Genomic DNA, 285,980 nt, shown 5'->3' on the forward strand with positions numbered 1-285,980 from the left:
TGCTCCAAATCCCACAGACAGCAGATTAAATCACAGAACCTCTTCGTTTCCAAAAATTTTCCAGCTCTCTCTTCAGAGCAGTTATCCGTGGGAACACATCTCTGATTTTTATCATTTTAAAACTCCTAGGTTTCATAATAAAACCACAATGAAAGACTACTCTATATCCAAAAGAATGGCTAAAGTGGAAAAAACAGACAATGCCAAGCCCTGAGGAGGGTGTGGAGCGAACTGAACTGGAGGATACAGACGGTGGTCATGTAAACTGCTGAAAACCACGTTGGAATACTTGCTGGCAGTATCTACAAGAGTTGAACATATGCATTCCTTATGATCCAGAAATTCCACTCCTAGATATATACTCACTCAAGAGAAATGAATACATATGTTCACCAAAAGACATGTGCAGAAGTGTTCCCAGAGACAATATTTATAACAACCCAAACAGGAAACAACCCAAATTCCCTCACACACGCGTGGGTAAATAAATTGTGCCATATTCATAAAGCAGAATGCTATGTATCACAGAGAAGGCTGTTTCACTACAGAAATGAACCTCACTAATATAAAACTGAGAAAAGTAGCCAAATGTGAAAGAAGCCTACGGAATGATTCTATTTACATAAAATGCAAAAGCAGGCAAGAGTAAATCCCGGTGTTAGAAGAGTCATCATCTTTGGGTGGAGTGGCAATGGGGGAGAAAACAAGGGGGCTTCCAGAATCTTCTCACGCTCTGCTTGTGGAGTTGGAGACAGATTACATAAGTGTTCACTGAGTGAAAATTTGCCACATTCGTTTATGTGTATGCACATAATGTGTGTATGTTAAACTTCAAAAATACTTCAATTCCAGTATGAGTCTTGATCATTTTAACTGTTGTCATGGAATCAGGATCTTTGAAAGAGCTACCTCCCAGGCACTGCTGAGAATTCCCTTCTTTATGCTACCAGTTAGCCCTATACCGTGGTGCCTCACACGATGCATTGAAATCACTCGTGTGTATGTCTGTCTTCCTTTGCTGTCCTTCAGTCGCTAAGTCGTATCTGACTCTTTGCGACCCCGTGAACCAGAGCACGCCAGGTTTGCCTGTCCATCACCATCTCCTGGAGTTTGCTCAAACTCTTGTCCATTGAGTCAGTGATGCCATCAAAACATCTCATCCTCTGCCGCCCTCTGCTCCTTTTTTCTGTCTCCACTACTTAGCCATAGATCTGCTTAAGGCCAGAGACTGTGTCTTATTTATCAGTCTCTCTTCAGTGTTCAACACAGAGCCTGGCACATGCTTTAATAAACATTAATAAATGTTTATTGAATGAATACAATATAAAACTAATGGGTTAATAACTTATAATGGAAAAACTATGAAAAAGAATATATATGTATATATAGATATGTGTGTATTTATATATATATGTATGTATGAATGTATAACTGAATCACTTTGTTGTACACCTGAAACCCTGTAAATCAACTCTAATTTAAAAAATTTTTTAATAAAAAAAGAAGCTAATAAATGAACTAATGGGGAATGACATACATTTTACTTTATATTTATAGAAATATATTCTGTTGCCAAATTTGCTGAAATACCTATTTTGTCAAGTGGTCTACCCAGATTTTTGTCAAGTATCTTCTGAGTTCTTCCCTCCAAAGTTCTCCCAAACCATTCATCACCTTTCCTGGCTTTAGAATACTATTAACTTAGCTCTGCTGATGAAAGAACCTAGAAGACATCATAAGCTGTGTATTCCTTATGAAAGTTTCCTAACAGATTCTTGATTGAATGAAGAAAAAAAAAGTTATTGTGCATAGTTTAGCTAATTCTAAATTTATCAGAGAAATTTTACTTTACGAACACATTGGTTGCATACTTACCCAACCTGCTAAAGTTTGCAGAGACAGAGTAAAGATGGAGGAAGTGTTCTAGCTTTGCTATGCCTTTAACAATTTCCTGAGATTCATAGTTTACTGCTTGAATAGGATATTGAGAAAAATGAAGTAGTTATCAGAGACACAGGATGCTATTAATCTGAGAATGGGCATTCGTGCTTCTCACCCTGAGGGGCAAGTCCTTATTTTTCTCATGAGTTGAATCTGTTTCATTCCCTTGGTGTCTCTCAGTTGGTAAAAAATGTCCTTACAGACAACAGCAGAGCATCAGAGCACCTTGGCTTGTATCACATCCTGGTCATTGATCTTTGCCTTTGAGACTTACGGTACAAAGCAGAATGAGAAAAGTCAGTTTCTTGAGATTTGGAAATTAGTTTCATATTTGCTGTTTTGATAGCAGCCCCAAAGGACAAATTAATAAAACATTACCATGTAATACTCAAAGAGGAGGTGGGGGTGGGGAAGGAGATTTACATCACCCATTCATCAGTGACCTAACAGGAAAAACATTAGTGAATGATTAAAGAAAGATGACCTTAAGGGGAATGCAGGGGGGATTCAGACAGGCTTTGGTCAAAGCCCCCAAATCTAATGTAATTTCAAGCTGGCCTCAAATTCAATTTGTTTGGAACCTCTAAGTCATCTATTCTGCCACGACATACAGTATAATTGCATTTGAACAGCTTCCAACAGAGCACTGAGCAAACGTCCCGTTCCGGGCCCTCGGTGCCCGCGAGGCCGGCGGCCCGATGACCACACAGGAGGACCGGCTCGGATCGCAGTCTGCCTGCCGCTCCCACCTGCTGACCGTTGCCCTGCACAGGAAGCACGTGTTTCTGCTTAATTCCTGCCAGCGTTTGGCTGTCAGGTACGGCATCTGCAGCGGGCGGCTCCCGAGGGCTGCCACCTGGTGCTGTCAGTCGGCCTCAGACCAACGAGCAAAAAGGGGAGGCATTCATGTAGTGCTTATTTTTCTGTGTTTAGGGTATTTCTTGGGACTTAAGAGTTTTCAGTTGGCAAGTTAACTTGTCTCTTTAGTTAGGAGGGAGAAAAAGGAATTTTGCTTGCTTGCTTTTAAAGTAGAGTTCCTTTCTTTAGAAAAGTTGTTTAGTAATACCTGGTTCGCCCTCATTAAATCTGTGCAGCTTCTTCATGGCACTACAAACTTACTTGCAAATAGACTTAAAAAGTGTAACCATCTAGAATTTGAGATGTGGGATAAACCATAATGGGAAAGAATGTGGAAAAGAATTATATAGATGTATAGCTGAATCCCTTTGCAGTACAGTAGAAATTAACACAATGTTGTAAATCAAGTATACTTCAATAAAATTAAGAACAGAATTTGAGAGATAGTTATTAAATGCCAGTATTTTTAATGTGCTGTTCTAAACAATTATAAATAAGCATATACAAAGTTAGCCTTTGAATCTCATTAAAAATAAAAGATGAAAATAAAACAGAAATAAATGTCCCAGGAGAAAAGATGGAGTGTTCTTTAGAAAAGACCATTTTTGGCTCTTGTCTCAATGGTTTATAGCATGCAAAGGAATAAAAGATCCTCAGTGAGTATCAACAGTTAGATAATATTGCAACGTCAAAAAGCCTGCTTGTTGTAATCCAAAATCAACTTATATTTAATTTTAACTCATGACTTTCATTTTGCATCCGCAAATGGAGTCCACCTTTCCATAAAATCAAGGAAATATAATGAAATTGACTCGAATGACTAATGATTTGCTTGTACTAGACCGCTTTAAGTAATAGGACAATTGTGAACATGAATTAGCACCTGGGTAAGAAGAAAGCCATTGCCCTAAGGACACAGATACTTTGGCTCATGGCTTTTCACTTGATTTATCCTACTGATGAATGGCAAAAGTAATAATGATTAAATGCATGAAGATGCTGGGTTAAGGACAGTATTGGTGGAAAAATTAGATGTAATCGAATGCTGACTTGCCAAATAAATTTTAGATTGCATATCTAAGCATCATATAGGTATTTTTAAAGTATGCACCCATTTATTTATTCAATACATCACCACTAAAAAAATGAACTACAGAAACTGAACCATATCTTTTCCACTGAAGCAATTCCTTCATGTGATTTTTTTCTTTTTTGATAGCAGGGAATTTTTGAGGAATGCGACCATCAGTTTATGGAGGAATAGACTGTTCTGAACTTCACAGAATATGTTACTATGGAAGTCGGTGTTCAGAAAGTCAAGCAGAAATGGCTGTGAGTTTATTTCTGTCCAATGGCATTTTTAACACAGGAAAGAGCCACAGTGGAGACAGAATCAGAGAACCCAACACCAGCATATTTCTGCACGTTTTCTAGTAAACATAAACACTCCACTGTCTTTATTTACATGGTCCTATTTTCATTCTACCTGTGTATTTTTAGGAAGTTCAATAAAATATTTGCTCAGGAAGTACTCCGGACATGTGAAGGCCCAAGGTGCCAAGTCACACAAAGAAGTGGATGCAAGAGAGGAACAGGAAGTTGAATGGGTGAAAAGTGGTTGGGCAGAGAAGCACAAAAGGGAAGGGGAAAAAAGTGCAGAATGACCCTTAACTTAAGAATGAGAAGAATCAGACAGGCCAGAACGTGAAAAGCAGAAACTGTTTTCATAACTTCTTGTTTCTACCAATGGTGTCTTGATTATCTGAAAAGCTCTGGGAAGCTGCCTGTGCTTACTTACACTTAGAAGGGAGCCTGGGCAGGGAATGAAAGGGCTTGGAGCCAGTCTGGAGGTTTTGGAAACATCTTTGTGCAATTTCCGATTTCCCATCTGCACACTTCCCATCAGCCCCCACGCAACCAACAACTACAACAGCTGTACTGGGGGTTCTTTCCCGTGTGTTTGAAATGATGGACTTAGTCTCCCGCAGGGATCCTGGTGGTCAGACTGGCCACCACAAGAAGATGCAGGCTCCTGTGACCTAAGGAAGGGGCCCTATCTCAACAAGTCCATGGATACCCGGGGAATGCTCAGGGAACTCCTTCAAGCAAATTCTCCAGCCAAACATGTTTATTAAACGAAAGTGATTTTCTTTCTGAGCAGTGAGATCACCAGCCAGATGCTCTGCTTACAGATAAGGCAAAATTTTAATCTGCTCCTTGATAGCCTCTCTTCCATTTCCGGGTTGAGTTTCTGAGAATTGTCCTCGCCTCAGGAGAGCTTGCTACACGTTACAAAGAGGTCTTGACGGCAAAGCATTCCTGACCATCTAGGCATACATATCCTCTATTCCTCTTCACAGCAACAGTATTCCACATCACTTGTCTCTCATTAAGCTGGCTCTGAAGTGGAAACACCCATCCCCCTGCGTGCACTGTGAGAAATTCCTAGGTTTTGTCTCATGAATTTTTCATGGAAAGCAAAACAGGATTTCCCGCCCGCCCCCCCACCCCACCCCCCGCCACCTCCACCAACCGGGAGATTTTTGAAACGTCCTGAATTTGCTTTGGGTATTTAATTGGCTCCGTTTTCTGTAATGTTACTTCCCGCCCTCCTGTTCCTTCTCTAATCCAAACCCCAAAGCCTTCAGCCACTGGCCTGTTCAGGGAGCTGGTTTGATTACCCTGCAATTGGAGGGTGGAGTGGGAGAAGAGGCCTCATACCTTTGTTTTTCTGGTTCTCCCCAACACCCTGGTGGCCTACTTGGGTGTCCCACAAGCTCTCTGTGGAAAATAGTGTTTCCCATTTAGCAGCAACTCCGCCTAGCTCCTGAGCTATACTTTAGCAAGGGTGAGCTGCAGTGACTGAGGTCTGCATCGTGCCATGCTAGAGGAGCCGTGTTCTCCCCACGGTGGTGGGCCACAGACTAATCCTGCTTCTGCACTGGCAGCCCATGGGGCAGAGGGAGTGAAGTCATGTTATTTTCCAGTGTGACCAGAATGTAATCGGTATTCAAGGGTGTATTTTCAGGGGAAATTTTCAACAAAGTTGAAAGGATGGGTGTTGTTTTTTTAACCTAATAAAAAAGTATCCAAAAGAGAAATTTTTTACTTTTCAGGGCTTCTCAATATGTTAGATTTCCTTTTTCGGTGAGGAAAGGGAAATACATTCTATGCAGCTCAGAGCTATCTAAATCCTCTTGCAGGTGAGCACGCATAGTCACTCAGTCGTGTCTTGACTCTGCAGCACTTTGGACTGTAGCCTGCCGGGCTCCTCTGTCCATGGGATTTTTCAGGCAAGAATACTGGAGTGGGTTGCCATTTTCCTCCTCCAGAAGATCTTCCCGATCCAGGGATCGAACCTGTGTCTCCTGTGTCTCTGCATTGCAAGCAGGTTCTTTACCCGCTAAGCCATGAGGGAAGCTCCCATTTGTATCCCTGGAGCTGCACAAGATGATCACGTGCTTTCCTGGGTCTTTAAAATAGACACCATCTTTTGTGTTTTGTAATATTTATAGAAAAATATGGATCAACTTGATAGCTCAGCTTTTTGAGAATCTCAATTATTTAGTGTGTTCCCCTGAAGCACTAAAAACATGCTGAGGGGGCAGGCGTGAATCTCAGCATTTGCATCGGGAGTATTATAAGCTGAGTATACCTTCTTCTTCAGTAATCAGTATGAGAAGCGTTCAGGCTATTTTTCCTAAGTATGGAATCGCTAAAATTTAACACTCACACCCATTCATAAAAGCACTGTGATGTAAAAAACTCTCCTTCTGGGGTCTGGGTTCTCTTAAACATTTCAAAAATGCCTTCTGCCCTCATTCTAATATGGCTGACCATCTTGCCTTGTGTTCCACAGTACCCAGTATCTATGTCTACAGTTCAGTTATGTTTCTTATAACATTTTGTTGCATAGATCATTATACTGATTCAGTATGTGTTTGTCTTCCATTTGAAAATGTAAAGCCCTCTTAAGCTCCATATTGACACCTCAGTTGCTGCAGAACTTTCAGGGTCAAAGTCACATCTAGAACTTACAGATAATTGACACGTGTTTATTGCAAGAAAGAATAAATGAATGATAGGAAGCCGAAACTGACATACCAATGCCAAAATATTGACATTTTAAAAATTACATACATTATACTTTAAAAATAAATTACACATATATGCTTTGCTGCTGCTGCTGAGTCACTTCAGTCGTGTCCGACTCTGTGCGACCCCATAGACAGCAGCCCACCAGGATGCCCCGTCCCTGGGATTCTCCAGGCAAGAACACCAGAGTGGGCTGCCATTTCCTTCTCCAATGCATGAAAGTGAAAAGTGAAAGTGAAGTCGCACAGTCGTGTCCAACCCTCAGCGACCCCATGGACTGCAGCTTTCCAGGCTCCTCCATCCATGGGATTTTCCAGGCAAGAGTTCTGGAGTGGGGGTGCCATTGCCTTAAAAGGCATCAGAAAAATAAATAAAGGTACTTTGGGGACAGAATTTTGAAAAGAGAAGAAAAATAATTTCTTGACCTTATATATATGCTTTCTAAATAAGCTCCCTTTTTGAGAAGCAAGCAATGCATATTTTTTTCATTACAATATTCATTCATTTAATAAATATGTGTTCCATACATACTAAGTGGCAGGGAAATTCATAAGTGGGAATTGAAGATGCTGGAAATACACACACGTACACTCAATTGTTCACAACATGAAGTGATAAATGCTACGTGAAGCCTGATAGGAGCCCAGAAGAGGAAATGTGGAGGTCATCTACCGAGCTCCAGTCCCCCTTGTTCTGACAGCAGCGCCCAATCAGTATTAGGTAACGAGGCTTCTCTGGTTGGACCCAGCCTGAATGGAAGTGCCCTGTCCATCAAACAGTACGGCTGCACATGTTTTTAATCAGATGGAGACCTGAAGTGTGGTGGTAACAGGGAAAAGACAGCTGAGTCTGCGCTACCCTAGAGTCTGTGCTCAGAGTAACAGAAATTCCTCACTAGGGTGCTCTTTCTTCACTTTAGACCTTCTGCTCTGGGCTTTTTCTTATTTTATCAGCCTTTTGCTAATGGAAAACCTTAGTTTTTTGTAAAGGATTAAAAACTTGAGTGCACCACATTTGCCTACTTTGAATTCTATGGGTCTAAAGAAAACATTTCCCTTCTCTCTTTTTAACACAGCCAGAGAACTGGACACAGAGATGAAATGAACAGTCAGAAGGATTCACAGATCTGGCATTAAATTTACAGACTTATGAGAGCAAATTTATTTTAAACAAGACAAATAAAAATAAAAATTACTATCTAATGTGCTGTGCTAAGTAGCTTCAGTCATGTCCCACTCTTTGCAACCTCAACTGGAGCCAGCCAGGCTCCTCAGTCCATGGAATTTTCCAGGCAAGAATACTAGAGTGGGTTGCCATTTCCTTTTCCAGTTCATCTTCCCGACCCAGGGATTGAACCTGCATCTCTTATGTCTCCTGCATTGGCAGGTGGGTTCTTGGCCACTAGCACCACTTGAGAAGCACTTTCTGTAATATATCTATTAATATATTAATAATTAATATATATTATTAATATATACATTAATAATATGTATATATAATACGTATATACATTGTGTCCCATACATAGGTTGTATATTCGGTATTCCTTTAGGGGAATATTCACCTAATTTGTAATTTAAAATATTCAAAGTTAGGCAGTCAAAGCTAGAAGAGATATATGAATTGCAAAAAGCATACTATTATCCCAAATAGAGATTTTATAAATAGAAGATTTTTGTGTATAAGCCTATTTATCTCCAGCCTAGTAAAGACTTGAGCACTGTCTAGAGAATGTGATCTAAGTAGGCAAACAATTCAGATAATGTAAATTGCAGTTTGAGGCCTAAAAAAATACAGGAAACATGTTTAGTCTAAAAAAATATAGAGACCTAAAATGGCATGCAAATTCTGAGAAGTGTTTTTCTGAGACTGGACAATATGGAAACACTGACCTATAAATTCAAATCAAAAAGACTTTGTAGTTTAAAGTGGTGTGTCAAGTAAACCACTCCTAATGGCTTGTCCCAAGCTCCCACTCAATTCCCATCAGTTCAGTTCAGCTCACTCATTCGTGTCCAACTCTTTGCAACCCCATGGACTACAGCATGCCAGGCTTGTCTATCACCAACTCCAAGAGCTAGATAAAACTCATACCCATCCAGTCAGTGATGCCATCCAACCATCTCATCCTCTATCAGCCCCTTTTCCTTTTGCCTTAAATCTTTCCCAGCATCATAGTCTTTTCTAATGAGTCAGCTTGTTGCATCAGGTGGCCAAAGTACCAGAGGTTCACCTTCAGGATCAGTCCTTCCAATGAATATTCAGGACTGATTTCTTTAGGATGGTTGGATCTCCTTGCAGTCCAAGGGACTCTCAAGAGTCTTCTCCAACACCACAGTTCAAAAGCATCAATTCTTCAGTACTCAAATTTCTTTATGATACAACTCTGACATCCATACATGACTACTGGAAAAACCACAGCTTTGACTATATGCTTTTTAATATGCTGTCTAGGTGGGTCATAGCTTTTCTTCCAAGGAGGAAGCTTCTTTTAATTTCATGGCTGCAGTCACCATCTGCAGTGATTTTGGATCCCCAAAAAATAAAGGTTGTCACTGCTTCCATTGTTTCCCCATCTATTTGCCATGAAGTGATGAGACCATCATGAGACCATGCCATGATCTTAGTTTTCCAAAAGCTGAGTTTTAAGCCAGCTTTTTCACTCTCCTCTTTCACTTTCATCAAGAGGCTCTTTAGTTCCTCTTTACTTTCTACCATAAGAGTGGTGTCATCTGCATATCTGAGGTTATTGATATTTCTCCCGGCAATCTTGATTCCAGCCTGTGCTTTATCCAGCCCAGAATTTCACATGATGTACTCCGCATATAAGTTAAATAAGCAGGGTGACAATATACAGCCTTGACGTACTCCTTTCCTGATTTGGAACCAGTCTGTTGTTCCATGTGCAGTTTTAACTGTTGCTTCTTGACCTGCATGCAGATTTCTCAGGAGGAAGGAAAGGTGGTCTGGCATTCCCATCTCTTTAAGAATTTTTCACAGTTTGTTGTGATCCACTCAGTCAAAGGCTTTAGCATAGTCAATAAAGCAGAAATAGATGTTTTTCTGGAATTCTCTTACTTTTTCGATGATCCAAGGGATGTTGGCAATTTGATCTCTGGTTCCTCTGCCTTTTCTAAATCCGGCTTGAACGTCTGGAAGTTCATGGTTCATGTACTATTGAAGCCTGGCTTGGAGAATTCTGAGCATTACTGTACTAGCGGGTGAGACGAGCGCAATTGTGCAGTAGTTTGGGCTTCGCTTGTGGCTCAGCTGGTAAAGAGTCCACCTACAATGAGGGAGACCTGGGTTCAATCCCTGGGTTGGGAAGATCCCTTGGAGAAGGGAAAGGCTACCCACTACAGTATTCTGGCCTAGAGAGTTCTATGGACTATACAGTCCATGGGGTCCCAAAGAGACACACACACAATTAAGAGACTTTCACTTTCACTTTGAACATTCTTTGGGGTTGGAATGAAAACTGACCTTTTCCAGTCCTGTGGCCACTGCTGAGTTTTCCAAATTTGCTGGCATATTGAGTGCAGCACTTTGTAACAGCATCATCTTTTAGGATTTGAAATAGCTCAGCTGGAATTCCATCACCTCCACTAGTTTTTTTCATTGTGATGTTTCCTAAGGCCCACTTGACTTCACATTCCAGGATATCTGTCTCTAGGTGAGTGATCACACCATCGTGGTTATCTGGATAATTAAGATCTTTTTTGTATAGTCCTGGGTATTCTTGCCACCTCTTCTTAATATCTTCTACTTCTGTTAGGTCCATACCATTTCTGTCCTTTATTGTACCCATCTTTGCATGAAATGTTCCCTTGGTACCTCTCATTTTCTTGAGGAGGTCTTTAGTCTTTCCCAGTCTATTGTTTTCCTCTATTTCTTTGCATTGATCACTTAGGAAAGTCTTCTATTTCTCCTTGCTATTCTTTGGAACTCTGCTTTCAGATGGATATATTTTTCCTTTTCTCCTTTGCCTTTTGCTTCTCTTCTTTCCTCAGCTATTTGTAAGGCCTCCTCAGACAACGATTTTGCCTTTTTGCATTTCTTTCCTTGGGGACAGTTTTGATCCCTGCTTCCCGTACAACCTTACAAACCTCCATCCATAGTTCTTCAGGTAGTCTATCAGATCTAATCCCTTGAATCTATTTGTCACTTCCACTGTATAATCATAAGGGATTTTATTTAGGTCATACTTGAATGATTTAGTGGTATTCTCTGCTTTCTTCAATTTAAGTCTGAATTTTGCAATAAGAAATTCATGATCTGAGCCACAGTCAACTCCCAGTCTTGTTTTTGCTGACTATATAGAGCTTCTCCATCTTTGACTGCCAGAATATAGTCAGTTTGACTTCGGTATTGACAACCTGGTGATGTCCACATATAGAGTTGTCTCTTGTGTTGTTGGAAGAGGGTGTTTGCTATGATCAGTGTGTTCTCTTGGCAAAACTCTGTTAGCCTTTGCCCTGCTTCATTTTGTACTCCACAGTCAAACTTGTTGGACTTTGGCCATACCTGTTACTCCAGGTATCTCTTGACTTCCTACTTTTGCATTCCAGTCCCCTCTGATAAAAAGGACACCTTTTTTGGGTGTTAGTTCTAGAAGGTCTTGTAGGTCTTCATAGAACTGTTCAGCTTCTTCAGCATTAGTGGTTGGGGCATAGACTTGAATTACTGTGATATTGAATGGTTTGCCTTCAAAACAAACAGAGATCATTCCTTTGTTTCTGAGACTGCATTCAAGTACTGCATTTCGGGCTCTTGTTGAATATGAGGGCTACTCCATTTCTTCTAAGGGATTCTTGCCCACAGTAGTAAATATAATGATCATTTGATTAAATTTGCCCATTCCAGTCCATTTTAGTTCACTGATTCTTAAAATGTCTATGTTCACTCTTGCCATCTCCTGTTTGACCACTTCCAATTTATCTTGATTCATGCACCTAACATTCCAGGTTCCTATCCAATCTGTTCTTTACAGCATTAGATTACTTCCATCACAGTCACATCCACAGCTGGGTGGTGTTTTTGCTTTGGCTCGGCCTCTTCATTGTTTCTGGAGCTATTTCTCTGCTCTTCTCCAGTAGCATATTGGGCACCTACCAACCTGGTGAGTTCATCTTTCAGTGTCATATTGTTTGCCTTTTCATACTATTCATGGGGTTCTCAAGCCAAGACAGGAAGAAGACCCTTCTATGGACATGTAGGTCAGTGACTCAAACTAATTAGAAAAGAAGCCATTTCCTTTCTCCTGGACAAATGGTGTCTTCTGAGACCAGCGCACAAGTACATTTTCATATTCGTTTTGAAGCTGTATATTCCAGAAAATAAAGGAGCAATAAGGATGTGCTGGTGATTGTACATTGCTTCCTAAGTAAACAGAGATAGGGAAAAGTCAATGGCAGAAGGTATGGTTTCCTGAATGCCATCAGTTTATTGTATGAAGAAACTGTATCAGGGTGTAGGAATCTAAAGTTTTCACTAGCTTAGCTGCCCTTCAAGGACTCTTGCTGCTGAAAGAAAATTAATGACAGAAGATCTACACGGAGACATGTGCTAACAAAGTGTTGAAATAGAAGGACAAAGAGAAAACACCCTTTAATATCCAGATAGAAAATATTGGTTAGCTACAAGAAAGCTGAAATCCAGTGGGCTTTCTTTTCAAAACAAGAAATTTGAGAAGATAATAGAACCATAGCTACACGCAGTTTTTCAGGAAAGAGTTTGTGAACTAAAAGTTATATATCCCAGCTAAGATGCGTCCAGTGAGAGAAGGCAACAGAATATTTCTTCGAAAGTCAGGTCAAAAAAACAAACAAAAGTCACATGTCCTTCTAGAAAACATTAGAAGGCATCAGATCAGATCAGTCGCTCAGTCGTGTCCGACTCTTTGCGACCCCATGAATCGCAGCACACCAGGCCTCCCTGTCCATCACCAACTCCCGGAGTTCACTGAGACTCACGTCCATCGAGTCAGCGATGCCATCTAGCCATCTCATCCTCTGGCGTCCCCTTCTCCTCCTGCCCCCAATCCCTCCCAGCATCAAAGTCTTTTCCAATGAGTCAACTCTTCGCATGAGGTGGCCAAAGGACTGGAGTTTCAGCTTTAGCATCATTCCTTCCAAAGAAATCCCAGGGCTGATCTCCTTCAGAATGGACTAGTTGGATCTCCTTGCAGTCCAAGGGACTCTCAAGAGTCTTCTCCAACACCACAGTTCAAAAGCATCAATTCTTCAGTGCTCAGCCTTCTTCACAGTCCAACTCTCACATCCATATATGACTACTGGAAAAACCATAGCCTTGACTAGACAAGCCTTTGTTGGCAAAGTAATGTCTCTGCTTTTGAATATGCTATCTAGGTTGGTCATCACTTTCCTTCCAAGGAGTAAGCGTCTTTTAATTTCATGGCTGCAGTCACCATCTGCAGTGATTTTAGAGCCCAGAAAAATAAAGTCTGACACTGTTTCCACTGTTTCCCCATCTATTTCCCATAAAGTGGTGGGACGGGATGCCATGATCTTCGTTTTCTGAATGTTGAGCTTTAAGCCAACTTTTTCAATCTCCACTTTCACTTTCATCAAGAGGCTTTTCAGTTCCTCTTCACTTTCTGCCATAAGGATGGTGTCATCTGCATATCTGAGGTTCTTGATATTTCTCCCAGCAATCTTGATTCCAGCTTGTTTCTTCCAGTCCAGCATTTCTCATTATGTACTCTGCATATAAGTTAAATAAGCAGGGTGACAATATACAGCCTTGACGTACTCCTTTTCCTATTTGGAACCAGTCTGTTGTTCCATGTCCAGTTCCATCTGTTGCTTCCTGAACTGCATACAGATTTCTCAAGAGGCAGATCAGGTGGTCTGGTATTCCCATCTCTTGAAGAATTTTCCACAGTTTCTTGTGATCCACACAGTCAAAGGCTTTGGCATAGTTAATAAAGCAGAAATAGATGTTTTTCTGGAACTCTCTTGCTTTTTCCGTGATCCAGCAGATGTTGGCAATTTGATCTCTGGTTCCTCTGCCTTTTCTAAAACCGGCTTGAACATCTGGAAGTTCATGGTTCACATATTGCTGAAGCCTGGCTTGGAGAATTTTGAGCATTACTTTACTAGCGTGTGAGATGAGTGCAATTGTGCAGTAGTTTGAGCATTCTTTGGCATTGCCTTTCTTTAGGATTGGAATGAAAACTGACCTTTTCCAGTCCCGTGGCCACTGCTGAGTTTTCCAAATTTGCTGGCATATTGAGTGCAGCACTTTCACAGCACCATCTTTCAGGATTTGAAATAGCTCAACTGGAATTCCATCACTTCCACTAACTTTGTTCGTAGTGATGCTTTCTAAGGCCCACTTGACTTCACATTCCAGGATGTCTGGTTCTAGGTCAGTGATCACACCATCATGATTATCTGGGTCGTGAAGCTCTTTTTTGTACAGTTCTTCTGTGTATTCTTGCCATCTCTTCTTAATATCTTCTGCTTCTGTTAGGTCCATACCATTTCTGTCCTTTATCGAGCTCATCTTTGCATGAAATGTTCCTTTGGTATCTCTGATTTTCTTGAAGAGATCCCTAGTCTTTCCCATTCTGTTGTTTTCCTCTATTTCTTTGCATTGATTGCTGAAGAAGGCTTTCTGATCTCTTCTTGCTATTCTTTGGAACTCTGCATTCAAATGCTTATATCTTTCCTTTTCTCCTTTGCTTTTTGCTTCTCTTCTTTTCACAGCTATTTGTAAGGCCTCCCCAGACAGCCATTTTGCTTTTTGCATTTCTTTTCTATGGGGATGGTCTTGATCCCTGTCTCCTGTACAGTATCATGAACCTCATTCCATAGTTCATCAGGCACTCTATCTATCAGATCTAGGCCCTTAGAAGGCATAGTGGCCAAGATTTATTTCAGAAGTAAAACCCTGTTTGAAAGTAGTCTCTAAAAGAATACTAAGCAGAACCACAATGAGATATCACATCAATCTGTCAGAATGGCTATTACAAAAGGAGAAGAAAAAGCAAGCGTTGGTGAGGATGTGGAGAAAAGGGAACCCTTGTGTACTGTTAGTGGGGATGTAAACTGGTGCAGTCACCATGGAAACCAGTATGGAGGGGCCTCAAAAACTACAACTACAATCACCATGTGATCCAACAATTCCGCTTCTGGGTATTTATATAAAGAAGATAAAATACTAATTTGGAAGGATATATGCACCCCTATAATCATATAAGAAGGCTGAAATCCAGCTGGGTTTTTTTTTTATTTTTTTCAAAATAAGAAAGGTCAGAAGATAATAGAACCATAGCCACACACAGTTTTTCAGGAAAGAGTCTGTGAACTAAAAGTTTGATATCCCAGCTAAGATGCTTCTGGTGTGAGAAGGCAACAGAATATTTCTTCATACGTCAGGTCTATTCCAATCCCAAAGAAAGCCAATGCCAAAGAATGCTCAAACTACTGCACAATTACACTCATTTCACATGTGAGCAAAGTAATGCTCAAAATTCTCCAAGCTAGGCTTCAACAGTATGAGAACTGAGAACTTCCAGATGTTCAAACTTGATTTAGACGAGGGAGAGGAACCAGAGATCAAATAGCCAGCATCTGCTGGATAATACAAAAAGCAAGAGAGTTCCAGAAAAACATCTACTTCTGCTTCATTGACAATGCTAAAGCCTCTGACTGTGTGGATCACAACAAACTGTGGAAAATTCTTAAAGAGATGGGAATACCAGACCTTCTTTCCTGCTTCCTAAGAAACCTGTATGCAGCTCAAGAAGTAACAGTTAGAACTGGACATGGAACAACAGACTGGTTCCAAATTGGGAAAGGTGTCTTTCAAGGCTGTATATTTTCACTGTTTGTGGAAGTCTGTCCTGTCCACAGACTTTATTTTCTTGGTCTCCAAAATCACTGCAGATGGTAACTGCAACCATGAAATGAAGAGATACTTGTTCCCTGGAAGAAAAGTTATGACAAACCTAGAACGTGTATTAAAAAGCAGAGACTTATTTGCTGACAAAGGTCTGTATAGTCAAAGCTACGGTTTTTCCAGTAGTCATGTATGGATGTGAATTGAACTATTAAGAAAGCTGAGCACCGAAGAATTGATGCTTTTGAACTGTGGTGTTGGAGAAGACTCTTGAGAATTCCTTGGCAAGCAAGGAGATCAAACCAGTCAGTCCTAAAGGAGATCAGTCCTGAATATTCATTGAAAGGACTGATGCTGAAGCTGAAACTCCAATACTTTGGACACCTGATGTGAAGAAACGACTCATTGGAAAAGACTCTGATGCTGGGAAAGATTGAAGGCAGGAGGAGAAGGGGATGACAGAGGATAAGATGGTTGGATGGTATCACCAACTCTATGGACATGAGTTGAGTAAGCTCCCGGAGTTGGTGATGGACAGGGAAGCCTGCATGCTGCAGCCCATGGGGTCACAAAGAGTCAGACATGACTGAGTGACTGAATTGAACTGAGGTGACTGAGCATGCACACATGCAAATATATATACAGTGAAATATTAGTATATGTGTATAATTTGAGTTGAGTTGTGTGAATTGAGAATGTTATGCTAAGTGAAGTAAGTCAGATAAAGAAAGACAAATACCATATGATCTCACTTACACATGGAAATATAAAAGCAATTACAAAACAAAACTCATAGAGAACAGATTGGTGATTACCAGTGAGGAGGATGGTTGAAGGGTAGATGAAATGGATGAAGGGGATCAAGAAGTACAGACTTTCATTTGTAAAAGAATAAGTCATGGAGCTGTAATGTACGTTAAGGTACTATAGTCAGTAATGTCATATTGCAAGTTAGAAAGCTGGTCTCATCACAAGGAAAAAAATATTTGTAACTTAAAAAAGCTTTGTATGGTGACAGATGGTCCCCATATAAGCTAGACTTACTCTGGTGATCATTTCACAAGGCAGACAAATGTTAAATCATTATGTTGTACACCTGAAACCACTGGAATGCTACATATAAATCATTCTTCAAGAAAAAATGCTTTCAAAGACTTATGGTAGAACATCCTGAAACCTATCAAACACAGTTGTCTAAGTAATAGTACAAATAAGTAGAAAAATGAAATTAAATTTCCCAAGCAAATTTCAAAGATCAAACATATATGCTAACTGTAATAATAATAGCTTCTGTTGAATGTTAGTATGTGCTAGACACTCTAACTGTGAAAACGCATTCAATCTCAACAATAAAACTTACAAACAAAGCGAAATTTAGTCACACAGTTGTGTCTGACCCTTTGCGATCTCATGGATTGTAGCCCATTAGGCTCCTCTGTCTATGGCATTTTCCAGGCAAGAATACTGCAGTGGCTTGCCATTTCCTTCTCCAAAACTTACAAGAAGGGCACATTATCCTTATTTTCGAGATGAGAAAATTGAGGCACTGAGAAGTTCAGTAAATAGCCCCAGGTTACATAACTAGAAACTGGGTACAAAAGCCTGAATTTACAATTATAAGATCTTTTAAACTTAAAAACTAGGAGGCTGCTGCTGCTGCTAAGTCACTTCAGTCATGTCCAACTCTGTGTGACCCCATAGACGGCAGCCACCAGGCTCCCCCGTCCCTGGGATTCTCCAGGCAAGAACACTGGAGTGGGTTGCCATTTCCTTCTCCAATGCAGGAAAGTGAAAAGTGAAAGTGAAGTCGCTCAGTCGTGTCCGACTCTTAGCGACCCCATGGACTGCAGCCTACCAGGCTCCTCCATCCCTGGGATTTTCCAGGCAAAGTACTGGAGTGGGGTGCCATTGCCTTCTCCGAAAACTAGGAGGAGTGGGTAGTAAAATCCCTTATGTGTGCGATACACAGTTCAAATGAATGTGGCTAAAATATCACTCTTTCTTTCTCCCCAAAACATTATCTTCCCAGCTCTCACCCTTTCCCTAAGTGGCCTCATGGTTCATCCAATACTCAAGCCTAAAAACTAGAAATTATTTTAATTATTTCCTTTCCTTCACAATCCATATTTAGTCTAACAGGAGTTCCATCTACTTTACTTTCAACATGTTCCTTCTTCATCCAATTTGTTTATTTCCACTGTTACATCCTCAGTCCAAGTATCTATCATTCTTTCCACCTCTGATGGCTTCTATAACTTCCTGATTGGCTTCCCTAACTTTTGTCTTAGCCCCCTTTGATAGATTCTTCATCCAACAACCATAAAACATGGTACCATTTAAAAAATTCTCCAGTCACCACCCACTGCTCTTGGAAGAGAGCTCTGACTGCTTTGTGTGTCTTAAGAAGACCTGCATGTATGTTCTGGTCCCTGCCTACTTCTCCCTCCTTATCCTGAATTTAGTATGCCCCTCCTTGGTGGCTCAGATAGTAAAGAATCTGCCTGCAGTTCAGGAGACTTGGGTTTGATCCCTGGGTCTAGAAGATCCCCTGGAGAAGGGAATGGCAACCCATTTCAGTATTCTTGCCTGGAGAATTCCATGGACAGAGGAGCCTGCTGGGCCAAAGTCCATGGGGTCACAAAGAGTTGGACAAGACTGAGTGACTTTCACTTTCTCAGCCTTTGTCATCTTAGGTTTTCAAGAAATAGATTTCATGGAATATTGAAATAATATAATGAATACATTTGAATCAACATGTGTACCATACTCCTGTTACTGCTAGGACAGTCTGAATAAATGTCAGATCTAACTGGGTAGGAAGTTACAGAATAATTACAATATTATTAAAAGAAGAAGCGAGAAAGAGCTGAGGGAAATTAAGAGGTACAACAGTTACAAAATAAGACACAGGGATGAAATGTACAATATGGAGAAAATAGTCAATAATAATGGAATGCTTTGTATGGTGACAGATCATAACTAGACTTATCGTGGAGATCGTTTTAACATGTATAGAAATACTGTATCACTATATTGTACACCAGGAACTAATATTGTGTTGTAGGTCCAACAAACACACAACACTGTAAATCAATTATTCTTCAATTAAAAAATAAAGCAATTAATTAAAAAATCACACAAAATATTAGAAAAATGTAATACTATTTTAAAGGAGCAAATTTTTAGAACTATGTATCATTTCTGATTACTTAAAAATAGAAAGAAAACTAAGAAGAAGTAAAAAAGAAAAAATAAGCAAATAAAAACAAAAAACTATAAAAATTTAATCAAGGAAAAATTAAATGGAATAATAAATTTAATGTGAAAAAGAAGATATAGGAACATACAGGGATGAATTATTTTAATTTTTAAAATATTTTTAGATGGTAGAAAACACTATAGCAATAAAAATTTAAATCTTAGTATTCAGTGCTAGTTCCACAGTAAATGGTGTAGAAAAATATCATTTATCTTAAAAAATAGAAGGCCTGAAAAGAGCAGCAATTCTTGAGGAGTGGTGGGAAGAGAATATTTTATTTTATCAAAGAATTAACTCAAATTCCTAGATCCTTTCATTAAGAGAAATTGAGCACTTATATGCCAGCAACTACTCTAGACACTGGGAACATACCCCTCTCCCTACCACCGCCCCCCCGCAACAAAACACTGTCTTTAAAAAGTTTCATTCTTTCCCTATTACCAGAATGTACTTTTTAAATTGAATAGATGATAAGCTTGCCTTTACAAATCAAATCTGTAGAGAAGATTTATTCAATAAATGGAGCTAAGAAAATTTGTTACCTCTTTTTAAGTCAAGTTCCTGACTAACACATATGCCAAAGAAATGGTAGATGGAATGATAAATTTGATGTGACAAAATTTTTAAAAGCAATCATTAATATCAAGAAGAAACTTTGGTGAATTTTTATTTGAATTCAGTACTCAGAACTTCTAAGTTTAACAGCCGCAGAAGAAATCACAGAGGAAAAAAATACTAGAGTTAATTAAATAAAAACACAGAACTTCAAAAACATATGCGTGCCTGCTAAGTCGCTTCAGTCATGTCTGATTCTTTGTGACTCTATGGACTGCAGCCCGGCAGCCTCCTCCATCCAGGGGATTTTCCAGGCAAGAACACTGGAGTGGGTTCCCATGCCCTCCTCCAGGGGACCGTCCCAGCCCAGGGATCAAATCCTCATCTCTTCTGTCTCCTGTAAGTGGTTTCTTTACCATTAGTGCCACCCGAGAAGCCCTCAAAAATGTATAAACAAACTCAAACAAACTTTTAAAATCTTGCCATAAATATGATAACAGAGACCATGCTTTTTATCATATACAAATTTATTCAAAAAACCAATAAAGTGAACCCTAGCCACTGTGATAGGGAGCTAATTTAAAGACCACAAACAGAAAAGGGAGCTCGCTGGGGCCATGCTACTAATGTTTCTTCCTGTAGCCAGTACAGTACAGCCAGCTACTGTAGCCAGTAGCTACAGGCTACTTCCTGTAGCCAGTCAGAGTTAATATTTTCTTATAATCTTCAGCATTGAAAATGCCCCTCAACCTTGCCAGATAGAAGGCAGTTTTGAAATGTAAAACTGAAATGGTTAACTAAATATTGAGCTCACAGAACATTCTGTTGTTGGGTAAGCTGTAGCTTAGACATATGGGAAGAACTGCATTGGGGAATAAATATCTGAGTAATATTTATAAGCGAAGGACTCTGAGCCATCAATTAAAATTAAGAAAGGGTTCTGAGAATCACTATATGCTGCTTCCTGAATATAAGATCCCAATATATTGCTGTGGACAAAAGGAGCAATAAAACACCAAAGATATCAAAGGTGAAAATGTCATTCAAACAAGATAGGACAATTCCTGGAATACGATATGCAGTACTAATGATCACTGACCCTCTAGGAAGAAATGGAAAAAGGAAGATCTTGGGTATTGAGACGCTTGTGAAAACAAACTTTAGAAAGCAAGATTCTTTCTCACAGATGCAAAACTAAAACAGTAAGAATAAATGTCCTATGTGTTTACTTGAGCCAGGCAGTATCTTAAATTCTTTCAATATGTTATTCCATTCGGTCCTCTGAACCAGCCTTTGAGGGAAGTACTATCCCAACTATGTTCCAAGGATCAAATGGGTCTCTGAACTTGAGATGACACAGCTGGGACCCTAAGGTGGGCCTGTCTGACTCCAGAACATATACGCTCAGTTGTCAGCATCTTTTGGCAACACGGACTTGTCTACACGTACTAGACCGAGGAGACACTCCTTGAAATTTTAAAAAGGAAAACCCAAGGTCCAGTAGTCTGATCCATAGTAGCACCAGTGAAATTTCCTTCCTCCAGAGGCAGAGCAGGATGAAATACGGCATATTCAAAGAGGGAGCGGTTCATCCGTTTCTTCATCTTTGCGACATATAGTTACTGAGGTCCCACTAAGCCCCAGGCACTGTGCTAGGCACTGAAAAGCAAATTCAGAATTGATATCTAAGAGCAGAAAGAAATGCTTGGGTTTGGTACTTTCAGCTTTTTTTTCAATTGAATTTATGGGAGACAAGCATACTTTAAAAAGAGAAGCCTTTACCTGCAGTGGCACAGTAAACATGATAAACCACAAATCTGACCTGTGTCCTTCTAAATTTAACCCATGTACATTTTGAGAGGTGGAACATTTGGACTATGGAGATGGTTTTTGGAACACTTGAAGAAATAACACCAGATTATAATTTTTTTTGGAGTGGTAAGATGCAACCTAACCCACTCCAGTACAATCCTCATGGACAAAGGAGCCTGGCAGGCTACAGTCCATGGGGTTGCAAAGAGTCAGAAATGACTGAGTGACTAAGCACAAAACAGCAAGATACAGCTTACTTTTCACATGTGAAGTCTGCTGAGATTCATTATATATTTCTTACTATATTCTCAGTAAGTTAAAATAGTTTTAGAGCTGGTTCATTTTCTACTATGATTTATTTTATATCTGTCAGCAATGCTTCCTAATCTTTATCTTCAAGTTTCTCCATCTTCTCTCTCATGATATCGACTTTGGGATTATCGTAATATGCTCTTAGAAGAGCCTGGGAAGAGAGCATGGGTTTTCCTTAAGAACACATGGAAGAGAAGGATTGTACATGGAGGAGGTGTTCTTAAAAGGACTGTATTCTATATGAGCAAAAAAAAAAAACCCATCAAGATATTTTCCATCATTAAATATTCTCTTATAAAGATTAGAGAAGTTAATTTCGATTGAATTTGATCCTAGCTGAGAATATTTTCCAACTTGGAAATGTCATGTTTACATAACCTGCTCACTTGGAAAATAATGGCTTTATGTTTACCAGCCTCCAAAAGCCCAAGTGTGGAACAACAGACTCCCCGAGGGACACTCGGCTCCAATCGTAAGGGAGGTGAGGCTGGAGCCCAGGAGGAGGAAACAGATTGCACTGCACATGAGCATGACCTAGTGGCGGGTTCACTGAGTGGCATTTATGACCTAAGAAAAGGCTGCTGCTGCTGCTAAGTCACTTCAGTCGTGTCCGACTCTGTGTGACTCCATAGATGGCAGCCCTACTTGTCTGATTTCCAAGTGTCAGGGTAAGGGATGTGTGTGTAGCTGCTGTTGAGGGAGAGGTGAAGAACAGGAAGGAATAGATTCTTAGAAAGAAAGCATAAGGAAGAGAAGGACATTCTTAAATTAAGCAGTTGGGTCTCCCCACTGCCTTCAGGAACCCAAACCCATGAAAAGCACTTCTTTGCACAAGTAAACAGAATGTTCTCACTGATTCTTCACAAGGAACTCAGAATGATAAACTTTGCCTCATACTGGCTCCCAAACCATTGTGGGGAGTTTATTTAGACTCTGAGACACTTAACAGAGCTAACTAAGGGAAGCATGGCTTACCATGCAGACTTCATCAGGGGATCATTGGCCAGTGTGCAGTAACATTGCTAAATAATGTAATATAAATGAAATGCATCAACCTTAGAGAAAATGTAAAATTGCTATGTTATGTTTTATAGTCAAACATGTATCATATATAATTATATATTATAAATATATGCATTTCTTATTATAAATATATATATATTTATATGTCTAAGCCCCTCTGTTGTCCTTTGAAAACATGACTTTGCATGCCTGTCAACATTTTGATTAAAGTTGACTACATGGTAAATTATCTGAAGCACTTTTTATAAATTCTTAATGATGTGTTTCATCTTAAACACATTATTATTGATATAATGGATAATACTTTGTCCCCATCAGATATTATAGAACTAAACACTTTCTACCCAGAATTGTAATCTTACTACAATATTCCTATAATTGGTCTCAGTAATTTTGGTGGGAGGGGCGGAATAAGCCCAGAGAGGCTAATATTATAGTCCTGCTTTAAAGGGAAAAAAGGGATGAATCTCAAATGCCTCCTTTGAAAATCATATTGCATACATTTACGTATTATCATCATAAGGCTCATCTATATAAATCAGAGAATCCCTTCTGCTTTAAGCTAAGTTGAGTTGGGTTTTTTGGTCCTTGCCACACAAATGATTCTAACGAAAACAGGATATTATGAATCTTTCTCTCCTATAATCATCTGAGAATAGGAAACTAAGGCCTGATCACGTGGAACACTTGTGACTAATTAAAGACTAGAATCCAGCTCTCTGTACACCTAGTCTACACCTCTTTTTGGTAAGTCATATTCTATCCTATACTTTCAATGCTCCCACTTTCACTTCTAATCAGAGATGTGATCATTCGAAGTCTCTCAGTTCATGGGTTTGCTGCTTAATAAGAAGTTTGAGTATGCAGATGAGACGGCCAAACAATTATTTAAATTTATATAGATGTATTGTTTGTAAATATTTTCTCTAAAGTTATGTACAGATTCAATGCAACTCCAATCAAAATCTCAATGGCATTTTTTGCAGAAATAGAACAACAGTCCTAAAATTCATATGGAACTATAAAAGATCCCAGGAAGCCAAAGCAGTTTTGAGCAAGAAGAACAAAGCTGGAAGCATCATACTTCCTAATTTCAAGTTATATTATGATTGTTGTTTAGTCACTAAGTCTTGTCCAACTTTGCGACCCCATGGACTGCATCCTGCTAGGCTCCTCTGTCTATGGGATTCTCCAGGCAAGAAGACTGGAGTGAGTTGCCATTTCCTTCTCCAGGGGATCTTCCTGACCCAGGGATCAAACCCATGTCTCCTGCATTTGCTGGCAGTTTCTTTACCATTGAGCCACCAGGGAAGCCCTTCACAGGTGTATACTTTTCTCCAAACTCATCTAATTTTATACATTAAATAAGTACTGATTTTGCATGTCTATCAGACCCCATAAGGTGGTATAAATATATAAGTATTTTAATAGTATTTATATTTATTTAAATATATTTACTAAATATTTAAATAGATATACATACTCATGTGTAAATACATATACATGTACATATAGCCAAATTACTATGACCCCAAAGCCCCTACTTCACTATTTCGATGCTTCTGTTCTTCACATGTGTACACACCTCAAAGCCTCTCCAGCTGTTTCTAGAGTCCCAACACTGAAAACCATATTGTCAACTATAGTCGCTATCAGGTGGCATCAGCCATGTTCCCCTCTGCTCTGCCTTCTCCGTGTCCATGTCCGTTGTCCAAGGAGCTACCTATAGAAAGCTCATTAACAATAATGCTGACCCACCTATGCAGAAAAGGAGCCACTGGTCGGCAAAACTCTAAAGAGCTCCAAGATACTTTGTAGAGGGACTTAGAAGGACTCTTACAACTAACTCTTGTTTCCTGGGCTCTAAAACAATTGCTTGTGCCCAACGGTGCCAAAGTCAGATTTTATAAAAACAATTCTTTTAATTGCTTCCCATTTAATGATGGGTGCTCAAATTTATTTCTGGGGATATGGCGGAATCCAAACACTATGACATCTCCCTGACTGTCCTCAAAATTCTTCTATATAAAATCCCTGCCCTGTGCCTCCAGCAACAAAGCCTTCATCCACATCAAGTAGCAGATGGAGACTTCGGGAGAGGGAGGTTAGCCTGACACACCCCAGCTTATTGGCTCCAGCCTCTGGCACTACCAAAGATAAATACACTACTTAGCTTCAGTCCAGTGTTTGGCACATCAAAGGCCTTTGTGTTACTCACTGGATACATATAAACAGTGTAGGGGGTAGACTGGAGATGGGAGAGGACAGTGACTCAGAGACTAATAGACAGTTGGAACAGTCCTTGAGCACTAGACTAAGAACCAGCCCAGGAGGCCAGTTTGAGAAATAGTTCTGAGACAGAATCACCAAATATTTGCAAATGATTCTCCTCATGCACCTTTCAGGAAGAGAGATGGTTGGGAAAATGGATGTCAAATAGACAACCAACCAAAGGTATGACCTAAATCAAATCCCTTACGATTATACAGTAAAAGTGAGAAATAGATATAAGGGACTAGAACTGATAGACAGAGTGCCTGATGAATTATGGACAGAGGTTCGTGACACTGTACAGGAGACAGGTATCAAGACCATTGCCAAGAAAAAGAAAGGCAAAAAAGGAAAATGGCTGCCTGAGGAGTCCTTACAAATAGCTGTGAAAAGAAGAGAAGCCAAAAGCAAAGGAGAAACGATTTGAAAGTAGAGTTCCAAAGAATAGCAAGGAGAGATAAGAAAGCCTTCCTCAGCGATCAGTGCAAAGAAAGAGAGGAAAACAATGGAATGGGAAAGACTAGAGATCTCTTCAAGAAAATTAGAGATATCAAGGGAACATTTCATGCAAAGATGGGCTCGATGAAGGACAGAAATGGTATGGACCTAACAGAAACAGAAGATTAATATGGCAAGAATATACAGACTGCTACTGCTAAGTCATTTCAGTCGTGTCTGACTCTGTGCGACCCCATAGATGGCAGCCCACCAGGCTCCCCTGTCCCTGGGATTCTCCAGGCAAGAACACTGGAGTGGGTTGCCATTTCTTTCTCCAATGCATGAAAGTGAAAAGTGAAAGTGAAATCGCCCAGTCATGTCCGACCCTCAGCGACCCCATGGACTGCAGCCTTCCAGGCTCCTCTGTCCATGGGGTTTTCCAGGCAAGAGTACTGGAGTGGGGTGCCATTGCCTTCTCCGAGAATATACAGAAGAACTATACAAAAAAAGACCTTCATGACCCAGATAATCACAATGATGTGATCACTCATCTAGAGCCAGACATCCTGGAATGTGAAGTCAAGTGGGCCTTAGGAAGCATCTCTACAAACAAAGCTAGTGGAGGTGATAGAATTCCAGTTGAGCTATTTCAAATCCCAGAAGCTGATGCTGTGAAAGTGCTGTACTCAATATGCCAGCAAATTTGGAAAACTCAGCAGTGGCCACAGGACTGGAAAAGGTCAGTTTTCATTCCAATCCCAAAGAAAGGCAATGCCAAAGAATGCTCAAACTACTGCGCAATTGCACTCATCTCACATGCCAATAAAGTAATGCTTAAAATTCTCCAAGTCAGGCTTCAACAATACATGAACCGTGAACTTCCTGATGTTCAAGCTGGTTTTAGAAAAGGCAGAGGAACCAGAGATCAAATGGCCAACATCTGTTGGATCATCGAAAAAGCAAGAGAGTTCCAGAAAAACACTATTTCTGCTTTATTGACTATGCCAAAGCCTTTGACTGTGTGGATCACAATACACTGTGGAAAATTCTGAAAGAGATGGGAATACCAGACCACCTGATCTGCCTCTTGAGAAATCTGTATGCAGGTCAGGAAGCAACAGTTAGAACTGGACATGGAACAACAGACTAGTTCCAAATAGGAAAAGGAGTACGTCAAGGCTGCATAGTGTCACTCTGCTTATTTAATTTATATGCAGGCTACATCATGAGAAACACTGGGCTGGAAGAAGCACAAGCTAGAATCAAGATTGCAACAAGAAATATAAATAACCTCAGATATGCAGATAACACTGCCCTTATGGCAGAAAGTGAAGAAGAACTAAAGAGCCTCTTGATGAAAGTAAAAGAAGAGAGTGAAAAAGTTGGCTTAAAACTCAACATTCAGAAAAGTAAGATCATGGCCTCCAGTCCCATCACTTAATGGCAAATAGATGTGGAAACAGTGGCAGACTTTATTTTGGGGGGCTCCAAAATCACTGCAGATGGTGACTGCAGCCATGAAATTAAAAGACGCTTACTTTTTGGGAGAAAAGTTATGACCAACCTAGACAGCATATTAAAGAGCAGAGATATTACTTTGCAACAAAGGTCCATCTAGTCAAGGCTATGGTTTTTCCTGTGGTCATGTATGTATGTGAGAGTTGGACTGGAGAAAGCTGAGCACCGAAGAATTGATGCTTTTGAACTGTGGTGTTGGAGAAGACTCTTGAGAGTCCCTTGGACTGCAAGGAGATCCAACCAGTCAATCCTAAAGGAGATCAGTCCTGATTATTCATTGGAAGGACTGATGCTGAAGCTGAAACTCCAATACTTTGGCCACCTGATGTGAAGAACTGACTCATTTGAAAAGACCCTGATGCTGGGAAAGATTGAAGGCAGGAGGAGAAGGGGACGACAGAGGAGGAGATGGTTGGATGGCATTACCAACTCAATGGACATGAGTTTTGAGTAAACTCCGGGAGTTGTTGATGGGCAGGGAGGCCTGGGATGCTGCAGCTCAGGGGGTTGCAAAGAGTCGGACACAACCGAGCAACTTAACTGATTAGAAATAAGAATTGAGACTCAGAAAGATGAGGACTTTTGTTCAAAGACAATTTTAAATACAGGACTTTTTTACTTCAAAATGTGATCCTTCTGTGGGACTTTTACCTTCAGTCTTTAGATGCTGAAAGAACTTAAATTACTATCAATTCAGAAAGAAAATTAATTATGCCACAATTTCTGTAACCAATCAACTTGAAATCATTTACTAGGTATAGTCCATATCTGATCCTAATAAAAATGAAAATACTTTGTATGTAGTAGAGGGATAAATTAGGAATTTGAGGTTAACAGGTACTACTATATATAAAATAGATAAGCAAGGACCTACTGTATAGCACAGGGAACTATATTCAACATCTTGTAAAAGCTTCTAATGGAAAGGAATATGAATAAAGATATAAATACATACATGTAACATATAACTGATTTGCTTTGCTGTATACCTGAAATACTGTACAGCAACTATACTTCAATTTTAAAAGAAGTAAAAAAATTAATATAAATTTAAAGAAAATACACTTTGATGCATGCTTTTTACTTTCTCATGTATCCTTCCTTCACGCATGTGTGCTAAGTTGCTTTAGTCATGTCTGACTCTTTGGGACCCTATGGACCACAGACCACCAGGCTCTTCTGTCCATGGGATTTTCTAGGCAAGTATACTAGAGTGGGTTGCCATGCCTTCCTGCAGGGGTTCTTCCTGTCCCAGGGATCGAACCCATGTTTTCTGTGGCTCATGAATTGCAGGCAGAGTCTTTACCACTGAGCCACCAGGGAGAACTTGGTTCCATTACACTTGTTCAGAAATATGTGACTTGCCCTCCTGTTGACCTTGAATTTTCAAACTCACCAGCAAAAATGCATCCATGAATCTGATCATGAATTATTTCTGTTTCCACAACCAAACCTTACATAGTTTTTCAAATCTCCTACAGTATTCAAATATTCTATGGGAATATAGCAGAGAAGGCAATGGCACCCCACTCCAGTACTCTTGCCTAGAAAATCCCATGGGTGGAGGAGCCTGGTAGGCTGCAGTCCATGGGGTCGCTAGGAGTTGGGCATGACTGAGCGACTTCACTTTCCCTTTTCACTTTTATGCATTGGAGAAGGAAATGGCAACCCACTCCAGTGTTCTTGCCTGGAGAATCCCAGGGACAGAGGAGCCTAGTGGGCTGCTGTCTATGGGGTCTCAAAGAGTCGGACACGACTGAAGTGACTTAGCAGCAGCAGCAGCATGGCAATATAGAAGTCTATTAGATAGGTTCTGGTATCAATTCCAATGTGAGGGTAAGAGATGTTCCTCATACCAGTGACCATTTCTTTAGAGACCAGTTGAATGTCTTATAATTCAAATCTATTCTGACACTATCTACCCAGAGAAAGTATTAGATTCCACAGGTTAAGGGCTCCGTCCTACAAGGGTACTCCTTCATCCCCACTTCAGATGCCAGTCACAAGTCCAGGTTGTTACTTTTGACTCTGATCCACTACAGATTGGAAGTCCCCAAGACCCCCCCATGAGTTCAATTAATTTGCTAGGGTAGCTTACAGAACTCAGAGAAACACTTTACTTACTAGACCACCAGTTTCTTATGAAAGGCAGTATAACTCAGGAACAGCCAATGGAAGAGATGCAGAGGGCAAAGTATGGGGAAAGTGTGGAGCTTCTGTGTTCTCTGGCGGGGTATCACTCTCCCCTAATCTCCATGTGCTCACCAACCCAGAAGCTCTCAGAAACCTGTCCTTCGGCATTTTTATTGAGGCATCACTACATAGGCTCAGTAGTGTCCGACTCTTTGTGATCCCATGAACTGTATACCTCCAGGCTCCTCTGTCCATGGGGATTCTCCAGGCAAGAATACTAGAGTGGGTTGTCATGCCCTCCTCCAGTGGGTCTTCCTGACCCAGAGAGGGAACCCAGGTCTCCCGCATTGCAGGCAAATTCTTTACTGTCTGAGCCACCAGGGAAGCCCACTACATAGGCATGTTTAATCAAATCATTAGCAATTGATTGATTAAATCAATTGGTGATGGATTCAAACTTCAGCCCCTCTGCTTTCCCTGGAGGTTGGATGAGGTGGGCGGGGGGTAGGGGGCGGTGGTCCAAAAGCCCCAAATCTCTAATCACTGAGGTTGATTCTCCAGGCAACTAGCCAACATTCTTAGGAGCTTTCTGAAATTCACCTCATTGTGGACAAACAGCAAATATATATGAGAAATATATTTTGCTCATCTGAATGACCAAATATATATTTTTTATAAATCATAATACCATAGCTATTTAATATAGAAATTCAAAACCACATATTAGAGAAGCATGATAGCAGTAATGCTTCCCTGTAGCTCAGCTGGTAGAATCTGCCTGCAATGCAGAAGACCTGGGTTTGATCCCTGGGTTGGGAAGATCCCCTGGAGGAAGACATGGAACCCACTCCAGTATTCTGGCCTGGAGAATTCCATGAGCTGTATAGTCCATGGGGTCACAAAAAGTTAGACATGACTGAGAGACTTTCATTTCATTTCACTTCAATAGCAGTAATAGTCTTGATATTTCATGTGAATCAAAGAAACAGGAATTTCTCACTTAAGATGTCAGATCTGTATCAAGACTCTTAATTGAGTGAATTTCCAGGTTATTATCAGGGGAAATATATGCAGTGTAGACCCATAAACACAGGATTTGGTTTGACTACAAAAGTGAGGTCACTGAGTTATGCTACCTTCTAGGGGAATAAAAAGTAAATGGTTTATTATTTACGGAAAAGCTACTTTGGTAACACAGCCTTTTCTTCCCAGATATAAATCACCTTTAGCTCTTGGAATCACTACTGCCTCTAAGTAAAGATTTTAGAGCAGGTGGAATGATGGGAATATATGGAGGAATCCTGAATATGAGCCAAAAGCCAGACCCAGATGGGTGTGAACCAAATAGATACTCAGCTTTTTTAGCACATGGGTGAACTGAGGCTCTGAGAAACTGGAGTATTTCCGGACAATGTAACTTTGGATGAGAAAAGTTTCCAGAAATTCATTCTGCTTTGCAACCACCACAGAGAGTAGAATTCCTAAAGACATAGGAACTCATGTGAGCAGGGCGAGCACTTTCCAGAATTGCATATAACTAAATTACAACTTCCCTGGTGGCTCTGATGGTAAAGAACCTCTGATGACTCTCTAAATGACTACAACCAACTGTATTTTCTCCTGTGCATTTCAAAACACCTGGAGTAGATGTTCTTTTGGAAGAGGAGAAGGCCAAGGTCAAAACAAAGCCCCAAAGTAGCTGTGCTTCCTAGAATCTCCAGAGAGATTCCATAAATACATGGAGCTGAGCAATTTAGACCCACTACACAGAGAATCCAGTGGTCCAGGCTCTGACTTTCAGACCCTGGGGCAGGCCCACTGATTAATCAGGAGCAAAATGTCTTTTTCTGTATTGCTAGATGTCATTTTCATGCCTCGGTGTGATTACAACAAGACTTCAGATGGTGACTCCATTCCAAGAAAGAGACCTTATTAACTCACTGCCTAATTTCTGAGTTAGAGATGCACAAATCTCTTTCCAAATGGGAGGTGGGAGGTAATTTTGAAATAATTTCAATGATCCCATAGCTGAAGGCCAGTGGAGATTTCAGCCTCACCTTCTGGAAGACTACTCAGTCATGTACATTAGCTGGAGTTTGAAAGGAAAACAAGTAGTAAAGAGAAAGGGAAGAATTTTAAAGGAGAATGAAACAACCACAACAGGATAAATAATCCTGAATCACAAATTAAAATGCTACCATTGGCAGAGACACAAAGGTAATATTTTTACTAGAATGAATAGTCCTAGAAAAATTTGGTTCTCCAGTATCAGACACAACCAGGCCTTTCCTTCCATATGAGACGTGAATGTCTCCTTTTTCCACTTCATCTTTTGCAGTTATCCAAACAAAATTTTAGCAGCAGAAAAAATAATGAATTTAGCCCATTTAGGTCCAGAATTTCCTCGTTAATGTATTAACTCCCTGGCAGTAGTCAAACAGGGCACTCTAACTTCAGAATATTTCCTTTTCTTTTATCACCTTTAACATTCCAATGTCACTGAATAACTAATTATATTCTACTTACTTCTCTACCAGTGGAAGAAGCAGACATCTTAAGAGCACATTAATTTCATCCTACTGAACTGCTGAGAGGCTTTGTATAGCACAGAGGTGGACTGCTGTTTAAAATGTTCTTCTTCTTTTTTTAATGTGTGTCTGAACACTTTAACTTCAACCACTCTGCTAAGAGGCTGTTGTTTTAGTTCAAAGTGTACACAAAGGAGAGGATCACCACGTATGAACTAATATTTGCTTAACTGTCTTCCTTTCCCCAGCGTCCTGCAATTCAAGCACCCTGTATTCCTTTCTTTAGCTGTCATGACGGTAAGTGAAGAAAAATGGTGTTGTTCCTGAGTACAGCGTTTGCCAAAGAGTTTAGTATTTGGCCTCGTGTTTCTCACAACTGTGTGTTAAATGATGCCTTTACTTTCATCGAGGCTATGGAACAAGCAGGCCAGGGGTTAGATCAGGTAAGTTCTCTGCCCCTGAGTTGCTGCTCCATTCCCCCAGAAGCCAGAGTGCCCACTTCACCCCTCCCCTTCTTATGTAACAATTTTGAAAATAAATAACTGCCACCCTGGGTGGTGGGTAAAAGTAAACTTAAATGGAAAACCAACAAAAGAAAGACAGAGGCAAAGACAGGGCGAGAAGAGGAAAGAAGAGGAAGATGAAGGGAAGAGGAAAAAGAAAGAAAATGGTGCTTGAAGACTAACTGGAAACCCACTAGGGTGGCCACTGCTGTGGGCGGTAGTTGGGTACGAACCGATGTGGTCAATCATTCACTCTCAAAGCTGTCACCCAACCTGAAGTTGCAACAGAGGACGGCAGTACCAGAGCTTGAAGTGGGTGAGGAGAGGAAGAACAACCCAGCGGACCCTTGAATGTTGCTACACCTCTGCATTTGGAAAGATTTCCACGACTTTTCTTATCTCTCCTCCATCTGACCTTCATTTTTCTCCTGCTCTTGGCTCCTCGCCACTCTGTCTCTAGGAAACACTAGGAAGCATATCTAAAGGTAAAGTTGTTGTTGTTTAGTCACTAAATCGTGTCCAGGTCTTTTGCAACCGCACGGACTACAGCCTACCAGACTCCTTTGTCCATGGGATTTCCCAGACAAGAATACTGGAGTGGGTTGCCATTTCCTCTTCCAGGGCATCTTCCTGCCCCAGGGATTGAACCCATGTCTCCCGAGTCTCCTGCGTTGGTAGGTGGGTCCTTTAGCACTGAGCCACCAGGAAAGCCTAAAAGTGGAGACATGAGCTAAACTGCGGGTGATGTTGGACAGGAAGAGAGTCGGCTCCTTCATATCTCCTGCACCTGCCCACCATCTCCTTTTTCCACCCATGCCCCCAACTTCCCAGACACCCCACTTGCAGCTGGTGGCTTTCTCAACACTAGCTGCAATGGTCGTTGCCCCCATAATTTCAAAACCCAGACTCCCAACATCACTCCGCCTTTTTCACCCATTTCAAAATTGCTTTTCAACCAGCCTAGAGTTCCTAAAGATCCAAATGCCGTATCACTTTATCCACCTCTGCATCGCCACTGCTGCTTTGAGCCCTTCGATTAACCACGCTGAAAGAAAAGTTGTTTATTCTCTAGATGCTTTATAACAGCATGGCTCACAGGTCCATCCAAATAATGTCTGTGTATACTTGATCCCCAGAGGCGCTCGACTTTTTTTTCCATGTTGGGATACAATAAAGCTCTTTTTATAAGATTGTTTTTCAATTGAGTATTGGAAATAGAAAAGGGTAAGGCCAGTCCTATTTACCTTCACAGTTTCACACCCATTCATCTCTAGAGGGAGCATGTGTCTCTTCTGGACCACAGGGGCATTGTGGAGCCGAGCCAGAAAGCACAAAACGGGTGTTCTCCTTCTGCCCATCCATAAACCTTGCTCATGTCCAGAGCCAAGTGAGGGAGTGGGGGGTGGGGAGAGAAGGTGGCCTCCCCACAGCAGCTAAGCCTGTGGTCTCTCCTCCGGGCCTCCCTAGGGAACAGAGCCTAGACCTAGAGTCGATCCATCTCTGAACATAAGTGTTTTACTGTCCTTCTAAGGCCAACATCCCCCATCCCGGAATCCTTCTGGATTTCTTCCCTTTTACAGGCCCCACTGAGGCGTCTCTCTGCTCAGTCAACACTGCAGTTGCCTCTGGCTGGGCCCTCGAGGTCTTAAGTAGGTTGATTGTGACCGGAAAGTTCCGGTGGTTGCTTTGGCTCCTCGCTGCAGGTGGCGAGCAGCTTCCTATGCATGGCTGGCGTCAGGCTCTGCTTATTATCACGCCGTATCTCACCTGGTTTGTTTCTTCTTCTTTCCCTCTGGCCCCTGGCCCGTTTCTCCCAAAGTAAGAGCATCGTTTCTTCAACAAATAAAGGATTTCCTCTACGCTCTCACAGGTTTGGTAAAGCCCCATTGCTTTCATATTTCTTTCCCCCGCCTAGGAGCTCTCTCCAAAAAGCACTCGACCACAAGTACTACTGGATGGCAGACAACATCAGGGTATTTTGTTAAATTTCATTTTGAGTACAAGCACTTGCAAAACCTCAGGCACATAAGCCCCGTCACCTGCCTGAGTTCTCACCAGGCTGTGGACCCAGTTAACTCAGAGATTGCATATCCAAGTCCTTTCTTTTTATTGCCTCTTTCATTAGGGAAGAAATGAACATAGAATCAAAATGACAGCATTAGATTTTGCTCCTGGTTGGTTCATTCTATTTTAGGGGGAACGGATGTTGCAGAAATAGATTGAAAGATCATTTTTTTAAGTTTCTGAAATAATCTATAAATATAGTAATCTTTTAATGGGTGCTTACTTTGGGCACTGGGCTGCTGGCTTACATCCACTGCCTTTTTAAACTCTCTTTATGATTATTTATTTGCCTGAACCAGGTCTTAGTTTCAGGCTGTGGGATCTAATCCCCTGACCAGGGATCAAACCTGGGCCCCCTGCACTGGGAGCACAGGGTCCCAGCCACTGGACCATCAGGGAAGTCCCATACCCACTGCCTTGGTTAATGAATTCAATAACGTTATGAGGGTATTACTATTTATCTCTGGGAGTCCCCGGTGGCACAAGTGGTAAAGAACTCCCCTGCCAATTCAGGATACATAAGAGATGCAGGTTTGATCCCTGGGTCAGAAAAGTCCCCTGGAGAAGGAAATGGCAACCCACTCCAGTATTCTTGCCTAGAGAATCCCTTGGACAGAGGAGCCTGGTGGGCTACAGTCCATGGGGTCGCAAAGGGTCGGACACGACTGAAGTGACTTAGCACACACACACTATTTATCTCCATTTGATGAAGGTGTCAAATGAGAACACAACATAGCAGAAGTATGAGTACAGATTTTACTGAATCCAAAACCTGTGTTAGTAGCTGCTCTGCCAAGGAGCCTCCCTTATGGACAAACCTGTTTATTTACATTATTATCGAAGTTCTCGTGATGATCCTTTACGGTTTAAGGCACCATAGCTGCCAGCATTGTTTTTGTTTTGTTTTGGTTTGTTTTTTGCTAGCCTTCTACCTACATTAAAAAGAAAAAAAATGGCGACTATTGATCCCCAGGATAAGTGAACTTGCTTCTGCCCCTCCTTAACTATGTAAGATCTTTGTCCTCTGCTGATTCCTGTGGCCTGGCATGTAGCAGTGTCATAACCTCTTGCATTACAGCAGGCCTGACAGTTACAAAACTCACTCAAATACATCACTAAACTATTTCAAACATGTTACTTAACATGCTGAATGTTAACCATAGCGTTGCTCTAGGGGTTTTCTTCTAAGACACTTCAGCTTTTTTTCAAATTCCTGATGAATTAAGCCATATTTCTTACAACTTTCATAAAAGCGGTACAAATGAAATTTCTCTCTCATTCCAGAGAAACCACTTAATCATTTTCCACAAAAAAAACCATCCAAGCAAATCTGAATTTACCCTGATATTTAAAGGGCTTTCAGTTTTTCTATTCCCATCAGTATTAATAATATGAATAGTAGACATTTGCACATCTATAATGCACATTTTACATGTTTAATCTCATTTAATTTTCACAACATCCCTACTGGGTGGATGTTATTGTCTCATTTCACAGATGGGAAAACTGAGGCTCAGAGCAATTAGATAACCTGTTAAGATTGGTAATCAGGCAAAGATCTTCTGACTCCAAAACCAATAGCGTTTCTACTACACCACATTCTTGGTGCCTAATTGGCAGATATTTCTTTTCTAGATCTTTACAAGGACCTTTAACCCATGTCAAAATATGTCCTTTCTTTTTGGCTCTGAAGGAAAGGCTCCCTGGGAGAGCAAAAAGAAACAGAATATTTAAATGCATATCAGATGTCTTAGAAAACATTACAGAGATGAGCCATTACCAGTTTGCGGGGTAGGTTTCCTTCTTTTTGGAGGTTGCTAAATCTGCTGAACCAATCAACTATGAAGTCCAAGTTTGGGCCTTTGTCAGAGCTAATGTGGTCCATGGAATATGCTACTCATAGAAGCTGATCTGAATATTTTAAGTTCCTAGCAACGATAGACATAATAAACTGTGATAAATATACATGCCTTAGCCATGTGGCATTTTGAAATAACACATTTCCGTGCTTCCACAGTGTGGATCTTAAACATGTTGTTCTTCAGGATGGAGTCTGAAAAGTTTGAAAGTCAAGGCCAATATATTCTGATAAAGAAGAAGGAATACAAGAGTCTGAATATTATTTTTAAGTCCTTGTAACAGTTTCCCAGTTCACACCACCTCCAGGGAGTGGCCAAGTTCATAAACCTTCCACTGTTCCAGAGCATGGTAGCTAACATGCACTGTCCTCTATGAACTTGAATGGCGCTGCTGCACAGTAGGTCAGACTTCTGTGCTGCTTTTTCTAAGACAGTGATCTTCTCTGTTTTTTGAAGTATAGTTGCTGTACAATATTCAGTTCAGTTCAGTCACTCGGTCGTGTCCGACTCTTTGCAACCCCATGAATCGCAGCACGCCAGGCCTCCCTGTCCATCACCAACTCCCGGAGTTCACTCAGACTCACGTCCATCGAGTCAGTGATGCCATCCAGCCATCTCATCCTCTGTCGTCCCCTTCTCCACCTGCCCCCAATCCCCCCCAGCATCAGAGTCTTTTCCAATGAGTCAACTCTTCGCATGAGGTGGCCAAAGGACTGTTGTTTCAGCTTTAGCATCATCCCTTCCAAAGAAATCCCAGGGCTGATCTCTTTCAGAATGGACTGGTTGGATCTCCTTGCAGTCCAAGGGACTCTCAAGAGTCTTCTCCAGCCCCACAGTTCAAAAGCATCAATTCTTCGGCGCTCAGCCTTCTTCACAGTCCAACTCTCACATCCATACATGACCATGGGAAAAACCATAGCCTTGACTAGACGGGCCTTTGTTGTACAATATTACAGGTGTACAATGAAGTAACTAGAACTTTTAAAGGCTATAGTCCATTCATACTTATCATAAAATATTGGCTATATTCCCTGTGTTGTACAATATATCCTTGTAGCTTATCCTGTACATAAAGAGTCTGTACCGCATAATCCCCTGCCCTATCTTTCCCCACTCTGCCGTCTCCCTACTCGTAACCATTAGTGTGTTCTCTATGTCTATGAGTTTGCTTCTTTTTTGTTATATTCACTAGTTTGTTGCATTTTTTAGATTCCACATATAAGTGATACCATACAGTATTCGTCTTTCTCTATCCAACCTATTTCACTTAGCATAATATCCTCCAGGTCCATGCATGTGTTCCAGATGGCAAGTTTTCATTCTTTTTTATGGTTGAGTCATATTCCATTATATATATATATATATATACACACACACACACATATATATATACATACATATACATAGACATAGACATATACATAGACATATATGTATACATAGACATATACATATATATATATATACACATACATACATACATACCACATCTTCTTTATCCACTCACCTGCTGATAGACACTTAGGTTGCTTTTGTGTCTTGGCTATTGTGAACAGTGCTGCTATGAACACTGGGATGCATGTATCTTTTGGAATTAGTGTTTTTGCTTTTTTGTGACATATACCCAGAGGTAGAACTGCTGGGTCATATGGCAGTTCTATTTGTAGGTTTTTGAGAAACCTCTATACTGTTTTCCACAGTGGCTACACCAATTTACATTACCACCAACAGTGCACGAGAATTCTCTTTTCCCTACATCCTCACCAACATTTGTTATTTGTGTTCTTTTTGATGATTGTCATTCTGACAGGTGTGAGGCGACATCTCATTGTGGTTCTGATTTGCAGCTAACGCAGTGGTGCCTGACCTACGCTTACCTGCTCTGCCTCACCCAGCCGCCCCTTCTGCCACCAGTGCATCCGTGCCCATTGCCCGCTGCTAATGAAAGTGGAAGCACACTGTGGCACCCATCAGGCCTAACTAGCACACTCGGAGACCAAGCCTATGGTGCTGGAATTGTCAGCTTAGTGTTCCAGCCGCCAGGACACTCGGGAGTTGTTACTCTGTGCTGGTGGTGGTGACTCGCATCATCAAGATCTTCCACTTCTCACAGAGTTTTCACCATGTTTCTAAAAGGAAGCACGGAGGCCAGAACCAGACAACCCGAATTAGTCACAGCTCTGCCACAAATTATGCAAATCCCATAAACTTCCCTGACCCTCAACCTTCTCATGTGTGAAATGGAAGAATAGTACCTGCTTTCCAGGCTGTTGGCAGGATTAAATGAGTGGACACCTTCATGCTATTATCACCCTGCTTGTCCAAAGAATAAAAGTCTAAACCTTTAATAAGGTTTAAAACCCCCTTGGTCGCCCTCCAGTCTCATCCTTTGCCACTCCCCGCTTAAAGTCTGTGCATCACTCACATTGAACTTCTTTCCCATGCTTTGAACTTACCACTCTCCTTTGCACACAGTCATTCTCTCCCCACTCCCCATCCTGAACTTTGCTTAGGTAATTATTTGTCTTAGATTTGACATCAGTTCTTCCAACAAGCTTTCTCTGACATTGGCTTTCCCCTCCCCAGCCAAATCTACACAAAAACATTAGGTACTTTACCTGTAAAAGCCATCACTCACTCACTTAACAAATAGTTATTAAATACCCAGTTACCCCTCTATATTTTGAATAGGGTAAACCAGAGAGACAAGGTCTCTGCAATCATTCTAGTTGGGGAAACAAGAAAATAAGAAACTCAGCTAATTAGTACACAGGAGAAATTTAGGTAGGACATGTTCATAATCCTTTATCCAAAACTACTGGAAGGAAATCCAAAAAGGATTATACATACAGCTAATTTACTTTGCTGTACAGCAGAAACCAATATAACATTGTAAAGCAACTATACTCCAATAAAAATCAATAACAAATAACAATACTACTGGGACTACAAGTACTTCAAAATTCAGGATTTTTTAATTTAGAAAGGTAATACAGTGCTCATACTGTTTGTTAAACCAACATGGTCTGAGTCAGTTTCCCATAAATCAAACACATGAATGTCACCACAATAAAATATATAACAGAATAAACGGAGTAAAGTTTATAGTATTAATAAACTTTCACTCGAGTTAGGAGGGAAATTCTTTTAGCTTTCAGAGGTGTTTGGATCTGAAACTGTGGATGAGGAGGATGGGATGGATAGAGGCTTGGGAGGAGAAAAGGACTTAAGATTGGGTGATGCAAAAAGGCATCTCTTGGGAGATGATGTTGGAGCTGAGATGGGAAAAGTATATAGCAGCCTGATAGGTGAAAGTCTGAGGTGAGAGCATCCCAACCTGGAGGAGCCCCTCAAGCAATGACCCAAAGGCTGGAGCTATGGTTTAATGCTTTCTTCAATTTTCTGCCTCCTACTTTGGGCATAAACTCACTAACTGTGGAGATCATGGTTTTCTAGTTCACCATGGCACTGTGTTCCCAGTGTGTGGACAAAAGTGCCTGGCATAGAAAAGATGCTCAAAAGACATTTGCTGAAACAATAAAAATGATTCATTAACAAAGTAAAAGGAAGTAGCTAATTATCAAAGGGTGAGATCAGGGGAGACCAATACGGCACACAAGAAGATCAAGAGCTTAAAAACTACAGAGAAACCCAGTGAAATTGACATTCAGAGGTCTCCAGCTTCTACCATTTTGCTCTTTCCACTAAATTTAGAAGCCATTAGGAGGTCATGTGGATCACCAACAGCATCTCTCTACCAGAAGACACAGAGGGAAGAAAACCCACATTCTGGGATGCTTGCCAGTGGGGAAATAAGAAGTAGTCGCTAAAGAGCAAAGCAACTGCTGAGAGGCAGTCATAAGAACAGTCATGTGCTGATGCAAATGTGCCTTCCCCCCGGCTCCAGTTCACACCCTTCTCTCTCTCTCTCTCCCAGCCTGTTGGGCTCTCCCTTTGGGTCAAGGTACGTGAATCCACCCAACCTGACGAGAGCAATGGGAGACTCTACATGGCTCCTTCAGACCATAATCCTATATGCTCAACCTTACATCAGAGAGCACCAAAGAATTGGTGCTTTCGAACTGTGGTGTTGGAGAAGACTCTCAAGAGTCCCTTGGACTGCAAGGAGATCAAACCAGTCCATTCTAAAGGAGATCAGTCATGAATATTCATTGGAAGGACTGATGCTGAAGCTGAAGCTCCAATACTTTGGCCACCTGATGTGAAAAGCTGAATCATTGGAAAAGACTCTGATCTGGGAAAGATTGAGAGCAAGAGAAGAGGGCAACAGAGGATGAGATGGTTGGATGGCATCACCAACTCAATGGACATGAGTTTAAACAAACTTTGGGAGATGGTGAAGGACAGGGAAGCCTGGTTGCAAAGAGCTGGACACAACTGAGCAACTGAACATCAGAGAAGAGTCTATGTAAGCAAACCCCCTCTCAGAGGCACTCCAGAGCTGCTCTGTGCTCCATTGAAAGGTTTTCTCAAACTCCAATCACATCTAGCCTCCTCTGGAACCCTTGGTATGACACACACCTCAATCATAAAATCAGAGGCTAACGATACAGTAAGAGGTAATTTGAGTCACATCTTTCCCACTTTCAGACTCAGACACATTTAAACAAACTTTGGAAGAGAAGAATCTACCACTTATATTATTTTAAGCCCAGGAGGCAGAAATTCCATGGTCTTTCATAACAACTTAAGTTATTGACTGTGGGGAAGGGACAGGATTTATTTCATCTCAAGGAAGTCCAAGACACGGTCTTTGATTAGATCTATTCAATAACATTAAAAGTTTAAAACTTACCAGAGGCTTATATTAAGAAATTAATGCTAAATGGCAGTAAAGTCAAAATCTAAATATTTTGTGTCCTTGCATGTTAAGATCAACATATCAGTACTTGGAGACTGGGAACAAAATAAAGTGATGGTGTGTAGATACCTTTCAGAGATTTGCCCAGAGATGTCCACTGACCTTGCCAACAGGTGCCATTAAGCAGAGTACCTAGATTTCATCTCTTTTCTTTTCCTAAACTCTTAATCTCTCGGGTTCTCTTCTATCAAAGAGCTACTGGTTACAGTAAATATTTTGAGTTTCTCCTCTAATGAACTGATTAAAAAATATACCTCATACGGACTTCTCTGGCAGTCCAGTGGTTAAAACTGCGCTTTCCAATGCAGGAAGTGCAGGTTCGATCCCTGGTCAGGGGCCAAGATCCCACATGCCTCACAGCCAAAAAACCAAAAGCATGAAACAGAAGCAATATTGTGACAAATTCAATAAAGATTTTAAAAAATGACCCACATCCAAAACTCTTTTAAAAAATACTCTTGTACAAGACAATTTGGAAGGGATCTACACACCCACATACGAACACCACTGTCTTTTAATCACTGGATGATATTGAGACTACAAAAATCAATATACAGAGGTCCAACAAGGAACAAACAGCCTATTTGAACAAGTGTGATGGAGCAAATCACCATGGTCTATACAAGCATCACGGACACCTCGTGGAAGAAGAAAACAGGATAAAGATACAGTGCCTACCGTCAACAAAACACCTCTCCAGTGTGACAAAGATACTTGCAGACATGGCAGCATGTGGCAGGAGCAGGGAGAGACACTGTAGTGTACAAAATAGGAGTACAGAGGAGAGAGAACGTATTTACATCTGCCAGAGGAAACATGGACAGTTTAACCAAGAAAGTGGCATTGGAACTTAACCTGAAGGATCATGAATATTTTGGTGTCGTTTTTTAAAAAATAAATCTTCATTCCTTTAAGCCACAACAGTCAGATTTTCTGCTGTTGATGAGAGAATGCATTCCTAAATGATGTAGTGGAGCATGCCAACAACCAAAGACATTTTTTTTTTCAATTGAGGTATAATTGACTTATGACACTATATTAGTTTCAGTTGTACAATATAATGACTAGATATTTGAATAAATTGTGAAATGATAACCACAATAAATCTAGTTAACATCTGTCCCCACGTATAGTTACAATTTTTTTTTAATCTTTTTGATTGCAGAAAGAAAGCTAGAACTCAAACTGACTTCAATAAAGAAAGATTTTTGTTTCACTTAACAAGAAGACCAGAAGTAGAGAGGGCTCTGGGCTCAGCGTGAGTAACTTCATGATATCAGCAAGGGTTTCTCTGTCTCCTCCTCTATCTTTCATCCTTCATCTTCACTTTCATCTTAGTGGGATGATACTAATTCAAACATCACATTGAGATACATCTATACTCAAATGAAGAGGAGAAATGGTCTCCTTCATTGGAAAGATAAAGATTTTACCAGCAGATTCCCTTTACCTTACATTGGCTGTTTAAGGTGTCCTCAACCAATCCCTGTGAAGGTCAGGAAATTTTCAGGGTTGGATTAGACTACCCCTACTCTGCAGTGGAAAAGACTTGGGGGAGTCATTACAAAGGATAGTATGCAATGAAACAGGTAGAAATGGAGGACTTGGCATTCCTTGCAGAGAAAACATCACAAACAACAGCAAAGAGTCAGAAAATATTCGGTGTGATAATAAGAATATGAATGTGAATAAGATACAGAAGATACAGTAAAAGGATGAAGGGAAGAAGAGTAAGAAAAATAACAATGAAAAGCATCATTTCTTAGGAACTTTGTGCCAGATACTAAGCCTGGAAATTTACATACATCATCATATTTAATTCTCACAATGACTGTTTTGTCAGGGATATTATTACCCCACTTTTCAGATGCCAAATTGAGGCTGATAGAGATTTAAGAGACTGTCCAAATTCACATAGCTAGCTGGTAGGTGGTGGAATCAAGATTTAACTGCAGGGCCGTGTGATTGCAGAATTCAGATTTCGAGGGACACAGGAATCGAATGTAATCTAAGAATGGGGCACATGTATAGAGGGCACTGACAAACACAGAAAGTAACTGGATCTGAATTGTGGAAGAATTTAGTACCCAAATAAGGAGTTTGGATTTTATTCTGCGGGTGAAAGGAGATACTGAAAATCTTTGAGTTAAAAAAAAGAAGCCAGGATTAGAAGTGTATTTTAGACACAATATCCTGTCCGTGATTTGTAGAATGAATTATCTAATATGATAACAGAGTCTGACAACTGAAAGACCTAACAGGTGATGGCAATAATTTGGGAAATCATAGACAGGATTTGAATTTCAAGTTAATGGCACTGGGGCTAAAGATAAAAGAAGGTGAAGAAAAAGGAGGAGGAGAATAATGAAGAAGAAGGAGGAAGACAAAATGAAGGAGGAAAAGAAGAGGGACAGAGGGAGGGAGAAAGAAGGAGAAGAATTTTATAGGTGTTTGACAATAAATTGTAGGATATGAGGAATCAGGGAGAGGGTGGGGTGAAAGATGACTCAGAGCTTTGAAGTCTTAGAAACTGGATACATGGTGGCATTATTCACATTAGAATGGACAACAGGAAAAGTTGGTTAGCTGGTAGGAGAAAAGGCAAGGGTTTGCTACTTACTTCTTACAACTGTTCAATCAGAATCTTGATATTTAGCACAAGATGAGACAACAAAACAGGAAAAATCAGTGCAAGAGAAGAAACATGCTAATTAACTTTTCTACCTCTCCAATCTGTCTCTGACTTTCTCTCTTCAATCCCTTCATCATTTGGCAATTGTTCCATTAGAGGACAGAATAAAACACACAGGGACAGTATAATTCAAATAAGCCCAGTTTGCTACTTGTCAACAAAAGTTTTGACTACATGAGGGATTTTCCATAAAGAAACTTAATTTTAATAAGTGAAATTCACAAAAATAACTTTGCACATGTCATAGGATTAAGCAAAAAGACTTCTTCCTTTCAAAACAGTTGGCCCAAAAGCCCTTCTGAATAATCCCTCAATGTGGTTTAATTTACAAATACATGTCAGATAATCATGATGGTGTGATCACTGACCTAGAGCCAGACATCTTGGAATGTGAAGTCAAGTGGGCCTTAGAAAGCATCACTACGAACAAAGCTAGTGCAGGTGATGGAATTCCAGTTGAGCTATTCCAAATCCTGAAAGATGATGCTGTGAAAGTGCTACACTCAATATGCCAGCAAATTGGAAAATTCAGCAGTGGCCACAGGACTGGAAAAGGTCAGTTTTCACTCCAATCCCAAAGAAAGGCAATGCCAGATAATGCTCAAACTACCGCACAATTGCACATCTCACACGCTAGTAAAGTAATGCTCAAAATTCTCCAAGCCAGGCTTCAGCAATATGTGAACCATGAACTTCCTGATGTTCAAGCTGGTTTTAGAAAAGGCAGAGGAACCAGAGTTCAAATTGCCAACATCCACTGGATCATCGAAAAAGCAAGAGAGTTCCAGAAAAACATCTATTTCTGCTTTATTGACTATGCCAAAGCCTTTGACTGTGTGGATCACAATAAACTGTGGAAAATTCCGAAAGAGATGGGAATACCAGACCACCTGATCTGCCTCTTGAGAAATCTGTCTGCAGGTCAGGAAGCAACAGTTAGAATTGGACATGGAACAACAGACTGGTTCCAAATAGGAAAAGGAGTTTGTCAAGGCTGCATATTGTCACCCTGTTTATTTAACTTATATGCAGAGTACATCATGAGAAACACTAGACTGGAAGAAACACAAGCTGGAATCAAGATTGCCGGGAGAAATATCAATAACCTCAGATATGCAGATGACACCACCCTTATGGCAGAAAGTGAAGAGGAACTCAAAAGCCTCTTGATGAAAGTGAAAGTGGAGAGTGAAAAAGTTGGCTTAAAGCTCAACATTCAGAAAACGAAGATCATGGCATCTGGTCCCATCACTTCATGGGAAATAGATGGGAAAACAGTGGAAACAGTGTCAGACTTATTTTTCTGGGCTCCAAAATCACTACAGATGTTGACTGCAGCCATGAAATTAAAAGACGCTTACTCCTTGGAAGGAAAGTTATGACCAACCTAGATAGCATATTCAAAAGCAGAGACATACTTTGCCAACAAAGGCCCATCTAGTCAAGGCTATGGTTTTTCCTGTGGTCATGTATGGATGTGAGAGTTGGACTGTGAAGAAGGCTGAGTGCCGAAGAATTGATGCTTTTGAACTGTGGTGTTGGAGAAGACTCTTGAGAGTCCCTTGGACTGCAAGGAGATCCAACCAGTCCATTCTGAAGGAGATCAGCCCTGGGATTTCTTTGGAAGGAATGATGCTAAAGCTGAAACTCGAGTAGTTTGGCCACCTCATGTGAAGAGTTGACTCATTGGAAAAGACTGATGCTGGGAGGGATTGGGGGCAAGAGGAGAAGGGGACCAGAGAGGATGAGATGGCTGGATGGCATTGCTGACTCGATGGATGTGAGTCTGAGTGAACTCCGGGAGTTGGTGATGGACAGGGAGGCCTGGCGTGCTGCGATTCATGGGGTTGCAAAGAGTTGGACATGACTGAGCGACTGAAATGAACTGAACTGAACTGAGGCCCAGGAAGCCAATCCTAAGACTCTGAGCTGATTGAGCCATGTTATAACATAGTTTTTTCAATTTTATATTACCATGGATGCTATTCTGGTATTCTATTAGTAGCTTAAAACAATGCCCACTTATTGGTTCACATATCTCTAAGTCAGAAATCCAGCATGGTTTGATTGGGTTCTCTGCTCAGGGTATCACAAGGCTGCAGTCAAGTTATCAGCCACTCGAATTTGGAAATTCCAAGGAAAATCCACTTCCGAGCTCATATTTTAAGTTGGTAGAATTCAGTCCTTGCAGTTGTAGGACTGACATCCCCATTTACTCACTTGCTACCGGCCACAGTCTGTTTTTGGAGGCTTTCCATGTAGGCCCCATGGGCAATCACATGACTTTTGTTTTCTTCCTGGCCGGCCAGTGAACATCTCTAGGACTCTCTCTTTTCTTTCCAGTCAGAGAAAATCCTTTTCTCTTAAAGAGCTCCAGTGATTAGTTAGGCCCCACTCAGAAATTCTCACTATCATAATGTCAACTGATCAGTAACCTTAATTACATCTCCAAAATCCCTTTGCCACATAAGATAATATAATCACAGGAATAACGCTAGGAGGCAGAGATCATGGCAGCGACAGACAGGGACATCACAGAATTCTACCTGATGCACATGCTGTTATAATTTGCTATTTTTATTTTTGTTTGTAACAACCATCATAGCTATTATAAATCCTATTAAATTCTGAACAAATTGCCCCTTTAGTTATTCCCCAAAGATACTCTGCTCATCTTTTTTCTTCTACTTGACTTTTTTTTTTTTTTTGTCTGCATTGAATCTTAGTTGCAGCAAGCAGGGTCTTTTGTTGTGGTGGGTGGGCTCTTCATTGCGATGCGTAGGCTCCTCTCCAATTGTAATGTGCGGGCTCCAGAGTGCACTGGCTTGGTAGTTGTGGCACCAGGGCTTAGTTGCCCTGCAGCATGTGAGATGTTGGTTCGCCAGCCAGGGATCAAACCCACGTCCCCTGCATTGGAAGGCTGATTCCTAACCACAGGACCACAGGGAGGTACTCTACTTGACTTTTTAAAATTGTTTTCCTTTGCGTTACTCCACTCTGTGACACTTATTCACTGTTTCTTTTTCTCTGTATTTCTTCCTCCTTATTCATTTTCTATCAGTCTCCACACTCCTCTTTCTCTGTCTCCAGGTAAGGATATTGTCATTGAGAGTATATTTTACATCCAGATGCTCTGTAATTATTTGTAATGATATGTTACACTTTTATGGTTCGCTCATCAAAACCTTAGTGCCCATTAAGTCTTAATTATGCAATGTAAAAACATACTGAGAGTGACTATTCCATTTTATGGATGGGAAAATTAAGACTGAGATGGGTCAAGACTTTTCCTAAATCTTCAAGTTCAAAGAGAAAAGAGAGAGGATAGGGACTTCCCTGGTGGTCCAGTGGCTAAGAATCTGTGCTCTCAATGCAGGGGAAGTGGGTTTGATCCCTGGGCAGGGAGTTAGATTCCACATGCCACAACTAAGAGTTCTCATGCAGCCAAATAAATAAATAAATAAATGAAAATAAATATTTTTTAAAAAAAGAGAGAAGAGGAAATGAAATCTGGTAGTTTGTCTTCCCTTTCCTCTGCTAATACTTAGGGGAACCTTTTGAGGTCCCTCCCAATGATGGTTGGTCCAGAATATAACTACCGTCATTGATGGTGTCTCTGCCATACAGTGGCATCTACACAGGAAGAAGCCACAGTTGATGCCAAGGCCGGACAGAACATGTGGAGGGAAATAATCTAGGGGAAAGAACAGAGCTAAGCCCTAATAGTTGCCAGAGTTGACTGCGTAGTGAGGGAGTAAGACACAGAGTCACCAAACTCCTAAACTAAAAGAAACCATGGAAGCCATCTGATCTCATCTGACAAGTGGTGAAAACAAGGCTCAGAGAAGTGAAATGGCTTCAGCTTTATTTCAGAATGAGCCCAGAGTTAGTTGGTATCAGAATCCCCATGTTGGGACATTCAAAACAAGGACCTTCACACTGTGTCTTACTACTTGTACATCCCCCCTCAACACTCCACTACCTTCTAGGGGTAAGGGGGGAGGGTGGAAAATTAAGGGCAGGGTCCTGGCAAAGGCTGGAACTTTGGGTAGGAAAGTATGTGTTAGTCATTTAGTGTGTCTCACTCTTTGCAACCCCAGGGACTAGCCCACCAGACTCCTCTGTCCATGGAAAGCTCCAGGCAAGGATACTAGAGTGGATTGCTATTCCCTTCTCCAAGGGGTATTTCTGACCCAGGGATTGAACCTGGGTTTCCTGCACTGCAGCAGATTCTTTACCATCCGAAAGGAATGGCCCTAAAACATGTTCCAAGTTGATACATACCTAGGGCCTTTTGAGGAAACTTTATCTCCTGGTCGTCTATACTTTGTTCTTCATTTCTTGCTAAATTCTGGTCCCCACTCCTAAGAGCAAGATGGCCTCACTTACCTATTTTCCACTTTATGTTTATCTTAATGATCTTTTTCTTTAATTTCAAAACTCTCACCACTCCCCACCACAACGTCCTTGCCCGAAAAGCAAATGTTGGGAGATGAGAACAGACAGCCACACTGGAAGAGAGGCGTTGGAATCACTCTACATTTGTTTAAGAGTCTCCCAAGCTCTTCGCTTTCACTTTTCACTTTCTTGCATTGGAGAAGGAAATGGCAACCCACTCCAGTGTTCTTGCCTGGAGAGTCCCAGGGACGGGAGAGCCTGGTGGTCTGCCATCTATGGGGTCGCACAGAGTCGGACACGACTTAAATGACTAAGCAGCAGCAGCAGCAGCAAGCTCTTCAGTCCACTATTTTCTAAAAGGAAATGTGCATGCACCATAAGAAGATACATCTGACAGTTGTAAAGTTGACATTCTTAAATAAGGAAGTATTTCTTGAGGTACTTTTGGAAACAATTTCTCGCAGGAAAAAAAAAAAGCCAAAATCTTCCTGTGGAGAAGTGGCAGTTGAGTAAACACTTCATGCAAGCAGGTGGAAGCGAAAAAGTTATCCTATCAGAGGTTCACAGGCACCCAATACTCAAACCAGAAAACTGCAAAGCAGCATGAGGACAGCAGAACTGCAGTTTTATTGTGCCTAAAATCTTAGTTAACCTGCCAGTGGCCTTTTTTGATTATGTTCATATAGCCTTCCTTTTCTACCCACAGAGTTGAAAAATGAAGCTTGTGAAAACCCAGACAATTCTTTGACCTGTCTGCTTTAAATTTTTTCAAAAATAAACTTATTTTTCAAAACATTCATTGTTTTGACCATAAAATCTTTTTTTTTAAATATTCTCTCTCCCTACTAGGCTGATAGGGCTACCAAGGTCTCCTGAAATATTTTTTTTAATTGATTAAAAAACTTAGTGCAGACAAATGATCTTTACAGATGAATTTTTTTCACCGAGTTGAACTGTCAACCTTTGACAGAAACTGCTTTTCAGGTTAAAGCCTTATGGAAGCTCAGCTTTCACTCTCCCACTAAATAACACTTTTTACAGTTGTTTATAAGAAAGCCTTCTTCAGCGATCAACGCAAAGAAATAGAGGAAAACAACAAAATGGGAAAGACTAGAGATGTCTTCAAAAAAATCAGATATACCAAAGGAATATTTCATGCAAAGATGGGCTCGATAAAGGACAGAAATGGTATGGACCTAACAGAAGCAGAAGATATTAAGAAGAGATGGCAAGAATACACAGAAGAACTGTACAAAACTTATCTTCACGACCCAGATAATCACTGGTGTGATCACTCACCTAGAGCCAGACATCCTGGAATGTGAAGTCAAGTGGGCCTTAGAAAGCATCACTACGAACAAAGCTAGTGCAGGTGATAGAACTCCAGTTGAGCTATTCCAAATCCTGAAAGATGATGCTGTGAAAGTGCTGCACTCAATATGCCAGCAAATTTGGAAAACTCAGCAGTGGCCACAGGACTGGAAAAGGTCAGTTTTCATTCCAATCCCAAAGAAAGGTAATGCCAAAAAACGCTCAAACTACCACACAATTGCACTCATCTCACACACTAGTAAAGTAATGCTCAAAATTCTCCAAGCCAGGCTTCAGCAATATGTGAACTGTGAACTTTCTGATGTTCAAGCTGGTTTTAGAAAAGGCAGAGGAACCAGAGATCAAATTGCCAACATCCGGTGGATCATGGAAAAAGCAAGAGAGTTCCAGAAAAACACTATTTCTGCTTTATTGACTATGCCAAAGCCTTTGACTGTGTGGATCACAAGAAACTGTGGAAAATTCTCAAAGAGATGGGAATGCCAGACCACCTGATCTGCCTCTTGAGAAATCTGTCTGCAGGTCAGGAAGCAACAGTTAGAACTGGACATGGAACAACAGACTGGTTCCAAAAAAGACAAGGAGTACGTCAAGGCTGTATATTGTCACCCTGTTTATTTAACTTATATGCAGAGTACATCATGAGAAACGCTGGACTGGAAGAAACACAAGCTGGAATCAAGATTGCTGGGAGAAATATCAATAACCGCAGATATGCAGATGACACCACCCTTATGGCAGAAAGTGAAGAGGAACTAAAAAGCCTCTTGATGAAGGTGAAAGAGGAGAGTGAAAAAGTTGGCTTAAAGCTCAACATTCAGAAAACGAAGATCATGGCATCTGGTCCCATCACTTCATGGGAAATAGATGGGGAAACAGTGGAAACAGTGTCAGACTTTATTTTTCTGGGCTCCAAAATCACTGCAGATGGTGACTGCAGCCATGAAATTAAAAGACGCTTACTCCTTGGAAGGAAAGTTATGACCAACCTAGATAGCATATTCAAAAGCAGAGACATTACTTTGCCAACAAAGGTTCGTCTAGTCAAGGCTATGGTTTTTCCTGTGGTCGTGTATGGATGTGAGAGTTGGACTGTGAAGAAGGCTGAGCACTGAAGAATTGATGTTTTTGAACTGTGGTGTTGGAGAAGACTCGAGAGTCCCTTGGACTGCAAGGAGACGCAACCAGTCCATTCTGAAGGAGATCAGCCCTGGGATTTCTTTGGAAGGAATGATGCTAAAGCTGAAACTCCAGTAGTTTGGCCACCTCATGCGAAGAGTGGACTCATTGGAAAATACTCTGATGCTGGGAGGGATTGGGGGCAGGAGGAGAAGGGGACAACAGAGGATGAGATGGCTGGATGGCATCACTGACTCGATGGACATGAGTCTGAGTGAACTCCGGGAGTTGGTGATGGACAGGGAGGCCTGGCGTGCTGCGATTCATGGGGTTTCAAAGAGTCGGACACGACTGAGAAACTGATCTGATAGTCCTAAAAGCTTCCTGTGTTCAGTGGTAAAGAATCTGCTCGCAATGCAGGAGATGCAGGAGATACAGGTTTAATCCCTGGGTCAAGAAGATCCCCTGGAGGAGGGCATGGCAACCCACTCCAGTGTTCTTGCCTGGAGAATCCCATGGACAGAGGAGCCAGGTAGGCTACAGTCAATAGGGTTGCAAAGAGTCGGACATGACTTAAGTGACTCAGCATACACATACAGTTCTAAAATACATATAATCCTTAATTTTGAGATAGTGTTTTTCATAATAATAATTATGGCACCATTATTTGAATTTTTCCAATATGGCAAAGATAAGATTTGGGGGCACATTTACTAAAATACTCTAAATTATAAGGTCCCTAATACATTTTTTAATATAGAGAATCATTTAGAATGATCAAATACAGGAGAAGGATACATATTATAGCTTTTGTTTGATACTTTGCAAAATTGTGTTATGATGGAAACTTGTATCTGCATAGAGGCATGAAGAATACCAAATGTATAAAAATATAGGGAAATGCAAAACAATTTCCCTCATTTTAAAATTACTTAAAAATTGACTGTTTAAAACAAAAATAATGTATCCTTTATAACACATGTGGAAGTAAAATATTGAAAAGTTTTTATATTATACATGAAGTGGTATGATATCATTTTAATGGAAACTGTGATAAGATAAAAATCCATATGGTAAACACTAGCAACTATAATAAAATTAGAAGGTAGTGAAGATAAGTTATTAGCAAATATAAAATTAGTATACTTTAAAATACTCAAATACCAAAAGATTTCAGCAAATGAAAGAGAAAAAAAGAAAGATGGGAGGAGCAAATAAAAAGATGATATTTAGATTTAAATTCAACCATACTGATAATTATATTAACTATAAATAATCTTAACTTTTAATTATATTAAATATAAATAATATATAAACTATATTATATGTAAATAATCTTAAAACTCCATTTAAAATGTAATGCAGAGATTGCCAGATTGATAACAAAAATGAGACCCAACTGTAAGCTATCTATTAAAACAAACAAACAAAAATGCCCTTTAAATATAGTGATGTTTGTGTGTGTGCTCATTCACTCAGTCATGTCCAATTCTTTGCAACCCCATGGACAGAGGAACCTGCCAGGTTCCTGGTTCCTCTGTCCATGGAATTTTCCAGGAAAGAATACTGAAGTGGGTTGCCATTTCCTTCTCCAGGGGATCATCCCAACCCAGTGATCAAACCGGTGTCTCTTGTATCTCCTACACTGGCAGGTGGATTCTTTACCATTACACCACCTAGGAAGGCCCCAAAGTAATGATACATTGGCAAGCTCTATATATTCAAAACATAAGAAAGTTTTAATGGACTAGGAACACTCCCACCTTAGCACCTGGGCACTGAATGGCCCCTCCCCCTGGAGCGCTTTCTCACACCTGTCCACAGGATTGACTGCTTCACCTTCATGTTATCACTCAGATGTTGTCATCTCAATGAAACCTACCTGGACCTCACTATTTCAGATTGCCACTAAAGCACCCTCCCTCTTAGGACTCTAAATCACCCTTTAGCCTCTTTTAATTTTCTTTCTGTTCCAGGGCTCTATTACCTTCAAAGCATATAATTTATTAGGCTTTCTCCTTACTGTCAGTCTCTGTCCAATCAGAATAAACTATTTAAGAGCTGGGATTAGTACTTGCCCTATAGTTGATACTCAGTGCATACTGGTTATCAAATTATCTTAGGTGACTAGATAAAATTGTGACTGACTCCTTTGATTCCCCATGATGCCTTATCTTGTACTTTTTCTAACTGCCTTGTTAAAAGTTGATAGTGTAATGGAACATTCCAATAAAAACTCTTTGAAACTGGATCTTCTTTAACTGTAGTATATTGTACTGAACAACATCATTCTACTATATTCTGCACCTGTGGACTGGATTTATCAATAGATTGGATATATATAGTTTCAGAGAACAAGACTAGGGAATATTGCTGAAGTTAAAGTGAATCAGATTATAGTTTAGTATTTGCTTGGGCTCCAAAATCACTTCAGATGGTAACTGCAGCCATGAAATTAAAAGACGCTTGCTCCTTGGAAGGAAAGCTATGACAAACCTAGACAGTGCATTAAAAAGCAGAGACATCACTTTGCCAACAAAGACCCATATAGTCAAAGCTATGGTTTTTCCATTAGTCTTGTACGGATGTGAGAGTTGGACTGAAAGAAGGCTGAGCACCAAAGAATTGATGCTTTTGAATTGTGGTGCTGAAAAAGACTCTTGAGAGTCCCTTGGACAGCAAGGAGATCAATCCAGTCAATCTTAAAGACAATCAACCCTAAATAGTCTTTGGAAAGACTGATGCTAAAGCTGAAGCTCTAATATTTTGGCCACCTGATGTGAAGAGCCGATGCTGGGAAAGATTGAGGGCAGGAAGAGATGGGGGTGACCGAGGATGACATGGTTGGATGGCATTACTGACTCAGTGGACATAAATTTGAGTAAACTCCAGGAGATGGTGAGGGACAGGAAGTCTGGAGTGCTGCTCATAGGGTTGCAAAGAGTCGGACACAACTTAGCAACTGAACAACAAATAAACAAAACTGTCTACTAATGACAGCTGTTCAAAGATGAAGAAGATGACTGTAAAACAACTTTGATTTCTATACACTCAAAGTTTTCAAGTAAAGGATAGGAAGCCGTGTGGTAAGAAATCCAAACATCCAGTATGTGAAATGACCAGAGCATCTTCCTGGGAAATCTGCCTACTGGTAAGTCCCACATTATCTTGACCTTTCCAATACTATTTTTCCTCCAAGTTCTGTACAAGTATTAATAAATTCATGAAAATGAGTGCAGATCTTTCAAGCTATGTTAACAGGAGTAAAATGAAGTGGAATTTTTAGTTAGTGTCCCTTTTCTGACCCATCACCACTCCTGTACCCACCTCCCTTCCCCTGGCCTACAAGGCGCCAGCATCACCACTGTTGTGGATTGCTGTATTAATGAACAGTGATTTCCTCTTCAACTTGCAGGTTGATTTCCTAAAGTGATTGAGTTAGACTTTTGTTTTAGTCAATCTGCTTGGCTTGAGTAACCTTAATGAAGAGGGATTCTTTCCAATGGTGTGCTGTAAAATGTTGAACTAGCTCTTAGAAAAAAATTAATTCCTATTTTATAGTAATTCAGCAACGTAAATAATCCCACCATGACTGATTTCAAGACACCAGCATGATGTCTGTGAATATAGAGATGGGAACTGCTGCCATTCGTTCTCCATTGCTGCCATTAAAACATTAGCACAAGCTTAGTGGCTCAAAACAACACAAGTTTATTGCCTTAGAGTTCTGTAGGTTGAGAGTCTGACCTATGGCTCACTAGGTTAAAATGAGAGTGTTGGCAGGGTTTCATTCTTCTCTGGAATTTCTAGGGGGGAAACCATTCCTTTGCCCTTTCCAGCTTCTAGAGGCTTCTGACTTTCTTTGGCCCATGGCACCCTTCCTCTATCTTCAAAGCCAGCAGTGAAGAGTCAAGTCTTTTTCACATTACATCTCTCTGACCTTCATTCCATCATCACTCTGACGCTCAACAAGGGAAGAGTCTCTACTTTTAAGAATTCATGTGATTAGATTGAACCCACTGGATAATCCAAGGTAATTTTTCCATCTCAACATCTTTTATTTTAACTGCATCTGCAAAATTTCTTTTGCTTATTACTTCATAAGGTAACATATTGACAGGTTCCAGGGACTAGGGCATGAACATTCTTGGTAATCCATTATTCGGCCAGTAATGGAGGAGATGCTAAGGTTGGTTTCATGAGTCAATAAGCACTGGCTCCAAAACACCAGAGTTCTTCTCTGTGTTCCCATATTTTTAAGATACATTGCGTAGTAACTTAATCAGTTTTTTCTTTTTGTCTCAACTATGAAGTATGAAATCTTAAGTATCATTGAGATTTCAATATTTGCACAAATCCAAATCGCAAAAAAAGCCAAGTCAAATGCACAGATGAAAATTAAAAATATGCCATAGCAATCTGAATTGTCTTAAGTGTCAATTCTCATACTGACATTTCAAGTCACATGGAAAGATTAATTTACAGTATTTCAGCCACCACTAGCATGTATAAATGCAAATGCATCACAGAATAATAAAAACACAATTCTATAAATATAGGCACCAAATTCAAAAGCTCTTTCATCATCACTTTCATATGGTTAAAAGAATTTTGTAGTCATCTCTTTTGCATGCAAAATGATATATGAAATAATTGGATTCTTGCTTTTATTATGTTCATCATTTACTACTACTATCATTAATAATAACATTAATAAATTACCATTCCAGGAAACAAGAAATGGTATACACTTGTCTGACACTCCATTCTTTTTTTTAATTACTTTATTTTTTTATTATTTTTTTTAATTTTATTTTATTTTTAAACTTTACATAATTGTATTAGTTTTGCCAAATATCAAAATGAATCCACCACAGGTATACATGTGTTCCCCATCCTGAACCCTCCTCCCTCCTCCCTCCCCATACCATCCCTCTGGGCCGTCCCAGTGCACTAGCCCCAAGCATCCAGTATCGTGCATCGAACCTGGACTGGCATCTCGTTTCATACACGATATTTTACATGTTTCAATGCCATTCTCCCAAATCTTCCCACCCTCTCCCTCTCCCACAGAGTCCATAAGACTGATCTATACATCAGTGTCTCTTTTGCTGTCTCGTACACAGGGTTATTGTTACCATCTTTCTAAATTCCATATATATGCGTTAGTATACTGTATTGGTGTTTTTCCTTCTGGCTTACTTCACTCTGTATAATAGGCTCCAGTTTCATCCACCTCATTAGGACTGATTCAAATGTATTCTTTTTAATGGCTGAGTAATACTCCATTGTGTATATGTACCATAGCTTTCTTATCCATTCATCTGCTGATGGACATCTAGGTTGCTTCCATGTCCTGGCTATTATAAACAGTGACACTCTATCCTTAAGCTTCAGCATTCTAAAGCCAAAGCTATCTGGCCTAACTTCACAAGTTACAGCATTAGAAACAGGAAATTATGGATACTCATCCTTTGCTTTTCTTTGATTTGCTGATCTGTGTTATTTTTCCAGGTTACTAAATTCTTCATAATGCAGATAATTGATCCCAAAATAAACATAGTAATATTCTTCTGCTGCCCTTGTGAAGCTGCTAAATAGCTAGACACTATATACTTTGAAAGCTAAAATAAGACTTTTTGTACAGTAAATAACTATATTAATGCTATATGCAACATTCCAGTTCCCTGAGATCTTTTATCATCCTTAAGTGACTTGCAATTGCTACTATATAGGGCTGTTAGGTTCTATATAGACAAACTTTCCAGGCAAAGTTCAATTGTCACTAACTCATCTGGTGTAAACTCACTCTTATACTGGACATAAATTATTTCATCTGCTCAGCCTCACCTCCTTCAGTGAACCTCTACTCCATGTTGAATGGCTATTTTTGGTTGTTGTTGAGTAGCTCAGTCATGTCTGACTCTTTGCAACCCCATGGACTGCAGCACGCCAGGCTTCCCTGTCCTGCACTATCTCCTGGAGTTTGCTCAAACTCAAGTCCATTGAGTCGGTAATGCCATCCAACCATCTCATCCTCTGTTGCCGCCTCTCCTCCTGCCCTCAATCTTTCCCAGCATCAGGGTCTTTTCCAATGAGTCAGCTCTCGGCATCAGATGGCCAAAGTGGTGGAGCTTCATAGGAATGTACATTACAATGTGTCCAAGAAATCAATATGGGCAAACACATTCTCTTTTTTTTCAAGTTGCTAAGCTAGGGTTGCCATTTAAAATGTCTCTTCTGCCATGGAAATGAAGAGAGAATGCACAGAACCAGAACCAGAGTAAAACAAAGGAGAGACACATGCTAAACATTCAGTTCCTATCCTTCAACTGCTGGTTCCTACAGGAGTTATCTCAATACTTTTCCTAGATATATACATAAATACATATTTTTAAGTTAGATTTTAATCAACTATACTTCAATATAAAATAATACTTTTTTTAAAAAAGGAAAAAAAAAGTTAGCTTCTGCCATTTAAAACCAAAAGTTGCAACTAATTCATCTGATTCAAGGGAGCAATTGATCTAAAAAAGAAACTGCCTACCCTCACAGGGAGATGTTTTGGCCTTCTTTTGTGGATATAATAAAGGAAGCATGTAATATAACATAATGCATCAGAAATGAAGTAAAGTTTATGCTGTTATAATCTGCATGGAAAATCAATACCAAGAAAAGTGAAGGATTTGAGATTCTACTCAAGTTGCTGCTGCTGCCAAGTCACTTCAGTCGTGTCCGACTCTGTGTGACCCCATAGACGGCAGCCCACCAGGCTCCCTCATCCCTGGGATTCTCCAGGCAAGAACACTGGAGTGGGTTGCCATTTCCTTCTCCAATGCATGAAAGTGAAAAATGAAAGTGAAGTCGCTCGGTCATGTCAGACTCTTAGTGATCACATGGACTGCAGCCAACCAGGCTCCTCCGTCCATGGGGCTTTCCAGGCAAGAGTACTGGAGTGGGGTGCCATTGCCTTCTCCTCTACTCAAGTTGCAAGCTAACAAATTATCCTGCCATGGCTGCTAGCACAGACATGACATTCCTGGATCAGAAACAAGGACACGTTGTTACAACCATAACAGTAGCAGGAATATCAGCAGTTTTTTTAAGTTCCCGATCACAGCAACCCACTCCATTATACTAGCCTAGAGAGTCCCATGGACAGAGGAACCTGGTGGGCTACAGTACATGGGATCGCAGAGTCCGACACGAATGAAGCGACTTAGCGTGCATGCAAGCCCCGGTTTCCACAGAGTACACTGACACTAACAGATACGCTAGGTGTGTTACCTGAGAGAAGAGAATCCCCATCTTTTATAAAGGGTCGTGAGCCTGTAGGAAAGGCAGAGGAACCAGAGATCAAATTGCCAACATCCGCTGGATCATCGAAAAAGCAAGAGAGTTCCAGAAAAACAGCTATTTCTGCTTTATTGACTATGCCAAACCCTTTGACTGTGTGGATCACAATACACTGTGGAAAATTCTGAAAGAGATGGGAATACCAGACCACCTGATCTGCCTCTTGAGAAATCTGTATGCAGGTCACGGAGTAACAGTTAGAACTGGACATGGAACAACAGACTGGTTCCAAATAGGAAAAGGAATCTGTCAAGGCTGTATACTGTCACCCTGCTTATTTAACTTATATGCAGAGTACATCATGAGAAACGCTGGGCTGGAAGAAGCACAAGCTGGAATCAAGATTGCCGGGAGAAATATCAATAACAGATATGCAGATGATACCACCTTTATGGCAGAAAGTGAAGAGGAACTAAAAAGCTCCTTGATGAAAGTGAAAAATCTCAACATTCAGAAAACGAAGATCATGGCATCTGGTCCCATCACTTCATGGGAAATAGATGGGGAAACAGTGGAAACAGTGTCAGACTTTATTTTTCTGGGCTCCAAAATCACTGCAGATGGTGAGTGACTGCAGCCATGAAATTAAAAGATGCTTACTCCTTGGAAGGAAAGTTATGACCAACCTAGATAGCATATTCAAAAGCAGAGACATTACTTTGCCAACAAAGGTCCGTATAGTCAAGGCTATGGTTTTTCCAGTGGTCATGTATGGATGTGAGAGTTGGACTGTGAAGAAAGCTGAGCACAGAAGAATTGATGCTTTTGAACTGTGGTGTTGGAGAAGACTCTTGAGAGTCCCTTGGACTGCAAGGAGACCCAACTAGTCCATTCTGAAGGAGATCAGCCCTGAGTGTTCTTTGGAAGGAATGATGCTAAAGCTGAAACTCGAGTACTTTGGCCACCTCATTCCAAGAGTTGACTCATTGGAAAAGACTGATGCTGGGAGGGATTGGGGGCAGGAGGAGAAGGGGACGACAGAGGATGAGATGGCTGGATGGCATCACTAACTCTATGGACGTGAGTCTGAGTGAACTCCAGGAGTTGGTGATGGACAGGGAGGCCTGCTGCTGCTGCTAAGTCACTTCAGTCGAGTGCTGCAATTCATGAGGTCGCAAAAGAGTCGGACATGACTGAGTGACTGAATTGAACTGAACTGAACTGAACCTGTAGGTGGCGCTAGTGGTAAAGAGCCGGCCTGCCAATACAGGAGAGTTCCATCCTTGGAATGACACGGGTTCCATCCTTGGGTAGGGAAGATCCCCTGAAGGAGGGCATGGCAACCCACTCCAGTATTCTTGCCTGGAGAACCCCATGGGCAGAGGAGCCTGGCGGGGCTACAGCCTTTCAAGTCACCACAGTTGGACACAACTTAGCGACTAAACCAACCAACCAACCAATCAGTAGAGAAAGAAGTGGTCAAATATTTATTGAGTAGCTGCATTTTCCCTACTATGAAGACTCTTATAGTGCCCTTTGAAACATTACAGCCTCAATAGTTACAGCTATCATAAAACAGAGGATTGTGGATATAATATTTTTAAGATTAATTATATAAGATTAGAGTTTTTGTAATCATGAGCATTTGTATTTCCAGAAAACAAATAAAATATTGTTCTTCAGGGACATATCATCCCTATAATAGATTCACTGATGGTGAAGGATGAAATTTTTTTTAACAGTATATCTCAACTAGATATTGAAAAGGTATCAAATTTATTATGTAAGTACACCAAGCAATAAGTACACCAAAAGACACCAGCAGCAATCATGACAAGAGAGTATTTGCATATCAAGACAATTTATAAACCCAAATAACTTCTAATTGTTGAAAACTGTGAGGGAAAAAAAATGTTTCCAAGGTAGAAGTATAGGGGTGGGTGAAGGTGGGAAGGCAAATTCTAAAGCTGTGTCATAGTCTTCCTTTTAACCTGAAGCGTCCCTGGTGGCTCAGATGGTAAAGAATCTGCCTGCAATGCAGGATTCCAGTGTTTGATCTCTGGGTCAGGAAGATCCCCTGGAGAAGGACATGTAAATCCACTCTTATTCTTGCCTGGAGAATCCCATGGACAGAGGAACGTGGCGGACTACAGTCCATGGGGTCACAAAGAGTCAGACACAACTAAGCAACGAATACTTTTTTCCTCCCTGCTTACATCACCAGAATATCAGAAGAAGAAAAGAATGGCTGAAGCAGAAAAGCATAGTTGTCAGGCTTTGTATAACTAAAAAATCTTGAACAGCCTTCAGGAAGCACCATGATCTGCGTCTATGCAAACTCTACCTCTCTGGCTTCATTCCAGCCCCATCCCACTGACATTTTGCTCTTCCTTGAGCGCACAAGGCACATTCTTGCCTTAGAGGCTTGGCGCTATTTTCACTCATGCCTGAAATGCTGTTCCCCAGACATCTCTGTAGGCAACCCCCACTTCTGTAAATCTTTGAGCAAGTGTTCTTTTTTGTTGGGACATACTCTATGACTACCCAATTTAATCACTACTCACTTTCCCACCAGCCTCACAGTGTTGTTCCTCTTTACCTGCTATATGTTTTGTTTTTTTTTTCCTTTTTCCATTGAAATTTGTCACTTCCTAAAGTGCCAGATAATTTATTATTTTACTGTATGTATTGTTAGCGTTCTGTCTCCTCTCATTACAATATAAGCTAACAAGGGCATGGACCTTTTCTGTTTTGTTTTGTTCATCAGTGTACTTCAAGCCTCTAGGCTATTTCTGCTACCTAGGGAGCACACGAATGTACTAAAAGATGAAGAAATGAATGTAGTTTCATCCATTAGCTTAACTCTTCATGTCTCTCAACACATATGAGGAACTCACACAAGTGAATTGCCTTTAACAATAAAATGGGGATCGTTGCACTTGATTCACTATACAGTTTCATTAATTAAATGGGATTATGTATTGAAGGCATATAGCATACTGTCTGACAGACTAAACATGCATATTAGCTACAAACATTAAAAAATGAGAAAATCTGAACCCTAATTTGGAAGAGTGCTGAGTTCCATTTGGGACAAGACATTTCTAGATCTCTCTTCTGAGCTGTAACTGAGAGCTCATAGCCTTCAAATTGTGAAAGATATTTTTCCAAAATATATTACCATGCTACAACTATAGACCTGAATTTTTTGATGTTCTAACACACCACTTGTCTGGAAGAATTTTGTGTGATCTGCAAACTTGGAGATCTCATCAGTCATTTATTTTTCTTCCGGATCAGCTACAGCTAAGTCACTTCAGCAGTGTCCGACTCTGTGCGACCCCATAGATGGCAGCCCACCAGGCTCCTCCGTCCCTGGGATTCTCCAGGCAGGAACACTGGAGTGGGTTGCCATTTCCTTCTCCAATGCATATATGCATGCTAAGTCGCTTCAGTTGTGTCTCACTCTATGCAACCCTATGGACAGCAGCCCTCCAGGCTTCTCTGTCCACAGGATTCTCTAGGCAAGAATACTGGAGTGGGTTGCCATTTTCTTCTCCAGATCATTAAGAGGAAAAAAATTTCAATAAGTCATCCCAATAGTAATCTCTAGGATCTGATTATTTTCACTATTGTTATAGAAAAGTAATCACCAATTACTCTTTACCGTTCAATTTACAGACAAATTTGGAATTTAGTCCTGCCAAGGACTGTCCCTAACTTCTGGCCTTTCTAGAGAAAGAGACAGGTTTGGGACAAGATTCCAAACTCATCTTGCTTCACCATTCACAAGCCTGAGCTTTCTGTAGACAATAGGGGACCTCTGAGTAACACACAAGTAGACTTCGGCCCCTGCAGGTAGTTAATGAGCTTGTAAAGCACTCCAAGAACTTGAGTAATGCACTAGACATGCAGTGCTCTAGAAAATGCTACTGAAACAGAACATAATTTGAAAACAGTTGTCAGCCAGAGTCCTCTGTCCATAGCATTCTCCAGGCGAAAATACTGGAGTGGGCAGCCATTCCCTTCTCCAGGGATCTTCCTGACCCAGGGACTGAACCCAGGTCTCCTGCTTTGCAGGCAGATTCTTCACCACCTGAGCCATCAGGGAAGCCTTAGAAAGGATAAATGTAAAAGTGGCATGCTCTGAATTGACTATAAAAATGCTAAAGAAATAAAGAACCAAAAGAAAACATGAAATATAAGGAAGGATTTGGCCCCTGTCCTTTAGATCTGCCGAGTTAGTTTCAGGGCCTTGAATTCTCCCCCTTTTTCAGTCAAGACATTAACACAAAATAGCTTCATCTGAAAGAGAAATTGTATTGAAATGAGTCAGACGTATCTTATGGAAATAGGGCCTCTTAAACGGGCTAAAACCAGTAACTAGAAAGCTTTCAAAAGCCAAGAAGTGTTCTCTTACTCTCACAACTCTCTTCAGACCCATATTATTTTTCCTCCAAGCCCCCCACTTGACCCTGCTTCTCAGTCTGCAAAGACGGTTGCCCTGAACTTCCTGGTTTACATCATCTCACTTTCAGCCACTGCAGAGACTAACACAATGTGTCTGAAACCAAGAGTCAGACTTCTGTGATAGAGAATTGAAGTGGTCCAGCTTGGGCTAGGTGTATTCCTCTTCCTTCCTTTCTCTGCACTTTCCTTTCCAATCCACTGTGGCCCAATGCAGCCTGGCTGACTTGAGGATGGCGGCACACTTCTTGGGGTGGGGGTGGGGGGGCGGGCAGGGGGTGCTGGTGTTGACTCTCAAGGGATTAGCACTATCATGCCTATGTGCTTAATCGCTCAGTTTTGTCCAACTCTTTGTGACACCATGGACTGTAGCCCGCCAGGCTCCTCTATCCATAGGATTTCCCAGTCAAGAATACTGGAGTGGGTTGCCATTTTCCTCCTCCAGGGGATCTTCCTGACTCGGGGATTGAACCCAAGTTTCCCGAGTCTCCTGCATTGCAGGCGCATTCTTTACTTGCTGAGCCATGAAGCTGTACAATTCTTCAGAAGTTTTCCTCCATCCTCACCCCACACCTGTGGGAGTCTGTGGTCCTTCGAACTCTTTCCCCATGAGCTCTCTGAAGGCCTTATCATAGGATGGAAGGATGACTGATTTCAAGTCCTGAGTTAGGATTTCCACAGCTCCTTATTCCAAAACCTTAGTTCTACTGTTGTAGGGAGGGGCAGGCCCTCCTACAGGACCCCAAGAGCGGGGTCTTGTCTAACACTCAGAAAAGAATTGTCCGAGGAGACATGTGCTGACAAAGCAAGAGATTTTACTGGAAACGGCACCCGGGTGGAGAGCAGTAGGGTAAGGGAAACCAGGAGAACTGCTCTGCCATGTGGCTCTCAGTGTCAGGTTTTATGGTGATGGGATTAGTTTCCGGGTGGTCTTTGGCCAATCATTCTAAATCAGTCTTTCCTGGTGGCGCACACATCGCTCAGCCAAGATGGATGCTAGCAAGAGGGATCCTGGGAAGTGGACGGACACGCGGTGTCTCCTTTTGACCTTTCCCAAACTCTTCCGGTTGGTGGTGGCTTATTAGTTCCGTATTCCTTATCAGGATCTCCTGTCATAAAATAACTCATGCAAATGGTTACTATGGTGCCTGGCCAGGGTGGGCGGTTGCAATCAGTGTGCTTCCCCTAACACTACCTTGCCCATTTTATAGCTATGTTTTCATTGTATGGATCCTGAACCTCTTGCCTTAAGTTCTGGCACTGAAGGATGCTGGAGCTACTTCCCTTTCCTCTAGCTTATAGAGAAAATTTCAGGTAAAAAGAGACAGGAACTAAACCAGCCAGTGAGTATACAAAAGGAATGAAACATGGGCACGCCCCTTCATTAGTAGAAGGGACAAGAACAAAAACAGTTGCAAAAACAATTGCAAAACAGTGTAAGAAGCACGGTCATGGTGGGAAGCATGACAGCACAAAAGAGGAAAGTACCAAATCATGCTAACACTTTTAGTTTAAAAAGCCATTATCCTTAGAAAGCAGCAAAAGCAGCAGTTGCTGGTAATTTTTGGCTAAAATATAAAAATGTTCAAACAAGCAAAATTAAACGTAATTAAAACGACTTCTTTAGAATGTGACTTCTGACTACAAGATTGAATTTTCTCTTTGCATACTAAAGAGCCCTGTGGAAGAGAAAACAATTAAGACTCAGCACTGTAAAGCACATGAGTCTTAGTACGCATTCCCATTTTAAATTGGTAGATGATTTTTGATTCATTTAACCAAGAAGTTTAAGGATACGTCTTTTGAATGAGTTAAGTGCAAATTAACCAGAAATACTCGTGCTTGGCAATCATTTCATTCATAAAGTAATTTAGTTTTGTCAGGGTGTTGCTAATTTAAACAAGATGACCTACTTTGCACATGACATTCTTGCATGGCGAGGAGATTCTTAGCTAACAGCATCATAATTTCCAAAGGAGAGTCCAGAAGACACACACAGAGTACTGACATTATCATAACAGGCTCCACAGCCATCATTCACCAAGGCCATCCTGTACCTCCACCCTTTCATTCAGAAAATAGCCCCTGGAAGGAAAAAAGAATGAGTGATGGGGCCGAGGGGGTAGTTGAAACAAATTGCAAAAAACTGAACATTTATGTTTCTCAGAATCACCATTTTTCCTTTGTAGTTTTAGCTGAAGTCTTAATTTATTGTATTATCTTTGCTTTTATGTCGTCTTGGGTGAGACTCATTTCCATCCTTCCCCTTGAGTCATGTGGAATGGCTACTAATGGGAATGATGACAACACAGTATTGAGTCATATAGTCAAGAGGGGAAAAAAGCTGCAGCTGATTATCATTTCTCCAGATGCCACAGCAGAGTTAAAGTAGCAAGGGTAATAAATTAGAAGTGTAGGCCCTTTCTTAATAGTGATAGCAAGGTTGCTGCTGTTGCTGCTAAGTCACTTCAGTCGTGTCCAACTCTTCGTGACCCCATAGACGGCAGCCCACCAGGCTCCCCCGTCCCTGGGATTCTCCAGGCAAGAACACTTGTGTGGGTTACCATTTCCTTCTCCAATGCATGAAAGTGAAAAGTGAAAGTGAAGTCGCTCAGTCCTGTCTGACTCTTCTCGACCCCATGGACTGCAGCCTACAAGGCTCCTCCATCCATGGGATTTTCCAGGCAAGATTACTGGAGTGGGGTGCCATTGCCTTCTCCAGATAGCAAGGTTACACAGAGAAAATCAATGGACAGCTGTGTACCAAGTGTTCACGGTATGTGATACACAGTATGGGGTTATAAAATATGTTCCTATCTTCAAGATACTGGCAAGCCAGTTTCAAAGACAAGCCATGCTGCTGCTGCTGCTGCTAAGTCGTTTCAGTCGTGTCCGACTCTGTGCGACCCCATAGATGGCAGCCCACTAGGCTCCTCCGTCCCCGGGATTCTCCAGGCAAGAATACTGGAGTGGGTTGCCATTTCCTTCTCCAATGCATGAAAGTGAAAAGTGAAAGTGAAGTCGCTCAGTCATGTCCGACTCCTAGAGACCCCATGGATTGCAGCCCACCAGGCTCCTCCATCCATGGGATTTTCCAGGCAAGAGTACTGGAGTGGGGTGCCAAAGACAAGCCATAGACATATAAAAATTAGAAAGAAAGAAAGAAAAAAAAAGAAGCCTTGGTTAGGTTCACCAGTAGAAGGTAAGGAAAGAATTTATTGGAGGGACAATAGAGATTTCAATTCATGTATGTCTTGCAGTAGCTCACTGTTTGCACTGTTTGCTGGTAGACAAGATGCACGTGGGGAAGCTGGATGAAAATTCAAGGAGGAGCTGTAGGAACTGCAGACACGTTTCTTCTCTCTTGGCTGACGCAGTGGCCGGAGCAGCAACCATAGCATAACCTAACACAACACAACCTCTCTCCTGGCTGACACAGCGGCCATAACAGCATTCTCTCCCGGCTGATGCAGCAGCAGTAGCAGTAGACACGCTATAGTCACACCTCTCATGGCTGACCCAATGGACAGAGCCATGACGCAGCAGTAATGTAACATAATTTAACTCTTTAACATAATGTAACTCTTCTTTAGGTGGAGCTCGTACAGGTGATCGGCACAAAGTAGCCTGTGACCAAGCGAGCACCTCGTGAGGCGCCTGCGCAGTGCTATAAATGATCTCAGCTGTTACTTAGTCATTATTTACAAACGTGAGGTGAGAGAGCCTGACCGTGCCATCTTGGCTAATTTCCTCTCTCCCCACAATATGATACATCAATATACAGAATTTTTGCTTATGTAGCTCATTTAGTCCTGACAATTAATTTGAGACACTGGTCTTATTAGCTCTGTTCTACAGAACAGTGTCCAACAGCTCAGCAAGTTCCAATGTCACTTTCTCAGTAATGAGGCAACCTCCCCAATATTTGTGCTCTTATGAGGTTATCATATTACGTTTAGATACAGGTAAGGCACTGGAAACCAGATGCTAATACTGAAGACCAGATAAGGTCATGAGTCCTCCCTGGATAGGTAAGGGCATTGCCCAAGTTAAGCAACTGAAAAAGAAAAAGGTCCCCAGACAAGAACCCAGAACTATCTACTGGCCCTCGGGAATAGGAAATTTTACTCCTCTGGTACTCACTGTCTTGATCTTATTCTTCAAGGAAGATGGAGACACCTGATAGCTGGTGTAGAATATGCCCACCACAAAGTGGCTGGTCCAGAGTTGAATGGGACACAGCCAATCAGACCAACAAATCAACATTTTATAAGCCTTACCATCTCAGCTCATGCTATTCTTGGTTTTGCTTGTTCTGCTCCCCTCTTTTTTTTAACCCTTCCCCACTCTCAGCCTTCAACAACCCATCTAAATATGTTCCTTCTCTGTCAGTGGAATCTTGGAGAACAAAGGAATCGTGGATTCACACCTGTGCCCCTCCATCATTCATGGTGGTAAAGGTGGGAGAATTAAGTAATGGTGCACATGCTAAGTTGCGTCTGACTCTTTGTGACCCCATGGACTGTAGCCCACCACGCTCCTCTGTCCATGGGATTCTCCAGGCAAAAGAACACTGGAGTGGGTTGCCATGCCCTTCTCCAGGGGACCTTCCCTACCCAGGGATTGAACCAGTGTTTCTTATGTCTCCTGCAGTGGTAGGCAGGTTCTTTACCAGTTGTGCCACCTGGGAAGCCCAAGTGAAGCTGGATCTTAGCCAAATCTACCTACTATTCTCAAAGTGAAATCTCTCTCTCTGTTATAAACTGTGGTTGAAGTAGTTTTCTCAGGGAAGGCAGTCATTTCCTCACTGCCAGATAGGCTAACCATAGCAAAGTAGGAATATCAATTCTCTGTCTTCTGCTGTTTACCATCACTACTCTTGGTACTGCCACACCCAAGTGAACACAGAAGAGGAACAAGAGGTAGCAGTGCTTTTCACGAGGTAGGGACATAACCAGTTATTAGCACTCCTCAGGTAAATCAGTAGAGAATTCTTGATCTGCAAAACAAAATCTATGTGGATGTCATAAGAGAAGAAAATAATTTGAACATCATAAACCCACATAAATATTCAAGAAGGCAGGCATATTTCAAGATGGCACTAGTCAGAAGTGTTGAGTGCTGAATTTTCTCATCACTCCTATATTCAACGTGCTCTGAGTCTCTTTTGTGTCTCTAGTACTATTTCCTCCATTAGAAGACTTCAGAGTTGAAAACCCCACCACCCAGCCACCACATCTAGTATATAGTGTGATTATAAATCAGTTCAGTTCTGTTCGGTTGCTCAGTCGTGTCTGACTCTTTGCGACCCCATGGACTGCAGCACTCCAGGCCTCCCTGTCCATCACCAACTACTGGAGTTTACCCAAACTCATGTCCATCAAGTCAGTGATGCCATCCAATCATCTCATCTTCTATTGTCCCCTTCTCCTTCTGCCCCCAATCTTTTCCAGCATCAGGGTCTTTTCAAATGAGTCAGCTCTTCGCATTAAGTGGCCAAAGTATTGGAGTTTCAGCTTCAACATCAGTCCTTCTGATGAACACTTAGGACTGATCTCCTTTAGGTTGGACTGGTTGGATCTCCTTGCAGTCCAAGGGACTCTCAAGAGTCTTCTCCAACACCACAGTTCAAAAGCATCAATTCTTCAGTGCTCAGCTTTCTTTTAGTCCAACTCTCACATCCATACATGACTACTGGAAAAACCATAGCCTTGACTAGACGGATCTTTGTTGGCAAAGTAATGTCTCTGCTTGTTAATATGCTGTCTAGGTTGGTCATATTTTTTCTTCTAAGGAGTAAGCGTCTTTTTATTTCATGGCTGCAGTCATCATCTGCAGTGATTTTGGAGCCAAAAAAAAAATAAATAAATAAAGTCAGCCAGTGTTTCCTCATCTATTTGCCATGAAGTGATGGAACCAGATGCCATGATCTTTTCTGAATGTTGAGAAAAGATTAGTTTTCTTTCACTTTCATCAAGAGGTTCTTTAGTTCTCACTTGCTGCCATAAGGGTAGTGTTGTCTGCATATCTGAGGTTATTGATATTTCTCCTGACAATCTTGATTCCAGCTTGTGCTTCATCCAGCCCAGCGTTTCTCATGATGTACTCTGCATATAAGTTAAATAAGCAGGGTGACAATATACAGCCTTGACAGACTCCTTTTCCTATTTGGAACCAGTCTGTTGTTCCATGTCCAGTTCTAACTGTTGCTCTGTGACCTGCATACAGATTTCTCAAGAGTCAGGTCAAGTGGTCTGGTATTCCCATCTCTTGAAGAATTTTCCACAGTTTATTGTGATCCACACAGTCAAAGGGTTTGGCATAGTCAATAAAGCAGAAATAGATGTTTTTCTGGAACTCTTTTGCTTTTTCAGTGATCCAGCAGATGTTGGCAATTTGATCTCTGGTTCCTCTGCCTTTCTAAAACCAGCTGGAACATCTGGAAGTTCACGGTTCACGTATTGCTGAAGCCTGGCTTGGAGAATTTTGAGCATTACTTTACTAGCGTGTGAGATGAGTGCAGTTGTGCGGTAGTTTGAGCATTCTTTGGCATTTGATTATAAATGGAGACATTCTATAACTCACTTGCACACATCAAGTCTTTACTTCACAGCCACAGTTTTATGCCATTCATACTTTTCAGCTAATACATGCTAATGCAGTCCCCTGTGTCGTCAGTATTTTCAAGAAGTCTTGCAGCTTCTGTGCTTGAAAAGACTAATCTTTAAAGGAGAAAAGAACATAAAGGTTTGCTTCCATCAATACATCACTGAAAACTCAATGTTAAATTTGTCAATGTTGTAACTGCTGGGTTGCTCTTTAACAAATGTGACAGGAGCAAATATTCTACACAGTTTGAAACCAATGACTAATATGAAATTTTGTGGTATATATAGAAGATGTTACTTCACGGTAGCAGAAATATTTGAGGTTGAATCTACCTTACATACGCTAATAAATACCACAATAGTTTACTCAAAGACATTTGTTTCCCACAACTGATCCATGAGTAGTTCTGCTTTGTTTCTTCAGATAAATATGACCAACAATTTTTTAAAGCCTAGTGGCTCAGCAGTAAAGAACCCACCAGCCAATGCAGGAGAGTTGGGTTCAATCCCTGCGTCAGGAAGATCCCCTGGAGAAGGAAATGGCAACCCACTCCATTATTCTTGCCTGAGAAATCCCATGGACAGAGGAGTCTGGCAGGCTACAGTCCAAAATGGGGTCACAAAGAATCAAACACGAATTAGCGACTAAACAACAACATTTAGGCTATAAAATTACAAGATGATTTTTGCTTGGGCCTTATAAACTGGATCTAAGGTAAATTACAGGAAAGTGACTTTAAATTCTGTAAGCAAAGGACACATCAATAGAGAAGCTGTCTAGTTTTCCAAGATGACTATTAACCAGCTTATTTTCATAAGTTTTGATGTGTCTGTTTAAGATAATGATTTTGCTATTTAAAAGTTATACATACCCGCTCTTCATATAGAATATATTCCAGTTTTTCAGTACTAATAGGTACCGAGTTTAATAGCTTTAAAGCAATATAATTTTAAAACACATATCAAAAGGTTATCAATGTTTATCTTGGGGTATAAGATACAGTGAAATTATTGTGATTTCTGTTTCCTTTGTTGCTTAATGTATTGTACACATTTTCAAAATTGAGTATGTCTTTCATAATCAGAGAAAAATTAAGAATGGTTTCTGAAATAAGCTTATTCACATTGTATTCTGGACTATAAAGCAATACCATCATTATTTCTGAGAAAAACCAAAATCTCCTTTCAGAAGGAAAAAATTAGTTTTCTATAAAAATTATAAAACCAGACTCTGGTTGGCACCCTATTGAAAGAATTTTCTTTGAGTGACTTTCATGATTCAAAACATTAATTCAGCGTATTTCAATTTTCTCTGCTCTGGGTAGCACGCTAATTTCCTCTCATTGACTTCCAAAGTGTTCTGTGTGTGAACAAGCTATCCAGGGAATGGAATTAAAACTGGCCCAGCAGGACTCAGCATCTTGTGTCACAATTCTCTTCATCGTTTGCATAGCACAGAATTCTTTTTGGCCAGGAAAGTGCTTGTTTATTAAATTTCCCTTAAGATGCCCATGGGTTTAAATTGAAGAGAACTTCATTTAGAAAAAAACCACACAGGGGTTTTTCATAACACAAAGCATTCGAGAAAATAGAGAGTTTTAATCTACGCATTTACTTCTCTCATTCAGAGTAATATTATTTGTCCAACTTGGGACATGAGCAAGCTTTTGCTTTGTTGTTGCTTTTTAAAGTTCTTTTCAAATAAGTACCCGTTTTGAAAAAAAAAAAAATTCTATATGTTTGTAATGTGATTACAAACTCAACTTTTTCACTGCCTTGAGTACTTTCCTCTTTATTCCTCTTGACATTTGCTCTGCTGGTTCAGGTAATAATATGAAACTTGATTTAACTGTCCTATTTTGATGAATGAAATTTAAAAGTTAGATCCTTCTGATTTTCAGAGTTTTCCTCCAGCACCATGCTGCTGCTACTGCTGCTAAGTCGCCTGAGTCGTGTCCAACTCTGTGCGACCCTATAGACTGCAGCCCACCTGGCTCCCTCGTCCCTGGGATTCTCCAGGCAAGAATACTGGAGTGGGTTGCCATTTCCTTCTCCAATGCGTGAAAGTAAAAAGTGAAAGTGAAGTCGCTCAGTCGTGTCCGACCCTTAGCAACCCCATGGATTGCAGCCCACCAGGCTCCTCCATCCATGGGATTTTCCAGGCAAGAGTACTGGAGTGGGTTGCCATTGCCTTTAGGGAGTCAACGAGCACTATTTCTTTAAATATGTGATTCATTATTTTGCCCTATAACATATATTGTATTATCAGTAGAAAACTAGGCTAGACGTGAAAATCTGATTCTGCCAATAAATATTAATTTAGTGAAGAAGCAAAACACATATTTCCCCATATGATTCTTGAGTAGACAATAGCTACTGAGATTTGGTGGCACTACTGGTAAAGAGCCTGCCTAACACTGTAGGAAATGTAAGAAACACTGATACAATCCCTGGGTTGGGAAGATCCCCTGGAGGAGGAAATGGCAGCACACTTCCGTATTCTTGCCTGGGAAATCCCAAGGATAGAAGAGTCTGGCGGGCTACAGTCCCTGGCATCGAAAGAGTCAGACACAACTTAGTGACTAAACCACCACTACCACCACTGAACTTTACTTGATCATATTTTTGAAGAATAACTCACTTCTATTTTTAAAGGTTTTTTCTTTGATGTGACCATTTTCTAGGAGTTTGTTACAGTATTGTTTCTGTATTACGTTTTGTTTTTTTGACCATGAGGCATTTGGGCTCTTAGTTCCCCAACCAGGGTTTGAACCCCACCTCTTGTGCTGGAAGGCAAAATTTTAACCTCTGGACCACCAGGAAAGTCCCTTCCATTTTATTTTTGTTCTGTAAAGGACATCAACCTCCATCAAAACAGCAAGTGGGAGGTGGTATCAGTTAAGAAACTACCAGCAGCCAGGAGCATCTTTCATTATGTGAAAATGTCAAGCTCACAAGCTCATCTCACTTTCAGTTCAGTTCAGTTCAGTTCAGTCGCTCAGTTGTGTCCGACTCTTTGCGACCCCATGAATCGCAGCACACCAGGCCTCCCTGTCCATCACCAACTCCCAGAGTTCACTCAGACTCACGTCCATCGAGTCAGTGATGCCATCCAGCCATCTCATCCTCTGTCGTCCCCTTCTCCTCCTGCCCCCAATCCCTCCCAGCATCAGAGTCTTTTCCAATGAGTCAACTCTTCGCATGAGGTGGCCAAAGGACTGGAGTTTCAGCTTTAGCATCATTCCTTCCAAAGAAATCCCAGGGCTGATCTCCTTCAGAATGGACTGGTTGGATCTCCTTGCAGTCCAAGGGACTCTCAAGAGTCTTCTCCAACACCACAGTTCAGAAGCATCAATTCTTTGGCGCTCAGCTTTCTTCACAGTCCAACTCTCACATCCATACATGACCACTGGAAAAACCATAGCCTTGACTAGATGGACCTTTGTTGGCAAAGTAATGTCTCTGCTTTTGAATATGCTATCTAGGTTGGTCATAACTTTCCTTCCAAGGAGTAAGCATCTTTTAATTTCATGGCTGCAGTCACCATCTGCAGTGATTTTGGAGCCCCCCAAAATAAAGTCTGACACTGTTTCTACTGTTTCACCATCTATTTCCCATGAAATGATGGGACTGGATGCCATGATCTTAATTTTCTGAATGTTGAGCTTGAAGCCAACTTTTTCACTCTCATCAAGAGGCTTCTCATTTTACTAGATTTCTATTCACAGATATTGTTATCTAGACGTAAATATCTGTATGCAAATATATGAGGAAAATATAAGAAATATATACCCACTGCGGTACCATTTTCTTACAAAAGCATTCATAATAGTGAAGAAGACAGAATTCCTAGAAATCATTCCTTTGCCTTAGTTGGAGTGCTCAAGGTTCTAATGTTTTTGTTTTGTTTTGTTTTTTTAATTCATAGCATCATTGGTTTTAGAATCAATTTCCTAGTCACTAGGAGCAGAAGGGCCAAAAGATCTACCCAAGCCTCCTTCTAGAAGCCCTGTGCTTCTCTGGGTGAGTTACATGCACACTGAGGGCAGAACCACCTGTGGTCAGAGCCTATCAGAACAGCCCTGTCTCACCCTCCAGGCCAAAACAGAGAAAGAAAATGCCCCACTTGGTCCTGAGAGGTTGTACAGTTACTAAGTTCAGACCAATCTGTTTGTGAAGGGATTACCAGAAGGCATGTTAACATTCTAAGGGCTTATAACTCTCTTCCACATCCTCAACCTGCCTCTCTGCCGTATGGGGTGTCCTGTCTTTGGACTTAAAAGGACTCTGCCAGGTAGACCATGTTACATATGACCACACTGGAGCCAGCTGAACAGCAAGGCAACAGGTAATAGGAAACTGCTGCAACATATATTAAAAACTGTATTTTTTTGCTGGAGAGAGTGTGGAGAAAAAGGAACCCTCCTACACTGTTGGTGGCGGTTACTCGCTAAGTCATGTCTGACTCATGCAACCCCATGGACTGTATCCTGCCAGGCTTCTCTGTCCATGGGATTTCCCAGACAATAATACTGGAGTGGGTTTCCATTTCCTTCTCCAGGGGATCTTCCTGAACCAGGGTCAGAACCCGCCCTTGTCTCCTGCACCACCCTTCTCTCCTGCATTGGTGGTGATACCTTGCCGACTGAGCTACTAGGGAAGCCAAACTGCTTCCTAAATTGGGGTAAATTGGTGTAACCATATGGAAAACAGTATGGTGTTTCCTCAAAAAACTAAAACTAGAGTTGCCATATAATCCATCAATCCCACTCCTGGGCATATACCCACACAAAACTATAATTCAAAAAAATATTGAATATATGCACCTTTATGTTCATAGCAACACTATTTACAATAGCCAAGACATGGAAGCAGCCTAAATGTCCAGACAAAAGAATGGATAAAGAAGATGTGGTACATATATACAATAGAATACTACCCAGTCATAAATAAAAATGAAATAATGCTATTTGCAGCTGTATCAATAGACCTAGAGATTATTGTACTAAGTGAAGGAAGTCAGAAAGAGAAAGACACATACCATATGATATCACTTACACATGGAATCTAAAACATGACACAAATGACCTTACCTACGAAACAGGAAGACTCACAAATGGAGAAAACAGACTTGTAGTTGGCAAGTGTGGAAGAGGAGGGATGGCTGGGAGTTTGGGATTAGCAGATCAAAACAACTATGTACAGAATGGAGAAACAGAAAAGTCTTGCTGTATACCACAGGGAACTATTTTCAATATTGTGTAATAAGCCATAATGAAAAAGAACATGAACAAGAAAAAATATACATAGAACTGAATATGTATATATTATACATATTATATATAAAGTATATAATATATATTATACTATATACAAAGTCATATATGTATAACTTTGCTGTACAGCATAAATTAACAAAACATTGTAAATTAACAAAAATATGTCAATAAGATAATTTTCTTTAAAAAATTGTATTTTTATGTTCTTCCCTCTCTAGCTCTTTATCAGGGGATCTAAAATACTGCTCTTTTTCAGTTCATATATTTTAAAAGTAGTTTATCATTATTATATAACTATTGTGTAGGTATAACAAAAAGGAAGAACTATACGTGGATTCATGTCTCTCTGTTCCTCAAATAACAATACATTAAAAAAAAAGAAAACGTAAAAGAGAATTTTTAAGTATTGAAGAAATTTATAACTGAATGAGTGGTACACTAATCACTTTTATTGAGAATGTCGATTTTATTGAGAATGTCTATAATATTAAGAATTTGCTTTTAATTTCTAAGATCTGTTACTGTTATGAAATTGCTTCCAAAAGATGTAGAAACTAGATTTGTACAGATATACTTTACAGTTTAAAGGTTATCTCTGCTTCATACATTCTCACAAAAATTATTTGATAATGCTTTTGTTTTATTTTACTGAATATGCATTTAAAACCTCTCTATTCTCTCGAATATGCCAGCAAATTTGGAACACTCAACAGTGGCCACAGGACTGGAAAGGTCAATTTTCATTCCAATCCTAAAGAAAGACAATGCCAAAGAGTGCTCAAACTACTGCACAATTGCACTCATCTCACACGCTGGCAAAGTAATGCTCAAAATTCTCCAAGCCAGGCCTCATCAGTACGTGAATCATGAACTTCCAGAATTTCAAGCTGGATTTAGAAAAGGCAGAGGAACCAGAGGTCAAATTGCCAACATCCGTTGGACCATTGAAAAAGCAAGAGCATACAAGAAAAACATCTACTTCTGCTTTATTGATTACATCAAAGTTTTGACTGTGTGAATTACACACAATTCACTGTGTGTAAAAACAAACTGGAAAATTCTTCAAAAGATGGGAATACTAGACCACCTTATCTACCTCTTGAGAAATTTGTATGCAGGTCAAGAAGCAAAAATTAGAACCAGACATGGAAAAACAGACTGGTTCTAAACTGGGAAAGGAGTATGTCAAGGCTGTATATTGTCACCCTGCTTATTTAACTTCTACGCAGAGCACATCATGCGAAATACTGGGCTGGATGAAGCGCAAGGTGGAATCAAGATTGCTGGGAGAAATATCAATAACCTCAGATACACAAATGACACCACTCTTACAGCAGAAAGCAAAGAAGAACTAAAGAGCACTTAATGAAAGTGAAAGAGGAGAGTGAAAAAGTTAGCTTAAAGCTCAACATTCAAAAGATGAAAATCATGGCATCCAGTGCCATCACTTCATGGCAAATAGATGGGGAAACAATGGAAACAGTGACAGACTTTATTTTGGGGGTCTCCAAAATTACTGTAGATGGTGCCTGCAGCCATGAAATTAAAAGACACTTACTCCATGGAAGAAAAGTTATGACCAACCTAGGTAGCATATTAACAAGCAGAGAGATTACTTTGCCAACAAAGGTCCATCTAGTCAAAGCTATGGCTTTCCAGTAGTCACAGATGGATGTGAGAGTTGGACTACAAAGAAAGCTGAGTGCAGAATTGATGCTTTTGAACTGTGGTGTTGGAGAAGACTCTTGAGTCCCTTGGACTACAAGGAGATCCAACCAGTCAATCCTAAAGGAAATCAGTCCTGAATATTCATTGGAAAGACTGATGCTGAAACTCCAGTACTTTGGCCATCTGATGAGAAGAACTGACTCCTTGGAAAGGACACTGATGCTGGGAATGACTGAAGACAGGAGGAGAAGGGGACGACAGAGGATGATGTGGTTGAATGGCATCACCGACTCGATGGACATGAGTTTCATCAAGCTCTGGGAGTTGGTGATGGAAAGGCAAGCCTGGGGAGCTGCAGTCCATGGGGTTGCAAAGAGTTGGACACAACTGAGGGACAGAACTGACTGACTGATTCTGTCCCCCCAAGTCATGACTCTAAAAACTTTTAATTACAGTTAATGAGAATGCTGTACCAATTATTTGCAGCAGCTTCTTATTTGCTTTCAACAAACCTTGATTTTTTTTTTGTTTCCCTTTTAATGTTATTTTCAGTTCTTTTTAATTTCAGAAAATTAATGTGGATAATAAAATTATAAAAGTAGCCAGCTTTCCTTTCTCCTGGATCCATTGGTAAAAGGTTTGGCCAAAGCCACAGTTATTCTACAAGCAATAAATATCAATTGCCTTCAATGTGCCAAGCACTATACAAGGTACTGAGGAACTAATGACATGACTAAGAAGAATATTGTCTCTAGCCTACATACAATCTAATACGAATAATTGCTATTCAACCAAAATAACCAAAAACATTGCATTTTCAAAGAAATGCATTATTCCATGAAGGAGAATTAATGTGGACTGCAGTTTTCTCTGAAGAAAATTATATTTAAGCTAAGACCTAATGGCAATTGTATGGAATTGTATGGAAAAGAAATGCAAAAAAGCAAAATGGCTGTCTGAGGAGGCCTTACCAATAGCTGTGAAAAGAAGAGAAGCAAAAAGCAAAGGAGAAAAGGAAAGATATACCCATTTGAACACAGAGTTCCAAAGAATAGCAAGGAGTGATAAGAAAGCCTTCCTCAGTGATCAATGCAAAGAAATAGAGGAAAACAACAGAATTGGAAAGACTAGAGATCTCTTCAAGAAAATTAGAGATACCAAGGGAACATTTCATGCAAAGATGGGCTCCATAAAGGACAGAAATGGTATGGACCTAACAGAAGCAGAAGATATTAAGAAAAGGTGGCAAGAATACACAGAAGAACTGTACAAAAAAGACCTTCACGACCCACATAATCATGATGGTGTGATCACTCACCTAGAGCCAGACATCCTGGAATGTGAAGTCAAGTGGGCCTTGGAAAGCATCACACAAACAAAGCTAGAGGAGGTGATGGAATTCCACTTGAGCTATTTCAAATCCTGAAAGATGATGTTATGAAAGTGCTGTACTCAATATGCCAGCAAATTTGGAAAACTCAGCAATGGCCACAGGACTGGAAAAGGTCAGTTTTCATTCCAATCCCAAAGAAAGGCAATGCCAAAGAATGCTCAAACTACCGCACAATTGCACTCATCTCACACGCTAGTAAAGTAATGCTCAAAATTCTCCAAGCCAGGCTTCAGCAATATGTGAACTGTGAACTTCCAGATGTCCAAGCTGGTTTTAGAAAAGGCAGAGGAACCAGAGATCAAATTGCCAACATCTGCTGGATCATCGAAAAAGCAACAGAGTTCCAGAAAAACAGCTATTTCTGCTTTATTGACTATGCCAAACCCTTTGACTGTGTGGATCACAGTAAACTGTGGAAAATTCTGAAAGAGGTGGAAATGCCAGACCACCTGACCTGCCTCTTGAGAAACCTATATGCAGGTCAGGAAGCAATAGTTAGAATTGGACATGGAACAACAGACTGGTTCCAAACAGGAAAAGGAGTCTGTCAAGGCTGTATATTGTCACCCTGCTTATTTAACCTATATACAGAGTTCATCATGAGAGACCCTGGGCTGGAAGAAGCACAAGCTGGAATCAAGATTGCTGGGAGAAATATCAAGAACCTCAGATATGCAGATGACATCACCCTTATGGAAGAAAGTGAAGAGGAACTAAAAAACCCCTTGATGAAAGTGAAAGAGGAGAGTGAAAAAGTTGGCTTAAAGCTCACATTCAGAAAACGAAGATCATGGAATCTTGTCCCATCACTTCATGGGAAATAGATGGGGAAACAGTGGAAACAGTGTCAGACTTTATTTTTCTGGGCTCCAAAATCACTGCAGATGGTGACTGCAGCCATGAAATTAAAAGACACTTACTCCTTAGAAGGAAAGTTATGACTAACCTAGATAGCATATTGAAAAGCAGAGATATTACTTTGCCAACAAAGGTCCGTCGAGTCAAGGCTATGGTTTTTCCTGTGGTCATGTATGGATGTGAGAGTTGGACTGTGAAGAAAGCTGAGTGCCAAAGAATTGATGCTTTTGAACATGGTGGTGTTGGAGAAGACTCTTGAGAGTCCCTTGGACTGCAAGGAGATCCAACCAGTCCAGCTTAAAGGAGATCAGTCCTGGATGTTCATTGGAAGGACTGATGCTAAAGCTGAAACGCCAATACTTTGGCCACCTGATGCGAAGAGCTGACTCATTGGAAAAGACTATGCTGGGAGGGATTGGGGGCAGGAGGAGAAGGGGACAACAGAGGATGAGATGGCTGGATGTCATCACCAACTTGATGGACATGAGTTTGAGTAAACTCCGGGAGTTGGTGATGGACAGAGAGACCTGGCGTGCTGTGATTCATGGGGTCGAAAAGAGTCAGACACGACTGAGCGACTGAACTGAACTGAACTTAATTGAATGGCAATTGTATTCCAATATTAATTTTTTTTAATTCCATGTAACATAATTTACTTGGATACACAGAGACTCGGAATAAAGACTCCTTGCTTTCTTCACAGCTAAATGAAGTCAAATGTCTAATTTGTGGCAAATGAAATATGAATGGAATAATGTATCAGGGTTTGGCCGTTAGAGGAAAAGTACATGATCTCAGTTTTCTTTCCATCACTTTCTGCTGTGTGGAGGATGGTCATGTTGCTAAGATACTTGCGGAATGTGAGTAAAGGAAACTCTATGGGGATAGGAGAGTAAGAATAGACTATGGGTCTCTGATGACATTCAGAACACAGCATCCAAGAAAGGGTGCCATTCCCTCTTGGGGAACAAATTCATGAATTTGTGCCCAGGGATCAGGTGTAGTCAAGGACTGGAAACACGACTCCTTGGCCCCACATTGAAAGGGTCAATATACTGTTGTTTTAACCAGCCCTACTGCAGTTAAAGTTGTAGGTGTCACTCCCTGGATCCTCCACATGAGGATGAAGAGATCATACCAGGCAGGCCCGGAGGACGCCGAGGTCCTCACTGATCCCTGTGAAACCAAGATCATCTTAAAGAAGAAAAAGAGATGAAGCTCTACAATCAACCACTGCTTCAAGGACATGCTGGTATCATCTTGAGACTAACCATAGTTTCAGTACAAAGAGGGACCTGTGCTATAATTAAAGTTGAATGTTGGGTATATATTCCTGATTTATCTGACTATATATCAGCCACCCTAGATGACATGAAAAGTCAGGTAAATGTTATGTTTGATGATAATCTTCCTTTTTGGACTTCAGTCCTATCTTGGGTGAAGGGTGATGGGTGGAAAACTATATTTACCATTGTTATAGTTGCCTTGATAGTTCTGCTTTGTGGCCCCTTTATTTCACAACATATTATGAACTTTGTAACCCAAAGGTTGATGACATTCTCCAAAACCGGAGGTCAGAGAGTCAGGGTGCAATATGTCCCTATGAAGGATGCTCATCCTATGAGTTAAGAGCATCAAGAGGGGGGAATGAAGGAGGAAACAGACAGAACAGGCTCCATCCCGAAAGCAGGAGTGCATCTTGGGCCGGACTGTGGACTTTGAGCTATATGCCCAGTATCTATGGAAACGACACACCAGCTGGAAAACCAGGGCACCCCCGCCCCGATGGAAGAGCCCCAGGGCTCGTACCTAGACTCTCTGTTGCCTCAAAGAATACCCTAATTATCTGTGTAACCAAATAGAATCATAAATTCTATTATGCTTATTGGGGTATGACCACAGGCCTATTGATAATTGTCCACTGTTAACTACCTAGGCTTGAGGCATATGAATCATGGGTTAACTTTGATTGTATCTTTTCCTTTGTTCAGACTAGTTTCAGGGAATTTGGGGAGGTGGGTTTGGCACGTATACTTAGAGTATATAAGGTTTTCAGAAAAACTGATCAGGGTCCTTGGCTAAGAGGAAACTCTGCCTTGGGCCAGCCAGTGTAATAAACGGCACTCCACTATCTGCATTGTCCTTCTGAGTGAGTTTTTTTCCCAGAACGCGTGGCTACATTTGATGCATTGGCCAGGAAACTCCTCACTTTGAGGAGACAAATCCCATTTGGGACTACTCCGAGGCCTTGCGGCTCGAATCTTCTAGAAGGGGAGGGAAGGCGCCTCTCCCTTCTGGAAGGATTCTGCTTCTGAATGCCCGGACCTTTCACGTTAGCAGGAAGTGGATGGCAGCAGGAAAACTGAGCGCTCAGGTGAGGAGGAACCCACCCGGTAGGGTGGAAGAGGGGGCCCGATCACCCCCCTGGGAGGGACTAGAAGGGGCACAGACCCACAGAAGCCTGGAATAAACAGGTGGCAACGATTGCTTGGTACACAGGTTGACGAGCATGTTAGGGCTTAGGAAGGAAATTTGTGAAGGTCATTTAGAGGGCGATGTCCACACCATCTTGGGGCCCTTTGAACACCTGGAAGTGGACTTCACTGAAATGAAACCTAAGCGACACTACCATTATCTGCTGGTTATCGTATGTACGTTCTTGGGATGTGTAGAAGCTTTTCCTACCCGGACTGAAAAAGCATCCAAAGGACCCTGGTGCCTGCTTAGGGAGATAGTTCCCAGATTTGGATTTCCTACCAGCACTGGATCGGATAATGGCCCGGCTTTCGTAGCTGATTTAGTATAACAAGTAAGCAAAACTTTAAACATCAAGTGGAAATTACATACAGCATATAGACCCCAGAGTTCTGGGATGGTGGAAGGAACCAACCAGATACTTAAAGAGACAGTGTCTAAGTGGATCTTAGAGACTGACTGTTCCTGGGCGGACTTGTTTCCAACGGCTCTGCTCAGACTCAGGATGACCCCACAGTCCCATGGCTCTTCTCTATACAAAATTGTGTATGGGAGGCCCCCTCCCATAATAAAACAGGTGTCAACAAATTTGCCTCAGGTGAGGGGAGATGAGATTTCACAGCAGATGGAACAATCGGGTAAGGTAATAAATCAGGTAACTAAGTTTGTACAAGAAAGGGTGGCATTCCCCCTTGGGGAACAGATTCACGAATTTGTGCCCAAGGATCAGGTGTGGTCAAAGACTGGAAACATGACTCCTTGGCCCCACATTGGAAGGGTCCATATACTGTTGTTCTAACCAGCCCTACTGCAGTTAAAGTTGCAGGTGTCACCCCCTGGATCCTCCACATGAGGATGAAGATCAGATCAGATAAGATCAGACCAGTCCCTCAGTCGTGTCCGACTCTTTGGGACCCCATGAATCGAAGCATACCAGGCCTCCCTGTCCATCACCAACTCCCGGAGTTCACTCAGACTCACGTCCATCAAGTCACTGATGCCATCCAGCTATCTCATCCTCTGTCGTCCCTTTCTCCTCTTGCCCCCAATCCCTCCCAGCATCAGAGTCTTTTCCAATGAGTCAACTCTTCGCATGAGGTGGCCAAAGGACTGGAGTTTCAGCTTTAGCATCATTCCTACCAAAGAAATCCCAGGGCTGATCTCCTTCAGAATGGACTGGTTGGATCCCCTTGCAGTCCAAGGGACTCTCAAGAGTCTTCTCCAACACCACAGTTCAAAAGCATCAATTCTTCAGCGCTCAGCCTTCTTCACAGTCCAACTCTCACATCCATACATGACCACAGGAAAAACCAGCATACCAAACCATGCAGACCCGGAGGACACCAAGCAGACTACACAACAGGACCCCACTAATCTCTGTGAAACAAAGGTCATCTTAAAGATGAAACAGAGATGAAGCTCTGCAATCAACTGCTGCTACAAGGACATGCTGGTATCATCTTGAGACTAACCATAGTTTCAGTACAAAGAGGGACCTGTGCTATAATTAAAGTTGAATGTTGGGTATATATTCCTGATTTATCTGGCTGTATATCAGCCACCCTAGATGATATGAAAGTCAGGTGAAAGTTATGTCTGATGATAATCTTCCCTTTTGGACTTCATTCCTATCTTGGGTGAAGGGTGATGGGTGGAAAACTATATTTACCATTGTTATAGTTGCCTTGATAGTTCTGCTTTGTGGCCCCTTTATTTCACAATGTATTATGAATTTTGTAACCCAAAGGTTGATGACTTTCTCCCAAATTGGAGGTCAGAGAGTCAGGGTGCAATATGTCCCTATGAAGGATGCTCATCCTATGAGTTAAGAGCATCAAGAGGGGGGAATGAAGGAGGAAACAGACAGAACAGGCTCCATCCTGAAAGCAGGACTCCCTCTTGGGCCGGACTGTGGACTTTGAGCTATATGCCCAGTATCTATGGAAACGACACACCAGCTGGAAAACCAGGCCCCCCCCCACCCCCAGATGGAAGAGCCCCAGGGCTCGTACCTAGACTCTCTGTTGCCTCAAAGAATACCCTAATTATCTGTGTAACAGAATAGAATCATAAATTCTATTATGCTTATTGGGGTATGACCACAGGCCTATTGATAATTGTCCACTGTTAACTACCTAGGCTTAAGGCATATGAATCACAGGTTAACTTTGATTGTAACTTTCTTTTCCTTTGTTCAGACTAGTTTCAGGGAATTTGGGGAGGTGGGTTTGGCACGTACACTTAGGGTATATAAGATTTTCAGAAAAACTGGTCAGGGTCCTTAGCTAAGAGGAGACTCTGCCTTGGGCCCGCTGGTGTAAAACTGCACTCCACTATCTGCATTGTCCTTCTGAGTGAGTTTGTTTCCCAGAACGCGTGGCTAAAGAGCCTCTTGATGAAAGTGAAAGAGGAGAGTGAAAAAGTTGGCTTAAAGCTCAACATTCAGAAAACTAAGATCATGGCATCTGGTCCCATCACTTCATGTCAAATAGATGGGGAAACAGTGGCTGACTTTATTTTTCTGGGCTCCAAAATCACTGCAGATGGTGATTCTAGCCATGAAATTAAAAGACGCTTACTCCTTGGAAGGAAAGTTATGACCAACCTAGATGCTGATCCTGCTGCTAAGTCGCTTCAGTTGTGTCCGACTCTGTGCGACCCCATAGACGGCAGCCCACCAGGCTCCCCCGTTCCTGGGATTCTCCAGGCAAGAATATTGGAGTGGGTTGCCATTTCCTTCTTCAATGCATGAAAGTGAAAAGTAAAAGTGAAGTCGCTCAGTCGTGTCCGACTCTAGCAACCCCATGGACTGCAGCCTACCAGGCTCCTCCATCCATGGGATTTTCTAGGCAAAAGTACTGGAGTGGGGTGCCATTGCCTTCTCCGACCAACCTAGATGGCATAGTAAAAAGCAGAGACATTATTTTGCCAACAAAGTTCCGTCTAGTCAAGGCTATGGTTTTTCCAGTGGTCATGTATGGATGTGGGGAGAAGGCAATGGCAACCCACTCCAGTACTCTTGCCTGGGAAATCCCAAGGATGGAGGCCCCTGATAGGCTGCTGTCCATGGGGTTGCTAAGAGTGGGACACGCCTTAGCGACTTCACTTTCACTTCTCACTTTCATGCATTGGAGAAGGAAATGGCAACCCATTCCAGTGTTCTTACCTGGAGAATCCCAGGGATGGGGGAGCCTGGTGGGCTGCCCTCTGTGGGGTTGCACAGAGTCGGACACAAATGAAGCAACTTAGCAGCAGCAGCAGCATGTATGGATGTGAGTTGGACTATAAAGAAAGCTGAGTGCAGAATTGATGCTTTTGAACTGCAGTGTTGGAGAAGACTCTTGAGAGCCCCTTGGACCTCAAGGATATCCAACCAGTCCATCCTAAAGGAGATCAGTCCTGGGTGTTCATTGGAAGGACTGATATTGAAGCTGAAACTCCAGTACTTTGGCCACCTGATGCAAAGAGCTGACTCATTTGAAAAGATCATGATGCTGGGAAAGATTGAGGGCTGGAGGAGAAGGGGACGACAAATGATGAGATGGTTGGGTGGCATCATCGACTCAATGGACATGGGTTTGGGTGGATTCTGGGAGTTGGTGATGGACAGGGAGGCCTGGCGTGCTGCGGTTCATGGGGTCGCAAAGAGTCGGACACGACTGAGCGACTGAACTGAACTGAATGAACATTGGGTTGCATGTATTTTGTTAGATTAGTATTTTCTCCAGATATATGTCCAGGACTGGGGTTGTTGGATCATATGGTAACTGTGCTGTGCTGTGCTTAGTCGCTCAGTCATGTCCAACTCTTTGTGAGCCCAGGGACTGTAGCTCACCAGGCTCCTCTGTCCATGGGGATTCTCCAGGCAAGAATACTGGAGTGGGTTGCCATGCCCTCAGGGGGATCTTCCCAACCCAAGGATTAAGCCCAGGTCTGCCACACTGCAGGTAGATTCTTTACCATCTGAGCCACCAGGGAAGGCAACGGTAACTCTACTTTTAGTTTTATAATGAGCCTCCATTGGAGAAGGAAATGGCAACCCACCCCAGTATTCTTGTCCCAGAAATCCAATGGACAGAGGAGCTTGGCGGGCTACAGTCCATGGGGTTGCAAAACAGTGGGACACAACTTAGCAAGTAAGCAACAACAATGAACCTCCATACCGTTCTCCATAGGGGCTGTACCAATTTACATTCCCACTAGCACTATAGGAGAGTTCCCTGGAAAAATAATATTTTAAGAAAAGATGGGTCAACTCTATTGAATGTTGCTAAGGAAAGACCATTGGTAAGATGAGCAGAACTACCAAAGAGCAATGAAGTTGGCAAGCAGAATGAGGGTTGAAAAGCCAGTATAGGTGAGGTCAAAGTGACATCTAGTGTGTTCAGTTCTTCCAAGAAGTCAGGCTGTAAAAAGGAAGAGAAAGATAGGCCTGTGACTACACAGGGGAACATGGGGCTAAAGAATAGCTTAAACATTTGCATACTTAAATATTGATAAGAAGGAGCTGGTAAAGATGAAGATGTTGAAACTACAAGTTAAATAAAGGAGGGATGAAATTCAGGTGGAGGATATGACATTTCATAGGAGTCAAATGTTTCATCTGGTGACAGGGGAGGAAAGAAAGGAAAGGATGGACATAGATACAGGAAGATTTGTAAACTCGGTTGAAGTTGATAGAAATCCCGTATGATGGTTTCTCTTTTTATGTGTTTCATACAGGGGTTAAGTTCACACGCTGATAACAAAAAGGCGGAGGAGGAAGGGCTTGAAGATTTAAGGGCAGTGAAGAAAGTTTAGAATAGCTCTTGTGGGAAATAGGGAAGCAAATTGAGTGGGAAAACGTGGCAAGATTGCTGAGCACTGTGGAGAGCCAAGTGGAATGTGTGAGCATGAATTTACAGTTGTACCATTTGAGTTTAGATTCAGGGGAGAAGCATCATGGGGCTTATCTAGAGTTGGAGGCTTTACAGGTAAATGCAGCCATAGGCAAAGGGTCAAGGGATCAGAATATTAGCATGATAGTAATCGAAATATGGAAGCAAGGAATCTAAGCAGGACAGTGGAGGGTGTGAAAATAGCTGAAGACTGATGTATGAGGACAAAGAAAAGAGGTCAATGGCCTGGAGATCCAATGAGGTGGAAGAATAGTCACAGCCCAGAGAGGAGGTGACAGACATTGGGGGGGTCCCCAAGACGCCCACCTCTTGGCATGCACATCTTCTAAGTGATTCTCTTCCCTGAGTGTAGGCAGGACCTATGGTTGGCTCCCAAACAGTAGAGTACAGCAAAGGTGGTGGGATGTACCTGATTGCACGCACATGATTACAATACACAAGACTGTAACGGTCATCTGGGGAGGACATTCTCTTTCCCTTGCTGGCTTTGAAGAAATGGCTGCCATGTTGTGAGCTGACCTATGTCAAGGGCCATGTGATAAACAACCAAAGAGCACCTCTGGCCAGCAGTCAACAAGAAACTGAGGCTTTCACTCCAATTGCCTGTAAGAAACTTAAAGTTGCCAGCAACTATATGTGCCACAAAGTGGCTCCTTCCCCAGTTTTGTCTTAGCTGGGACTGGAGCCCTGGCCAACACACCTTGATAGTGTGTCTCACACCTACCAGGCTCCCCTGTCCCTGGGATTCTCCAGGCAAGAACACTGGAGTGGGTTGCCTTCTCCAATGCATGAAAGTGAAAAGTGAAAGTGAAGTCACTCAGTCGTGTCTGACTCTTACTGACCCCATGGACCCCAGCCTACCAGGCTCCTCCATCCATGGGATTTTCCAGGCAAGAGTACCGGAGTGGGGTGCCATTGCCTTCTCCAGGTCCATTCAAATACACAGAACCCTGCCATGGCAAGTCAAGTAATCTCACTACCTGAAGCAGCTGGAAGCTGAAGGAATGTTCGGGCTTGCAGGGACAGATACTCTGGAGGCTTACCGTGCGTGGGTAAGCTTCAGAGTCTCTCACACCACTGTGCTGAGAGACTCTGAAGCTGAGCCTGTATTCCTAACTCATAGAAACCATAAAACACGTAAGTGTGTTTTAAGCTGTCCAGTTTGTGATGATACTGTTACAAAGCATGTATAATTAATAGAGAAGATGTGGTGAGAGAACATCAAACCAGAAGTGATGACAAGCACAGGGAGTTATTTTAGGAGGAGGTGACAAGGGTGACCTGAGGAAGGGGTCAGTGGAAATAAGAACAATTTAGAGAAATGGGTTGTGTTTTCTCTTCCACAAGGACACACGTGTTGAACTTCAGACTTTAAAGAAACACGGTAATAGTAGATACTGGGAACTCTCTGTTGCTTTTGTTTAGTCGCTAAGTCATGTCCAACTCTTTTGCAACCCCATGCACTGTAGCCCACCAGACTCCTCTGTCCATGGGATTTTCCAGGCAAGAATACTGGCGTGGGTTGCCATTTCCTTCTCCAGGGGATCTTCCCGATCCTTCCCGACTTGTGATCAAACCTGAGTCTCCTGCATTGGCAGGAGGGTTCTTTACCACTGAGCCAGCAGGAAAGCCCATTGAGAACTCTTAGCAGTGTATATACAGAAAGATTCAGTCTCAGAAGATGAGAATAGCACTCAGACACCCGCGTTTAAGATACGACAATCATCACAGCCCAGGTCTTCTGGAATCATCACGGTGAACTGAGCAAGCATCATCTTTGGATACATCTGTGTTTGGACCACAGCTCTGTAGTTGATCTTCTCCAAGGCCATGAGAAATTTTCTTTGCCTCACTAAGTTTTTGGTTTTTCACATGTAAAATGTATTCATTGTAGAGTTGCTAGGATGATGAAATAAGATGACAGACGCAAAACACGGATCGTTGCCCCTAGCATATAGGGTGGGCTCAAATATAGCTCTTTCCTGTGTTTCACAGAAGAAACTTCCATTTCCCAAAAATAATTGATCAAATGGATTCAAAGACTGGAGAGACATTTCACATAGGCAATCAAAGAGAGGAAGTTCTTAGAAGAATTTATACAAAAAAATAAAAATAGCCATTCATCTATATAATAAAAGAGCACCAAAGGGACTGAGAAATCCACTATGTTCCAGCAGAGATGAATAAAGAGGAAAATCCTAGTTTTAAAAGAAACGAGAGAAGGCTGAATTACAAACTTTTAGGACGTAACACGGAATTTCAGAAACATGATCTCATCCCTCCCAACTCCCTCCCCGAGGAGACACTGAATCAATGTCCATGCCTCACAAGATCAGTACGTTTTTGAAAGTTTCTTTTCCTAACTGTGAGTGAAGACTTTATTTTAGGACTATCATCCGGTGTCGTGCTGGCCTTTGGGTTGGTCTCACCCGCCGAGCCTCTCACTTTTTCTGGAGGAAAATAAGACATTCTTTCTCAGGTGCTTGCTTATTAATCATGTTAAGTCATTCTTTAAAAGCAATAAACAATGCACATGTGGTAATTAGGACAGAATTACTTTTCAAGGGAAAATAAAGTCTGGCTTAATATGTTTGGGATTCATGGTTCCAAGAATAAACCCACAATTCTCCGCCCCTTTACCAAAAAGGAAAAAAAAAAAAAAATCATCTGTTTTAAAGGATATGGAATCCTGACATTGGAGTTCATTTACACTGGTAACTACCCAGATATATTTCAAGAACTAGTTGATATTTGAGAATATACTTTTCAGATATTTTCAATAGAAAAATCATATTTTATTTAAGGTAAACAAACCAAAACAGCAAAGCTCTTTTGGAAACTAGAATCTTATGAAATACAAATAGATTTTAAAATTAGGAATCTTTGTCTTATATCCAACATTCTAAATTTATACATGTAAAAATATCTGTAATGTCTATAAATGCCCAGGTGTTTACAACTATTAATAAAGGAAAATGTTTGCAGAATTCCATGCCCTTGAGCAGGGCATAAAATTTAGATGTATTTCTAATAAAGAACTGAAGAATTTCCTTACAAGTAAGCCACCCATTTTGAAAATAAAAGGATACATGCAATTCATGGAATTTTGAATGCTGCAGAATTTGTGGTCTCAAACCACACCACACAAATAATTTTTTAACTATTTCACATTCTATCAAATCAGATATATTGTTGCCTTAGATGTAATGATTTCTTTGGCTGGCCCTAAAATTTAAATGCTAAGTTTTTGTTTTAGTCGGTCAGAACATTCTTTCACAAATATCAGTCCCCTTCCAGACCATAGGACTACTGCAAATTCACATTTTAAACTACACGATAAAGGTTTTATAATGTAGTATTTTCTCCAGGACAATTTATTTATAAGATAAAGTTTCAAATGTTTATTTGAAAATGTTTAAATAATCATACATTTAGGCTTGATCTAACTAAACTCATATTGTTCTCATCTCTCACATTTTCAAAGAAATGTTTGCCAGATTGTAAAACTGCCAAAATTGTAAACAGCTTCGTATCTTTGAAGATTAATTCTGCATCTTGATTAAGGTAGCCTGTTTTGAATAAATAAGTCCTTGTATTTTTACATTACTCAAATTAAGCACATTCAGAAATAGAGCATGGTTTCATTCAATCATTAGTAAACATCCATTTGCATATGTTGTTTTGGTGGCTTAGTTGCCAAACATTCCGCTAAATGATAAATAGGTACTCACTGAGGAATTAAACTTCCCTACAGGGTGGTCCTGATTTGAGGCAAAGCCAGAAAATTAATTCTTAGTTTCCAAAACACCTAACGCACACAAAAGTAATTAATTCTATAGCTGTGTGGGCTTTTCAATTCTGTGAATTTATAATGTCTTCCATATTTTATTAATTGTTTACATAGTTAAGGTATTATACTTTCTCACATCATTTCTGTAGGGTTGATATACAAACAAGTTAATTTACTTGCTGTAATCATTAATTACTGAATCATCTCAGCTGTGATCATTCTGTTTATGAGGTAATTTCATGATGCAGACTGTTTTCCATTATTTTATAATTAAGCACCATTTCTGCACACCCTTTGGTCCCATTAGCTCATCCTTCCAATTCCATCGAAAGAAAATATATCAGCAGATTACACCATGGCAGCTGATTCAGGTATTAGAAGAAACTGACATTTACTAATGAAAAAAAACCTAGCATGAACTATAAAAATAACAGTTTAAGTCACCACCACTAAACAAGGCTATTTTTAAGAATAATCTGAATTGATGAGATTCAATTTCATGGACAGAACCCCCAGCATCATGAGAAATGAACAGGAGTGATTCCTGCTGCAGGCATCCTGGGGATGTCCACCTCAGTTCAGCCCTCTCACTGACAGAGACTCCAGGCATTATGCAGATTGCAAATCAGTGTTGGGGATGCTCAATGTGCTCCGTGTAAGAGACGGGGCTGGCTAGGTGATGGTAGCTAGTCACAGTGCCTGCAACTGTGGCTGGCACAGTGAATGTTGGAGATAGAATCCATCTGATCCAGATATGATTCCATCACTCCATTTACGATTCAGATATGATTAAGGACCAGTTGCAGATATTTAGTAAAGACCAACTATCTGTATGGAAACTCATGTAAATGCCACCAGCTAAATTGATGCTGCTGCATTTAGGAAATTTCTATCTAGCAATAAAATTTGATTCAGTTGAATTGAATAAGTAAATATAAAAATGTACTGTATAATGAATATGGTATAATTAAGATTTAGTCTTTAAAAGTTATTTTATAATGAATTACATTTAGCTAAATAATCATAATGAATTATGAATAAATCAAATATAAATAGAATAGAATCCAAGTAATTATATTCATAAGAGGAATTGAAACCCCAAAAGGTTGACTGAAAAGAGGAAATCAGAACAGGAAGTACAGGTGGAAGGGCTTTGTGTTCTTATTAGCCTTTCCATATTGCTTTATTTAAAAAGTTATATGGATATTTCTTCTCTTTAAAAAGTAAAATGTTTCAGTTAAGATGGGAGTAATTTATTGGTGACTGCAGCCATGAAATTAAAAGACGCTTACTCCTTGGAAGGAAAGTTATGACCAACCTAGATGGCATATTGAAAAGCAGAGACATTACTTTGCCAACAAAGGTCCGTCTAGTCAAAGCTATGGTTTTTCCAGTGGTCATGTATGATGTGAGAGTTGGACTGTGAAGAAAGCTGAGCGACGAAGAGTTGATGCTTTTGAACTGTGGTGTTGGAGAAGACTCTTGAGAGTCCCTTGGACTGCAAGGAGATCCAACCAGTCCATTCTGAAGGAGATCAGCCCTGGGATTTCTTTGGAAGGAATGATGCTAAAGCTGAAACTCCAGTCCTTTGGCCACCTCATGCGAAGAGTTGACTCATTGGAAAAGACTCTGATGCTGGGAGGAATTGGGGGCAAGAGGAGAAGAGGATGACAGAGGATAAGATGGATGGATGGCATCAGTGACTTGATGGACGTGAGTCTGAGTGAACTCTGGGAGTTGGTGATGGACAGGGAGGCCTGGTGTGCTATGATTCATGGGGTCACAGAGTCGGACACGACTGAGCGACTCATCTGATCTGATCTGAAGCTTATTAAGATGTTATAATATATATTTCTTGGTAGATTTTTATTAAACATGAACCTAAATAAAACATATAGATGAGAATAAAAAATTAATTATAAAATTATAATTCAATTTCATACGAGTTAATGAATTAAATCATAGCTATTTACATATATATAATAATTTGAAGAAAAATATTATGGGAAGGAAGTTTTAAATGGCAACACAGCCAAGGCAAACAATATACTTGTTTGGCAAATTTATAAACAATACATTTTAAAATGTAACTTTTTTCACCATACCAAAACAAAAAGGCCACAAAAAGGTAACTGATGAATGTGTTAACTTTATTGTAGCAATCACTTCACAGTGCACATATATTAATATATACATGAAACTATCACGTCACACCTTGTACCTACAGAATTTTTGTTAATTTCTACTTCAATAAAGCTGGGGAAAAAAAATGTAACTTTTCTGTCTTCCAAAAGTCACTGCCCCCTTATCCTATATTCCTTCCCTGGGTTTCTTGCCCTAAAGTCAATACTCTTGGGCATGGCCTTGAGACGCCACATTGCCATTGCTGATGTGGTCAAAGACACGGGGATTATTCTTTATTTATAAATAGTCTGCCAGTCTTACTGAGATATAATTGACAGAGAACACTGTATAAGTTTAAGGTATACCGTGTAATGATTTGATTTACATATATTGTGAAATGTTATGATGTTCTGTTTCTTAAAAGCTTAGGTGCAAAATAGAAAGCCCAGAGATAAATCCACGCACCTATGGACACCTTATCTTTGACAAAGGAGGCAAGAATATACAATGAAGAAAAGACAATCTCTTTAACAAGTGGTGCTGGGAAAACTGGTCAACCACTTGTAAAAGAATGAAACAAGAACACTTTCTAACACCATACACAAAAATAAACTCAAAATGGATTAAAGATCTAAACGTAAGACCAGAAACTATAAAACTCCTAGAGGAGAACATAGGCAAAACACTCTCCGACATACATCACAGCAGGATCCTCTATGACCCACCTCCCAGAATATTGGAAATAAAAGCAAAAATAAACACATGGGACCTAATTAAACTTAAAAGCTTCTGCATAACAAAGGAAACTATTAGCAAGGTGAAAAGGCAGCCTTCAGAATGGGAGAAAATAACAGCAAATGAAGCAACTGACAAACAACTAATCTCAAAAATATACAAGCAATTCCTACAGCTCAACTCCAGAAAAATAAATGACCCAATCAAAAAATGGGCCAAAGAACTAAATAGACATTTCTCCAAAGAAGACATACAGATGGCTAACAAACACATGAAAAGATGCTCAACATCACTCATTATCAGAGAAATGCAAATCAAAACCACTATGAGGTACCATTTCACACCAGTAAGAATGGCTGCGATCCAAAAGTCTACAAGCAATAAATGCTGGAGAGGGTGTGGAGAAAAGGGAACCCTCTTACACTGTTGGTGGGAATGCAAACTAGTACAGCCACTATGGAGAACAGTGTGGAGATTCCTTAAAAAACTGGAAATAGAACTGCCTTATGATCCAGCAATCCCACTGCTGGGCATACACACTGAGGAAACCAGAAGGGAAAGAGATACGTGTACCCCAATGTTCATCACAGCACTGTTTATAATAGCCAGGACATGGAAGCAACCTAGATGTCCATCAGCAGACAAATGGATAAGAAAGCAGTGGTACATATACACAATGGAGTATTACTCAGCCATTAAAAAGAATTCATTTGAATCAGTTCTAATGAGGTGGATGAAACTGGAGCCAATTATAAAGAGTGAAGTAAGCCAGAAAGAAAAACACCAATACAGTATACTAACGCATATATATGGAATTTAGGAAGATGGTAACAATAACCCTGTGTACGAGACAGCAAAAGAGACAATGATGTATAGATCAGTCTTATGGACTCTGTGGGAGAGGGAGAAAGTGGGAAGATTTGGGAGAATGGCATTGAAACATGTATAATATCATGTATGAAACGAGTCGCTAGTCCAGGTTCGATGCACGATACTGGATGCTTGGGGCTGGTGCACTGGGACGACCCAGAGGGATGGTATGGGGAGGGAGGAGGGAGGAGGGTTCAGGATGGGGAATACATGTATACCTGTGGCGGATTCATTTCAATATTTGGCAAAACTAATATTGTGAAGTTTAAAAATAAAATAAAATTAAAAAAAAGCTTAGGTGCTATTATTATGAAAATAATCCTGCCATCTGCCTCTTATCAGCAGCTTGTCCCTCATTTCCCATAAGTGTTAAACCAACGTCTTATAACTTTGTCTACCTCAAGATGAATTCTATTTTAGAAAGTTTCAAGCATTTATAAAGTGAAAGTGAAAGTCACTCAGTCGTGTCTGACTCTTTGCAACCCTAAGGACTATACAGTCCATGGAATTCTCTAGGCCAGAATACTAGAGTGGGTAGCCTTTCTCTTCTCCAGGGGATCTTTCCAGCTCAGGGACTGAACCCAGGTCTCCTGCATTGCAAGTGGATTCTTCACCAGCTGAGCCAAAAAGGAAGCCCAAGAATACCGGAGTGGGTAGCGTATCACTTCTCCAGCAGATCTTCCCAACCCAGGAATTGAACCAGGGTCTCCTCCATTGCAGGTGGATTCTTCACCAACTGAGCTAAAATAGTAAATAACAGTCAGGTAAAGCAGGGACCAGATGATAAAGGTTCTTGTATATCTATGCTCTAAAATTTGGACTGTATTCTGAATTCACTAAGAATCCACTAAAGAATTTTAAGCAGAGAAATCACATAAAATGATTTGTGGTACACAAAAAGCTATTTAGTGGTAGTGCACACAGAAGGGTCAAGTTAAGGGAAAAAAATTAAAGGTGTGGAAACCTTAAGAAGTCGCTGCAGTAAAGCTGGTAAGAAATATAAGTCCCTAATATTGGACCTAGGCAATGACTGTCAATAGCTCACTGACCATCAAAACCACTAGGTGAGAGGTTATAGGGATTTGTTAATGGATAATTTGTATTAACACACTAAGCCACTGAAAAATCTTATCATTACAAAAAGAGAAACAACCATATATTGTATGTCCCCCAATATGGTAACATAGGAGCCATCTGTGGATCATTCTTACAAAGATTCTAATGAAGCTTCTAGATCTAAATGTGAGTTTAGGGAAGTTCTGTTTATCAAGGCAGGAGCTACAGGTGGGTGGAAGCGATACAAGGGTGAAGAAGGCAAGTTTGGTTTGGAGTATACTGAGATAAAGGTGAAGATCCACATGCAAATGTTCAATAGGTATAGTAAGCAGAGAAGAAGCTCAAGGATATAATACGGAGTATAAAACCATGTACAGAGACATAGAAAGTGAAGACCTGGGAGTAATATCCAGATAAATAAGGGAAAAAACAGTTGAGGCTGGAATAACTGAAACAAGAAAAGACACGGTGTCGGAAAAGGTCAATAGTGTGAATTAAAGAATTAAATGTGGACTTCTCTGGTGGTCCCGTGGTTAAGAATCCACCTGCCAATGCAGAAGACACAGGCTTGATCCCTGGTCCGGGAAGATTCGACATGCTGCGGGGCAACTAAGCCCGTGTCTGCAACTACTGAGGCCTGCATGCCCTTGAGCCCACGCTCTGGAACAAGAGAAGCCATGGCAATGAGAAGCCCACACACTGCCACTCGAGAGTTTCCCCCACTGTCTGCAACTAGAGAAAATCCATATACAGCAACAAAGACCCAGCACAGCCAACAATAAGTAAATAAATAACGTTAAAAAAAAATCCTGCAACCAATCCTTTGGTACCCCCGCCAAAAAAAAAAGAGAAATATAAGATTTAGACAAAAAAAAAATAATAATAATCTTTTTTTTGGATCCTGTTAGAAGAAGAATATACCAATTTAAAGGGGAAGGGTAAACAGAGAGCAGTGAAAAGAACAGGAGGAAGTTTATCAATGAATGAACTCTTTCAACGCAGTTCTAGGGGGTGGAAAGTGAGGAGGAGTGGAGCTCAACAAATGAGCTAGGAAAAGACACAGCCCAGAATAAATATGGAGGGGCTGCAGCCAAAGAGGGAACCATTCTGCCTCTCAATGGAAGGAGGGTTATAGACTCAGGATGACACGTGTGATAGGCAGTAGGGTACAACACAGGGCTGGAAACAGGAGCACTTATTAAAAGCCTGCTGCTGATTTCCCCATCCTTCTACTCAGAATACACAGCAGCCAGGTGTTACCCTCTAGGCTAAAAAAAGTAGGAGAAAGGGTTTGCTGTGTGTTTTCTAAATAAATTTAGCACACTGTCTAGTGTAAACAAAAGAAGTAACTGTTGCTGTTGGAGTACAAGGAGAAAAACATTCTGAGAGTCAGGGTTCCCCAGAGTAATAGCAGAGGAGGGAAGAAGGCCTGGGTATAGCTCTCGAAACAGAAGGTGGTGGACAGAGCTGAAAGAGCTTGATATAAGAGGAAACACGAATGTAATTCATTAACATCACTACTCACAACGAAGGGCAAAGATGGAAAAAAACCCTGAAATAAACACCTGCCAGTTACTTTGTAAGGGTATAGATTACACGAAGCAGTGGGTCTAGGGAGGCAGAGCAACATGGTCACTGGTTGACCACAAGAAACTATATTTTAAAGAAATTGAATTGGTTATCAAAAATCTCACCAAAAAAAAAAAAAGATAAGACTTCTTCTATATTTTCTAACTAAGACGGAGTAGGAGAGACCATTTAGAACACCCTTCCTGAAACAACTAAACAGTTAATATTATATTACTATAACAATGAAGACCAAAAAAAATAGACAAAAGTTTTCAGGCACTGCATATCAACTTACTAAGCAGAGGACACTGGTCCCTGAGAGAGGGAAAACAAATAATATAAGCCCCATGACAGTTCCAGCTTACTGCCCAGACAGATTTTCCAGGCTGCGGTGCAAAGCAGAATCCAAACAGAGCCAGGAGTAACCTTGAACTGAGGAAAGACACAGGGAGTCTGGAGAGGCCAGGAGCTGGAGTTCAAAAAGCAGAGTCCTGGGGAGAAGACAGCTGCACAGAGAAACAGCTATGAAGATCCACAGGGGATACCCCCGTGAGTTTTCATATTTAGTAGCATATGCCCATGGCGCAATTACCTGAGGAAAAGGAAAGAACCACTTAAAAGGAACTGATAATCAGAACTCAGACAGGTCCAAGAATAGTGCATGTTCCAAGCAGCCAGAGGGAAAACATCATAACTCAAGGAAAATCAGGCAGGGTATTTACAATCGTATTACCTCAGTAGTGGAAGAAATTAGCCTTAGATTAAAGGTGGTTCTACTTTCACCTAACAAGATTTAACAGGAGGCTTGAAAAGACCAAACTGTTACCAAGTGACTTAACCAAACTTCAGAGCAAAGTTCAAGAATTTTTATAAGGATGTAGTACTAAGCATCTCAGTTCAGTTCAGTTCAGTCGCTCAGCTGTGTCCGACTCTTTGCAACCCCATGAATCACAGTACGCCAGCCCTCCCTGTCCATCACCAACTCCCAGAGTTCACTCAGACTCACGTCCATTGAGTCAGTGATGCCATCCAGCCATCTCATCCTCTGTCCTCCTCTTCTCCTCCTGCCCCCAATCCCTCCCAGCATCACAGTCTTTTCCAATGAGTCAACTCTTCACATGAGGTGGCCAAAGTACTGGAGTTTCAGCTTTAGCATCATTCCTTCCAAAGAAATCCCAGGGCTGATCTCCTTCAGAATGGACTGGTTGGATCTCCTTGCAGTCCAAGGGACTCTCAAGAGTCTTCTCCAATACCACAGTTCAAAAGCATCAATTCTTCAGTGCTCAGCCTTCTTCACAGTCCAACTCTCACATCCATATATGACCACTGGAAAAACCATAGCCTTGACTAGACGGACTTTTGTTGGCAAAGTAATATCTCTGCTTTTGAATATGCTATCTAGGTTGGTCATAATTTTCCTTCCAAGGAGTAAGCGTCTTTTAATTTCATGGCTGCAGTCACCATCTGCAATGATTTTGGAGCCCAAAAAAATAAAGTCTGACACTGTTTCCACTGTTTTGCCATCTATTTCCCATGAAGTGATGGTAAAAATCACAAGGTTTGGTATTTTACAACAACAACAAAAATTATCAGGCTTACAAAGAACTAGGATAAGATAAGCCATAAGAAGGAGAAAAAACAATGAATAAACACAGTTCCAGAATTTGCATGGATGACAGAATTGTCAGATTAGGACATTAAAACAGTTACTATAATTATATTCCTTATGTTCAAGAATATAGGAGAAAGATTAAGAAAGTAAAGTGCAGATTTGAAAGATTTTTTTAAAGACCCAAATCAAACTTTTCAAGATGAAAAATGGGTAGAAAATACCCAAGATAAGACAGCAGCAGGTTAGATACTGCAGAATTAAAGATTAGTGAACTTGAGGATGTAGAAACCAAAATGAAATATAGAGAAAGTAGTGACTAAAAAAAAAAAAGAAGAAGAAGAAGAAAAGTTAAAAGAGTGTCAGTGGGCCAAGGGACATTTTCAAGATCTCTGATAAGATATATTTTTAGAGTCCCCAGAGGAGAGGAGATACTAAAGACATAATGGCCGGAAATGTTTCACATTTGATGAAATCTGTAAACTCACAAATCCAAGAAGCTCAACAAGTCCCAAGCACAAGAAACATGAAGAAAATTATACAAAGGTGTAACAGTATTAAGAGGATTATACTCACTGATAAGGGGAAAACCAGAGAATTAAAATAGATTATAAACAAAAAACAAAATAAGAATAACAAGTTAAGGCAATAGAACAATATCTTTAAAGGACTTAGGGAAAAAACAACAACCCTGTCAACTTAAAAGTTCTATGCCCAGCACAAATGTCTCTGAAAAAAACAAAGGCAAAATAAAGACTTTGTCAGACCAAAGCTGAGTCACCACGTTCAGACTCTATGAGAACTGTCAACACATGTTCTTCGGTCAAAAGGAAAATCATAGCACAAAGAAATATGGATCTGTTCTAAGGGATGAAGAGCATCAGAAATTATAATTATGTGAGTAAACATGAAAGACTTTATCCCTATTTTTAAATCTGAAAAAAAAAAATCTGTCTAAACAGCAATACACACCAAGGTTTATAACATACATGGAGAATATGTACAAAGTCTAGGAGAGGAAAGTACAAGTATACTGCTAAGGTTTTTATACTATCCATGACATGGTATCATATTAACTAAAGATATGCTATGAGAAATGAAAAATACTCCAAATGCTAAAGTGACCATCGAAAAAAGTAAAAGGTGTAGCTAATAAGCCAATGACAGAGAAAAATGGAATAAATCAAAATATCCAATCCAAAAGAATTTTAAAAGAACCAAAAAATAGAGGGGACAAATAAAGAAACAGATGGGTGACGAATCTTAAACCCAACATCAAATAGAAAGGGGCCAGACACCTCAATGAAAAGTCAAAGGCTATCACAGAGACAGACATAAACAAAACTCAGCTATACACTTCCTACAATAGATGCATTTCAAATATTAAGACAGAAATAAACCAAAAGTAAAAGGGTGGGAGGAAAGTCTGCTACCACTAATCAAAATAGAGTGGCTATATTAATAACAAAGTAAATTTTGTAGCAAAGATTATCACCAAGGATAAAAGAAGATATTTCATGATGACAAGAGGAAAAATTCATGAGCAAAACATAACTGTCCTAAATGCATATATGCTCAGTTAACAGAGTTTCAAAATGTGTGAAACAAAGACTGATGGAACTCCAGGAAGAAACAGAAAAATACCTGACACATTCAGAGCTATCTCAGTAGCTGGTAGCACAAGCGACGGAAAAATCAACTAAAAACAGAAAACTGAACAACACTAACAAAACAACTTAACACTTATGGAACACTCTGCCCCCAAACAGCAAAATATATATTTTCTTCCATTGTACACAGAATGTGTATCAAGTTAGACCATTTTTCCATCCATAAAAAAGTCTCAAAAAGTTGTTAAAAGAATCCATTCATACAGATGATGCTCTCTGACTGCAATGGAACTGAATTTGAATCAATAACATAAAGGCTTAAAAAAAACACCCCACTCCAGTACTCTTGCCTGGAAAATCCCATGGATGGAGGAGCCTGGTAGGCTGCAGTCCATGGGGTCGCGAAGAGTCAGACAGGACTGAGCGACTTCACTTTCACTTTTCACTTTCATGCACTGGAGAAGGAAATGGCAACCCACTCCAGTGTTCTTGCCTGGAGAATCCCAGGGATGGGGGAGCCTGATGGGCTGCTGTCTATGGGGTCGCCCAGAGTTGGACACGACTGAAGCGACTTAGCAGCAGCAACAGAAATAAACTACTGGTCAAGAAGAACTCAACAGGAAAATCAGAAAGTACTTTGAACTGGATGAAATTGAAAGCATATTTCAAATCTGTGGGATGTGGCTAAAATCAGTACTATGGGGAAATGTATATAACTAATTGCATCCATTAGAAAAAGATGAAGGTCCCAAATTAATGACTTCTGGCTCCATAATAAGTAACTAGTTAAATCAGAGTAAAGTAAACCCAAAGTAAGCAGAAAAGAGTAAACAATAAAGATCAGAAGGGAAACCAACTAAATAATAATAATAAAAGAAAACAGAAAAACAATTGAGAAATTTAATGAAGGCAAGAACTAGTTCTTGGATAAAATTGATAAACCTCCAGCCACACTGATCAGGAAAAAAGACAGATGACACAAATTGTCAACATTAGGAACGAGAGAAGTGCCACTTCTACAGGTTCTATAGAATAAAAAAATAACAAGGCAATATTATGGACAACTGTATGCCAACAGATCAAATGGACAAATTCCTTGAAAAATGTGGGCTACTAGAGTTCACAGCTGCCCCCTCTCCAGAGCATTGTTATGGCAGAATGGCACCTATGTACCTGGGGGCTTATGTCCCAAGAGAAGGCAACCAGCAAATAATAACCAACATAAGGATTAAAAAAAATCATCCCACCTCACCCTTGCCTCAAGTTGAAACCAATTCTGTGGTGCAATTCACGCTTTAGTAGGATCAGAATGAAGCTAGGTTCCAGTTTACATCTTTACCTAGCTTTGTTCTCCTGCCTTATCCAGCTTCCCTCACTATCTTTTTCTAACAGTTCTCCTTCAGTAAATCACTGGCCATGGATCCGCATCTTGAGCTCTGTTTATTGGCAACCTGACCTAAGACAGGGCGTGGGAGGGAGGCTGGAAGGCAAAATGACAGGAGAAGAGACTTGCTCCTTCCTCCTTCCTTGCTGTTTCTCTCTGGATCACCCCAGTGATGCCCCTCATCTTGGGTTAAGAATTAAATTGTGCCCCCCCCCAAAGATGTTAAAGACCTAACCTCCAGTACCTCTGAAGTTGGCCTTAATTGAAAAGAAGGTGTTGGCAGGTGCATGAGTTAAGATGAAGTAGACTTTAATCCAACATGACTGGTGTCCTTATAAAAGGGGGAACTATGGACTCAGAGACAGACATGCTTGGAGGGAATACGATGTGAAGAAACAAGAAGAACGCCACCTACAAACCAAGCAAAGGTGCGCCTGAGCCTGCCAGACCTAGGACACAGTCCCAGAACAGAAGAAACAAACTCTGCCCTCCCTCTGCTTTCAGATTGTGAGCAAATACATTTCTGCATTGCTCTAAGCCACATAGATTGTGGTACTTTGCTATGGCAGCCTAGAAAACGAATGTACCCTGTCAGTGGCAGTTAGTTCCAGTCTTGCTTTTTCCAAGAATGCCCACAATCAATTTCATGTCCCCATCCTGGAGGTACCCACCCCGGGGTTCCTTTGTCTGCTTCCAGGTTTTGGTAATTTCAACTTCTCTTGTTCCCCAATCCCTAGGGATGGGAGGGGCTTCCTGCAGTCACTATTTACTTAAATAATCTTTTTTCAGTTTCCCAACATTCACTTAACTACTTCCTTGTATTTAATTTGCTCTGTAATAGGAAATAGCTGTTATTTATTTAATAATAAATTAACGTACAGAGTTTATTTCCAAGACCACAGAGTGATAACTGCTTCATTCGGAGGAAAAGCCAAAGTCTATAACACAGTTTGTAAAATTCTATGCAATGCAGGGCTCTGGGCTGCCCCATATTGCCTGCCCTCATTTCTTCTCATTTCCTCTGTCACCCACTCTGCTCCAGCTGCACTGGTCTCTCTGCTAATCCTTAAACATACCAAGCATGCTTGCTTTATGGCCTTTGACTTGCTTTTCCCTATACTTACAGACATCCGCATGCATGTAGCCCACTCTGCTCTAATATCTATTCCCCAGTCTCTGCCTGTACCTCAGGAGACACCTTTCCTGACAACATACAGTCACCCATGGTATCCCTAGGGGATTGGTTCTAGAACCTTCGCTATCAGAATCCACATGCTCACGTCCCTTATACAAAATGGCATAGTATTTGCATATAATGCATACACATCCTCCCATATATATGTTAAATCATCTCTAGATTACTTATTATACAATGTAAATACTATGTAATAGCCATGTAAATAGTCATCAGTGCACGGCTAATTCAAGTTTTGCTTTTTGGAACTTCATGGCATCTTTTTTAAAAGTATTTTCAATGGCAGTTAACTGAACCCCCAGATGCACAACTTGTGGATATAGAGGACTCACTGTAAACAGTAAGTCCCCTACATACGAACCTTCAAGTTGTGAAGTTTCAAAGATGTGAATGTGCATTCCATCAGCATCAGGTGTGAGTGAAACAGCGGCTGCCCCTTGGTCACCTACTGCTGACGACCCTTCAGCTCTACCATCTCCCACCTTCTCTCCCTCCTCCAGGAACTCGTCTTGCCTGTTCACTCGATGCCAGCCCCTGTATGACAGCCATTGTATTGTACTACTGTACTTTCCAACATATTGTAAGATCAAAATGTTTTCTTAAGATCAAAGACCAAAAATGTTCCCTTATCTTTTGTGTTTGTTTTTATGTATTATTTGTGTGAAAAGTATTACACATCTATTACTGTACAGTACTACATAGCCAATTGTGTTAGTTGGGTACCTAGGCTCACTTTGTTGGACTTAGATTGGAATTACGAACGCACTCTTGGAAGGGAAATCGTTCGTATGTAGAGTCTTACTAAATAAAATTATTATTTTTCTCAGCCCCTGTACTCTCTTCCCATGACCCCCTTCCTCTACAGCACTCAGCATTTTCTGGCACGTTCTGTAACTGCTTGTTATCTGCCTCCCACAATGGAACAGAGCACCATGAGAGGAGTTTTGCTCACTGCTTTGTCCCCAGTGTCCAGAGCAGGATCTGGCATGTGGCAGGTGCCAACTTTTGAAAACATCTGAAAGACTATATAAAACCCCCTACCAACAGCCCTGTCGGTGACTGTCATCAGTGTACTTGAACTATAATTGGTCTGTAATGTTTAAAGGATTTGTATTTATTCGCCATCCTTCCTCAGGGGACTCACGTTTTAGTGGCAATGTCTCCTGAAATTTCTTGGCAAGGGTGCACTTTAAGTTGTGTCTTCCCTCCTGTTATAACAATTCAAAATTTTTATAATGCAAATATTTTCTCTAGTTAAAACCTTTAAAAAGCATTGAGTCACACAAGATTGGACAATCAGCAGCATTTATCTAGAGGTCAGCACCCATCGTACTGTGAGCCTGTACAAGACTGTGCTGGAGTGATCAAGAAGGAAATGCAATTTCTGCCTTCATGGAGTTTACAGTCACACGGACATTCAATTCCCATGTATGAAAAAAACCTCGGAGAAGTAACAGTGCACGAAAGAAAACAAAGAAAATAAGTGCTGATTAGAGGAGAAGCAATGGCTGAAATGCCGTTAGAAATAAAATTCCTAGAAAGAAAGTGGAAAGTGAAGTCACTCAGTCGTGTCCCACTCTTTGAGACACCATGTACTGTAACCTACCAGGTTCCTCTATCCATGGGACTTTCCAGGCAAGAATACTGGAGTGGGTTGCCATTTCCTTCTCCAGGAGATCTTCCCAACCCAGGGATTGAGCCTGGGTCTCCTGCATTGTAGGCAGATGCTTTACTTTCTGAGCCATCAGGGAAGTTGAGTGAAAAGCCAGAATTTAAAGAAAGAGAAAAAGTTCAACAAGGATAAGGTACTTGTAAAAGGAAATGACAAATACATGAATAAAACTTCACTAGTTTTCTGGAGTCTATATGCTTTGAGTTTGGCCTGTAGCCTCTCCTATCTTAGCTGTCTACTTTATTTTGCTATTTATTCTGCTTTCCCTTAAATGTACCATATTCTATGCTGAATTCAAAGGTTTTCTTTTTTTTCATTGAAATATAGTTGATTACAATGTTTGTTGTGCTAGTTTCAGGAAAGTGACACAGCAAAGTGATTTAGTTATACATAAATATATACATGTTTATATATTTTCATATTCTTTTCCAAGAGAGGTTATTACAAGATACTGAATATAGCTCAGGGGTGGGGTGCTTCCCAGGTGGCACTAGTGGTAAAGAGTCTGCCTGCAATGAGGAGACGTAAGTGACACAGGTTCGATCCCTGGGTTGGGAATTTCCCTTGGAGGAGGGCATGGCAACCCATTCCAGTATTCATGCCTGGAGAATCCAATGGACAGAGGAACCTGGCGGGCTACAGTCCATAGGGTCACAAAGAGTCGGACACGACTGCAGCAACTTAGCATGCACGCACCTTGTGCTACACAGTAGGTCTTGGTTGTTTATTTCATATATAGAAGTGTGTATGTGTTAATCCCAAATTCCTAATTTCTCCCTGCCCCCTTGTCCTCTTTGGTAACCATAAATTGGTCTTCTATGTTTGTGACTCTATTTCTGTTTTGTAAACAAGTTCATTTGTATCATTTTTTAGATTCTACATATAAGTGATATGACATTTGTCTTTCTCTCTCTGACTTACTTCACTTAGTATGATAATCTCTAGATCCATTCAAGCTGCTGCAGATGGCAATGTTTCATTCTTTTTCCTGTACTTTAAATGGCATGGAGGACTCACTTCACACATTCTTTCCAATTCATCCTCGGGTCCCAGCTAAAATGTCGTTTTCACAGAAAGGCTCCTTCCAGCCACTTAATCTGAAATAAATGTGCCTCGTTATTCTCCATTTTAGCATTTCTTTCATAGTCTTTACTGTAATTATTTAATCACAAGTTTATTTGTGACCTTATAATTTCTCTTCCTTACTAGATTATTGGGGCTTCCGAGGTGGTGCCAGTAGAAAGGAACCCGTCTGCCAATGCAGGAGACACAAGACATGGGTTCAATCTCTGGATCTAGATTATTAACTACTAGAAGCAGAATGTTTGTATTATTTTTCATTACTGGATACATATTGTTTAGTATAGTGCCTGGCACTTTATATTTGTTAAAATAGAATTAAATAGCACATATTTCTGTGAAGTCCAGAAATCCGTATATGAAACCGATTCAAATACCCCAAATAGTTTTATTTTAAACATTTACCCATTTAAACTGTGCTAACTTCTGATACATAGACAATGGTATCTACTTAACTGTATATACATACATGTATAAATATATACATAATTCCTATATATGGTAATATTTTGAGCTTCACCTATGAAATTAATTTCAATTGGGGTCAAACATTTCATCTTTTGCAAGACACCTAATTTGTTCATGAAAACCTTGAATCCATCTGAGGTAAGGAATAGAATCTCAGATAGGACTGGGGTATGGGATTGGGATGGTCAGACATGTCACTAGACCGTACAGGGTGCACTGGTGCAAATTAGAAAAAGAAGCCACATCATTTGGCCAGGCACCAATAAACTTGGCTTGGTGAATGGAGCAGGATTTCAGCTCCCAAGCCCTGCCTCAGCGGGATGCCCTGCACTGGGTACAACCTACATGTAGGTGGCAGTCGTAGAGAGACAGCTCAGTGGTGGTGCAAGCAGATGGTGATCTGGCCACACTATACAACTCCATTCCTTGACAAACTGATTGAATTTGTCTGAAGCAGTTTGGTTGGGTAGGAGTCTTTTCGTCTCACCACTTCTGATGATTCAGCTGAAGAAGGAGATCACCCTGATGAAAAACAAGTCCATTTCTCAGGTTCAAGTTCGCAGACCGTTGGGCAGACTCCAGGAGGGCTTTAATGGTTTACTTTCAGAAAATAGCTCAATGTTGATTCTTGATTCTTAAAAAAAAAATATGCTGAAGATCTGGTTATAGATGAGTTTGCTATTTCCCTCTGCAAAAAATGAGTCAGAAGTTAGTTCACTTGTATAACACTGTTTGGTGACTATTTGGAAATTCTATCAGTGGCACTGAAAATAAATGCAACTAACTCATCAGTGACCCAAATTATGGATTGTCGTGACTAACAGCAGATGGGATCAATTCTAGCTCCCGGGATCAAGAAGGAACAACTGTGTCTCGTTTCAGTAATCATTTATAAACTATCTTTAACTTAGGGTCTCAGTTTATAATATCTGCACAATTTTCTTAAAACCAAAATTAATTTACCTTTAAATGTCCTTAGTCTTTAAACACAAACCGTAAGTAAGGCCTGTTCCAAAAATTCATCACTTGGAGTGGGAGCTCAAACCACTGAAATATAATTTTTAAAGTATTTTTTATTTTGGAAACCCAACATAACACTGGTATTTGGGAATAAAACCTTAGATAGTGGAAAGCAACCTAGACTGGGTTTTTAAACACCTAATTAGACGAGATTGTGCAAATGACTTAATCTCGACAGGATTCCTTTCCAGATTTGTTTATTAAACAAGAGTTTAAAGCCTTAAAGTCTTTATAGCTCTATGATTTATTTTATATTAAAAAGTCTTCAACGGGGCAGGGAGAGTGTCAGATAAAGTAGTCTGTGGGATCACAAGGAGCATTTGGGATCACAAGTATACAGAAGTCTTGTGTATACAACAGCCCCTGGGAGAAATGTTAAGTACGTCATAGGGGCACTTACAGTGAGCTCAGGACTGGATTCCACAGCCCAGCAGATTGTTCTCAGTTATTCTGTCACCTCTTTCGGGAAAAACTTAGTTCCACTAGCAAATCCAGGCCCTGGAAGAGAAAGGGGCAGAAGCCTTATCTAGCCACTGCGACCACTTTAACAATATTTAGTCAGTTATCCACACCCATTGTCAAGAAACTTTCACATTAGCTCGACCAAGTCTGTGTTGGAAAAGTGAAGCAAACCCAAATATGGCGAACGTTCCTCCATTGCCAAAATGAGAAAACTGCCTCATCTCCTCCTCAGAACCCCTGTACCAGAAAATGAGCTCCCCTAGTTAAACACTCAAGTGGACAGAAAGCACACTTTGTGATGCAACTTCGTAGAGATTCCTTCCGATGCCGACTTGTGGGGGAATCCAGTTAATGTCACATCACCGCGCTCGGATAAGGCACAGATCACTTTAGACTTTGTCTAGCTGGGGGGAGGGAAGGGGCTCCTCTATTTAGGTACACTGGAAAAGTAGCGCATCCAGCCCCTTGACGCGCGCAAACCTACTACTAATTCCATCTCCAGGGCCTCCGTGTTTACACCCTTGCGGGAATCTCCCCAGGATTTTTGCATTTTCTTTTCCATTTAAAACGAACGCTGATTCCAATGCCCGCTTCTCCTCCGCTCCTCCACCTGGGGTATTCCTCTGTTCTCCAGAAAGCACCAGCGGGGCCCAGCTACGCTCCAGGGCACAGGTGGGGCCAGGGAAAGGGGCGTCCGGACCCAGCCCGCCCAGGACCCAGGTGGGAGCAGTTCTCCCAAGAGGCGTCGACACCCCACCCCACGCACAGGCGCTTGTGCCACTTAAGGCGCGCGCAGGACTTAGGCACGGAGAGGTAAATCTCGGCACAGTCTTCATCTGCACATTCTCAGCGACTTGCAGCATCTGGGCTATATCCCCGCCTCTCAATGTGACCCCAGGAAGATTTGTACCGGCGTGAGCTTCACACTGGAAATCGCCAGGGGATGGAGGAGTCGCGCGGGCCAGGGTGGTGGGGAAAGGGGCCGAAACGCTCCCCCACCACAACTCCAGCCCACTCGGCTCACCCTCCCTCCGGGGCAAGGGGCGGGTCGGAGCCGGGGTAGGGGAGGCCCTGGAAGGGTCCCCTCCCTTCTCACTTCCCGCAGCCTGCTCTTCCTCACTTTCTCTCGGCGCCTCCGCGCGGGGTCGTGCGGAGGGGCTGCGTGAGGAGCGAGGAACGGACAGAGAGCCACCGGACCGCGCGCCCCGGTCCGGAGGGGGACGGGCTGGGGGGACCAGAGCCGTGCACGGCCCCCACCCAACCCGAGCCGGGCGGCGCGGCCAGGCGGCGGCCGGACACCCGCGCCCTCGAGGCTGGCTCCGAGGGCTCCGCCGGGCCCTCCCCCTCCGCCCGCCGCCGCGGCCCCTCCCTGCCGCACCCTAGAGGCCGCCGGGGCCGGGGGACGCGCTCGCGCCGGGGCCGCCCCCTCCCCTCCCCCAGCCCGGGCGGGGGCGCGCGAGCAGCGGTGACGTCAAGGGGCGCGCGGTGGCAGCACCTCCCCGCGCGCTAGTTAAAAAGAAGAAGAAAAGAGGGAACGAAACATGAGAGGCTGTGTGAGAAGCTGCAGCCGCCGGCAGAGGAGACCTCAGCATCCTCTAGAGCCCAGCGCTGGCCCTGCCTCCGCCTGCCCCGCCGCCGCCGCCGCCGTGTCTGTTCCTGGTACTGTCTCACCTACACAACTCCCGTTACACGGACCAGTGAACATCTGTGGCCGTCTTCTCCTCCTCTTCTTCCTCCTCTCCCACCTCCTTCTCCTCCTCCCACTTCTCAGCCGCATCAGGAAGCCCCCCACCCGACTGACATTGGCACCACTGCAAACGGTGTCAACCTCACAACTTTATCTCGCTCCTCCGGCTCCCCTGAGGCATCGGGCCCATCGCCTTGTCTTTTATTTTTTGCAAAGTTGCATCGCTCTGCACCCTCTCTCCCCCGCCACCTCTCTCTGCCTCCCGAGTGTGCTGCTGCCCCGCAGCCCCTTCCCGGAGCTGCGCCCGAGTGCCCCTGCTGGGCAGTGACCTTCCCCCCACTCCACCTCCCGCGCCCAGCCCCTGCCGCGCGGGGCAGATGATGCTGAAGATGCTGTCCTTTAAGCTGCTGCTGTTGGCCGTGGCTCTGGGCTTCTTTGAAGGAGATGCTAAGTTTGGGGAAAGAAGCGAAGGGAGCGGAGTGAGGAGGAGAAGGTGCCTGAATGGGAACCCCCCGAAGCGCCTGAAAAAGAAAGATAGGCGGATGATGTCCCAGCCGGAACTGCTGAGTGGGGGAGAGATGCTGTGTGGTGGCTTCTACCCTCGACTGTCCTGCTGCTTGCGGAGTGACAGCCCCGGGCTGGGGCGCCTGGACAGCAAGGTAGGCATGCACCCGCCTCGCAGCTGCGAGATTGGCATAGTGACTGGGTGGGGTTTCCTGAGGCTCCGGCGATGCTGGTGGCTGAAGAGGGGCCAAACTTGTCTGGGGGAGTCTTTCTTGATAACTTTCTAAAGCGCTAGCGTGATTCGTTTGTGTGTTCCTCTGGGGTGCGCAGACACCTCTCCCGCCCCCAAGAGTCCGCGGGCGGGATGCTGTGCAAAACTGCTTGTCTCTGAAAAGAGAAGCCTCTGTGGTACCCGCATTCTGGGCCGGGTAAATATTTTAAAAGAATCGCGATGAACAGTGTGTTTTGGATCGAATCGGGCACTGGCTGCGGTGAAACTGTAAATGAAGGTGGCTGTGGTTTCCGGTTTTTCTAGGGTAAAAAGATTTGTGCAGTTTTCTCCACGTGCTCGGTTAGAGAGAGGATTGAATCGTAAAGGATGTTGAAGCATGGTTGGTGTAAGATCCCCAGCCCGGTCAGAAGGCGGGGGAGGTGTCCTGCGTTACAATAGTTAAACAGCTAAAAGGAACTCCTGGTAGTCCAGTTTAGAACCCCAGAATTGGAGAAAGATTTGGCTGGAGCGTGTTTATCGTAGAAAACCGTGGCGATTCTCCTCCTGACATGTTTTGTAACGTTATAAAATCGGGCTTTCAGTGGTACTTGTGTAGAAACGTCTTCTCTAGGAACTTGTTTTGGGGACAGTGGCATTTACAGTTTCCCAATGTTTATAAGTTTAAACAAATATGAATATAGTGTTGGCTGGGTGTTAAGACATGCTTATCTGAGTTTTGCCACTTCTTTCTTGCCCTGGGTTGCAGTAATGTGTGTTCTGTACTGTACTCCAAGGAAAGACCGAGGGGTTGGGTCATTAACAGTCTCTGCCCGTGAAATAAACAATCAGGTGTCTTTGCTCCCCCTCCCTTTCCCCATTTTAGGTTTAATTAAGAATTCCTCAGTTAGAACACTGCAGTTGTCAAGGTCTGAGAGACTCTTGGAAAACTTGTGCTTCAGTCTTGCTGGCCCAGGCATTAAAAAAAAAAAAAAAAAAAAGTACCCAGGCTGAATCTAATTTTTATGCTCAGTTCACGGTAGATTTCACTCTATTCTCATGTAAACAGCTCCTACGAATCAACATATGTGTCTGGGTGGTATCTCTCACTTTGTTTTGTAACAAAAAGCCATATTGCATCATTTAATTTGCTCAAGTCATGCAAATGGGAAAAAATCAATAGGACAAAAAGGGGTCGACTTATCCTCCTCCCCACTAAAGTGCTGCCCACACACAGAGTCCTGTCGCTTATGGCGAAAGAATAACAACAACACCATTGTGTTTGTTAGTTGGTTCACTAATGGGTGAAACCAGAGAACATCATTCGCTTTCAGTCCCCAGCTCTGTCCAAATGTTCATGCCTTTTGAGGGAGCATTTGTCCAACTCCCTCTATTCCCAGCTGAGTGAGAACTGTCTTGCTGCAGGTTTTCAGCTCCAACTCTCTCTTTATTCTTACCATATGCAGCAGTAGTCTGAGATGTAGGGAACAGATATTGCAGCATTTTATTCAAAACAATGTCATTAAGCTCCTGGGTTTTAATTGAATTAAAGTACAAAAATCACTCCATTCACAGCCGCTCCAGGGTTTTTACCAGGAGCTGGACAGAACCAGGAGATTCAGATAAAGATTTAGAAATATTTGCCATGAAGCCTCCCCATGTGCGATATATGTATGAGTATACCAATGATCCGCAGACCCCTGCAATACTGAACTCAGCCAGGTACAGGAGGAATGACAACTTTTTCTTGGCTAAATGTAATGGGGAGCCGGGGGAGGGATGGGGGGCTGGGCGTAGAGTTATAACCCTTAAGAGAAGTTATATAATTTTTTTTTAAAGAAATCATTCTTTAGGAAGCAATCTGCCACGTTAGCGATCCACATTCCTTCTGTTTTACGTGCTTCCAATCTCCAACAAACCCCTACTCATGTGGAAAACGTGTCTGAATTAAAGTTGGTACACGAGACTTTGGCAGGTTCCATTACAAGTGGCTTATAAATCAACAATACTTAAATTGTTCAAATCAGAGATGTAACATGGTTCTGCATATGCATTCTCAAACCATGTTCGTTCTCAAGTTTTAATAGTTTTTAAAACATGTTATTTTATAATAAACTTCTGTGTTTCCCTTTTTTCCCCTAAGCCTTCCTGGCTTATAATGTATGTTAGGGTCTTATTTCATAATGTGTGTACAGGAGAGATGATGGCTATTTTAAAGGGCCCTTTTTTGTTTATGGGAAAAAAAAAAATTTCCCCAGAAAGATTTCTGCAAATTTTCATGAAACTACAGGAGTAGCATTTTCCTAAAGGAAGAAACTTCATAGACAAATAGTAGCAAATTAGGTAGAGAATATTGATCATGCTTAGCTGGGCAATTAAGTCCAGTTTCCAGGCTAACCCATTTTCTTTAATATGTAAGGAACTATTGAATGTAATTGAGTTCAATTCTTAGCCACAGTATTATTCTCATCAATTATTTTGTATTTTCCTTTCTTTGTATATTTTAGTAGTTTTGTGAACTGTAACGAGGTGGTTAACTACTGTTACAAATAAGTACTGCCAAAATCTAGAAAGTTATGTTGTCTTAGCAATATTTTTACAGCTTCTAAATACAAGATGCTAAAAAGATCTAATTCCCATTAGCCAAATTGAATCTGCAACCAACTGAAATACCCCCATTTCTAAAACTTAACTTGTAGCCACAGAGGCATAGAAGCTCTCTCTACCTTGGGTGGTTTCACAGCCAAAGCTGTCAAGGAATGGGTGAAAAGTAATTGTTTTCAAGTGTGCCCTTTTACAATCATTTGTTTGCTCTGGCTCTTTCAGGGACAAAGGCTATTGTTGAACACATCCAACTAAACAAATAACTCATCCTGGGGTCCCTTTAACAGCTGCCTTAGTACAATGATCTATTTACATATTAGCCTAAAATTGAAACTGAACTCTTTAATGACATAATCCAGCACTACAGTCCAGAGACGCATGTGTTCTATCCAACAGCTGAACAACCTTGTAGGCATATGATTTTTAGAAATAACTTCTTGTGTACCAAGTGATCTTCAGGCATCATCTTAATATACTGTCCTGTATTTTCCCCTTTTGTCCCCTCATCGAACCCATGTGCGTGCCTTTTTATCCTCTTTGTTCAGTTACTTGATAAATAAAGAGAAATACAGAAGGTCTCTGTCACCCGCTTTACTATTTGTTGATAAGCTGTAGTTGTAGGCCACGCTTCACTGTGTATTCCAGGATTTATCTTACCTTCCTTCTATGGATTTTTACTTTCATGTGGCTAAAGATTAAAGGATGACCTGCCAGATGTTATAAATTAGTCAGCAACAGCCACAGTCATTACTAGGCACACTGTAATAATGTTTCGAAGTTTTACATGATTTCCAAAGTATATTTAGTTTAAACCGCTATAATTTGATGGTTTCATATATGGCTTTTAAAAATTGAAACAGGAAATTAGCTTAAATTTCTTCTTAAGATTGATGACATTGTCAGACATAAAAGTTAAGGCCCTGTAGAGACACAGACACATAGGCAAAAAAAAGAAGAAGAAAAAGAAAAAAATACCCTACACACACCAGCACTCATCTGTCTAAAACAGCATTGCAGCTTGGGCTGAGTCAGTTTAATTGACTTCAGTAGGACTATTGGTTCATTGAAACCAAAGCCAGAATGATGGCTCTATCTATCTTCAAATAGGTATTTACACTGCAGACCCCACACAGAGCAAAATGTTCCCATCCTGCTGGGCCGGGACGGCGTGAAACTTTACAAAGAATAATTTGTAAACTTGATTTCAGATAATTTATTGAATCCTATTTCTGAAACTTTTGATGAGAGACCTTGTGGCCAGGACACATTCCAAAAATTGTAAAAGACAAAATTCTTTAGGCACTAAAATCAAGCTCTTCCTGGATGGCAGCTGGGAGTGTGTATGGGGATCATTTTGTTTCAACTATGAAAAATCTAAGCTTGCATATTCTCCATAAAACCAAAGGTAATTACATTCCAGTTTGTCAGCCAGCAAAAGAGGTGGCCTCAGCATCCTGCAGTTGTTTTGTTCTTACTGGACGGCCATGTGGTAAACAAACAGAACAAAGTGGAACAGTATTAATATTGAATAGATCTGGTGAGGTCTGACAGAGTATGGACAATAAAAGACATTTAAAACATTCTTGGAATGCAAATTCTAAGTGTCTGGTCTATGTTTCCTTTTAGAAACCTTTAACCGTTTAAGCAATTGTCATGTAAATAAAATTATAAAAATGTAAGCATAATTGTAATTATTAATAAAGTTTCTGAATATTGTAGATAGTTACAACTCATCATATACATATATGTACACACATATTTTTTTTTTTCTGAAACAGGGTAGCCTCTGTTGGACTTTTAATTACTACATGCTAAAATTTCAGCATGCCTCATGTGCAGCTTTTTTTGTCCTTCTAGTTGCTTTGCTCTTTCAGATCCAAAGTTTGTGATCACCTAGAATATCTTTATCCTAAAAAAACAGAAGCCATATGAGTCACTCAGTTTAGTCAAATTAGAACCTCAACTCGAGATGAAATACTTGCTTTAAACAGTGATCTAGAGTTTAAAATGTTAATTTCAGTTCATAGTTCTAAAGAAATAAGTGTAAACGTAGTTATATAAACTGGGAAAACTTGGGAAGTTTTTGTATGAAATTCTACCTCATTATGGTGTTTTTAATATGAAAAATCAATGCTTGATTTGACAGTACTATATTTCATGTATCAAATATTGTGCTGATATTCTGTTTTTTAGAGGAGGTCCTGAAATCAGTTTTTTAAAGTTAGTTCTAAACACTGAGATCTATTTTACCTACAAATTTCTAACCTCAATGAATCAGTAGCTGTCAAATTAGTCTTATTGATATAAAAGACATAATAATACTGTATGCCCCTTTTTCATTAAAACTCATTAAATACTATACAAAAACACTTAAAAGTCTTGTGTTTATTCGTACATATACCTGAGGATCTAGTTAGAAAAATTTTCCTGGCTAAGATATAAAGAATAATAAAAGTTGGTCTTAAACCTGTTTTACTCAGCTTCAGGTATTATTTTTGTAGAACACGAAAAGAAGATATTTCCCACACTTTAGAAAACTTTCCCTAGGCAATCTGTAGATTGTAAATTAATTCAAATGAGAACAATATTATTTAAATAACATCTTTATGAATCTCATTAGGCATTCCAGGAATGAAAGAGATTTTTACCCAAGATACAAAAAAGCCACGTGTTAAAAAGTTGCTTTACATAGAGTTGGATAAAGATATTTGGAGTCTTCAAATTAAATGTCAGTCAGTATATACTTTAAGGCAGGGTGAGAAAAAGAGTTAAGGAGTCTTAAATATAATTGTCATTTAACTTTTCACACCTGAAGGACAAACAGACTGATGATGTACAAGAGTAAGAAGCCTGTCTGTGCATCCTTACCCTTTGCCCTCCCATCCCAACCCAAGAGACTGCCTAAGTCACTTCAGTCGTGTCCAACTCTTTGCAATCCTGTGGACTGTAGCCCGCCGGGCTCGTCTTCCAGGGGATTTTCCAAACAAGAATACTGGAGTGGGTTGCCATGCCCTCTTTCAGGGAATCTTCCTGACCCAGGGATCAAACCTGTTTCTCTTAGCCTCATCTCTTACCTGCATTGGCAAGCAGGTTCTTTGCCACTAGAGCCACCTGGGAAGCCAAGAAACTGTGCTTGCATCCTTATAAAGGTGTTCTGAATTGTGACTTGGTGATTCTTTGCAGACCACAGCATTGGCTAAATGAACTTTTCTCTTTCTATGAGACGCTCCCCGCCCCCCCAAAAAAACATAACTAAACCTAACTTCGTAGAACTAAACAGAAGTCTTTTTCTAATTTCTGGCTTTCAGATATTTTCTGTTACCAACAACACAGAATGCGGGAAGTTACTGGAGGAAATCAAGTGTGCCGTTTGCTCTCCACATTCTCAGAGCCTGTTCTACTCACCTGAGAGAGAAGCCTTGGAAAGAGATCTGGTACTTCCCTTGCTCTGCAAAGACTATTGCACAGAATTCTTTTATACTTGCCGAGGCCATATTCCAGGTAAAAAAAAAAAAAATGATTAAGTGAAATCAACTACTGCAGAATAGCTTTCCAAGATACTTGTTCCTAAACACTTGCTTCGTTGGCGTAGTTTAGTTACTTAGTCGCGTCCAACTCTTTGCGACCCCTGTACTATAGCCCGCCTGGTTTCTCTGTCCATGAGGTTTCCTAGGCAAGAATATTGAAGTGGGTTGCCATTTCCTTCTCCAGGGGATCTTCCTGACCCTGGAATCGAACCCAGCTCTCAAGGTATTGGCAGGCAGGTTCTTTACCACTGAGCCACCAGGGAAGCCCAAACGCTTGCTTTACAAGGGTGTAAAATTTATCTTGCCTTTCCTTTCAAAATATCTATTTTTACCTCGTAATTAACAGTTAAAAACTTGTAACCTTGTATTGCTGCTAAAAGGATAACTGTCATTTCACCCTACAAACAGTACATTGTTTTGTTGAAGTGTTTTACATTTCTTGTTAAACTGATAATACAGTTGGTAATCTTTACACATGCTGGATTATTGATACAGATTTCTCATTGGTGTCTTTACTCATCAGTGTCACTATCAAGACAACCTCTCCTTCCACACAGTTGATATGTAAGCACAGTTTGTCCTCTGACTTTTAAGGTATTTCCTTAAATAAAATATAATTTGAAAGCCCCCCTTAACGTAACACCTTAGAAAGTACTTTTACATATAATGACTGATTGCCTCTCATAAACCCTGTGAGGGAGATAGGAAAGTTCTAGTTGTGTCCCTTTGACAGATGAGGAAAATTGAGCCGTGTGTGTGTGTGTGTGTGTGTGCTCAGTCATGTCCGATTCTTTGCAACCCCGTGGACTGTGGCCCGCCAGGCTCTTCTGTCCATGGGATTTCTCAGGCAAGAATACTGGAGTGGATTGCCATTTCCTTCTCCAGGGGATCCTCCCGACCCAAAGGTCAAACCCAAGTCTCCTACATTAGTAGGTGGCTTCTTTACCACTGAGCTACCTGGTAGCCTCAGAACACCTTAACGCCTTAATCCGGTTGTATACAATGAGAAACTTATAGGCGAGATAAAGTTCAAGTTCTTAAGCTTTTAATGTCCCAGATATACATGGCCATATTTTGGACCCTAATGAACATAAGTTCTTGGGCCCTGATTAATTTTACCATGTGAGGCTTGTAAACCCTGGTGGTTGTTGCTTTAGTTGGAAGAATCAACACAGAGGTAGAAAAGAATTTCATAAGACAGATTCTGTTTAGTTAGTGTAACAAACAAACAAATCTACTGATGCTAACAGTTTCTAAAACTCAGTGGCATTGAAGTAAAAGACAAGCTTTTAAGAACTGTAGGATGCACTGGAACAGTTTTTTTTAAACTGCTATGCACATTTTACTTTTTTCTCTGACCCAGAAACGTGTATTTTTTGTATTTTTTTTTTTTATAGAGTGCTCTTAATAGCCTAAGAAAACATTTTGACTAGGGTTGCTTGCTTCCTTTGGTGTACCATAACATGTATCTAAACCCATTCAATGTGAAAATATTATTATTGACTTTATAAACTACAGCCATGTTTCTAAGTTTTGCCTTAAACCAGCTGTTTCTTCCTCTTTATCACATTCCCCAAAGCAAAGTAGAATAGGTCACGGTTGCCTAGATGGCCTGCCGAGAAGTGATAACAGATTAGGTCCCATCAAGGTTTGCTGCAAACTTCCAGTCTGGAAGGCTTGCCTTTACCACTCTAAACTGAAAATGATACTGACACTCAGCGTTTTTATCTCCTAGAGATAAATACCACTAGGCTGAATTGAGAGACTCATCTGTGGGCTGCTTCCTTTATTTGAAGTTATTTTAGCTTCCAAAACAAACAACAAAAAGCAATATCCCCTGAAAGAGAGAGCCCAGCAAACAGCTCAGGAACCAAACTGTAAGCACCTTGCTCCCCAGATCAACATATGTGGTGACGAATGACAAATTTATTTTTCTCCAAAGTTTGTATATATGTAAAACTGCTGAAGTGCATCAAGATGTCAAGTGCTTTTGGTGGCCACCCAGGCTGCCTTGAAAGATAACCAGATGAAAGCTGCGCTCCAGTGGTGGGTGGAGCGGCCAGGGTGACTTTCAGGGCTGGGCCGGCAGGCGTTAGCAGTGAAACAGAGGGGATTCCTCTGCATCCATCAAATGCTAATAATCGCTCTAAATACATGTCCCCAAAGTGAGCTGTAATAACACACTGTTTGTGTCAATCGATTTGTTAGCCAGGCTGATCCATGGCACACAGGTTACCATTTCCTAAAGTATGATAAATCAGATGACAACCTTCCCCTTGGCCCTGGCCCCCAACACAGAAGGCTCTTTAGAATTCTAGAGCACTCCTTTTTCAGAAATTGCTCAAAAAGCGACTTTGTAATATTTTCACCTTCTTAAGTCTATTTAATGTCCTGGTTTGCTCGTCTTTGAAATTCAACATTGTGAAAAACAGCTGCTTTGTGATTCTGTTTGTTTTTTTTTAACCTGTCCTCATCAGCCTCATCTTTTTGCAAATCAAAAACATGTAGAGGAAGGGACCTTAAGGACTGCTGAGAAGGGTTGAAAGAGAGAAAATAATTTCAGAGACATCTTCATTTCTTCCCCCATGGCCCAATACATGAAGAATTAAACACATAAATGATCTATCCCTTTGCTTTACCCCCACAGCTTTAAGAAAGTGCCATTCACTCTGCGATACACGTCTGCCCAAAAGACAGCAACTTTTTAGAAACTTTAATTCAGAAAAATTCATGGTCTGCTTATTTCCACAACAAATAAAGAAGTTAAAAATCACTGCAGTAAAGATATGGAGAAGGCAATGGCACCCCACTCCAGTACTCTTGCCTGGAAAATCCCATGGATGGAGGAGCCTGGTAGGCTGCAGTCCATGGGGTCGCTAAGAGTCAGACATGACTGAGCAACTTCACTTTCACTTCTTACTTTCATGCATTGGAGAAGGAAATGGCAACCCACTCCAGTGTTCTTGCCTGGAGAATCCCAGGGACGGGGGAGCCTGGTGGGCTACCATCTATGGGGTCGCACAGAGTTGGACACGACTGAAGCGACTTAGCAGCAGCAGCAGCAGCAGTAAAGATATACTGGAGCTTTATTGATCATAATCTCCAGCTGTGAATTTAGTGAGGGAGATAAACTCTTAAAGCTTCTAAAAAATCCCCAAATTTCATTAAAAAAAAAAAAAAAAAAAAACCATAGGAACTCCTTTCTCAATACCATGGGTCTCTTCTGCCTGAATTACAATGAACAGTAGAGATGCTTTGCTGTTCACTAAATGATGACCTAATAAGTACACTCTGTGGAGAGGACATGAAAGGGTACCTCTGGGGTTTTGCTTCTTCCTTTACATTTATACTCATTACCATAATGATTTTTATCACTCTCGGACTATCATCTCTCAGCTGTAGATGAGGGTTGTGTGAACTGTTTGTACACAATTAGTTCAACTGGTTTAATCCCATTGCTAAAGAGGCCAAGGTCATGGATTTGATTCCACTGAGTTTCTCAAGTCCACAGCCACTCCTGACCCCTAGTCAGATATCTTACACTTGTGTCTCATTAGTGCTCCAGAGAGCAAGCCAGAATGGATGGATTAATACACTCAGATCTACCTCCTCTGCTTGAAAATGCTTTCCAGTCCAAGCCTTACAGATGGTGGGGTTTTCCCATTTTTTCCTCATCTATATAAACAGCAGAGAGAATGAGGAAAAGTAGCTTTTCTCTGGCGTACTTGCTTAGGGAAAAGCTAGAGCTTAGAAAACTGCATAGAGAATATTTATTTACATGTCCAGTATTTTACAGGGTGCTTTGTGGTATAGTAAGACGGGAGAAGAGTTATAGTTCCAAACATCTGATAAATTATCAGGAGTTATAAAACCATTACAGCTGCTGGGATCATCAGTGTACTCCCATCACTGGTGGACCTGATCATAGGATGATAATCAGGGTGAGCGGCAGCCTTCAGTAAAATGCTCTTCAGGGTCTCCTTTTAAACAGAAGGGTACCATTTGCTACGTTGTATCCTCCCAGGAAATAAATGTTAGCCCAGTGTCCCAAAACCAGATCCCCTTTTAGCTCTTCACAGAAAATGTATCTTATTCATCACTGTCTATAAAATCAGATCATTTAAGATAAAGTACTAATAAAAGTATTAGATGTTTCCATTCATATTATCATAATGGTCAGAAAATGCCCATATGTTTATGTAAAAGTCCTCTAAGTTGGCTCCCTTCTTCCCACTTAGATTGTTCAGTTTGCCTTTAATACTGTAAAAACCTCAGAATAATTCATTGGTAGCATTCTGGTTTTGTTTGATTTGCTAAGACAGCATAATATCTCTGGAGTGTCAGAGTTTATGAATCTGTACTCATTGATCTTCAGATGTTTCATTTGAAAACCATTTCTCATTTCCTCCTATTTGTCCCTAGCTAATAATTCCTTACAAAATGCAATCAGCCACGGGGATTATTCATTTATTTCCCCTTAAAATGGTATGGGTTTGCAGACTATAATGTTGAAAAACATTATTTTTTAAAAATGAACTCAAAATGTTCTCTGAGTCGTACTTTGAAATTTATGTGTGACCCCTGCAGGTAAAACAAAGTTAAAACAAAATTTCTCCTTCACATATTCAGTTATAAATATATCCATAGTATAGCAGTCTTCCTGCATGCATCATATTGGCATAGAGAACTTCCTGCCTGAAGGTAAATATATATTTCTATCTACAGATCTATATCTGTATTTATATATAAAACATCTAGCTCCCCAAAACATCTGGGCCAAAACTGGAAAAAGTTTGATTTAGCAACTCAGTTTTCCTTCTCTTCTTTTTACCTCAGACAGAATTATTGAACACCACTGTGCAGTTTTCCTCTGATGCTTAGCCATTAAAGAATGGAAGAGAAAACTTAATTTCTTATGAACAGTAAATTGCTGAAGATGAGTAAATGCCGTTGCAGCCTTTATTGCTGTCCTCAATTTCTAATCCCTGGATTTTTCAAAGAAAGATAACCTCCTTCCATCTGCCTTACCCCTCCCAGGGAGCGCCCTTCCCAGCTGCCATGGCTCCTTATTCTGCCCATCCCCCACCACACACACACACACACACACACACACACACACACACACACACACTTCCAGGGAGCACCCTTCCCAGCTACCATGGCTCCTTATTCTGCCCATCCCCACAACACACACACACACACCCAATGACACCTCTTACTCACCTGCTTCCCAAAGATAAGATGTCTCCCAATTCTGTGCTTCGTTGCTCAGTCATGTCCGACTCTTTGCGACCCCATGGACTACAACCTGCCAGGCTCCTCTGTCCATGGGATTCTCCAGGCAAGAATACTGAAGTGGGTGGCCATGCCCTCCTCCAGGGAATCTTCCCAACCTAGTGATTGAACCCAGGTCTCCCGCATTGCAGGCAGATTCTTTACCAGCTGAACTACCAGGGAAGCCCTGTCTCAATGGGTTAGTCAGGTATCAGCATTGAAGAATCTGTCTCAGAAATTCAGGGATAATACACTTCACCCACAAGTTAGATCAAAATATATATTATGTTTTAGTCCTGTGGGACCCTCAGATTCCAAGGTTAGTTAGTCTTAGGTTGGAGGGGACTTGGGTTGCTGTTGCTGCTGCTGTGTCGCTTCAGTTGTGTCCGACTCTGTGCCCGTCCCTGGGATTCTCCAGGCAAGAACACTGAGGTGGGTTGCCATTTCCTTCTCCAATGCATGAAAGTGAAAAGTGAAAGTGAAGTCGCTCAGGTTGGAGGGGACTTGGGTTAAGCTCACAGAAAATCAACTTTTTAGTGTCTTTCATATTCCATTGATGGGCCTCACTTGGTTGTTCCCAAATTCCAAGTTCTTTTTCTTACAAATACTTGCAAACTTGCATCCATTATACAACTTCTAAACCTCAGCTACATAACCTGATTATGTGGGAGTGAAATAGTTTGATTTGTTAGATAAAAATCAAGGGACTGAGCATAATTGAAGGTATGAAATCAGAAGCAGGAATTTGGGACAGCAGTAGAGTTGACTCATTGGAAAAGACTCTGATGCTGGGAGGGATTGGGGGCAGGAGGAGAAGGGGACGACAGAGGATGAGATGGCTGGATGGCATCACCAACTCGATGGATGTGAGTTTGCGTGAACTCCAGGAGTTGGTGATGGACAGGGAGGCCTGGCGTGCTGCAGTTCATGGGGTCGCAAAGAGTCGGACACGACTGAGCGACTGAACTGAACCAAGAGTCAATTCTGATAGTAATGTCATATTTTAATAACAAAATTGTCAGATATGGAAGTGAATCTTAGCCATTACACCCTTCCTGCAAAAAAAAAACAAAAACCTACCTTATTAACTCAAATTGTAAAAGTCATGTCAAAATTCTTTTCTGTGGTAAGATCTTCTTTCTTATTCAACTTTTTATTTGGTAAAAATGCTTACTATGTAAGAAATGAAAAAATAAGTCCTTTCATTCAGATCCCTTTAAGTCTGCATTTTTGTTTTGGCTCATATTAATTAATTTTTTTTCAGTGAGGAGTAGTATGTCAGCTCTTCTGTTTGAGAAGATTGAAAGAATATTTTAAAGATTATTTTTGTGTTAAAAAATAGTCTTCTGTAAGTGAGCAAGAAAAAGGCACCGACACATTTGAATACAGAGGCTCTGTTACTGGCATCAATTCATGCCTTGATCATTGCAGGGAGTTAGTCATTTACTGTGGCATATAATGTATGACCTTGGGATAGTAACTAGATTTATCATTTAATCATGTATGAGTGACAATAGAGTAAGAATTTTAAAATGACCCAAACTGGCTCTTGATGGTCTGTCTCTTTCTTGACTGCAATTTGTTCTTCTTAGGAAGTTATTAATATGGTAGGGGAAAAAGTGCTGAATAGTCATCAGATGAATGTGAAAGTGTGACACTTGGAAACTGGGAAGGTTTGAAAATAGAGTCAATGCAATTAATGCTGGGTTCATACTAGCTCTATTTCATATGAGCCTTTTAAGACATCTAATACAATATTGTTTCACTTGCACTGCAACTTTAAATGTTTGATTTAAAAAGAAATGGAAATCCCAAACCAAAATGCAATGTTCTTTCATTTTTTTTGTCTATATATTTTCCTAGAATATTCCTAAAATTCTTGACCTATATTTTGTCTTTCAAATGTGGTGTTTTTACCATAACACTAAATATTTCTAAGGCATCTTTTTACATTTTTTAAAGGTTTACTTCAAACTACTGCTGATGAGTTTTGCTTTTACTATGCAAGAAAAGATGGTGGCCTGTGCTTTCCTGATTTTCCAAGAAAACAAATCAGAGGACCAGCCTCTAACTACTTGGACCAGATGGAAGAATATGACAAAGTGGAAGAGATCAGCAGGTTCATAAAGATAAATGTTATTTAATCTTAAAAAACAAAAACCTGGCAAGCCTTGTGGTTTTAACAATGAGTCATCTGTCTATGCTCATGTCCAGCAGTTATATCCTCCAGATGTTTTTTTTTTTTTTTTTTGGTAGTTTGCTTCTCTAAAATCATATTCACTTAAATATCTTTAATGCTGAGACTACTAATCTTCTATTATGAGCTTGAGTATAGTTTTAAACTGGAATTGTATGATTGTTGTTAGCTTATGGCACTGTAGAAACATTCAGCACAATTATTATTAGCTAAACAGACTTTTATAAATAGATCTTAGACCTTTCAGTACCTTTCTGTAAGGTTTAATTACTGTGAGTAATGCTGATTTTAATTGGAGTCACTGAAAGATGAGATAGTGAGCTTGTGAAAAATTTAAAATACGTATGTGTTTGGATTCTCTCCTTTGCTTTCTGATAGAAAGCTTTTTGAGGTGTTTTTTTTTTCCCCATTGAAAAGAATTTAAGAGAATCAGATTGGGACCTTGGGTCAGCAGCCCTTCTTTGATTCCTAGAGGAAATATATTTTGAAAAGGATGCTACATACATTTCTTACCTCCTTCATCTCAGGAAAAGCTTACTGGTTTTCTTTAATTTGTTTAGAAAGCACAAACACAACTGCTTCTGTATCCAGGAGGTTGTGAGTGGGCTGCGCCAGCCTGTCAGCGCCCTTCAGAGTGGGGATGGCTCCCACCGCCTCTTCATTCTGGAAAAAGAAGGTTACGTGAAGATACTTACCCCCGAAGGAGAAATTTTCAAGGAGCCTTATTTGGACATTCACAAACTTGTTCAGAGTGGAATAAAGGTTGGCTTTTTCAATTTTATTTATCTTTGCTCTGGCTATGTTAATTTTATTTTAGTGTTATCCTCACTAAAGGTGTTTCTTCGCAATAAAGGAAAGAATATAGGAGAAAATAAGGAGGCAACACAGGGAAACAATAATTATGACCACTACATCAGGACAATGACATTACATTTTTCATGTTATTTGGTGATGATTAAGCAGTGCAATCAGATTGGTGTTTTGACTTGGTTTCCCTATGTAATTGACATACTTAAAATGATTCTTGGTTTTATAAAATATTTGCTTAAATACTGTTTAACAGGCATTAGAATTGTATATCAGCATCTGCCAGCAGAAACAAAGAGGCCTTTGGGTTATTTTGGCAATCGCAAATCATTCTTTCACTACATCTTTGTTTGACTCTGTGTCATAAGATATGCTATTTATACTGTGATTTCCTTGTACAATATTTTTACAGGTAAGTCAAATATTTTTTATATAACTAGCCACCTTTATAACATATAAGTGCATCTATTGCCTCCTTCCTTGCTTCTTCAATTTGAATTCTCATGTTCAATAATCTAATAGGTGTGTAAACAAATACTGTCACGTTTTCTTCACAAGAGAGTTCAGTTCAGTTCAGTCGCTTAATCGTGTCTGACTCTTTGTGACCCCATGGACTGCAGCACGCCAGGCTTCCCTGTCCATCACCAACTCCTGGAACTTATTCAAACTCACGTCCATTGAGTCAGTGATACCATCCAACCATCTCATCCTCTCTTCCCCTTCTCCTCTTGCCCTCAATCTTTCTCAGCATCAGGGTCTTTTCCAGTGAGTCAGTTCTATGCATCAGGTGGCCAAAGTATTGGAATCTCAGCTTCAATATCAGTCCTTCCAATGAATATTCAGGACTGATTTCCTTCAGGATGGACTGGTTGGAACTCCTTGCAGTCCAAAGGACTCTCAAGAGTCTTCTCCAACACCACAGTTCAAAAGCATCAATTCTTTGGCGCTCAGCTTTCTTTATAGTCCAACTCTCTCATCCATACATGAGTACAGGAAAAACCATAGCTTTGACTACATGGACCTTTGTTGGCAAGACCTTTGTTCACAAGAAAGTAAAATGATGCAATATTAGTAGTAGTAAGCTATAAGCAAATTATGGCATTCTAAAATTAAGACATCTAACAGTTCATGAATGTCTTAGAATGAAACAAATTAAGTATGATTTGAGGAGACCTGATTATCTTTCTCATTTTAAACTGGAAAAAAATCGAAGGAGGGTATATACTCTTCTACTCATATGATATAAATAAGCTCCTTCTTGTTTTCTTGAGTTCTATTCAAAGGTAAGAACATCAAAACCAGAAGAAGCCAGTAAGAAAAAATATAAATATATTCCTGATACCTATCTATTCAGTATCTACCATGTGAAATAATTAGGATGACTCAGAGTACAGAGAATGCCTATTGTTGGGACCACTCAGCCTCAAGGTCACACTGTGGCAGCATCAATTCAGTTCAGTTCAGTCGCTCAGTCGTGTCCAACTCTTTCTCTTTGCGACCCCATGGACTGCAGCACGCCAGGCCTCCCTGTCCATCACCAACTCCCGAGTTTACCCAAACTCGTGTCCGTTGAGTCAGTGATGCCATCCAACCATTTCATCCTCTGTCGTCCCCTTCTCCTCCCATCTTCAATCTTTCCCAGCATCAGGGTCTTTTCCAATAAGTCAGTTCTTCTCATCAGGTGGCCGAAGTATTGGAGTTTCAGCTTCAACATCAGTCCTTCCAATGAACACTCAGGACTGACCAGGACATAACTGTGCAAAAGAAGTACTTAATGGTACTTCTGGTCCTTTAAGGAAAACAGCTTTGGCACCAAGACACAGATGATTTGGAAAAGTTGTTTAAATCAGTAGTTTCAACTTTCTCCCAGTAAAATTTTTCATTACATTTTGTAGCACATAATCCAAAGTCTCTTAAAATGAACCATTACTGTTTTGCACATCAGAGTTCAATAAATACATTCTGAAATGTATTCTAATAACTCACTGCCAGTGATACCTCATGAGGAAGGAATAAAGGTACTTCAGCAAATGCATTACTCACTACAAGTGAGTTTTTTTTTTTCCTGACCTTGAAAGCTTTTTTCTGACTTTGAAAAGTTAAACATTCACTCTATGAAATAAAACATTGGGGAAAGTGTTCTAAAAACCATCACCTATAATCCTATCAATTAAAGAATATCGCCATTAATATTTTGATATACTTTCTTCCAGTTTTTATATTAAATTAATTTTTCCTGATTGCAAAAGTAACACAAGTCTGTTTTAATAACTGGAAACACAGAAGAATATGTTCTCTAATAGTTTTTTCCTAGGAAACTTTAAAATAAAAATAAGCTTTTATAAAAGCTTTTTAGCCTTCATTTTTTACCTAATACTATGTCATGAGAATGTTACCAGATTTGGAAACTTTTCTCAAAAACTTAGTTTTTTTTATGTCTTTTGAGCATGGAATTTCCTTATTAAGAGATATTTAAGATTACCCCAGTATTTTCTTTTTATCATTGTAAATAATGTTTATCATTTCTGTATATATTATTTAACCTGATTATGGATAATTTCTTTAAAATTCACTGGTAGAACATTACTGAGTTGAGGGACATACACCATGATACACATTGCCAATTAACTCTTAAATATATCTTCAGCTATTTGAGAGAATAGTTTTCAAATACCGTTTTACTTAAAATGTTGGTATTAAAAGTTTATGTATGATAAAATGTAGGTGAAAGAAATGGGCTCAGAATACTGGAAAATTTTGTTGCAGAAAGGAAAACACTACACTGATGTTCTTGTTTCTACTTCAATTTAACTTGAATGCCCTTCTTCTGATTAGAGTCACTTAAGACTCTCTTTTCATTCACACCTATTCATTGGGATATGAATGAAAGTTTATCTTCTGTGATACTGAGACATCTTATCATGCAATAAAATAATACAAGCCAGATTGTGACAGCACCGTGTCACAATCTGTAGTACGTATGTTCTGTAGGCCTCTAGGAGTTCTGCAGAACCCTGTTGGGCATTCTTTCCTAGGAGACCTGCAGGGTTTCTCAGGCTTAAAATAAACTTCAAAATCCATTCTTCTACCCATTATGTAGAAATATGTAGAATACATGTGTAGAGTTACAGAAAATGACATATTTCAAAGTGCATATTTTGGATTCCTTTAGTATTTGGCACTAGTGATATCAGTACGATAGGAACCTATCACAGGGAAATTTGAATGTATGCTGTATAGTCAGTACTAAGACCACATCCTTGTCCTCAAGTAGCCCCTCAAGTAGATCAGGCAACAGCATGCCTTTATCTCAGTCTCCAAGGAACCGCTGTCACAAGTCACAGATTGGAAGGCTTAGACGTGACTACTGTTGGTTTAATGGAATAGATGCCAACACATTCATGATTTGACTAGACTACTGGTTTTTGTGGTGTGCCCCTCAGAGACTTTTGAAATGAAAACGGTATCACAATCATTTCACACTAATTTTCAGGCTTCTTGATATGTGAAAAATTAGTGTGTTCATGGCAGTCTTCTGAGTTTTTCAGTGATTATTTTGTGTTAATAATGCAAATAGGAATCTTCATAAATTATTATGCATATCATTTCCCTATTCTTTCAGTTTTAAACATCCTAAGAGAGGGAATAGAGCTGTTTTAACAGACCAAAGTATTGACTGAAATATTCTAATCACAGCATTAATAATAATTCTATATACTAAACCCAATCTTGGTAGGTTTGAAATAAATGCAGGACAAGCCACAGTGGTGATTCCCCCCATGGTATTAATTAATGACCAATATGAGTATATTAAATCAGACATAAAGAGGAATTCTTGATTATAAGAGTTTCTAAAAGCTAGTGCTGGGTATAAGGGAATTTGGAATTCCTTTTCTGCTAACGGTCAATTCAGAATTGACAGGGATTTTTGTCACCTGGTTAAGGACTGGCCTTTTTGTGGCAAAGAGCTGGACTTGGTTGATGTCCTTAAATATCTACCAGCCCTGATTCTTATACCACCAACAAAGAACCTGTCATTTGGGGAACTTAGAGAACACCTCCCTAAATGGGTCTTGACTAAAGCTAAAAATATGGCGTCTGGTTTTTACTGCTTTGGCCAAAACATTCGTATAAATTTTTTAATAAGCCATTGTGGAAAAACACAAACGAACTTTTTGCCAACCCAGTATCTAACACCCAGATTGTGCTGCCTGTATTATAGGAGATTGCAATATCCTGAGAGCATAACCAAGTTTCACTGAGCAAAATTTATGTGCAAAACTGCAAAGCACCAACTAAAGCATTGACTTCTTTTTGCTCTAAGAAATTGTGGAGTTGGATTAATAGAGTAAATTCTATGCCATATGAATTTAAACTGTGGTTTCATTTAGGAAGAGGTGATTCCATTCACAATAGCTCAAATCCTAGAAGACTGAGCTTTGTAAAATTACCAAGAATAGGTAAAAAATAGTTTTAAAACTAAATAGCTGTTTGCTAGATTTTTAGCATTAGTGCATTGTGCAAGCTGACCATTCATGTGGATGCCATGAGAAATGGCTCAAATGACCAACTGATGAGCAGACTTTAAAATCTTCATTTTGTGTGTTGAGTGTGGGAGTGGGAAGGAGCATATACCTTGTTGTTGATGTTGTTGTATCCCAAAGAGGGAAATTCCAAGATCACAGTGATTTGAAATCTTTAAATTAATCTTATGTCTGAATCCGTAGTCAGAACTTCTGGATGTACTAGACCCAGCCTCATCTCTTTGAAGTTCTTGGGGGTGATAGACCACTGGTTCTTAAGAATGGCTGCACAGTAGAGATGACTGGGAACTTTAGAACATTCTACTGCCCAAATTAAATCAGAATATCTGGAGTGGGGACTCCATTGGTACCCTTTTAAAGATTTTCCAGGTGATTTCAACATGGGGCCAATTTGAAAAGCACTGGTCTAGACTGAGCCAAATCCCTGGATCAGTTGAGTAAGGAATGAGACACTTTTTCTCTGCCCACCTATGGCCAAGTCATATTTCTGAAGTAACCACTGGGAGCAAATGGTTGTACACTAGTTGTCACTGATGTGTGTGTGCGTGTACACGCCCAGTCACTTCATTCATGTCTGACTCTTTGTGACCCTATGGACTGTAGCCCGCCAGGCTGCTCTGTCCATGGGATTCTTCATGCAGAAGTACCAGAGTGGGTTGCCAGGCGCTCCTCCAGGGGATCTTCCCTAGCTAGGGATCGAATCCGTGTCTCCTGCTTCTCAGGCGACTCTTTACTGCTGAGCCCCTAGGGAACCCCCATTGTCCTGTACCTTCTGTCACTTATTTGAGCTTCACATAGTATTTGTCCACTTTGAGTGAGATTAGTTAACTCTGGCAGCATGTGAGATTCTTGATTGAAAGTCTTAGAAAATGACATTAATGTTTTTCAGCAATTAATTTGAGTTGGACAGTCGCTTCACCTATTACATTTTCCTGTTTTTGTTCCACTGGGAATTTGGTATTCAGCTAGTTGGCAAAAATGTTCTCATTCCTTTTCATAAAATGTAATTTGCTATTTGTATCTGCAAACCCTTGTTAAAATAATGACAAGGACACCAGAAGTTACTCTGCTGCTGCTAAGTCGCTTCAGACGTGTCTGACTCTGTGCGACCCCATAGAAGGCAGCCCACCAGGCTCCACCGCCCCTGGGATTCTCCAGGCAAGAACACTGGAGTGGGTTGCCATTTCCTTCTCCACGGCATGAAAGTGAAAAGTGAAAGTGAAGTCGCTCAGTCGTGTCCAACTCCTAGCGACCTCATGGACTGCAGCCTACCGGGCTCCTCTGTCAATGGGATTTTCCAGGCAAGAGTACTGGAGGGAAGTTACTCTAGTCTAATCTAAACAAACTTGCCCTGACCACCAAGGATCAGCCTTAGCTCTGTGTGTATACGACAGTGAAGGCAAGCCTGCACCTGCAACCCCACGCAGTTCTCAGGGGTGGTCAGAGGACCAAGAGGCCTCACCCAAACATCATGCAGCAGACAGAGCTAAAGACTTGTTGATCATTGGAACAAGTATGCCTGGGCTCCTGTCCCTCCCTATCTACTGGGATCCTCATTTCAAAAGATGCTTTTTGAAGCAGTCCTTTTACCAGGAGAGGAGAGGACATGCAGTTGAAAGCTGCTGATTGTCTGGGTGACCGAACCCATTGACACTGGGTCTCTTGAGAGACAGTGGCCCAGGTGCCTGGGAGCCACAGGAGCATTGTGGAAGAAGAGGTAGGGTGCGCCGGGGCAAGGCCCGGCCAGGCAGCCTCTGATCTCACATGCTTGTAAGTCACACGCATGATCGTGAGCAGCGAAGGTCTAGTGAAATCCATTGCACATCAGCCCATTGGGATGGATGTCCTACTTCTCCGAAGTTGGCCAGAGACCCTTCCTTTCACATTTTCCTCTGTCTTTAACTGGTGGTCTTATAGGAGTGCATGCAATGCTAGTGTTTTTTTTCCTGAGTGAAATGAGTCAGAGCATCAGTGAGAAGCAGTTTCCTGTTCAAAACTGGTATCAGAAGCATAGCATGAACACACGTGCACACTCATGTGCATGCACACGTATGCAGCGCCGACTGTGTCCCCATCAAACGTTTCCTCGGTAAAATTGTTAGAGCTCTGCTTTTAAGCATGTTTTAGGTTGAAAGAAAGTGTGCATTTAGTTGAAATAAAGCAGGAAAATATATTTAATATATTTGATAAATATTGCAATAGAAGAGTTGCCATTCTAGAATTTTTTGTATATGTGATATGTTTTAAGTTTTTGACCTATCAAACTACTGGATTAGGCACTACTGAATTCCATCTAAAAGAGAATTAATGTAGTGGTAGAAATAAATTTATTCTAAAAGTGGTAGAAAGTTCATTGACAAGTCTTCCCTCAGATATAAATTTATAAATACCTTCTTTTGGGGGATAATTTAAAATTCTGGTTCCAAACCATTAAAATGTAGATCTGCAAGTAAAAATTTTTACTACTATAATTTTTTTATATCAAGATAGTAATGATATGGTATTAAACCCAACTATCTTTATTTTACTGAGTGTTACTGATCCTGCATCAAAATGCCCTGCACTCTGTGATAAATGTTTCCAATTTTTAAATGTCTAATCTCATTTTAAGTCTATTATAAATGTCCAACAGAGAAATCATCTTTTTTTAATTCACTGGTCATGTGAAATAATCTCAATGTAATTTTCTGTTTGGTTAAGTACATTTCATTTCTGGTGTTCTTACTTTTTTATCTTGGCATTCGCAATTCTATTTAAAACATTTGAATATATATAAATGGATACAGATATGGTGTGTGCCAGTGTTAACTGGTTTAATCTATAAAGTTCTCTCCAGCATGCATCATATTTTTTTACTGAAGTCGAAACTTCAGAGTACAGGGTCCCTCCAGCTAAAGAGACAGACCTGCCTTCTCCTACATTTTAGGTCCCATGATTCACAGCTGAGGTGAGGAAAGCTTTTACATGAATGTCTTTATATTTATCTAAGACTTGAAGGGCAAAGGAAATAGAGCCCATAAATCTCAAAGGCCCTGTGGTAATCATTTAAAACAAGTGAGAAGCCAAGAAATCTGAACCCTTCAGAAGGTCACTGCTGTCTTTCAAAAGTATCTATCTGTATGTGGCAGCCACCAGCTCTCTGTGTCTGACTAGAAGAAAAAAGAGGACTGTCGGTAGTTATCAGTTGGCATGACTTTACAGTGGCTCTGTCATCTAATGAAAGCGAAATCACAAGCATCCCAAAACTTTCCCAGTATTATAGTCTTCAAGCTGGCCATGTTTTTAGCAAGGATGTAGGATGTGTGTGCGCGTGCAAAGTCGCTTCAGTTGTGTCTGACTTTTTGCAACCCTATGAACTGCAGTCTGGCAGGCTCCTCTGTCCATGGGATTCTCCAGGGAAGGATACTAGAGTGGGTTGCCATGCATTCCTCCAGGGGATATTCCTGACCCAGGGATCAAACCTGCATCTCTTACATCTCCTGCATTGGCAAGCGGGTTCTTTACCACTATCGCCACCTGGGAAGCCCGCTCTAGTCTTACGTTTTACTAATCATAACCACTATTCTTTTAAGCACTTACTCTGCTAAGCCATTACATAGAGTACCTCTGTAATCCTGGTAACCCCTTGAGGCAGGGATGATTATGCCATTTCAGAGACGAGGTGATTGAGGCCCAGAAGTTAAACAAACTGCCTGTGAGAATACTGCTAGCCAGTAGCAGAACCGAATTTTCCAGGCAGTTGCTGGCCACCATGCTCTCAACCATGGTGCTCTGCTGCCCTGTGCTTTTGATCAGCAGCCAACTGCATAGAGGGAAAGATTGGGGAGCACATTTACGCAGAGATGGATGACAGTTGGTGTAGACATGCATGGTGCTGCTTGTCCTGGCTGCATAACAGCAGGGAGGCTGAGGACCTAGATCTGATGGCAGGCGTACAGACTTGGGTGCCAGTCACTGCATTCATACCATATGCTGGTGGTTTGACTCTGGGCAGGTTGTTTAACCTCTAGGCTTGGTTTCTTTATCTGTAGAATAGGGATGCTAAAAGGTTGCACCTACCTCTTTACGTGCTCAATCTCACAGGACTCTGAAGTATCAATACCTTGTAAGCATTCACTGTTCTCAGCATCCTCTAATATGAAACTATTATACTATTATATTAACTATTATACTCACATGAAAAGAAGAGTAAGGAAAAGGTGCCTAGCCCTCAGAATGACTCCAAAGCTCCAGTGGCCACAGTTAACTATATTCTGTGGTATTTCACAGTCCCCCTTAGTGTGGGATTGGATGGTACTTCATGGAAATTCTGTGATAGTGTTTGCAGTAAAATTATACAGCACTCCTATGGAAAGAGTTATATTGTTATGTGTTTTCTTCCGTTCAAAAAGATAAACCCAGAATGTTATTGAAATGTATAACTAGAGGAAGAAAACGTCTTCATTTTTACATCATCACCTTCTGGCATTAGGTATAAGGCCTTGCTACCTACCTCATTATGCAAAAACTCCCAGGTCTGGGGTTCCTCAGAGCACATGCCTAATGATGATTAAGCACAAAGCAGCTGAGCCCTGAGTATGGCAGCAAGCTTTCATCAGCATTTCCCTGCTTTCAGAGTAGTTTTTCTCAACCTGGATATTACAGTAATATAGGTCTTTTTGTGTGTTTATTTTGGAACGTGGTTTGTGTCACTCTGCCATAGAGTTAATAAATTGTAGGATTTGCAAAGGAAATATACTGAGACTGAAAACTAAGAAGGCACATATTTTTGCCCACCAGATTTAGAATCTCAGGATTTGGTAGGGGAGTAGTTGGGCAAAGTTGCTCTGAAATTAACATGTAATGTCATGATACAAAGAGTGTATTACTCAACAAAATATTTTTCTAAGAGAGACAGGTGGGCAAAATATGAGATCAGTGAAGAGGGAAGTTTAAAGGAAGTTTTCAAAATTGAACAATGCAACAAACATCTGTTAATTTATCACAAAATGTGCTGAAGGTCACGTGCAAGAATATATAAATGGAATGACCACAGCTTCCTCCTTGTCACATCCCAGGCTGAGGGAAGCCCTTGTCCTATCTCATCAACTCAATATTTTATAGAAAGCTTCCTAAATCTGTAAGCATGTTTGCTCTTTGATTTGGGTCTTCCTACCTAAGACCAACTTGGGGAGTTCGTTTATGTAGCACTTGGCTTTTAACAGACTTCTTTCATCTTTACATTTATATACTAAATATAGAGAGAGATCTATTTATATAATATGTAATATTTATGTACAGTAAATATTTTAATCAACTACTATAATTCATTTTAATGTATTTGTTTATATTAATCACCAATTGAGATTTAGTTTAATGGTTTTTTTAAAAAAATCTGAAAATCTGCAATTATGTTGAATTATCATAATATCAAAGTGGCCAAAACTGAGGACATTTTGAAAACTGGGTCACTGTCTAGAAATTAAAATCATCTTTGGAGATGCTATTTATTGAGCCCATTGTATAATGTGTTACAATGAGAAAAACTTGAGAGAATCTTTTTCTAAGTCATGTCATTTTCTACCCCAGCTTGACTTTGTGATACTAGATGACAATACATATGGTCACAGTGGCTTGTGAGAATTATCATCCAAAAGGAGGTAAAATTTGACTCCTTTTTCTCGTGAATTTTCATTTTACTCTTTCTAGGCATGCTGTATACAACTAAGTTTAAACTCTTCCATTCACTCATTTAAAAATGTTGTGTAATTCCACAGGCCTAAACTGCAAATCACAGAATATCTGTAAAAGATTATTATTTGTTTAAGACAAAAAAATACGTGCTAGCTACCCTATCATACATATATATGGTAGCACAAGAAGGGAAAAGGAGAACATCAATGAATTTGATCTAATTCCATGATTGCTTGTAGTTGAAATTATATTTAGTCTGCTTATAAAACAATCCAATAAATTTGAGGCTAATATAAAAATAAAACATGATGACAAAGGATCTTGAAGGTTTGCATATGGCCACAGAATTCGTGAGGAAAAATGTTCCTTACAAATAATTCAAATATTGAATATTCTATCTCTTTAAGAGTAACTAAATTCTCTTCTTTTTAAAAAATTCTAATAAGCTGCTCCTAAACCAGTCTCTTATCCTAAAGTACCTTTGATCCAAATGGATCACATACTTGAATAAAATGACATCTGTCCTCAGGCTATTTCCCTTAGCCAACACTTTGAAACTGTTCTGAAGAATTCCTTAAAGATAAGACTGTGTACGTGGAATGAAGGGAAGTTGCTTAAGGTTTTAAAAAATGAGAAAAGTGCTAACCCTTAAGAGGATAAAAAGATAGCTGGATTTAATTCCCATTAAATTCTTAGCCTTTCTGTGAAAGATTTGGGAATGAGATTTTCACAGTGCAAACATCTTTGTGGGTAGATGTGAACACACCTGTTCAGGAAAAGGGAAACAAAACTTGAACCGACTCCTTCCACACACAGGTCACCAAACATCTGTCATAAGTTATCAATTACTAGCCAAGACTGGGCTCAAGCCTGTGACCTGAGGTTGCAAAAGCTCATTCTGTCTCTTACCCAGTCTGTGGTTTTACCCTGTACCACTCTTAAAGCTTCTGTTTAAATCTCCAGGGGTTTGGAAGATCAGGTTGACCCCATGACATTAATAATGTATTTACGCCCAGAGTTTCCACACACACCACCCTGGGGCTGATCTTTGTTAGGATTTTGTGACTTGCAGCAACGTATTAATAGCTAGCTCCAGAAAAGATTTACCCAATAGTTGGCATAGTTCCTTAATTGCTTAAGTTCCTTAATTGCAACCTAAAGACAATGTCTCCTTGTCAAAGGAAGGTTGTGTGTGTGTGTGTATGTATTTTACGATTTTGACTTTGATTAAATGTCAGTACATATAAAACTTCTGCATAAAAGGAAAGAAACAGAAGAAAGAAAGAAAAACAACCAAAAAATGTATTATGGGCATGACTAACTAGGTACACTTCTTCTCTTATAAGTAATTATTAAAACTTTGGGTGACAGCATCAAATTGTCAATGCTTTGTTTCCTGCTTTGTCCCTTTCCTGTAGTATCCCGCCTCAGCTGGGTGTGCGTGAGGACTGCTCTCTGAGTGGCTACGGCGCTCTTGTCCACAGAGTTTGCCAGTGGTTGTGTGTGTCTGTGCGCTTAGTCACTGAGTTGTGCCTGACTCTTTTTGACCCCATGGACTGTAGCCTGCCAGGCTCCTCTGTCCATGGAGATTCTCCAGGCAAGAATACTGGAGTGGATTGCCCGTTCCTTCTCCATGGGATCTTCCCAACCCAGGGATCGAACCTGCATCTCTTCCATCTTCTTCATTGGCAGGCGGATTCTTTACCACTGAGTCACCTAGGAAGCCCCAGTGGGATTATGACTGGGAGCAATCTGCTTAACCTTCTGGCATCTCTGCATCCTCATCTTTGAGATCAGAGGACTAGGCTAAATAATACCATAGGTCTTTTCTAGCTCTAAAAGTCAGTGAAATAGAAAGCAGTGCAAGTCTCTAACACTTTCTAAGAAAATGACTGTAAAGAAAAGTGGTCAGCATGACTCAGGCATTGGGAACTCCATCCTTGCCCAGGCTCAGAGAGCATGGGGTTTACTCTACTTTATTCTGATTTTTTCCTTTGTACTGATACAGAAGCACAAGTAGTGTCTCCCAAATTGCAGAGCCCGTTGGACACCCTACCATGCTGACAAATAGGTGCACTCACCTTCATAAGGTCACCATCACTCCAGTTAAATTTTAAAAAGCTGCATAACTCAGCATGAAGTGAGACTTTGGGTTTCAATTAATGAAAGTATAATGTCTTTAATGTGTAGGGATAACAGGGGCTAAGTTTGCAAACCTGGGTTCGATGGTAAAGATAAACCATGACCTTGAAGCGGGCAGTTGGTGTGCTGGGGAGGACAGAGTGTGGAACTGAGTGATGAGGAGAGTAATCGGATAAGATCACAGAGCATCTTATCTGATTACTGTGGTGTTGGTGGGGTAGAAGGTGTGCCTCAGATAACAGAGAGTCTTACATGTTCTCCTAAGGTCTTTGACTTTTACTGTGAATGAAAGAGGGGAATCACTGGAGGATTTTGAACAGGAGAGTGACAAAGTCTGACCCAAGCTTTTGTAAACAAGACTGATAGCAGCCATGTAGAGATAGCCGGCGAGGTGGGGCAGGAGTAGGAGGTCACAGGGAAGAAGATTGACTCCTGGTACCAGGGCTGCTCTGAGCACTTTGTGCCCACGGCCAGGTCATTGACCACCTGAGCCTCAGATTTTCCTTTGTAACATGAAAGGATCAATAATCACTGAGGTTCCTTTCATTTCCAACTTTCACTGCATCAATACTGGGAAGAATATTTAGAAATTTACCCTATTAAATGTAAGTATTTTTACACATGGTGTTTACTGAGTGTATACATTCTTTCTCATAGTTTTGAAGTGTAGATTTTTAAAACCTCAGTACATTAACAACATGGGGCATTTAATTGGTTCCAGTGAAAAGTTGCAAATTACAGGAAACTATCAATTGTAGCAATATGAAGAGGGCTCATTCTATACCAGTTGTAAATGATAATTCACAAAATGGTAACCACAGCTTGTTGCTGCTGCTGCTAAGTCACTTCAGTCGTGTCCGATTCTGCGACTCCAGAGACGGCAGCTCACCAGGCTCCCCCGTCCCTGGGATTCTCCAGGCAAGAACACTGGAGTGGGTTGCCATTTCCTTCTCCAATGCATGTAAGTGAAAAGTGAAAGCAAAGTCGCTCAGTCATGTCTGACTCTTAGCGACCCCATGGACTGCAGCCTACCAGGCTCCTCCGTCCATGGGAGTTTCCAGGCAGTGGTACTGGAGTGGGTTGCCATTGCCTTCTCCAAACCACAGCTTAGAGACTGTGTATTCACACACATGTTCCTCCTTGGGAAAGATGCATATTTAAATAGAGTAAGGGAGTCAGGTGATTATTTTTTAAAAGGATAATTATAATTGGATTTTAGAATGTAACAGGCCAAATCAAGGTGTTCTTAAGTTAGAAAGTAAAAGTCGCTCAATCGTGTCTTGACTCTCTGAGACCCTATGGACTATACAGTCCATGGAATTCTCTAGGCCAGAATACTGGAGTAGGAAGCCTTTCCCTTCTCCAGGGGATCTTCCCAACCCAGGCATCGAACCCAGGTCTTCTGCATTGCAGATTCTTTACAAGCTGAGCCACAAGGGAAGCCCAAGAATACTGGAGTGGATAGCCTGTCCCTTCTCCAGCAGATCTTCCCGACCCAGGAATCAAACTGGGGTCTCCTGCATTGCAGGTGGATTCTTTACCAACTGAGCTATCAGGGAAACCCATTCTTAAGTCAGGAAGATTAAAATAATGATGGAATAACTATGTCCTTCTAATAGGGAAGATATGCCAATGTTGTAGGGAATTTCTAACTATTTAAATTGTAAAATAATGACCAAAAGCATAAAATAATAATCACCTTACTTCTAAATTACCTGCAATTCACCCTCCAAAGTAGAATATTCACAGATATCTTCGGTGAGTTTCTTCTTTCTTTTTGCCAGTGGAACCTCATTTAACTAATCAGTCTTTGCTGCTGTAAATTAAAGTTGCAAAAACAAACGAACGAAACAAAACACTGTCTCCTTTTCTATCTGCATGTGAATCTACAAAAGTGAATTTGACAGTGCATATAGGGCTTTCTCTGGTGGCTCAGAGTCTAAAGAATCTGCCTGCAAGGCAGGAAACCTGAGTTTGATCCCTGGGTTGGGAAGATCCCCTTGAAAAGGGAATGGCTACCCACTCCAGTATTCTTGCCTGGAGAATCCGGACAGAGGAGCCTGGCAGGCTACAGTCCACAGGGTCACAAAGAGTCTGAGCAGCTAGCACTTACTTAGTTCCTTAGAGTAGACTAGATGTGAAAAACTGAAAAGGGGAAGAGAGTAGGCTTGATCATTTTACTTGCACATGTCAGGATTTCAGTGCTCTGTGTTTCTTTGAGAGAAATCCCACTGCGCCAATTAACCTAACATATTCCAAAACAATTCTCTGTTTGGAAAGAATAATTTTCATTGTGGGTGTTCCTTGAAATTGTATGCCTCATCCCCTGTTATTACTGAGATGTGTGCTGGGCGATTCAAAGTACCAGCTTCAATTCCACGCACTGTATAGATTAGAACTGTATCCCACACACAGAGTCAGATAATCTGTTTTAATTTTGTGCAAAGCACACATATTTTACCCTTTCGTAATTTTTTTTAAATGTAGAAAAGCCTTCTCTACCTAATATTAAACCAAATATTTCATGTCAAAATTATCAAAAGCACTCAAAGCAGGAGATTTGTTTTAATCAGGAAATAGCTCTTTCTTGCAAAAATTTTGAAATAAGTCAACTTTCCTGGCTTGGTTTCCACAGCATCTTCATTTTTCTTTGAAACGATGTGAATTCATTTTTCCTCCAGTGTGAGACAGAACTGGACTAGAGGACATTGAAAAAGAGTTTAACTAACCTGGTAAATGCATTCTCCATTTTATTAGGCTGTGTTGTCTATTTGGATTTCTGGAGTATTTGTTTTAAACCTCATAAATCAATTAACCATATTCATTCTAAGATTTAATTTGGTGAATAGAATATATGTGCTTTTCGTCAGGGCACACATCTTTTTTAAGTCTGAAACCACCACACACAAAGGATTTAATTCTGACAGACATTTGTTCTCAGCATAAATACTTTAGGGCCAATAGTTGTCCCCACTTAATCATGCTTCTTAAAAGTGAATTCCAGAAGACTCGAGGCCCCAGATGACCCCTGGTAAGGTGAGTTGTCAGTAAATTACTTTTATGATGTGCCCTAGGGAAGCAAGTCTGCTAGGAACTTGGTAGGGAGCTGGCCCCCTCTTGACTGTAGGGGGGTGACCTTTAACTTATCTAACCTTTGCATTTCTAATTCGAAATTTCTGGGAGGCATTTAGTCACGTTATTGAGTATCATAGTAAAAGAGAGACCTCTCCTGTACCCATAAGATAGTGTTAACCACACATTTGTTGCTTAACTCCCCAATGAAGCATGCCAGTAAGCTTTTTTATGTCTGTAATTTACTTTTAAATACCAAACATTTAATGAGTTGAGATATATATGCATTCAAAATGGATTCATAGTTAAATTATAACTCCTGGGTGACATTGGGGGAACTCTGTAGAAAAGTTAATCCCTATAATTTTGCTAATTTGAATGTATTATGGCACTTGAAAATTTATACAAGCCATTAAAGATGAATGAACATATTGCATCAGAATACATTTTTTTTCACAAAATATTTAGTTATTGCAAACAAGTCTTGTCAGTTTCTGTGTTGTTTTCATTATGAAAACGCTTTTATTGAGCTTTGAGGGGATAATTACATCAAAAATTATTGAATGTAGGAATTTAGACTCAGTTTTGGATTTTATATATATATATATCCTTATTTGGCTTTGTTAAACTGAAAACGTTGGAAAATAATGCTCTTTTATAGGATATAAAATATAAAGTGATCATTAATTTCTTTTAATGATCAGGGCATAAGTTAGGTAGACCCAGATGTCTAGGTTTTAGTTCTATGAATGTCTAACTTTTCTTTTTCCACTAGTTTTAGATGACCATGAAGGGGCCAGTATTTTTAACTCTTTCCTAAAGAAAAGTAATTTTACTGCTCAATTTTATTGTTTATAAGTGTATTATATATACATATGAGTGTGTATGTCTATATTAATATATACACCCATATATAATAGAATCCTGTGTGGCTGAATGAAATATTGCTAAAGATAAGCTTTCCCTCCAAAATTACACACCTAATTTTTAATCAGACAATGTTTAGGTATGTAAATTCATAGACTAAATGTAGAATATTTCTATAATCTCTCTGATTTATATGTCAGATTGTAACATAAGCAAAGCCAAGTGGTCTAAGCTTTGCCTGTGGTATCAGCCCTTTGAGGAGTCCAGCAGTATGCAGTTGTAGAAGCAATTAGAGTAACTTCAGTAGTTTTTTTAGTGGGGAAGGAAAGAGATCAGCAAATTCTTTCCTGTAAACCAAAGGTTCTGGCTCAAGAGCATATATAAACAAGATGTAAGTTTTAAATATAGTTTAATGCCACCCAGGAGAAAAACTCAGTGGTAAAGAAGTTGTCAACAGACAGAGAGCAGTCTTTAAATGCTGAAGGAAATACTAAATTGCTGACAATACGTTAGAAACACGGAGGCAATAGCTTCCAAAAACTTGAGTAGCGAAAGTCATCTTCCTCCCACCCCACCTGAGTGGTTTCTCTTTACAGGTGGGAGGCGTAGCCACAGCAAAGTAGCAATCAAGCAGGATGTGGATGTAACTTGCTGATAACCCTAAGAAGAGTTTATCAGAGAAAATGGCCATCAAACTTAACGAATTTGGAAGCAATAGTTAGAATACAGTAAATGGCACATTACCACACTGACTCACACGATCTGAGACTGTTTTAATCCTACCAAAAGCATTTGTTTGTCATGATGTATGCTCCTACTGAGCTATGTCTAGGTGTTTTTTTCTTTGTGTGTGTGTGTGTCTGTTTTTTCCTTCTGTCAAAAATTCTGCATGCAAGTATCTGGATGGTTTCAACCATAACAGCCTGCTCTGCTTTATTATTGCTATTCAGTTACCATTGAACATAGACCAGGAGACACATTCATATGTGTTAGGTACTCAGCAGAGATGCCCATCTTGGGAGTCATTTCTGGATCCCAACCCAAAACACAGGACCGAGAGCATGGCAGGTAGTTCCCCAAAGGAAAATCAGAGTGTTCTGATCCACCCATCAGAGTGTTCTGATGGTGGGCAGGAAAAACAACAGAGATCTGAGAAACTCAAGGAGGGAGAGGAAACAGAATAAATAAGATAGTACATGCTACAACCTGAAATAGGAAGTGGCAACCCACTCCAGTATTGTTGCCTGGAAAATTCCATGGACCGAGGAGGCACACACGTGTATAACCAAAGTCTGGGCCAAGTCTGGGAGATCCCAGGGGAAGGAACAGGGAACTCCATCCCTCTGAGGATGATGGCGCCTCACGTGGGGAATGACTGTTAGAGGGAATGGGAAGAAAAGAGAGATGCGCCTTTGTTCATACAGGAAACACGATGAAAGGATTGAGATGGGGCTGGACATGTAAACTGAGGCCAGAGACAATCCCCAGACGCAGTTAGCGATTCTGAGTTTCTTCCTAGAGTAGACAGCAAAGATAGTTGCAGCCACTCCCCGGTGATATAGCAGGCTCCCGTGTAGCCAGCTGCCCTCTCCCTGCTGTGACTGCCATCTTTTCCCCTTGTAGGGCATCTCAGAGCTTCTCCTTATCTAGGGGGCAAGGCAGCTTAAGATCTGAATCTAGGAAGAATTGAAAAATGAATCCAAAGGGAGAAAGAAGACCCTAGGGGAAACAAACTCAGTTCAAAGGGGCTGCATCAAATGGGCTTAATCAAGGCATAGCCACAACCTGACCCCTCACCTCACCCCACCCCATCCTCCCCTGGCTTTACTTTCCTCCATGCTGGGTTCATTCTTCGCCAGGTTTCTGCAGCGGTTCCAGGCTCCCATCCTACCAGTTTAGCAAATCCAGGGGAACAAGAGCTGCTTGCCCATGAGTTCCAACAGAAGTGCCCTGAATGATGCTCCTGTCTCAGGCCCCCATCCACCGGGGCCAGTCATGTGCTACCGTGATTGGCCTGCCTTGGGTCATATCCCCTTCCCTAGACCAGGGGCAGAGGTCAGCAAAGGCCAAAGCACTACCCTCTAAGCGTGGAAGAGTGATACTCCAAAGGGAAATCAGAGTGTTGTTAGTAGAGGAAGCAGGAGTGGATTCCGGGCAGCCAAAACAACAGACTTACACTTCTCTTTGGGTGAAGAAGGCTACTCTTAAATCAGAGAGTCCAGGCTCTGAATATTCAATCCTGACTGCCTTCCTTCCCATGCTTCTGATTACTGGGTTTTCCTCTGGGTCATGTGGCAGGGACGTTCAAAGGTTGTAAAGCAGCCCAACTGGAGCTTTCCATGGGTACAATATGCCTAATTGGGGGGTATTTTCTTATCGTACACATAGTTCTAGTTTCTTACATATGCTTACGTTTATTTTTAAGACATGGAAATCAAGATACCTTGATTTGATGTTTGATGTACCAATAAATGATGCATCAGGAATCATTACTAAATCACTAGAAATAAAGGGTGACTTAATAGCTTAAATTGCAGATAATGTCCTGTCTCCAAAACAAGGTAGCTGAGGCCCCATAAGAAATACATCTACACAAGCCACAGTCCTGTCCTTATTTTGAAAGGCTTTCAAGAAATTTCTATTTCAGTCTCATCTGTTAATCATATTTATTAGTGAGTCACTATAGAGTTTGCCTCCAAGAATTCCAGAAGTGTGTAGAGAACTGTCTTCAAAACGCTTGAATACTGAGTCTGAAACATTAGATGATAACATTTTGTATTTTTGCACTGTGTAATTTGGAATATTTTTGCACCACGTGTCTCTAAAGTTCACATTTTCTTTCTAATGATATTGAGCTCATTTTGTGCAATTGAATTAATTTTGGTAAACAAAGATGACATGTTTTAATTTGTTTTTTTAGTCATAATGATAAGACTCATGTGCCAAAATCACTGCAGATGGTGATTGCAGCCATGAAATTAAAAGACGCTTACTCCTTGAAAGGAAAGTTATGACCAACCTAGATAGCATATTGAAAAGCAGAGACATTACTTTGCCAACAAAGATCCATCTAGTCAAGGCTATGGTTTTTCCAGTAGTCATGTATGGATGTGAGAGTTGGACTCTGAAGAAAGCTGAGCACCAAAGAATGGATGCTTTTGAACTGTGGTATTGGAGAAGACTCTTGAGAGTCCCTTGGACTGCAAGGAGATCCAACCAGTCCATTCTGAAGGAGATCAGCCCTGGGATTTCTTTGGAAGGAATGATGCTAAAGCTGAAACGCCAGTACTTTGGCCACCTCATGCAAAGAGTTGACTCATTGGAAAAGACTCTGATGCTGGGAAGGATTGGGGGCAGGAAGAGAAGGGGACGACAGAGGATGAGATGGTTTGATGGCATCACTGACTCGATGGACGTGAGTCTGGGTGAACTCCGGGAGTTGGTGATGGACAGGGAGGCCTGGCGTGCTGAGATTCATGGGGTTGCAAAGAGTTGGACATGACTGAGCGACTGAACTGAACTGAATGTGCTGTAGACTACTAAATGAATAATATTGCCATTTTTTCATACTTTTTTGAATATTCTCATGACTCTGTTAGTATGCCTTTGCTAGGTATTTAATAAGCATATTAAAATCTGTTCTTGTTTACTCACTTAAATGAAAGCAAGAGAAAGTTTGAAAAGCACAAATTCTGACTACCTAAGAATGTGTGTTCTTTTATCTCTAACATTAGGAAAACCTTTAGTTATTTGTGTTTTTATTGAAAGCCTTTATCACGTTTACACACATTCTTCAAATTAATGCAAACTACATGCAATAAGCATTCCACAATTAAAAGGTCATTTCTTTTTAATGAAAAAAAAAAAACTAGTTCATGTCATGTATCTGAGTTTTAAATAGGAATAGTACAATATTATAAGTATATGACAGACTTTCTTTTTCATTCTTTCTGTCTAAAAACATGCCTGTGTGCTCACTATCTCTCACCAAAATAGTTAACTTGTTTTCCTTAGTGTCTATTATACCATTGCCCGTAGTATCCATTTTTTCCAAAAGCAGCGTTTCACTTGCTCGTGGAGAAAGTTGCAATGACTCGACCCTCTGCTTTATTTCATCACCCTGACCCCCTGTCAGACTTTTTGTTCCGCCACTTGATAATGTCAAATGATGAGAAGGTGTTTTTCTTTGAAACTGACTTTTTATCCATGGAAGCTTCAAGTAGGATCCAGCTAGAGGACTCTTAACCAAAGATGATAATAAAGCTACTTACTGTTTGATCCAGAAGGTGACCAGGTTGTGGAACTCCTCTGACCAGCTCAGAGGAATAATCTGTTTTCTGAATTTCTCTGTGTAGGGACTTCCTGAATGTCTTCCCTGTGTTTTATGGAACTGCAAAAATAATATGTCTCTGCTCCACACAGGGGAGATGGCTGTCTGTGTGCCATCCACCCATTCATTGACTGACTCATTCATCAAGCTAATGGGTTTGGACTTTTTCTATTTGAGCCAGAGGACCTGGGGAAAGTTCAGAAGTTTTGTCTCTGTATGTTGATAGAATGTAATGAATTGACTGTAAACATGCAGATAGAGATTTATAATGTTAGAAGGAAGATGGAGTAAATGATGGCTTTTGGGTTTGCATTTCAGGATAACTTTGAAGCAGGTTCAAATATCTCCCCATTCATTTGTTCACTTATTTCATATGAGAATGTCTCATTATTCCCAATATTGACCTGAAAAACACTAAAATGTGTAAAATTTTTATGTAACAGGAAATGAGGACTTATTAATTGAATATTTTATTGATGTATAGTTAATTTACAGTATTATGTTAGTTTCTTAACTGGCTATTTTGATTAATAATTTAAAGATATATGTTGAAAATTACCATATTCAAAGAATGTACATAAACATAGCACAAAAAACATGTAAATACTGCCAAGCACCATTTATTCTTAGATGCAAAATTTGAAATATTATAGATTTCAGGTCATCATTAGAAATACATCAGGCTCATCATCCCTCATCACCCTCTACATGAAACCCTTGAAACTAGATAAGTTTCGTAATTCAGAGATTTCCAGATTTATACTGTCAGTATTAGTCATATATTCAGTTCAGTTCAGTCATTCAGTCGTGTCCGACTCTTTGTCACCCCATGAACCGCAGCATGCCAGGCCTCCCTGTCCATCACCAACTCCCAGAGTTCACCCAAACCCATGTCCGTTGTGTCGGTGATGCCATCCAACCATCTCATCCTCTCTCGTCCCCTTCTCCTCCTGCCCTCAATCTTTTCCGGCATCTTGGTCTTTTCAAGTGAGTCAGTTCTTCACATTAGGTGGCCAAAGTATTGGAGTTTCAGCTTCAACATCAGTCCTTCCAATGAACACCCAGGACTGATCTCCTTTAGGATGGACTGGTTGAATCTCCTTGCAGTCCAAGGGACTCTCAAGAGTCTTCTCCAACACCACAGTTCAAAAGCATCAATTCTTCGGTGCTCAGCTTTCTTCACAGTCCAACTCTCACATCCATACATGACCACAGGAAAAACCATAGCCTTGACTAGATGGACCTTTGTTGACAAAGTGATGTCTCTGCTTTTCAATATGCCATCTAGGTTGGTCATAACTTTTCTTCCAAGGAGTAAGCGTCTTTTAATTTCCTGGCTGCAATCACCATCTGCAGTGATTTTGGAGCCCCCCAAAATAAAGTCTGACACTGTTTCCACTGTTTCCCCATCTATTTCCCATGAAGTGATGGGACCAGATGCCATGATCTTCGTTTTCTGAATGTTGAGCTTTAAGCCAACTTTTTCACTCTCCTCTGTCACTTTCATCAAGAGGCTCTTTAGTTCCTCTTCACTTTCTGCCATAAGGGTGGTGTCATCTGCGTATCTGAGGTTATTGATGTTTCTCCTGGCAATCTTGATTCCAGCTTGTGCTTCCTCCAGCCCAGCATTTCTCTTGATATACTCTGCATGTAAGTTAAATAAGCAGGGTGACAATATACAGTGTTGACATACTCCTTTTCCTATTTGGAACCAGTCTGTTGTTCCATGTCTAGTTCTAACTGTTGCTTCCTGACCTGCACACAGGTTTCTCAAGACGCAGGTTTTTTCCACAGTTTATTTCCACAGTTTATTGTGATCCACGCAGTAAAAGGCATTACATAGTCAGTAAAGTAGATATAGATGTTTTTCTGGAACTCTCTTGCTTTTTAGATGATCCAATGGGTATTGGCAATTTGATCTCTGGTTCCTCTGCCTTTTGTAAAACCTATCTAACATCCCTGGTGGGATCTGAGATAGCGCTGGTAAAAAATGTGTTAACGTATATGCAGAAAAAATCTGAATATTCAAATGAGTGGAATAAAGAGAGAGTATAAATTTCTTCCCAGTAGTTCAGATCTAGTTTTGCTGGCAAATAAATTTTACACTAAACTTATAAAAAAGCTCTTGCTTATCAAAGTTTTTTGGATTTCAGAATTGCCTAGGAGAGAAGAAATCCCGGACCCCTTAGATCACACCACTGTGTTTAGCATCTCGTTTGTCTGGTAGTGAGTTCAACAGAGCTGGGAAAGCAAAAATAAGCAGAAATGTCTTCTAAGGTTCCGAGAAAATAGCTGTCACTGAGTGCCATGTGCTGCAGTCATAAAATCCTAAAACTTTTAGCAGTCGAAGAAGCTTTGGATTCATTCAATCCAGTTCTTCCATTCCATGGTTGAAGAAACAAGAGACTGGAGAAACCAAATCATTTGTTTGAAGTTGGTTAGCTACCCTGACATTGAATTATATATAAAGTTAATTTTCATTAGTTAATAGGGCTGTTAGTTCCCAGAATGTTCAACTTTCTGAGTGACAGTGAACAGTGGATTAGAAATACGGAGGGCACACAGGGCACCCTAGAGGCTGCTTTACCAAGAAGTGGAGACGAGAGCAGGCTAGGAGAGCAGCACATTTGCAGGGCAGAAAAGACTTTTGTTGCTGTTTAGCTCTTAAGTCACGTCAGACTCTTGCAACCCCATGGACTAGCCCACCAGGCTTCTCTGTGCGTGGGATTTTCCAGGCAAGAATGCTGGAGTGGGTTGCCGTTTCCTTCCCCAGAAATGACTTCATACACTCCCTGAAGGCTGGACTTCTTGTCAGGGTGACGATACCTGTGTCTTGTTCCAGGGTTCTCTTAGAGGAAGCACAGTGCTCCTCTGTGAACACAAGTGACGTTCTACGTGGCTCTCCTTGTTGCCAACCTATTCACCTGGGATTAGGTTTATCACTTTTGAGACATCCCTCAATATCAAAGTAGAAGAAGAGAATTGTATTCTCTTCTCAGTGATTTTGGCTTCATTGGTAGTCCTGTGGTTAAGACTCCATGCTTCCACTGCAGGAGGTGCAGGTTCGATCCCTGGTCAGGGAAGTTCTGCATGCAGTGGAATTGTGGGGCAAAAAAAGAAAAAAGCCAATGATATTTGAGTTAAATGGAATTTCGTAAGGGAAGAGAGACATGGAAAGGCAACATTAGTGTTGCTGATAATTAGAGTTATCTTGAGGAAAACAATCTCAATATGCAAAACAAAATATAGAGATCCTTTTTTTAAAAGATAACACTAAGATAATATTACAATTTTATTTCCAAAAGTAAGCATGTGTGAAATATTTTTTAAAGGTTATCAATCAAATTTTTACCAGCTTGATTTTTGTTAAAATTCTGATATCTCTGAGAAAGCTGACTCTTATCCTTACCGTTCTTTTAGATTTAGTGGGAACAAATTTAAGCTCTTTAAATGCACATTTTGGTAGTGAGAAAACTTGAGAATATTTGGGTTCAGAGAAGAAGGGATAGATAGTTGTAGAGAGAAAACGAAAGGCAGAACCTGAGCGAGTTTAGACACTGAAAACAAATCTCTGGTCTTATAATATGGCCCACATTAGAGTAGTAACTTCCGCAATCCAGTGCCATTGTCAGATTGTAGGATTTTATGTTCCTGTCCAAGAATTTTGAAATTACTTGGACTATTAATATGCAATCCAATATTTCTCACTAACTTTTTAAAATAAAGAACCTCGGATCAGATGGGACAGAAATAAAGTATTTTCTCAATCTTGATCCTCACTGTAAGTGATGAAAGCAAGTGCTATTTACCTTATTCTTCACTTTTGTAGAAGAAATAAATAAGGAATAATAAGAAGAAGAAAGAAATAAGGATAATAAGAAGAAGAAAGAAATAAGAGAATAAATAAGGATAATATATTTACAAGACATTGGAGTATAAAAGTTGATCCATGGTTCAAAAACAGGAGCTAATTACATCATTTTTTGGGCTCCAAAATCACTGCAGATGGTGACTGTAGCCATGAAATTAAAAGGCACTTACTCCTTGGAAGGAAAGTTATGACCAACCTAGATCGCATATTCAAAAGCAGAGACATTACTTTGCCAACAAAGGTCCGTCTACTCAAGGCTATGGTTTTTCCTGTGGTCATGTATGGATGTGAGAGTTGGACTGTGAAGAAGGCTGAGCGCCCAAGAATTGATGCTTTTGAAGTGTGGTGTTGGAGAAGACTCTTGAGAGTCCCTTGGACTGCAAGGAGATCCAACCAGTGCATTCTGAAGGAGATCAGTCCTGGGTATTCATTGGAAGGACTGATGCTGAAGCTGAAACTCCAATACTATGGCCACCTCATGCGAAGAGTTGACTCATTGGAAAAGACCCTGATGCTGGGAGGGATTGGGGGTAAGAGGAGAAGGGGACGACAGAGGACGAGATGGCTGGATGGCATCACCGACTCGATAGATATGAGTTTGAGTGAACTCCGGGAGTTGGTGATGGACAGGGAGGCCTGGCGTGCTGCGATTCATGGGGTCGCAAGGAGTCGGGCACAACTGAGTGAATGAACTGAACTGAATTACATCATTTTCTTTTTGTTTTATTAATGTAAAAGAACTAACAAAAGACCACTGTTTTTAAGCTTTAAGGGGATTTCTCTGGCAACCCAGAGGCTAAGACTCCACCTTCCAGTGCAGGGGGCATAGGTTCAGTCCCTGATGGGGAAGGTCGAACATGCCTCTGGGTGCAGCCAAAAATTAAAAAAAAGGGGGGGTTATACTTAAATAATTGAATTTAAAGCATGTAAAAAAATTATACCAACTACTTCTGCATATTTGGATGTTATATAGGTGGTGAGCCAGAGTAAAGTATTCTTAAGACACACTGTGTGGTAATAACTTAAATTAGAGGTTGGCAAACTACAGACCAAATCTGGCCCTCTGCCTGTTTTTATAAATAAAGTTTTATGGGACCATAGCCAAACCATTTCTTTACATATTATCCATGGCTACCTTTGTGCTACAACAACAGATGAATAATTGCCATAAAGAGACTATATAGCCCTCAAAGGTTTAAATATTTACTATCTGACCATTAAGAAAAAGTTGGCTGACCCCAGATTTAGGTGGTCCATTAATTATTCTCAGTATACTCCTCTGTTAGAAGTCTAGTTGCTTTTAATCTTTGAAGGCACTAAACTCATTTACACAATGATGTTTTAACAAAACGAGGGATATCTTGACAAAGTTAGCATGTTTCTCTAAATGCATTGTTTGTTTTTTTTTTTTTTAATTTGACCATGCCTGTGGGAGTTCCCCAACCAGGGATCAAACCTGTGGCCCCTGTATTGGAAGCACAGAGTCTTGACCACTGGGCCACCAAGGAAGTCCCTCTAAATGCACATTTTAGTCTTATCTCAAATTTTAATTTTTGAGATTTTTCTCTGATTTAAATTTAAAATTAATTTATAGTCAAATTTTATATACTATAACATATGTACAAATTTACATAACTGGCACCAGATTCATGATACAGAACAGTTCCATCAGCCCCCAAAAAACCCTCCTCATTCTATCTCCCTGAATGTACAGCCTGCCCCGCTGCCCACCACCGCCCCTAGATCCTGTCACTCCCTGATCTGTTCCCAACAGTGTGACTTTGCTTTTTTGAAATGTTATAACATCCAATACATAACTTTTTGAGATTTCTTTTTTGATTCATCCAAGTTGTTGCAAAATTCAATACTCATAGAATCCTAATTTTTTTTTGTAGTTTATATTTCCAGGGTTTTGAATTTTTTTTTTAAGACATCATTACAACAAGCTACTTTTGACAGTTCTGTATTTTAGAACTGCTGCTGCTGCTGCTGCTAAGTCGCTTCAGTCGTGTCCGACTCTGTGCGACCCCATAGACGGTGGCCCACCAGGCTCCTCCATCCCTGGGATTCTCCAGGCAAGAACACTGGAGTGGGTTGCCATTGCCTTCTCCAATGCGTTAAAGTGAAAATGAAAGTGAAGTCGCTCAGTCGTGTCCGACTGTTAGCGACCCCATGGACTGCAGCCCACCAGGCTCCTCCGTCCATGGGATTTTCCAGGCAAGAGTACTGGAGTGGGGTGCCATGGGGGATAAAAGTAGTAGAGGTGCTTTTGATTGCATTCCGTAACTTTTCTACTCTAAATGACTTAGGTAGGATTTCCATTAGTCTTTGGCACACCTCGGTCTGGTGTATATACCTCAAATCCGAACCCATGGTCTTGACTCCCTGGATATACTGCTTTCTACCGTTAACACTGTACCCTTGCCTATCCAGGCACACCTCATTTTATGCACTTCACTTTATTATTTCACAGACACTGTGTGTTTTACATACTGAAGGTTTGTGGCACCCCTGCTTGGAACAGGTCTCTCAGCCCTATTTTCCCAACAGATTTGCTCACTTCCCCTTCTGTCACATTTGGGAATTCTCAAAATGTTTCCCACTTTTTCATTGTGATTATATCTGTTATAGTGATCTGTGATCAGTGATCTTTGATGTAACTACTACTGCTCGCTGAAGGTTTAGATGACGGTTAGAATTCTTTAGCAATAAAATATTTTAACATTAAGGTATGTACCTTTTTTTTTTAGACAGAATGCTATTTCATATTTATTAGACTCCAGTGGTTTAGATGGTAAAGAATCTGCCTGCAGTGTGGGAGACCCGGGTTCAATCCCTGGGTCAGGAAGATCTCCTGGAGAAGGGAATGGCTACCCATTCCAGTATCCATGCCTGGAGAATTTCATGGACAGAGGAGCCTGGTGGGTTACAGTCCATGGGGTCACAAAGAGTCAGACACAACTGAGTGACTAACACTTTCACTTTTTTCATAGTGTAAACATACGTTTTATATGCACTGGGAAACCAAAAAATTTGTGTAACTGGCTTTCTTGCGATTTTTGCTTTATTGTGGTAGTCTGGAATCGAACCCGCAATTGCTCCAAGGTGTGCCTGGATATAACTGCAGCCTTCTGCGCTGTGCAGAATAGACCCAGAACACTTTTCATGAGTTACACCCTTTACTGCAGCGGTAACCACGTTACACTGACATAGTCTCTCCTGAGGGACAGGGACTATACTAACGTCATTTTCCTACATGCCAGACGTTAGCACCATTTGTGGTAGAAAGCTGGTATTTCCTCTAAAAGTATACTTTCAAAATTTTCCTCCTCTGCACATGCTCCATATTTGAAGTATGTATTAAATTAAGCATGACTATTTAATGTATCATTCAAGCTGGGATACCTTTGTGAGTGAAAGGAGAGTTTTATTAGAACATAGACCAGAACTATGTCCAGGCTATATGGTTGCCCTACATTTTATACATTTTAAAATTACCAAATCTCCTTAATTATACTATGTCTGATCATTAGCCGACTCATTATCATAAAATAGACATTAAAATGACCTTGATGATGACAACAAAATAACTAAAAAAAATTTTTTTTAATTGAGGGAATTTCAGTTAACTTGAACTTGATACTTTGTACCTGATATAAGCAACATGACAACCAAGCCTTCTTCCTTTTCACTCCTGCTTTCATAGTAGCTTCTCTTCCTTTCAGTCATCAAGAAAAGCAGATAACTGTCTCTCATGGCACCCCACTCCAGTACTGTTGCCTGGAAAATCCCATGGACGGAGAAGCCTGGTAGGCTGCAGTCCATGGGGTCGCTAAGAGTCGGACACGACTGAGCGACTTCACTTTCACTTTTCACTTTCATGCACTGGAGAAGGAAATGGCAACCCACTCCAGTGTTCTTGCCTGGAGAATCTCAGGGACGGCGGGGCCCGGTGGGCTGCTGTCTCTGGGGTCGCACAGAGTCGGACACGACTGAAGTGACTTAGCAGCAGCAGCAGCAGTCACTCTAGACAATGGCCAACAAAAGAAGAGAAAAAAAGAAGTAATCCATGGAGAAACAGACATAGAGAATAAACTTATGGACATGGGGAGAGGGAAGGAGAGGGTGAGATGTATGGAGAGAGTAATATGGAAACTTACATTACCATATGTAAAATAGATAGCCAATGGGAATTTGCTGTATGTCTCAGGAAACTCAAACAGGGGCTCTGTATCAACCTAGAGGGGTGGGATGGGAGGGAGGTTCAAAAGGGAGGGGATGTATGTATACCTATGAATGATTCATGTTGAGGTTTGACAGAAAACAACAAAATTCTGTAAAGCAATTATCCTTTAATTAAAACATAAAAATATTAAAAACAAAGCCAGGAGTAAGAAGGGGGCTGATGAAGGATTGTGTCCAGGATTTGGAAGCAATATCTTGCACAAGCCATTCTGATTCATTTTTATTCCTTTTTAATCACTTTTTTTTTAAAGTGTAACGGAGCATGCATTGATCTTACAATAAGCTTTACTTATACAGTAACATTTGAGCGCATGGTAAATTATGCAGTTCACTATATTAAGCCAGGACTTTCCAGTCCACCCAAGTTTCCAGTAAAGTTCTGTCTGACCTCTGTATAAAAGACCACCTTTACTAGGTAACTTATTTTTGCTGCCCTCTTGGGTGGTCGAATGAGGCAGATTTCCCTGTCAAACAACATACAACCTTCTTTTTTGCCAACTGAACATTACACTGGGATGTGGCTTGGAGGAGCAGTTTCTCAATACCATAAACAACGGTTTTCTTGGAACAGCTTGTTGCTGAAGCATAAAGAGAGGTTGCTCTTGGTTTCGCCTTCAGTAGCATATGAATTGGTTAAGGAATAAGTGTGGCTAAGCCACCAAATTACAGCGGCCATAATATAATTAAGTTCGGTATCCTCCCTGGAGGCTCTGAGAAGTACTATTATGACACTGAGCTTAAAGAAAAGGAATGTTTCCAGAGCCAGGAAATGAGTCTTTGGGGAAATGCTGTGAAGTCAAAAAGAAAAGAATCAGTAGAAATGCCATAAAACTTATTCCAGGAAAAGGGCTGATTAAGATACAATATTTTGTTATCTTGTGAATCTGAGTATATTAGGTCATTATCTTTCAAAAGAGAGGTGTTTGGGGGGATTAAAGAGGCTATCGGAATTAGGAGGGGGGAAGAAATGGAGGGTTAAAGATGTGTTGGGAATGTTGAAAACAGAACATAGAAAATGTTCCTAAAAGTAATTATTGGGAAGACTTTTGCTCTCTGCTTATCCATCTTAAATTGTATTTGGAAATAAATTTTTTAATAATAACTTGAACTGTTAAGGTAATGACTTTGTATAGACTTAAAAGGTTATTAAAGACATGAATGACATTCTGAGTGGAAAGAAGGGGACAAAGAAATGGGAGTTGAAGCTATTTGGCTATTTACTGGCTCACCCTAAGGCCATGGCATTCAGCAAAGCGGCATGCATTAGTTGTCAGAACTTCCCAGGAAGACCTTAGTCTGGCCTCAACGCAAGGCACAAGGACAAAAAGTTTCTCAGAAAATGTATGAAAGCATAAACACTGAAGAGAAAGATACTTAGCCTGGATTTCTTTCCAAATCATTCCTGTTCATAGCATCATTCTGTATCTCTTAGACTGCATGACTGATTGGCTTAAGAGAAGCGACCACATCTTCAGGACAAGGGTGACTTATTCTTTGGTGATATACCACAGCTTTGTCACTCTAGGGATTGTTATATCCAGCCAGTCCTCTTCATTCATTGGTTTTGACTGAATAATGTAGCAGGCGGTCCTGCTTGGGCCTGTCTTGTCTAGCATCAGCCATTCATGCAGTAAGTCCTTGGATATCCTAATAATACTCTCTTCATGTGTCCTGCCCAGGAAAGCTTTGTTGCAATAAAGATAGCTTTTATCCAAGTAGAGAGCTTTGGGATGGAGGAGAAGGGCTGCCACTCACCTTAAAGTATGATCCCCCAAGTCCCCACTTCAGTCATGTCTGACTCTGTGAAACCCTATGGATGGACTATAGTGTGCCAGACTCCTGTCCATGGAATTCTCCAAGGGATCTTTCCAACCCAGGGATTGAACCCGCGTCTCTTACATCTCCTGTATTGGCAGGCGGGTTCTTTACCACTAGCGCCACCTGGAAAGCACTGGTCAAACAAACCAAGGGACTGAATACGTTATCTGGCAAATCTATTTCTTATGCAACCCGTTTTCTACCTTGCTTTGGTTTAGAGTGAATTTCCTTTGTGGCTCAGCTGGTAAAGAATCCGCCTGCAATGCAGGAGACCTGGGTTGGAAAGATCCCCTGAAGAAGGGCAAGGCTACCCACTCCAGTATTCTGGCCATGAGATTGCGAAGAGTCAGACACAACTGAAAACTTTCACTTTCACTTGGTTTAGACAATAATGCATTGACTATAAACTTAATGCTTAATTTCTACCAACCTCAAGGAGGATATTTCAGTCTCCTACAAGTAGGAAATGAATCAGTGAGCTGTAGTGAGCTTAAGAATCAGTGAGCTATACATGGATAAGGGGGAGCCACCATCCTCCAATTCTTTGGTTCCAGATGTGCAATAGCCCTAGATTAAACTGATGCTTTGAAGCCTTCCCTCTTCACACAATACATTACTGCCCCTCCATAGTACTATAAAAATCATTTGATCTAGTGAGTGCTTTTGGTGTTCCGAAAGTGCCTAATAACTTTTTGGAGTCTTTTTGCTAATGGCCTTTAGTCCGCTTCACCATTATAAGTTAAATTTGATACCTTACACTCTATTGACGTACACCTTTTAATTTAACAGAGAAAGGGATGTACCATTTTGAAGTTTCATTCTATTTCAGAGAGTTTTTAAGATATACCCACTTTAATTCTGGCATTATTAATAGTCCTACAATTTGGATATTTTTATTCCTATTTTATTGATAAGAAATTATTTTATGGATAAAAAACTCATGTTCAGAAAAGTTAAGTAATATTAAGTAATGATATACAGTTATTTCTATTTACTGGAAGAACTGAGATTTAAATTCCTGTCTGACTCTAGTATTTGTACATTGAAAGTGAAAGTGAAGTCGTTTAGTCGTGTCCAACTCTTTGCGACCCCATGGACAGTAGCCTGCCAGGCTCCTCCATCCATGGGATTTTCCAGGCAAGCGTACTGGAGTGGACTGCCATTTCCTTCTCCAGGGGGTCTTCCCAACCCAGGGAACTGAACAATAACCATCCAAAAACCAACCAGTAAATATATGAAGACGTTTTGCTCCAGAATCAGCACTGATTTCCAACTCTGCTCTCTCTAATGAGCATTCCATAATAAACTAACCCAAAGCTAAACTCAGATCATATTCCTGCTTCCCCCAGCCTCTGTTCCCAAGTATGGGTCGACCCTGGAACAGCTTGTTGAAGCAGAAAAAGAAGCTAAGCTTGATTTGGCCTGGAACAGTATGATTATGAAGGAAGTTAAATGTGGCTTGCTAAAAGAGCCCCAGTTTGATATTGGTTGACAGAATGTCCTTCTGTAGAATTCATTGGAGGTTTGTTTTTTTTTTTTGAAGTCCCATGCAGCCAGCAGATGAAAATGCATTATTCATGCAAATCTTGGGGAAAAGGCACACCTGTGGTGAGATAAGGCTTTCCTTATCTTAGATGAATAGGAAGTTTGATTTTTCTGCCAAAACAAATTGGGGAGTCTAAATACTCGAACTTGTGGAGCAGGCTTATGCCCCTCTGACATATTTCAGGAAACCTGAGGATCCGTTGTTCTTTTGTGTCTCCCAAGTCCGTTTCACACTCTGAAGGATGCGTGTCATGGAGAGGATGTTCAATGTCAAAGAGACTGTGTCAGGCCCGGAGATATGAACTGACTCTGCCAAATGAAACAGTTTGCAGAGTGGGAGAAATGAGGAAATGCATCATCTAAGAAGTTATATGCACAAGTGGAAGAATTGAGAATTCTTTCTTGTATACCCAAAACTTCTCAATTCTCCTGTGTCTCCTATTCTGTGTAAGTCGTTCTGACTTGCAAATTGGATGTGGTTAAAGGCCATAGACATTTATGGGTTTAACGTAAAGGCACCAGAAACTACAAATGTTACTGGTGCACTTATTTCTCCAAGTTTGGTGGGTTACACATGTCATCTAGGGCCCATGCCATGCCAGTAGGCAGATATCATTTGGGAGCTGCTTTTAGATATTTAAACCATATCCATATCTTCCAAAGAGTTAGGGTCACAAAAATTTCTTTTTAAAAATGTTTATATAACTTGGGCTAGATCATACAGTTGGCTCAGTCCCTAACATTTAAGCTATTCCTGCACATGTGCAATTCACAAAGATAGTTTGACTTCAAAAGGCTTTTATTAATGTATTTTATTTCATCTAGAAGGTGTTCTTTATAACAAACAGGAAACCTCACTAAATATAACTCAAAGTTTAAGCAATGGAAAGGCACATAGATGATGTCGTACATTATAAATATTTTTTGTACTTGCTGGTTTATTTCTAAGGAAATTATGAGAATGACATCATAATGATGACTGACTTTTATTAGTGTTTTTGCTCTGAAGTTCTACAGCTCTAGACCAGTAGTTATAAAGAAAAACAAATTGTCTAGTGTTATCCCTTAATACTTTACCTGATGTTTTCTAGTGACATGAATCCTAGGAAGTAATTCTAGGACCACTGTATTATCATCAGTTCTCTTTTACACATTCATCATTAAAAACAACATGATAATAAAGCACAATTTCTTAAACTCTTAATGGGAAAGAATTACCTTGTATTTTTGTCTGAACTAGTGCTTTGATGAGTCTACAAGTCAAAGAACGATTTTAGAGTAATATTTTATAGACCATTACTTGTTGCGATCAGAAAAAGGTTTTTCATAACCATCCAATGTAAATTTTAGCAATATGCTCCTTTCTTTTACTAATACCAAGTGGAAGTTGTTAACTTTCTATTTTTCCTGAGGCTTTAGTACTTTTTCTACATAAATCCTTTTAAATGACTTATTTGATAAATTGAGCCTTAGAAGAGCATGGGGCAAAGATATATATAATATGTGAGATTGAGCTAAAAGTCTGTTACTCATGCAACTAACTATGTGAGTGCCTGTTAGGTGAGAGCCCACTGGACTTTCGGAGAAGGCAATGGCACCCCACTCCAGTACTCTTGCCTGGAAAATCCCATGGACAGAGGAGCCTGGTAGGCTGCAGTCCATGGGGTCGCTAAGAGTCAGACACGACTGAGCAACTTCACTTTCACTTCTCACTTTCATGCATTGGAGACGGAAATGGCAACCCACTCCAATGTTCTTGCCTGGAGAACCCCGGGGACGGGGGAGCCCGGTGGGCTGCTGTCTATGGGGTCGCACAGAGTCGGACACGACTGAAGCGACGCAGCAGCATTGGACTTTGTGCTGGGATACAGTCAAAAATAATCAGACTTGATTTCTATTCAAGATTCTTCTTGATGGGTAGGGAAAGTGGTGAAAAGAGAAAGTGTTAGTCACTCAGTTGTGTCTGACTCTTTGTGACTGCATGGACTGTAGCCCACCAGGCTCCTCTGTCCATGGGATTCTCCAGGCAAGAATACTGGAGTGGGTTGCCATTCCCTTCTCCAGGGATCTTCCCAACCCAGGAATCAAACTTGGGTCTCACACACTGCAGGCAGATTCTTAAACATCTGAGCCAGGTAGAGCTGTAGGTACAATCAATAAAACATAATAGCATAGTGATATGGTGTCATAGCAATTTGTAGAAAGTGCTAGGAAAAAAAGAGACAGGCATTCTTTGGAATCAGAGAAGACCGCAGAAGAGCTGGAGCTGGGTCTTAAAAGATCAGTAAGTTCTTTCCCAGCAACTAGATGGGGATGGTCTTACAAGGAGAGGAAATAGCCAAGTGCAGAGTCATGAGGATGTGAAAACATAGGGAGCATCCAGATACATGGCAGAAGCTGAAGCTGGAAAAAAGAGGCTAGGGCTATCTGTTGAAGGGTCTTGTATTCACTGTCAAATCCCTTGAACTTACTTTTTAGGTAATGGCAGAAAGTTTTGTTTTGTTATTGTCGTAAGGAAGCAAAGTTAAATGATCAGCTGAACTTTTGACAAGATTGTGTGTAGGAAGCAGAGTTGCTGTTAAGTGGTGGTGTCTAACTCTCTTGCAACCCCATGGACTGTAAGCCTGCCAGGCTTCTCTGTCCATGGAATTTCCTGGGCAAGATTGGGTTGCCATTTCCTTCTCCAGGGTATCTTCCTGACGCAGGAATCAAACCCAAGTCTCCTGTATTGGCAGGCAGGTTCTTCACCACTGTGCCACCCGGGAAGCCCAGGAAGTGGAGGAAGTCGACTCTTACCATTAGACACAGTCAACAGAAACAAAAATCTCTCATAGCCAAAGAGGGAAAACAAGGTGTCCTTTATGCTGTCCATGGTTTTCTTACCCTTGTTTAGATTTATATGGGGAAATTAATTGATTCAAAGGAAATTTAGCTTGATCTGTATTTTCACCAGCTCAACAGCAAGGGGTGGATGCCAAAGTCACTCTAGCATCAGTAAGGGCAGTTCTGTCTTAGGCTGGTCCCATCTTCTACACTTCTTCTAGGATCATGTGTGCATTATACAAAATAATGCTCCTTGTATATTTGAGAGTTCTCCAGACAATCTCACGTGTATCTGCGATAGTTTTCTGTTTATTACACAATGAAAATATTACCAGCTTGAAAAAAAGAAATGACTTCCCTTATCATTTTTACAGTGTTAAAATGTGGGTTTTGGATACCTGGATTTCTTATATTCATATCAACATGGCCTTACATCTTGGCTATACATGTCAGGGAAAAAAACCTTAGAAGTTTTTATATTATGCATATTCATTTTGATTGTTATTTTCACATTTCCTGATTCCCACCACCTAGACTTAATAGGTGTAACATAAAAGGCAGTATGTTTTGTGTCTGGAAGTATTTAAGAAAGTATAACAAGGCAGTTTGTGGATAGTGCTGTATTTATGTCCAAATTCATCTGATAAACTGCTGCTTCTGGAAATTTGTTTTTTTTTTAACATATGATGATTCTTGCAGTACCTGTGTAGTTTTTGCTAATATGTTTGTGTTTATATTTTTATACTCACACTTTATATATAAATACAAAAATAAGTATGTATATTTAGATTTCCCATTTAAGATGATCTTTTAAAATTGATTCCTTTATTTGATTTCACATAATTACAAACATACAGTAAAACAAGCAGATTTACTGCAAATGCCACACCCGAGAAAACCAAATGCCATCAGCATTGCCCTTTCTGGGTCCTCACCCTGAAAGTCACTTTGTCACGCATGCCATCAAATGAGAAATGAACATTTTATCCAACTACAGCTTTTCACTTGAAAACATCAAGACAGAAAAGGTATATCAAAATGAAAAAAAAATTATAAGTGCTTAGGGAGAGTAATTGAATTATCATTTAAGATAATCTGAAACATTTCAGAGTGGCATTTTGGTTTGAGGTTATAGTTCTGTCAGAATAATTGATGAATGAATAAATGATTATTCATCCCAGGATATAATCCTGAATGCTCAATCCTTTCTTACCCTTAAGTAGACATCCTTGTTGTCTACGGTCAGGTACATGAACTACTACAGCCCATCCCTCTGCCCTCCACCATAAGGAAGAAAAGAAAGCTGATTAGTGAGCAGCTAATATGGATCAGTTGTGTGTTAGTAACTTAAAGTTTTTTACTGTGTGTATTTTTCATTAAAAAAGAAACCTAATGAAGTAAAGGTTATAAGTCATTTTTTAAAAAACCTTGATGTTCAAATGTGTTAAATTACTTCTGCAAAGTCAAATAGCCTGTAAGTCACTAAGCCAGGATTCAAACCCAGCTCTCATATTAAAGACCCACATTTATTTCTCTCTATTCATCTATGCCCTCAAATCCCTCAAACTCTCTGTAATCGGAGAGCAAGAATGGGAGAGTGTGCGTACTTTTGTGCTTTTCCCTTACATTTCTCTTTTCCCAAAAAATTCCCAATATTGAATAAAGTGTCTCTCTGGGAGATGCAATTCTTTCTTTCTTTGGAATTTTCTTCCCCTTCATTGTTTGGCTCCTGGAGTCTCAGCTTGAATGTTTGTCTTCAGGGAGGCCTTCCCTGATCCCCTAGTCTAAATTGGATTCCCCATGATATGCATTCCCATAACACCCTATTCTTTTCTTTTTAGTCCCCTCTAGTATTTAATTATGCATTTGTTTGTATGCTTACTTGTCTAAGCCTCTTTCCCCAACTACAATACAATAGCCCAGCCATGGTGCAGAGTAACAGTGGCTGACTTCTGTTGAGCATCAGCCCTGGGTCAGGGTCCACTCTTTGCTCTTTTCATTATCTACCTCCCAACAACCTTTGAGATAGGAAAGGTTCCTGTTTGAAAGGTGATTCAACAAAGACACGGGAAGCTAAGTCACTTTCTCCTGTCAAAAAGCCAACAAGTTGCAAATCTAGACGGTCTAAAGCTCTGAGCCCATCCTCTTGACCCGAATGAACAGGAATCTGATGCCTAATGACCTGAGAGCAACTGGCTCACCATACTTGGCCCCACAATAACTGAATGGAGTGCTGGAATCAGAGCAGAGCTGTGCAGTAAGTAAGGATAAATGGGGACCGCGATATAAATGATGAGGAGGTGGGGGCTGGTCGGGAAATGCGGCCTTTATAAACGCTTCCTTTGCCCTATGATTGAGAATCGGGAACTTGTCTCTGCATGGTGAGTCTGTGAATGAAAATGGAATGGTGAACGTGCCATCGGTTCTGTCCCCCTTGCCACAAATGTTGAATTATAAACACATTAGGAAACTGTTCCTGTCCTTCCCTCAGTTCACTAAGAACAATCTTGGGCTATGAATGTCAGAAGTTTCCTCAAATTCTGCCTTTTGGTCCAAAAGGAATAGTTTCTTTTACACTGAAAACTGTCCTACTGGTGAAACTTAATGGAAGAGGTGAGGAGCCAAACGCTGTCCTCCTTGAAATAAATTTTCATGTATTTGAAGCAAGTTATGTGCACTCAGATTGTTTTCTTTTTTGAACTTAAGAAATCCAAGCCCTTCTTTTAGTCTTTCTTCATAAATCCTATTCTGATTTTATAAGTACTTACATATCTTTAATCTGGACTTCATATTTTCAGATATCTGTAATACACAGTCCCCACATTTATTCTGTCTTAATGCCATTGTATCATACTTTACTAATTATAGAAAAGATGGAGTGGCAAATTTTGCATTTTAAATTGTTATATAATTTAATATTCAAGATGCATTTCCCCAGAAATAATGTATGTTAATTACTATCATTCATAATTAGTATAGGCATGTAATATATTAAATTTCAAAAATTGTTGCTTAATTTGGATATCTGAGGCATAGATAATGTTTGTTTACTAAATGCTGATTTGTAACTAATGGTATTTTGGAGTAAGAATGATTTTTTTGATGTAAAAATGAAGATTTTGATTGATTGCTTTTTAGTGTTGCTGTATTGTTAGAATTCTACATTTGATCATTTTGTGAAATAGTGATTAATGAAAATAGAATTTAATTTTGCTATCGTGGTAAATTTCAAGTTTAATTGACATCTAACTCTTATAAAGACAAACTCTTCTCAGAAAATAATTTCAAAAGTACCATAACTTTTATATGACCTTGAAGTTGAAGCAATCTGTTGCACAACTTCTCAAGAGAAGTCACATAGAGAAAACTTCATATTTTCTTAGATTTATTAGTGTTCCTTGGTGGTCTAAACTGTTGGGGTTTTTTTCAAGATTTCTTTTCAAAGCAGTAATCTTACTTAATTGTTTAATGTTTGTTCTCATATAAGTCAACTTGAGTTCTTCTTTAGAGTACCAATAGGAAATATATAATGGCAAAGAGCAGTGGAACATGCCTAGGAAACTCAAGTATCCTGGTGTTGTATTTCTATATAATGATGTGAAGATAATGCTTTTAGCTGCATGACCACCATATTAGCCACACATCATAAAAAACAAACTTTATAAAAGCAAGAGATCAAATTCACTTAATATTTTGTACCCATAGCTGGAGTGAAGCATTAATACTTAGTATTGTGATTTTTTCTTTTTTCTTTCCATTGAAAAGACCCTGAATCTTCCATTTTCTGACAGGAGGAAAAAGATTTTTCAGATAAAAAGGTATAAAGCAGAGGAAAATATCAAGGAAACTTGCTTTATATCCTTGGATTTAATGTCTAAAATAAAATGGTCAGATTTTATGCCACAAAAATATTAGCTTTAAAGATGGTAAATGAAATCATATGAGTCTATTTTATTTCTTTAGCTTTCAATATAAAAATTTAATATTTCTAATAATTTCATTAAAATTTTTACTTTTATTATAAAAGTTAATAATCCTTAATTCTGTTAGACCTTTATTAATAAATTGTGAAAAATTACTTTTCTTTATGGAAGACTGAGACATTCTAAGAAAGAGATTTCCAAGCTAGCAAACAATAGAACAACACTTCTTGCCCATTAAATAAAATACAGTCTTGTGGTTTGAAAGCATTAAGGTATTTTCTAAATCATCTTCCAAAGGAATTATTTGCTCTTCTAACAAGCTTTGCCGAATATTTATCAATTTAATAATTTTTAAAAAATATTTACATTTTAAGAATGATCCTAAAAAAAAAAAAGAATGACCCTGAAAAGGAAATATTTGAGAGAGTAAGGAAAGTAAAAGTTGAAACTCCCCATCATAAACAAATATTTCCTTTATTCCATAGCATCATCTAATCTTTGGGGAGATGTGTATTTTAATGTACATACTTTCACACACTGAATAATTTAAAATTCTTTCTTAGTTCATAACCAGATATTCAAATTTGAATCTAAATTTCAGTGTCTTTTAAAAATTTATTTAAATATCTGTTATGTCAGTCAGTACTGCTCTGAGGTAATTTTCCCAGCTGTTTGCCAATACCAAGAATGCAGATTTTTCTGTCATAAATCTTGGAAGTGCATTTTTACATAGAGTTTGTTTTTAGAGGGGAGAAAATATTGTGACTTGCCATGTGTATTATTAGTAAACACAAATGTTGGGGTTAATTTGTTTCTCCCATTCTTCTTTGTTTACTACAGAAATCACTTTAACTTTAGAGAATACTATAAAGAATATATTTATAGTGTTTGTGTATATATATATATATATATATATATATATTTAACTGAAAAAAAATATAAAATTCCTGCAATAGCAGTAGCTAGGTATATATGTTTCAATGCTAGGATAAAAATTCAGATTACCTCGAGTTTTGCAAATCATTCATTAATAAGCCACTGTTAACACATGCCATCTACATCTTCTGAAGAAATATAGACAGATCTTTATCAAAAGTGTGTGGTAAGCCTGGTGCTAAATATAAATATCAACGTGCCTTTCCATGCCTGCAATTTTCTGAAGTCCAAAAGTTCTTCAGATGGTAGCCGGCAAGATAATACTTCCGCTACACAATTTAAATGCATTCCTCATCTGACTCAAATATAGGGCTACACATTCTCTGCTTCAAAATCATATTCCCTTCCAAAATCTTAGTGTTTTGTGGATTGATTGAGTTTGAGGATGGCTTTTACCTCATTGTCCATTGTAATAGCTGTATCTTCCATTCAGATTGCACTTTGGAATTTATAAAAATGATTTTTCATTCATTGTCTTCTTTGATTATCTGAGCAACTTTATGAGAAGGAGGAGAGATCTTTGCCAAGGAATTTTAATTTGCCTTTCTCGCCCATTAAATAACCAAATAAACTCCTTGAAAGGATTGTTGAGCTCTCTACTCTATTTTTTCACTGTAGACCAGTTTTTTGGTTTTACTTTGTCTTTGGCTGCACCAGGCCACGTGTTGAATCTTAGTTCCTCAAGCAAGGATTAAATCCTCGGTCCCTGCATTGGAAGCAAGAAGTCCTAGCCACTGGACCAGACTAGTTGTTATGTATTGTTTCATCTAAAAATATCGTCTTTAATTAATGTTTCACTTAGTATTTTGAACCCCTGTTCATTTACAAAATGATTTGGGTACTTCTCTTTGAAAGGAACAAGTTTGATAAAACTGTAAAGCAGGGGATGAAAGATAAGAGCACAATACTAGTGGAGAGAAAGAGTGTTATTAACTGAGTCTTGAAGAATAGAAATACTCTACAGTGGTGGTTCTGGGTTTTCCAGAGCTAACTGTGCTCACCGCTTCATACACCACAGTCAGAGACATCAAGTTACCAGTTTAAAATGGGCCATGGTGAGGGTATTTACACCACAGAAATGTACACAAATTCGGGATTTTTTTTTTTTCCCAGATAGTCAGTTTATCAGTGCATTGCCCTAAAGCCTAAGTTAACCTTTGTTTTCAAATAACTGATGTATAAGCTTCATTTCATTCTTCTGCCGAGCTTTGTAAACTTAATTAAGACTATTTCAAAACTGCCTCAGTCCGTGAACAGTAGATGCTGATGAGAGAATACAATCTATTTTGTGTTTGTTCCTGTCTTCATTTAGGGAATATTTGGTGAGGTGGTGGAACGTAACAGTTCACATTAGTTCTCCTCCAGCCGGGTAATCTCTCTTTTGCCTCTTGTAGGTGTACATTTGGGCCAAGTTACTCAAATCCTCTACGTCTCTGTGTCTCTATCCATAAAGTAAAGATAATAATAAAATAGTATTAAACTTTAGAGTTTTTATAAAGTTTTAACAAGATAATGCTTACAAATTACTTAGCGTGGTCTCTGGCGCACAGGAAGTGCTCAGTGCATGCTACCATTTACGACAAGGCTTCTGCTGTAAGACACTAGAAATACCAAGATCAGGCCCCTCCCTTTAAGAACCTTACAGTCTAGTGGGGATTTGGTCTAGTTCCTAATTTATATATCTGATATTTTGCTATGTCCCAAAATGTAGCTGCCCAATATTTTACTCATTTTCATTTCAATCTAGAAATGTGTCTTTTTAATTTTTATTTGTTTATTTGAAGTATACTTGATTCACAATATTATGTTAGTTTCATGTATACAGCAAAGTGATTCAGTTATATATTAATGTATGTATTATATATTTGAATATCCTATGTTATACAGGAAATGTGTACTTTTAAAAATCTAAGGCCCAACAAGTATTAAACCTGTAGGTTATAATAGAAGAGTTTAATGTAGTTACAGTCTTTTCTGACTATCATTTTTATTCATTTTGTTTGTTTTTGGTTTTGTTCTGGCCACACCTCTCTGCTTGTGGGATCTTAGTTCTCTACCAGCTATGATCTTGAGGCCCCGGCAGTGAAAGTGCAGAGTTCTAACCATTGGACAGTTAGGGAATTCCCTATTCATTTTTAATTCTGTGAATGTCCTTGTAGTTTTTATCAAAGCTTTTGTTAATTTATTTTCAGGTACCCTAAACATAACATAAGAGCTTTCTCTAAAAGTGTTGCCAACATCTCTATACATTTTCTTCTTCAGGAAAGTGTTTAATGCTAGGATTCTGTTTTTAAAAAGGGTTTATACATTTTGTAGCTTTAGTATTTTGTCATTATTTCAAATAGATGTTCCACACAATTTGGTTTTATTGAAGCATTCTTTTTTTCTTTTAGAGAAGATGTTTTGGAGAACTGAACTCTGGAGTATGACAGATATTATTATTAATAGTACTTGACCCTTGTTGAGCCAAATAGTCCTTAGTATCCAAGCCATTCCCTGATCCTATATTGGATTCCCTGGGCAGCATATATTAAAGGCTCTACAGCAACTAACTGCTGCCTGGATAGCATAAAAGGAACAAGTCAATCCACTCTGTAATGTGCCATCCTGTATCAGATATCGCAGTTCAGATGGAAAGTTGGTTCCATTCACAATTTAAAGTTTAAAATAAACTTATAAAGTTTAAAATAAAGTATAAAATAAATCATGCACACCCAGATGTAAGTTATTGTGATCATAACAGTTTTTACCTATATAACTGAATATGTGTATACTTTCTTCCCCATCGGCATAAGATGTCAAAAGAATATTAGTACATGGAATAAGAAGCAGCTGGAAAGCTGTAAATTCTAGAAAATAACCACTTCTGGTATCTTGCCTCCACGCAGGTCATTACTTAAACCCAGTGTGACGGATTTATTTTGTTTATGCTTGAAAAGAGTGGGGAAGAGAGTCGTTGAAGAGGGTACTGGGACTTTGAGGTAGCTAGTCTCCATCTCGAATATCTTTTATCCCCTCGTTTGTGCTTTTCTCGTCTGTTTTTGCATTTGCTACCATCAGAAGATAAAATGTACAGCCCTAAATGTACATTTGACGTGGCCCAATTGCTACATACCAGAAATTATATACCCCATAAAACACTTCCTAAAAGCTCTGACTTACTGGGGTATCTCCTAGCAGTTCTCCAACTTCATATGAAGCAGGACAGACCTCTTTGTCAGAGTGTGGTCTAGGTGAGCATGGGTCCCGCCAGCATTTGAAAACTGTAAATACTTTTTTAAAGCGCTGCAACAGAGGGTAAATACAATGAAGCATAGCAGAGGCCTTAAGGAGACAAGACAGTGCTGCGAAGTGCATTCATTATCAGGAAACTCAGAGGGAGTAAGTTACAGACAGACTTATTTAAAAGAAAATCCGAATCTGGAAAAATAGAGGCAATTTTAAAGAAAAGGGGAGAGTTAGTACTGTAAGTGATAGAGCCTCAGTATATTGTGGTTTCATGCTCAGAGAACAGTGAAAGTAAGAAAAGCCAGAAGAGTGAGTAATAAAATGGCACAAGATATTTTATAAAAAGGTCCACTTCCAAAATAAAATTTGTACAACAGGAAGACTACCAAATCATTCCAAGTATAACTTAGACTTCTTCGATAGAGTTGACCATGAACTCCTTCCTAGAAAGAGGATGAGTGGTACAGAGCCACGGTCCCCAGCCTTCTGGGCGCCAGGGACTGGTGTCCTGGAGACAGTTTTTCCATGGGCAGGGTGGGCGGATGCTTTCTGGATAATTCAAGTTCATTACATTTATTGTGCACTTTATTTCTATTTTTATTACATCAGCTCCACCTCAGATCATCAGGCATTAGATCCCAGAGCTAAAGAAATGAAATTCTCAGGTTTTTTCTGGAATGTTTTCTGACGCCAAATGACAGAGTTTTTTTGGTTTTGGGGGAGCGGTTTTCTCACATCAGCCAATTCTCCAGCACTCAATGGGTGTTCAACAGTTCAGTTCATTTCTGACAGTAACTATCCAGAGTGCACCCAGACCCCACAGATTAAGGGTTCAATCCTATAAGGCTGCCTCCCCTACAGACACCAGCTATAAATGGGCCCCCACACTACCCACATTTCTGCCCAGCTGACTACATATTTGGGGGTTCCCATGAGTTCTCATGTAGTCCATGAGCTGACTACATATTTGGGGGTTCCCTCCCCAGGCTCAGTAACTCAGAGAGCAATGACAGAGCTCAGGAAATTGCTTTACTTACTATTACAGGCTTGTTGGACTTCCCCTGTGGCTCAGATGGGAAAGAATCTGCCTGCAGTGTGGGAGGCCTGAGTTTGATCCCTGGGTTGGGAAGATCCCCTGGAGAAGGAAATGGCTACCCACTCTAGTATTCTAGCCTGGAGAATTCCATGAACAGAAGAGCCTGGCAGGCTGTAAGACCCCCAGAGTTGAAAACAGTCAGACATGACTGAGTGACTAATACTTTCACTTTTCACCACAGGTTTGTTATAAAAGCTGTAACTCAGGAGCAGTTAGTTACAAGGGAACGTAGGACAAGGTATAGAAGTTAGGGGGACATAGAGCTCCCATGCCTTCTCCAGGGGCGCCACCCTCCAGTACTTCAATGTGTTGACCCACCTGGGAGCTCTCCAGACTCCACCACTTAAGGGTTTATGGAGGCTTCATTGATTGATGAAATCATGACCATTGGTGATTGAACTCAACCTCCAGTCCCTCTCCTCTCCCGGGAGGTTGGCGGGTGGGGCTGAAAGTTCTAATCCCCCAGTTACACCTTTTGGCTCCTCTGGCTACCAGTCTCCATCCTGAAGCTATCTATTGTTGTGATTGTTGTTTAGTTGTTCCGTTGTGTCTGATTCTTTGCAACCCCGTGGACTGTAGCCTGCCCAGCTCCTCTGTCCATGAGATTTCCCAGGCAAGAATACTGGAATGGGTTGCCATTTCCTTCTCCAGGGGATTTTCCTGACTCAGGGATCGAACCCGCATCTCCTGCATTACAGGTGGATTCTTTACTCCGGAGCCACCAGGGAAGCCCTGAACCTATGGGGGCTAGGGGAAATACCAAGTCACTTTGTTAGCACAAACTCAGGTAAGACTAATGAAGAACAAAAGACGCTCCTATCACTCAGGAAATTCCAATGGTTTTAAGAGCTGTGCCAAGAAACAAGACCAAAAAATCAAGTATATTTTTCATTGTATTATACAACAGCCCACGTCATGCTGTGCTGTAGCATCATGCAGCCCCTCCCATAAACCCTCTGGGTTCTTCAGGAGATTGGCTCCTCTTCTGAGACCAAATTAGACTTTGGGAACTATTGAAAAGCAATGCTCTTCATCTTTTCCAGCAGTTGTGGAGAAATGAATACAGTGCTTTTCCAAACTTACCAACAAGCCAAAATAAAGTTTTAGTGAGATTGAGGTCCTCTAGTGTTTGGAAATGGTTTGGCTCCATTGATTGTACCTTCTTTGCATCCTGTGATTAACACAGGAGTTCTGCTCTTGACTGAGTTCATCTGTGCCCACATAGAGATGGTCTCCACTTTCTCCTCCTCCATTCTGAAAAGTGCTCTCATCTCACTTTGAAGGGTGTTGGTTGTTCCTGTGATACTGACAGCTCAGAGAGAGTGCTTGCTGTGAAAGTGCTCTCCTTAGGTCGTTGCGGTTGTTTTTGTTCAGTCCCTAAGTCACATCTTAACTTTTGTGAACCTGTGAACTGCAGCATGTCAGGCTTCCCTGTCTCTTGCTGTCTCCCGGAGATGGCCCAAGTTCATGTCCATTGAATTGGTATGCTATCTAGCCATCTCATCCTCTGTCATCCCTTTGTCCTCCTGCCTTCAATCTTTCCCTGCATCAGGGTGTTTCCCAATGAGTTGGGTCTTCACATCAGGTGGCTAAAGTATTGGAGTTTCAGTTTCAGCATCAGTCCTTCCAATGAGTATTCAGGGTTGATTTCCTTGATGATCCACTGGTTTGATCTCCTTGTTGTCCAAGGGTCTCTCAAGAGTCTTCTCCAGCACCAGCAATCTCCTTAGATATCTCCTTATGAATGTATTGGTGAGCTTCATTAGTCCTCTCTTTCAGGGCACGGCCAAGATGGCTCAAGTCATCAGTGCTTAGGATCCTTTTTAAAAACAGATTAAAATAGCCACGTAGCAGGCAGAAAATGCCCTTCCCCAACAGATGTTAGTGAGTGAAAGTCACTCAGTTATGTCTGACTCTTTGCCACCCCATGGACTATAGCCCGCCAGGTTCCTCTGTCCATGGAATCCTCCAGGCAAGAATACTGGAGTGGGTATTCCCTTCTCCAGGAGATCTTCCCAAACCATGGATCAAACCTGGGGCTCCTGCGTTGCAGGCCATTTCTTTATCATCTGAGCCACCAGGAAAGCTCCCCCCAAAGATTTCCTCATCCTAATTGGCAAAGGGGAATTGAGGTTGCAATGGAATTAAGATTATACTGAATTATCTGGGTGGGTTCAGTGTCATCACAAATTCTTAAAAGTAGAGAGGACAGCAGAGAAGGTCAGAGTGGTGAGATACGAGAATTCAACCCTGCTATTATTGACTTTGAAGATGGAAGGAAGGCAGCATCATCCAAGGAATGCCAGGGGGCTTGAAGTTGAAACAGGAAATGACTTATCCTCTAAGAGCTTCTAGAAAGGACCATGGTTCTGAAAACACAATTCTTTAGCCCGATGAGACCTGTGTTGGATTCTAACTTACTAATTTTAAGATAATACATTTGTATTGTTTTGAGCCACTAAGTTTATGATGACTTTTTACAGCAGTAATAGAAACCTGGTATTGTATTTGAATGAACAGTTCTCAAATAAACCTGTTTGTCATTTCTGAATACAAAAGGTTCCAATCTAAGAAGCACAGGCTTGCACGGGGAGGGGCTCACATTGGTCTCCAAGTTCTCTTGTCCCTTTCCTGATAATGTGCCATTAAAACATAGACATTAATGACAAGTAATAAAGGAAATGTGTGACTTGCCTTTTAATAAAAGTTTATATTTTAGAATTTTAAGTGCCACCAGTCTGTTCTTATGTTAATTCCTAGAAACTCCTTCATTACTAAGAGAACAAAAGTTCTACCAGAGGTCTTCATTCATATGTGTTTTTCTGGGTAACAGATGTCAGATAAATTTAGAAGATGGTTTTACTATTTGCAGACACTCTTCCTAATCTTCATGTAATTTATCTGTCATAAAACCAAGGTTTTTTCTTTTTTTTCTTTTTTTACCATGTTTTAGAGTGGAGAAACCTCAGTGAAGATATGCTAATTAAACTTCGTGTCAGAAGTTACCCAGAATAGCTATTTACTCTCTTTAATGCTTGGTTTGGGGCCATGCATATTTCTAATAGTGTAGCATTAACTGCCCTGCATCTCAAATTAGCATCATAAAGAATTTATAGGGGAAATAACAACTGAAAACTTTGTTACCTGCTTCCTTGGATAAGCACCTGGAAGACAGGAATTGGTTCTTGTTGATTATCTTACCCCTGGTGCCAAGTATAATGCCTAACACGCAGTAGATATTCACTAAATATTCGCTGGGTGAGTGTTAAACGCGCTTTTGTCTGACGAGACAGTGACAGGGAGTGCCGTCTTACTTTACGTTTCCTTGGTTTCTCTGTTTCCTTGGTTTCTCTGTACCGTAGGGCTGTTCTATGGATCACTGACCTTGCCGAAGGGTCACTAAGCAAACTATGCAAAAGTGAGAAGTGACGCTTCCAACTCAGTGCAGCCCAGCCCTGTTTCCTAAAATACACAAGTCAATTGCCAAATAGAAAATATTAAGGCCAGTTTTAAAGTAGGCAGAAATCAGAAAAAAATTAACTTTCGCCACATTGAAATATGAAAACATTGGAATGTTTTCTTTAAAATATCATCATGAAAGGCCATGCCCAACAATTTCTATTAAAAAAGTAAAACATACTTCCTGTTAGAATCATCTCATGATTCCCTGTCTTTTTCAACAGCTGCTTCATTTTCTTCAAAGAAGAATATTTGTAGTCATTTGGTTAGAACTTTGATGTGTTCACCAGGGAAGAGTTTATCTCAAAACTGTAGGACTAGATCTCATCTTGTACTTACATGAAAGTCACCAATACCCTTTGCTTATGGGCTTTGTCTCTTTTCTGCTGACCTGTGAAATTGTTCCTGAGAGCTGGACGATGATTATAATGGTAGTTAACTACTTACCAAAAGTTCCTAAGGAGGGTTTTATGATGCACCCTGAAACATGGGTTGATCTCAGGGCTTTGAAGTGTATAGGGACATTATTTTCAAATCATGCAAGTACCTGATTTTGAGGGGCCCTTGGTGCTTGGTGAGAGGCTGTCCAGAAGTTGATGTGGTATTGAGAGGCCTGGGCACAGGGAAGAAAGGGGCTCATGGGAGCCTAGAATGATATTCTGTCGAAGCTTCAGTCAGTGAACTTGGAGGAAAAAAAACAGCATTATCCAAATAGAGGAAACTCTTAAGTGTTGTTGTAAACTAATTTTTGCCCGTTTGGTTCAGGCAGTGACACACACACAGAGCATTTGGTATTAGTAATAAAGTACAAAGTATAATGTGAATATTTGGACACATTACTCTTTCTCACATCACTCAGGGTAAACATTTGGGACATCAGGTTAACAGTTTCACAAGTATGATGTTAGAAGTCAGTGTCATTTGGAAAGGTGTGGCTCCCTGCACCGCGGAGCTTCCGTTTGCCATCTAGGACTGTGTTTGTCTCCCTTTTAAGGCAACTTTGTTGAACTAATTAATCACTAGAGGTTCATTCCCTCCAGATGCTCAGCAGAAACAGTGCAATAATTTGATATTTCTGGGAGGAGTGCTTGGTTTTCATTCCATAAAACTACACATAATGAAGGGAAAGAAAGGGAAAGAGTAAAAAGACGGGAACATTAACATAAGGGCTTTTTGATGAGCCTGCGAGAGCTGGGCCATTTTTTCGATCCTGGCGCCAGGGGCCAACACTCGGGCTCTCAGGCGGCAGTGCGCTGATGAAGACTGGTGGAAGCAACCACAGAAGGTCTGGAAGCCTCAAAAATCTGGTGGTGGTTCTGGCATTATAGCCTCTGACCCTGGCCCAAAGTTAAAACTTCAGTGTCCAATCGACATACTTCTCCATTCTTATGATTTGTAACATGCTTTAAATGGACAGCATACCTCTGCAGGCTAATTCAAGCTAAATGTGAGCCTACCAATACTTTAAAATCCTAACAGGAGTCAAATAGCCTTCCTTCCCAATCTCGGAATTGTGTTATATGATATAATTTTAAAAGCTAGTTTTGAGAGACACCCTAGGATGTGTACATAGTATATTAATTTTTTTCATCACTATGATTATGAAAGTGAGTATTTCCCTGAAATGATTGAGTCATTAGTCCTGTTTCTAAACCACCCAGAACACTACTTTGCACCTGGAAATTGACTTTAGAAAAGTGAAATCATGTGTAATTATTGTGTGTGTGTGCTAAGTTGCTTCAGTCTTGTCTGACTCTGTGCAACCCTATGGACTGTAGCCCACCAGGCTCTTCTGCCCATAGCAGTCTCCAGGCAAGAATACTGGAATGGGTTGCCATGCCCTCGTCCAGGGATCTTCCCGACCCAGGGATCAAACCTGCGTCTCTTATGTTTCCTGCATTGGCGGGAGAGTTCTTTACCACTAGCACCACCTAAACAAATGTAAATCCTATAACCTGAAAAATTCAGGACATTTCTGAAATGACTTTCTTGATTTATTTACTTGTCATTCAGATGTCTCATTCTTTCTCCATGTTTGGCCCTTTAATAAAAGTCAGTGGTGCCCCCCAACTCCAAATTCATTCGTGAGATACATCCATCTCTAAGGTAAACAACTGTCTTCTATCACTTGTGGATTTATTTAAATCTCTTTTTCCTTCTGTATCTCTACAGTGCGTGAATTCTACACCTAATTCCCAAAAAGCAACCAGCACAGTTTTAAACCATGTTGCTAGCCAGTTCAAATTGTCTTTCAGATGATTTGATTAAAGACTACAAAAGAACTACTTTCAACAAAACCTTCTTCTAGTGGAACACAAACATTTGTGAAGTGGGCAGCAGTACTTAACCTGCATTCACAGCTTTAGAGGGGGATGTGTCTGGAAGAGGAATTAATTACAAAATAAATCCCACCCCTTCTTCAGCCATCAGGGAGGTTTAGATGTGCAGTGGTTTTTCTATAATCAAATACTAGTTACACATCCCTGTTTTCAATGTCTCATAAGAAAGGCAAGAGCTATCTGTTTAATTAAGATGTAAGAAGAAAGATGAGTCAATATGAAAATCATCATAGTGAGATAATCCAAAAAACAGGCTCATTCATAAAGTCATAAAGACTTACCCTTCAGTGAGATAGTTCTCGTTGTTAAAATTAAAATTAATCATATTGTAATATGCAGATGAAGAGGCTGGCTTTTGGGACATTTGAATAATAACTTGGTAGTTCTGGGATATTTGCACCCACTTTATTACTTACACACACTTAAAGTTTGGACGTTTCGGCTTTGGATGGCATACATATGAAAGCAGTTTTTCTCTAATCCAGGAAATAAACAATGTTTATTAAAAGTAAACTTTTATGCCTAGAACTTGAAATTCACAAATCCATGTAGCATACAAACAGTATCAGACATTTCTAGTAACACAAGCTATTCTGGGGAACAAAGGCAGAATGATGGAGTATAACCCAGTGAAGAAATTGCAGTATTAGAGACTGGTTTTGCTTCTCTGACACGTCTAAGGAGTAACTTACAGCTTTTCACCCTAAGAGATGTGCTGTTTAATGAAATAGCAGGGATAAGGTGATGTCCTAAGGGCAGGTTCGGTCACATTTTTCGCCATTGTACATAACTCCGCAGACTACAGACGAATTGCTCACTGGCTTACCAGGATGTGAACTTGAAGTATCTGATCTCGATAATTTTAGATACTTTGATTTCATTATAGAAATTCCTAGACTACTTGTGGGATAAAACAAATGCTAAGACCATATTGAGTTTCATCAAGCTGAATTAGCAGAAAATAAAGATAAAATGCCTTTCTATTTAAGCACACGATGATGTTTTAATTGTTACAGCATTTGGCATGCCTAATGTATACAATTCTTGACATACATATAATAACAAAAGAAAGTTGTTTGGGATTTTTCTTTTATTTCCTAGTGTCCCCTTTCCTCTCTAGGATTTTTCCCACCCCCACCCCAGCTCTGGCTTTTAGCTCTCCTCTCATTTCTCCATCTTTCTATAAAGAAAAAACTCAAGGCAGCGAAAGGATCTATGTAAAAATAGCTCATTTCTAGGCCAAGGCTGCTTATTACCTAGCTATGACGAACAGACCACCATGGTTGTGACAACTGATGTCGATGCCTCCAGGGTAAAACAAAGGTTTACATATTACACAAGCAATTTAACTGTTTTCTAAATAGATTGCCAAGACAGTGGGAGTTGGCAGCCCGCACTGTGTTTTAGGTTTGGGAGACTTGGATTAGAAGTGACTGCTGATTATGAACCTTTTTATTTGTCTTCTGTGAACTACAAGCAACCTAGTAACCCAGCAAAGAATTCTTCACAGCACTTAAACTTGTCTTCCTAGCTTCCCCAGATTACATACACAAATCACTCGACAAAAGTGGTGTGAGGGTCTTGTGCGTAGATAACCACGCAAGACAACTGTCTTGTTTCTAGCCCTTAAAGAGTTCTGCAAAGTGAAATATTTTATCATCTTTTTGTGTGTGCAGTAGGCAAGGAAGGAAAGAAAAGAGTTTGGACAAAGATTATCCAGGAAGAAGAAAGGGACTCTTTTGGGGGTTCCAGTTTAAACACAATAAAGAACATAATTAACTTCACAATTCTTTGTGTTTTTCATTTGACTGCAGGGAGGAGATGAAAGAGGACTGCTAAGCCTTGCATTCCATCCCAATTACAAGAAAAATGGAAAGCTATACGTGTCTTATACCACCAACCAAGAACGGTGGGCTATGGGGCCTCATGATCATATTCTTAGAGTTGTGGAATACACAGTATCCAGGTATCATTAAAAGATGGTTGATATTATTTTTCTCACTGTGTCTTTGTAGTTTTTTGTTTAGAAGTTACAAATAATTTACCATCAGGTGGCAATAGTTAAACCTCAGTCTCCATCTGGCTGAACATCCCGATTGTGTCTTTAAGGAAAATTGCGGAAAATGGTAGTTTTGGCATTTTCTACAATTCTCTTTCCTCTTAAATGCCACTTGGGAAACCTAGAAACTAACGTAATTTTTCTGTAATTTTTATTAGCTTCACCTTCAGTATGTTTGCTTATTTACATGCCACGTGTGTGCTTCCCTATTTGTATCCTATTTACTTTCTGTGGGTTCACCTGACAAATTTCACAGTCATGATTTGTTTCATCCCCACCACTAGGAAAAACCCCCATCAAGTTGATCTACGAACAGCCAGAGTATTTCTTGAAGTCGCCGAACTCCACAGAAAGCACCTAGGGGGACAGCTGCTCTTCGGTCCTGACGGCTTTCTGTACATCATCCTCGGTGACGGGATGATCACACTGGATGATATGGAAGAAATGGATGGATTAAGGTAAAAAACAAAACGGAGAAACAGGTGCCCCTTGATGCTAAAGTGCTTTAAGTGAATTAAAAACTGAATTAGATCACTTTGGTTAAATTCTTTAACTGTTATTATCAGTATCTGCATTTGTAACATGAAGAGGAATTCAATAAATCTGCTGATGCAGTATTTCTGGAAGTCGCTCTTCTCAGATGTCCTCACACCAGTTCCTCCCATGGGGGTTGTGCAGCAGCCACCTTCCACACTGCCTAATGGACTGATGTCATTCAGTGGAACTTCTCAGGGGATGTTAAACACGTGGATTGGAAAAAAACATTTCAGAGGATGTACCCCACCGATGCCACAGCCTTCCGTCACCGTCGAGCTGTGTGTGTCTCAGTGCTGGTCCGAAACAAAACAGTCTCTGGTTTCATTTCCCACAACGTGGAATTTGGAATGTTAATAGTTTTTTGTCAAATGAGGGGAGGTGGTTTTTATTTATTTATTTTTTTTAGCCATAGAGCAACCTCCCTGCCTTTAGTGTAGGTGAAATATGTAACAAGAACAGAAAGCCCTTACGCGGTCCTCTGATCCCTCAGCGACTTCACAGGTTCCGTGCTCCGGCTGGACGTGGATACTGACATGTGCCACGCGCCGTACTCCATACCTAGGAGCAACCCGCACTTCAACAGCACCAACCAGCCCCCAGAAGTGTTTGCCCATGGCCTCCATGATCCAGGCAGGTGAGAATACAAGCCTCTTCTCTCTCCTGCCTTACCGCAGAGCAGGGATTCACAAAGTGGGGAAAAGGGAGTTTCCAGGCAGGGAACAGAGTCTCAGCCAACACTATGCTGCTAAAATCACACTGGTTCGTTGTCACCCAGGATTTTGTTCTCTTTCTTCTATTCATGTGTGAAGCACATTGAGAAGACAGATTAGATAAGACAAAGGACAAATTCACAGAGAAAAATCACCTTAACATTTTGGAGGGTTCTTATTAGATAAACACTGGTGGGCTAGGATCATGATTAAGACTTCAAACTGAACACTTCAGACAAATAATAAACCTTTGTCTCTGCTGTTGTTCAGTCGCTAAGTTGTATCTGACTCTTTGCAACCCCATAGACGGTAGCATGCCAGACTCCCCTGTCCTTCAGTATCTCCCAGAGTTTGCTCACATTCAAGTCAGTGATGCTATCTGACCATCTCACCCTCTGCTGTCCTTGTGTGCATGCTGAGTTGTTCAGTCGTGTTCAACTCTTTGCAACCCCATGGACTGCAGCCCGCCAGGCTCCTCTGTCCATGGGATTCTCCCTGCAAGAGTACTGGAGTGGGTTGCCATGCCCTCCTCCAGGGGATCTTCGCAACCCAGGGATTGAACCCAGGTCTTACACACTTCTAAATGTTAATTTCCTCATACAGTAAATAAGGATGGTAATATCCACCTTGTAAGAATGCTGTACTGATTAAATATAAATCTTGTAAGTGAAGCACTAGAGTGTCTGACACACCTGATAGATTTTAAAGAAATTATGCTTCTTATTATCGTAGCTTCACTTAATATAAGATGACTTGGTGGCATTTGGAAGGAGTTGAGCTAAATGTTAACTTTTTTACTTGAAAAAAACTATAAATGTTAAAGGAATTCAGATTGATTGTTTGCTACACACACACACACACACACACACACACACAGAGGTCACTCAGTTGTGTCCGACTCTTTGCAACCCCATGGATTGTAGCCCACCAGGCTCCTCCGTCCATGGGATTTTCCAGGCATGAAAACTACAGTGAATCATAAAGAAATGACCACTAACTAGAGGGACTTCCCTGTCACTCCAGTGGTTAGGACTCCATACTTCCACTGCGGGGGATGCGGGTTCAATCCCTGCTTGGGGAACTAGGGTCCCATATGCCACTCGGTGCCAGCCAAAAAAAAATAAGTATGTAGAATGAGAAATTTGGGATACACTTGAAAAATGCAAGGAAGTGTGATACTGTATAGCATTTCTTTGATGAAGGCTTCATTCAGTCTGTGGTCTGTGACTCATACTAAGGGATATCTGGCCACATTTATTCATTTACTCATTAAGTTATTATTGCTATTTAATGTTTATTGAGTGTTCATTATGTGCAAGGTGAGTATTTCTCGAACTTTTTCTTTTTATAATCCCTCCTGCCCTTCATCTCCCCTCCATCAAAGTGCAAGTCTACAGTTCATTTCCTTTTTGGCATCTCAGCAGATCTTAAAATCTGGGCGACAGGGAATACTTAAGGTGGGTTCAGGATGTGGAGGAAACTGTCACATTCCATTCCTGGAGCTCAGAATGCACAGATACCACCACAAAGCAGCACTTTGAAGTCAGAGCAGCCTGAGTCACCACAATCCCACCGGACCCTTCACGCACCCCTCCCAGGGAGTCCCGACCCTCAGTGTGAAAACACAGGGCGGAGTGCCTTACAGACCTTACATGTGGCAGAGTGCCTGTGCTGTGGAGTCTTACATCCTCCGGCGGTAGAGGGCCGAACAATCTGCCTCCCTCCAAAAGTATTTCAAGCAGAGGAGGATTTAATAAAGCAGAAAGGAAACTAAAATCCAAAATTATTGCCTACAGAGCAAAGCTGACTCTTATTAAGCACCTTGGTGCAGAGCAGCAGGCCAAGAATCTTGTGCTTATCCTCTTACTGATAACGGTCAGCCAGTGCTTTCAGGTAGCTGGCATCAGGTGCCTCCTCTCCTCTTTTTAAAAGACATTTTAATTTTTAGGTTAGTTTGAAGTTCACAGCAAAATTCAACAGAAAGCACAGAGATTTTCCTATATAACCCCTGCACAAGCATTGCCTCCCCCACTATCAACATGCCCCACCCAAATGCTCATTTTTTACAATTGAGAAACCTACACTGGCACATCATTACCACCCAAGGACCCTGGTTTACATTAGGGTAAAATTTCAGAATTAAATCAAAGAAAGTAGGGAAAACCACTAGACCGTTCAGGTATGACCTAAATCAAATCCCTTATGACTACACAGTGGAAGTGAGAAATAAATTTAAGGGACTAGATCTGATAGACAGAGTGCCTGATGAACTATGGATGGAGGTTCGTGACATTGTACAGGAGACAGGGATCAAGACCATCCCCATGGAAAAGAAATGCAAAAAAACAAAATGGCTGTCTGGGAGGCCTTACAAATAGCTGTGAAAAGAAGAGAAGTGAAAAGCAAAGGAGAAAAGGAAAGATATAAGCATCTGAATGCAGAGTTCCAAAGAATAGCAAGGAGAGATAAAGCCTTCCTCAGCGATCAATGCAAAGAAATAGAGGAAAACAACAGAATGGGAAAGACTAGAGATCTCTTCAAGAAAATTAGAGATACCAAGGGAACATTTCATGCAAAGATGGGCTCAATAAAGGACAGAAATGGTATGGACCTAACAGAAGCAGAAAATACTAAGAAGAGATGGCAGAATACACAGAAGAACTGTACGAAAAAGATCGTCATGACCCAGATGTGTGACCCAGATCACACCCACAATGGTGTGATCACTGACCTAGAGCCAGACATCCTGGAATGTGAAGTCAAGTGGGCCTTAGAAAACATCACTATGAACAAAGCTAGTGGAGGTGATGGAATTCCAGTTGAGCTATTTCAAATCCTGAAAGATGATGCTGTGAAAGCGCTGCACTCAATATGCCAGCAAATTTGGAAAACTCAGCAATGGCCACAGGACTGGAAAACATCAGTTTTCATTCCAATCCCAAAGAAAGGCAATGCCAAAGAATGCTCAAACTACCACACAATTGCACTCATCTCACACGCTAGTAAAGTAATGCTCAAAATTCTCCAAGCCAGGCTTCAGCAATACGTGAACTGTGAACTTCCAGATGTTCAAGCTGGTTTTAGAAAAGGCAGAGGACCCAGAGATCAAATTGCCAACATCCCCTGGATCATGGAAAAAGCAAGAGAGTTTCAGAAAAACATCTATTTCTGCTTTATTGACTATGCCAAAGCCTTTGACTGTGTGGATCACAATAAACTGTGGAAAATTCTGAAAGACATAGGAATACCAGATCACCCGACCTGACTCTTGAGAAACCTATATGCAGATCAGGAAGCCACAGTTAGAACTGGACATGGAACAACAGACTGGTTCCAAATAGGAAAAGGAGTACGTCAAGGCTGTATATTGTCACCCTGCTTATTTAACTTATATGCAGAGTACATCATGAGAAACGCTGGACTGGAAGAAACACAAGCTGGAATCAAGATTGCTGGGAGAAATATCAATAACCTCAGATATGCAGATGATACCACCCTTATGGCAGAAAGTGAAGAGGAACTAAAAAGCCTCTTGATGAAAGTGAAAGTGGAGAGTGAAAAAGTTGGCTTAAAGCTCAACATTCAGAAAACAAAGACCATGGCATCTGGTCCCATCACTTCATGGCAAATAGATGGGGAACAGTGAAAACAGTGTCAGACTTTATTTTGGGGGGCTCCAAAACCACTGCAAATGGTGATTGCAGCCATGAAATTAAAAGACGCTTACTCCTTGGAAGGAAAGTTGTGACCAACCTGGATAGCATATTTAAGAGACATTACTTTGCCAACAAAGGTCCGTCTAATCAAGGCAGTGGTTTTTCCTGTGGTCATGTATGGATGTGAGAGTTGGATGGTGAGTGCTGAGTGCCGAAGAATTGATGCTTTTGAAGTGTGGTGTTGGAGAAGACTCTTGAAAGTCCCTTGGACTGCAAGGACATCCAACCAGTCCATTCTGAAGGAGATCAGCCCTGGGTATTCTTTGGAAGGAATGATGCTAAAGGTGAAACTCCAATACTTTGGCCACCTGATGCAAAGAGTTGACTCATTGGAAAAGACCCTGATGCCCAGACGCCAGGCCTGGCATGCTGCAGTTCATGGGGTCGCAAAGAGTCAGACACGACTGAGCAACTTAACTGAACTGAAAGAATCTGTCTGCAGTGCAGGATACCCAGATTCAATCCCTGGGTCAGGAAGATCCCCTGGAGATGGGAATGGCAACCCACTCCAGTATTCTTGCCTCAAGAATTCCATGGACAGAGGAGCCTGGTGGGCTAGAGTCCATGGGGTTGCAAAGAGTCAGACACGAGTAAGTTAGTAACACTTTCACGTCACTTAGTGTTGTGTGTGTCCTATGGGTTGGATACATGTTTAATGATATGAGTATAGTATTATATGGGCTTCTTAGGTGGCTCAGTGGTAAAGATCCACCGACAATGCAGGAAAGGTGGGTTCAGTCCCTGGGTCGGAAAGATCCCCTGGAAATGGCAACCCACTCCAGTATTCTTGCCTGGAGAATTCCGTGAACACAGGAGCCTGCCAGGCTACAGTCCATGGAATCACAAAGAATTGGACACGACTTAGCAACTAAACAGCAGCAATAGTATCATATAGAGAAGTTTCACTGTCTGGGCTCTTTTTATATAAGAAACAGGTTGGAGAAGACTCTTGAGAGTCCCTTGGACTGCAAGGAGATCCAACCAGTCCATCCTAAAGGTAATCAGTCCTGAATATTTATTGAAAGAACTGATGTTGAAGCTGAAACGCCAATACTTTGGCCACCTGATGTGAAGAGCTGACTCATTTGAAAAGACCCTGATGCCGGGAAAGATTGAAGGCAAGAGGAGAAGGGGACGACAGAGGATGAGATGGTTGAATGGCATCACCGACATGATGGACCTGAGTTTGAGTAGGCTCCTGGAGCTGGTGATGGACAGGGAGGCCTGGCATGCTGCAGTCCATGGGGTTGCAAAGAGCGGGACACGACTGAGAGACTGAACTGAAAAAAGGTTAAAAGGGCCAGATGGACCTTAGTGAATCTGGTGCTCAGCCAGAGCAAGATCTCATGGCCTCCAGAGACTCCACCTTTGGGAGACCTCACCTTTTCTTCCAGATTTCCTCTTTCCTGTTAGAAGCAGGTCAAACTATTTTCTTGGTCAGAGTTTCTCCATCTTCAAGAAAAACCAATACAGGAAAAATTTGTCACCCTATATGGACTTAGTTCCACCTTAAGTCACAGCAGGTCTGCGTCATGATCCCTGCCAAACATTGTATTCTGGGAATCACTGAATTAATGAGGACAAGAAAGGGACTATGGCTACAGAACAGCTACCCACCTTTGGCAGATCAGCTTCAGTTCAATTCAGTCATTCAGTCCTGTCCGACTCTTTGTGACCCCACGAAGCACAGCACGCCAGGCCTCCCTGTCCATCACCAACTCCCGGAGTCCACCCAAACCCATGCCCATTGAGTCGGTGATGCCATCCAACCATCTCATCCTTTGTTGTTCCCTTCTACTCCCGCCTTCAATCTTTCCCAGCATCAGGGTCTTTTCCAATAAGTCAGCTCTTTGCATCAGGTGGCCAAAATATTGGAGTTTCAACTTCAACATCAGTCCTTCCAGTGAACACCCAGAGCTGATCTCCTTTAGGATGGACTGGTTGGATCTCCTTGCAGTCCAAGGGACTCTCAAGAGTCTTCTCCAACACCACAGTTCAAAAGCATCAATTTTTCAGCACTCAGCTTTCTTCACAGTCCAACTCTCACATCCATACATGACCACTGGAAAAACCATAGCCTTGACTAGATGGACCTTTGTTGGCAAAGTAATGTCTCTACTTTGTAATATGCTGTCTAGGTTGGTCATAACTTTCCTTCCAAGGAGTAAGCATCTTTTAATTTCATGGCTGCAATCACCATCTGCAGTGATTTTGGAGCCCCCAAAAATAAAGTCAGCCACTGTTTTCACTGTCAGGCTTATAGTTTCTCTAATGTGAATCAGATCATCTGGCCCCACCAGGCTTTATTTCATTGTTTATTTAAATAATTGCTGTGTATGAATCTTATGTCACTCATGTCCCAGACCTACTCTTGGATTTTTAAAAAAAAATTGTAATTTATTTTAAAATTCCCAATGATTTTGTTTCTGTCACAAATGTTTTTTGTTGGCCTAAAGCAGTGGTTCCCAGTGGGATGATTTTGCCATCAGTGGGCATTTGGCAGTGTCTAGAAGCATTTTTTGTTTCCACAAATTAGAAGGAGTAGATCATGCTACTGACACATAGTGGGTGGAGGCCAAAGATGCTGCTAAATATCCTACAATGCTCAGAACAGCCCCCTTTTCCTCTTAGAAAGAGACATATCTGGCACCAAATGTCAGTAATGCCAAGCTTAAGAAATCTGAAAACAGTGCAGGACTGTTTTCCAAAGTTTTGAAAATTTCAAAAATATTATTCAATTTCATTCTTCCCTCAACCCACACTCCCCATACCTGGTCACTCATTGGTTGAAACATTCAACAAATATTGAGCCCTCCTTATATTCCTGGATTTGAACTAAGGGACAGAAATAACAGTGATAATGAGGTTGAACATAATTCCTTTCCTCATACAGTTTACAGTCAGTGGCTTAAATCACAGAAATATTCTGGCCACAGATTGGGGGTGAACATGAAGTCAGAGTCCACGTGAAGGACTTTAGTGGTTGTGGAGGCTAACTTTATTTTATTCCTTAAACTGGAGTGCATGCTCCCCTTGGTTAGGGCAGCCCACACTTTAGAATTCTGTCTAAGAAACACAAGGGATTTCTCTTGTGGTCCAGTGGTTAAGAGGGCCTTTCAATGCAATGGGTGCAAGTTCAGTCCCTGGTCAGGGAGCTAAGGTTCCCAAATGCCTCATAGCTTAAAAACAAGAAAATAAAATAGAAGCAGTATTATAACAAATTCAATAAAGACATTTAAAAAATGGTCCACATTTAAAAAAAAATCTTTAAAAAAAGAAACACAAAATTAATACTAAAACTAATACACACCTTCCTTGTATTACAGTGGGGTTAAGTCCCAGTGAAACCATTGTAAGTTGAAAATACCATAAGTGGAAAAGGCACTTAATGATCCTCACCTTCCAAACATCATAGCCTAGCCTAGTCCACTTTAAACATGCTCACAATACTTACATTAGTGTACAATTAGGCAAAATCTATTAACACAGAGCCTATTTAATTGAATGTGTGTCTGTGTTAGTCGCTCAGTAGTATCTGACTCTTTGCGACCCTATGGACTGTAGCCTGCCAGGCTCCTCTGTCCATGGGATTTCTCAGGCAAGAGTACTGGAATAGGTAGCCATTCCCTTCGCCAGGGGATCTTCCCAACCCAGGGATCGAACCTGGATCTCCTTCATTGGAGGCCAGTCCTTTACCATCTGAGCCACCAGGGAGGCCATTTAATTGAATGTCTCATGTTTTCATGAGATATTTATCAAATATCAAATATTTCAATATTTATCAAATGTTATACCGAAAGTGGAAAGCAGAATGATTGTAGGGATACAGAATGGTTGTCTATGCATCGTTGATTCCTCTAGTGATGCGTGGGTTGCTGGGAACTGTAGTTGCCTCTGCCCAGTATCACAAGAGAGTATTGTACCACATGTCATTAGTCTGAGAGAAGATCAAAACTCAAAGTGCAGTTTCTATTGACCATGAAATACTTCTACAGCATCATAATGCTGGGTCATCACAACTCAGGGACCACATATCCTGTAGCGTGTATTGCAGGAGTGAGTTGATGGTACCCCTGTCCTTACTCTTGTATGTTACCCAGGTATCATATCCTTGCTTTCCCTTAACAACAGACTTAACACATGTTTCAAGTCAGCATGCACGTTCATAATGGAGGAGGGTACCGAAAGAAATTAAGAAATACACTCCAGAGCTCATTAAACGTCCACAGAGTAAACAAACAGGGTGTTTCCTTCGGCGGTTTCTGGAGATTCCAAATTAAATCCTCCCTAGGATCCTTACCAGCCCACAGAGGGTTCCTGTGTCAGGAATCTCTGAGTTTGGAACATACCCTGGTAGGAATTCATGAGTGTCCCCACTTTTGTCACAGATGCGCTGTGGATCGACACCCCACTGATATAAACATCAATTTAACAATACTTTGTTCAGACTCCAATGGAAAGAACAGCTCATCGGCCAGAATCCTACAGATCATAAAGGGGAAAGACTATGGTAAGTAGAGCATAATTTGTTGATTTGGGCTTTCATTCGGGCTTTGTTTTATTTTAGTGTATTAATTGAAGAGAAAAGGATTTCTGCAAAATGAGCATTTAGGAAAGCATCAGAACCCTGGCCTCACAGTGGTAGCAGAATCAGTTGCTGGCTTCTTAAAGGTCCAATGATTCTTACAAGCCCTAGGGGCTCCATTTGGGTAATTACCCTCCCCGTGGATTGAATGCTGCTCTGTAGGTCCAAAAAATTTAATGGGCCTTCGAAAGTTAGCAGTTTATATTTTGCTCATCTGAGAATCAAGATGAATACCTTCTATTTATTTAATATATAAGAGAGAACTTGTCTTAACATCTTATATACAGAGGGAAAAAATAAGTGTTAAGGGTAAGAAATTTCTCAATACCCAACATACTAGCCTTAGCAATTAGGAAAATTATGTGTTTCAAATAAGAATGTATTTTTTAAAGGTGTTTATTTTAGAGAAAACAAAGTAATAGACTTATAAAAACCTGTTATTTACCCAAGTCATGAAGATGGAATGTTTAGATCTTATTTTTAATGACATGATTATTAGAGTGTTTGAGATACATATTAAAATATAAAGTTAATATTTTCCCACATTTTTGTATTTACTCATTTTGGAGGAAATGGTGTATCAAATACGATTATGATTCAGGGAACATTATAGATGAAGATTATTGAATTGATTGCTTCTTCTATTCATTCAATACAGATATTTATTTAGTACCAGGAATGAAGCAGCTCTGCTAGTTCACGTAGTAGTCAGTTATTTTACTTTATTTTTTTTCAGGTATTCATGTATGTGTGTGCATCTTATAAAAGGCAAACCAAAGAATAATGTGGTCAGAAAAAAAAAATCTAATGAGTCACTAGTTTGTGGGAATTTTAGCTATATTTGTAGATTAAACTAAATTCTACAATCACATTAATTTGGGTTCAGCTGAAACTGATTACAATATGGATGGCCCTACATTTATATATTAAAAACACAGCTGCAGAATTCTTTTACTATTTATATATATCAAATTTTATTTGTCAATTATACCTCAATAAATCAGAAGAAAAAAAAAACCCAGAAAACAAATAACCACATCCACAGCATTTACTACATGCCAGGGCCTGTAATAAGTACTTGAAAAACTTCACTCATTTCATTTACAGAGAAATCCTAGAAGTACTCTTACTGTTCACATTGTACAGATGAGAAAACTGAGACATACAAAGGTGACTTGTCACACCACATGAAGTAACAGGATCTGGATTTGAACCCAGGTAGCTTGGAGAAGGCAATGGCACCCCACTCCAGTACTCTTGCCTGGAAAATCCCATGGACGGGGGAGCCTGGTGCTGCAGTCCCTGGGGTTGCAGCAAGTTGGACACGACTGAGCGGCTTCACTTTCACTTTTCACTTTCATCATTGGAGAAGGAAATGGCAACCCAGTCCAGTGTTCTTGCTTGGAGAATCCCAGGGACTGGGGAGCCTGGTGGGCTGCTGTCTATGGGGTCGCACAGAGTCGGACACGACTGAAGTGACTTAGCAGCAGTAGCAGCAGCAGCAGCAGCAGCCTGATTCCAGAGTTCATGACCTTAGACATTCACTTATGCTGCCTCTCAGTACCCTGGGAGAGGATTAAATTAAATTCATTTAAATCTTGATTGTTCTACTTTTTATAATATCATATTCGCCGTCATCAGGCACCCTCGGTGGCTCATCGGTCAAGAATCAGCCTGCAGTGCAGGAGATGCAAGAGACTTGGAATTGATCCCTGGGTCAGGAAGATCCCCTAAGAAGGAAATGGCAACCCGCTCCGGTATTCTTGCCAGGAAAATCCCATGGACAGAAGAGCCTGGAGGGCTACAGTCTATGGAGTTGCAAAGAGTTGGACATGACTGATTGCGCACACATTCACCTATTCACCATAATCACGTGGGAAGCGGGAAGAACTTTAGAATTTTTGTCTTTCTACAAAAGCTTTTGCCTAAAAGACTTCCTGTTGATAGTGACTTATTTAAGTATGTAATAAGTAATTTTCAGAGTAATTTCCAGCTGGCTTTGTATCTTTTTCATCATAATTGGCATCTTTATATTTGAGAACATAATGACATGCATGAAAAGATTGAGATACATGACTATTCACATGTAATTCTCAAGGAATGACTGAAGTAGACCTTGTTAACTACATGATCCTACAAACAAAACTCTTAAAACATTTTAAATGAAGATATTACTTGACTAGTGACAGTGTTTTAAAATATGCAACAAATGTGGTTTTGATGTACCATGCCTTTATTTTCATTAAAGTGTAAACTTTTAAACATTTTATAGAATTTGACAGAGGTTTGACTCAGTTTTAGGAGGTATACGCAGAAGTATTTCTACAAAATATTCAATATTTAAAAATTAAGTATTATTTGTTTAAGTATTTTAGTTCTAAAGTCCACGATTTCCAAAATGTTCAGAGATATTGTCATTGAAAATTTGGTATGTCTTGGAAGTTATAATAACAATAAGCGTTTGCAGAGCATTTTTGTTTTATTCTGCTGTGCATGGAAGCCCTGTACATTTTATAATATTTAAGCAAAAGGGTTAATTATTTTCACTAAAGACCTATAGCAAGAATCCATCTTACGCATCATGGAACACATTTCAGAGTTCGAGTGAATTACCGTAGTAATTGTGGCATGGCCTACATTACGTGTGCATGCGTGCAAAGTGGCTTCAGTCATGTCTGACTCTTTGTGACCCCATGAACTGTATGTAGCCCGCCAGGCTCCTCTGTCCATGGGATTCTCCAGGCAGGAGTACTGGAGTGGGTTGCCATGCTCTCCACCAAGGGATCTTCCTGCTGCAGGAATTGAACCCGCATCTCTTACGTTTCCTGCATTGGCAGAGTTGTTACCACTAGCGCCACCTGGGAAGCCCCCTGGCCTACATTAGTGTTCCTTTATAAAAATGTTTCATTTAATCTAATGTTATGTCCATTTATTTCCAGAAAGTGAGCCATCACTTTTAGAATTCAAGCCATTCAGTAATGGTCCTTTGGTTGGTGGATTTGTTTACCGAGGCTGCCAGTCAGAAAGACTCTACGGAAGCTACGTGTTTGGAGATCGTAATGGGTAGGCTTCCTGACACCACAGTTTGATAGATCGAATGACATATCCATTGATTATTGGGCAAATCATCAGAAAATATTCAAATGCATGTCACCCTTTGGAGGTCAGGTGTGGGACACATAAAAACTATTGTTCATTAATCTTTTTTTTTCAATTCTACCAGTTAGTCTTCCTTTTCTTTTTTGGTTTTGGCTATGTTAGGTCTTCCTTGCTGCACAAGGGCTTTCTCTAGTTGCCGTGAGCTGGGGCTACTCTCATTACCAAGCACAGCCTTCTCAGTGTGGCAGCTTCTCTTGTTGCAGCTCAAGGGCTCTAGAGCGTGCACTTAAGTAGTTGCAGCTCACAGACTTTGTTGCCCTGCAGTGTGTGGAATCTCCCTGGACCAGGGATTGAACCCATGTCCTCTGCATTGGCAGGCGGATTCTTAACCACTGGACCACGAAGGAAGTCCTGTTATTTACTTTTAGTTCTACCATGTATGGTGGGGAAATTAAAGAATTTCCTAAAAGATGCTTTTGAAACAGACTTGATCAAATTCATAAAATAATTTTTAAGAGCAGAAAAGTCTTCAGATGGACATTTCATATTATTTAGGCTCTTCCCTTCATCCTTAACATAAATTTACCATGATCATGAGTAAATTGAAGAAATGTAGTTTTACATGAGTTACATAAATATTTTAAAAATTATTGGAAGGCTAAGAATTTTTTTTTTTTTTTTGCCAGACTTTGAGGACTTTTGGCAACAGACCTTAATTTCTCTCTATTGATAGGAATACTGCAAAATTAAATATTAGCCTAAAGCTTAGAGGTCACATTGTCAATAATTATAAGAAACTCTGTAATGAAGCCCAAAATAAGGATCTTGTTTCCTAAGTCACTGTCATTCAGGCATATGGCAGAACTGATATGCTTGGTCACTAAAAGGAAATAGAAAAGTGAACTGACCCTGCACTCTTCCCCTGTCCCTCTCTCTGATGAATAGCACAGCATGATCTCTAGTCCTGAATAGGAAGTATCATTCTCCAGATGAAGGGGAGGGTATTTCTCATACTCAGGTACTTTTAGTACCCACCCCCTCCAAACAAAATGTCATCTTTAAGTACTTTTTCCTCACATGGGACTTTCAGAGTATTCACACACATTTTGGGCTATATTATTTTTCCCTTTAGAAGCCAGGTCCATGGCACAGGAATTATTTATTACAAGCTTTATTTTAAGCATGTCATTGTGTCTTTTAGGCAAAAGCACATTTTCATCATAGGTTCCTGGTATGTTTTTCTTGTAGGAATTTCTTAACCCTCCAGCAAAGTCCTGTGAGCAAGCAATGGCAAGAAAAACCACTCTGTCTTGGCAACGGTGGTTCCTGTAGAGGTTACTTTTCAGGTCACATTTTGGGATTTGGAGAAGACGAATTAGGTACTGTACAAACTATTTCTGTTAAGTTCCATTCTCGATCTCTGCCCAAGAGGCTCTGTTCTACTCTGAAAAACAAGTGAAATAATCTCAACCTCCATTTGTTGGAAATATAACCTCCCACAAAGATGACCAGTTCAGTATTCACTTCCAATAATCTTTCTCTGGGGGTCTTTAAATCTTATTTCTACTCCAGAAACATGAAAGAAACAAAGCAGGAAGATGGGAGTTGGAAACAAAAGAGAATTTTTGAATCTTAAAGAGAGAGAAAATTTCAAATGGCTACTGATATCTTTGAAGCACTTAAGTCATTTGTCTATATTCTCTATCTGAAAACCTTTACACTTATCCATGTCTCTTGAAATAAATTTAAAATATGTTGCAATCTGAATCTCACTTCATTTCCTAATTTTTTATTTTTTATTTTTTGCCCATCAGGGCATGAAATTTGTTGGAAATAATCTGAGTTTATAGAGCTGCTTTCCAACAGAATGAAAATTATCTTCTCCTTGATAATCTCCAGTATAACATGCAATTTATTTGTTGATATATTATCAAAATGTATGCAGTTTAAAAAGCAAAAAGAGGTTGATAATTGGAATGCTACCAAAGAGTGACATGCTACCAGTTTTAAACTTCAGAGATAAATGTAGCTATCATAATGATTCCCTTTAAAAAGCGATATCCAAATAAACAATGGCTACCATGCTCCTTTAGCCTTGGACATGAATTTCTAGGTATTAAAAAAGAAAAGTTGTGTTTTCATCTAAATCATAATTATTTACTCTAAATGTTCAGATTTGGTTTAATTCCACCAAATAGAGAATTCATCAGAAATAGCTCCATGCCATTCACTTAGGTTGCCAAGGAACTCAAACTAGATTCCTGCAACACAAAACACAGATTTCAGAGCTGCTGGAATATAGGGATTCAAAGAATAGTCCAATCTGTCTTTTTCTTGTTTTAGCATTGCAAGCATCTTGCATTTAAGTTTGCTTTGAAATTCTACTACCCCATTCAAATGAACCAGAAATATAGCCTTTCTCACGTCAATCTTCTGTAATGTAATTTAAACATCATTGGCAAACTCTGATTTTAAAGTATAAATTAGGATCAAATTGTTTGTGACAGAGTTAGAGATAAGTATTTAGAATCATTTTGATGAATCATTTTGGTTGCCCCAGACCTTACTGCCAATAACTCACCATCATTTATCCTTCTACCATCACCCCACCGTGGTTAAAATGTTCAAATATCTGTCCATACTTAATACAATGTTGGGAGGAGAACCAGAAATTAAGCACACACAGTTCTTACTGTCCAAAACCAAAAATATCATGTATATTTCATAATTTAGAGTAAATATACTTTCACTCTTTAATGTAAATTCTTTGGTTTTTAATTAAGAGCCATATAATAAATTGAGTTAGATTTTTTTAATGAGTTTTTTCTGGATGTGTGTGTGTGTGTGTGTGTGTGTTTAACCATAAAATCGGAATGGGTTTAAGGATTAAATGTGGTAAACTACATAAAGTAGTTGATGAAACAAATATGATTTTTTTTTTACTTACATTCCTTAGTTTTTTAATGCCATTTTTTCTGTTGTGTTTGTTTTTATTATAAGTCCCATAATATCCTTTCCAGAAGTGCGAAAGCAGTAGGGTGTGCTTAATACATAATAACAGAGTAAAATAGAGAAATATAAACTAAATCAAAGACTATTTCATGAATGAGAACCAAACATAAATTTTAAAGCCTCATAAACATATAATCATAAAAACAACTTCTAATTCCCTATTCATATGATCAGTTCTATGTATTGAATTATATGGAAGGAATGGTCATAAATGAGAGTGGCTCTCTCCTAAGAGGAGAGAGTTGGCACAAAGTGTACTAGGAGCCGGGACAAGTGTACTTTTAAATAACACAGTAAGGGGACTTCCCGAGCAGTCCAGTGGTTGAGGCTTCTCCTTCCAGCACAGGGGGTCCCATCCCCGGTCAGGGAGCCAAGATCCCACATGCCTCAAAGCCAAAAAAGCCAAAACATAAAACAGAAGCAATATTGTAACAAATTTAATAAAGACTTAAACAATGGTCCAAATCAAAACGATCTATTAAAATAAATAAACAGTACAGTCAAGAACGATGACATAAGCACAGACGAAAGGGGGGAAACGCACCTAATGGTGATTACTGACGGATAGGACCTGGGACAGATGCTAAGACAGGAGCAGCTAGGACAGCGGGGGCCCGAAACAGGATGCTGGGCCAGGAACTTGCCTCCCGTTTCCAAAGTCAGGAGGCCAGTGAGGCTAGAAACATTGCAGATGGCATCAGAGCAATAAGGGAGCGCATTGTCGTAGAGGTCTGTCAGGACTCAGCCTTGGCTTGGAGAGAGAGCAGAAGCTATTGGAGGGAAATTAGAAGTCATTGGAGGGTGTTGATACAGAGGAGTGTAATCCAGTTTATATACTCTGGCCTGCCTTGTAAGGAATCTCTGTAGCTGATATACTGAGAGTAAGCCTAGAAGAGTAAGAGCAAGAGCAGGGAGATCAGCTAGGAGGCTATGGCCATCATCAAGGTGAGAGATTACGCTCTGCTAATGCAGAGCAATGGGGAGACGTGGGAAGAAGTGACCGGAGTCACTGAGGGTGGACTTAGAAAGCTGTCATAATCTTCAGGCCAGTGATCTTCTGAGGATGTATGACTATATAATATATGTATGTTCTGTGTGTGCTGACTTACTTTAGTTGTGTCCGACTCTTTTGCCGCCCCATGGACTGTAGCCTTCCAGGCTCCTCTGTCTGTGGGATTCTCCAGGCAAGAATGCTGGAATGGGTTGCCATGCCGTCCTCCAGGGGATCTTTCCAACCCGGGGATTGAACCCACATCTCCTGTGTCTCCTGCATTGGCAGGCGTATTCTTTACCACTGGTACCACCTGGGAAGCCCAGTATACATATAGACATACACACGGGGCTTCCCGTGTGGTAAAGAATCAGTGATTTAACAAAAAAATCCACCTGCCAATGCAGAAGACATAGGAGACTTGAGTTTGATCCCTGGGTCAGGAAGATCCCCTGGAGGAGGAAATCGCAACCTGCTCTAGTATTCTTGCCGAGATAATCCCATTGTCAGAGGAGTCTAGTGGGCTACAGTCCATGGGGTCGCAAAGAGTCAGACACGATTTTAGCAACTGAGTATACACACGCAGTCAATGAAAGGTAAAGCCTTACAATACTGTGAACTAACTTACGGTATTTCTCTCTCCATAGGTGAAGTTTACATTCTATCAAGTAGTAAAAGTATGACCCAGACTCACAATGGAAAACTCTATAAAATTATTGATCCCAAAAGGTGAGTTTTTTTTAATATTCTATTAAGTCAAGTAATATTCTCTTAAGTTATTCCAGTGCATTCAAATTAGTGATGGAATTGCAATTAGCACTCAAAGATGAACATTTCTGCCCTGTCCATCTGCTGAGTGCTCTCCTGAGAGACCCTCAGCTCCAGTCTCTAAAACTTAGACTTCAATACCCTGACCTTCAAAAGTGTTATTTTGATCATGTACATAGCCATAGCATCCTTGTAGTCAGCAGAGAGCTGCTGACTACAGGGTCGGCTGGCTACAGTCCATGGGGTCGCAAAGAGTTGGACACAACTGAGCAACTGAGCATGCTCACACGCAAGGAAAGTTTTTTTGGCAGTTCAGCATCGAAGCCTTGTTTCACACTATCTGGAAGCTCACAGCTTCTGTGACCAAACAAATGAAAACTACAGAAGTATTTTGTTGTTGCTTCAGCAAAAGGAAGATGTGAATGTTTTCATCCTTTAGAGAATATAATTATCCCTCCCCTGCTACCCTCTACCCACCTAACCCAACTTCAGCACACACTCAACTTTCAAATTATCTTGGGTCATCACGAATCAGTTGTTAATTTCATGGATAAAATCAGAACTCTCAGAAGCCACTAAAATTACATACTGTCAAATAGATTTTAGGTGTAAGTTTAGAAACAATTATTGCAGGACTTCAGTATACTCATGTATATGACCACTGGAGAACCAGTTGTGGTCAGACTGTAGCTTCACAGTGCTATGAATTTTTAATCCTTTTTTTTTTTTCAAACTTTTTACTGAAGCGTGTATTCAGAAAAGGCCCCAAATCATAAGCATACAGTATGACAGTTTTTCACGAGTGACACACACTGTAACCAGCACCCAGAAGAAGGGATGGAAGGATACAGGTGGCCTGAAGACCCCTCATTTCTATTTCCAGTTACCTCCCCTGCCAAGAGCAATCATCCTGTGACCTCTAACAGCATAGATTAGCTTCTCCCATTTTTGAACTTCCCAGGTGGCACAACGGTAAGGAATCCACCTGCCAATGCAGATGACTCAGGTTCGATCTCACATGGGTGGGCATGATCCCCTGGAGGAGGAAATGGCCACCCACTCCAGTAATCTTGCCTAGGAAATCCTATGGACAGAGGAGTCCGGTAGGCTATAATCCATGGTGTCTCACAGAGTTGGTATATGACTAACTGACCTAGCACATTTTTGAACTTTGTATAAGTGGAATCATATAAGATGTACTCAGTTGTTTCTGGTTTCTTTCGCCCAACATTATCTGTATTTATCTGAGATTTATGTGTATTAAAATGCTACTATGTGAGTGAATTTCTAATTCTTTCTGTGCTAAGTTAACCTCATGAGCCCATGTGCAAATTGAAATCCCCAAATTTCAAGTCTCTTTTAGGAGAAAAACATTCCAATAATCCAAAAAGTTTACTAAAAGCGTTCATTTAATTCCCCTTTAAAAATATTTGTAGGTTATAAATTGGGTATGTTTTTCTGAAAAAAATCACTGACTAACAAATGGAGGTTCTTGTTCTTTTTCCATCCCAGAAAGCATTCATTGCCTTTCCTGAGAAAAATACAGGTTGACGTTGGTGTTGCAGAACAAAAAGGAATAATCAATGCTAAATGGTCTGTGATAGAGGACATCATATATACCCATCTGTCACACAGCGATGATGATAGCTTTCCTTCTCTATTTAACAGTATGCATTTTCTTTCACGATAAGAGAAGTACCCATCTACACACTGCAAGGGTTCTCTTCCTCCTTGAGTGTCCTTCATGCGAAGCAAACTAACGAATGAAAAAAAAAAATCAGAAATCAGACACCTTGGTGATTATTGAAGTTGGCGATATTAAGAACAAACATCAAACCAATGTTAATTCATGAACTAGCAGCCTTCTAATGATTCAGAATGCAGTCTAGGGCTTCACTCAGATTAATGCCATTCGTTTTGAAATAGCCATTGTTATTCCATTATGATTGTCAAAGTTGATACGCCTTTGCAAGCTTTCTGCTGTATTACTCATTCTTGATCCTCACAGAAAGGTTTCTCTCCTCCTATGGATTGTTTAGTCTGCTGGTGGTGAGTTGAGGTGAATGTTACACCTTCAGTCCATTATTAGTGTCTAATTACCAGGGTTGCTGTGAGGGGCCTTGGCTCTGCGATCTCGGGGCCTCCTCTCGTAGGGTGGTCTCAGAGTGACATACCTCAAAAGCCTGACTTTTCACTGTGGTGCCTGTTTCTGGTGAGTCCTGTCACGTGTGGGGCCAGGGTTAAGAGGTGTGTTTGGCTTTGAGGAGGTGGGGGGGATTAACAGAGTCCCAGAGACACCGTCCTTGTACACAGGCCTAGGCATACATTTCAAAATTAAACGGACTGTAAGAAAACAAATGTTTTCATAAACACTTGTTGGGAGCCGCATGCTGTTTCGATTTGGATGCCAGCGTTTATTATTATAGTAGTTCTCCCGACACGAGTGGAAGTTCTGTATAAGCAGACACTTTAGTATATGTGAATGGGGCTATTTTGGAAACAAGAGCAAATTACTACCCTCACAGTGTTAATAGAATGTCTGCTTCAGGGCACAACTGCTTTTCTAAAACACTTAAGGGAGAATTTGAAGAAAGAGCCTCATCAACCAAAAAAAAGAAGAAGAAGAATCCACAGACATTTCTTGTTACAACAAATATCTCATTCCAATTAAAATCTTAGATTAACTGTATTCTTGTGGAGGAACCCCAGACTTGTTCGAATAATGTTTTCAGAATAAATTTCAAGTATCAGTTGACTCATGGCCTTAAAAGAGGAGAACAATAAATCATAGAAATCTTATATTCTGTATCATGTCATAGAAGTTCCATTCTCATACACCATAAGATTTATGTTTTCTCTCTTTTTTCGTGCACACACACACACCAAAATGAAGCTTGTAGACACAGCAGTGGAAGGAGAGGAGAAGGTGGGATGAATTGAGACAGTAGCATCGACATATATACAGTACCGTGTCTGAAACAGAGAGCTCGTGGAAAGCTGCTGTACAGCACAGGGAGCTCAGCTCAGTGCTCTGACATGATCTAGAAGGGTGGGAGGGAAAGGAGGCTCACCAGGGAGGGGCTATGTGAACACATGTAGCTTATTCACATTTGTTGTACTGCAGAAGCCAATACAACATTGTAAAGCAATTTTCCTCCAATTAAAAATAATTTTTAAAAAAGAAGATGCAGGAATTTATAAACCATATGCCATATTCTTGGGTCATTTTGATAAGATCAGATGAGGTCCCAGCATTACCACTTCCATCTGTAAGGACAGTCTGGTCTCAGGCTATCTGTTGTTTGAGCGCTCAGTCGCTCAGGGGTGTCCGACTCTCTGTGACCCGTGGACTGCAGGCCACCAGGCTCCTCTGTCCATGGAATTCTCCAGGCAAGAATACTGGAGTGGGTTGCCATTTTCTCCTCCAGGGGATCTTCTCGACCCAGGGATCAAACCCATGTCTTCCACGTCTCCTGAATTGCAGGCAGATTCTTTACCCACTGAGCGACCTGGGAAGCCCTCAGCCTATATATTACTTAACTATTGACATAAATGTAAAATCCTTTACAGTGGGCATCCTTCTCAGAAAGGATGGTTTGATACCTTATTATAAAAAACACAAATGCCATTGTAATCAAAGGAAACTTCCATGAGAATACAACCAGCTTTCTCTACAGCTTAACTAGGACATAAGAGATTTTAAGGGAAAAGCAGAAAAGAGATGAACGTTGCCACCATCTTAGCATGGGAATACCTTCAGAGATAGAAAAATTAAGTCTCATGGCGGAGTGGAGTTAGGATTGAATCAATGCCAATCTCCCAGTTTACTGGCCCACCTCACTAGGTCCCCTGAAGCCTCGAGTATTGGGTTCTGCGTACCCTGGTCTGGGACTCCTTCAGCCAGCATATCAATGCATAGAGCACAGGAACTGGGCCATCATTTTAGTTTCATTTAGTAGTGCCCCCAGAGGCTGGTTAAGATGTTGATCCTGGCAGGCCCAGTAGTCAGATGATCTTGTCTCTGAATCTTGGAATGCGGATGCGACCGCACTGTGCTCCTCTGCCTGGCTGTCAAGTGCAGGTGGACATTCTGCTTCCGCCTCGCAGAGCTCTGTGAAGATAATGTAATGGATTTAAAGCCTGTGCTATTCTTCAGTACCATTGGTGTTCATTCCATGCACTCAAGAATTATTTCAGGTGATTGATCTCACAGCTTTTTGAGGTTGTTTTAGTGCCAAAATTGGGGTCAAGATGTCCACAGAGTTTTAAAGAACTCTTTGCAACCCCATGGACCTTAGCCCACCAGGATCCTCTGTCCATGGAGTTCTCCAGGCAAGCATACTGGAGTGGGTTGCCATTCCCTTCTCTAGGGGATTTTCCTGACACAGGTATTGAACCCAGGTCTCCTGTATTTTAGGCGTGTTCTTTACTGTCTGAGTCAGCAGGGAAAGAACTCTGAGTCTAGTTTTCAATTGTTCAACTCATGTCTTAGAGGCTTGTTCTTTGTTAAATCTTTTCAGAATCACACAAGTGCTCCTGAGGAGTGGAAATGGAAGAATTCTAACAGAGTTATGAATTTACCAAGCTTCATTTTTATAGAATGCAAATCTTTTCACACTATTGAAAAAGATTCTTTAATTTTTGTTTCAGATGAACTGAAACTAAAGGCCCTTTTTTGACCTGGAAATATTTCTAGGGTTATTTCTCCAGGAATTTGTAAAACAAAATCATTCTTAAACATACTGAGTTAATTACCATATACCGTCTTTCTCTGTTTTAACACCTTGCTTATCTATTATACCCACTCAAATCACACAGCCCATTCCCTTAAAAGGTCTATCAATTAACTGCAAATTCCCAGCTTCAGAGCTTATTTTACAGAAACATCCTATCTCCAGACTCCTGTATGACCAATATCAAAAACTGCCCTCATGCCTAAACCAGGGTGTCTAAGTATTTATGGTTTTACTGTTCGTATACCAGCTGCTAAAAGAAAAACTATGACTTTTATCTTGCAATCACTCCAAATTCACCTAAACCCTTTCTGTTTAAGGACTGTTGCTGCTAGTAACAATAGTCTGCAATGTTCTTCTGTTTAGGTATGGGTTATTTGGAAGTCTGGAAACTAATAAATATGGTGGTATTAATATTAAAAAAAAAAAAAACCTGCTCTTCTGTCTCCTCCCCACTATGCCCCCACTCACTGTTCTTTGTTTACTTTTTTCTTAATATCTTCATCCTACTCCTTAGTATGCTGGATGCTGAAGAGTGCTTTTTTTTTTCCCCACAAAAAAAAAATCACTTCATGAGAGGAAATTGGTTCTGTTTATCCTCCGCATATGTCTCAGGGAGCTGGCAGGCAGCTCTGCCATCCTAAAGAAAGCCGTGCATAATGGAGAGGGTTTAGCCCAATAAGCCAGTCTAGTCCCAATTCATCAGTCGGAGTTTTATGCAAGTGGCCTCCCTAGGTTGATAAATCCCCACAGTGCCTGTTGACCCAGCTGCCAAGTCCTCTTGCTGCGGGCGGTGTTTTCAGGCCACCCTGACGGTAATACAAACTGTTTAGCAGCTCCATTGACCTCTCAGCTATTAACAGGGACACAGGCTCGACGAGGGACTAGTTTTCAAACATGACAGAATTTCTTAACACTAGAGGTCATGAACAAGTATATGCCTTATAAAAATCCATTCAGCATGGTGGATTTGAAGTCAAAAAGACAAGGGAAGCATGGTCCACATTTTTGCTATGGTTTTTCTACATTCCCAATCACCAAAAATGGCATACACTTATGTGCCCGCTTACATTTTATTCTTAATATGCTATAGCTTATGTTGTGGTGCACAATATTTTTAGCTAACAAATCCTTCCTAAATTGCCAGAAGCATATGAAAATTTAAAGATATATTACAAAAGAATGGGATGAGATAAACTTTTAATGAATGGATGAGAATGCATACATAATATATTGTCTAAGGATAACTGGAATTTTATTCATTCTTTACCAAGACTTGTTGTATGTGTATATATGTACACAGACATACTTAAAGACACTCAAATAGTCCATATACGTCTATGTAGCACCATCACCTATTTCAAGATACATACAAAATATTATATCATAAATTATTAAAATTTTTTATTGAAATGACCCTGTTATTTTAAAAGCCTATACTATAAGACTTCTTATATTTAGATCCTATTTCCTGAAGATGTCACATGTGACTACAGTATTCGAGGGAATTTTCTGCTTTATATTAATTATATAGTCTTCCTTAAACTATTAATTTTGAATGTTGGTATATCAGTTCCTAGAGTAATTGTACAGATTGCTATGAAAACTTGATTGAATTGCCACTTACAAGTGGCATTTGTTAAAAAGGCAGAAAATGGAGAATGCTGCCGCTAAGTCACTTCAGTCGTGTCCGACTCTGTGTGACCCCATAGACGGCAGCCCACCAGGCTCCCCCATCCCTGGGATTCTCCAGGCAACACTGGAGTGGGTTGCCATTTCTTTCTCCAATGCATGAAAGTAAAGAGTGAAAGTGAAGTCACTCAGTCGTGTCCGACCCTCAGCGACCCCATGGACTGTAGCCTACCAGGCTCCTCCGTGCATGGGATTTTCCAGGCAGGAGTACTGGAGTGGGGTGCCATTGCCTTCTCTGAAAATGGAGAATATGAGTAGCTAAAAATATAGTCTTCAAAAAGAGACTCATTTGTTGAGTCAAAAACTTTTAAAAGCATTTCTTTTTTTGTTTATTTTGTTAATAATTTATTTTTTATTGAAGGATAATTAAAGCATTTCTTTTCAATATCCATGTTTCTTCCCTGCCTGGGAAAATGGTGGAAATCTGTTACCAGACCTTCTGAATATCATACTTTTATTGTAAGACAGTATACCATCAGATATTGCAGTTCTTGAGATAAAGACAGATTTAATCTTGCATGGAACAGCCACATAAATTTGTAAAAAATGCTTTCTAGAGGAAGATGCGCTTTCTAAAGACACATATTGTACCCTAGTATCATTTTTTTTAACTAATTCACTTTACTTGATTAAAAAAACTGTTGCTTAAATGCCTCATTTTTATCAATATTGACAAGTGAATTGAAAGGTGTAACATCAAAATTTGAAAATTTGTCATCCTGATAGTCTTCAAAGAGAATTTAAGCTGACATTTTTGTGCTATTTTAAAGGATAGAAACTTGTTCCAAATCTTACTTCCCACTTAAAACATTGGTCACCAGTGTTTCTTATTTAGTGTCTAATATTTTATCACTTATGGCTTATAAGTTATGTTTTTAAGTTAAAAAAATTTATTTTGGACATAAAATTCTGAACAGAATTTGATTCCTTCTTTATATTAGGGTGCAATTGCATTGACTTTATTGAACCCTAATTTTTCAGTTTTTATTTTCTATCAGAGTAAGTCTAGTTATACAAGATTGAATCATGAGATTTAATGAGTCTGCAGGTATCTTTGGCTTGTCTCCTGTGTGCAAGGTATTGTATTATGTATTATGAAAGTGAAGTGAAAGTGAAAGTTTCTCAGTCGTGTTCGACTTTTTGTGACCCCATGATCTATACAGTCCATGGAATTCTCCAGGCCAGATTACTGGAGTGGGTAGCCTTTCCCTTCTCCAGGGGATCTTCCCAACCCAGGGATCAAACCCAGGTCTCCTGCATTGCAGGCAGATTCTTTACCAGCTGAGCCACCAGAGAAGCCCAAGAATATACTAGAGTGGGTAGCCTCCATTATGCGTTATGAAGGGATAATATACATGAGAATTTAGTCCTTTTCTCTAAGGAGCTTATTTTTGTCTTAAATCAAGAGATTGCACACATTGTCTAAAACATTAGCAATGTTCTCAGAGATAAATATTGCCACTCTGGAACAACAAAATTATGTCAAAACATGGTAAGTTATAAATTGCCAAATTAATGGTCCAGAAGGCAATAGGTACCAAGGTGGGTAAAACTCACCATAATTTGGCTTCCTGGTCCAGTCTGTTCTGCTATGCTGTGATTTACTTTCAGACTAATTCACTCACCTATAAAAAAAAAGGATGGTTGCATAACATGGAAATTATGTAGCTTTCCAAGCAACTAAAGCCAGAATGACAAGAGGATCAAGGCCTCAGCCTGACTTGTCCAGGCAGAAGGAGCCTCCCCAGTTGAGTTAAAACAAGAAAGAAGCATGGCGCTGAGTTCCCCCACCCAACCCCAGGGCCATTGCATGGCTCTTCGCAGGTTTCACTTCCTCCTGAGATCAAAGCCTCACTTCTGTGGTTTTTGGTTTTGTGTGTGTGTGTGTTTTAATTAATTTTTATTGGAGTATGCTGCTGCTTCAGTCATGTCCGACTGTGTGATCCTAAGGACTGTAGCCTGCCAAGCTCCTCTGTCCATGGGATTCTCTAGGCAAGAGTACTAGAGTGGGTTGCCATGCCCTCCAGATCTTCCCAACCCAGGCATCAAACCCGGGTCTCCTGCATTGCAGACAGATTCTTTACCATTGAGCCACCAGGGAAGCAGTTGCTTTATAATGTGTTAGCTTCTGCCGTGCATCAAAGTGAGTCAGCCGTGCGTATGTATGTATGCCTCCCCTTTGGACTTCCTTCCCACATAGGTCACCTCAGTGCATTAAGTAGAGTTCCCTGTGGTGTACACCAGGTTCTCATTAGTTACCTATTTTATACTTGCATGCTCAGTCACTCAGTCGTATCTGACTCTGCGTGACCCCATGGACAGTGGCCCAGGCTTCTCTGTCCGTGGGATTTTTCAGGCAAGAATACTGAACAGTGTGGGTTGCCATTTCCTCCTCCAGGGGATCTTCCCAACCCAGGGATTGAACCCCTGTCGCCTGACTCTCCTGCCTTGGCAGGTGGATTCTTTACCACTGAGCCACCTGGGAAACCTACTATTTTATACACAGTATCAATAGCGTACGTGTATGTCAGTCCCAGTCTCCAAATTCCTCCCACCTCTCTCCTTTCCCTTTTGGTATCCATATATTTGTTCTCTACATCTGTGTCTCTATTTATGCTTTGCAAATAATATCATGTACACCATTTTCTAGATTCCACATTTATGCATTAATATACGATATTTTCTGTGCTTCTCATCTCCCCTGAGTGAATCTCTCCTCCACCTGCAGGTGATCTCTGGTATCCCTGGGATACCCTCTCCATGGCACCACATTTTACTTTTGTTAGTGCTTTAGGTACAGAGTTGCATAGATCTTGAGGAGTCTGCCCCAGCTCTATTTTTCCTATAAACCTTATTTTTATTATACAAGATTTTTCAGGAACAAGTCCACTGAGTTAAAGTGAAATGCCTGTTTTTCTAATAATTATAGTAGACCAGTTTCTGAATTAAAGACATAACAAAAATAGTACAAGAAACACCTAAGGCAATTTAATAAAACTGGACTTTGTTTCTCCCTAAAAGCAAACAACCTTATCTAGTTTCATTAGTCATTTCTCCTAGGTTTTCCTTTCAAGGAAATATATACCTTTTCATTTCCTAATTTCCCCCTGGAAATACATGCATTGAGTTAAGCTGATAAAGTTGAATGAAGGCAATTCACACACCCTTTTAGATACTTGTGTATCTTGCTGGTGGTGTTTGGATAGGAGGTTAATAAAGGGCCTGAAATACAGTGCCTAGCTCCCGTTGTTCCTGAAGAGGACCAGTTGAGTAAAAATCTATGCTAGAAAAGAATTCCAGATTATCTTGACTTAGGCTGTATGAGAGTTATTTCATATTTTCATCCATGTTCTAATCTTCTAAACTTGGGAGTAACAAGGTCAGCCCTATCTCATGAGGATAAAGTTGAATGTGAAATTACTGAAAGGTGTAAGTGGCTTCGATATCTGCTTTTATTCGGTTTGTATCTTTAACCATTGAACAAAACTGAGGAGGTATTTGTGAACTTTCTAATAATTTCATTAACACTACCGCACAACAGCAGTCTTTTCACACGAAAGTAATGCTCAAAATCTTTCAAGCTAGGCTTCCACAGTGTGTGAACTTGAGAACTTCCAGATGTACAAGCTGAATTTAGAAAAGGCAGAGGAACTAGAGATTAAATTGCCAACATCTGTTGGATCATAGAAAAAGCTAGAGAATTCCAGAAAAACATCTGCTTCAGTGACTATGCTAAAGCCTTTGACAGTGTAGATCACAACAAACTGGAAAATTCTTAAAGAGATGGGAATACCAGACCACCTCACCTGCCTCCTGCAAAACCTGCATGCAGGTCAAGAAGCCACAGTTAGAACTGGACATGGAACAACAGACTGGTTCAGAACTGGGAAAGGAGTACATCAAGGCTGTATATTGTCACTCTGCTTATTTAACTCATGTGCAGAGTACATCACGTGAAATGCCAGGCTGGATGAAGCACAAGCCGGAATCAAGGTTGCTGGGAGAAATATCAATAACCTCAGATATGCAAATGACACCACACTTATGGCAGAGAGTGAAGAAGAACTAAAGAGCCTCTTGATGAAAGTGAAAGAGAAGAGTGGAAAAGTTGGCTTAAAACTCAACATTCAGAAAACTAAGACCATGGCATCTGGTCCCATCACTTCATGGCAAATAGATGGGGAAACAATGGAAACAGTGAGAGATTTTATTTTGGGAGGTTCCAAAATCACTGCGGCCATGAAATTAAAAGATGCTTGCTCCTTGGAAGAAAAGCTATGACCAACCTAGGCAGCATATTAAAAAGCAGAGACATTACTTCACCAACAAAGGCCCATCTAGTCAAACATATGATTTTTCCAGTAGTCATGTATGGATGGGAGAGTTGGACTATAAAGAAAACTGAAGAATTGCTGCTTTTGACCTGTGTTATTGGAGAAGACTCTTGAGAGTCCGTTGGACTGCAAGGAGATCCAACCAGTCCATCCTAGAGGAAATCAGTCCTGAATATTCATTGGAAGGACTGATGCTGAAGCTAAAACTCCAATACTTGAGCCACCTGATGCGAAGAACTGACTCATTGGGAAAGCCCTTGATGCTGGGGAAGATTGAAGGCAAGAGGAGAAAGGGACGACAGAAGATGAGATGGTTGGATGGTATCACCAACTCTATGGACGTGAGTTTGAGTAAGCTCCGGGAGTTGGTGATGGACAGGATAGCCATGGGGCCGCAAAGAGTCAGAGACATTGAGCAACTGCACTGATGTATGGATGTGAGAGCTGGACAATAAAAAAGGCTGAGCACTGAAGAATTGATGCCTTTGAACTGTGGTGCTAGAGAAGACTATTCAGAGTCCCTTGGACAGCAAGGAAATCAAACCAGTCAATCCTAAAGGGAATCAACCCTGACTATTCATCGGAAGGACTGAAGCTGAAGCTGAAGCTCCAATACTTTGGCCATCTGATTCGAAGATCCAACTCATTGGAAAAGACCCTGATGCTGGGAAAGACTGAAGGCAGGAGGAGAAGGGGATGATAGAAGATGAGATGGTTGAATGGCATCACTGATTCAATAGACATGAGTTTGAGCAAAGGTGAAGACAGGGAGATGGTGAAGGACAGGGAAGACTGGGGTGCTGCAGTCCATGGGGTTGCAAAGAGTCAGACACAACTGAGTAACTGAACAACAATAGCACTAGGCAGTCCAACAAATATTGTTATATTAATGCATATATGTAGAATCTAGAAAAATGGTATAGATGATCTTATCTGCCAAGCAGAAATAGCGACACAGACATAGATAACAAAGGAGTGGGCACTATGGGGGAACAAATGTGTGGACAGACTATGGACACTCCTATGTCTAAGTGATCATGTGCTCAGCAGTTAAGTCACGGACCTTAGAATAAAGTCAACCTTCCCTGGTGGCTCAGAGGGTAAAGTGTCTGCCCGCAATGCGGGAGACCTGGATTCAATCCCTGGGTCGGGAAGATCCCCTGGAGAAGGAAAAGGCAACCCCCTCTGGTACTGGAAAATCCCATGGACAGAGAAGCCTGGTAGGCTACAGTCCATGGAGTCTCAAAGAGTTGGACACAACTGAGCGACTTCACTTTCGCTTGGCCCCAGAGCAAAGAGCCCAAGCCTAGCCCTGCTCTTCAGTGCCTTTCAGAACAGAAAAATGAGAAATTTTGAGAACAGAAAAATGCAGTGGTTTGAGAAATAAGGTAGAGCACTGGTTTTCCCATTCTAAATTTGAATTATAGAAATATACAGTACAAATTAATAATGTTTAATAAGATCAACAATGTATATAACTTCAGAGGTATTCTTAAATTTGTTTTCTTTTCCTTCATTCCAGTATCAGGGTTTACGGAGGACGTACATAAAAAGATTTTTCTAAGTGGCCTACATGTGATATAATATCAAAGAAGGCATTCCTTAAGAAGGAAATGAAAGCAAGTAGCTCTTAAAACATTCAATTTTTTGATAGATCTCAAATGGTACTTGAAAAATGTGGTTAGGAAATGTGTATTGCCCTCTATATAGCCATGAAGTCCTGTGAAACCAGTTTTGCATGATAACACAGAAACAGATTCCATAGTCTCTGTTCTCTGACCTGGAATAAGATTGCATTATGAATATATAAGATTCCTCACAGCCAAATTGAATTTGTATGGTGTATTATCATTTTAACAGGTGCTACAAAATGGTTATATGTAGTCGGAATCCAGGCTTCTACTCCTCATGGGTAAACTGACACCTTGAAAAGAGAAATGTCAACATGAAAAAGAAGAATTTAGTGACCACCCAAACCAAAAAAATTATCCAGACTGAAAATAAACAAAAATTCCTTTGTATGTTGACCTTGGAGAAGGATCCTAAAATGAGTATTTAAAAGATGACACAGTACTAATATACTAGTCCTCATTCCTATGCCTCAAGCTATACAAATGGGAAAATAGTAAAAATCTCACCAATCATGAGAAGTTTTCCATTTTCTTAATTTTTTTTTTTTTTGAGGCAAAAGTGCTGAGTCATGATTTTAGAACCTATGCATGTTTATGGATTATCACCTATGTATCCAAATGCTTGCAGAGTGAGGAGATCATTAAGCCATCAAATCTGGTGGTGCAGGAAGGCTGCCTCCTTGGGTAGAGGTCATATTCCATCTAGTAAAGATTGCAGAATGTTCAGTCCTGGAAGCTCCTGACCACATTAATTTATGGCCCCCCATTAATCACCATTGGCTGGGAATGGCCCTAAATTAGAAATGTCCCTCTGTAACTTGACTATGCATGTGAATCTCTTGATAAATTGAGTGAAGTGCAGGCTCTGATTCTATATGTCTGGGAGGGGCCTGAGATTCTACATTTCTGACAAACTCCTAGGTGGTGCTAAGGCTGCTGTTCTGTGTCACAGTGAGTAATGAGGATTTAGACTTAACAGTTTTTCCTACCTCATGAGAATTGGAAGAAAACATGAAAATAGTTTGGCAAAAAAAAAAAAAGGGAGCTGCCATTAACTGAAATAGAGAAACTCCTCCCTCCTTGTAGGAGGATCAGGATTGTGTGCATGCCAAGTCACTTCAGTCATGTCCGACTCTTTGCAAACCTATCAACTGTAGCCTTCTAGGCTCCTCTGTCCATGGGATTCTCCAGGCAAGAATACTGAAGTGGATTGCCATGCCCTCTTCCAGGGGATCTTTCTGACCTAGGAATTGAACCTGAATCTCTTATGTCACCTGCATTAGCAGGTGGGTTCTTTACCACCAGCACCACTTGGGAAGTCTGAGGGTCAAGACTGAGGTGTGGATATCAGAAGCTCAGTTTGGACTATGTAAATAATGCTGAAGTCACACATACTACAATTCTCCAATTGCAAATACCAGACTAGAAATATTTTCTCTATTCCTCCTTAGAATTTCCATTAGGATCCTTTTATTATTCCCCATTTTATAATTTTTGGGGTTCAGTGGTAAAGAACCCTTCTACCAATTCAGAAGATACAGGTTTGATCCCTAGATCAGGAAGATCCCTGGAGAAGGAATGGCAACCTACTCCTATATTCTTGCCTGGGAAATCCCGTGGACAGAGGAGCCTGGCAGGCTACACTGCATGGAGTCACAAACAGTCAGACACAACTGAGTGACTAAACAACAACAATTGTATAATTTAATTTTCTACTTTCTATTATAAAGATGACTAGTTGCCAAAAAAAAAAGGAAAATAGTTTTGCAAAGGTTTTAGTTGTAAGGGATCACTTTTCCATGTGTCCCAACATGACTGTGGATAAAGGAATAAGGGAATTCCCTGGTGGTCTAGTGGTTAGGACTCTGCTCTCTGACTGTTGAGGGCCTGAGTTTGATCCCCAGTCAGGGAAATCAGATTCCACAAGAAAAAAAAAGAGTAAGACGGTTCTTACATCACCTCCTAAATCACCTCAAGCAGAACACTGTCTAAGAGAAGCTGAAGAATGAGCACATCTTCTGAAACTTTCAACGATTCAGAATCTTATAAAAGAGTATTACTCGTGATCAGTGTACCTTGTTTTATAATAACATGAATTTAAAATCTGAACCCCTTAAAAAAATTTCAGAATGAACACTTCACTTTTTGTAAAAGACACAATAGATCGGTCTCTGCAGCACTCACTCTGAAGATCAGGCCTGCTAAGACAGATCTTATCCCTGTGCGTCCATACAGATGGATAGAGACTTCCCATTGATTGAGTCAGTCACTTATTAAATTAAAGATCCTAAAATTAAAATCATTCTTTAACCCACTACACAGAGACAGTCACCATTGGCCTTACTATTCACAAAAAATCATCATGATATGATGTGTGTTATAAATTACTTGGGTTTCTCAATTTTCTCCTTTATTTCAAGAAAGTATCTAAAGCTTTGTACTACTACACAAAATGAATCAAAGTAGATTTCTAAGAAAATGTCTTACATTTCTGGAAACAATGCTTTTATAGATTAGGAAATGTTGGGTAGTTTTCTGTTCTAACCCTTTAGTGTTTCATTATTTGTCATGTGTAAAGGGATTAGGAAATGTGTTTTTCTAATTAGGAAATTTAAATTAAATTTCTGAGAATTATGGAGAATAACTGTCAACAAATGGACACCATATATTCTTTATTAAAAACTTAAATATCTTCTTAGGTAAGTTTCTGTTTTGAAAGCTATCTCAGACTTCATTCAGTAGATGTAAGGGTCTAAAAGTTTAAAAAATAATTGTTTAAAAGGAGAATACTAAAAAAAAAAAAAAAAAAGGAGAATACTATTTAAGCAATTCTTATTAAGCCTATATTAAAATGCCCAAATTCCTGGTTCAATAAAAATTAAGAATGAAAAATGAGTTTATCTATCACAGGTATATACTCTAGATTTGTGTTTAGATCCCATGTAGGTGTGTATATGTAATAATTTTGAAATACGAGATGGTCTATTTCAAGGTGACAATAAAGTTCACATTTACTTCTTCTATTCCCTTTTCTTAATTCTTATTTATTCCATGTAAAGGAAACTTCCTTCTTTCAATGGAAGGAAGAAATGTCCCTAGAACAAAGAGTATGTGTGGAGAAAAGAAATGGTTGAGCTCTCCAACAATCTTTGTCAGGCTTTGTCAAATATATTTTTAGAAAAATGAATTTTGATGTGTTGACTTAATTCCCAACTGGAGGAGAAAATAATATTATCTTTTTATGTCTTGCTTACTTTTTAGCCTGTTGTTTATTTGTTATAATTATAATTAGTGTAAAAATGCTTTATTTAAAGTGAATTTAATTGTGTCTTGGAAGAATTTTTTAAGACTTGAGTTAATTTAGGCAACAGAAGGAAATACAATGAATTTAGTTTTATGCTTATGATATAAAAGTGTAGTGATACAGTTTTAATCATATGCCTCCCCTAAATTGTCTGTTCCTAATATCATCACTCAACAGAATTTTAAGGAACCAAACACCCTTTTAAAATTACACTCATTTCATTCATTCAGCAGATTTTTAATAAGCATCCTGCATGTGCTATGCACTCTTATGGGTCCTGAAAGGACACAAGAGAAGAGAGGGAATTATTGGTCTTCATGGAATTTATATTCTAGATTTGAAAAAGTTTCTACTGTATGCATTTAGTTCAATAAACATATTGAAATTCCAGGGTCTTTTCCTACCTCCTAGGACTGTAAGTAGTTGAGGAGATAAAATACTTGGGTAGCTTAAATATCATCTTTCTATCGTATCCCTCAACCCTAAATTAATTGTGCCCTCGTCTGTATTCCTGATGACTTCCTATGCCCTCTGTCATAGCAAAGATCCTACTGCCTCACGCTTTGGTGTTCGCCTGTCTGCCCCACAGTGGTTTCCATGAGGACCAGGATTCTGTTTTGTCTTTGTCTTCTCCCCATGAAGAGTATACTGCCTGGCAGTCAATGGCTGGACTTGAAGAGGACTGCATGTACAGATTTTGCCCTCAGAAAGCTTATATCAATGGGGAAGGGAAAGAAGAACTAGGACTCCTCATTCCTTAAGGAAAGTGAGGTCCAATAAGTGATGGGCTATGTTTGATGTACATTTTCATGTTCAAGGGTTCCCAATAGAATAATAGTTTAAAGGGAAGGGAGGGGCGGATTTTAACATGCTAAGTGAGGAATGTTAGTTGTCAACTTCATAAAAGAATAAAGTTATTTTTGTAGGTAATTAAATAAAAATTTAAGGGAATCATGTTTATATATGACAGCCACACAGTCTTATATAAACTAAACAAGCCCAAGCATGAAGCAATCGCATCTGCAGATAGATAAGCATTTGCTCTATCTTAAGCAAAATTAAAAAAAAAAAAAATCAGAATTCCCTCCATAATCTGAGTTTACACACATTTGAATGTTTGGTGAAAATCAATCAAACTGTCTAATTGGAGGATCAGCGGGGAAACAAGGATCAGATATCCTGCCCTGAAAAACCATGCTTGTGAATCCCTGTGCATCCGACTGCCGTATCTGTTCCCAGTGCACGTGGCTCAGTGACCCTATACTTTGCTTCAGACAGGCAACATCTTCTGGTTGTAGCTGTTTGATCGAAGTCATTCTTGATCACATGGTGTCTTGTCTTTAGATTCATCTGCTCAGGTGTAAACCATATAATCAAGTAGCATGTGAGCTATGTTGACTGCACATTTTCCATCGCATGTAACATACTCCTGACACATTGTACTTCTGGGTCTCTTTTCTTGAATAAATTGGAAAGGGCATGAACAAATGAAGTGAAACGAAAATCATTAGTTCACACGTAACATTTGTTCATTAGTAACAAATGAAGTGAAAACGAAAATCAATCATTCGTGTTTGACTCTTAGCAACCCTATGGACTATACAATCCATGGAATTCTCTAGGCCAGAATAGTGGAGTGGGTAGCCTTTCCCTTCTCCAGGGCATCTTTCCAACCCAGGGATCGAACCCGTCTCCCACATTACAGGTGGGTTCTTTACCAGCTGAGCCACGAGGGAAACCCAAGAATACTGGAGTGGGTAGCCTAAATAGAACTGGATAAATAGAATCTCAGTTGCCAGGAAAATGTGAACAATACCTGTTCACCAAATATCACTCAGTAAATGTGGTGATCTGTAATTCAGAAGAACATCATGACTTCTGAGAAACTGCTCTTCTGATGGTCAAAATGCCACCATAGTATCTCAAACAAAATAAGAATTTTATGTGAGGGAAAAATTGAGCAGACTTGGGCTATTCAAAATAAGAAGGCAAAGATTTTTCCCTCACTTTCCTTGGCCATTTAATGTTTTCTCCACCATATCACCCTCTGCCCTTATTCCCAGAAAGACTTCTTTGGGGCAGGGAGTGGTGGGGAGAGACAAGGAAAATATTAGTGTGTTCAGAGTGAAAATGTAGAATGTCTTAAGTACCTTCACATAAACTGGACCATTTCTAGATTTAAATAAAAGGGTGAGTAAATCTAAGGGAGTTTTCTGAATTGTCACAATAGTTGCAAAAATCAGTAATTTATTAAAAAAAATTTTTATTTTATATTGGAGTATGGTTGATCATGCGAAGAGTTGACTCATTGGAAAAGACTGATGCTGGGAGGGATTGGGGGCAGGAGGAGAAGGGGACGACAGAGGATGAGATGGCTGGATGGCATCACTGACTCAATGGACGTGAGTCTGAGTGAACTCGGGGAGTTGGTGATGGACAGGGAGGCCTGGCGTGCTTCGATTCATGGGGTCGCAAAGAGCGACTGAACTGAACTGAACGGAACTGATGGTTGATCAACAATGTTGTGTTCATTTCAGGTGTACAGCAAAGGGATTCAGTTCTACATATATATGTATCTATTCTCTTTCAAATTCTTTTCTCATTTAGAATATTGCAGAATATTGAGCAGAATTCCCTGTGCTATCCATTAGGTTCGTATTAGATATCTGTTTTATATATAGCAGTGCATACATGTTCATCCCAAACAACACTTTCAACAGAGAGTGGGTTTTAATTGGAGAGAAGAGCTAAAGAAGTCACTGGATATTTTAAATATGGTTTTGAGTCATTGTAGAAACAGTCTCAGATCAGACCTCAAATTATTATCACAATTCACATTGCCATGGGGCATAACAAGATAACCTGTCTCAAAAAAACTAAGGCTGCGGGGCCTAATTATTTGCTTCTCTCAGAAAGCTGTATCATTTAGCTCTGTGGTGGTCCTGACCCATAATTATCACCTTCTTTGTTATGGTACTTAAGGACTCCAACTGACTTGGCCTTCTTCATGGTGGTGATTTGACTGGTGATGAAGCGTTTGTTTACATTCCTTCCCTGAAAAGAGCTTTCTCACCACACTGAGGCGCAGGTAGAGGTGACTGATAGCAAAGGGCCATTGCAAATTTTTTCTCAAAGATGAGGTCATGAGCAGTTCGGATCATGCTTCTAGCCTGAACCGCCTTGAAAGATAACCTCTCACTCAAAAACATGAAGACTTATGACAATTTTCTGGAGGCAGCTTGGTCCTTCTTTAAATGATGGCAGTTGTCGAGCAGTTAAAACAAAGTCTGTGACTTTTTAAGTGACAGATAAGATACTTTTGTTTGCTACTATTAGCATTCTTTTTCTTTATAGCAGGATAAAGTAAAATTATAAAAATATGTATGTACACATATACACATACGTATATAAAAATCTCTCTATTTAGATCATTTATTGCATAGAGAGTTTAAACTTTGAGTCCAGAAACACACATGTATTATTTATGTCCTTTCAAGACCAGTCATTCTGGGAAAAAGTATCTCAAAAGAAACATGAAAATGAAATAAAAAGCAATTTCAAAGCTTTCTAGGCTACAAGCACTCATTTTAATGACTGCCTTCAGCCCCCTAATATTGCCAAATATCCCTATTTTTTCTCTTCCTAAAAACTTTTGGAAGTAAAGTGAAGTTGCTCAGTCGTGTCCAACCCTTTGCGACCCCATGGACTGTAGCCTATCAGGCTCCTCTGTCCATGGGGTTTTCCAGGCAAGAATACTGGAGTGGGTTGCCATTTCCTTCTCCAGGGATCTTCCCCACCCAGGGATCGAACCCGGGTCTCCCGAATTGTAGGCAGACGCTTTTACCAGCTGAGCCACCAGGGTTAGTTTGGAGTCCTAGAGGAAAAAAAAAAAGCTTTAAAATATCCATATATCTTCATTTTTTTAATTGTAATTGCTAGGAATTCTTAGATGCCAAAAAATTGTGTGTGTGCTCAGTCGCTTCAGTCATGTCCCGCTCTTTGTGACCCCATGCACTGCAGCCCACCAGGCTCCTCTGTCCATAGAATTCTCCAGGCAAGAATACTGGTATGGGTTGTTATTTCCTTCTCCAGGGGATCTTCCCCACCCAGGGATCAATCCCGCATCTCACTGCATTCCTGCACTGCAGGCGGATTCTCTACCGCTGAGCCACCAGGGAAGCCCCACCAAAATATTGGTGTAATGTAATTACATTTTTAATCAATGAATCTTGATCGTGATAAAGTTTCTTAACCATGTTTAATGTGTTCCCTTTGATTCAAAACTGGTTATTTTGTTTTCTCATGGGTGTATGTTTTCTTAGAAAGTCGATGACCTTTCTGTCTGAGTGACTTAAAAGAAGAATTTCCATAGAAAGGAAGAGACATGCTTTGTAAGCTACACAATCACTCGATTTTATCCCAGTACTGATTTTCAACCAAAATGCACTTTTGATTTTGTCTTTTGATGCAGACCTCTGATGCCTGAGGAATGCAGGGCTGTGGTCCAGCCCGCCCAGACCCTAACATCCGAGTGCTCCCGGCTCTGTCGGAATGGCTACTGCACCCCTACGGGAACGTGCTGCTGCAGTCCCGGCTGGGAAGGGGACTTCTGCAGAATCGGTTAGTATTTCTGTTGTCCCTGGGAAAGAGAGGGCATGGGACAGCCTCTAGGAACTCAAGACCTTACGTTAGTTATTTTTTCTAGAATGATCTAATGTTCAGAGCTGTAGCCATTTACTGAAAAATAGAGCGACCCTATGATCCAACATGCCACTTCTAAGTATTTATCTAAAGTAACTGAAAAAAGGACTTCAAAGAGCTATTTCTACTTGCACACCCATGTTTATAGCAACATTATTCAGAGTAGCCAAAATATGGAAACAATGTAAGTGACTGTCAATGGATAAAGAAGATGTTATACACACAGGTGACTATTATTCAGCCGTGTAGGAAATCTTGCCATTCCTGACAACACGGAGATAGACTTTGAGTACAGTATCTTAAGTGAAAAAGCCAGACAGTAGATAAATTCTACATGATATCACGTATATGTGGAATTTGTTTTTTTAAACGTCAAACTCATAAAAACAGAAAAGTGGTTGCCAGGGGCTAGGGGTGGGGGAAATAGGGAGAGGCTGATAAAAGGGCATGAACTTTTCAGCTATAGCATGAAAAGGGGAAATGCCCCAGAGGTCCAGTGCTTAGGACTTCAAGCTTCCTGGGTGCTCAGGTTCGATCCCTGCTCCAGGAACTAAGATCCCACAAACCGAGAAGTACAGTCCCCCCACAGAACAAGGTGAATAAGATAAAACTGTAGCCATTTACAGTAACAGTAATGCTCAGCTCGTTTCTGAATTTATACATGAAGACGTTGCCATTTTCCTGATGTAAATAATTCATTTATATAAGTTAGTTATAAAGATAATTGACTTCTTTCACAAAATCAAAAGTGAAAACAGCCCAACCAGATCATCCTTGTGGGCTTTCAGTCCCAGATTTGAGATTTCAAACCTGTGGACTCACTGGAAAAGACCCTGATGCTGGGAAAGATTGAAGACAGGAGGATAAGAGGGTGACAGAGGATGAGATGGCTGGATGGCATCATCGACTCCATGGACGTGCGTCTGAGCAAACTTCTGGAGATTAGTGAAGGACCAGGAAGCCTTGTGTGCTGCAGTCCATGGGGTCGCAAAGAATCAGACACAACTGAGCGACCAAACAACAGCAGCAATGACCTGTGTGTACAGACTCCCTTTCTGAGTGCCAGAATTTTTCAGACACTCCATATAGGCCCTCCCTTGATTTGTTGCTTGCTTTCTTGCTACAGTGCACTAAAATGGGGGTTTTCAGTTGGTGCTTTTATAGGAAAGGGGAAAATGCAGTTATCTAGAGTCATTTCAGAGAAGGTGATGGCACCCCACTCCAGTACTCTTGCCTGGAAAATCCCATGGACAGAGGAGCCTGGTAGGCTGCAGTTCATGGGGTCGCGAAGAGTCGGACACGACTGAGCAACTTCACCTTCACTTTTCACTTCATGCATTGGAGAAGGAAATGGCAACCCACTCCAGTGTTCTTGCCTGGAGAATCCCAGGGACAGCGGAGCCTGGTGGGCTGTTGTCTCTGGGGTCGCACAGAGTCGGACACAACTGAAGCGACTTAGCAGCAGCAGCAGAGTCAATTTATGAGATTTTCTTCATTCTTTTTGCCACTCCCTTGTCGACCATCAGCTAGGTGTGCAGCCGCTCAGAGAGCAAAGGAGTTTCATTCCAGGGTTATTCTATCCTTTAACTTGTGACTTCCACAAATACACGCAGTTGTGTTTAAATTCTACCTGTTGTGAAGACAGTTAGATTAATTTAGAGACCTAGAGTTTAAGGTGGATATGTTGAAAGAACGTTTTCAATAACCAGCATATACGTGTTATTTACAAAAGATTTCAAACATTAAAGTCTCTCTTGCTGATAAAATTCTAAGTCCCATGTTAATATTTAAAAGTATCAATCATTCATAAAGGCCATCTCTCTTTACTCTAAACATGTATTTGTTTCAAAATACTATAGCCATATGTTGCTTACTTTATATATTGTCAAAATAAAGTAGACAGTATTTAAAGTCACATAGACAATATCCATTTTAAGCTTAAATTACTTCAGTACTAACAAGTATTATGTGACTGATTGATACCATGGTTACGTATCTAGGAAAAAGGTATCATAATTGAAACAACAGAAATAAAATAATTACATTATTTAAAACAAATATTCATATTCTATATTTTTTCATTAGTTGGCCAAAAAATGAGGATCAGTGTTTAAATGCAATAATATTCTAATTCCTGATGATATCTCTTCCCCCTGCTTCCTCTGATGCTTGATATCTTTTCTCTCGACTTCTTTTACCTGGTGTCCATTCTGTTTTATCCCTTACTTATATTTTGCTTATATTTGACTCTTAAGTCACCTCAAGTCATTGGATAAGAAAAAATTTTTGAATGCCTGCTAGTAACAATATGTTAGGCTGAGGGTAAACATAATTTTGAATATAGGTAGCTTCATATATACCATATATGATAATAATATATGATATAAATGAAATAATAATATATGATATAAATGAAAATTTATATTTTCATAAAGTATTTTTCATCTTTTCATTAAATCAGTTTAAATACTTGGAATATATAAGATTAAACCAGAATCATTTTATTAAAATAATATATTTTTTTGGTATTTTTGACCCAACCAAGAACTTTTTTCATATACTCACATAGTTTGCTCATCTCCCACAAATTTAAAAGACTATTGTAGTCTATTTTCTCCATGTTGTTTCTTTCCCATATACCAGCCACAGACCCCTGGATTTTTATTAATGCATTGGAAAAGGTTAAAAGAACTATCTCTGAGAAGTATAAGGATATGTATTCAAGGAATTTGATTCTATCTACAGTGGCTGCACACCCCACATTCATCCTATCAGTAAGAGACTAAGTTATAGGCTCAGTTTTATGTCTCCACCTCATTTTAACAGTAAATCTTTACCTTCCCTACCTATATTGTAGTGGTAAACATTCTTTTCTGAGGCAGTCCTGTGCTGTAGAGTACCCTGAAAAGGATTGCTCAAAACATCTTTCACTGGGCAACCTGACTACCCCCAAGAAAGGGCTTCAAGGTGTAATCAGAAATGAGACATATACCGTGCACCCTCTGGGAACAAGGAAAGGGAAGAATCCAAGGGAATCCACATAATGGATCCTCCCTCCAGCCAAAATAAAAAACTAACCATTTCTTGCTGTTAAACTGTTGATATTCTAGCCTCTGGGTCTTTCTCTCTGACCATGCCCTTCCCACCGTGAGGTCCTCCTAACCTGAGGAGGAATGGAAACCAGAGGTACTTGGAAGACATTCTGTTGGAGATGCCCTAGGGAAACAGAAGTTTTAAAGAACTGAAATTCTTGTTTCAATGTTGTTGTTCAGTCACTAAGTTATGTCCAGCTCTTTGCGACCTGCATGGACTGCTTCGCGCCAGGCTTCCCTGTCCTTCACTATCTCCCAGAGCTTGCTCAAATTCATGTCCACTGAGTCGGGTGATGCCGTCCAACCATCTCGTCCTCTGTTGTTCCCTTCTCCTCCTGCCTTCAGTCTTTCCCAGCATCAGGGTCCTTGTTTTACATAAAGTCCATTCCATAATGGATTGAAATTGTTTCCCGTGATCTGGGTGATCCGCTTCTCTAGAAATATCTCCCGCTGTCTGCTGCATTCTGGCCCCCAAATAATTGGAAGTCTAAAATCTTCTTTCTTTGTATTTATCAGCTTTGGGGTCATTTTGGGACTGCTCTTCCCCTCTTTCCCTCCCTTCCCTCACTCATCAAATATTTATTGGCCTCATATTCGGCGCCGTTTCTGACCTACAGAATGGAACGTGATTGTATTGCTCTATTTTTTCTTCCAGCGAAATGTGAGCCAGCGTGTTGCCACGGTGGTGTCTGTGTTAGACCCAACAAGTGCCTCTGTAAAAAAGGATATCTTGGTGCTCAGTGTGAACAAGTGGACAGAAACCTCCGCAGAGTGACCAGGGCAGGTATTCTTGATCAGATCATTGACATGACATCTTATTTGCTGGATCTAACAAGTTACATTGTATAGTTTCTGGGACTGTTTGACTATTCCTTTCCAGTGGGCATTTATTTTTTTATCCTGTCATTAAAAAGAACAACTGTTATCTTGCTACACACTCCTGTGATTTCATTTTCTTTGATTAATTTAAAAGTCATTTCCAGAAATGTGCAGGTCTTGTGTGTGTATATTGGCATGTTTGTTCACATATGCACATATACACACACACTCAAAACCCCTATGCGTGTGGTTGCATAACAGATGGGTTTTAAAAATATGTATTTCCTTGCGTGGAGTAATTTCCCCGGAAATTCCATTGTAAATTGGTAACGGCATTTTTATGTCACCAGAAGAGATTATTTGACTTCCCAGGAATTTTCTGTCTGTAATCACTGAAGTCTACTTCAATGGAGTTTTAAAACATTACTGTGCAATCTGATGGATTGAATTTTAAAAGGCCATATTTTTATATTAATATTAAAGGATTATAATATGAGAGAATGTTTCAGCCCTGATTAATTTCTAAGTGGGCAATGGTATAAAATTGTAATCTGCATTTTTATCAATGTATCCAATTATAGAATGTTAACGCACTTACCTTTTTATTGGCAGAGAAATATGGTTACTCTAGCTTAATTTCAAGATCGTTTTCAAGTGTTTTCAATTAAATCATAACAGCATATTCTAAAACCAATCTTCCTAAAAGGTCTGCTTTTATTGTATAGTTTATTTAACAATAGGCACCGGGTTTGTGTTACATATTTATATTTTTTATTTTATTTTTATAATATAGACATCACCTAGATGAAACACCTTTACCCTGTCCTGTAAAATACTAAAGTTACATTTTTCACCAACTTAATTGGAAAGAAGGGGAGTGAGAAAGCAAACAGCCTTTAATGTGCTGTGGATCTAATCTAGCAATGTATCCTTGTGCCAACATGTAATCATTAACGACGGATGAAAAAGCAAGAAAACAGCCACTCATTATAAAATTCCAGCACTAAACATTCGTAAAATGCTTTTCACCATAGCAAGCCTGTCAGAGAGTATATGTGATTAGAATGTTGTGGGTTTCACACTGAATCGAACCTCACTGGAAAAAGAGTTCACTCGTTTTGAACAAATCTTGCCTATGTAAGCTGTCACTTGTACGAATTTTTAATATGCTCATTCTTGCCAAATATGACTTTTAATGTGTACATTCCTTCAGAACTCAATGAAAATCCTCTCCGGTTCATGTATGAATAAATATCCTGTAAATGTTCTTTTGGGTTTTTCAAGAAATACCATGTTCTAACTTAAACTGCAGAAACTCAGGTAGACGCTTCTCTTCGTGGTTTTTGAAGTCAGCGTGCCATGTTTGGATTATAAAGAATTATCAGGACATTTTGCACCTCTGAAGAAACATCGACTCATGACACGTGGGCCCCCACTTTCGGTTGCCCTTCTTTAACATCTGTCCCTCCAGAGTCTAAATTGTAGAGCAGGGCAGATTATACAACACAGATTGACTTCCCAAACCTGCTCCTTACCTTTAAGAACAGAAGCATCAATTTAAAAAATAAACAAAACCTTGCAACTCGTATTTGTTTATTGTTGGAAAGCGAGAGATTTGCAATGAAAGCACAGGGAGAAACCACCAAGTAGAAAGTTTGGTTAAGTACCCTGTTCTTGTCTGCCATATATGATTGCTTAAGTTTCAAGTGACCTCATGCCCAATGGAAATGGGTTGACAAGCCTTGGTTCAGTGCTTAGTGAACAATAGCCTGCATTAAAAAGTGCATGCATAATTTTGCACAATTTAGATTTCAATGGACAGTCTATTCAAAGAAATCTCAGGATTAAATGAGCATGGAGACCAAATTGCCCTCTTACCCCAGAAAAGGGGTGGTCCCTTCTAGTCACACGAACACTTCATTGGCCCAACAGTGTGGCAAATCTTGCGGTGAACCCTGCCGTAGCCCGCATCTGTAGGTTAATAGCAGTCTTTTGTCCCTGTGGCTTTCTCTTCATGGCCCTTTTACTGAATTCCATCACAGAAAGTTTTACAATTAAAAAAAAAATGTCCTGACAACCATTTTTGTAAATGGACCCTACCATCTCCTCATCTCTTATTCAACGTGGGTGACATTCACAAAATGTGAGCTTCTTGTGAGGGAGCCAGCTGTCTAAATCTGTCAAATCGTGCAGTTTTATTACACATTCTCCTGTTCATAGTTTCACTGAAAACAATAAGGATACTGCCATATATTCAGCCAAATTCAAAAAAAACACAAAACAGCATTTTTTCTGACATCTTGAATCTTTCCATCTTTTCCAAAAGAATCTTTATAAAAGAAAAGATGTTCTATTGCCATTAGTTCTATTTAAAAATATCTAGATTAAATTGACCAGACCCAGCTTTTTTTTAGATAGTCCTTTCCCAAGCGAAAGACTTTCAAATGACTTAGAAAAACATATGTACTCCAGGTATCATTGCCTTTTCTATGGGGAGTCATTAGAATAAAAGATCAAAATTTTCTAAAAAGAAAACAGATCCACTACATTAAACCCCAGCAAATACAGTCATTGGAATCATTTCTTTCTGTTCCTAGGAAAGAAGTAAATAGCAAAGGCAGATTAATACCTACATATTTTAAACTAAGTGATCATTTCAAAAAAAACTTTTGACCTTTCCTTTCAAGTAGATTTTAAATATATATGTGACTGAGAATGATCTTAAATAATTCATAATGAGAGGCAAGTAGGAATTGGTTAAAAAGTATGAGCTAGGGAAAAATAATTGTTTCATCACATGAATGGCAATATCTACTCAGTAAAAAAGCACATAATCAAAATGAAAGAAAATGTCCTCTGTATGAATATAGATGTGGGAGATAAAGATACAATAAACATAAAAATGTAAATTATTATTCCTTTTTTCCATTCTAGAGCTTAAGCTTTGGGGATCAATTTAATGTAAAATGCTATGATGGTAGTTATAAAGAGTTGAGGCAAAATATTTTCTGCCACTGCTTCTAACAAACTCTTGTTCTGGTTGATAGAACTTCGTTTTTTTGCTAGTTATTTGAAGTAATAAGAAGACAAATGAGTTGACACATCATTAAAGTGCAAAGAAGGGAAGATTTAAGAAACTTGAATAATGGTAAAAAGGGCTTCCATCTCTAGCTTTCTTTTTGGAATTTCCCTTCAGTATGGCTATTGTAAAATATACCTTTTATCACAAAGAATACTCAGAAGTTTTCTCAGATTAATGGACTATCTCATAAAGAAGAGCAAAGAAACCTACACATACAACTTAAATAGAAAGCCATTCTCCTTTTCATTTATATATTTAAGAGTAAGCACTTCTCTATTTATTTATTTGAAAATAATTACATAATAATGTACTAATAATTTTTAACAATTTTATAATATTGTTTTTATCTCCAAATCATAAACTAAAAAGAAATCTACTAGGTTTAGGATCTTAGGTTAGATGCTGCATCTGGGGTCTTTCAAAGTACACATTAATTTAAACTGTATTAGTTTCTTTTAGTTTTGAAACATAAAAACCAAGACTAAATTTTTAAGAGGGAAAATAAGGTATATTATAGGCATTTATATTTGGCTGCTCGATAAAGTTTCTGAGCATCTCTAAAGAATGTTACCTATGATATCTTTCTCTCTCTTTTTTCTTCCCCCACCCCCATACATCCCTTTTCTTGTTAACCTCTCTCGTCTCTGTTTCTATTGGTTTTGACTAAACAAACATGTCCTCAGGACACTAATGAAGATATCCTGCAGCTTGCTACTGATTTTGCCTGAAAAATTCCTCTCCTAGTACCACATTTGTTCAAACTAAATCATAAAGAACAGTAGACAGTGATGAACAGACTAGACTGACCTATTGCAGTCATTGAAAGAAGTGACAAAAAGGAGTGCATGACTCCCAGCCTAGATGTCCCAGCTCGGCTGGGGTTCCAGCTTGGATGCTAGAAAGAACGTCCCCAGTCCAACAGTGTGAGTTAACAGTAAGGAAAGGTAGCGGCTATTTCCTTTTCAAACAACAACCATCTCTATGGATGGTTAAATAATCTTAAGACTATCCCAAATCAATGAGGAAAAAATGAAATAGTCCCTCAGTGGAGACTTCAGAATCTCTTTACCCCACCCTTGGAATGAAACATGAACTTGCAAAGAACTCAGACCAAAGTTCCATGCCTTGAAAATGTACCCATTTCTTTATTACCGCCAAAAAGTCAGTGGGCCTGTTACTGTGACTATAGACAATACCTCTAGAAAGTTTCTCGTTAGAATATCCTAAAGAAATATATTCTATCTTACCTTCTTTCTCTTTATCACACAAACACAAATTAGTCATACCTCTTATAATCAATATGATGCAGAGAAGGTGAGCAACTGAATAAAAGAAGCATTTTGATATTAAAAATATAAAAAACATGACCATAAAACCTGCCGGACGTTAACCTTAACCAGTTGCAACACTTCTTGCTCTTAATAGCCACTCATAGGTTTTGGAAATTGTCTTAAAATAACTGTTTTGGGGAGTACAGTGTACTCAGGAGAGCGGGAGAAAGTGTTGTGCTATTTTCTTCTCAATCATAGTGATTATTTCCCTAGTGACTATGAAGAGATTTACTTATTTATCAGATGAGCTCTTTTGATTCTTCATTAAATGTAAGCCCAAGATGCACCCAAAAGAAAGATACATTCTCTTTCTTTTGTATAAATCATCTACAAGTTGATTGAAAGCAATAAAAAATAATGATCCCTTCTATTAACATAAAGCTTAAGCTTAAAACTTGCACTGCTTTTAACAACAACAAAAAAAATGATGCCAATTCAATATGAGTTCTCAGGTACATCTCATGTACATCACAAAGTCAGACATCACATTTTGGTCAGGGTATTTTTTTGTATATGTAGATTTTATATTACTTATACACAAGCAAATTAATATAAATGGTCAGTTATTTCAATTGACTATAATCTTTCAAGTTAAAAATTTTTTAACTTAAAAAAAGTTTTAACACAAGATAAAAAAAAAATAATATTAACAGGGATGGGAAATTCATAATCGCTAAAAAGAAAATAAGCTTTGTCTTCACAGTTAGAAACTAACTCTTGTACATTTCCCTTTGCACTAAAAAATAACTAGCCAAGAGTTTCCATTCACTGAACAATGTGTGATCAGATTTGGTGTAGTCTATGCCCAAAAGTGTGTTGGGTATTTTTTCACCTTATGTTCTTAAAATCAGAGACATGATTTTCATAGAATAAATTAGGAGTTTATGTATAGAACATAATACTATTAACACATTAATACATTCCATTCATAATACTATTATTGAGAAATCAAACTGACAACCTTATATCAGGTATTTCCCACATCTCATTCAATTCATAGGACATTTTTGGACTTGCATTTCACCAAGAACTATGGGGTAACAAGATAAATGATACAGAGGTTCTATGAGATTTTTGGAGTTCATTCCCTAGGACATGCTAAAGAAGTCTATTTAAAAGAAACCCAGCTAATTAAAATAAAAAAATTATCAAATCATTATAATTAATAAGCATAAAAGAAATTGGTAAAGAAACCATGTCTTTCCTGGCTTTATCTGTGATTAATTCTGTCCAGCTTTAAAGAATGGTTAACTTTATCTTTTAACTTTAGAATGGCTAAATTGTTCTAAGTTTTGCTTTTCCTAGCTGTTGATTTTTCTTTAGATTTTTGACAATTAGGGCAATTTGTCTGTAACCTTGCTCACAGAAGATACTTTGCTTGGATTTCTGTTAATAAGAGGCAGAAGACTGTGGGAACAAGTAACAAAAGCAGGTTAATATATGTACTAGTTGTTTTCTATAAATGTTCTTTGGAAAAGTAACACGCAAAGTCATTGGCTTAGATAATCCTTCTATATTTGCATTAATTTGACTTACTTTACCAAGTTATTATAATATTAATTCTTTTTAATTGATCTTCTATTATTCAGCCATCCATCCATTCATTAATTTAACAAAGATTTATTGAAGTGCCCAGCATGATTTATGTACTATAGAAAAGGCAAGGATGTTTATAATGGGAGATTATGAGCCCAGTGGGTGCATTTGAAGCAGAAGACAGTAATCGCACCCAACTGCTCTAATTCAGTTCAACATCAAAATCCAGCAGTAATAGTACAGATGGCCTAAAATACATCTGTGTGTATCTGTATGTGTGCACACACCCATGTATATATATTTATCTATCTGTACAAACACTACATATGTATACACACTATCTATGTAATATATAATATATGTATAATGCATATAAATTCTAACAAGTGTATTTGTGTTATCTTTAAAATAGAACAATTGTATCTTGAAGTGATAAATGCAGAGAATTGGTTTTTATTGTTGATCTGTGGATTTAATGATTTTTAGGTGAAAAGGATGTTTAAGTGTATAATTTCTTTTCTTAATTTAATATATTTATGTAAATGCATGCCTGAAATTTGGTTAGATTGGCTGTGTTTGTGTCCTTTAACATGATCAAATGTATTAAACTTTATCTTATGATCTAATGTACATGTGCGATTTTAAAATTATTTTTTATTGTAGAATTTTTAAAGCTTAAGTATCCATATTGACTATATAAACACTGATTTTTTAAATATTCTATACTCAAACTTCTTGTTCAAACTATTCTTGCCTTTTTTCACTTTTCATGTTCTATTTTCAAAATTTTACTCCCCAAAATATATGGCAATGTTAAGGGTCAGTTTCATTGGGTACAAATATTGACTTAAATTTATAAGTTGTAAATGACTTAGATCTGATCCTTTAAAAAAAAGTAAAATATTAATCAGTGAAGGATGCAAAAGAGCAGTCAAGAGTCCTGAGAGAAAGAAGCACATAGAAGAGGGGAGACACGGAAAAAAGGCGATTGCAGATACCGTAAAACCTCGTTGACCTGGCCGTTTGGTTTCCAGTCAATTGTATCAAGAGTGTTTGTACAAGGTCAGCTATGCTGTTTTGAACATGAATTAAAAATCTGCCAATATTCTTTAGAAGACCAAAATGCTTTCATCTCGATCTCCTTTCTTCCTGAACAAATACGTCCCTGACCGGCAGGTAAAGCTGTTTCCCTAGAAGAGAAGATTGTTCTGAGAAGAAAATGTGGTACAGGTGCTTGATTCACAGATAGAGTCCTCGAACTCAGGTTACTCTCCAGAAGTGTTAGGTTAGGCAAAGAAACTCCACGAAAAGCATCCCTTAGCTCATTCCTCAGTGGCCCATGCGTGCTAAGTCACTTTGATTGTGTCCAACTCTTTGTGACCCCACGGACTGTAGCCTACCAGGCTCCTCTGTCCATGGGCTTTCCCAGGCAAGAATACTGGAGTGGGTTTCTATGCCCTCCTCCAGGGGATCCTCCTAACCCAGGGTTCGAACCTCCATCTCTATGTCTCCTGCATTGGCAGGAGGTTCTTTACCACTAACTTCACCCAGGAAGCTCCCTCAATGGCCCAGGAAGCACAGAAGGTCTCTTTCCCTCAGCCACTGCCCTTCCACTTTTGCGACTCTGTCCCTGAGTCTCTTAATCACAATCTGTTTTCTGCATGTGCCTGGTCTCTCCAACCAGATTATAAATCTCCCAAGGCTATATCTTCTACTTAGAATCCCTGACAGACCTAGAGCAGCTCCTGCCTACTTACCTAGAGGAAGATGATAATAATAGGTATCAGTTCAGTTCAGTCGCTCAGTCGTGTCCGACTCTTTGCGACCCCATGAACCACAGCACGCCCGGCCTCCCTGTCCATCACCAACTCCCGGAGTTCACTCAGACTCACGTCCATCGAGTCAGTGATGCCATCCAGCCATCTCATCCTCTGTCGTCCCCTTCTCCTCCTGCCCCCAATCCCTCCTAGCATCAGAGTCTTTTCCAGTGAGTCAACTCTTCGCATGAGGTGGCCAAAGTACTGGAGTTTCAGCTTTAGCATCATTCCTTCCAAAGAAATCCCAGGGCTGATCTCCTTCAGAATGGACTGGTTGGATCTCCTTGCAGTCCAAGTGACTCTCAAGAGTCTTCTCCAACACCACAGTTTAAAAGCATCAATTCTTCAGCGCTCAGCTTTCTTCACAGTCCAACTCTCACATCCATATGTGACTATTGGAAAAACCATCACCTTGACTAGACAGACCTTTGTTGGCAAAGTAATGTCTCTGCTTTTGAATATGCTATCTAGGTTGGTCATAACTTTCCTTCCAAGGAGTAAGCATCTTTTAATTTCATGGCTGCAATCACCATCTGCTGTGATTTTGGAGCCCCAAAAAATAAAGTCTGACACTGTTTCCACTGTTTCCCCATCTATTTCCCATGAAGTGATGAGACCAGATGCCATGATCTTCGTTTTCTGAATGTTGAGCTTTAAGCGAACTTTTTCACTCTGCTCTTTCACTTTCATTGAGAGGCTTTAGTTCCTCTTCACTTTCTACCATAAGAGTGGTGTCATCTGCATATCTGAGGTTATTGATATTTCTCCCGGCAATCTTGATTCCAGCTTGTGCTTCTTCCAGCCCAGCGTCTCTCATGATGTACTCTGTGTATAAGTTAAATAAGCAGGGTGACAATAGACAGCCTTGACCTACTCCTTTTCCTATTTGGAACCAGTCTATTGTTCCATGTCCAGTTCTAACTGTTGCTTCCTGACCTGCATATAGGTTTCTCAAGAGGCAGGTCAGGTGGTCTGGTATTCCCATCTCTTGCAGAATTTTTGCACAGTTTATTGTGATCCACACAGTCAAAGGCTTTGGCATAGTCAATAAAGCAGAAATAGATGTTTTTCTGGAACTCTCTTGCTTTTTCCATGATCCAGCGGATGTTGGCAATTTGATCTCTGGTTCCTTTGCCTTTTCTAAAACCAGCTTGAACCTCTGGAAATTCACGGTTCACATATTGCTGAAGCCTGGCTTGCAGAATTTTGAGCATTACTTGACTAGCATGTGAAATGAGTGCAATTGTGTGGTAGTTTGAGCATTCTTTGGCATTGCCTTTCTTTGGGATTGGAATGAAAACTGACCTTTTCCAGTCCTGTGGCCACTGCTGAGTTTTCCAATTTGCTGGCATATTGAGTGCAGCACTTTCACAGTATCATCTTTTAGGATTTGAAATAGCTCAACTGGAATCCCATCACCTCCACTAGCTTTGTTCATAGTGATGCTTTCTAAGGCCCACTTGACTTCACATTCCAGGATGTCTGGCTCTAGGTGAGTGATCACACCATTGTGATTATCTTGGTCATGAAGATCTTTCTTGTACAGTTCTTCCGTGGATTCTTGCCACCTCTTCTTAATATCTTCTGCTTCTGTTAGGTCCATACCATTTCTGTCCTTTATTAAGCCCATCTTTGCATGAAATATTCCCTTGGTATCTCTAATTTTCTTGAAGAGATCTCTAGTATTTCCCATTCTGTTGTTTTCCTCTATTTCTTTGCACTAATCACTGAGGAAAGCTTTCTTATCTCTTCTTGCTGTTCTTTGGAACTCTGCATTCAGATGCTTATATCTTTCCTTTTCTCCTTTGCTTTTCGCTTCTCTTCTTTTCACAGCTATTTGTAAGGCCTCCCCAGACAGCCATTTTGCTTTTTTGCATTTCTTTTCCATGGGGATGGTCTTGATCCCTGTCTCCTGAACAATGTCATGAACCTCTGTCCATAGTTCATCAGGCACTCTATCTATCAGATCTAGTCCCTTAAATCTATTTCTCACTCCACTGTATAATCATAAGGGATTTGATTTAAGTCATACCTGAATGGTCTAGTGCTTTTCCCTATTTTCTTCAATTTAACTCTGAATTTGGCAATAAGGAGTTCATGATCTGAGCCACAGTCAGCTCCCAGTCTTGTTTTTGCTGACTGTATAGAGCTTCTCCATCTTTGGCTGCAAAGAATATAATCAGTCTGATTTCAGTGTTGACCATCTGGTGATGTCCATGTGTAGGGTCTTCTCTTGTGTTGTTGGAAGAGGGTGTTTGCTATGACCAGTGTGTTCTCTTGGCAAAACTCTATTAGCCTTTGCCCTGCTTCATTTCATATTCCAAGGCCAAATTTACCTGTTACCCCAAGTGTTTCTTGACTTCCTACTTTTGCATTCCAGTCCCCTATAATGAAAAGGACATCTTTTTTGGGTGCTAGTTCTAAATAACAGGCTAAAGAGGGAAGTGGTTCTTTTCCTGATGCTAACTATTTCTCTGGGTTTCTTCATGTCCCTTGATTGCCTTCTCCTCTGCCGTCAACAGTGTCATCAATTCCCTGCATTAAATTCCCTTTGTCATAAATACAAGGAGCAGTTTCTGTTCTCCTTTTTTAGACCCTGATCCAGTGGTGAAGACTTCGTGCTACCAATGCAGGGGACCCGGGTTTGATCCCTGGTTAGGGAACTAAGGTCCCACATGTTGTACAACATGGCCAAAAGATGGAAAATAAATACTTAAATGATACATATGTTAGTAAGAGTGACTTAGACACAGATGAGAAAAGAGATTACAGGTGGCATTACAAAGGAACACGATGAGATCTCCTTTAGGAGAATATCTTAAGAAACCATTGCCTAGAGTCCCAACATGGTCACAGCAACATATAGTCAGGGGGATCCTACCTTCAAGGTAAGGGATCCTTACTTACTGCCTAAGTAATTGCAGGGTTATATATGGAAATTCTCCCAGTTATCACTAAGAGATCTCATAGCTCACCTTTGTACTTTTAAACCTATCAGCTTCCATTTGTCCAGGAGTTGGACAGCTGATATGAGAGAGAGTTCTCTGAACTTGTTCCTTACTTTCATGTTTTTTTTTTCTTTTTTTGAATTTCATTTTAGACTAATGTATTAATTCCAATGGAAGTACAGCTTAAAAAAGCAACTACACGATCTCATCAGGAAAAAATACATTTTTCCCCCTATTTGAAGGTCTGAAAGGGTCTCTCTGGAGATTAAATTCTACCAGCATTTAAAGAAATGAAAGGATCAAAGGAAGAAAAATAATTTAGATACAATATTTCTTCAATATTTTCATAATTTGATTTATGCTTGATTTCTCGATGATCATTTCTATGATTAATACAATTTAACAGGGGGAAAATAGGGGCTGGGAGAAGGGGAGAGAAGCCTGAGTAGCACTTGACTATAAAACTCATTCTTCTTGGGATTATGCCCACACCAGAAACTGCTTGAGCTCACTTTTGTAATTTAATAAGATGTCATCAGATATTTGATGATGCCTTTGACATATTTATAGCCTTATAATTAAAACTACTTGATGCAAAATCCATGTGCTTCATGTAAAGCAATTTAGATTATCATAGACACTGTTCTGTGATCTACAGCTTCCAAAAGTTGTGTATGCCGGGTGTGCTGGCAGGAATTCTCGGCTTCGGCTGCGAGATGGGGTTCCCAGGTTTGTATTTCCAGCTAATCAGCCGAGTGATGCTGGGTAAGCCACTCACTGCACTAGGACTCAGTTTCCTTATGTGTAAAATGAGAGACAAGTTCCTACCAGCTCTAACAGCTATTATTTTTATTAGACATGCCTAACCCCAGGATCCATGTGAATTGCAGATTAGAAATTGCATATCTTAGATAGTTTATTAACTACTCCGCTGCATTTTGTGGGAGGTAAATGACTAGAAAAGACATTCCGTTTTTTCCCAGTCTTCCAGCCACTTCTACCCTCTATGGTTCTTTGTTGCTTTCGCTGGGTTCTCTGGATCACTTTTTCCTGTTCCTCCCATCCTGGTATGATTTATTTTTGAATAATCCTTTCATGTCTCCTGCAGCTCTCTCTCTTCTGATTTCTAAAGCACTCTGATCTGCTTTCCAGGTGGCGCTAGTGATAAAGAACCCTCCTGCCAATGCAGGAGATGCAGGAGACCCAGGTTCGATCCCTCGGTTGGGAAGATCCCCTGGAGAAGGGAATGGCAACCCACTCCAGTATTCTTGCCTGAAGAATCCCATGGACAGAGGAGTCTGGCGGGCTACAGTCCATGGTGTCACAAAGAGTCAGACACGACTGAGTGACTAACACACACACTGATCTGTGGCCACCATTTTCTTCTTGCTGAAGAAGCCCACTGTCACAAGGGGGCTGCCACTCCTTCCAGGGCCCTCAGTAACTAGTTTTGCTCCTTCCTGTTAGAAACATAATGGTCTCTTCCATGAACTGTGTTCCCAAGAGGACTGCTGTAGGCACCCTACCTGATTGATAGATACCATATTCTGAGCAGGTACAACAGTATAAATGCCTGAAACATCATCTAAAAAGGTGGACAAGTCATGGTACAGAAGAAAGAGTAACCATTTAGTGTCCACTAGGGAGAAGGCGATGGCACCCACTCCAGTACTCTTGCCTGGAAAATCCCATGGACAGAGGAGCCTGGTGGGCTGCAGTCCATGGGGTCGCTAAGAGTCGGACACGACTGAGCGACTTCACTTTCACTTTCATGCATTGGAGAAGGAAATGGCAACCCACTCCAGTGTTCTTGCCTGGAGAATCCCAGGGACGGCGGGGCCTGGTGGGCTGCCGTCTATGGGGTCGCACAGAATCGGACACGACTGAAGCGACTTAGCAGCAGCAGCAGCAGCAGGGTTGCCCTTACAAATTTGTGGCTTAATCACCAAAAGTTTTTATTGTCTCATAATTCTAGGGACTGGAAGTCTGAAATCAAGGTACTGGCAGAGTTGGTTCCTCAGTGAGGGCTGGGAGGGAAGGTTCTGTTCCCGCTCCTTGGCTTGTAGACACCGTGGGTCTTATACAAATTTCCCCCCTTTTATTTTTATAAGCACACAAGTCCTATTGGATTAGGACTCACTCTAATGACCTCATTTTAACTCCATTACCTCTGTAAAGGCCCTAACTTCAAATAAGAACACACTCTGAAGTATAGGAGCTTAGGACTCCAGCACAGGCATTTTGAAAGGAGACATGATTCAGTCTGTAACACCTTGCCTCAGAAATGGCATCAGAAGTACCGATGTCTCATCTTCGGTGTCTAAAGCAGTGTTTCACAAACTTTAGTGTGCCTCTAGTTTTCTGGGGACACAGAGTCTGGGGGTGCCTGAGATTCTGTGCCTCTAACAAACTCCCAAGTGACGCTAATGCTGGTTCCTGGACTGCATTTTGAAGCACAAGGATCTGGAGGATGGTTTCAAGGGCAGGATGTGCTCAGTCATCCCTGACTTTTAATGACCCCATGAGCTGTAGCCTGCCAGGCTCCTCTGTCCATGGGATTCACCAGGCGAGAATACTAGAGTGGGTTACCATTTCCTTCTCCAAGGATAGAATACTAATAATGCAAAAACTTGGTGGGAAAATGGCTTTCTGTCACCAAAATGGAAACAGTCATATGTCCTATATCTATCTTCATTCCAGGCTTGAGCTGAGTTGAGTATTAGAATATACACGACACACAACACAGGGTAAACATTTGTACCTGGCAGTCAGGTATCCCCGTCATGCTAGAGCTGCTCTTGTTGCTGTTGTTTCTATAGCCAATGTGATTTTCAGCAATAGTATCATAATGACACAAACATGCACAATATTTTTAAGTACTTTGCAGTTCATCAATCTGTTAAAATAAATTGGGTTGTAAAAGCCATGTGCACCATAAATAAAGTATACGCTAGTTTTAAGCTCTGTAAATTGTGCCAAGATGATACTCAGTCAAAACAAAACTGGGAGATTTCCGTCAAGAGAAAACATTCAAAAAGGAAAATATCACTGCGAGCAGATAGATTTAAATGAAGATATAACCACTGACAAAATAGAAAATGAATTGTATGTTATATTGAATTTTCATAGCTGAAGTTTCGTACCTTTATCTTATAGCCAAGATATAATCATATTGCTTAGAGTTGCAAACATGTCTAGAATTCTGTCCCAAATACCTTGGATGTAACTTTTAATGCTGTTTGCTAATGAATAATACTTACCACCTGATTTAGACATTTATGTAATTTGACAGCAAGGCTCCTCAATGGAAATTCCCTTGATAGAAATGTACTATATCTGCACTGTCCAATATGGTAGTCATGAGCTACATTTGGCCCTCAAATACTTGAAATGGGGCTGGTATGAATGTTTAATTTTATTTGTTGCCGTTCAGTCGCTACGATGTGTCCAGCTCTTGGCAACCCCATGTACTGCAGTATGCCAAGCTCCCCTGTCCTTCACTGTCTCCCAGAGTTTGCTCAAACTCATGTCCATTGAGTTGATGATGCTATCTAACCATCTCATCCTCTGCCACCCCCTTCTTTTGCCTTCAATCTTGCCCAGCATCAGACTCTTAATTTTAATTAAATTTAAATTTCAGTTGCCAGTATAAAAGTTAAGGTGTTCTTTTATATTGGCTACTTTATTTATTTATTTTTTTTGAAGTGTGGTTTTATTTTATTTTATTTTTTCTAATTTTATTTTATTTTTAAACTTTATATAATTGTATTAGTTTTGCCAAATATCAAAATGAATCCACCACAGGTATACATATATTGGCTACTTTAAAAACCAGAGTTAAAGACAGTTCAGAGTTAAAACATTTCAGTGATGTTTGTGTGATTATCCTTTATACATAATTCACACTGAAATGTTTCACATTCCCTTTAGCTTTGTTCTGTTTTGACCCTGTAGCTTATTCCAAATAGTACACTGTGTATACTCTTTGCTCTGAAATTTTTTACATTGTCCTTTGACCAAAACCGATAAAGCTCTTAACTCTAGGTATAGTTTTATAGTACAGTCAAAATCAATCTCGTGCAAATGTGGAAACTACCCTCTGTGATTGTGTGTATGCACATCTCTTGAGTGTAAACAAGTGAAGCAGTGAGGTTTCCCTGGTAGTCGAGTGGTTAAAACTCTGTGCTTCCACTGCAGGGGCCATAGGTTCGAACCCTAGTCTGGGAACTAAGATCCTGCATGCTGCGTGGTACAGCCCCAAATTTTTTTTAATGAAAAAAAGTGAAGAAATAGCACTAGACAGACAGAATTTTTGGTGGAGAGAAGTGCTCGCTGATACTTCTCACATGCCAAACTGTCCTCTGTATGAAAGGAGGTACAATCAGAGGAACTGGGGGCGCATAGAGTACCACCATGAGCCTTAATATCTAGTTCTAGAAAATTCTCCTGGAAGAGAATAAGCTATAAGAAACAATATTTGGAGAAAGAAAATCAAATCCATCAAGGTGATCTGTACGATTCAGCTCTGACAATTTGACCCCATGCAACAAGACACCACCAGGAGGGGTAAGTGACAAGGTACAACCCATGCAAATGCCAGAGGTCCAAAGAGAGCGTGTCCTCACGCTCTCTCCCTAAGCAGAAGAGGACACGAAAGGCAGAAATTAGCAGTGATTCAGCTGCACCAAGTGGAAGTAGGGGGAGGGGGAGGTAATGGTAATAATATCTAACACTTAACACAGCGCTGTATTCCAGGCGCCTATTTCTAAGTATTGTCCCAAACTGTGAAGAGTCCAAGATTTCTTTTTTTTTTTTAATTTTGGTTTCATATTGGAGTGTAGTTGATTAACAGTGTGTGTTAGTTTCAGGTGTTAGTTTCACTCTATTTAGTGAAGAAGACAAGTCAGCCTGCCACCCTGTCTCAGACACAAGCAGAAGCCTCCTGAGTCAGAGACAAAGGACAGTTTATTACTCATAGAAGTAGCCATGATCTTAACTAGTCCTTCAAGCCCCAGTGCTCACACAGGGTTACACAAAATGATTCTTGCACATGTAGAAAAGGTTGAGTTTCAGAAGAGGAACTTTGCACTTAGGGCAACCAAATCTTTCAAAGTAGCAGACAGACACAGCTGATCTCTGTATGAGAAGGAGAAGCTGTATCCATTTCCGAGCGGCTGTTTACTATACAAGCTTCTTTGATAAGATAGTTTAGAACATTCTGCTAGGATTGCAGAGATCAAACCAGTCAATTTTAAAGGAAATCAACCTCGAATATTCATTGGAAGGACTGATGCTAAAGCTTCAATACTTTGGCCATTTGATGCGAAGAGGTGACTCATTGGAAAAGACCCTGATGCTGGGAAGGATTGATGGCAGGAGGAGAAGGGAGTGACAGAGGATGAGATGATTGGATGGCCTCATCGACTCAATGGACATGAGTTTGAGCAAACTCTGGGAGACAGTGAAGGACAGGGAAGCTTGGCATGCTGCAGTCCATGGGGTCGCAAAGAGTCTGACACAACTTAGTGACTGAACTACAACAAAACAAGATTCTGCTTATCAGAGGTGCAGAACATACAAGGCCCATGGAGATTTGCCACCCAATGAGCACTTAACATATATTGACTCATTAACCTTCTCAACCATGTGAGGTAGGTACTGTTACACCATTTTACAAATGAAATGGAAACCTACAGAGTTCTCACAGCTTTGAGTGGTAGAGTAAGGATTTGAACCCAACAAATGGCTCTGGAGGAGCAGGGTCCAACAGAAAGTTTATGCGAGCCACATGCATCATTGAAAATGTCTAGTGGCCAAATTATAAAAGTAAAAAGAAACAAGTGAAAATAATTTTAGTAATATATTTTATGTAATTCCGCTTACCCAGAATATGATCATTTCAACATGTAACTGATATATGAATTATTGTTGTTGTTGTTAATGAAACTTTAATAAGTACATTCTTTTTTATATAGAGTCCTTGAAAAACCATAAGTGTATGCTACACTTACGCCACATCTTTATTCAGACACAGAATTTTTTAATCTTTTTTCTGTTTTTACTGGAAGAATAGTTAATTTACAACATTGTGTTAGCTTCATGTGTACAGCAAAATCATTCAGTTTGTGGCTCAGACAGTAAAGAATCGGCCTGACGTGGGAGAACTGAGTTCAATCCCTGGGTTGGGAAGATCCCCTGGAGAAGGAAATGGCAACCCACTCCAGTATTCTTGCCTGGGAAATCCTATAGACAGAGGAGCCTGGCAGGCTACAGCCCAAAGAGTCAGGCTAAGTGACTAATACTTACATGTACATTTTATATATATAGACCCAAAATTTTTAACGAAAAAACTTGACAATTGAAAAAGTAGAGTCACATCCCCAAGCTGTTCCAAACATACTTTAAAGCTTTCCAATAATCAACTACCAGAGTTTAAAAGTCAACTAGTTAGAATTAAACATATTAAATATCCATTTTTTCCATCACAACAGCCACATTTCAAGGGCTCTTCACCATCTCTAGCCAGTGGCTTCTGTTTTGGGCAGAATAACGTTAAAGCCTGTACAATAACCTTTGGGCTCTCCTGCCTCACAAAAAAAGTTCATTAAAAATGTAGAGAATTTTTCGTAATTTCTTGCTCTTCTATTTTAATTGTTTAAAGGGATCGCCACTGGTTTCTGTGATGCCCGACCTGAAGGGCTGCTGAGAAGAGTGAAGAGGAGCCAGTGCAGGGTCGGAGCTCAGGCTCGTGGTCAGAAGGACCTTGCCTGATCCCTGCTCTATCACTTCCTGTCACTTCTCAGTGGTGTGAGCATAAGTGTATTTCCCTACCTCCCGAACCCCAGTTTCTTCATCTTTAGTTTTTTCTCTTTGGCTGCATGGTATGTGGGATCTTAATTCCCTGATCAGGGATTGAACCCACGCTGCTTGTATTGCAACACAGAATCTTAACCACTGGACCACCAGGGAGGTCCTCCAATGTCTTCATCTTTACATCAATAAATAGTACCTCTAAGGATTCAAAGAAGCCCTTCGTGTAAATGCCCTGGCATGATGCTGGGCACATAGCTCATGCTAAGTGTCAGTTACTATTTGGTAACTGGACTAAATTTCATACAAGAGATTGAAAAAGAAAAGGTTTAATTGTGCATCATGTCAAGATGCCCATTTGCTTCCTGGAGAGAGGCCCTGCTCACTTAGCCACGCGGCCCAATGTCCCCCTCTAGTGCCCAAAACCTTGAACAGCAGGCATCACCAACGTGAACCACCAGAACATCAAACCTCCAAAAGGAGGCGCTCATTTCTCCAACCTCAGATGCTGTGTCTAAGGAGTACCCCGTCTTTCAGGCCAGTGCTTCTCACACCTTAATGTCCTTTCTTACCAGGTGTCTGGGGAACCTTGGGAAAATCAATTTATGATTCATTAAGTATGAAGTGGAGCCCGACAGTCTGCATTGCTAATCAGCTCCCAGGTCATTCCAGTGTTGCCACAGACAGCTCTCTAGCAAAGTATTAGGAAATTTTATTTATCTTTCCAACTCCTTCCAGAAGGGACCTCGAATTACAGGATTAAGCTAAACGTTGCCTTCTTTTCCTAGTGGACATGAGTAAGAGGAAAAGCCCTAAGTGGATACTGAAGTTGAAATACACGTAAATTTGAAGGATGCCCTCAAAGAGAGCAACAGCATTCTCTCAGGAAGAACCTCGGCCATAGAATATGGGGCAGATGGGCCAAGACATTCTTATATCCCTTTGACCTCAGAATGTAACTCAAGGTCATGTGCTAGTCTAACTGGACATCTGTGAATCAACGATGACTATGTAAATCAGTCAGGCTTTCCAGGTAGCACAGTGCTAAAGAAATCACCAGCCAGTGCAGGAGATTCAAGAGACACAGGCTCAATCCCTGAGTTGGGAAGATCCCCTGGAGGAGGGCATGAAAACCCACTCCAGTACTCAGGCCTGGAGAACCCCATGGACAGAGGAGCCTGGTGGGCTACCGTCCCAGGGTTGCAAAGAATTGGACACGATTTAGCGACTCAGCATGTAAATTAATCTGCACTCATAGTTCAAGGGCCAAGATAATTTGGACTGCATAATGACACTGGTGGGGTTTCAGGGCCAGCAGTGAAAACTGAGTCTGAATCTCAGAAGTCACTGACCAATGTTCTTTCATTCAACAGACACGAGAAGGCTAACATTTGCAAGGAATCATCGTCTCTATGTAGATCATTGGAGAAGGCAATGGCACTCCACTCCAGTACTCTTCCTGGAAACTCCCATGGACGGAGGAGCCTGGTGGGCTGCAGTCCATGGGGTCGCTAAGGGTCGGACACGACTGAATGACTTCACTTTCACTTTTCACTTTCATGCACTGGAGAAGGAAATGGTAACCCACTCCAGTGTTCTTGCCTGGAGAATCCCAGGGACGGGGGAGCCTGGTGGGCTGCCGTCTATGGGGCCGCACAGAGTCGGACACAACTGAAGCAACTTAGCAGCAGCAGCAGCATGTAGATCATATTTGATAAAATGGACATAAGGATAATGATAACTACCATAGTTTTGCAAACGTCAAATGAGATGACATAGTGAACGTGCTATGTGTGAAAATGGTGTTTCAAGGATGCAAAATCAATTTACTGGCAGTCTGATAAAGCAAGCTGACCAGTTATCTCTTTGGCATAACAGACCATGTCACTGTTTCAGTAGTAAACAGAAAGGGGGAAAGAGGACTTGGAGTTTATTGCAGTTTGCCTATCTGCATTTTTTTTTTTTTAAGATTTTTTTTTTTTTTTATGTGAACCATTTTTAAAGTCAACTGAATTTGTTACAATATTGCTTCTGGTTTAGGGTTTTGGTTTTTGGCTGCGAGGCATGTGGGATCTTAGCTCCCTGCCCAGGAATCAAACCTCATCCCCTACATTGGAAGGCGAAGTCTCAACCACTGTAGTGCCAGGAAAGTCTTGTCTATCCTTTAAAAAAAAAACAAAACTGATTAAGATTACAATGACCTAATCACTCCAGATTTCTAGGTATTTGGGTTGCCTCCCACAACGTGACTCCCAAGTTAACAATAATATTTATTTTCATCTTATTTTCAAACATTTATTTCTGATGATGAGTTTCATACACTACAATGAAAGCATGCTTTGTTGTTAAGTTTGCTCATTATCTAGCTGGACTCACTACGTTACCAACTTTGGTAAAAAGAAAGTTCACAGGGTTTTTCAAAGGCATGCTGAACACCCAACACAGCCATTGTGGAGCGCCTATGCATTTCCCTCATGCTACAAATGGAACATCACTCTGGACATGAACTTGTATTTGTTACCTACTTTCCATCCCTACCTCATCATGGATGCATGTGAAGACTGGCCTCTATACTCCCTTGTTTCTTTTTCTTTTTAAATTAATTTTTATTGGAGAATAGTTGCTTTACAATGTCGCGTTAGTTTCTGCTGTATAGCAAAGTGAATCGGTTATACATATAACCCCTCCTTTTGGGATTTCCTTCTCATTTAGGTCACCGCAGAGCACTCAGTAGAGTTCCCTGAGCTATGCTATAGATTCTGTTATCTATTTTATACATTTTAGTGTGCACATGTCAATCCCAATCTCTCAATCCATGCGTTTGTTCTCTATGTCTACATCTCTAGTTCTGCTTTGCAAATAAGATCATTTATACCATCTTTCGGGATTCAACATGTATGCCTCCATATATGATATTTGTTTTTCCCTTTATGACTGACTTCATATATTCCCTTGTTCCATTGTGAGAAATGATTATCTCTTAGAATTTTGTTATAAAGTAGTGTTTCACCTCTTCTTATTTTCACTTAGGAACTCATAGTGATTTATTCTCCCTAATGAGTTCTCTCTACACAATTAGATTTCAAAAACAGATTCATATCAGTGTGTCATACTGACCACAAGTATAAAGGGAGAAAGGGAAGTTTGATTACCAGAGTTTGAGAAAAAACAAAGCAAACCCACCTCTACATTTCTATAATGAGAGAAAAATCAAAGAATGAAAATGGAGGGAAGGAGGAGGGACAAACTGAGATGCTTCTTTCTTACATACTTTCTCTTTTCGTTTGCACAATTAAAGCTAACGTTAGGACTAGAAAACACTATATATCCAGGCTAGTGCTGTAAGGGATCGAGGATAACTGACAAGAATCCACCAGTCCACTGATGAATAGTTACTGAAGGCTAGCCCAGAACCTGTTGGGAACACAGGAAACGTTTAGAATGTCCATGTCTTTCCATTGAGAACCAAACGGCACTGGAGAAATGTCAGTTTAAAGGGAGAAAGGGGTAAGGGGAGATGTCTTACTGCCACTGTGTAGCTATTACTGCATCCTTTAGAAAGTGGGTGAGTCAAAGGGGAAAGACCATTTCACAAAGGATATGTTTTAGTTTTGTGAAAGAATTGAGTTGACCTATCCATTTATCCTGACATTTGGGCATTCATTCAACATTCAGCTAAACAATGAATGCACACCCGCTTTGGGCCAGTGGTCCAAGAATAACCAAACCCCGTAGAGAAGAGGGTGCCAATCTCTGAGATAAAGGGGACATGGACCATCGCAGGAAGAGTGGAAACAGGTGATTGGGGTTGTGGATGTACTGTCTGTTGATAACACTAGGTTTTGGGTTCCACTGGATGTGGAAGCCTATGATTTTGATATCATAAACAAAGAGAGTGGGGTGGCCTCTGGAGGGGAGAGCCTTGGAACCGAGGCAGCTGGAGTAACAGGCATGAACTGGGGTTAGCTAGTGGTTTTAAGTCACCCCAGGGTTCTCCAATGAAAACCAAATTCTTTAGGAGTCCCTCCAGGACCTTGCATAACTGTCTCTTGCCTGCATCTCCAACCTTATTCTTCATTTGACCTCCATAACAAGGATCAGTCCTTTCTCCCCTTAATATTTTGGTGTTTTCTTCTGTCTAAGATGCCCTTTTCCAAACTCTTCACCTCTCCTTCCTGAGATAGGATTTCTATGCCTCTCCCCGCCCCCCCATTTAAAGTAGCTCTCATTCCCAGTTACTCTGTATGCCATCTACCTGTTCATTTCCTTCTTAACTGTTCTGTGTATCAATGCGTGTGTGCATGCTAAGTCACTTTAGTCATATCTGACTATTTGCAACCCTATAGACTGTAGCCCCCCAGCTTCCTCTATCCATGGGATTCTCTAGGCAAGAATACTAGAGTAGATTGTCACACGCTCCTCCAGGGGGGTCTTCCTGACCCAGGGATCGAACCCCCATCTCTTACATCTTCTGCATTGGCAGGCAGGTTCTTTACCTATAATGCCGCCTGGGAAGCCCATGTATCAAGGACTATGCAACAAATCACTCCAAACTTAGTGGTTTAAAGCCAAAGCAATCATTCTCTTATATCTTGAAGTTTCTTTAGGACAGGAATTGAGGAGAGGCTTGGTTGGGTATCTTCTGCTTGGAAGTTCTCATGACCTTGCCCTCAGGAGGTGAGTGGAGCTGCCCCAACAGGCTTGGCTAGATAGCACTCTCCTTCCTGTCCTCTTGTGGTCTCTCTATGGAGGTTAGTCTTAGCTTTTTCATAGCATATTGGCCCAGGGTAGTCAAACTGCTTACACAGGGGCTGGAAATGTGGTTTCCATTGGAAATCAAAGCGGAGTGACCTCAAGAGATAAGTACATCCAAACTCCAGTCACCAGTTTCTGCTCATACTGCTGTGGACCCCATCTCCTTCATCTCAGAGACTGGTACCCTAAGATTCTCTCCCATCCATCCGGAGATTCTCTGCAGGGATTCCTGAACACTCTCAACCTTGCATTCTACTTTTTTTTATCTTCACACTTATTCCCCCTACAAGGTGTTTCGTTCCGTATTTCCTATAGACCCTACCATGGGTATGTATACTTGTTGAATGAATGACTTGCTAGAACAAACCCATGAAAGAGGCACCAGTTATTTGAGAGGACAGATCTGCCCCATGTAGTAAAACTTCAGGCTGCTCACTGTCTCCTTCACTGGATAGCCTGGTGGGTTCTTGTGGGTAAAATCCTCTGTGGCCAGGACCATCAATTCATCTGCCCTGGTTTCTGATGTTTGTAGGATCTGTCTTTTTCCAAACAGTATTTGAAATTCTAAAGACAACTCCTGGCCTTTCAGCTCTGTGAGCAAAGAAGAGAGGTGGGTGGGATGAGTTGGGGGCGGGGTGGACCGGGTGCTCGACTGGTTCTTATCATAACTGTTTAGTTTCATTTACATTTTTCTCTGGGTTGCTCAGGTCCAGGGCAGTGTTATTTGATGTTGAACACCTGCCTTCACACAGGGAGAGCTGTGGCTGGCCCTGCTGAGAGAGGCGTTGACATTGCTGCTCTATAGAATTGTACGACGGAGCTAAAAGGTGAACACCCAAGAGCTCCCGCCTGGTTCAGGGGACTCTTGCTCACAAGGAGTCACTCCACAGGTCATTTCAGGAGTATACTCTCCCTTGGGGTTTTGGTTCCTGTGACACAAGCAAGCTTGTCTGTGTACTGAAGTCATTTGAATTTGTTTATTGGCCATTTTTATAGGTCCCAATTCATTCTTTGATGAGATATGAGTGAGAGATGAGTTTTCTTTTTATTGTGCTACGCTGATTCTCCTGGAGTCCTTGGTTATAGTCAATCAGAGCTGTATTCAAACGGAAAGTTATGTCACTCAGAGAGCTTTCTGCCTGAGAATTAAGAACAATTTATAGGCTACTGGATAGTCAAGTACAGGGAGCTTGAGAGTGGTGCTTCTCAAACTTTCACATCCATATTTATTACCTGAAAGTGTCGCTCAGGTAATTACCTGAGTTAGTCGCTCAGTCGTGTCCAACTCTGTGACTCTGTGGACCATAGCCCACCAGGCTCCTCTGTCCATGGGATTCTCCAGGCAAGAATACTGGAATGGGTTGCCATTCTCTTCTCCAGGGGATCTTCTCGACAGAGATTGAACCCTTGTCTCCTGCATTGCAAAGGAAATGGCAACTCACTCCAGGGTTCTTGCCTGGAGAATCCCAGGGACGGGGGGAACCTGGTGGGCTGCCGTCTACGGGGTTGCACAGAGTCGGACACAACTGAAGCGACCTAGCAGCAGCAGCAGCTCCTGCATTGCAGGCAGATTCGTTACTGTCTGAGCCATCAGGGCAATCCCATTAATTACCTGGGCATCTTATGAAATGCAGATTTAAATACAAAAGGTCTGGAGTGGGGCCTGAGACTCTGCATTTCTAACAAGCTTCCAAGTGATGTCAACGTCCTGGTTCAGGACCACACATGGTCTAGTTTAGACTCCAGATTCTACGAGCCCGTACCCTTAGTTTAATGGTTCCCAAAGCATGACCCCAGACCAGCAGCATCCAGAATCACCTGGGAACTTGTGAAAAAGGCAAATTCTCAGCTCCCACCTCAGACCTACCAGATCAGACATTTCCCTGGTCGTGCTCAGCACTAAATGTCTTCATTTCCTCCAGGAAATTCATCCTGAAGTCTGATAAGGAAGACAGTCTCAAGATTCACTCAAGTGAACTAAATAATTTTAGCTACTGTCTCCAAATCTAGATCTCAGAATCAACAAGTCTCGAGTCCATACGTCTGATGTATTTAACACAAATTAGAGTTTAGAGTAAGTTCATTTCCAAATTGAAACGATGAGTTGAATTGAAATGATGATGATGGGTTTCCCTCTCGTCATCAAACTGTAACTACCATATAAAAATCATCAGCTTTTTTTCACATTTAAAAAGATGAATCCCCTCAACCTTCATTTAAAGATCCTCTGGTTCAATAATATGATCTTCGGACAAGTTCAAAATCCTCAAAGTTAAGCTCTTAATACCCTGGTGTGGACACCAGGCCAAGGAGCACTGGAGTTCCTGAAGTCTAGGCACATCTTTGGGCTTCCCTGGTGGCTCAGATGATAAAGAATTGCCTGCAGTGCAGGAGACCTGGGTTCAGTCGCTGGTTGGGAAGATCCCCTAGAGGAGGGCATGGCAACCAGCTCCAGTATTCTTGCCTGGAGAATCCCCATGGACCGAGGAGCCTGGCGGGCTACAGTCCATGGGGTTTCAGAGAGTCGGACATGACTGAGCGACTAAGCATAGCATAGCACAGGCTCGTCTTTGAACATTTCTAGTGGCCTTGGGGTTATCCCCGAAGGCAGATGGATGGATAACTCAGTGATACCTCAGGCTGAAAAAGGGTGGACTCAAGAGTCGTTTCTTCTGTTCGAATGGAGTCAGTCAAGTGGAGAACCTCCTTCCTAAAATGATTGGCAACATCAATAGGCCGGTAGGAATTAGACTACCTTCCCAGCATAGGCTGGAAAAACATCTCTGACCTCAGACCTCGAGGCAATATTTCCAGAGCTGCTAGGACTCTGTTAACTGTCTATCACCTCTGAAAGGGCACAAGGGCAAGTTGCCCCCCAGGTCACCAGAGAAGGTAGAACCTGGAGCCTGTCCAGGCCACAAAGCCCCGTCCAGGATGCCTGGGAATCAGGCCTACAGCCTTCATTACCTACCCTGGTTTCAACTTTCACAACTGGGACCACTTTGCAATTTCAGTTTTAAGAGTAATCTTGGGGAGAAATACATAAACCCCTGACTAATACCTTCTCGACTACAACTACACTGATATAAGAATGTACAGCAATTGAATAAAGCTGACTAATGATATGTTGGCCTCCTCTGGCCCTTTTCATCTGAAGACCTTAAAGCACTACCCACATGACCTCACTAATCCTTATAATAACTTCTGAAAAATATATGGGAAATATTATTATCTCCGTGTCTCAGGAGGGAAAAAGAGATCGTCAGTGAATTACCCAGGTCTAGACCTCGTAACTAGCCTCAAGACTGAGAGCTGGTAGGGAGATTTGGAGCAAGGAAGGGCCCAGGAAGAAAGGGGGTGGAATATGGCCCTCCAGAGAGAAAACGACTTGGGTTGTATTGGAAGCAACATGAGTCACGGAACCAATAGAATTCCTAGGAGATAGAAAGGGGAGTTGACTTGGGGAATTTTCGTTGTCATTGGTTTGTTTCAGAATACATATTTTTCTATCTCCATGCTTTGCTTGAGTCTTTCCTCGGGTCAGCGTAGGTTTGGTGGGGAGGCGGTGGAAGGGAGGCCGTTGTTTTCTCTCTGTCCGCATTACTTAAGCTCATCTTCTGAAGTTCTGCCCAAAGGTCAGTGGCTAAGCTTCCACTTCAGACACTGATCCTTGGTTTCCTGATGGTTCCCTTGACTTCAAATTCTTTTTCCCAATACTGTTTTTGTAATCCACATTCTATTTATGCAACAATTGCAAAAATTTCCCAAAGGGGTCATTGAGAATATTATGAAAAGTACCTTCGATTTCCTGAACTGATAAGTGAATGTTTAAACCTTTTTAGAATGCTGCAACTACCTTTCTTTTTCTTTCTTTCTTCCTCTCCCTCTCCATCCCCCCGACCCCCAACCTCTCTCTTTCTTTTTTCCTATTTTAAAATGTCAAAGGCTTCCTGACATGTTTTGGCCATGGAAATGGAACATATTTTCTCATTAGGTTAATTAATGGCTCTGCTTGGGTGGCATAATTTGGTGTAAGTTTCCTTTTAGAATTCTGTCATAACTAAAAAGGATCTTATTTTTGTTATGTTTTGTGGTGTCTTTAAATTTTTATGACTTCTACTTTGTTTAGTCTGTGTGTAATCCTTCTTTTGAAACCTAATGTCCTAGAAAATTTACAGTTTTCTCTCAAAACTGGCACTTTTTACATTTTACGCTGATTCCTGTTTCTTTGCGTCTCACCAGGACTTCATTTAAGTCCTTAAGGTGTAATTCGCAGCTCAGGGAATTTATGATTACATCGTCAAAGTAAACTCCCTGAGTGCAATATATTAAACCTGACAAGACGCTGTTCATTAATCTTTGAAATATAGCCAGGTGTGATGTAGTGAGGGGAGCCTTCCAACTCAGAACAGCTGAAGAACTCCGAGCTGCCCCCCACGGGAGAGGAGGATTCCTTCCTTCTCGCTGCCAAGGCCGCCTGGGTGGGGACCGAGAGGGCCAAACGCCCTTCCTTTGCCAGCTGTGGTGTTCCCTGTCTCTGCTGGTGTTCCTTCAGCTCCGCAGCTTCTCACCTTCTCATGCGTTTGTTCATTCAGCAAATATTTATGAAGAGCCTCCTTTGGGTCAGGCACCAGTTGGATCTGGAAAGCCTGTAGTAACCAAAACAGAAACAATCCCTCACTTCACGGGGCTTATAGTTTGAGGGTCTATAGTTTGAGGGTCTAGCCATAAGCAGAGGTCTCAAGGCTCCTTTCCTCAATGCCACCAAAGCCAGCTGAAGCGAACTACATTGCCTGAGTGGCCAGCATTCCTTCTCAGCCCCCAATAATGGCTTTAATGTTAAACAACTCCCAGTATGTGTGAGTGAGATTGCAGTCCAGCCTGATGAGTGTTGTAATAGAGGTTTGCAAATGACACTATCATGGAAGAATAGCCAAAGCTACCTTGGGGAATCAGTGATTGGTCAGGAAAGCAGCCTCTACACAGACACAGAAGACAGACTGTGGTTGCCAAAGGGGAGGGGGACAAGGGAGAAGTGGAGTGGGAGTTTGGGGTTGGCCAATGCAAACTATTATATATAGGATAGATAAACAACAAGGTCCTACTGTGTAGCACAGGGAATCACATTCAATATCCTGTGATAAGCCATAATGGAAAAAGAGTATATACACACACACATATATACATACTGCTGCTGCTGCTGCTGCTGCTAAGTCACTTCAGTTGTGTCCGACTCTGTGCCACCCCATAGATGGCAGCCCACCAGGCTCCTCTGTCCCTGGGATTCTCCAGGCAAGAACACTGGAGTGGGGTTGCCATTTCCTTCTCCAATGCATGCATACATGCTAAGTCGCTTCAGTCATGTCCAACTCTGTGCGACCCCATGGACAGCAGCCTACAAGGCTCCTCTGTCCACAGGATTCTCTAGGCAAGAATACTAGAGTGGGTTGCCATTTCCTTCTCCTATATATATATATAGGTCTCCCGCATGGCAGGTGGATTCTGAAATAGATCTAGAAACACCAAACCCAGAAACTGGTATTCCACTAAAGACAATATATCTCATGCTACAATGAGTGTGGTCTTAAAGGTTTTAAGATATCCTTTTAAGGTGTATGGACACAGAACAAGTGTGCACAAGAATCATATGTCCCAAGTTAAAGACTCTCTGAATTTGCAACACTCAACCTCTCGATCATTGCCATCTTCCCTGAGTCAGACACACACACTCACACTCCAGATCATTGCTGAAGCACAGCTAACTCATCCTTTCCTTTCCTTCTCTGCATACTTGCTCTTCATTATCCTAACTGTACAAAAACTTCTTTTTAAGTAACACAACAAGGCTCCATGTGTACAGATTGAAGATTTCCAGGCTTAGAATTACATTCAAGAAGTGTTGGCTTAAAAAAAAGAGAGTCAGAGAGAGAGAAGGAGAGGAGTTGGCTTAAAGGGAAAAGAGTGGGGGAGGGATAAATTAAGAGTTTGGAGTTAACATATACACACTGCTGCTGCTTGCTAAGTTGCTTCAGTCGTGTCTGACTCTGTGCGACCCCATGGACTGCAGCCCACCAGCCTCCTCCATCCATGGGATTTTCCAGGCAAGAGTACTGGATTGGGTTGCCATTGCCTTCTCTGAACATATACACACTACTATATATAAAATAGATAAACATCAAGGACTATACTGTGTATAGCCCAGTAAACTCTACTCAATATTTTGTAATAACTTATAAGGGAAAAGAATCTGTAAAAGGGTAGATATCTATATAAGTATAACTGAATCACTTTGCTGTCCACCTGAAACTAACATACTATTATAACTCAACTATACTTGAATAAAAATTAAACAAAAAATGTATTAAGATTCTTTTTTAAAAAGAGTTGGCTTATGGCATCCAATAATGGATTCCAGACTTGTGACATTGTTATGTAGTTTCACAGTAAGTGCAGGACACACTCCCATTTCAATCTTTTCAGGGAGAATTTTCACTTCAGAATAGAAGCAAGGGTGATGAAAGCTCTAAAATTTTTAGCTAGCTGCATGCTTGATAAGATAATGGTTTAGTAAATCAAGTGTAAACCTTCAGAAAGACTGTTGGCTGCAAGGGACTTCTTCAAAGAGCAGAGTGAGTCTTGCAATATTCAAAGGGTGCCTTGTTTAAGATGAAAACTTTCTCCCCATCCAGAGAAATTGATCACAGAATGAGAATAGTAGTGCTGGGAGGATTCCTAGAGATCTTTAATATAATTTTATCACATTAAAAATGAGGAAAACAGGCCTAGGGGATTGTGCCTTATCCAAGGCTTTAATGAGTGAGCTGAGCCCAAACCATTCGCCAGAGGTCCACTGTCTCCTCGGCTATTCCATACTAGAGCATCATCCTGGGCCCAAGCTCTGCGGGTTTTACTGTGAATCCTCAAAAGTTTGCTTTGTGTTCCTTTCTTTGTCTAAATGAAATAATGTGTGCCAAAAGCTGCTGATAAGCTGGGATGTGCCACACACATCATTTGTAACTGATGCTTTTGCTACTGTCATTATTAGCTACAATAGGCTTCTGAGAGAGACCTCTTGTTCAATCGCTAAGTCATGTCCAACTCTGCGAGTCCATGGACTACACCATGCCAAGTTCCCCTGTCCTTTTCTCTCACCCAGAGTTTGCTCAAATTCATGTCCATTGAGTCCATGATGCTACCTAACCATCTAATCCTCTGTTGCCCCCTTCTCCTTCTGCCTTCAATGTTTCCCAGCATCGGGTCTTTTCCAATGAGTCAGCTCTTCACATCAGGTGACCAAAGGATTGGAGCTTCAGCATCAGTCCTTCCAATATTCCAATGAATATTCAGGGTTGATTTCTTTTAGGATTGACTGGTTTGATCTCCTTGCAGTCAAAGGGAGACTGCACACATGCAAATTCTAAAAATTCTGTGCTAGAAAGAAAAGTAGTTTTTGGATGCTGACAATCGTCTTCTGCTCCATCCCTTCTTATGCCCCTGCTTTCCCATGGGGTCCTCTGGTTCTCTTTAACAATCTGCTTTTAAAAATTCCATCCCACCTTTTGCATTTTCATTTTCTCTTTCTAAAATATATATAAACTGACAGGGAGGACTCACCAGAGAACAGAGCCCAGGTTTCTAGAAAGGCTCTGCAAATAGGAAGTAAAACCACATCACACCGTTCATCTGCCAAAAGTAATAAAGCCAGCCAGCCTCAGCGCCCTCTCGACTTCGTCAGCAATGCTCATTTCTCCCTTTCCTTGCAAAGGAAAAGGAAAAAAAAAAAAAAGCCAGGCAAAGAATGCCAGGCAAATCAAACCATGGGAAAAATAACACCTTCAAACTCAGGGCAAAATTCTCCTTTCCAGTTCTCGCTGCCGATGCGCCATCCGGTATGCTTGGCAGGCTGTGCTGCTCTTGGAACAAGATGCGGAACACAGGTTAGGGAGCAGATTTTGGCCAGAGACTGGTTGTTAATTTTTAATTCATAGTTGTAAAGCCTGAGAAATCTCACTATGATTTCGTTTCATAGAGCAATCAAAACAAGTCCATATAAGAGATTGTTCCTCACACAGCTTTAAGAAATACTCCTTCTGATTTCCCCCAAATTATATGAATTTTTTGCTCCTTAAAATCAGTGAGTGTGCTGATGAGTAGAATAAGTGAGAAACTCAAGGTATGATGGTCCAGTAGTTGCCCCAAGCAGAAACTGTTATGGGGATTCCCATCTGGGAAGGCCATTCTTTTTCCAACTCGAATCCACCTGACTCTGCTCTTTCAAATCACTTAGAAGATCTCTGAAGGACAGTAAAAAGAGCCCAGCTTCTTAATATCAGCTTCCATCTCCCCAGTTCACCAAGAGCAGCAACTGAGAGAAAAACAAACGTGTATAATGAAACACCCTTTCTGAAATAAAGGGCTTTGGGTTAAAAATCTAATATTCTGGATTTTAATCCTTTCTCTGCCATGAACTCACTATGTGACATCTCTAGGTTCCCAAATTCCTTCTGGGCCCATCAGTGTCCTGTTTTGCTAACAGGGATAATTTCTTCCAGCTCTAATATTCTTCCTTTATTATCCCCAAAATTAGATTTCTATCACACAGGCATCAATATCATCACAAATGTCTGACACATGGGTGGAGAAAAGTCATGCTTATATCCCTAGAGAGGGGTTTAATGAGGGAAAGCCAAAGTTCCAAGAACAGGGGGGAAAAGTCTTCCTGATAAGGATACTTCTCATGTTTCTATCCATTTCCCAGTCACCAAACATTGTTCTTAACTGTTGCTTTCTGTACTCAGCGTCTCTTCCAGGAGAGAGTGAAAAACAGCAGAAAACTCTGCATCCAGGGAAATTTTTCCTACAGATTAAAAAGCAACCAAGAAGATAACCTTTTGGAGACACTGCAACATGGATAATCCTTCTTTTTCTTTTTTTTCTTTTTTTTTTTAATTAATTTGTATTGGAGTACAATTGCTGTCTAACATTGTATTAGTTACTGCTGTCCAGCAGAGTGATTCAGCCACACACACACATGCATCCCCTCCCTTTTGGACTTCCTTCCCATTCAGGTCACCACAGAGCACTGAGTAAATTCCTGGCGTATACAGTAGGTTCTCATTAGTTATCTGTTTTATACATGGTACCAAGAGTGCATATGTCAATCCCAGTCTCCCAGTTCATCCCGTCTTCTCTTCCCCCTTGGTATAATCCTTGTTTTAAAAGAGGTTCTATCATGAATTGTTGAAGGGAGGCGCTGACATGCACGGAGGCACCCTCTGCATCAGAATGAGTGCTCCGTAGGCACAGTCCATGGACTCACTATCACAGCACTAAAGAGAAACAGTAAACTCCATCTCACAGAGGCAGAACACTAAGGCACAGCTATAACCACTTGTCCAGGGTCATTCATACGTAGTAGAGGCTGGAGCAGAAGTTTAAATCTGACGTATCTAACTATAAAACCTTTCCTCTACAACAGAGGAGCTTGTTTGCCCAGTGCTTTGCCACCTAAAAAGACTAGCTTACAAGGACCTCCTGTACAGCAAGGGGAACTATGTTTAATATCTTGTTACAACCTATAATAGAAAAGAATCTGAAAAAATATATTTATACAGAAATATATAATTGTTTTGTTGTATACCTGAAACACTGTAAATCAACTATACTTCAATTTTTTTTTTAATTAAAATTTAGGGACTTCCCTGGTGGTCCAGTGGTTAAGACTTTAACTTCCAATGCAAAGGATGCAGGTTCGATCCCTGGTCAGGGATGTAAGATTCCACATGCCTCATGGCCAAAAAAAACCCCAAAAACCATAAAATAGAAGCAGCATTGTAACAATAAAGACTTTAAAAAAATGGGTCATATAAAAAAATCTTTCAAAAAATTTAAAATTTTTAAAAAATAAAAATAAAAAAATATTAACTTAATTATGGTATCTAAGTCAAGCTTCCTTTCTTAAGAGACAAACTGCATACAGAGTCATGTTATTACAATGGTTTATTTAAACCATCAGGCACTAATTCTTGGATTTGGTGAGTAGTCACATAAATTCAAAATAAAAGAGAAAAGAGTATTTCACATTTCACAAGCATGAAAACCAATATGTGATCAATTGCCTTTGTGAAAGATCCAACCAATGTGTCAAAAGCCACCCAATGGTTCTTTCCAAGTTATCTCCCCACCTCACCCTGGTTTCAACCCTGAATTTCAAGGAGCAAAAGGGGCGGAAATGAGAAGTTAGGCTGGCAGGGTAGTAGGTAGAAGGCATGCCTGGTGGCATGGGGGCATCACCTGAGTGAACAATCAAAGAACCACCCCTGCCCGAGAGCTGTTTTCAGTCGTGAGAGGCATTTGGAAGTTCACTGGTTGGATTAAATTCCCCAAACATCCTTCATCCCATTCCCCTTCAAGTGCGTGTGTGCTGAGTTGCTTCAGTCGTGTCCGACTCTTTGTGACCCTATGGACTGTACCCCGCCAGGCTCCTCTGGCCATGGGATTCTCCAGGCAAGAATACTGGAGTGGGTTGCCATGCCCTCCAGAGAATCTTCCCAATCCAGGGATCGAATCTACCTCTCTTACGTCTCCTGCACAGGCAGGCAAATTCTTTGTCACTGGCACCACCTGGGAAGCCCCCCTCCCATACACACACTCTATTTATTTAGCTCTCACCACGGGCCATGTCTGACAAAACCTGTTAGGGTGACCTGGCAGAATGAGCTCCAGGTGTCCTGCCCCGAGGGACTGGAAGAGTTCAGGTTTTAACTCAGGACAGTCCCACTATTTACTCCTCTGTCCTCCTCTGCACCCATCATTCACCCTGACAGGCACAGCTCACACCTCTGGCTGTCTTCACGGGAGGAGTTTATAAATAAGGGCACCTGTCTGTGAAAGCCAGACATTCATAGGTGCACCAAGGAGACACCAGATCACATGTTTGCAGAGATTTTGTGCCTAAACTCTCCCAACAGCTGGATCTGCACTATAGAGGCTTTTGTGAGGTGTTGTGTTGCAAGAGGAAGAGAGAAACAGGTTCCTTATCTTGCATTAGAAACACATCTGCAAACCTGTCACATTCTCCAGCAGGCGGACCAAAGGTAAACATTGACTAGTACTTGGACGTCTACCCCTTTTCTGTTAAGTGAGGTTAAAACATGTTGGTAAAATGAAAATTTTGGCTGTAACTAGATTCTTCTCCAAACACAAAAGGAGGTTGTAATTTCAAGAATTTTTCTCCTTGGATTTAATCATGAATATTAAGTATTGGTACCCAAGTGCCGGAGTAACAAGCTAAAGACCACCCATCAGCTTAATTCCGAAGGCTTATTTTATGTAACTCAAGCTCCAGTTATCTGAGAATGAGTGATGTTATTTGCAACTGCCCATAACAAAAGCCAAAGGGTTTATAGCAACTTGACCTTTTCATTTTTTGCTGGTTTATTTTTCAGATAGCTGGGAAAATATTTTTGACTTGTATTTGATGACATGATTTCTAAAGCATCTTGACTAATTTCTTAATTAGCCAGGATCACCCCAAATGCCACTTACATTTAACCATGGACTCAAAAGGCCCTTATTCAGTGATAAAAACTAAAGCAAAACATAATTTGAACCCAATATTCCATAAGATATTAATGCATAGAAGCAATGGACTTTCCCTCACAATCATAGTGTTTGCCACATCCTAGAACTCTGGGAGTAGGTGATGGACAGGGAGGCCTGGCGTGCTGCGATTCATGGGGTCGCAAAGAGTCGGACACGACTGAGCAACTGAACTGAACTGAATATTATTACTTTTACTTCTTTTCATGCATTTTCATTCGATTCAGGCTCAAACACTCCAACCTTCTTCCACCAGCCCCAGTGCTGCATCCTCCTCCCCTGCCATGTTAGATGGAACTGAAAGACTCTATCCTCTGTCATGTCCAAGTCCAAAGAGCATCTCCCTTTCTTCCCCAAATCAAGAAACCACAGATGGTTCAGCCGACGATCTGTGACCAAATCACTTCTGCAACTGAGACATGATGCCAAAAACAAAAATACATTCTTTTTAAAAATTTCATATTTATTTATTTTTGGCTGTGCTGGGTCTTCACCACGGCACCAATTTCCCCCTAGTTGCGGTGAGCAAGGGCTACTCTCCAGTGCGCGGACTTTTCACTGTGACGGGTTCTCTTGTTACAGAGCATGGGCTCCAGGGTAGTGGGCTCAGGAGTGTGGTTCCCAGGATCTAGAGCACAGGCTCAACAGTTAGGACGCACAGGCTTAGCTGGTCTGCGGCATGTGGGGCTTTTTCCAATAAGGGATGGAACCCATGTCTCCTGCATTGGCAGGTGAATTCTTTACCACAGAGCCACCAGGCAGGCCCCCCAACACACATTCTTAATGCATTGTCTACCTGGAAAAATAAACTCCATCCCAGGGAAAAGTGTAGAGTAAGGTAGTCACAGAAACCCAGAGGCATAATCCAGTTAAACTCCTTGACCTTACTCAAATACTGACAATTCTAATTTCTCTGTTTCAGGAGAACTTTCTGGGACATGTCTGCAACATTGCTTTAAAGTCCTTCCACTTAGTAGAGGAAGTAAATAAACTAGACCTCAAGTAACCTGCTAGATGGAGCAATCTTGGGAAAAAGTAACTCCTCTATCAATAAGACTTCCTTTGGGGGAAAAAAAAAATCATACTGGGTTAGCCTTAGACCTGATTTTAATAAAGTGCCAAGATGCACCAAAATGGGTCATTTTACTCCTTCCTGTTCAAATGCATGACATTCAAGACAAGAAAGACTTGAGTTCAAGCCCTCAGAACTTGGATGAAGTCCACAAAATAGCTTATGGTAATCGCTCTGTTAATCTGCTTTGGCTGACAGTTTTCAAAATGGATTCCACAGAGCTAAGAAATAAACCAAATCCATTCCAGCTTTCCCTGGTAGAGGGCACTCAACTAGGCACTTAATCCTGCAAAAGCTCAGCAGGACAACTCTTTATAAAAGGGATTTCTTTAGTTGGCGAAGGGAAAATATCCTGTCTGAACAGGAAGGTAGATCATTAGTGGCTGGACCTCCCAGATAGCCCCTAAATTTCTGAGAAAATTTCCTGATGAGTCACGCTGAGAAGAAACTCTCCAGAAAGGCTTTGAGCAAAGTACCATTCTAAGTGAGATCTACAATGCGTGCATGGCTCCAGTGATAGCAACTGATGTGTTATGACAGCAATCAATTCCTCAGTGACTTGAAGGAGTGAATTTGGTCCTTCGTCTACCTGATTGAGGAAACATGAGAGTCTGCAGTGAACAAGATTAGAGACAGTGTGTGAACAGTGATAAGAGTACAGACTCTGTATGATTTCAATACCTTTAGACCATGAGATTTTTGCACCATGTTTTCTGTCCCTAGATATATTTCAGTGTCTCCTAGTTTATAGTCTATGGGAACCTGAATAGAATTTGTATCCTACTGTTGTGTAAAAACTGTATAAATCTTAATTATGTTGAATTGGTTCATGGTGTTTTTCAGGTCCACTCTAACCTTCTACTTTTCTGTCTATTCATTCTGTTAATTATTGAGAGTTTGATACTGAAATTCCGACTAAAAACCTTAATTTGTCTACTTAAAAAATAATTGTAATATATAGTGAAACTTTATTCTGTGTTGTCCAAGTCTCTTGTAAATGCGTTATCATACTTGCATGATTTTTTAAATTAAAATAAATAAAAGAATCAGAGAGAACTAGGATCCTAGAATACCACTATCATCCAAAAAAATAAAATAAAAAAGAAATAGTGTGTGAATACTGCGCATTACAAATGGATGTGTTTTTATGATGTAAGGCCACTGAATACCCCTCTTCACGTGCCAAGGCCTACACTGGATTCTCCTTCTTCTATGATTAAATGCAAATGCTATTAGGAAAATGTCCACTATTCTTTCTAAAAGTCCAGAACTATTCAGAGGCAAAAAACATTTGCTTCTGGTAAGAAAATTGTGACCCCAGACTCCATTAGTTGTATCTTCAATTCCATCTCCTAACTCTAGGATAAATAATTTCCAGGCCAACACTTGTGGATAAATGATCTACCAGTGAACACTTGTGAGGTTTAAATTAATATGTATAAAACACTTTAAAAGGAATTATGAAAGTCAACCGTACCACTCAATATTCAAGAATTATGTTCTGTGCCTTTATACAAGCTTTCCATTATTTGTTCAGTTTTTAAAGCAAATACCATTGTTTACAGATCCAGGTTTGATTTCACAAAGAATTTATTTCATAATTTAAACTGAAGTGCTTTTCATAATTTAATTATTAGTATTGCTACATTCAGGAAAGGTTTTTCCATCACTCTTACAGAAGATTTTTTTTTTTCAGTTTTAAAAACGAGAACTTTTAAAACTGGTTTAAAGTAAAATAACTACAGTGTTTCCAAAGAACATGAAATATTTTTGTAATAAAGAGTTATTATTGTTTTATCATTTTAGCAGTCATTTCTAATGATTTTATAGCCACTCAAATGGTTACATGGTCTTCTTTCTGAAAGAAAGAAATGAGAAATGATAAGCAAACTTAAGACCTGGCCTACAAGAAATACTAAAGAAAATTTACTAAAGTGAAATTAAAAGACACTAGACAGTGACTAAAATCTATATGAGAAAAAATAGGTGCCAGTAAAGGTAACGGCATTCTTCAGTTACTAAGTCCTGTGCAACTCTTTACTACCCCAGGACCTGCAGTGCGCCAGGCTTCCCTGTCCTTCACCATCTCCCGCAGTCTGTTCAAACTCATGTCCATTGAGTTGATGATGTCATCAAACCATCTCATCTTTGCCACCCTCTTCTCCTCCTGCCCTCAGTCTTTCCCAGCATCAGGGTCTTTTTCAATGAGTAGGCTTTTTGCATCATGTGGACAAAGTAATGGAGCTTCAGCATCAGTCCTTCCGAAGAATATTCAGGGTTGATTTCCTTTAGGATTGACTATTTTGATCTCCTAGCTATCCAAGGGACTCTCAAGAGTCTTCTCCAGCTCCACAGCTCAAAAGTATCAACTCTTTGGTGCTCAGCCTTCTTTATGCCCCAACTTTCACATCCATGCAAAACTACTGGAAAAACCATAGCTTTGACTATACAGACCTTTGCTGGTAAAGTGATGTCTCTGCTTTTTAATATGCTGTCTAGCTTTGTCATGGGCTTCCCTGGTGGCTCAAAAGGTAAAGAATCTGCCTGCAACACAGGAGACCTGGGTTCAATCCCTGGGATGGGAAAATCCTCTGGAGGAGGGCATGGCAACCCACTCCAGCATTTTGGCCTGGAGAATCCCATGGACAGAGGAGCCTGATGGGCTCCAGTCCATGAGGTTGCAAAGAGTTGGGCACGACTGAGTGACTAAGCACAGCACGGCTTTGTCATAGCTTTCCTTCCAAGGAGCAGGCATCTTTTAATTCCATGGCTGCAGTCACTGTCCACAGTGATTTTGAAGCCCAAGAAAATAAAGTCTGTCACTATGTCCATTGTTTTCCCAACTATTTGCCATGAAGTGATGGGACTGGATGCCATAATTTTAGTTTTCTGAATGTTGAGTTTTAAGCCAGTTTTTTCACTCTCCTCTTTCACCCTCATCAAGAAGAGGCAGTGGCCAAAGGTAACAATATGGGTAAAAATAAAAGGTGGATTAAATAAAATTCTGTTTATAACTTGCTTTTTCCCCTCCTATCTGATTCAAAAGACAACCACACCTAATAACAGCACACCGAAATACATGTTTTGGTGCGCTGGCAACGTTGAAAGGAGACAATTTAACAACGGCTGGGGACTCCAATACTTTACTTACAATAAAAGATGGAACAACTAGATAAAAGGTCAACAACTAAATCAAAGACAAATATAGCATTATAAACCAACTACACCTAGCAGAGATCTATAGAACACCACCCAACAACAATGCACATTCTCCTCAATCGTACAGGAAGCATCCTCCAGGTGAGATCACATGTTAGGACATAAAATAAGTACCAGCAAATTTAAAAGACTTGAATTCATACAAAGTATATTCTCTGACCACAATAGAATGAAATAGGAAATCAATAACAGAAGAAAATTGGAAAAATTCCCAAGTATGTGAAAATTAAACAACACATTCTTTAAAAAACAATGTTTCAAAGAAGAAATCATGGAGAAATTAGAAAATACTTGGAGATGAATGCATCTAAAACACAACTTACCAAAACTTATGGAAGTACTTAGAGCAGTTGTTAGAGGAAAGTTTATAGCTATAAATGCCTATGTTAAGAAAAAAGAAAGATCTCAAATCAATAACCTATCCTTGCACATTTAGAGGAAAAAACTAAATGCAAAGGAAGTTTCTCATTTGATGAAATTAACAAGCTGATCCTAAAGTTCATATGGAAATCTAAGAAACTCAAAATAGCCAAGATAATCTTACAGAAAAACATTTATGCTGAAACATTTATGCTTCCCAATTTCAAATGTATTTTAAAGCCACAGTAATTAAGACTTTGTAGTGCTTGCATAAAGACAGACATGTAGATCAACCATATGGAATTGAAAATCCAAAAATAAACCCATACATCTATGATCAGTTGATTTAGAAAAGGGTACCAAGACCATTCAATAAAGAAAAGAATAGTCTTTCAACAAATGGTACCCAAATCATAATTCTTACAATTAAACAATAAAAGACAAATAACCTCATTAGAAATTTAACAAGGGATTTGAATAAATACTTCTCCAAAGAAAATAGCACATGAAAAGATGCTCAACAATCATTACTCATCAGAGAAATGCAAATAAAAATCACTAGATATCACTTTATAACCACTATGATGACTATAACAAAAGATGGATAATAGCAAATATTGATGATGATGTGGAGAATTAAAACTCTCAAACATTGCTAGTGGGTGTTTAAATTGACGCAGCCTCTGTGAATTATGGTTTGGCATTCCCTCAAAATGTTCAATAAAGAGCTAAGGGGACCCAGCAATTTTACTCTGGGTAAGAACAACACCTCTGAGGTCTGTTCTGTACCCTGTCCCAGGACTCTCCTGTGGGAATGAGCCCCAGGTGCCGACAATGGTAGCCTGCTTCCTAACCCAAGTTTTCTGTTTCACTTCTATGTGCTGTGCTGTGCTTAGTTGCTCTATTGTGTCTGACTCTTTGTGACCCCATGAACTGTAGTGCACCAGGCTCCTCTGTCCATGGGGATTCTCCAGGCCAGAATACTGGAGTGGGTTGCCATGCCCTCCTCCAGGGGATCTTCCCAACACAGAGATTGAACCCAGGTCTCCTGCATTGCAGGCAGATTCTTTACTGACTGAGCTACCAGGGCAGCCCTTCACTTGTTATGACCAACCTAGATAGCATATTCAAAAGCAGAGACATTAGTTTGCCAACAAAGGTTCGTCTAGTCAAGGCTATGGTTTTTCCTGTGGTCATGTATGGATGTGAGAGTTGGACTGTGAAGAAGGCTGAGCGCCGAAGAATTGATGCTTTTGAACTGTGGTGTTGGAGAAGACTCTTGAGAGTCCCTTGATCTGCAAGGAGATCCAACCAGTCCATTCTGAAGGAGATCGGCCCTGGAATTTCTTTGGAAGGAATGATGCTAAAGCTGAAACTCCAGTACTTTGGCCACCTCATGCAAAGAGTTGACTCATTGGAAAAGACTCTGATGCTGGGAGGGATTGGGGGCAGAAGGAGAAGGGGACTCCAGAGGATGAGATGACTGGATGGCATCACTGACTCGATGGACGTGAGTCTCAGTGAACTCTGGGAGTTGGTGATGGACAGGGAGGCCTGGTGTGCTGCGGTTCATGGGGTCGCAAAGAGTCAGACATGACTGAGCAACTGATCTCATCTGATCTGATAGTGTATCCAGAAAAATGCATCAAACTGTCTATGGGTGTATTAGTCTGCTAGGGCTGTCATAATGAACTACCCACCAACTGGACGGCTTAATGAAAATGTACTCACTCCCCAGTCCTGAAGGCTAGCAGTCTAAGATCAAGGTGTTGGCAGCACTGGCTTTTTCTGAGGTCTTGCTCCTTGGCTTGCAGATAGCCATCTCTCTGTATTGCTTCACATGATTGTCTCTCTGTGTCCAAATCTTTCTTTTTATAACAACACCAGTCATGTTGTATTGTTTAGTCACTTCAGTCATGTCCAACTCTTTGCAACCCCATGGACTGTAGCCCGACAGGCTCCTCTGTCCATGGGGATTCTCTAGGCAAGAATACTGGAGTGGGTTACCATTTCCTTCTCCAGGGGATCTTCCTGACCCAGGGATCAAACCACATCTCCTGCATTGCAGGCAGATTCTTTACCATTGAGCCACCTGGGAAGCCCCATATTGTATTAGGGCCCACCTTAATGGCCTCATTTTGACTTAATTACTTCTTTCAATGTCTTAGTCCAAATAAATCACGTGGCACTGGGAGTTACAAATTTGGGGTGGATGGATTCAATCCATAACAGTGGTTTTCTGTGTACTGTGTCATTCTTGTCTTCGGAGGCAAAATGCTTTCCAAATAGAAGGTTTTCCTGCCTTCCTCCTCTCCACAGATTAGTAAATATAACAGGGCCTACAAAAGGCATCCATCTTTGAAATTCAAGGCTCAGTGTTACAGAGTGGGCCAAGCTTCCTCTCCCAAAAGAGCTAAGGGGAAAGAGCTTGCTAACAAAGGACGAAAACACTACAGCAGGAAGAAATCTGTGAGCTTCCTGAGAAACATGACCAGGTTCTTGACAAACAATCCTATGGCAATCCTAACAGAGAAGGGCGTTTTGTCCTAGTTTGGAGTCTCCACAAGAAACACCAGCCAGCAGCTCTGGTGGTCTTCACCTCATCGTCCCTGGAGACTTGATATGACATTCACTTTGTAACTGAAGATCCCACTACACAGTCATCCCTCCGCGACTCCACTGAGGATACAGAGGTCCACTGGAAAATGCTAGGCTCTCTTCATTCTTCAGATGGACAGGGAGGACCGTGATCGGCTCTGCATGATCAGAGACTGTGACAATAGCGTGATTTATGACCAGAGCAGCAGAAGTGGTTATCATGCACTGTTGTGTTATAAAAACACACCGAGAAATACACATGGGCCATTTCACAAGCCAGTGTCATCTGAGCCATTGGGTGATACTGTGATCTAGGACTCAAGAAGATAGTCCATTGAGGAGATGGGTGGAATGCAGTGAGCAAAGAGGCAATGAAATTTGCTTATTTCTGCCTAACAGATAACCTGTTAGCTCCAGAGACAGCCTTCATTCAGCTCTGAGCTGCCGCAGCAGTACCATCTTTCCTTATCACAGGAATTTATGGCTCTTCTGGCTTCCTTCCTGTGCAGATTTCACAACAGAAAGCACGCTGAGATACAGACAGAGATTTCTGGGTCAGGAAGCCAAATAATTTTGTTTGCTTCTTGGTGCATAGCCACAGGGTCTTCTTCTTCTTCTTCTTTTTTTAATAGAACTTTCTCTGGTCTCCAGATCTTTCCAGATTCGTGGCAATCTGGGTCTTGTTTTCTCTTCACCAGATGCATTTTTAGTTGTTGCCTTTTTTCAATCAATTTCCAGATGTTGTTGCATATTCTTTTTATTTTCAGCACAGTTTATCCTTTCCTGAACTTCTGCATAATTCCCTTCCATACCACCTTCTCCACCAGCTCCTCCAGCCCATTAAGAATTCCAGAAAGCTGCTGTAATTACACCAAAATGTAGTTGGCTCTTCCATGCCCCAGTTAAGGATGCCTCTGCCCTGAAGGTGAAAGAGATGATGGAGATCCTTCTTCTTCTGCAGGAGAAGCCCCTTCTGAGTGAGCTCCCAGCTGATAGCGAGATGCTGCTGAGGTCCACGTCCATGATTATGTAAGTCTCTATAGACAGGAAGAATGTTCACTGGAGCCCTGATGTCCACTCCACAGTTTGTTTTAGAACTTTTTTTTTTTTTAACGCTCTCTTTATGCAAATATCAAACCAGGAAGCCAGAAGTGTTTTTTAAATTATCGTTGAACAATATAAAAATTGTAAAGAGGTCTTGCCTTTCTGTAATACTTCTTGTATTTGGCATGATTTGCAAATGAGATCTTCCACATAAATTAATTATTTTAGACAATTGAAACAGATCTTTAAGCCCCAAATCATTGCAAATCTTAACCATTTTTACGTAAATTTTTCTAGACTGAATTACATTTTGGAGTGTGCTGATCATAATCTAATGTTTCCTGAATGATTCAAGGTCAAGGTCATAAATATTAGCAGCCATGCCCTAAGGTTTATGAGCTGTTAGTCTACTTTCCTTTACGCCAGGGTCTTTCAGATCAGTGTTGTTGACACTGTGACTGAATAATCCTTTGTTGTGGGCGTATGGCTCGTGCACTGTAGGATGATCAGCAGCATCTCCGGCCTCTCCCTTCCAGATGCCAGTACCACTCTGTTAAGGACAAGAATGTACACCATTATCAAATATTTTCAGCATTGTTCTGGAGGCCCTACTCAAGTGCAATTGGAAAGAAAGGGAAGGAAAAAGTATGAGGATTGGAAAGGAAAAATGCTCTACCCTTATTTGCAGAAAACATGACTACATGGAAATCAAAAGCAATCTGCAAACTGTGAGAATTAATAAGCAAATTTAAAGTACCATTAGAAACAAAATTGATATATAAAAATAAATTGTGTTTTTTAGGACCTAACTTTGGTAAGTGAAATTTAAAAAAACACAATTTTATACAAATTTTATTCAAAAATCAAATAACTAGAAATGAATCTATCAAAAGATGTATATGACCACTATGCTAAGAACTGCAAAATATTAAGGAGAAATTAAAGATCTAAATAAATTAAGAGACACACCATGTAAGTAGATTGGCAGAATTCAAGATCATCAATATTTTAATTCTCTCCAAATTTATCTATAGATTCAATAAAATCCAAAACCAAACCTAAGCAAGGATCTTTCTTTTTCTTTTCTCTCTTTCTTTTTTTTTTGGAAATTAACAAATGAGTCTAAAATTTACATGGAAATTTAAAGGACTTGGGGGACTTCCCTGGTGGCCCAGTGGCTAAGATTCTGAATGTAAGGAAAGGGATCCCAATTCATTATTCATCAAGGCAAGCAAATTTAAACCACGATGAGAGACATCACACCTCTAGCAAAATGGCAAAATTGAAAAGACAGATAAACCAAGAGTTAACAAGAATGTGGAAAAACTGCATTGGTGGTGGGAGTATAAACTGGTGAAACTTCTTTAAAAAACTGTTTGGCAGTATCTCCTAAAACAAAATATCTACCCAATGCATGACCCAGCGATCATACTTCCAAGAGTAAATACTTCCAAAAGAAATAAATACATATGTTATTTAAAAGATATGAATAAGAATGCTAAAAGCAGCTTTATTCATAATAGGCAAAATTGGAAATAACAAAAATGTCCATCAGTAAGACAGTGAAAAAGTAACATATTATAGTCATATAATGGAATACTGCACAGCAATATAAAGAAAAAACTACTGCAGTGATATGCTCACAAACACTTAACAACTGGCTCCTTAAGGAGGAAAAAAGTCCTGGTTGGTAGTGTTTTCTAACTTTTATGGAATAAATACTTCCAATATAGCCAATTTCATGTTATCAGCATGAAGTCATAAAATACAGAATCAGAAAGTCAGGCACACAATTGCAAGCTGAAATGAGTCAGCTTCAGCACAGCACTGCTTTACTGATATGTGTAACAACAGTGACAAACCCTTCAGAGGCTATGTTGAGTGAAATAAGCCAAAAACAAAAGACTGCATCATAATTTACCTTCCTATTAATCAAAAGAACAAGCAAAATTATTTGATGGTGATAGAAGTCAGAAGAGAGCACAAGAGGGAATTGGTATTGACACAGAAGGAACATAAAACTTCTTTTGGGGATGCTATAAATAATCTATCTCCTAATTTACCTAATGATTAAGATAGTTGTACAGGCAGATAACTAAGGTAGGTAGGTAGATAGATGTAAAAATCCATCAAGCTGTAAACTTAAAATCACTGTGTTTTGCTCACTTTATATATTTCATACATCAGTTAAAACAAAATGCTGCAAATTCCCTGGTGATCCATTGGTTAGGATTCCATGCCTCTGCTGCAAGAGGCACAGGTTTGATCCCTAGTCAGGGAACCAGGATCCTGCAAGCCACGTGGTGGGGCAAAAAAAAAAAAAAAAAAACAGGATACCCATGGCTGCTGTGCTGTGCTTAGTCGCTTAGTCTGTGTCCAAATCTTTGTGACTCCAGAATGCTGAAGTGGGCTGCCATGCCCTCCTCCAGGGGAATCTTCCCAACCCAGGGTCTCTTGCATTGTAGGCAGCTTCTTTACCAGCTGACCCACCAGGGAAGCCCTATCCATGGGTAAACATGGTGAATTGAGTGCACACATTTTTGAGGGTTCATTTTGAAATATGGTTAAAGTTTTTTAAGGCAACAATCCACAAGGTGAGAATAGGAAAGGACACTATAAACTATCTGAAGCTAGAAAGCCACTGGACATGAATTAAATAAGTGTCTCAAGAAGACTAACTCCTAAGCTACCTGTAGAGAAAAGCCAATCCCAATCTAGTGTAGACCACAGAATCTCCAAGAAGTCTGTGAGTTACTGCAGAAGCTACCACTGAAAACAGAAGCAGGGGGATGGTGCTAATCTAAGGAAGGTTTGTTGATAGATTCCAAGGAGTAAAAACAGATAAAATATACAAATTCAGGAATCAGAATGTCCTCCACATTTTTATAAGCAACACTGGAATCTAGAGGACAATTGAGAAATGTTTTTTTAAATTATCCAGGAAAGGATTTACCACCTAGGCATATGTATCCAAAGAAACTATCAATAAAGTGTGAAGGTAGAGGAAAAGAATATTTTAGACATGTAAGGTCTCATAAATCTGTCTCCCACAGATCCTTTCTCAGGAAGTTATTAGAGGCTATATTCCACCAAACTGAAGGAGTGCGTGAAGAAAGAGTAATACATAGGATTCTGAAAACAGGAAATTCAGGCCAAAAGGAATTTTGAACTGATGGTGCTGGGGATCCTAGAATGACCTCTCTTCAGTAACAGAGGACAACCTGTCCGTGAAATTCCTTCAAAAATGTGAAATTTTACCTTAAGTGCCTGTTATGTCTGAGCGTCAGCAGATGCTCAGTTGGCAGGGTTTGGAGCTGGACATATACCTAGAAAACTAAGCAAATAATCCTCCATGCCTCCAGAAAGAAAGTTGTTAACTCCAAGAAGCATAAGACACAAGTAGTTGTCTGTCATAGGTTATTTTGTGGCCTTTATCAATTCATAAAGACAAGAGCAATAAATACTGCTCTCAACAAAATAAATATACAGCTATTCTGAGAAGTATGCTGAGGATACAAAGTATGCATGTATGTTTAACACAGGGAGAAGATAGTCAAAGCCTCATTTTCCCTTAAGGAAGAGGAACAGTACGGCCTACAACTGAGGATTAAGAGGCAGCAGAGGTAGACTCAACTTAGTGGTTTAGTCGCTCAGTCATGTCTGACTCTTGAAAGATGCTGTTAAGGGAATGAGAAAACAAGACAGAGACTAGGATAAAATATCTACAAACTACATATCTAACAATGAACTTGAATACAGAACAAATAAGGAGCTCTCAAAACTCAATTATAGAAAAGCAAACACAACAACAAAAATGTACAAAATATCTGAACAGATCCTTTACCAAAGAAGATATGCAGATGGCAACTAAACACCTTTAAAAGTACTCAACATCCTTAGTTATTTAGAAAATGTAAATGAAAGCTACAATAATATACTTGACTGCATCCATGAAATTAAAAGATGCTTACTCCTTGGAAGGAAAGTTATGACCAACCTAGATAGCATACTCAAAAGCAGAGACATTACTTTGCCAACAAAGGTCCATCTAGTCAAGGCTATGGTTTTTCCAGTGGTCATGTATGGATGTGAGAGTTGGACTGTGAAGAAAGCTGAGCGCCGAAGAATTGATGCTTTTGAACTGTGGTGTTGTAGAAGACTCTTGAGAGTCCCTTGGACTGCAAGGAGATCCAACCAGTCCATTCTGAAGGAGATCAGCCCTGGGATTTCTTTGGAAGGAATGATGCTAAAGCTGAAACTCCAGTACTTTGGCCACCTCATGCAAAGAGTTGACTCACTGGGAAAGACTCTGATGCTGGGAGGGATTGGGGGCAGGAGGAGAAGGGGACGACAGAGGATGAGATGGCTGGATGGCATCACTGACTCAATGGACGTGAGTCTGAGTGAACTCCGGGAGTTGGTGATGGACAGGGAGGCCTGGCATGCTGCGATTCATGGGGTCGCAAAGAGTCGGACACGACTGAGCGACTGAACTGAACTGAACTGAACTGATGCATCTGTTATAAGGGCTAAAAGTAAAAAGACTAATGATACCAATTGTTGGTGAAGATGTGGAAAAAGGGGAAATCTCATTGCATAAACTGCTGGAGGGAATCTAAAATAATACAACCACTTCACAAATAGTTTGACAGTTTTCTTAAATTGTTAAACACACATCTATCATACAATCAAGATATTCCACTCCTACCCACTGACTCAGTAGAAATGTAGGTATAGGCCCATACAAAACATTTGTATAGGAATGTCCATGCCAAATTTGTTTTTAATTTTTATTTTAAATTTATTTTTATGTTTATTTTGGTTATTACCAAAAATGGGAAACAATCCCAGATGTCCATCTACAGGTGAATATATAACTATGGTGTATCAATCAATACAATGAAATGCTCTTTAGTTATGAAAAGTTATGAACTATTGATGGGCTTCCCAGGTGGTTCAATGGTAAAGAATCCACCAGCCAACGCAGGAGACACAGGAGACTCGGGTTCAGTCACTGGGTTGGGAAGATCCCCTGGAGTAGGAAATGGCAACCCACTCCAGTATTCATGCCTGGAAAATTCCATGGACAGAGGAGCCTGGTGGCCTACAGTCCATGGAGTTGCAAAGAGTCAGACGTGACTAAGCACACATGCATTGTATGATTAATTATTCTGAAAGAAAGAAGCTAGATCCCCCCCCCAGAAAAGAGTATATACTATACTGTATTACTTCATTTACATAAATTTGGGGGTGCTGCACCGCACAGTTCATGGGATCTTAGTTCTCCCACCAGTATTGAATCCAGGCCCTAGGCAGTGAAAGCATGGAGTCCTAACCACTGGATCACCAAGGGAGTTCTCATTTATGTGAATGTCCATAAAATTAAAACTAATTTTAATGTGGTTAATTATGAATTAATCTGGCCAAATAATCTACAACAAAGGAGGCGAGAATATACAATACAGAAAAGAAACTCTCTCCCAAAAGTGGTGCTGAGAAAACTGGACAACTACATGTAAAATAATGAAATTAGAATGTTCCCTAACACTATAAGCAATGATAAACTCAAAATGGATTAATGACCTAAATGTAAGACTAGCTACTATAAAACATCTAGAGGAAAACATAGGCAGAACCCTCTTTGACATAAATTACAGCAATACATTTTTTGGATCTATCTCCTAAACTAAAGGAAATAAAAGCAAAAACAAATAGGACTTAACTAAACTTAAAAGCTTTTGCACAGCAAAGGAAACAGAAGGAAAAGAGAACCTACTGAGTGGAAGAAAATATTTGCAAATGTAAGGGGTTAATATCCAACCTACATAAATGGTTCATACAACTCAGTACCAAAAAGCAAACAACTTGATTAAAAATAGGCAGAAATGAATAGATAGTTTTCCAAAGAGGAAATGCAGATGGCCAAGAGGCACACAAAAACATGTTCAACATCACTGTCTGTCTGAGAAGTCGAAATCAAAACCACAATAAGATATCACTTCACACCTGTCAGAATGGCTATCATCAAAAAGAACACAAATAACAAATGCTGAGAGAAAAAGGAACCCTTCTACACTCTTGGTGGGAATGCAAATTGTTGCAGTCACTGTGGAAAATGGCATGGAGATTTCTCATAAAACTAGAAATAGAATTACTATATGACCCAGCAATCCCACTCTTGGATATATATAAAAAACCCCAAAGCACTGATTCGAGAAGATATATGCACCCCAATGTTCGTAGCAGCGTTATTTATCATTGCAAAGATATGGAAGCAACCTAAGTGTCCATCAACAGATAAATGGATAAAAAAGATGGAGTCTATATATACAGTGGAATACCACTAAACCATAAAAAGGAATGAAATTCTGCCTATATATACAATGGAATACCACTAAACCATAAAAAAGAATGAAATTCTGCCATTTGTAGCAGCGTGGATGGTCTTGAAGGGCATTATGTTAAGTGAAATAAGTCAGACAGAGAATGATACTGTATGATATTGCTTATATGTAGAGCCTGAAAAATACAAGCTAGTGAATACAACAACAAAATAAAGGAGACTCACAGATACAGAGAATAAACTACTGGTATCAGTGGGGACAGGGGTGGGTGGGAGCAGTTTAGGGGTACGGGAGTGGGAGGCATGAACTGTTGGGTGTAAGATATGTTCAGGGATGTATTGCACAACACAAGGAATATAGCTAATATTCTGCAATAACTATAAATGGATTTAAACCTTTAAAATTGCATTAAAATGTAAAAAAAAAAAAAAAAAACTAAAGTGAGAGGTAGCAGATCCATGGTTGCCAGGTCACAGGAGGTGAAGGAAGGCAACGGAGCAGGATTCCAACAGGACCCAAGGACATTCTGGAATTCAGTAACAACGGGTGGCTTCATTATTTTGATTGTGGTGATGGTTTCATAGGTGTATACATATGCAAAAATATACAATTATCCATTTTAAATCTGTGCACTTTACAGTATTAATTATACCTCAACAATGCTATTTTAAAAAGCACCAAGTTCATGAAAGACAGTGAAAGATTAAAGAACTGTCACAGTTTAGAAAAGAATAAGAAGATGTGACAACTAAATGCAACGTGAGATCTTGTGTTGGATCCTGAAACACAACACAAAAAGGAACATCAATGGAAAAAACTGGTAATATTCACATAAGGTCTATATTTAATTAACACTGCTATACCAATGTTAGTGTATTAGTTTTGATAATTGTACTATGATTGTATAAGATGTCAACATTAAGGAAAGCTGGGTGAAAGTATATGGGAACTCGAACTTTACAACACATTTTTAAACCTAAAATTATTTAAAAATAAAAACATTTTTAAAAAATCTAATATATGGAGTAATTATCAATTAAAGTAATTCTTTTACTACAAAATTAAAGAACTACTGAACTGGAAAATGTGGCTGAAGAATCACAGTAAAAGTTTTTTTTAATGAAAAAAATTTGAATGACAGGAATAGATACAAAAGTACCAACATTTGTTTAGACATAAGAGATGTGGGTTCAATCCCTGGGTGGGGAAGATCCCCTGGAGGAGGGCATGGCAACCCACCTACTCCAGTACTCTTGCCTGGAGAATCCCACGGACAGAGGAGCCTGGCGGACTACAGTCCATTGGGTCGCAGTGTCAGACCCGACTGAAGCAGCTAAGCAAGAATGCACTTTCAAACAGACTAGAAAGATTATTGTTGTTGTCGTAATTATTGTCTAGTTGCTAGGTTGTGTCCAACTCTCTTGCAACCCCATGGACTGTAACCAGCCAGGCTCCTCTGCCCATGGAATTCTCCAGGCAAGAATACTGAAGTAGGTTGTCACACGTTTCTCCAGGGAATCTTCCCAACCCAGGGATCGAACCCGTGTACCCTGCATTTGCAGGCAGATTCTTTACCACTGAGCCACCAGGGAAGCCCCAGAGACATTATAGGACAAGCAATAAATAAAGTAATAATAACAAAATTTTCTCAGAACTTAAGAATATCATGATTCCTCAAAAAACAAACAAACAAACAAACTGCCAAGCAGAAAAAAAAAAATTTTTTTAATCTATACTTTTAGTACTGGCACTGAAAACCTGGTATATCAAGGATAAAGAGAAAATCCTAAAAGCTACCAGAAACATGGATCATCTAAAATGCAAGGAAAATCAGATTTATATCCAAAATCTCAAAAGTAACACAGGTGACTACTTTTTAATGAAGTGTTATTTTTATATATCTAAAGAGAAATAATTTTGAACATAAAGTACTATATCCATACAAACTATCATTCAATAGTAATGAAAAAAATAAAAATATGATTGAGTATGTATAGATTCTAATGTATACCAGCTGTAATGTTGCACAAGTACACATAAGTGATTTTCCCTAGAGTCACTAAGTACACAGCCTGTGCAGTGCATATGATAACTCTGAACCAATATCCTCGTTGGAAGAAACCTAAATTCAAGGGTGACCACTAGAAGAATAGGACATTTTCTAGACCAAAATGTAAAATTATGAAACACAGAAATTCAATTGCTTCAAAAGAAGGAAAGAATAAAATAATTTTAAATATGGTTCAGTTCAGTTCAGTTCAGTCGCTCAGTCATGTCCGACTCTTTGCGACCCCATGAATCGCAGCACACCAGGCCTCCCTGTTCATCACCAATTCCCGGAGTTCACTGAGACTCACGTCCATCGAGTCAGTGATGCCATCCAGCCATCTCATCCTCTGTCGTCCCCTTCTCCTCCTCCCCCCAATCCTTCCCAGCATCAGAGTCTTTTCCAATGAGTCAACTCTTCGCATGAGGTGGCCAAAGTACTGGAGTTTCAGCTTTAGCATCATTCCTTCCAAAGAAATCCCAGGGCTGATCTTCAGAATGGACTGGTTGGATCCCCTTGCAGTCCAAGGGACTCTCAAGAGTCTTCTCCAACACCACAGTTCAAAAGCATCAATTCTTCGGTGCTCAGCTTTCTTCACAGTCCAACTCTCACATCCATACATGACCACTGGAAAAACCATAGCCTTGACTAGACGGACCTTTGTTGGCAAAGTAATGTCTCTGCTTTTGAGTATGCTATCTAGGTTGGTCATAACTTTCCTTCCAAGGAGTAAGCATTTTTTAATTTCATGGCTGCAAGCACCATGGAAGGGCTAACAGAATTACCCTCCCACTGAAAATAACAAGGAAACTGGACAAAATACATAAAGTAACTCTGTTCAGACACTGGGCAGTGGGCAGCATTAGCCTGTGATCTTTGGAAAGAGGGAAGCAAACAAGGTTAAGTCTTAGGATCTTCTTGGCTCTCTGCCAGGTGACTGTGTCTAGGGAGCTCAAGGAAGGGATTAGATACATCCTAGTATCTTCAGTATCTTAACAGGGTTAAGAGGAACAGAGATTATAGTTCAGGGACGTCCAGGTAACTAGAATTTATGGAACAGAACACCAGAGATGAGGAAACTGGAGAGACCGTTTTAAAGATCTGCAAAGGAGTTCTCTGGAGTGTTTGGCAGGGTACCATTCTCCACATCCATGGAATAAAACTCCCTGAGGCTGAAAGTAGGAAAGCAGTGGGCTGAAGCATTCCCAGGATGGGGCTAGGATAGTTCAACACTCAAAGAAACTTCATAATATGAAGAGCATTTAGTAGAGACCTCAGAGAGGCCAAACTTTATACTAGGGCTAAATTAGCACTAGAGTGAAGACTGTTCTAAACTTACCCTGCTGCTGATGCTGCCAAGTCGCTTCAGTCGTGTCTGACTCTGTGCGACCCCATAGACGGCAGCCCACCAGGCTCCCCCGTCCCTGGGATTCTCTAGGCAAGAACACTGGAGTGGGTTGCCATTTCCTTCTCCAATGCATGAAAGTGAAAAGTGAAAGTGAAGTCGCTCAGTTGTGTCCGACCCTTAGCGACCCCATGGACTGCAGCCCACCAGGCTCCTCTGTCCAGGGGATTTTCCAGGCAAGAGTACTGGAGTGGGGTGCCATCACCTTCTCCAAAACTTACCCTAGCAAAGCTCAAAGAATCAAGAGGAATGAAATGTACTGCATAGTTTCACTGCTTGCTGGAACAATCACAACACTTGCTAAAAGAAGACAGCAAAATCAGGAGCTCAACAATGTAAGATTAAGTGTCCAGAATCCAATAAGAAAATAATCAGGCAGACAAAGAGGCATGAAAATGTCACTATATGTCCAGGAGAAAAAATCCATAGACAAATATAGAAAAAGAACTGATGAACATGACACAATTGTCAGACACTGACTTTATTTAATAATAATAACTATTATTATTATTATTTTGGTTTGTGGGATCTTAGTTCCCATTTATAAGAAATATTTTTAAAAACCTGAAAAAAATCCATTCCAAATTGAAAGTTTTGATCAGAGGATCTTAGTTTTCTTCATAATGTCTTAAGTTTTTTAAAAGGAGACTGAACTCATATACGGAGAAGGCGATGGCACCCCACTCCAGTACTCTTGCCTGGAAAATCCCATGGACAGAGGAGCCTGGTGGGCTGCAGTCCATGGGGTCGCACAGAGTCAGACACGACTGAGCGACTTCACTTTCACTTTTCACTTTTATGCACTGGAGAAGGAAATGGCCACCCACTCCAGTGTTCTTGCCTGGAGAATCCCAGGGACGGGGGAGCCTGGTGGGCTGCCGTCTATGGGGTCGCACAGAGTCGGACATGACTGAAGCGACTTAACAGCAGCAGCAGCAGTGCTCATATAATACTTATGTAATCAAAATATATTTTTTTTTTGAAAATATGTACCATGAGGTACTTTAGTTATTTTCAGTATTCATCCCCAAAATATTTTTAAAATGTAAGTAGGACACACACATAGAAGGAAAAGGTTATATATCAGCAGAACAAAAGAAAAAGATTAGTATCCATAATAAAAATCTTAGCTTGTCTACTTTAGGTGCAAATAATCACAAGTGTGATTGGCTCTCCAGGTGGTGCTAGTGGTAAAGAATCTGCCTACCAATGCAGGTTAGAAGAAAGAGACACGGGTTCGATCCCTGGGTCGTGAAGATCTCCCGGGGGAGGGCATGGCAACCCACCCCAGTAATCTTGCCTGGAGAATCCCATGGACAGAGGAGCCTGGCGGGCTACAGTCCACAAGGTCGCACAGAATCAGACACAACTGAAGTGACTTAGCATGCACACACGATCTGTGCTATAACAGATGAGGTTACATGAAAGCACAACATTATAAAAATTATTTTTTGAAATGGCAGAGATTTCTGTAGCTGTATTGAGCACGTAGAGGGGAACAATTGTCTTCAGGAGACCAGACACCTGTAAACAATAGGAATCTACAGCAGCTTTTGTTATCTTTCTGTCTTTTGTTGCTCAGAAGAAAATGACTGAGAGGAACACTGCCTACAAGAAGTACTTACTATAGGGCAGGAACTATGCAAAAATAAGACTATGCGTGGAGATCTGGAACAGATAATTTGTTCCCAAATACAAAGCAGACAGAAGACACAGTGGAAGCAGAGAGAAACCAGTAAAGCTGGAAAAAGAGAAAAGTCACAAGGGGACCCATTTAACCCTAATTTCTGTGGTTTTCCTGATGAAGATGTGGTGCTAATGGTTTCAGAGTTAATCAGAGAACCGTGTGTCTTAAATCTCGGCTCTAAGCCAGATGAAAAAAGACATCCCACTTAAGTGGTGTTTTAGGGGCACAAAGGCTGAAAGAAAAAAAAAAAAAGATTTGCATAGTAATGATTCTATCTTCGCTTTAAAGCTCCACGGCATTTTTAGAGTCCCTAACAACCGCCAAATCAGGAATTCAAACCACACCCTGGGAAGGCTGGGCTTCCTTTTGTTAAAAAGAAAAACTGTGAATCTCTGAGGTCAGTTACCCAGGCAGCGAAAATCAAAAGTCCTGACTCCTTTCTAACCACTGGATTATCTGCCGTGTGGACCCACACCCACCTACAACGCTGCTGAAGGTACCATGACTAAGATCCGTGTCTTTCTCTGGGTGCTGTTTCTACAGAAAGCTTCTGATGCCTTTTGCCTCATATTTCACAAAACAGAGAAAAAGCCAAGTGTGGAGAAGAATTTGATTTTTGGCATCCCATTTAGAAGGTTGTACTTAGATCCTCAACCCACATAATGCTTCTTGTTGAACCAACACCATTAAGAGAATACAGCTTCAGCTTCTATGAAAGACTGTATTATAACCAAAGCACTGATTTGATGAATTAAATAATTATAATAGCTAATTATTCTATGGGCCAAACACATTACTAAAAATTTGACATGTAAAACTTTTAAGGTTTTGACAATAATTTTATAACGTTGGTACTTTTTTACCCCCATTTTACAGATGGGAGAGCTGAGGAGCAAATTGGTTATATAAATTCTCCAAAGTCAACATGATAAGAAAGCAGAAAGCCATGATTCAGTCTCAGCAGTCTGATTCCCAGGGCCATAAGCTTAAGCACTGTGTATACTGACTCTTGGGCTTCCCTGATAGCTCAGTTGGTAAACAATCCCCCTGCAATGCAGGAGACCCCACTTCCATTCCTGGGTCAGAAAGATCCCCTGGAGAAGGGATAGGCTACCCATTCCAGTATTCTTGGGCTTCCCTTGTGGCTAAGTTGGTAAAGAATCCACCTGCAATGCAGGATATCTGGGTTTGATCCCTGGGTTGGGAAGATCCCCTGGAGAAAGGAAAGGCTATCCACTCCAGTATTCTGGCCTGGAGAATTCCATGGACTGTATAGTCCATGGGGTTGCAAAGAGTCAAACATGACTGAGTGACTTTCACTTTCACTTTCATACTGACTCTTGGGCTTTGCAGATGGTGCTAGTGGTAAAGAACCTGCCTGCCAATGGAAAAGACATAAAAGATGGGGGTTCAATCCCTGGGTCGGTAAGATCTCCTATAGGAGGACATGGCAACCCACTCCAATATTCTTACCTGGGAAATGCCATGGACAGAGGAGCCTGGCAGCCTACAGTCCATAGGGTGGCAAAGAGTTGGGCACAACAGAAGCAACTTAGCGTGCATACATATTGACTTTTAGAGAAGAAATTAGAAATAATACAACTCTCACATTTAACTTTTCCATATATATAGAATTGATAAATAACAAAGTCCTACTATATAACGCAGTATCCTGTGATGAACCATAGTGGGAAAGAATATGAAAAAGAATATAACTGAATCAATTCACTATTCAGCAGATATTAACACATCATTGTAAATCAACTATACTTCCATTAAATACATTAAAAATAAACTTTTCCAGCGACTACAGAAAGAACATTTTTCAACTCATTTTATGAGACCAGAATAACCATGACTCAAAACTTGATAAAAATATAACAAAGGAAAAGTATAAGTGAATCTCTTTTGGGAAGATAGAAGCAAAACATAGTATAAAATATTAGATAGATAAGGAAAAGGTAATCTGATAGAAAAAAAGAAAAGGATTTCACAAAAGATATCTAAATATTAAATAAACACATTATTTAAGTGTTCAGTGTCATTAGTCATTGGGGAAAGGCAAATTAAAGCCAAAATAGGACTTCCCTGGTGGTCCAGTGGTTAAGGCTCCATACTCCCAATGCAAAGGGCATGAGCTCGATCCCTGGTTGGGGAAGATCCTTCATGCCACATGGCATGGCCAAAAAAAAAGTTATGCTTAAATTAAAGCCAAAGCACATCTACCAGAATCACTAAAGTTAAAAAGACTGAAAATATTAGGTATTGGTGAGGATGCAAAATAAGTACTCTCACACACCACTGATGGGAACACAAACTGGTACAACTGCCTTGAAGAAGAGTCTAGAAGTATCTGTCAAAAGCGAATGTATACATACTCTGTGGCCCGAAAATTCCACTCTTAGGTTTATACTCAACAGAAATTCGTATATGCACACCAAAAGACACAGATTAAAATGTTCATAATCCCTTTATTCATGAGTCAAAAACTGGAAGCAATCTAAATATCTGTTGATGGTGGAATGGATAGATAAAATGTGTTATATGTATGCCATGGAGTGGTACACAGCAGTGAAATGCGCTACCGCTGTTCACAGCAACTTGAATGAATCTTTGCGAACCATAATGTTGAGCAAAAGAAGCCAGACACAAAAGTGCACCTGTGATTCCATTCATGTATTGTTTTAAAACAGGCAAAACAAATCTATGGTGTTAGAAGTCAGAACAGTGCTTTCCTCTGCCAAAATGTTGTAGTGACCAGTAAGAGAAGAAGGAGGGGGCTAGAAATGCTTTATTTCTTAGCCCAGCCACTGGGTGCGTGAGAGTGTTCATTCGAGGATTCAAGCATAGTTCAAGAAGTAGCATCTTGGTGAGAACCACTTACATTCAGTGTTACATTCAGTGTAAGTGATTCAACTGGATGATAGAGACATTATGCAGATTAAATTTCCAAACCAACTAAACATTTATTGGTTCATTTATTGTTAAGTCCTGAGAGTAAAAACAGGAAGAGAGAAACTTTGTTATCAGCAAATTGTTCACAATCTAACAGAAAGAGAGATTAAAAAAAAAAAAGTAATCTATTTCAAAACAAAACGTCCTCTCATGGAATTGTACAAATTATTTTCAGAGCTTTGAGAAGCCAGGGAAGATGCTCAGATGTGCCAATGCTGAAAACTTATCAGGATTTTGCAGGTGAATGTGCTGGATCGAGAGTGGGGATCAGACAGACGTACTGGACTCAGAATTGACAGCATTTGCAAAAGGGAACATAGACAAATATAATTCAAATATGTGAATCATAGGAACATAAGGGTGTGAGGTATAGCTAGAGTTTAAAAAGCAAGACAGAAAAAAGTGGGAGAGGAGGCTGAGCAGGTAAGTCTTTTATTCTATCTTGGTTTTTTATCCTGTGGGACATAAGAGCTACTGAAGAATTTTTATTTAATCCAACGTGAAGGATAGACGGTTGGAAGGTATGACTAGAGACTGGAAGATTAGGAAGGAGGTTCTGAAAAATTCAGATGTATCTGTCAGGTTTTACCACAGTAATAAACAATCCAAAATCTCAGTGGTTTATAACAACAAATATTCATTTCCTCCAAAACCTTGGTGTCTTACGACCACAAACATTTATTTTCAACTCACGCATCTGCGGGTCAACTGAGGGTTGTTTTAACTGAGCTGGGCTTGGCTGATTCACATGTGTTCCTTGGGTCTTTCATTTCAGGGCCCAGGATGAACGCACGATGACTTCTCTGTGCCATAGTCTCCTATGGCTGGATGGCAGGAGTGCAGGGCAGAAACGTGCAAGGTTTCCTGAAGCCTCTGCTCAGAGCTGGCACACCGTCCCTTCTGTCCACACCATGCTAGCCTAAGCTTCATGGCCAAGCTCAGAGAGTCTGGAGGGCACAGCAGGATTCTCCACCCATAGGATGATGAGGGGGAGAGTATATATTGGCTGAACTTACTAACTCAGTCTGGGCTTCCCTGGTGGCTCAGATGGTAAAGAATCTGCCTGCAATGCAGGAGATCCAGGTTTGATCCCTGGCTGGGGAAGATCCCCTGCAGAAGGGCATGGCAGCCCACTCCAGTATTCTTGCCTGGAGAATCCCATGGACAGAGGAGCCTGGAGGGTTACAGTCCATGGGGTCACAAAGAGTCGACCACCACTGAGCATCTAACACACACATGTGTTAACGTAATCTACCAAGCTAAAGATTTTGACCATCCAAACAAGGCAGACAGAGGAGGACTGGACAAGAGGGCATCAGGAAAGCTGGGACCATAACCAGAGATTGTGTCCGAGCTGGTTGGCCTGGGCAGAGGCGGACTGCCACGTGGGGACACCTGGAAACTACGTCAGAAGCTTTACCTCCGGAAAGGGCTTGGGAGAACTGGATAGTAACTCTGGATCCATTCACGGATCTGACGGTATTCCCGCCAAGGTTAGAAATTCAGGAACACATCTCTCGAAAGGAATAATGAACAAGGAGAATTGAAATGAGGAGGACGATAGGAGATCATGACGATATGGAGCTGACCTCAGATCTGTGGCAGTGACCTTCCTGGCAGCTCTCAAAAGACAGCCCCAGAGCAGAGAGGACAGAAGAGAAGAGAAAAAAGGGGATGGAGGAGAATCTAGGATCCTTCCCAGTTTTCTAGTCTAAGAAACTGGGTGGGTACTAGTGTCCCCTGCTGGGCTCTGGAACCCAAAAGGAGAGAGTTTCAGAGAGAAGGTGGTAAGTTCACTCTGGTTTGCTTTTAGATTGGAGCCGTCTAGGTGGGCATGCCTAGCGGAGAACTGAATGCCGAGCTATGGAGCGCCTCGTTTTAGTCTTTGACACTGTTTTCACATCCCCAATCTCTGCTCTCCTACCTAGCCTAAGTCTGAAATTGTAGTCATGATCCTTTAGATGTTCCCCTGGTCTTTCTTCTCTGAGTGGCTTGCGTTTAGAATCAGTGTGCCTCTGGGAACCGTGGATTGAGAGATGCACACTGCTGTGTTTAAAACAGATAACCAGGGGCTGGTGCACTGGGACGACCCAGAGGGATGGTATGGGGAGGGAGGAGGGAGGAGGGTTCAGGATGGGGAACACATCTATACCTGTGGCAGATTCATTTTGATATATGGCAAAATCAATACAATATTGTAAAGTTAAACAAAATAAAATTTAAAAAAAAAGAAAAAATAAAATAAAATAGATAACCAAAGACTTCCCTGGTTGTCCAGTGGTTAGAGCTCTGTGCTCACTGCCAAGGGCCTGGGGTCAATCCCTGCTTGGGGAAGTAGGATCCCACAAGCAGTGTGGTGCAGCCTGGAAAAAAAAAAAAAAAATGCCTAAGGGGTCTCCACTTTGTTGCCACAGCAACATTCTATAAAGCCCCCAAATAAGGAGTATTTAACACCATCTGAACAATTAGAGATACCCTCGGCTACTCACAGCTTCCTTTCACATATGCAATTTCTCTCAACTGGAAACTATTTATGTTTCATGATTATTTTTGTACCTAGAGACTTAGTAGGTCTTCAACAAATGTTCTATAAATATTTATATAAAAATAATAAAATAGATAACTAACAAGGACTTACTGTATAGCCCGGAGAACTCTGCTCAATATCCTATAATAACCTAAATTAAAAAAGAATTTGAAAAAAAAAAAAGATACATGCATATATATAACTGAATTACTTAGCTGTACACCTAAAACCAACACAGCATTGTTAATCAATGTACGACAATATAAAATTTAAACATTTTTTTAAAAAGAATCGGCATGCCTCATTTAACACTGATCATTTGTGTTATACCCCCCGCTACACACACATGCACACACACACAGACATTGATCTAAACTATAAATTGTATGAGCATAAGATCTTATATGTCTTTATGATCTACTATGGAACTCAACATAGTTATAGGCAAAAACCTAAATCAAAAAATTTTTAAATGATTTTTAAAAAAGCCAGAACTGCTTTGGATGATTAACCACCTCAGTTAAGAATAATAATTGACAGCTATTACCCCAAGTTATGAAGTGGCATCACTGTAAAGATCATTGTAAAAGATATCTCTATTTATTTGGAGAAAGCCTGTTATAAATTTTCTTTAAAAATAGCACATTTTAAAACTGTTTCAATACTTATTTTTAAGCACTTATCTCCTGGTGTATATCACCATGACTATATCTTTGTTCAGTAAACATTGTTAAAATTTTAAGCTAGATGTCTTCAATATGTTGAGTGGCAGATGAAAATCAACCTGGTTTAAAGATTAGGCCAGAACAACCGAGAGTGTAAAGAGTTCACAGTTTAAACAGTCGATTACTTCATGGTTTCCTTCCAAGAAGACAAGAATTAAAAGAAGAATAACATGTTACAAATGTAAAAAAATACCAAGAAATACTATTTTCCGATGACGTGATTATGATTCTTTACATACTTTCATCAAGTCACTGTCCAGTGTCTAGAAGACAACAAAGGTGCAGTTTGATGACCTCAAACCAACACCATTTTGTTGTTTTGGAGGAGAGACTAGAAAACAGGTCTCTGACTTCCAGACCAGGGCTCTAAGATCCAGTTGCTGGATCTCAGTGGGGCAAGATTAAAAGATCGAGCTGGGGCAGCTAAAATTAAAGGGAATGTTTTTCAGTCTTTTAGCTCCTTTTTTAAAGGTAGGATTTGAAACTTCATTTTGTGAGGTATTCAACAGGGACCTGGAAAACTGCTCTTAGCATTTTAACATAAATTAAGAATCATTTAAGCAGACCTCTATTCAGCTCTTGCCAACTGCGCATTTATTTTTCTGGTCAAGGAGGCTTTGCTGTTGCAAATGAAGGGGAAATGAAGGCATTAGAGCTTGGGTATATCAGTTAAAAAAAAAAAAAGAAAAGTAAATGTGAATGTTGGATTAACTTCCCTCATAGTCCTTATTCCATTTATCTGGGCAAGGAACTTGCCCCACACCTTCCACCCCTGGTCCCCCACCACCACCACAGCGCTCTTGAAAACATTCTCTGAAAACTTAGGTGGCTGTGTAGAATCGGGGCTTGCTGCAGGTGTCCCTTAAAAGCGCGTTAGCCCTCTGGAGAGCTATGAAAATAAAAGAGCTCCAGACCTAATGAGAGCTCAGTAAGCAAGGTGGTCATTTGGAAGACCTAAGTCGTGGGGAGCTCTTTCCACTGCACCTGTAAAGAGAGATGAGTGACCTCCAGGGACCATGGAAGCTTAGTTCCATTTTGCACAAGCAACCTCAAGAGTGGGAGATGGGCAATGGGGAAATGAAGGATACAGCGTTGCTTGCTAATTCTAAACATATGTAGCCTGCACATTGGTGAGTTGAGATTGGCAGAGGATAAAAACAAAAATCTCCCTGAACTGCTTTCCTCAGTGACAGCTAGACTCGTTGATTTTTCCACTGGCACCCATTCTCCAAGCTCAGTAACGACAGAGGGCAGTCATCGCTCATGTCTGCATATGACACTTGACATCCATGTTTTCATAGAGAGATCATCTTCTGTGAGGCTGCAAAACATCCGTCTCACTCAGGCAGAGTGGAGAAATTTATGTACCCACAGTCTGGTGGATTCAAAGTCACCACAGACTGTACCTCTCCCTTTCCTTCTTGGCGTCCTCCACTTCCCGAAGCACAACCAGCCGCTGGAGAGAATGTGGCACAAGAGGCTTCTTCTCTACCCATTTCCCCTTCCTAATAGAATATGGCAGAAGAAAGACCCTGTGACTCGACAAGTCAACAGCCAATTCAACTGAAGATGGCCCAAGTGGAGTCAAACTCAATCTGGAGTCTCTTCCATCAGAAGGAAGAAGGGGAGCTGGGTGGGTAGGGGAGGGGGTGTCACCAGTTCCTTGTCATAGAACTTGAGAATAACACACACTATGAAGTTGCATGTACTGCAGAAACTGAGAAGACAGAGTAGATCCTATCATAACTAATATAGCCCAAAGCTGCTTTTGCACAGTATTTAAGCTAGGACTGGCTAGTGCTCAATGTGGTCAGTTGTGTCCAACTCTTTGTGACCCCATGAACTGTATGTAGATGACCAGGCTCCTCTGTCCATGGGATTCTCCAGGCAAGAATACCAGAGTGGGTTGCCATTTCCTGCTCCAGAGAATCTTCCTGACATAGGGATAGAAACTGTATCTCTGTTGGCTCCTGCATTGACAGGCGGATTCTTTACCATTAGTGCCACCGGGGAAGCTCTGGCTAGAAAGGAAAACAAATTTCAGTCCGTCAGTTCAGTTGCTCAGTTGTATCAGACTCTTTGCAACCCCATGGACTGCAGCATGCCAGGCCTCCCTGTCCACCACCAACTTCCGGAGTTTACTCAAATTCATGTCCATTGAGTTGGTGATGCCATCCAATCATCTCATCCTCTGTCGTCCCCTTCTCCTCCCACCTTCAATCTTTTCCAGCATCAGGGTCTTTTCAAATGAGTCAGTTCTTCACATCAGGTGGCCAAAGTATTGGAGTTTCAGCTTCAGCATCAGTCCTTCCAATGAATATTCAGGACTGATTTCCTTTAGGATGGACTGCTTGGATCTCCTTGCTGTCCAAAGGACTCTCAAGAGTCTTCTCCAACACCACAACTCAAAAGCATCAATTCTTCGGTGCTCAGCTTTCTTTATAGTCCAACTCTCACATTTCTACATGACTACTGGAAAAACCATATCTTTGACTAGATGGACTTTGTTGCCAAACTAATCTCTCTGCTTTTTAATATGCTGTCTAGGTTGGTCATAACTTTCCTTCCAAGGAGCAAGCGTCTTTTAATTTCATGGCTGCGGCCACCATCTGCAGTGATTTTGGAGCCCCCAAAAATAAAGTCTGTCACTGTTTCCATTGTTTCCCCATTTATTTGCCATGAAGTGATGGGATTGGATGCCATGATCTTAGTTTTCTGAATATTGAGTTTTAAGCCAACTTTTTCACTCTCCTTTTTCACTTTCATCAAGAGGCTCTTTAGTTCTTCTTTACTTTCTGCCATAAGGGTAGTGTCATCTGCATATCTGAGGTTATTGATATTTCTCCTGGCAATCTTGATTCTAGCTTGTGCTTCATCCAGTCCAGCATTTCTCATGATGTACTCCCCATGAACAGTATGAAAAGGCAAAAAGATAGGATACTGAAAGATGAACTCCCCAGGTCGGTAGGTGCCCAATATGCTACTGAAGATCAGTGGAGAAATAACTCCAGAAAGAATGAAGAGACGGAGCCAAAGCATAAACAACACCCAGTTGTGGATGTGACTGGTGATAGAAGCAAGGTCCAATGCCGTAAAGAGCAATATTGCACGGGAACCTGGAATGTTAGGTCCATGAATCAAGGCAAATTGGAAGTGGTCAAACAGGAGATAGCAAGAGTGAATATCAACATTTTAGGAATCAGCGAACTAAAATGAACTGGAATGGGTGAATTTAACTCATTATATCTACCACTGTGGGCAAGAATCCCTTGGAAGAAATGGAGTAGACATCATAGTCAACAAAAGAGTCCAAAATGCAGTACTTAGATGCAAAAAAAAGAAATTTATGACACTTTTATTAATTCTTTCCTATGGCTCAAGTGCTTCCTATGGTAAAGCCTTATTCATGAAAAAATGAGCTCTAAGGAAGTAAGTTCCCTTATCTGCACACTTCTATTAATCTTGATCCAGTAGGTTACAAACAGCACAGCCCACTCATTATAGCACCACTTGAAATATTATAAACTTTGTCCTTTTTGAGGATGCAGAGCTGAGATATCCTTCAATATGAGCAGTCTACAAACTTTTTGAAGAGTACCATCTATATTCATCTTGATATTTAGCACAATATCTACTAGAGTGTTAGTGGATGTATTTCAATTGGTCAACAAATATTTATTAGACATACACGTCTAAAATACTTTGTTAGTATTACATGGGACATAAAAGTGACTAAGAAATGATCCCAAGATCTTTGTGCTATAGGAGAAGGTGATTCATGATTTGCAAATATTACAGTAATGCCAGGTGAAGTAAGAGGAGTATCGTGAGAAAAGTATAAAATGTGAAGCAATTTGAAAGGAGAGAGGAAGCATATCCTCCCGGAGGTATGCAGAAAGCGTAACTAGAGGAAATGGTGTTTGAGACAGCACTGTCGGGTCATCAGGATTCCAACAGGCAAAACTATAAGCTGTGTACCTAGTTGTTCACTTTTACTGAAAGGAGAGATAGAGATAGGTATGGATTATTCGGGGTTCCCAGGTAAAGGACTGATCTGCCAGTGCAGGAGACAAAATAGATGCGAGTTTGATCCCCTGGGTCAGAAAGATCCCCTGGAAAAGGGCACGGCAACCCACTCCAGTATTCTTGCCTGGAGAATCCCATGGACAGAGGAGCCCGGCAGGCTAAATCCATAGGGTTGCAGAGAGCCAGACACGAATGAAGATACTTAGCATGTACGCATGGATTCTTCAGTCATTCATAGGCAATAGAATATGGTTTGGCCAGATGGTCATGGATGCTAAAGGAACAAAATTAGAGAATTGATTGTGAGAACGTCTGCAGAAAAGGCCTGTGGAGGGATTCCCCAAAATTGCAAAGAATGAAAGAATATCTATGTTCCAGTGAAAATTCACCAAAGGGGAACCTCCCTAGGTGAAGCCTACCTAATCTGGAGGACAAAACGTATTCTGTGAATTTCAGTCAGCCTGTTTCCCTGGCTACCCTAGACCTTGACTGGCCCTGACAGCAGAATTTCTCTCACTTGGGGAGATGCAGAAAATGTTGCTGCTGAATGCTGCTTGCTTCAGGGAAACATCAGAAAAGTTTTTTTTTTTTTTTTTAATACATATATATGTATGTATTTCTTTTACTTTGTACTTTACAAAATTTATTAAATAATGAGTGTTACTAACTTTCATTATCTTAAATACTGTATTTAAACTATGTTTCCCTAGATGCATGTGTTTCTTTTTTTTTTTTTTTTTGCACAAAGAACAGAGTAGGTGAAAAGTGAATTTATAAAAACAATTGAATCTTCAGTACAGAGACCTAGTGAGAACTTGACATACATTTAAGGACAGATAACTCTTTCCCCGCATCCCTATCCCACCTCCCAAAGAAACTATTTGGGCCTCTAAACGGTACATATATAAACTACATGGTACACATATACTGGGCTTCCCTGTGGCTCAGATGGGAAAGAATCTGCCTGCAATGCAAGAAACCCAGGTTTGATCCCTAGATTGGGAAGATCCTCTGGAGAAGGGAATGATAACCCACTCCAACATTCTTGCCTGGAGAATTCCATGAGGTCACAAAGAGCTGGACGGACTGAGCGATTAACACAGACACACACATACACATATATCAGAGTATATATATTCTCAGAGAGATTTAAATATATTGAATTCATAAAATAAAACATCTATGTATGAAAAATAATACGAAATTGTTTTAGAAAGACTTGGAAATTTAAGATATAATTATTGATTTAAATAATTCAATACATAGACTGAATAGGAGTATGGGCACAGAGGAACATCAAATATTTTAGCTGGAGGACTGAAATGAAAGATTATCCCAAAACACAATACTACAGCATGGTACTATACGCAAGCAGAAAAAATGGAGACATGAAAAATAGATACAGGAGTTCTAACACATGCCAAATAGAAACTCCAGAAGAAAGATGATGAAAAAATGAAATTATTAAAAATAAAAAAATCCAAAGTAATGAACACAAAGATTTTAAAGCTTTAGAAGTAATGAAGAAAAAAATGCTTTAAGTACATTCTGGTGAAATTTCAGAACTCTAAGCATAAAGAACAAATCTTAAAAATGTCGAGAGTAGAGTAAGGAGTTGCTCACAAAAAAATAAGAATCGGATTGGTATCCATTTTCTCATCTCTAAAATTCGATGCTGGAAGACAGTGACAGGAAATCAGAAAGAAAAAGAAAAAATGCACAGTAAATACAATGGAAACAATAAATCCAAGCATATCAGCAATCATAATACAAAATACAGCTAAGTTCAGAGCGAAGAGACAGGAGGCAGGAGCCAGCTATATGACGATTGCAATAGGTATGTGTATCCAAGCATATCAGCAATCATAATACAAAGTACAGCTAAGTTCAGAGCAAAGAGACAGGAGGCAGGAGCTGGCTATATGACGATTGTAATAGGTATGTGTATCCAAGCATATCAGCAATCATAATACAAAGTACAGCTAAGTTCAGAGCGAAGAGGCAGGAGGCAGGAGCCGGCTATGTGACGATTGTAATAGGTATGTGTAAAATAAAATGACACGGAAAAAATCTACTGCAAAGAATTTAAAAGATAAGTACTAGACAAATAATTCTGGAATATTAATATAAGAAAAAAAATAGGAATAAGATAAAAGTAATTAATAACATTTAGAACTTCCCTAGTGGTCAGTGGTTAAGAATCCTCCTGCCAGTGCAAGGGACATGGGTTCAATCCCTAGTCTGGGACGATTGCACATGCCGAGGAACAATTGAACCCAGCTGCACAACTACTGAGCCCACGAGCCCACGAGCCTGCGCTCAACAACAAGAGAAGCCAGCACAACGAGAAGCCCACAGCACAGAAGAGAGTAGCCCCCACTCGCTGCTCCCAGAGGAAGCCCGTGTGCAGCAACAAAGACTCAGCACAGTCAAATAATTTTAAAAAATTATTAGAACATTTATATTGATATTGACATAAATTACATCAATATATTTGCAGAATCTACAACTGATGCAAATACAATCAAAATCTACATGTTGCAATAGGAGGAAGATCCTGTGACCAAATGAACTAAGAACCAATTCAAGCTAAAGACAGAGAGAAAGACAGAGAGGAGGAACAAATAATTGAATAAGCTAAAAATAAGTTAATAAACATAAAAGTAGTAAACAAAAATAAGTAGATGACTAATCAAATGAAAAGCTAGTTCTTCCTATAAGCGTTCTTTTAAAAGAGCAATTAAATAAGCAGACTTTGTCAAATGTGACCATGGTGAAGAAGGAAGACATATAATAATCTTAGGACTGAGAAAGAAAAGATATGGAAAACAATTAATTATAAGCAAGTCAAATACAAATTTATACCAAATAAATTTGAAAATTAGTTGAAATTGATTATACTTTAGGAAAAACTGACTAATCAAAATTGACTTAGAAAGGAACTGAAATCCTGAAAAGACCAATAACCACAAAAGAAATTTAAGAGGTAACAGAAACCCTAAAAAGGGCACAATGCCCAGATGATCTTCTGGGCACACTGTACTAAACCTGCAAAGAACAGATAATTCCTGTATTATTTACACTGTTTAAGAACATAAAAAGAGATGGAAAGCTTTCAGTTCATTCTACAAATATAGCATAACACTGAATCATAACCAGATAAAAATAGAGGGGGAAAAAACCACCCACAAACAAAACAAGAAACCCAAAGACAAATAGAGGCAAAAATGCCAAATAAAATACTAGGAAATTTAACTCAACACTACACTAAGAGAATTACATCATGGACTAGTAGTCTTTTTCACAGAAATGCTGGGATAGTTTAACATTAGCCTGTCCTTTACTGTAATTCACGACACTAAGAGCTTAAAAGAGAAAAATTATATCATTCTCTCAGTACACATGAAAAGACTTTTACCAAAATTTCTGATTATCCTGATAAGAAAAGTTGTGTTAAGCAACTTGACAGACGATATTGCCAGAAACCTACACGATGCCTTCCATGAATCATAAAGATCATTCTCACTAAAGTGAAAGGTTCCGCCACTCTTGTAATGCTTCAGTAGAAACTATTCTACCGCAAGGAAGACATATGATCCAGGAAACAGGTGATTCAACACAGGAAAAAAGCAACGGAAAGCCCCAAAAATCTGGTGGAAAAAAAATCCAGGCTGACAGATGTGCATCAGGTCTAGAGAGTAATGGTAGGGGGTTGAACGGCTACAGGAAGGATAACTCCAAGAAAAAGGAAGAGATGAAACTGATAGAACAGTATTAGCATGTATTATGAAGAGATGGAGACTTCAGCAGAGTTTTCATGTGAATTAGTAATAGGAATCTAGAAAAGTAAGCAAAGAGAAAAGATTAGTTACCTATTAACTTGGGGGAGAGTTACTTAAGAAAATTAATTGAATTAGAGTACACTATATGACTCAGTGGCAAATAATATATATTGTCACAATAATGTTAAAGGTAAAGTCTAAATATTGATTTAACCAAAATGGTGCTGAGAACCTGTTTGGGAAAATGGGATGAGAAGAGGAGTTGTCTATATATGAAAGCCAATTCCTTAGGTTCCATAGTAGGAAGTCAGTGGATAATATCTAAAACTTTAAAAAAGAAGTAGCATGTTCTTTAGAAATGTTTATATTTAGAAATATAAATGTGGAAGCCAGACAAAGCTGTGAGAATTAAGAATTGATAGTGGTGCCACTGATGTCAAGAGGGATGTGTCTAGGACTGCAGGGCTTTGTTGTTGCAAGTCTCCTAAAACTCATTCACTTATTTAAGTACCTGCATGTATTACTTTGGTAAAAAAAAAAAAATTAACATTAAATTCAGATTTTAAAAAAGAAAGAGTAACAATACCCAGTAAGGATGTGGAGAAATGTATATCGGGTACTTTCTGTCAGAGTATCCTCTGACACTAGAATAGGGAGAGAATAAATTATTATGAGCTTTCTAGAGAGCGTGTTGACAGAAAATACCAAAATTTCAAATCCAACAATTCCTCCTCTGGTGAATTATTTCAAGGAAAACAACACGGCAGATATGCAAAGATTTACCGAAAAGGGTGTCACAGCATCATTCTTTAAAAAATTGGGACACTCTCACTATTCATTCATGTGCATTAATAAGGGAATGATTAAGTAGATTATGCTCTTCCATACAATGGAATACTTGTAGGCTTTATAACATAATAGTATAATGCAGTAGGGGGCTTCCCAGTTGGCTCAGCAGTACAGCAATGCAGGAGACCTGGGTTCCATCCCTGGGTTGGGAAGATCCCCTGGAGAAGGAAATGGCAATCCACTCCAGTACTATTGCCTGGAAAAGCCCATGGTAAGAGGAGCCTGGTAAGCTACAGTCCACAGGGTTGCTAAGAATCAGACACGACTGAGCACACACGCATGCGTAATGCAGTGGTTCTCAAATCATGCTTTTGGGAGTCTGCATTATCTTTCCAGGGCTGCCACAGCAAAGTACCAAAAACTAGGTGGTTTAGAACAGCAGAGCTGTACTGTCTCACAGTTCTACAGGCTAGAACGAGTCTTAGGTCAGAGTGCCTCAAGCGTCAGCTCCTTCTGAGGGTTGGGAGGGAGAACCCCTTCCATGCTTCTCTCCTAGCTTTCTGTGTGGCTGGTGATCTCTGGGGCTCCCTGGCTTGTGGCTACCTCACCCTTATCTCTGCCTTCCTCTCACATGGCGTTCTCTGTGTATGCGTGTCTGTCCCTGTTTCTGTGTCCAATTTCTCCTTTTTTTATAAGGACACCTGTCATATTGGATTGGAGCCCACCCTAATGACCTCATCTTAACTTGATCATTTGCAAAGTCTATTTCCAAATCAGGTTACAGGCACTGGGGTTGGACTTCACCATCTTTGGGAGGAGAGATACAATTTAACCCACAAAAGAGTCTTAGGGTTTCTGAAGATTCCTCAAAAACCACTGGAACTACTGGTCCTGAGATGGTAAATTCTGGAATTCTATTGCCCACTTCAACTAGAAACTTTCCATTTTTTATAAATTTGTATTCTGAGTGTTCCT

The 285,980-nt window shown here is 40.3% G+C and overlaps 1 protein-coding gene and 1 long non-coding RNA gene across 3 annotated transcripts; one reads left to right on the plus strand and one right to left on the minus strand.

Moving 5' to 3' along the window:
• Positions 1-103,929: 103,929 nt before the first annotated feature.
• LOC113907809 lies at positions 103,930-107,367 on the minus strand. 2 transcript variants are annotated; one of them, XR_003515289.1, is made up of 4 exons: positions 107,164-107,367; positions 105,982-106,079; positions 104,907-105,249; positions 103,930-104,110 (listed from the first exon to the last, which is right to left on the minus strand). It is a non-coding gene; the product is annotated as an uncharacterized LOC113907809 (long non-coding RNA). The 2 variants fall into 2 exon arrangements; XR_003515288.1 differs by lacking the exon at positions 107,164-107,367 and adding an exon at positions 106,810-107,154.
• A 218-nt stretch (positions 107,368-107,585) lies between these two features.
• HHIP (hedgehog interacting protein) lies at positions 107,586-223,124 on the plus strand. The gene is made up of 13 exons (XM_027567436.1): positions 107,586-108,389; positions 114,355-114,547; positions 121,810-121,966; positions 122,605-122,806; positions 174,577-174,728; positions 175,106-175,279; positions 175,849-175,992; positions 184,173-184,294; positions 187,309-187,432; positions 188,717-188,847; positions 192,119-192,200; positions 212,405-212,553; positions 216,382-223,124. The coding sequence occupies exons 1-13, from the start codon at positions 108,108-108,110 to the stop codon at positions 216,573-216,575; spliced, it is 2,106 nt and encodes a 701-aa protein (XP_027423237.1). The 5' UTR covers positions 107,586-108,107; the 3' UTR covers positions 216,576-223,124.
• Positions 223,125-285,980: the final 62,856 nt, after the last annotated feature.

The sequence above is a fragment of the Bos indicus x Bos taurus genome, chromosome 17, assembly GCF_003369695.1.
Source record: "Bos indicus x Bos taurus breed Angus x Brahman F1 hybrid chromosome 17, Bos_hybrid_MaternalHap_v2.0, whole genome shotgun sequence".
Taxonomy (NCBI): domain Eukaryota; kingdom Metazoa; phylum Chordata; class Mammalia; order Artiodactyla; family Bovidae; genus Bos; species Bos indicus x Bos taurus.

Coding starts and splice junctions, on each gene's coding strand:
- HHIP (XM_027567436.1), top strand. CDS start 108,108: ATGATGCTGAAGATGCTGTCCTTTAAGCTGCTGCTGTTGGCCGTGGCT. Junction 108,390..114,354: donor TGGGGCGCCTGGACAGCAAG/GTAGGCATGCAC, acceptor TCTGGCTTTCAG/ATATTTTCTGTTACCAACAA. Junction 114,548..121,809: donor TTGCCGAGGCCATATTCCAG/GTAAAAAAAAAA, acceptor CATTTTTTAAAG/GTTTACTTCAAACTACTGCT.